Below are 288358 nucleotides of genomic sequence, written 5' to 3'. Positions count from 1 at the left end.
AATCAAGATTACATGTAATCAGTTACCCAGCACTGCTTGTCTATGATGCCTAACTGTTTATGTTGGCAGATCACTAGGATTTGAAGTTAGTGAACTGTCAGAAGAAAAAATATATATTGGGGCAGTACCATCAAAAGTATACATTTGCATCTTATTTACCCCTACAGGGTGCATATTAGTTTCTTGAGGATAAGAGTTAGAATGCATAATACCATATGCATCCTGTAGGGGTAAATAAGGTAGAAACTGTGTGGGTACTGCTTTAGTGACGAGGTAAAGAACGTCTTTCTTTCTGAGAGTGCTTTTTTTAATAAAACAAGGTACTTCTACCTATTTTCATTGCAGAAACACTGAATTTACATCAAAAGGCAGGTATGTTTTATTTTATAAGATGCCAATTAAATCCAACAGTTGTGCAATGCGAGTCAGATGAGGTATTATAATTCTGGAAAAACAAGTAAACACTGGGAAAAGGCTGCTTTTCAACAAAACCAGTGGAAATGTGTCCTTATCCGAGACGGACAGCCTCTGCTCAGGCACAGATAGAGGAAACTTTATCTTCACCTTCCGAGAGAGTCGTGCTGGTGAAGAGAAAACGAGAATGACTGTCAAGCTGTCAGGAGAGAAGTGCATTCATTAAAATATCTGACGAGGAATGCGGCATTAATTCTCACCTTAATGATTGACGTGGGAAACAATAGACGGCACTCAGATGCATTAATTGTTTTCATTTGAATGATAATGAGTGACATTCTGTGCGTTTGTGGAAGTTGTTCGGATTCTGCCGTGTGTGATTTCTGGCACGAGTTACACGGAGGGAGTTTAAACAAACGCTTTCCAAACTATTAATCAGTCCGGTTGCACATAAGTCTCTCTTTTGTTGTCTTTTTACTTCTAACAGATTAACTTTGCCTAGGTGTTGGATGTTTCTAATATATTGCATTAGAACAAAACAAGAAAGATATCCTTTAAAGTGCGTTTGCTCACATTTCTTCAGAACCATTTATTGGGAATTTTTGACAAAAGTTTTCAGACTCAAGCTCAGGTTCACTGAAAGTTTCAGTTTTCAATTTAACAAGCAGTTTCTGCTCAAATGTAATATGACACGATGAGAAAACACAATTAGATGTTCGTTTTTATTCATGACTATTACAGTTGCTAAAAATAAGGGCTAGTGATTTGAATAAAACCCTATTTAAATTTAAGCATGCAAATTTTTATCCTCCACCGAAGGAATTGGGCTTGTGATTGTTGGATGATTAAATGTGCAAATCTAAAATCACACAGATTTACACTGAAGAATAGAGACAAGTGGACCAGTAAGAAGGGACAAGGGACACATAGACCAGTAAGAAACTCCATAGCTACCACATAGCAATATTTATAGTTTTTATTTTTATTAAATTATTTTGAATTAACTTTTATTTTTATATAGTTGTATATTTTGATCATTATATATTATATTATTATTTTCTATTTTCATTTTAACTTATTTTACATTTTTGTAATATATACACGGTACATCCCTTACATTTTTGTAAATATTTTATCTTTTCATGTGACAACACTGAAGAAATAGTGAAGTAGTGAGTGTACAGCTTGTATAACAGTGTAAATTTGCTGTCCCCTCAAAATAACTCAACACAGCCAATAATGTCTAAACCACTGGCCACAAAAGTAAGTACACTCCTAAGTGAAAATGTCCAAATTGGGCCCAAAGTGTCAATATTTTGTGTGGCCACCATTATTTTCCAGCACTGCCTTAACCCTCTTGGGCATGGAGTTCACCAGAGCTTTACAGGTTGCCACTGGAGTCCTCTTCCCCTCCTCCATGATGACATCACGGAGCTGGTGGATGTTAGAGACCTTGCGCTCCTCCACCTTCCGTTTGAGGATGACCCACTGATGCTCAATAGGGTTTAGGTCTGGAGACATGCTTGGCCAGTCCATCACCTTTACCCTGAGCTTCTTTAGCAAGGCAGTGGTCGTCTTGGAGGTGTGTTTGGGGTCGTTATCATGTTGGAATACTGCCCTGCGGCCCAGTCTCTGCTTCAGTATGTCACAGTACATGTTGGTATTCATGGTTCCCTCAATGAACTGTAGCTCCCCAGTGCCGGCAGCACTCATGCAGCTCCAGACCATGACACTCCCACCACCCTGCTTGACTGTAGGCAAGACACACTTGTCTTTGTACTCCTCACCTGGTTGCCGCCACACATGCTTGACACCATCTGAACCAAATAAGTTTATCTTGGTCTCAGCAGACCACATGCCATGGTTCCAGTAATCCATGTCCTTAGTCTGCTTGTCTTCAGCAAACTGTTTGCGGACTTTCTTGTGCATCATCTTTAGAAGAGGCTTCCTTCTGGGACAACAGCCATGCAGACCAATTTGATGCAGTGTGCGGTGTATGGTCTGAGCACTGACAGGCTGAACCCCCACCCGTTCAACCTCTGCAGCAATGCTGGCAGCACTCATACGTCTATTTCCCAAACACAACCTCTGGATATGATGCTGAGCACGTGCACTCAACTTCTTTATAGAGATTTTATAGAGACATCAGTATTGGTATCAGTGATACTGGCCTTCAGTCATAAAAAAAAGATGCCATCAAACAAATATTTAAAAATATACTGTCTTTGTTATTTGTACATTAATTTGAAGATTGAATGTGAAATTATTGCAATATAAAAGTATATTTAAAAACGTTAATGTTAGGTGAGATTAATCGCAATTAACCGCGATTAATTTCAGAAAAATGTGTGAGTAATTAGTTAAAAATGTAATTGATTGACAGTACTAATTAATATATATATATAATGTTTTATAAAAATAATTAAAAATTTTTTTTTCTTTTTTTCTACCAAGCTTTAATTTCACGTTTTAAGTTTTTAGTATATATATTATTTTTTGTAAATTTTACAAAAAACAATTAAATTACTTTGACTTTTTAATTTGGAGCCATAATCCCAGAATTAATATAATATACACTGTAATATATAAAAGTAGTTTTAATTAAAAAAAATTATCTAATATAATTAATAATATACTGTACATGTTTGTTTGTAAGAATTCTCTTCTGCTCACCAAGGGTGATCAGAAATGCCATAAAAACTGTAATATTGTGAAATATTGTTACAATTTAAATAACTTTTCAATATGGATATATTTTAAAATGTAATTTATTTTTGTGATGTAATGTTGAATTTTAAGCATCATTACTCCAGACTTCAGTGTCACATGATTCTTCAGAAATCATTCTAATATACTGATTTTCTGATTATTATCAGTGTTGAAAACAGTTGTGCTGCTTCATATTATGTGGCAACAATGATACATTATATTTTTCAGTATTCTTTGATAAATAGTCTGAAAGAGCAACAATTTTTTAAGAATATGAATCTTTTTGTAACATTAAAAATGCCTTTACTGTCACTTGTACATCCTTACAGAATAAGAAAATCAGTTTCTTACAAACAAAACGGAACAAAACACAAACAATTCTAACCGCAAACTTTTGAGTTGCAGTGTGTGTATTTAGCATGAGTCAGTTACGCCATGTGTGCAGTTGCTTCCTCTGTAGTGTCCCAAACACTGGTGCTTATTTAGTCTACATTCAGCTCGCTGGGTTCTGGAATGGAACGAGAGAAAGTTGGTGAGATGTTTTGTTCCTTCATGGGGTCTGGAATAGTCTATGAACTCCCTGAGGGAAATAACACCACAGATTCAGTAAACAAGACATATACAGTAGGAATGAGGGAGGTGAGGTGTGTCGACTGAGCCAGGGACAGAAACCCAGAATGAAGAATGCTATTGATAGAGACAGAGATGGCATGTAAACGCTTTTCTCTCTCTCTCTCTCTCGCTCTCTCTCCTGTGGTGTGAACCTGGGAATAATGTACAGGTACATCTCAAAAAATTAGAATATCGTGAAAAAGTTAACTTTACAAAAAAGTGAAACTTTCATATATTTTAGATTCATTACATGTAAAGTAAAACATTTCAAACGTTTTTTTTGTCTTAATTTTGATGATTAGAGCTTACAGTTCATGAAAGTCAAAAATCCAGTATTGCAAAATATTAGAATATTTACATTTGAGTTTTAACAGACTAATCAGACTAATGTATAATAGAACAGAACAGAATAAAGTAGTATGTGAATGTGCAAGAATCCATTACTGTGTGCCATGTACTCTACATACAACACACACACAATACAATCTGAAATATGTAAACAATAGTACCCTTATAAGGACATCTTTGTAACTTATACTCAAAAAGGTGCATATTAGTACATTAGAGTACCAATATGTGCAACTATGAAACTTTTTGGGGTAAATAAGGTACAAAGATGTCCTTTTAATGGTACTGTCCCAGTGACAAGCTGTTGTATTTCTTTCTTTTTCTTTTTTCTATATTTCTTTCCTTCTGTTTTATAATCATATATAACAATATAATCATAAAGCATATTAAGCAAAAAGGTATGATTAAAAATAAAACCTGTCAATTAGACGAGGGTTAACTGAAAAAAAACAACAACAACAAAAGAACAGGTATAACACTAGACATTACGCCCCCCCCCCCACTTTTGAAATGATGGCTACGCCCCTGATAGAGGGTCAAATGTGTGTGTTTTTTTATAAATAAAAAGAAGACACAGAGATAAAATTAGAATAGAGAGTGCTAGAGTTAGAGAGTCAAATAAAGATGATGTGTTTTTAGCTGTTTCTTGAAAATGGCTAAGGATTCAGCTGCTGGGATTGAGTTGGGCAGGTCATTCCACCAGGAGGGAACAGTTAATGAAAAAGTCTGTGAAAGTGATTTTGTGCCTCTAAACCATGGTTATTTTTGTTATAGCCATAAAAAAAAAAAAAAAAATCATTACTTGAAGTAAATTAAATGTTGAAATATAAAAAAAATATTCAAGAAGAAACTCAAATTAACTGAAACTAATAAACATACTAATTATTAATTCATGAAAATGACAAATACACAATATTAAATATAAAATAAAATCTAATTCAAAACTTTTTTTTTTTCAAAAACTCATTAATATACTATAATAGTATATCAATGATAACAAAACAACACTTAATTGAATATTTTTAGGAGAATGAACGAGAGCTATATTTATGAGGTGGAAACCACGTCACTGTAATGTTTCTTACAACTTTATTCTTATAATATTATGACTATTCTCATAATTAAAATATCAAAATATGAACATTTTTAATCTTTTAATATTGTATCCTTATTTTTGAAAACTTTATTTCTTTATTCTTGTAAAAGAAACATTATGAGATTATCCTCAAAACATTATGAATATTATCAAGATCTTATTTTTTTATTTTATTATTATTATTTTTATTATTATTGATAATGTGGCACTGAAATGCTGCATTTTTCAATTTGTCGTCTTAAGTATGTTTAGTTGTAGCTCTATGTACATTAGTTGTAATCCCCCCCCCCCCCCAGTACATTTAGGTTTTAAGTTTTTATGCTTTAATACTACCAAAGTGTGTAAAATGTTTAGCTTTAACATTAATCCAAGTTTTATCTGCTGCACTTTACAGCTCAGCTCACTCCCAAAATTAATGACAACCATATTTACATGGAAATGTGTGTAATATGTGTATGCTTCTCTCTTCTGAACACTGAAAACCAAGCAAGACAATCATAAACAGGTGCATTTTTTGACTTGCAAAATTGTCTTTCTAAAGTTGTCCATACAGTGGTGATTTTCTAGAAACTGCAAGATGTTAAAGCATCTCTAGTTGGCAATTTTGCTAACACCACCACCAACTAGTTGAACTTTTCACACTCTTTCATTTTGAAATCCCATTGCAAACAATAATAAAGGTAAAAACGAATATATACACTCAGTAAGCAAGCAAGCGTAGAAGTTAACTCTCCCACCCCGTCTGTAGTTCAGCGTCTCTCAAGTGGATATTTGTACATTCATGTGGATGGATGTTGCTTGTTTTTCTTTCTATAATGGGACATGATGCTGTAATGGTCCGACTGCGCTAGTGTTGGGGTGGAGAGAGATGAGCGCCGCAGTAATGGCTCCTCCGCTCACCTCTGCTCATTATTTTACTGGCGATGAGACCGCAGAGAGTCCAGCGCTGCAGTCCAAATGCATCCAGCATACATCACTGATCCGTGTGTGTGTGTGTGTGATTTAGGGAGTTAGAGTTCAGGAGTTGTGTGTGTAAAGTGGCTGGAGATGAAGCTGGGACAAGTGTGTGTGTGTTTGTGTGAGTTTTGGGCTCTCTGAGGCGTTTGCTGTGCCCTATTCTCATGACGAGACTGGCAGATTTAATTGTAAATTGTTAATAATATCCAGGTGTTTTTGGACTGCATCGTCATATGAACTTTGGCTCACACATAGTCTCACACACATACATATTGAGTAGGAGTTCAGCAGGTACAGTATATTAACATCTCAAATCCCTTCAACATAATTATTGTCTGTAATTTTACATTGATAAATGTCATTTTTATAAAGCATAAAAAGGGGAAAATGTAATAATACTTAGCTTTTATATATTTTACGGTATTATTATTTATTTATTTTTGTCTGTAGTGCACATGATCCGTCAAGTTTGTTTGTTTATTTATTTATTTGTATTTTCTAAAATTACTTTATTCAACTTTAATTTATTATTTATAATTTTCTCAACTGTGTTTGCTGCACACAATCTATTTTATTTTATTTATTATTTTAATAGTATTGTATTCAAATTTATTTTTGTGCTTCACATGATCTGTGTATATTTACTACTTATTCTTCTTCTTCATTATTCTTCTTCTTCTTCTTATTATTATTATATACAAATTAGTTTGATCTGTGATGCATGTCTATTTTTATTTGCCATTATCTGTTTTTATATTATTATTAATTTGGTCGACTTTTATCTGTGTGCTTTTTTTGTTGTTGAGTGCTGCACATGTTCTGTCAATTTAATTTAATTGAAATTAGTCTTATTTAAATATATATATATATATATATATATATATATATATATATATATATATATATATATATATATATATATATATATATATATATTTTTTTTTTTTTTATTTTGCTACACATGATCTGTAATTTTTTATGTTTTTTATTATTATTTTATTTAATGTTTGTATATATTGCACATGATCTTTGCTAATTTTGCTTTAATTTATCATTTGTTTTATTTGATTATTTTAGTTTACATTTTGTGTGTGCTTATGAGTCAGTTGAGATCATTTTTGTAATTTAAACCTGCATTTACTCAGCAAAGCTTGGAGATTCGTGAATTAATTGCTTATGAACTTGACCAGTCAATTTATGTTTTCTTCTAAACATCATCTTTTTATGTTTCACGGATGAAAAAAAAAAGTCGTAAGGGTTTTGAATGCCACGGCGGTGAGTAAAATACAGTTAGCGTTGAAGTGTCTATTTATGGCTGAAGGTGAGAGATAATTGCGTGTTAATTGGTATGAGTTCTCATTAATGTGTGATGCGACCTTTGTTAACGAGAACTACAGGCGTGACGGGATGTGGACACGGTGGATATTTCATTCAGTGGATGAATGTTATGCTGTTTATGGACAGAACATTTTGACGTTGAAGTAATTTTCGCTCGGTAGCTACCGTGACGTGATGTGGATGCCACACCTGGATTCATCCAAAAAACAAAAGGCAAGTTTAAATCTCCCACAGAAACTCAATTGTGTTCCAGATATGAATGATTCCTCAAAACGTGGTCAGATGCACCATTTTCACCTGGTAGATGATAAAACAAGTGAAAAAAATACATTGGATGAGGGACCCGAGCCACATCTACAGACCCTAATCGAGAGATTTCAAGCAGACTCGTCACCATCCTGAATGAGGCCGATCAGTGTGGTGTCGTCTGCAAACTTCAGGAGCTTGACAGAGGGGACTTTAGATGTGCAGTCGTTGGTGTAGAGGGAGAAGAGCAGTGGGGAGAGAACGCAGCCCTGAGGAGCTCCAGTGCTGATGGTACGAGTGCTGGATGTGGATTTACCAAGCTTTACTAACTGCTGTCTGTCTGTCAGGAAGTTGGTGATCCACTGACAGACGGAGGTGGGGACGGAGAGCTGAGACAGTTTATTATGTCCGTCATGATGGGGTTAAAAGCGGAGCTGAAGTCCACAAACAGGATCCTCACATAAGTCCCTGGTCTGTACCGTGAAGTTAGTCAGATGTAGTACACTGTCCGGTATGCCGCTATTTAGCCAGGTTTCCATGAAACACAGAGCAGCAGAGTTAGAAAAATCCTTGTTTGTCCAGGTGAGCAGACGTTGTTCGTCCATTTTGTTGGGTAGAGAGCGGAGATTCGCCAGATGGATGCTAGGCAACGGCATTCGAAATCCACGCTGACGAAGCTTCACGAGCGCGCCCCCATCTGCACGTCCTCCTGAAGCGTTTGGCCAGAGCTACGGCTCCGCCAACTACAATGTCCAGCAAAACGTCTAATTAGTCAAAATCCGGTAAAAGATTTTGTGGTGTGTTCTGCCGAATGTTCAGCATCCCTGGTAAATCTGATGGTATTTGAGTAACAAAATACAGGAAAAACAAACAAAAACAGTACAAACACTGAAGAGCAATGCACAGTAGCTGCCATCTGTGGCGCCATCTCGAACAGGAAATTCCAAGGGCTGAAAAAGCAAGACATTTTGAAAAGATTCAGCTGGGAGAACATCTAGTAACTAATTAAGTTAATTTACATCAGGTCTGTAAAATGATTAGCTATAAAATGGATATTTTAGAGAGGCAGAGTTTCTCAGAAGTAAAGATGGGCAGAGGCTCTCCAATCTGTGAAAGAGTGCGTAAAAAGATAATACTTGAAATACTTTAAAAACAACATCATCATCATCAAATCTCATCACCTACAGTGCATAACATCATCAAAAGATTCAGAGAAACTGGAGAAATCTCTGTGCTTAAGGGACAAGGCCGAAGACCTTTGTTGGATGCCCGTGGTCTTTGGGCCCTCAGACGACACTGCATCACTCATCGGCATGATTCTGTCATTGACATTACTAAATGGGCCCAGGAATACGCCCAGAAACCACTGTCAGTAAACACAATCCGCCATGCCATCTGCAGATGCCAACCAGCAGCTCAGCACACTCCTCCTTCCACTTACATTTGAGAATCTACATCCCCTCCAGAAGCCTGAGATCTGCGAGTGAGCTATGCCTAGTGGTGCCATCACAGAGAGGCACAAAATCACTTTCCAGAACTTTTTCATTCACTGTTCCTGGCTGGTGGAATGAACTTCCCATCCCTATACGGAATGCTAAATCCCTGACAATTTTTAAGCGACACCTGAAAACTCATCTCTTCCGTCATCACTTGTCTTCATCTTTAAAAAACAACAACTTTGCTTTCTTTCCTTAACCTCTCTCTGTCTAGTTAGTATTTACGCTGAACAGTGCCTGAAACTTTGTATTGCAAGCCCTTCCTGTGTCTATTTGCCTCTTTATAATGAATCACTTATTCTATTCCTCAATTGTAAGTTGCTTTGGATAAAATCGTCTGCTAAATGAGTAAATATGGATAAATGTGTCATGTAAAAAGGAAGCATATGTGAACATGGTCCAGAAGTGCCGTCGTGTCCTGTGTGCCAAAGCTCATTTAAAATGGACTGTTTCAAAGTGTTGGAAAAGTGTTCTATAGTCAGACGAGTCCAAATTTTGCATTCTTGTTGGAAATCATGTATTCTGTGTCCTCCGGGCTAAAGAGGAGTGAGACCTTCCAGCGTGTTATCAGCGTTCAGTTCAAAAGCCAGCATCTCTGATGGTATGGGGGTGCATAAGTGCATACGGTATGGGCAGCTTGGGTGTTTTGAAAGACACTATGAATGCTGAAAGGTATATAAAGGTTTTAGAGCTACATATGCTCCCCTCCAGATGACGTCTATTTCAGGGAAGGCCATGTGTATTTCAGCAGGACAATGCAAAACCACATACTGCAGCTATTACAACAACATGTCATCGTAGTAGATGAGTCCGGGTGCTGAATTGGCCTGCCTGCAGTCCATATCTTTCACCTATAGAGAACATTTGGTGCATCATTAAACAAAAAATATTTCAGAGACGACCATAAATTCTTCAGCAGCTGAAATCAAATTTAAAAAATGTCCCAACATTTCTGGAATTCGGATTGTAAGTTCTTCAGGGTTACGTTCAGTGATATATTTTGTATTCATAATGAAAGTGAAAGTGACGTGACGTGGCCAAGTATGGTTACCCATACTTGGAATTTGTGCTCTGCAATTAACCCATCCAAAGTGCACACACACAGCAGTGGGCAGCCATTTTTGCTGTGGCGCCCGGGGAGCAGTTGGGGGTTCGGTGCCTTGCTCAAGGGCACCTCAGTCGTGGTAAATAGTTCTTTGCTAGATTTAAAGACTTTTCAGACAGAGGACCTAGCATCAAATTTAGTGACTTTACAGCTAAGTATAGCCCAAATCACAGCACAGCTGTCTTTTAATGTGTGTGTGTGTGTGAAGTGATTTGGACCGATGACGTGGCGTTAATAAATCGGGACTTTAGATCCGAGCAGCAGCTTGGAAGTGAATGCTGGTTAGCATGTAATCTTAATGGACCACATTTTAGTCACTATTTCACCCTCGTTCTGTTGTCTGAAAACAGAAATGGCAAACTATGTAAATGACAGCCGTAAATGGCAGTCAATTAGCATAATTTACCAACTTTTTAAACAGGCTTTAGCTGCTTTATATTGAAAGTAGTTGGCAACAGTGGTGAGTTGGAATTTAGAGTTCTTTTTTCCTGCACTTTTGTTTTTTAAATCTGTAACTGACAAAAATTCTGTGACTAGTTTCCTTGAGCTCATCCATCAAACTACATGGTGTCAGAGAGTCACCGCAGTCTCCACCAACGACACTCAGCACTAATCAGCAGCACTATATCCCTGCACTCCTCCCATTCACTCACAGTCTGGTCTCAAACATTCTATGTTGACTAACCTGACCGACTTACCTTTTGTCTACCTACCAGTTGCTCCTGTGTTCCTATCCCCGTTCTCCATCGCTCCTGTGCTCCACCGTCTCCATCACTCCGCTTTTCTCTCTGCATTTATTTTCTAGTTACATCACAACAGTAATCTGATTACATAACTTGCGTTACTTGTAATGCGTTACCCCAACACTGTTTGTAACTATTTTACATTTTGGTGAATCTGTGGCTAATTTTTATGAGTTCGTATGATCTGCTCATGCCCCAGTGGCGGTTATATTTAGGGGTGGGGTTAGCTCTGAGCCTTTATGCTGAATTTTTTTCTAAATAACACAAATTCATTTGAAATCCTAAAATGGTGAAGTTTTCATCCACACTGGCCTCTTTTGGCCTTCATAAACATACTTTCTTTCATGTAAAATGTTTTTTTTTTACCATTAAGTTATATGCTAACCATGCTAACAATGTCTCAATTTGCTTACAGTCTTCATTGTTACAGTAAGTGTAAATCATTTGGCTATTATACATGAAAAAACACAAAATCCTGGCCTCTACAGAAGCATATACCATCATTTAACAACCTCAGAGCTTGTGGTGGGTCTGTTCAGAAAGCTTTATACATTATCTCAAAAAAAAAAAATTCTCTATGGAGAAAATTAATAGGACTTTTACTTCCTGAACTCAGCTGTCATGCTCAGGGCTGGCAAACACACAACAAGCCTCCAAAGTTTAAAGAAACGCTATATTAGTTAATTAAACAGTAAGTCTTAAAGTCTTCCTCTTCCGTCTGGGGTTTTAATTCATTCTTATCACTAGTGTCATGTCAGGACATGAATAACACTGGTTCTTATAATTTTGTCTCATCAGTAAAATGCAGGGGTTCGCTTTCAGCTTGTTGGTGATTTCTCTCAGACAGGCGCTGGCTGCTAATGACAGCTGAGTGAATGCAAGGCATGAATCAAAACGGCAGAAAAGCTTTCCAGTGCTGACAGGTTATCACCCGCGTGACAAATGTTTTGGGAAACCCTCTGTCTCCAGCACATTCATTTAGTCAAAGTCTCATATAAACACACATAAACACATTCATTAATTCAGAGCGAGGACAGGAGAGATGCTTTTTATTTCAGCTCTAGACACAATGCAGCACTCTTTCCGTTTAGAGCAACTCAATTGTGAAAAGGTATTGATATTTTTTAACTGTGGTTAGTTCACAATAGCGACATAAATGAACTTTTCCATTAAGGGACAATATTTGGCACCTTAACCGTGTATTTATTTATTTTTTTAACTTAATCAGAATGCTACAAACTTTTTGTTGTGATAATAACAACTGTGGTGTTGTTAGTGTTGTTAACACTCTTGCCACTTTTATCTTCAAACGACATGTTAGGTTACGTTCAATATTTATTCTTAAAAGATCAAATATTGATGTCCCAGTGTTTTTATACAGTGTATTTGTTTTCTCACATATTCAGCATCCTGCGTAATGTAATGTAATGTTAAGTAATGTCAACAATTAAACACTAATTATTGGTGTTATAGTTCTTGTACAGTGGCCAATTTATTTTTATTTTTTTTTGAACAATGTGTTTATTGTTTTTGATTATGCAAGACAGGTAACAGAGAAACACATTTCCATTCCGTCGCAGTTGTTTCCCACCCCAACAATAGAACATCACTCTCTTCTCCCCTATAGAAATACACAAAATTCTCATACAAGAGACAATTTAAATGCAAAACAAATATTGCAAGGTACCCAAAAACCAAATATACATTACTGTACTTTACACATAAAAGTTACATTTTCCAACAAAACAAAACAAACAGACACTATACATAGTTACACCTCCTGTAGTGAATGACCAATATTATTGTTGTTAATGTAGTAATTAAACGGCTTCCATATTTCTTCATATACATCCATTTTGTTTTTAATAAAATATGTTATTTTTTCCATGGCCATACACTGTGCCATGGCATTAATCCAAGTTCCAATAAATGGTGGATCAGGCCTTTTCCAGCTAAGAGCTATCATTCTTTTAGCTTGTAATATAGCATAATCTATGAATTTGCGCTGCTGAAGATTTAGTTTAAGGTTCTTTGGATATAAATGTAGCAAAATCATTTTTGCATCTAGGAGATTATTCAAGGGTACAATTATCTTTGTAATATTAATCACTTCCACCCAAAAGTCTCTAATAATGTTGCATTCCCAAACACAATGCACAAATGAACCCTGAGCCTCTCTGCATTTAAAGCATGTATCAGGAATATTTTTATTAAACCTATTTAGTTTGACAGGAGTTATGTAAGTCTGCATCAAGCAGTTATATTGAAGTAGTTTTAAGCTAACGCTACCTAACTGTTTCTGGGAGTTTTTACAGACTTGTCTCCATTCTTCCGCAGATATATCCTCATTCAATCCCATCTTCCATAATTCAAGTTTCGGGGTTGTTGATTCAGTAGACCCTGATACAAGCCAGTTGTAAAAAACTGATATTAAACCTTTATTATTGCATTTCTTAGTAATGAATTCCTCCAAAGAAGAAAGTACTGGCAAGTTTAATGATTGGTTCTGCATAGAAAGAACAAAACTCCTTATCTGTAAGTATTTAAAGAAATGTTTTCTTGGAATATTATACTTAGTAGATATCTGCTCAAATGACATCAACGTTCCCTCCTCAAAAAGATCACAAATTTTGCTTAATCCCTTTTCAACCCACAACCGGAATCCTGAGTCCTTCGTGCCTGGTTTGAATAATGTGTTGCCCCAAATGGGACTATACTGGGATAAAGAGTCAGCTATTTTCATGTACTCTCTAACTTCATACCATACTCCAATCATATTACAAACTATGGGGTGCGTGGTGACTGTTTTCAGTTGTTTAAAATGATCTGAATATATATACAAGTTTAAAGGCAATGCAAAACCACATGACTCCATATCCACCCAGGATGGTTTATTTCCAGAGGAAAAATAAAACATTATTGTTCTTAATTGTGCAGCTAAATATTACCAATACAGGTTGGGACATTTTAACCCTCCAGTGTCAAATGGAAGATAAAGAAGAGAGAGACGAACTCGAGGGCATTTCTTGTTCCAAATAAATTTCCTGAATAATGAGTTAATCTTTGAGAACACTCCAGCTGGTCGCGCCAAGGGGATATTTTGGAATAAATACATGAATTTAGGCAAAATATTCATCTTCAATATATTTATCCTTCCGATCAATGAAATTGGTAAAGATAACCATCTCTCCAGATCTTTAGATGTTGATTCCATTATAACATTATAATTTGTAGAAATTATATTTTCTAATTGGGGAAAAATTTTGATACCCAAATATGTAAAGCTGGGTGATCATTTAAAGGTAAATAAATGTGATGTATTTGGACAGCTATCTTTATTAAGCAGCAATAACGATGACTTTGATGTGTTCACTTTATATCCCGATATATTTCCGAATTGATTGATCAGATCTAAATGTGCTGGTAGAGAGGCGTTTAATTGTTTTAGGAATAACACTACATCGTCAGCGAATAAAGCTATTTTATGTTCCTTGCCACCCATTTTAATCCCTTGTATGTGGTTGTTAGCTCTTACGGCTATTGCTAGCGGTTCTATAGCCAAAATGAATAAAAGTGGGGACAATGGTGAGCCTTGAGGGCAACCTCTTGTAATATTAAATGGCTCAGAAATCATCTCATTGGTTAAAACTTCAGCCACTGGGTTGGAATGTAATAATTTGATCCAATGTAAAAAGGAGTTTCCAAATCCGAATTTTATGAGAACATCAAAGAGATAAGCCCATTCGATCCTATCGAAAGCCTTCTCCGCATCGAGCGAGAGAAGAGCAGTATCCTTTTCCTCTTTTTGGCTATGCAAACACGTCTTACGTTATGAAATCCCTGTCTGTTCTTAATGAACCCGTTCTGATCATCACCCACAATGCCCGGGAGCACAGTCTCTAGCCTTTTTGCCAAGATTTTACATATTATGTTGGTATCTGTGTTTATCAGACTAATAGGTCGCATATTTCCACACTTTGTATTCGGTTTTCCTGGTTTTGGTAAAAGAATGATCAAAGCCTCTCTCATAGAATTAGGAAGACAGACACTATTATAACATTCTATATACATATCATGGAGTGGCTTAACCATTTTATCACTGAAATATTTAAATAGGTCGATGGGCAGGCCATCAGGTCCTGCTGTTTTACCACCTTTTAATGTCTTTATAGCCTCCATAATTTCATTGCCGTAATCTCACCATCTAATTCAATTTTAAGTTCCTCAGATATTTTAGGAATGTTGAGATTATCAAAAAACGCGGAGTGGGCATCAGTCGTGGCCTTACATTCAGAGCAATATAGCTTTTCGTAGAAGTTTCTAAACGCTTTATTAATTTCCATCGGATCTACAGTCATATTTCCATTTTCATCTTCAATACTAGTAATTGCTCTTTCTGATTCCTGTTGTTTTATACGCCAAGCAAGAAGTCTGCCTGGTTTTTCTCCCTGATCGTAAAATTGCTGCTTTAATCTTAATAAATTGGCCGCTGCTTTTTCATGTGTTTTTTCATTATATTGGGTTCTTAACAATAGCAATTCTTTTAAAACATTATCAGTATTTTGGCCTGCTTGTAAACGTTTTTCCTCGAGTAAGCGAATTTTTGTTTCAAGTGTTTTATATTTCTCCTGTTTCTCTTTTGTCTTCCTACTCGTATATCTTATAATTTGTCCTCGTATAAAGGCCTTAAAGGCTTCCCATCTGATTATAGCTGATGTTTAGGTGGTGTTATGTTCAAAATAGTAATCAATTTGTTCCCCTAAGAACTCAAGAAATCTTTTGTCATGCATCCAGTGTATTTGAAATCTCCATTTAGTACGATTATGAGAAAACTTTGGTTCAACGTATGTCAAAGATACAAGAGCATGGTCTGAAATAAGAATACTACTATATTGACAATTTCTGATACATGAAATTAGTTCAGCTGATATCAGAAAGTAATCTATTCTTGAGTATCCTTTAGAAGTACTCGACCAACATGAATATTCCCTTTTTATTGGGTTTTGAGCCCTCCATATATCCACCAGGCTAAGTTCCTACAGTGGCCAATTTAACACTAATTGGTGTCGTTTTGTCTCTTTGCCTTGGCAATGCCCTATAAACCCCTATAAAACCCATAACACCCTAGCAACTGCACAGCAATGCCCCGGCAACCACCAACAGCACTCCAGCATTGTGGCAGGAACTTTTGCACAGGTAATCACATTTGAATTTTCTTCAGAAAATCTAAAAATATTTTTTTTCTTGATTATATTTATTGCTGCATATTTATATTGTGCATGTTACTGTGGCAGCCCAGGGTAACCTGTCTCCACGACAACTGGTCACGTCGGTCAAATCCCAGCCCCCGCCAGAGACATGGGTCGACTTACATTAAATAGAATCAATTTCAGAGACGTCAATGTAGAAAAGGTCTCTGTTGTTTTGAAGACGAGGTTAAATGGCTGAAGCCTCATCTGACCAGAGTTTAGCATGAGGACAACCTGAAGAAATATTGTAAAGAAACAAAAACAGATTTTTTTGTGATCTATTTGTCACTTTGGTAAATTATGGCGTAATGTAGATACGAAGCAAAGATGATTTGTGGATTTTAATGAAGCATGCATTTATATAAAGCAATTTGGACATTTCTAATTTCAACTTTCAGATTCCAAATCTGGACTTTTCTTCTTCAAATACCAACATTCAGATCCCAAATTTGGACTTTGAAATGCCAAATCCCAACTCTCAGATCCCAAATTTGGCTAGTTATAATTCTAAATTCCAACTGTCAGATTCCAAATTTAGATGTTTTAAATTCCGATCTCCAACTTACAGAGACCAAATTGAGCTGTCTTCAATTCCAAATACCAACATTCAGATCCCAAAATTCTACTTTTTAAATGGCAAATCCGAACTCTTAGATACCAAATTTGGCTGTTTATAATTCCAACTTTCAGATTCCAAGTTTAGATGCTTTAAATTCCAAACTCCAACTTACAGAGACTAAATTGGTCTGTTTTCAGTTCCAAATACCAACATTCAGATCCCAAATTTAAACTTTTTAAATGCCAAATCCCAAATTTAATATACTAAATATGGCTGCTTTTAGTTACAAATTCCAACTTTTAGAATCCAAATTTAGATGTTTTAATGTCCAAACTCCTACTTTCAGATACCAAGTTTTGACATTTTGTAGTTCCAAATTCCAACTTTCAAATCCCAAATTTGGACGTAGGCCTATTTAACTTCAAATTCCAACTTTCACATTCCAAATTGGGATGTTTTTATTTCAAAATGTCCAATTATTTAATACCAAATGGCAAACTATTTCTATCTAAAAACTTTAATAACATGAAGTTTACTGTGGTATTCCAATGTGTTTTGGAGGGTGTACCCATGGTAAATAAATAAGTTAATAATTTAGTACCATGATATATATCAAACACTTTAGTTTTGCCATTTAATACTCTCAATGTACTGTGGTATTTCCACAATAGCATAAGGTTTGTATAGGTTATGACATTCTTGGTGTGTTATTGTAAAATTCCCCTGCAATTGTCAGCATTTCTGCCTTTGAGGATGGACATTTGGGAAATGTACTGTAGACTAGGATATTGAGGAAGATATATGGTTCTCTTTTATATTGTGGTGTGTGGAAATGAAGTGCCTGAACCTGAAGCCTAAATCTACAGGATCTAGCGTTAGCATTAGCTAGGGACTTCACTGGGTAATTTAAAAGCATATAATGCTAGAAGTTCAAACTTTTCCTGATAAGATTCTGACAGTAATGCAGTAGTTTGAATGAAAGTGTTTGTCAGACAACTAAAAGAAAGTCTGCCATGCTAAATGCATTTTTACTGCAGATGCTAATTAGTGACTGGTTTGGTGTATTAAATATTTAAGAGCCGAACCGGCGGTTCGAGGGGCGTCTGGCCTTTACTTTAACAAAGCATTTAAAGGACATGGTGAACAGGGTTGTCTGCATCATTTGCCGCCATCCCTCCAGGCTCTGTGTCAGAAAGTAGAGGTCAGTGGTTGATCTTTCACACAAATAGTAAATCTTTCTGATCTAAAATGAAGTTTGACTCCAGAATAAACTTTCCAGCTTTTTGTCAACAACAAAGGCCTTTGCAAAGTAAGTCTTTATTTGTTGTGGCTACATGCACTTTTTCTCCCGGCAGCTCATTTTTCGGTGTGACGGTTCCCGTGGACCCCACAGCAAGCGTGTCTGCCATCGACAGGATGCCAGAGGTGAGCGAGAAACATTCATGACAGTGTATAAACAGTGTAAATAAAGCCTCTCGCAGACATTTCTCCTGATGCATGCATCCTGTTGTGGAGCAGTGCGCCATGATAAATGGTGTCTGTTTTATATTTAATAAGCTTTTGGGAATAATGAGAGGAAGTCTGTGATAGGCTGGATTGTACGTGTGGGACGCCACCCCCTACCGACCGTCTGTCACTTTAATCTGGCAAGATTAATTTTGTCAGTAGTTATTGATGTGTCCGGCATCAAGACATTGATGCAGCACAGTTATAATCAACAGTCATAAATCAGCAGAGATTCAACACACACTTCGCTTTATACTACAGAATGTGTTTCTCCGGTAATGCTGCTGTGTGACAGCTGTACATTCATATCTGTTTCACAGACATAATTCAGATCACAAAGCAGAATATGTAACTTTTTAATATTAGATGTCACGAAGATTGCAGCAATTAGTTCAATGTTGAACCCTGATATTAGAATTCAACCAGTTAGTTTGAAGTTTGCAGTGATATTTTTGTGTATAATATTCTTCAGATGGTAAGTTAATGGACTGTGCACTGCAAAAAAATAATAATAATAATTTATCTGTATTTTTGTCTTGTTTTCAATCATTGTTAAATGAAGATGCATTTACTTGGGAAGCAAAATTATATATAAAGTCTTGTTTTCTGAAAGAAATATCACAATTATTTGATAAACATTAGTCAATGGGTAATTTTTTTTTTTTTTAATTTTCCTAAAAAATTTATATTTCTGACCTCATTGATATATATTTTTTTCTTGTTTTAAGTATAATTCTGTGCAATACTAGTTATGCAAAACTAAACTTTTTTTCTTCAGTTTTTGAAACTAGGCGCCATAAGAGCGTATTAAGGGGTCCACAACAAAATCTGAGGAAAAATATTAAAGGTCTTTCAACAGTAAGAAATAAAAACCAAGTTTATAAAAACCATAGTTTTCTGAAAAAAATAAATAAAATTTCCTTGCAACAGTGTTTTTGTTTAATTCTTTATTCTTTTGTATTTACAGTTATTTATTTATAATGTTTATCAATTATTTTGTTGTTTTATCAATGCATTAAAATATTAATTATTATTAATATGTCCTACAATACATTTGAATTGAGATGACAAAATTAATAAAGTTTATCTATCTATCTATCTATCTATCTATCTATCTATCTATCTATCTATCTATCTATCTATCTATCTATCTATCTATCTATCTATCTATCTATCTATCTATCTGTTTATCTGTCTGTCTGTCTGTCTGTCTGTCTGTCTATCTATCTATAGTACAGTATATCAATAATAATAAAATAAGTCGTAGTAGTGGTAGTACTGCTATTATTATCACAATACTTCAAGCAACTTTAATGTTGTTCAATATTCATTGTGAGTGAACTGTTCTGTAAATTGTTAGTGGTTTTGTGTTGTTTGTGGTTTTTCTCAAACGGTTCCCATAATTCCTCAGGCTCATTCAGCACAGCTAATCCAGATTTAGTTCCTGATTCAGTCCACTGCGCTTCACTTCAGTCCTGCGATCAGAGACGAGCAGAGAAAGCCGTGTGTGACCCGATCCATGCACTTTACCTCGCAGATATCACAGCTTTGGGAATTTCCATTTCTGAGCAGGAAGCCGACAGGTTTGATATCAGCGAGGCACAAAACAGGCCACTGCACTTCATTTGAGATGCGGATTCACACCAGCCTTCACTTTCCAACGTGAAACAAGAAAGAGATCCATTATTACAGACCTGAGCTGAACTCTCAGTGCAGTATGTATCATGTCCTGCTCAGATGCAGCTGTTTTCATGCAGAAATTACAGATTATTTTCTCCTTGCTGAAAACAAAATGATGCCACCGACTTTGATGTGGTGAAGTCCTATAAAAATAGCCCTATGGAAGTGGGGTACAGGTCTCGAAAAATAGCACCGAGTGTATAAAAGATGCTGTCGGATGGAAGGAGGTCCTCGGGCTGGATTCATGAAATTATTCTTAAGTAAGAAGTAAAAAAAATCTTAAAGGGGTCATCGGATGCAAAATTCACTTTACAAGTTGTTTGAACATAAATGTGTGTTGGAAGTGTGTGTACACATCCATCCTATAATGATAAAAATCCACCCAGTGTTATAATCTCCTTTTTCAAATCAGGCTGTTCTGAGATTCCTGTCAGAATGATGTAGGTCTGTACAGACTGTAGTTCCCATGAGAGTTGCTTGACAAGACCGTCTTACCTTAGACCCGCCCTGAGTGAACTGAGAGCTGTCCACCTCCGTTGCAGGGGAAGACAAGATGTCTCCGATTAAGCAATTGAGGCGTTCTGTTGTTGGATGCAATTATGAACATAGCTGTCGTCATTTACTCCTGACATCTGAGCCACTGAAGATGCAGAGGATTAATGTTACTTTCGTTTTGAAGTGAATGCGCCGATCCATGATCTGCCTAAATGCTTCTTTGTTCACGCGAATCATTCGTGATCCAGATTCTACAGAAGAAGTGAGTATAAGGGTTTTTTTATGAATCTTTGCAAATCGCCTTTCCTAATAATGTGCTAGTTAGCCAGTTTCTCGGCTAAAGTTAACAGTACTGCTCGTCACCCCACAGAAGAGAGGGGCGGGGTCAGCAGAGCTCATTAGCATTTAAAGCAACATGGACTAAAAAACGGCTTGATGAAAACAGAGCTGATTTTGACAGGGCAAAGAAGGTGTTTTTTACACTACCATTGAGAAATTTTGATCAAAGTATGATATAGACTTTTCATTAAGACCCTAAAGAATCATATCAACTTGTGTAAAATGGGCATCCGATGACCCCTTTAAACTAAATTTGAAAAAGTTTGTGAGAAAGTGCAACTCTTAAAAAAAACATCATAAAAAATATTTTTATGTATATTTTCATATTTTTTATGTTTTGTTTTGTCTTTGTAACAGTATTTGATTACTATACAATTTTTTTTTTTTTTTTTGGGGGGGGGTTACAAAGTATTTAACTTTAGAATAAATAGATTTTTAAAGTTAGAAAATAGGAAGAAAATGGCAGTTAAGAGTAATTTTATTCTTAAGCTTTTGCATTAAGAACAACCTTAAGAAACAAACCTTCTAAAGAAATGGCTTGAGGATACAAAACAATATTTAATAAAAATCAGAAGAAAATAGCAGTTAAGAATATTTTTATTCATAAAGTTTTGTCTTTAGGGCAATTTTAAGAAAAACAAAAATAATTTGCTAGAAATGTTGTTTGTGAAATCAACAATATTCTTAAATTTGTTACATTTTTAAATGTACTTTTTAAATACAAAACATTATTAAATGTATTCCTAAGAAGAAGAAAATAGCAGTTAAAAAGTTTTACTCTTAAGAAAGCTGTGTATAATTAGAACAATTATAATGAAAAACATTTTTTTTAATACAAAATATTCTCAATTTAATTCTTAAGAATATTTTGTGAATTAAACAAAGAAAACAAAATAGAGCTCATCCTCAACTCTTCAAACATCTGAATAAATTCATATTCTGTGTCATATATGATGCATTTTATTCACTGTTCTGAAATCATCATCCCCATGTGTAAATCACAATGGCACAATTCTTCTGACCTCATCACCATGGGAACAGCTGCACTGATGGAATGTCCTGTGATTGGTCCGTCCTTAAACGGTAATTTTGTTCTTAATTTCATGCTTTTGGTGATGTTGAAGATATAAGTTGTGTCCCAAATGACGTAAAATGCACTATGCACACTACCATATAACATATGGGTTTTTTATGCACTGTCATCTGAGTCTAATAGCCTTTTCCCTTCCTCCGCTTCATTATTAAAGCTGTGACAATTGAGTTCACAAACTGTCCAACATTACACGCTTTCTATTAATTTAGTTAAATAAGTGCATGATCTAAATTTAAATGCACATGTTGGAATTTTTAGTGTGAATACACTAATCACCATATTTATAATAAAGATGGCATATAACATATGTTAAAATGTACTAAATTCATGTTTGGTTAGATGTAATGTTTAGAAAACATTTTTTTTTTGTTTTAAGTTTTTCTCTTACATTTACAAATGGCTAAAGAAATCAGATTTCTGAATCATAAAAAAAAAAAAAAAAGTAGTTATTAATCCAATATTGACACATGAAAGCAAATGTTTGTAGAGATTTTAGTAGTGTTTACAGCAACCAGCATTATTATTGCTTGTGCTTACGGATATGAACAAATCCCAAACCCTGATAATTACATTTTGGTCCATAACTTATCTATTTGTGACATGACATATGTTCATTTATATATTTAAAAGAGAACTAAAAAACAAATAAATAAATCATGTAGTGACCTGAGCCAAATCTATAGTCCGGAATCATAAAGACTTTAATATAGCCTACAAATATCATGTTTGATGAGTTGCATGTGTTAGTCTAATGCAAGCTGCTTTGGTTAAAAGCTAAAATGCATAAATGCAAATGTAAATGTGTGATTCGACTAGTTTATAACTAGTGATCGCTGCATCAAAAGCAGATTGTAAGATCATAAAGATGCAGAATTAAAAATGGCTTTTGCATTTTTAAAACATGTAACTCATAAACAAATTTGTGGGCAGGTTATGTAGGAATGTTTTCAGTTACATCATCCTGCACTCCTGACTCCACAGTAAGTCAATGGGAAGGTGGGCTGATTTTGCAGTTTCACAGCTAAAAACTGCATTTTGGTGGAAAAGAGGGCTTATTTGGATTTGGACTAGTCAGAAACTACCGAGAAACCAATGTGCCTAAACCACTCAAGACGCCTTAGCATCTGTATAACTGTGCTCTGGCATCCAACTCCATTCATATTTCCCTCATAAAATGTAAGAATCCCGTTTTTCATGATGTCTTTTGTGTTCGTATGGTGTAGCGCTTAATGAAAGATCACAGTCTAGGCTGTTATTTTAGGCTCTTTTGTTTTAGCGTGATTGTGCCTCCTCTAACAGGTTGTTCATTCACAGCACGGCTGACCTGTGGGAAGCCTGTTTCTTCATCCTGTAGTACTCTGCCTCCACTGACAGCCAGAGAGATGATGAAACCCTTTGTGTGTTGGTGTTTCATGAGTGATAAAGAAAACAGGCTCTGTCTCCATCCATCAGGCTTCAGGAGAAGCACAAAAAAGCAGCCAAACACATGAAAGTTCACGCATGTGAATGAAAGGTATTCATCTGGGACTGTGTTAACTAATTAATTTATCTCACGTCCACGCTTTACAGGAGCAGCGGCTGAAGAAAGCGCACGCAGCTCTCGCCTCCACGCCGATAGGAAATGCGGACGTTTCCGAACAGGTGCCGCTGATGCGGAGGCTCACAGCAAACCTGTCAGTCTCCAGAATCAGCCAGAGAAAGTGTCCCTCCTACACTCTTAAAAATAAAGCTTACAAAAGGGGGTTTTGTAGAAGATCCTCCAAAGAACCTTTCAGTGAACAGTTATTTTCTTACAGTGAAAAACATTTTTAAAGAACCTTTTTACACTTTAATGGAATTGAAAGGTTCCATGGATGTTAAAGGTACTTCAAGGAATCATCGATGCCAGTGAATTAGACAGATTTCTTCTTGTGTACAAAAGCTTTTTACTGTATTCCTGCCATCAGGTGTTAAAACACAAGCTTCCAAATTGTACATTTACATCCACTTACACTGCTGCTTTTTACACTATTTGAGGAATGGTTTTCCTTGATGCAGTTTTTGGACATGTACCATGGTACTGCTTTGGGTTTTTGGATATGCACTAAAAATAAAAGTACCAAGAAGCATTGTACTATAACAGTGATGATATCAGATGGTAATACCATGGTACTTTGGTATATACCATGCTACTGAAATTCATGTATGATTCAGGTATTTAGATGGTACTTCAAGGACTTATATAATGTCCAAATAACTTATAACTTAATATAATGTCCAAAAAAAATAAAATAATAAAGTGCCATATTCTACCAAGTACCATTTTTTTTTAAAACATACCATGGTATTACCATCTGATACCTCACTGTTATAGTATAATGTTTTTTTGGTACTTTTGGTGTATAAGTGCATGCACAAAAAAAATGTGTGTGTGTGTGTGCATGTTTATGTGGTTTATGAGGACACAAATTTGTATAATGACATGGGTATGACAGAGGTATTACAATATGAAGGTGGTTTATGAGGACACTGCCTATGTCCCCGTAATTCAAAAGGCTTATAAAACATACTAAATGGTGTTTTTTTGAAAATCTAAAAATGCACAAAGTCTCCCGTGAGGGCTAAGTTTAGGTGTAGGGCAATAGCGCACACAGTTTGTTCAGTATAAAAACCATTACGCCTATGGAGAGTCCCCATAAACCACAAAAACCAATGTGTGTGTGTGTGTGTGTGTATACACTCACCAGCCACTTTATTAGGTACACCTGTTCAATTGCTTGGTAACACAAATGGCTAATCAGCCACTCACATGGCAGCAACTCAATGCATTTAGGCATCTAGATGTGGTGAAGATGACTTGCTCAAGTTCAAACCGAGCATCAGAATGAGGAAGAAAGGGGATTTAAGTGACTTTGAACGTGGAATGGTTGTTGGTGCCAGACGGGCTGGTCTGAGTATTTCTGAAACTGCTGATCTACTGGGATTTTCATGCACAACCATTTCTAGGGTTTACAGAGAATGGATCAAAAAAGACAAAATATCCAGTGAGCGGCAGTTGTGTGAACGAAAATGCCTTGTTGATGTCAGAGAAGAAAGGACAGACTGGTTAAAGATGATAGAAAGGCAACAGTAACTCAAATAACCACTTGTTACAACCAAGGTATGCAGAATACCATCTCTGAACGCACAACACATCGAACCCTGAAGCAGATGGGCTACAGCAGCAGAAGACCACACTGGGTGCCGCTCCTGTCAGCTAAGAACAGGAAACGGTGGCTGCAATTCGCACAGGCTCACCAAAATTGGACAATAGAAGATTGGAAAAACGTTGCCTGGTCTGATGAGTCTCGATTTCTGCTGCTACATTCAGATGGTAGAGTCAGAATTTGGCGTAAAGAACATGAAAGCATGGATCCATCCTGCCTTGTCTCAACGGTTCAGGCTGGTGGTGGTGGTGTAATGGTGTGGGGGATATTTTCTTGGCACACTTTGGGCCCCTTAGTACCAATTGAGCATCGTTTAAATGCCACAGCCTACCTGAGTATTGTTGCTGACCATGTCCATCCCTTTATGACTACAGTGTACCCATCTTGGCTGATGGCTACTTCCAGCAGGATAGTGCACCATGTCACAAAGTTCAAATCATCTCAGACTGGTTTCTTGAACATGACAATGAGTTCACTTTACTCAAATGGCCTCCACAGTCACCATATCTCAATCCAATAGAGCACCTTTGGGATGTGGTGGAACGGGAGATTCGCATCATGGATGTGCAGCCAACAACTGCATCATGCTATCATCTCAGTATGGACCAAAATGTCTGAGGAATGTTTCCAACACCTTGTTGAATCTATAAGCCACAAAGAATTAAGGTAGTTCTGAAGGCAAAAGGGGGTCCAACCCGGTACTATCAAGGTGTACCTAATAAAGTGGCCAGTGAGTGTGTGTGTGTATGTGTATATATATATATATATATATATATATATATATATATATATATATATATATATACATATATACATATGCATACATATATTTTTATTATATAATTTTAGCATGCAATTTTAACATGATATCATCATGATCAGGTGAGGTCAATCTGGCCAAAGTACTTCCACCTGTTCTCATTTCTGTGTGTGTGTGATTTGCAGGTTTATTTGAAAGCGTATCATCTAACGTCCCCCAAATGCAACCATAAACTCATGTAAAGAGTGACGAACCACATACAACATTAAACCCACTGAAGACAGCAGGTAATTAACACGCTATCTCCTCAAGAAATACTGAGTGATCATTCAGACAGACAGCAGGAGAACTGAGAAAATGAAAGGAGGATGAGACGTGGTTATAACCATGATGGTATGAAGTTCCACCCCATTTGTGCTCCAGACGTGAATGATTCCTCAAATGATGTGTGAGGAGTGTGCTGTTACTTTACTAAGTGATCAGACGCACCATAAAACAGCTGAAAAAAATCCCACCAATGCACAGTGAAGGAGGAACCCAAACCATATATACAGAAAATACAGACTTTTGCCCCCCGAAAGAAAGAAATTCATAAGTTTATACTGCAAGGATGCATTGAATTGATCAAAAGTTACAGTAAAGACATTATTAATGTTACAAAAAATTATATTTCAAATTAAAACTCCTCTTTTGAACTTTTTGTTCATCTAAGGATCCTGAAAAACAAAATGTATCACAGTTTCCACAAAATATTAACCTGCACAGCACTTTGCAGGTTAATATTTTAGGCCTCTGCTACATTTACTCTTTCATATATTTTCCCTGATATTTCCAGGTTTTCCATAACCTCACAAACCCTGTGCTGTATTTTATATATGTATTTTCCCTCCAGTTCTATCATTGTTGAACCTTATTGTGTGTATGGTGAATAAAACACAGACACGTCACGAGGGTTCACAGTGACCTGCGCTAGCATTCATGCTGCAGAAATCCTCCATTCATTCAAAGATGGGGCGTGTGTGAGTCACATTTGAATTAAATGAGCATGTGTGTCACCAAAAGAGCTTTTCACCCTGCAGTCAGACACAAAAGATTCTCACGTATTACGTCGCACGGATATCCTTTCTGAAGGCTAAATTGTATTCCTCCCATCTGCTTCTGACATTTTCATAAAGAAACATCCTCTTCTGGCCCTACACTCATAGCCTGATTAGCAACTGTGACGGTTCCCGTGACTGGCTTTTCGGGCACTGATTGGCGGTTTAATCTTTGACTCGTTAATCGCCAGTTTATTGAGTGCACCTGCCGGTGTGGTTTAGACGCCCTTTAAAAGAGAGTACCATCAGAGATCTGGAGGCTCGGTTTTGGACTTGGACTTTGGGTTGTGTTTGGTTTAATTTGATTTATGTTGTTTGAGCATTTTGACATCGCTACAACAGCACATTACATTAACATTCAGACACCCTGCTTTACATACTGATGATGCTGATGTTTTCAGAAATATTGTTATTTTTGTTGTGTTTTGTTTATTATAATGTTTTATTTTTGAGTTTAATAAAGCCTTTCTTTATGGAGCTTTGTTTTCGTGCGTCCCTCCTTTTTGTTGCCACCCTTTGAGCCAGGGGTCGTAACAAATTGGGGGCTCGTCCTTGCTTAGTTTGGAGTTGGGACGCATGTATTAGTTTATACCTAAGACCGTTTAAGTCGTCGTGTGAAATCACCAGTTGGTAAGTACACATGTGCAATATTGTTTTGAACATGAGTTTCCCTGTTAGGAACAGCGGCATGTTTCCTTTTGAGACTTGTCGAGGTTGTTGTTTTTTGTAGTGTTGCGGTGAACGTGGGTAGTAGTATTTATCTCTGGGGCACATCCGTGGTGTTGAGAGCGTCGCTGGTTTTGCTGGTTGCGTTTTCACCCAGCGGGCTATAGTGCATAAGTACCCCCCACAAGTAATTGCATGAAGACTAGGGTTGAGTTAGATAGAATATTGGATAGGTAGATAGAGGGATCTCTCGTTATTGGTTTGCACTGTGTGCGGTAAATTGTTTTGTGGTGAATTTTCATGGCTGATATTGATCTGTTTATTAGTTCACCTTCCCATGAATTTTTGGAAGGGTGTTCTAAAGAACAATTGTTAGAGATCGCTGAATATTATAAAATCCTGATTAAGGATAAAAGATTTGGCAGAGAAAATATTAAATTAATTTTGAAAACTGAGTTGATTGGGAAATGTTTTTTAAAGTCCGAGATCGTAGCAGGTGTATCTAATTTGCAAACGACTTTGTCTTTTGACCAGCAAAAAGAACTATTACTTTTGCAGATGGAGCATGAGAAATTAAAACAGCATTCTGAAGGAAGTAAGTTGGAGTTGGAAAGAACAAGACTTGAAGTAGAAGCCCTCAAATTGAAGCTTGCAAGAGAGAGTAAGCTATCTAATTGCGGTGAGGAACCAGGTATGTCTTTTTCGCTTACTTCAAATTTAAAACTTGTTCCGAAGTTTAATGAAGACCCTGATGTTTTCTTTACCATGTTTGAATGTATGGCAGAAATGAGGGGCTGGTCAAATGAAAATTGTGTTGCTTTACTACAATGTGTTTTAACTGGAAAAGCACAAGTAGTTTTCTCTTCAATGTCGGTTGATGACTATAGGGATTATGATAAAGTTAAATCTGTAATTTTAAAGGCATATGAGTGCGTACCAGAAGCATACAGACAACGTTTTCGTTTGCAGGAAAGAGGAAGTACAAACACATCTAGAATTTGTTAGAGACTTGAGAAGAAATTTCAATCGTTGGTGTACAGCACTAGAGATTAAAACATTTGAAGATTTAACTCATTTGATGATATTAGAACAATTTAAAAACGCCGTTCCGAATCGTCTAGCTGTATATATTAATGAGCATAATGCTGAAACTCCTGAGGAAGCGGCGATGTTGGCCGATGATTTTGTGCTAATGCATAAATCCACCTATGTTGATGCTCATCTTCGTGATGTTCAGTCTGCTTTCTTTGTAAAGTCGCCATCTAAAAATGACCGTGTGTTCACGGGGAAATTTGACCCGAGTAAGATATGCAATTACTGCCGGGAGAAAGGACATTGGAAATTGGATTGTCCAGTTCTTAAGAATAAATCCAAAAACTCTGTTTCACGGTCACCTGTTAAGTCAGCTGCTTTAGTGGCACCAGCTCTGTCTGAACGAATTGGAAGGATTGAAAATCAGAAACCCGATGTTGAATTGTTGTCTTATTCTCCTTTCATTACAGAGGGTAGTGTGTCTTTAGTAGGAGAAAAGGAAGTTCCGGTTAAAATATTAAGCGATACTGGATCGATGGATTCGTTCATATTGGAGTCTGTTCTGCCGTTTTCTTCACAATCATATACTGGGGAAAGCGTGTTAATTAGGGGAATTGGACTGGATGTTTTGTCTGTGCCTCTTCATAAGGTAAGACTTCAGTCTGAGTTGATTCAAGGTGAAGTGGTAATGGGTGTACGACCTGCTTTGCCAATTGAAGGAGTTCATATTATTTTAGGAAACGGACTTGTAGGTGAGCGTGTATGGCCTGACAGTTCAGTGTTTCCTATAGTTACTGCTAATAATAAAACTGAAACTGAACCTAGTCACGATACCACTTGTGTAGTGACTCGTGCAATGAAGCAGCGAGAGGATGAATTGATTAAGCAAAAGGAAATTCAATTTAAAGCTTGCACTGATTTGTTTGTTCCTGATTTGTCTAGGCTGTCTTTTCCTGTATCAGCAGAGGAACTTGGAAGAGAACAGCGAGACGATTCTTCTTTAGATATTTATTTCCAGTGTGCTGTTACTCCGGCAGAGATGGGTAACCTTGCTCGTGGCTATGTTGTTAGGGAGGGAGTTTTGTTGAGGAAATGGATTCCTCACAAGGGTGATTTTGTCGGAGATCCTGTTTTTCAGGTGGTGGTTCCTGTTAAGTTTTGTCGTGGAATGATTGAAATTGCACATGATCAAGCAGGTCATCAGGGCGTGCGTAAAACCTATGATCGCTTGTTGCAATATTACTTTTGGCCGCGTTTAAAGCGAGACATCTCTAGTTATATCAAGAAGTGTAAAACCTGCCAGCTAACCAGTAAGCCAAATCAAGTGTTGAAACCTGCACCTTTGAAACCGATTCAAGTTACTGGTGAGCCTTTTGAACATCTCCTTATTGATTGTGTCGGACCACTTCCTCGGTCTAAATCAGGAAGCAATTATTTATTTACTGTGTGTTTGAACACGCGTTTTCCGGCTGTATATCCATTACGTAATATTACGTCGCGTTCTATAGTGAGGGCACTAACACAATTTATATCGTTCTTTGGAATTCCAAAGATCATCCAAAGTGATCAGATTAGAATCTGACTTCTCACCTTTTTCAGCAAGTTCTGAAACAGTTGCACATTAAGCATAATCAATCTACTGTGTACCACGCACAGAGTCAGTGTGCGTTGGAGAGATTTCATCAGTTTTTAAAATCATTACTTTGAGCATATTGTGTGCAACTAGATCAAGATTGGGAAGAGGGTTTACCCTGGATGATGTTAGCCGCTCGCGAAGTAGTACAGGAAAGTACGGGCTTTAGTCCTAATGATTTAGTTTTCGGACATAAGGTTCGTGGTCTCCTATCTGTTTTTCAAGAGGTTGGAAAAGTTCCAGAGCCTCCAAAAAATTTGACAGCATATGTTTTGGGGTTCAAGAATCGACTTATTCAGGCAAGAGAACTCGCTAAAGTAAACCTTGGAAGCCACCAGATGCCAGTAATGTGGGTGCTGGGGCTGTTCTTCAGCAGTCAGATAAGGAGGGAGTCGTACATCCCGTTAGTTTTTTTTCGAAGAAGTTCAAATCAAAATCAAATCAAATCACTTTTATTGTCACATCACCACAGCACGTGTGCCTTCGTGAGTGAAATTCTTGAGAGCGTGCTCCAGACACTGCAGAAACAATTTACATATAGACAATTTACATATAAACAATTTACATATAGACATTACCATACATACGTACAGACTTATACAGATGACAATGTGTAATATACACATACATATACTCAGTACACATAGTGTACTATTAGACAGACATACAGTTACCGATACACATTATACACAGTATGTAGTACACATTCTACGTTATATACACACAGTAATATGCGAAGATGCAGCAGATTATATATAAACCGGGTGTGCAAATGTCATGGATGTGCATTGGATGGTATCCAGTGCTGGCAAAAAGATTGTTGTATTTGTGCAGTAGTGTACTGGTAGTCCAGTTTGAACTGTATGGGATTAAAGTGCAGTGCGTGGTATATTGTAAAGTGGGAGTGTGCTGTAGGGTGTATTAGTTTTTACTGTTCATTAGCCTGATAGCCTGAGGAAAAAAGCTATCCCTCAGTCGGCTAGTGCGGGATCGGATGCTGCGGAGACGTCTTCCTGAGGGCAGCAGAGAGAGCAGTCTGTGGGACGGGTGGCTGGAGTCATTGATGATCCTCCGGGCTTTCTTTATACACCGCCTGGTGTAGATGTCCTGGAGGGAGGGAAGCTCACCTCCAACAATGTGACGGGCAGTTCGCACGACCCTTTGCAGAGCTTTGCGGTTGCCAGCAGTGCTGTTTCCAAACCAGGCGGTGATGCAGCCTGTCAGGATGCTCTCCACAGTGCAGGTGTAGAATGATCTGAGGATGCTGGGGCTCATTCCAAACTTCCTCAGCCGTCTCAGGAAGAAGAGGCGTTGGTGTGTCTTCTACAGCACTGCATCTGTGTGAGCGGACCATGTGAGATCCTCAGTGATGTGAACACCGAGGAATTTGAAGCTATTTACTCGCTCCACAGGTGTCATGTCGATGGTGATGGGTGTGTGTTCTCTGCTCTGTCTCCTGAAATCCACCACCAGCTCCTTGGTCTTATCGATGTTGAGTGAGAGGTGGTTCTCTTGACACCATTTAGTCAGGGTTCTCACCTCCTCTCTGTAGGCCGTCTCATCGTTGTCAGTGATCAGGCCTATCACCGTTGTGTCGTCAGCAAATTTGACGATGACGTTGGAGCTGTGTGTTGCTGTACAGTCGTGTGTGTACAGGGAGTACAGGAGTGGGCTGAGGACGCAGCCCTGAGGAGCACCAGTGTTGAGGGTCAGCGGGGATGAGGTGTTGTTGCCCATTCTGACCACCTGACATCTGCCTGTCAGGAAGTCCAGGATCCAGCTGCACAGAGATCCGTTTAGTCCCAGAGTCTGGAGCTTCTCAACCAGTGTGGCAGGCACTATGGTATTGAATGCTGAGCTGTAGTCCACAAACAGCATTCTCACATAGGTGTTCTTATTTTCCAGGTGGGAGAGAGCAGTGTGCAGGGTGAAGGCAATAGCATCGTCTGTGGAACGGTTTCTGCGATATGCGAATTGTAGGGGATCCAGTGAGTCAGGCAGCACAGAGCAGATGTAGTCTCTGATGAGTTTCTCAAAGCACTTGCTGAAGATGGGTGTCAGAGCAATGGGCCTCCAGTCATTCAAGCATGTGATTTTATTTTTCTTTGGTATGGGCACAATGGTGGATTTTTTGAAGCATGCGGGAACCACAGACAGAGAGAGGGAAAGGTTAAAAATGTCTGTGAAAACCCCGGCCAGTTGGAATGCGCATGCTCGGAGCACACGGCCTGGGATGCCATCGGGACCCACAGCCTTGCGGATGTTCACCCGTCGGAAGGATCGGGTTACATCTGCGACAGAAAAGGAAAGTGCGCTCGCCTCTTCTGCTACAGCCGCGGGAGCGCGCTCTGTGTGGGCGGTGTTGTGAGCCTCGAAACGAGCATAAAAGTGATTAAGTTCGTCCGGTACAGAGGCGGCAATGTTCACAGTAGCTGGTTTATTCCCTCTGAAATCTGTGATGTTATTGATACCCTGCCACATGCTTCTTGCGTTGTTGGTTTTGAATTGTTCTTCAACTTTGTTTTTATATTGTCGTTTGGCAGCTTTGATTGATTTCCTGAGATCGTAACTGGCTTGTTTGTGATCGTCAGAGTTTCCGGATTTAAAGGCAGATGTCCGTGCTGACAAGGCTGCTCGAACATCGCTGTTAATCCACGGTTTTTGGTTGGGGTAGATGCGGATTGTTTTTGTCGGTACTACATCCTCTACACACTACCTGATGAAACACGTTACAGTATCTGAGTACGCCTCTATGTCGTCATCAGACGCTGCCCGGAACATGTCCCAGTCCACGTGATCAAAACAGTCCTGTAGTATAGCGTCTGATTGGTCCGACCAGCATTGAATTGTCCTGAGGGCGGGTGCTTCTCGTTTCAGTTTCTGCCTATAAGCAGGCAGGAGCAGAACGGAAGAGTGATCCGATTTGCCGAAAGGTGGGCGGGGGAGCGATTTGTAGGCGTCCCGGAATGGAGAGTAGCAGTGGTCAAGTACACGATCACCACGCGTGTTGATGGTGATGTGTTGGAAGTATTTTGGAGCTATTGTTCTGAAGTTGGCTTTGTTGAAGTCCCCCGTAACAATAAACGCTGCATCTGGGTACGCGGTTTCCTGCTCACTTATATTCCCGTACAGTTCCTTGAGTGCCTGGTCTGTGTTGGCTTGAGGGGGAATGTAAACAGCTGTGATTATGATCGCTGTAAATTCCCTCGGTAGCCAGAATGGTCGACACAGAAGCATATGAAATTCCAGATCAGGGGAGCAGGAGGATTTAATAGAGTGTAGGTTCCGTTCATCACACCACGAGTTGTTGATAAAGAAACAGACGCCCCCGCCTCTGCTTTTCCCTGTGAGCTCTTTCGTTCTGTCCGAGCGGTGCACGGAGAACCCCGTAAGCTCGATGGCTGAGTCTGGAACCACTGCAGACATCCAGGTTTCTGTGAGGCAAATAATGCAGCAGTCCCTTGTTTCCCGTTGGTATGAGATGCGTGCCCGCAGTTCACAGAGTTTGTTGTCCAGTGACTGAACGTTAGCCAGTAAAATAGTTGGGAGAGGAGGTCGGAGGGGACGGCGTCTGAGTCTGACAAGGACACCGGCTCTCTTCCCCCTTTTCCGGCGGCGTTTCCTCGGTCGCGATCGTGCGGCCCAGACAAAGGGCTCTGATGCGGTGTCTGTAAACAAGGCGCCGGCGTTCAGGAACTCAAAGTCCGGTTTGCGTTGCGCGACGAAGGAACCAATGTTTAAAAGCGTGTGTCTATCGTAGACAGTTATACTGACAACATCTAACACGTGAAACAACAAAATAACAAATAAAACATAAGAAACATAAGAAAAACTGCAGAGTTTTCTTGGAGCTCGCAACACGAGTTTAATGTCAAGTTTAATTCTTATCAGTGTCATTACTTTACAATTGAGAGAAGCATTTCTCTTTATCTTAACTCTAGTGCACCAATTGTTATATCTACACAGATCATCATCCTTTGACTTTTTTTGAATTCTCTACAGTGTCCAAATCAGAGGTTGATCCGGTGGTCCCTGTTCTTGCAGTTTTTCTGCTTGGATATTCTTCATGTTCGAGGATCGGAAAACGTGGTAGCGGATGTGCTGTGGCGTGTTCCGAATACACCATAAATATGGAATATTGGTGTTTTTGGGAGCTGTCTCTGGTGCTGTTTTTGGTATATGATTTATAATTTTTGTATTTTATGTTCTGTTACAGGTCTCTTTGTGGGAGTCCATGTTTTATGGGGAGGGGTGTGACGGTTCCCGTGACTGACTTTTCGGGCACTGATTGGCGGTTTAATCTTTGACTCGTTAATCGCCATTTTATTGAGTGCACCTGCCGGTGTGGTTTAGACGCCCTTTAAAAGAGAGTACCATCAGAGATCTGGAGGCTCGGTTTTGGACTTGGACTTTGGGTTGTGTTTGGTTTAATTTGATTTGATTTATGTTGTTTGAGCATTTTGACATCGCTACAACAGCACATTACATTAACATTCAGACACCCTGCTTTACATACTGATGATGCTGATGTTTTCAGAAATATTATTTTTGTTGTGTTTTGTTTATTATAATGTTTTATTTTTGAGTTTAATAAAGCCTTTCTTTATGGAGCTTTGTTTTTGTGCGTCCCTCCTTTTTGTTGCCACCCTTTGAGCCAGGGGTCGTAACAGCAACTGCACCACATTTAGCGTTTATTTCCATTCTTAACCAACTAAGTGGTGTTGACTATCATGTGTTCTCGGCTTGTGCTTTTTAATCAGTGGCTCCTCAGTAATTGATTTTGTTGGAGGATGAACATCAGATAGATAATCCACGCTTCGGCGACCATGATGGACCTTTCCATAGTCGGCCGCTTCTCGGTTTCTTTCATATGGAAAGGTAATTAATTCTGCAGTAAATGAACGGCAGTCTGGTGTGTGTTGGGTCATTGTGTTGAATGTAAATCTGTTACAAACCTTTAATTAAGAACATAAAGCAGGTGTGCTTTAATGGTATGTATAGCCGTACAGACAAGCTTAAGTTCAATTGCTTTTGAATTAAAATGTTTCACGTACCATTAATATTGTATTTTGTTGAGCTGCCTGTGTAAAGGACATTATATGAAAGTAGAATTTTACTTTTTATGAATAAATGAGTGGTTTTTGACTGTGCAGAAGTTGCTGTTGTGGTGCTCTAGTGTTGATAGTGGTTTCTAGGGTGGTCTTGGTGGTTGCTAAGGTGTTTTTCTGTGTTTGCCAGAGTGTTCTGTGGTCACTAGGGCAGTTGTGGTGGTTGCTAGAGTGATTCTGGTAGTTGCTAGGGTGTTCTCTGTGTTTGCTAGGGGGTTCTGTGTTTGCTAGGATAGTTGTGGTGTTGCTAGACTGTTCTGTAGGTTGCTATAGAGTGATTCTGGTAGTTGCTAGGGTGTTATCTGTGTTTGCTGGGGGTTTTGTGTTTGCTAGGGTAGTTGTGGTGGTTGCTAGAGTGTTCTGTAGGTTGTCAGGGTAGTATTGGTGGTTGCTAGGGTGTTCTCTGTGTTTGCTAGGAGGTTCTGTATTTGCTAGGGCAGTTGTGGTGGTTGCTAGATTGTCCTGTAGTATTGGTGGTTGCTAGGGTGTTCTCTGTGTTTGCTAGGAGGTTCTGTGTTTGCTAGGACAGTTGTGGTGGTTGCTAGAGTGATTCTGGTAGTTTCTAGGGTGTTCTTTGTGTTTGCTTGGGTAATTGTGGTGGTTGCTAGATTGTCCTGTAGGTTGTTAGAGTTGTCTTGGTGGTTACTAGGGTGTTCTCTGTGTTTGCTAGGGTATTTGTGGTGGTTGCTAGTGTGTTCTGTAGGTTGCTAGAGTGATTCTGGTAGTTGCTATCGTGTTCTCTGTGTTTGCTAGGGGGTTCTGTGTTTGCAAGGGTAATTGCAAGGGTGGTCTTGTTGGTTGCTAGGGCATTCTGTGGTTGCAAGGGTAGATGTGGTGGTTGCTAGGATGTTCTGTAGGTTGCTAGGGTAACCTTGGTGGTTTCAATGATGTTGCTATGGTGGTTGCTAGGGTGTTCTCAGTGATTGCTATGGTGTTTTCTGCTTGTGTGGTCTTGGTGGTTTATGGGGTGCTTTCTTTTGTTGCTAGTGTGCTCTCTGTGGTTTTATTATTATTATTATTTATTTGGTAGAAACTATTGTTTCTATTGAGATGAATATCTCATCAGTGATGAGGTCAGTTGATTTGCTCTCCAATCACGAACATTTGACTCTTGAGTTTGGTTTCCGCCTGAGGGCGGGGTTTGTGCTTGAGTCCTTATGACTTATGAATAATTCATGAGGTTGTGTTTTACCTTTTCAACATTCTCAATCCATGAAGGAAAAATACTCTATCTCCTTTTTTGTTTATCTCTCCCACAACACACACACACACACATTGGTTTTTGTGGTTTATGGGGACTCTCCATAGGCGTAATGGTTTTTATACTGAACAAACTGTGTGTGCTATTGCCCTACACCAACCCTACACCTAAACTTAGCCCTCACAGGAGACTTTGTGCATTTTTAGATTTTCAAAAAAAACACCATTTAGTATGTGTTTTTTTTTTTTTTTTTTTTTTTTTAAGCCTTTTGAATTACGGGGACATAGGCAGTGTCCTCATAAACCACCTTCATATTGTAATACCTCTGTCATACCCATGTCATTATACAAATTTGTGTCCTCATAAACATGCACGCACACACACACCAGAGTCAACATAATCAATCAGCGTCTGAAGTGCTGCTGCTGTGAGAGTGTGTCTGAGTGTGTGTAGTGTTTAGTTTTCTCTCATAAGAAGAAACGGCTGGATGTCAGGTATCCAAATGCAAATGTTGTAAGGATTTATATGTATTTATTCTTTCTTTCACTCCTTTATTTTCTTGTCTGAGCCATATTCTTCCAGAATAAATGATTGATTGATTTAAATAACATTTTAAACTGACTATAATCTTGGACATGTCAAGCTCAAATCAAGCAACTACAACTCAAAAGCTTCTTTTTTTCAGTTGTTATTGAAGTGAAAATGCACAATGTGACACGATCAGCCAATCAGAACAAATTTGATGTATAATATACAGCTGTGGGGACCAATGAGATTTCACTGGGGGCGTCGCTATTATGATTGACAGAATGTCCCGTGTCACTTATGATGGAGGCCTGAAATACCTTTATTTTGTTGAAATGATACATCTAGTCAGAAAATGCTACAGCTTTTGGCTGTCAGTGGAGAAAGATGCGTTTTGCGTCCATTATAGTTGAGTTACAGCATCTACAGAGAAACCAGCTAAAAACTAAAAAAATAACCCTTCACTTTCATTGTATGAAAAACTGCTGCCTGAGCATTCTGCTAAACATCTCATTTTGTGTTCCACAGATGAAGGACATCGTAAAGGTTTGTTATGGTGAGTAATTGCAAGAGTTTTCATTTTACAGTTTTTACATTTTTTTTTTTTTTTTTTTTATTGGTGCATTTAAGTGAGATGTAGTTCTGTCAAGAGGGAGTCTGAACAGCTCTGAAGGTAAGACTCATCGCAATGATGCTTTATCACCAATGATGCACAAAAATCTTTGTTCAGATCCCAGCAAACATCAGTCACACACTATTTAAGCCCAATGGGAAGCTTCAGGTTCATTACCGCTAATGAAGATGATTATTCTGGTTGGAAATCACATTTGGCCATAGCACAGCTCTTTTAACTTGTAGATTTGATAATAAAATCAATACACAAATTGCCCACATAAAATGAAGTAAGTACAGTTTTGTGAACCAGCAACAATCATTAAGGTCCCCAGTGATTTTTTTTCATGTTCGTTGTAAACATAGAAGTACAACACACCAGAAATACAAACACATTCCCAAGCTATCTTTCAGCTTTCCTGTCCTTGATCCCTGTGGATGGGAACCAAACACCCGGAGGCAATAACACATATACACACACACACACACACACACACACACTCAATAGCCAATCAGATTATCGGTGTTTTCTGTTCTTCAGTAATTACCTGTGCCATATTCCCCCGAAGCTCTTTGATAAAGCACTTGTTTGTGTGTGATTTGTGTCACTGAGGTAATTTCCTCAGTGCGTTCAGTCAATAAAAATCAAATGACCGTTCCATTAATAGGATCCAGCGTTGTGGCCACATAACCACTTCGGGAGTGCATTATTTCTCTAATAATTTTAACATCCACACAGACATTGTTCAGATGAATTAAGACATTTGTCATGTTTCTGTCCTGAAATCGCATGTGTTTAACTAATTTCACACACTTGTTTGTAAGTACTACATATTCACCACGTGTATACCAAGTACAGTATGTCTTGTTTGTTACCACATGATACCACATTTTTCTGTAGGTGCTACACATTTACCATGTACAGTAATGCTTATTAGTTACCATATACGGATACTGTATATACATTAGTAAGTACAGTAAAGTATGCAATTAGTTACCATGTACGGGCACTACCTGTAAGTGACCGTTCTTAGCCACACTTGTCTGTATGTACAAACTAATTACCATGCATGCACGACTGTTAAGTACAGACGTGTTTCTTATTTGTTACCATGTACACTTTAGGCAAGTATCTCGTGTTACCACTCATTTGCCTGTAGGTACAAGATATTAACCATGTATGTACCAGGGAAGTACACGTACTATAAAATAAAGTGCTACCCACATTATTAATCACATGATATCTGGAGGTCGCTTGCTGATTTAAGGCAAGACACTAGAATCTGAGCAGGATAAAAAAAAAAAAAAAAAAAACTTATAGATATCGCTATATTTTCCCCAGTTTCTTAATCACAATACATTAAGACAACTGTTTTGTGTTCCATGTTTTCTGAAATGTTATGTTAAATATGTAAATGAGGCATTATCTATTTAAATATGCAGCTTACGTTTCCAGAACAGAAATGTCAACAATGCATTGAATTCTTGTTTCATTTTGTTGACATATTAAAGTATAAAATTATACAGAGGGGATTTTGATATCTCTTCTTATCACTCCATAAATCAGAAAATCTCGTCAACAGCCAGAAAAATACATTTTCACCATGCTTTAGGAATAAAGTTTTATATAAACCAGGCAAATTATATATCAACAAATGCCTCTGTAAAAACCTTCAGAATATAGATAGGAATAAAACTCACCCAAACTTCCTTATAAGGTCTTTTCGCACAACCCTTATGCTCTGTAAATACTTGTAGTTGATTAAATTTTTTTTTTCCTAAATTTAGAATAAATTTCAGTACCAGCCTATTGTTGAATTATGATTTATGTGCACACTTCTTGCACATTGTTAGTGAAGCACAAGTGAAATTGGCCCAAGCCTGTGGGATGTGAAAGTGGGTAAAGGACAATCTCAGGAGTTTGATGCATGAGTGTGTGTCTCATGTCCTCAGGATCTTCCCCAGACTCAAGACTGAAGAGGTAGAAGCACCTCCAAATCAACGGCACCGGAGCGCTTCAGCAGGCAGGGTGTCCTATTTAGGATTCAGGGTCACTGTGCATGGCCCGCGGCTCTGACTGTGCTGAACACTGCAGAACTGATCTAGAATCAGCCCTGCAGTACTGGATAAGAATCTCCAAGCAAGACCCCATTCACAGCTGCTGCCAACGAGGTCCAAATATATCTATATATAGATGTTATGGAGAGAGGACTAATTGAAGTTCAATGATTTGAAGTTAAAAACATCTTAATAATGGATATTTTTCTAACAAACGTGCAGCTTTTCTCTTCACAATACATTAACTGATGGACTGGAATGCTGTGGATTATTGTGATTGTTTTATCAGCTGTTTGGACTCTCATTCTGACGGCACCCATTTACTGCAGAGGATCCATTGCTGAGCAACTGATGTAATGCTACATTTCTCCAAATCTGTTCTGATGAAGAAACAAACTCATCTACTTATTGGATGACTTGAGAGTGAGTATATTTTCAGCAAATTTTCATTTTTGGATGAACTATGCCTTTAAGAGTCTGAACTGTCTGTTTTATAAGATCTGTTTCTGTTTTTGAGCTTTTTTGAGATTCTAAAATGGAGGGGAAGATTAACTTCAATGAACTCACATGAAGTTATCATATGACTTGTAATAAAGTGCATGAGTTGTATGAACTTTTATGAAATTTTCATGTTGCTGCTTTGTTTTTTGATGTTTGCAGGCTATGGTCACTGGTTGCAATCATTTAATTCTGCTAAACATGTTTTGTGCTCAACAGAACAAAAAAAGTCATACAGGTCTGGAATGACACGAGGGTGAGTTAATTTAATTTTCACTTTTGTCTGAATAATTCCTTTAATAGCAGGTGTAAATGAATCCTAGATCTCAAGAATTTCAGTCTATTTGCTAAAAGTTTTGCACATCACATGCCACTTTGCTTGTCAAATGAGCATGTGAATTTTTATATGCTGTGAGATGTCATTTGGACATTTTGGGATTGTGATTTATTGTATTTCATCTTTGTCAAGTTCCATTTCCCTTTCACTTTCACTCGTGAAAGTGTCAGGCAAGTGTTGGGTAGGGTTGTAGTAATAAGAACAAAGTGTTGGTGCTCTCTCAGACTGGTGGAGAGGGACACTTGAGGGCGGCAGGCCGACTGGCATGGGTTGATTCTCTAATTACGTGAAGGGTTCACAAAAGCCGCTGTGCAGAGAGCAGAAACAGACTTTCTGAACTTTATTAGAAAGAAATGAAAGGAGAGAGCCAGAATGTCAGTCATCCGAATTACATCACACATCGAACACACACACATTTAAGACAGAAAGTTTCTAATGAAACACCCACTATAGGAAATCCTAGAAGAAAAAAATAAATATAAAATAATCTAAACAATAATAATAAATAAAATGATAATAAAAATACATTTCAGTGGAATAATTCACAAGATTATTTTCTAGCAGTGTTTTTTTAGCACTGAAAAACGTTTGTAATTTTTGTTATTGTAAATTAGATTTTTATTTCATTTTTTTAATTTTAAAAGTTTATTAATTTTGTAATTTTCAAAATGTTTTTAAATGTTTAAATTTATAGTTTTTATTTATTTATTTGTTTGTTTTATTTTAGTATCTTTATATAAGAATTAGAAATGTCGCCTTGACCGCTAACTGAAATAAAATAAGTAATTTTAGTAATTTTGTGTTTTTTTGTGTTTTTTTTTTTTTTTTTTTATGTCTATTTCTATCTTTTATTATATGTGTGTATATATATATATATATATATATATATATATATCTGCAGACAAATCTGCAGCAACTGCGTGATGCTATCATCTCAGTATGGACCAAAATCTCTGAGGAATGTTTCCAACACCTTGTTGAATCTATGCCACGAAGAATTAAGGCAGTTCTGAAAGCAAAAGGGGGTCCAACCCGGTACTATCAAGGTGTACCTAATAAAGTGGCCAGTGAGTGTATATATTGTGACGAGTCGGCTGCCTCCCCCCTGTCCATCATCACCACCCCGTCCCATATTCGCCGCCCTTCACCAGGCTCCCGACGGGAGTGGGTGTGTGAGAGAGGAGGGGCGCTGAAACAGCCAGGGCTGGCGGCGTGTGATGAGGCGCACCTGATGTGAATAGAGCCTCATCACCGCCGCCGTTAAATGCCGAGCGCGCCTCTCCTCGGGAGACTGGTCTCTTCCCCGTGCATGCACGCTGGTGTCCTCGTGGGTCCAGGAAGGGTGCGTCGAGGAGGACTGCCGCACCCGTTAGGCGGCTGACGGGCTAGGATGCCGGGCCGTCGAGTCCCCCAGAAGCGCCGGGAACCAAGGAGATGGAAGGAGCCGCGCACGAGACGCCGCCGCCACTCGCTCCCGGCCCCGAGAGGGGAGCGCGTGCGGCCACCGGACTCCGCCCCTTCCCTGGACCCTTCCCTGATGAACACTACCCTCCTTCACTAGCCCCGCGGCACAGCGAGGACACCAGATTCCCTGTTTATTTGGACACTTTTTCCCTTGGACACTTTATTTTCCCTTTTTATTGTTTAATAAAAACCTCTCCGAGGCTTGACGCCACACCCACTGTGTCTGTCGTTGGCTCCTCCCGCCACAATATACAGTATATATATATATATATATATATATATATATATATATATATATATATATATATATATATATATATATATATATATATATATATATTGCTTTTTAATTGGAGTTATTTTAGTACTTAAACTAAATAAAAAAAGTGAAATGTTGTCATTAAATAAAATAACTATAAACTGAAACTATAATCCAGCACACTCCCTCTTTGAACTGTTACCGTCTGGTCGACGCTACAGAGCTCTGAGCACCAGAACGACCAGACACAGGAACAGTTTCTTCCCTCAGGCAATCCATCTCATGAACACTTGACAATAAACGTGAAACACACAACACTATTACACATTATTTTTTCACCACACATACTTATTTTTTCATTTCAAATTTGCACATATCAGACCTGTACACACATAATTGTCTATATTATATATTGTGTTTTTGCTATTTTGTACATTGCCTATTTGTATATTATTCTTTTATTACCTGTGTCCTGTCCTGTTACTGTCTTTCTGTCGCACTGTGGAGCTTCTGTCACTACAACAAATTCCTCGTATCTGTAAACATACCTGGCCAATAAAGCTCATTCTGATTCTGATTATGAAATAAAATACAATATTAAAAACACTTAATGTTTTATAATGGTTTTAGTTTTAGTGAACGAAAAAAAATAACTATTCTGTAGTGGATTTAGATTTGTCAGTGTAATTATAGTTTCAAATCAATTCAACAATATGAGGATTAATCTGAATTTGGATCGGCTTGTTTGATGTGCTATGCTTTATTGTATCTCTACTAGGGTTATTTGTACTAATCCAAGTTATCTCTAGATCTTCCCAGCATATAACACTGTAAATACAAGATACACACATCTTCTGAATCCCTTAAGGTCATGAAACACTTTGCAATTTGTTGTTTTACATGCACATTTTTCTTTTATTATTATTTCAAATAATCATGCACAGTAAGACAATATATATATATTTTACCCCCCTTTGGTACAGTTCTGCAATATGCCTAGTTTTTTTCTGGAGTTTGTCACTGTTAGGAAAAACTCAAATTGCATTTGCATTTGAATTAAAAGGGCAAAGCAATAATATGCTGTTGTTCATCTACATGATATTGACATGCACAAGTGCCATTTTGTTTACCGAGCAACTATTTTTTCTTTTCTGTAAAACATAGTTTGACAGGAAATTGAGAGTATGAATGTTGCCATATTTCATAAATAACTCCAGTAATGCATTTTCCCTTTGGAAAGTTTTATAAATATTGGCATTACCTAGTATTGAAGCTATTTAATAATGTTTTAATGCTGTAATTTTGTGGTATAAAATGCTTTATGTATATGTGTATATGCATTATAACATTAAATTCTATAATTATAATTTTTATGACACTGAATAGCTTAATTAACAATAAAAAGATAACAAGGGTGGATTTTGTGTGTGTGTGTTGAAGTTATAGTTATAATTTAGGGTACATTTTGCCATAAGGGGTTGAAGAACCATAAAGGGTTAAAAAGACAATGTTAGGGTTCATTTTCATGTGGTGTTGACTTTACAGCTAATAATCTTTAATAATAAAAATCTTTAGTGATTACGCATAAAATACCCGCTGATGCTGTCATTTTCATCATACATTTCTATGAGGATCTCTCTGTGCCTGTACACTAAACTCCAATGTGAGGTTGATCGAGGACTGTGAGTTTTTTGCGTCTCTCTCTCGGTTTAGTAACACGCCCCACTTTAACGGCGGACTGAATTCTCCTCCCTAGAAGTTCAGGAAGACACCCGATATCTCTCTCTTTCTCTCCCTCTTTCTCAGTAACTGTCTCTCACTCTTTCTTTCCTTTCTTGTCCTTTTCTGCCTGAGTCTCCTACTCTCTTTCTTTCTCTGCTTCATTTATCTGCCATGTGTGGAGTGTGATAAGGAGCTGTGTGTGTGTGTGTGTTTAGAGTATGGCAGTTTAAGAGTTGATATGTAGGTTTGCTCCTCAGAGGCGCAGACATGCACCACACTAGCCCAGATTCACCCGTGTGTGTGTGTGTGTGTGTGTGTACATGCATGAGTGTAAATTCATGTCTAATGTGCTTGCATGACTTTCAGTCATATTTGTGAAATTATTTTTTTATTTTAATTATCGTAAGTGGCTAATTCATCTGTGAAAATGTGCAAATGCACGCACTGTCACACACACACACACACACACACACACACACACACTACTTTGCTCCACACAAGGTCACACTGTTCTACGCAGTTCTAGAGAAATCTATCTTTAATCTTTATTAGGGACATAGTGAAGGTCATAAATACAGACACAATATAGATCATTCTACTGTACCTGCAGACACAGATTCACAGCAGATCAGATCTCACACAGACTGTCATTGATGATACTGTCAGTTTATCTGTCTGCTGCCTTTAATTTACGACTTTCAGCATCAAGGAGTATCACTTAAAAACACAATGAAATAATAGATTATTACAATAAATAAAAAAAAAATATTTTTATATATATACATATATATTGTATATAATGTGTTTTGTTTCAAAATATTTAAATATGAATTTCATTTTATTTATATTTTTAAATCATTAAAAAAATTGAATTAATAACTTTGATAATTAATTCATTAAGAGAATGGTATTGTCTTTTCACATTTTTACCTAAAAAAATATATTAAAATAAAATAAAAAATAAACCATAACACTGACATGTTGAGAAGAAAAAAAATCACACAGAGGATGTATTTCAAAACCTAGTCTGCTGCCTAGATAGACTGGTTGTCAGGGCACTGCTATATAGTTGCCAATGTGTTCAGAGTGGTTGTTTTATGGATTCTATGGTGTTCTAAAGGGTTGCTAGGCAGTGTCTGTGGAGTTCTAAGTATCTCTAAAATGTTTTGAGTGGCTAGGCAGTTACTATGGAGATTTAGGTGTTCCTAAGGTGTTTTGAGTGGTTTATAGATGGTTAAAACGGCAACAACATAAACAAACGTTACTGCGCACGCGTGCTTTTGTGGCTCTAACTTAACTTCTGGTAGACATCCAAATAGAATCAATTACAACAGAGGTCTTGGTGTTTCAAAGATGTTCTAAAAGTGGTTGCAGGCAGTTACTATGAAGTTCTAAGTGTTTCTAAGGGGTTTCTATGAGTCAGTATGTAGTTACTTTGGAGTTTTAGGTGTTTCTAAGGTGTTCTGAGTGGTTGTTCTAGGGGTCACTAGGCAGTTACTACAGACCTCTAGGTGCTTCTAAAGTGTTATAAGGGGTCACTAGGCAGTTACTATGGAGTTCTAGTTGTCTCTAAGGGGTTGCTATAGGTCGTTAGGCAGTCACTAAGGTGTTCTAATTGTTTCTAAGGGGTTGCTATAGGTCACAGGCAGTTACTAGGCAGTTTTAGGTGTTTCTAAGGTGTTCTGGGTGGTTTTATTGATCGCTAAGCACTTACTACAGAGTTCTACGTGTTTCTAAGATGTTCTAAGGGGTCAGGCAGTTACTATGGAGTTCAGGTGTTTTTATGATGTTCTAAGTGGTTGCAGGCTGTTACTATGTAGTTCAGGTGTTTCTAAGGTGTTCTAAGTGGTTGCTAGGGGTCACTAGGTATCTACTATGGAGTTCCAGGTGTTTGTTTAATGGCTCATAATGTTTCAGAGATGTCATGGTGTTGTTTGTACGAATGATGGATCTTGGAGGACTTTAGTGAGCAGATGTCCACTCACAAAAGAAACCGATGCCCTAGAACTCAGATCACCTTGAGAAAGACCACACTTCCCCTCCTTCACCCTCAGAGCTCTAATGGTATGTGTGTGTGTGTCTCTGTGGTTTAGCGGGGCAGCGCTAACAGCTAGGGCTAATTGCCTGACCCAATTATAGCTGTGACAAAAGGTGTCTTAAACAGGAAAAAAAGAAAACTGTCTGTCTAGAGATGATATGAGCGCTGAAGGAGAAAAAACACATGTATGACATTAATGTGCACATAAATCAAAATAGATAGCCAATTAATATAATTATATAAAAGAGCAGGAAAGAAATGCATGTTTAGTTGAAGTTCAAATTGATAAAATAGTCTACATGAAATCAAAACTGACCATATTTACTTAAACTCATCAGTGCATGTTATTTTTAAAGTGTTCTGAGTGATGTTAGTGTGTTGCTATGCAGTCGCTGTCTGAGTGGTTGTAGTGTGTTGCTAGATGCTTGCTGGGCTGTTCAGAGTGGTTGATAGTGTGTTGCTATGCAGTTGCTGGGGTGTTTTGGGTGATCATTAGTGTGTTGCTATGCATTCGCTGTCTGAGTGGTTGTTAGTGTGTTGCTAGATGCTTGCTGGGGTGTTCAGAGTGGTTGATAGTGTGTTGCTATGCAGTTGCTGGGGTGTTTTGGGTGATCATTAGTGTGTTGCTATGCAGTCACTGTCTGAGTGGCTGTTAGTGTGTTGCTAGATGCTTGTTGGAGTGTTTAGAGTGGTTGATAGTGTGTTGCTATGCATTTGCTGGGGTGTTTTGGGTGATCATTAGTGCGTTGCTATGGGGTTGCTGAGATGTTCTGACTTATTGTTAGTGTGTTGCTATTCGGTTGCTAGGGTGTTCTGAGGGATCGTTAGTGTGTTGCTATATGCCTGCAAATACGGGACAAACTGATGCTGTAAATACGGGATGATTCCATATTATACGGAACAGTTGACAACCCTGCATAAAATGCAAGAGAGAATTGACTTGGGGGCCCCCTAGTGTTCGGGGCCCTGGGCTGCAGCCCATGTTGACCATTAGGATAATGTGGCCCTGATCATTAGTGCGTTACTATGCAGTTACTGGAGTATTCTGATTGATTGTTAGTGTGTTACTATGCGGTTGCTAGGGTATTCTGATTGATCGTTAGTGTGTTGCTATGTGGTTTCTGGGGTGTTCTAAGTGGTCATTAGTGTGTTACTATGCAGTTGCTGGGGTGTACTGATTGATTGTTAGTGTGTTGCTATGTGGTTGCTGGGGTGTTCTGCGTGGTTGTTAGTGTGTTACAATGTGGTTGCTAGGGTGTTCTGATTGATTGTTAGTGTTTTACTATGCAGTTGCTAGGGTGTTCTGATTGATCGTTAGTGTGTTACTATGTGGTTGCTGGGGTTTTCTAAGTGATCATTAGTGTGTTACTATGTGGTTACTGGAGTTTTCTGATTGATCGTTAGTGTGTTACTATGTGGTTACTGGGGTGTTCTGAGTGGTTGATAGTGTACGGGGTTCCCACGGGTCATGGAATTTCTGGAATATCACAGAATTTTAAAGGATCTGTTCCAGACAGAGAATGTCAGGTAATTTTCTATTTGTTAAGTCCAAGTCATGGAATATCAGGGATTTTTGTTTGTCACGTTAAATTTTATTTTCCATTTATCAAAATGTAATTTTTCTGTAGCATTTTTTTTATCGCATTGTTTCACACGTTTGCATATTGTTATGGTAAGGCTATTTTCCAGTGCCATTTTAATCCTGTCCCGCTCGTCAACTGGCAATCACTTAAGTCAAATGCAGTCACCAGGCTGTACCTGTTAACTAAGGCAAACATGCCCGGAAAATGTAAATTAAGAACTTTGGCTACAAAATGACCACTTCAAAGACTGGATGTTTAAAGCAGGTGACAGAAAATCTAAATGTAAAGTTTTTAAAACTTCTATCGAGCTATCAAATATGGGAGATGGAGCAGCCTGTTTTTCTGTTCATTGTAGGTCATGGAAATTCAACGTTTTAGTCAGTGAAAGTCAGGGAATTTGACATTTGGCTTAGAGTGGGAACACTGAGTGTATTATTATTATTAAGTGGTTACTGGGGTGTTCTGATTGATTGTTAGTGTGTTGCTACGTGGTTATTAGGGTGTTCTGAGTGGTTGATAGTGTATTACTAATCGGTTGCTGGGGTGTTCTTAGTGGTTGTTAGTGTGTTGCTGTCACGGTTCATGAATTCAGTGGTTTCTTCATGTCTCGTGTATTGTTGTTCTCTGTGTGTGTGTGTGTGTGTGTGTGTGTGTGTGTGTATGAGTGGGCGTGACCGCTCACTCCAGTCATCAGCGCGCCAGCTGATCTCTATTCCCGCACCAGCTGCTGCCAATCTACTCATCTTTAAAGTCTCACCGCACTTTCCTCTCCTTGTCAGATCGTTGGTTGATGTCCTCCGTGTTGTTCATCGTGTGCCGTCTGCTTCAGTGTTCCTGGTCCTCGTCTGTCTGGAGTCTTCGTGGTTTTCGTCTCGTCTGGATGTTCACCTGCACTGGATTCACCATCACCACTCGTCACCAGCACGCTGTCCATCTAGTCCCTGCGTCACCAACCCACCCGAGAGACTTTGCTCAATTTGTGTCCTCTGACCAATAAAAACTAATTCTCACTTGCATCTTTGCTTCCTCCTCTTTTGTCGTGACAGTTGCTATGTGGTTGCTGGGATGTTCATATTTAGGGTTAGAGGTGCTTAATTACCTCAGAGGTGCCTGTGCGTTTGATTCTGTGTGAAATAATGGAGATCTAGTTGAGGTAATAATGAGTTCTTGGCTGTAATGTACGGGTTGTTAATCACTCGCCACCATAAACGGAAAATTTAACCGTCAACACTGGGCCGTTTGTTCCGGCTCTGGACTGTAGAGGTTCAGAAGTGTCCCGTCGACTGTGAAAGCACTATGCAGACTGCTCCAGTTCTGGAAAAAAATATGTTTTTAGCAGCATTTTCAGCAGTGGTGGCCTGTAGTTTGTTTGAAGTGTGTGAAAGTTGAGTTTAAAATCTTCTGAAGCGTCGGTGCGCAACTGTTGTATCCGTGTATCCGCGTCAGCAGGAGCAGCGTAAGCAACCTCAAAGAAATGAAGGCCAGATCTCTACATTTTCTTGTGCATTAATGAATTGGGACATTTCAAACCTCATCATATTATCTACCCGTCTACTGTGAGAATAATATGCAAACTAGCCACTGTTATGATGTCACCAGTGACTGTTGTTTTTCCTACAGTGGACAAACAGTGGAATATACTCAATTTTAGATATTATGTTATTATAGAATTTAAATGATAGAAAGGTATTAAATTACTTTTTACTTGCAGTTGCTAGGGAGTTTTGTTAAAAAGCATCTACGAATAAACTTGCATTAAAACTTACATTTGAAGAGCTTGTAATGTTTATTTTAGGAGTGATATGTAAATACATTTCTGAAGAGTTCTGAAGATATTGTACAGTAGAAGGAATTGAGAAAAAAAAAATCTGATTGAAAACACCAATAAACTGAATCAGTGAATGAATTGATTCAATCTGCATCTGGTCTAAAAATTGTCAGAAGCTTTTAAAAAATGCCAAAACGTAAAACAAAAGCCTAAACAAAAGCAGCATCGCTATTGATGTGTTTGTGGTCTGATAATTGTTTTGTCTATCAGAAGACTGAACATGTTAAAGTCTGTATGAACAGAACCAAGGAAAAACAGTGAACGACGAGCAGACTCGCATCACAAATGCACAAATGCTGTTATTACACTATCCACATGCCAGCAGATGTTTTAGCATGCCATTGTTGATAATCGCTAGCGTTTCTGCAAGGTTAATTTGAGCTGCTGATGGATCTGTCATTGTTGCGAGATCTGTGAGCGACCAGCACAGCCGCTTACGTCTGACAGCATGCCGTGCAAAACTTCTTTGTGTCATTTGCACGCCGTAGGCTACAGGGAAGAGAGTCAGATTGATGTTTGTATTTCATCCCTAGATGGTTTTCAGGATTCACCACGCGGCTCATTCGCTTTGAATTGGATCTCGCTGCGACAACAGCTTCAAGCGTCATGGACTACTGACAGCTCATGCGCAAACGAACCAACGCCTGATCTGCTGATGGCACTGCCTCCACTCACTTGCTAAATCTGTCTATGATCACAAGCATGTATCTGTTGCCTTGTACTCTCTTTATCATATCCACATAGTCTATTACCAAATGTTTAAAGGGTCCTTCTGGTATTGGTATGTGACCTATTGGAGTTGCTATCCCTTTCCTCACATTGTATTTGGCACAAACTTCACATGTGGACAAAAATTCATTCACCATTGCATGTAAATAAGGAGACCAATAGCCTTGCTGTTTAATTTTCCTTATTACTTCCCCCCCTTGTGCAATGGTCAAAACCATGCGCATCTGCAATGAGAATAGTCAAAAGTGTAGTTGGTGCGACAATTTGTCCTTCATGTGCACGCCAGAGCTCTTGTGAATCTTTTTTAGCTCCCCTTTGTTGCCACATTGATTGTTCATAGGGGCCTGCTTGTTGTTGAATTCGAATTATATCATTTAATTTATGTTGAGGTTCTATAAGTACTACAGGTGCTAATACTGGTACCAGACATCCTGAAGCTTTTTTAGCTTCTAAATCTGCTGCATTATTTCCCTTAATGACATAATCATATCCCTTTTTATGTGCCTGACATTTGATTACTGCTAGTCTTTTTGGTAGCATCATAGCAGAAATTAATTGACCTATATGTTCATCATGTTGGATGGGAGTCCCATCACTTCCACACTGCTCCAAATAGATGACATACACCATGAGCATATGCTAAATCTGTGAAAATATTGGCTTTTTGTCCTTTTGCTAACTGACATGCAGCTGTAAGAGCTTTTAATTCCACTAATTGAGTACAACAAGGTTGTACACAATGTTGGGATATCACAGGTACAAATTCTTCTTTGTCTCTCTTCACTACCGAATATCCTGTATGATTTCCTTCATGGTCTCTAAAGCTAGAACCATCTACGAAGTAAGTGACTTCTGCTTCAGGGATGGGTGTTGATTCAAGATCTGGTCGTAATCTTGTGAATGCTAATGCATCTTTTAATAGTAACATCTGGATATGTGAGTATAGCTGAATAGGCCAGAATTCGAGCTTGGGTCAGAACAAATTTCCCTTGTTCTAATAATTCCACAATTTTGTGATGAGTATAAATAGTTACTGGGTATCCCATGGTTATTGTGGACACTTTTTCATAAGCATAATATACTGCTGCCAGGCCCTAGTAGTAGTAGTAGCCCTTTATTGTCACTAGTCACAAGTACCAGCGAAATTAGCCATCAACCTGTCCATACATACGCAACATACATACAATATGACAAGGGGGTAGACAGGACAGGAAGACAGGGTAATTGAGGAAGAAATACAGCAAAACATGAGGAAGGGGGGGAGAAAAAAATAACCCCCAAACTATGCTCCTATGGGAGTACAGTGTGAGAACAGGAAAAACACCCCAGCAACAAAAGCACATAATCAAAACAACATAGACACACTGTTGGTAACATGGTGGGTAACCCTGTGCTACATTATCCAACTTTGTGCTGTAATAGGCTATTGGCTGTTTTTTCCTTTCACTACAAGTCTCTTGCATCAGTACAGCTCTATGCATATCCATCAGCTCTATTTGCCACATACAAATTAAAATTTATAGAATAGTCAGCCATTCCCAATGCAGGGGCTTGTTGTAGTTCCTTTTTTATAGTCTCAAATGCTATTAAGGCATCTGTGTTCCATTTCAATGGATTACTTAAATGTTGCAATCCTGCTTGTTTCATGATTTCTCTCAATGGCCCTGTTTTGACTGCATAGTCTTCTATCCAGTCTGCACTAAAGCCAGTCATTCCTAAGAAAGTCATCATTTGTCCTATTGTTTGAGGCAATGGTGTTTTACTTATGCCTTCTAATTGAGCTGGAGCTATAGCTCGTGTGTCAAATGCAATCGATCTTCCTAATTATTCAACTTGCGGCTGGCTGGCGTTTTTGGACACTTTATGACCTCCTTGTGCTAATTTCGTCAAGACCTTAATAGAATCTTGATGACATTGTTCTAGTGATGTAGAACAAATAATCAAATCATCCATATATTGTAATAGTGTACTGTCTATCATAAGACCTTCCAAATCTGCTTTTAGAATTTGATTAAATAAATGTGCCGAATGTTTAAACGCATGTGGGATACTGGTATAAGTATACTGTTTACCAGCATATGTAAATGCAAATAAATATCTACTCTCTTCTGCTAGTGGAACACTGAAGTAGGCCGAACAGAGATCAATTACTGTAAAGTACTTTGCTTCAGGAGGGACATTCGTCAGTAGCGTGTGTGGGTTTGGTACCTCAGCTGGCATATCTTCTACGATTTCATTGATTGCTCGTAAGTCATGCACAAGACATACATAATGAAGGTCAAAGACACATTATTGTGCAAACTGATTTAACCACAGAGATGTGAACAGACTTTAACTCATTCCTGCAACAGATTCTGTTCAACAAGTGAAACAAGTACCTGATATTTACTTATGTCCATGGATTCAAGAAGAAAAAAAACAAAAAAACAATCAGTAGTCAAGGATCTTGTTTTACCATAGAATATCAGTGTAGTTGAACATCAAACTGTGTTCCTCTGAGAGCACTGCACCAACATCAGAAGAAAGTCATCAGGATTCATCTGTGGTTCAGGTACCTGATTCAATAAAATACAAACAACCAAAAACATTTGTAAGCATGTTAACATCAGGAGCATATATATATATATATATATATATATATATATATATATATATATATATATATATATATATATATATATATATATATATAGGTTTTATAGACTCACGCATACTTTGTACTATCGTAAACAAAAAAATACATTTTATTTTTGAGAAACTAATTATTATTGTTTAGCATGCTATTAAATCTATTTGTGAACATTCAACATTCTTCTAAACATTCTTAGATGCGTAGCATTCATCATGTTTAGTTAACACGTTAACTAATGCAAAAAAGAAGCATTACTTACTCATCAGATCGATCCTCTTTTCTGGATGAACTCTTGCTCTTATTTTTAGGGAAATCCAGCCTTTACTCAGCGCGTCTTCTTCCAGAAACTAACAGTATAGCCGCGATGGACTCTTCACTGACACTTTGTTTATGTTTGGCGTCTCCAAGCGCGTGCGGGTCACGTGGTGATTTACATGTGAACATGAGGGGGCGGGATCTCATTAGAAATAATGAGTTAGACTGGAGAGACTGAACACCGTGTCGGTTTCATACGGATTACTTTATCACAGAACATTTGTTTTCGACAACACTTCAGTTGAAAGCAGACACTTCAGGCTTTCTATAGAGAGAACTCTCATGTTTCTGTGTTGAGTATTTGCTGAGTTACACTTCATTTTAGTGACGCGTTACTATAAGCATATCGCAGAGATGGAGAAGATAGAGAGCGCACCCTGTTTGTTTTCTTTTTTCCCCAAAACCACAAAGTTTTGTTGTAATCGTGAGTGTGCACAAAAAAAAATAGACACTTAACAGTCTCGATTGATGTATAACACTTATTTGTGCGACCAAAATCAACAGAGTATTTTTAGTGTCTTTTGCACTGATCAGAAAAAAAACGAGTTGGTATCGCCGGCGATACAGCCGGCCCCAGAGGGTTAAGCCGACCACGTCCTCTAGCCTGCTCTTTACAGCTTGTGGCATGGCATCAATCACAGCATTTCTAAACAGTGTAGCCATTAATGGGTCTCCTTCTGGATTCCCTTCAGTCTCTTGTTTCCATCTTTTTAGCTGTCTCTGAACATATGTGGTTGGATTTTCTGCTTCCCCCAGCTGTTCTCCCTTTAATGATTTAGGGTCTAGTCTGATCGGGTACTCTGCTCGCAGTGCTTGCCACACTGCTGGACAGAATGCATCAAAAACAGTTCCATCCAAATAGTGAGAGTCCACAGCTCTGTTTAGATTGGATGCTTGAAGAATTTCTTCCATCTTTGCCCCTCCCATTATCTTTGCCAGAAGTGCTTTAATGTCCCCCACAGCTAAAAGTTTGCCCATAGTTTCTTCTTCAATGCACCTTAATCCACTTTCCAGCCCCCTCATGAATATCTGGGAGGTGAGTGACCAGCCCCTCGAGGTCCTGTGTGGCCCAGGGGACATACTGTCCCTATCCACCCTTGATTAAAATTGGGAGTTGTGCAGCCAATGATCTTAGGGTCCCTTTTTCTCTGCCCAGTTCCCATTTTTCTTTATCAAATGACTCCTCATCTTCATTCAGATCCTCACTACTGTCAAACAGCTTATTTTTCCCTCTATCCACTTTAGTCACCTCTTGAATCTTTTTTCCTGATTATTTAATTTTCTCTTCTATTTCTTCTTCTATAACTTTTGCTTGTGTTCCCATTTCCCAATCCTTTCTCCTCATCTCTTCTAACACGTCCTCATATTCTGTTTTGCCTTCCTGGTTTGTTTTCATAATTTCTAATGCTATGCGTGCATGTCTATAACAATCCATCTGTAAATATCCTTCACTCTCTTTTCCCTGTCGCCTCTTTGTCTTTACATCTGGTTCCTTTTTTTTCTTCCAATTCTACTTGCCCTTCCATCTGCATTTCTCCTAACACTTCTACCGTACCTTTACGCATTGGTAACTGTCCCTCTGGGGGCAGATATGGGGGTGGTTTAGAAAACAACATTTCCTTTTTCTTTGTCTCTTTGTCTGCCTCCTTTAGTATTTTCCTTGCCTGTTTTATACTTGTTAATGCATCATTCCCTTCCTTTTTAAACATGGCTATCACTTCATACTCTTTTCCCCTTTTTGCTTTTCTCTTTTCTCTATTTTTACTGATACTTTTAGTTTTATAGTTTTTTATCAGAGTTTCCATTTTCTCACACAGTGCTACAGCAAATGTCCCTTCTTTTTGGCCATTTTGTCATCATATTTTTAGTTCTCTTCTGCCATTTGTTTGAGACCTTATTTATCAAGTCTTTACACAATGGATATTTTATTCCTAACATTTCCACCGGAGTGGCTGCCATACTTTTCCCTATAATCTTACAATCCAATTACTTATTATTAATCTATATTTATTTTCAATAGTCAATTAGCTTCTATTTTTCCTACTTAATTTAACAATTTTAGCCACTGTTCTCCTATTTTAGTCTTTATTATGTGACTTACGTCTTTAAACCTAGTTTTTATTCTGTCTGATGCATGTGCACTCTCTGTATGAGTTAATAGTCTCAACTCTATATTCACTCAATATCCAAAAATACTAACTCTATTTTATATTTATTTTTACTTCTATTTTTTTTTAAATAAATATTTTCCGCCCTTAAAAGTATTTTTACTACGCTTTTTTAATGAATGAATGAATGAATGAATGATGCATTTATATAGCGCTTTATTGTGTATTGCTGTACACCCAAAGCACTTTACAATCATGTGCGGGGGTCTCTCCTCAACCACCACCAGTGTGCAGCATCCACTTGGATGATGCGACGGCAGCCACAGTACAACGGCGCCAGTGCGCTCACCACACACCAGCTACAGGTGGAGAGGAGAGAGAGTCAAAGAGCCAATCAAGTGGTTGATCTCAAAAATGTTCTCCTTTTCTATCACACAGATCTTCAACAATGTAAAAACATATAACAGATCTTATTCAATCTTTATTGATATAAATTTTTCCTAATCATATTCACTCCTTCTAGTCCCTTTATTCACACAGGGCTCATTCTTTCATTCTGTGCCCCTTTATTTATAGGGTTCATGCAGTCAATCATCCCTCTGAGGTGTGGCACTAGCTGCGTCCCACCCAAGGGAGGTCCAAGAGCGGGTGCGCAGCTTTTACCCACTAATACGGGATTTAATTATTTTTCATACAACCTCAATCATTCACGCAGACACAAACACAGACACAGACACAGACAATAAATCAGACTACACTACGCTCCTCTAGAACGACCTGCATCTGTACTGCTCACTCTTTTACTGATGCACTTCCTCAACACAGTAAAAACAGCACCCTGCAGGATTTTTGCCTTATCCTAAGGACTTTGCGCACTTTCCTCTACTTTATCTGCTTAACATTTAATGTTATCCTCAAGGCCCATTAACAATAAACACAGATTATTACATGCAATTAGTTATTCTGGAATCAAAACCTCCTTTTTTCTCTTTCTTTGTTCTTTAAATTTGGAAGAGCAATTTTAAGTGACCTTACCACCAAGGGCAGCCTAGCAAACAACACAAATCAATTATATAAGCAAAAACTGCTTACCTTGTAGTGGCCACTTAATTTGTGTTGTCTGTCAAGGAAGCCCAACGTGGTCCCTCACCCTCTGCTCCTTTCCAATCCTGTTTGTGACGCCAATTTGTGGTGGCTTCCGCCTTTTCTATGAAGAAACGGGACTCCAGTGGAGAGAGTGGACAGCTTCAGATACCTGGGTGTTCACATCACGCAGGACTTGACTTGGTCCTGTCATACCAGCACCCTGGTGAAGAAGGCCAGGCAGCGTCTGTACCATCTGAGACGCTTAAGGGACTTTAGACTTCCCTCTCGGGTGCTTAAGACTTTTTACACCTGCACCATCGAGAGCGTCCTGACGGGCAGCAACACTTCCTGGTTCGGGAACTGCACTATGCAGGACAGACGAGCCCTCCAGAGGGTGGTGCGTTCAGCGGAAACGTACCATCCACACCGAGCTCCCTGACCTGCAGGAGATCTACAGCAAGCGGTGCCTGACCAGGGCCAGGAAGATAGTGAAGGACCTCAGCCATCCCAACAATGGACTCTTTTCTCTGCTGCGTTCAGGGAGACGCTTCCGCTCCATGAAGGCGAACACAGAGAGAATGAGGAGGAGCTTCTTCCCGCAGGCCATTCGGAGTCTTAACCTCTCTCCACTCTAAGCACATCACCCCACACTTCCACTTTGCACATTTTCAATTACAATCTGCACTAATTTGTAGAAGGTTACGTAAGGATAAATGAGTGGGATTTACATACCATTTGTCTTTAGTATTCCTTTTACTCACTTATACACTTTACTGCACTGCACAGCACACGGACACTTTATCACTGACATACACTTTACTTTTTATAGAATCTATATAGAATCATATTCTATTTTTATTCTTCATATCTATTTTTATTCTCATATCTATTTTTTATTTTATTTTATTTCTAGTTTATTTCTGTATATATGTTTACTGTACTTTCTCTATTTGTATTTTTGTAAACTTGAGATTTTCTTAATTTTGTTGGACAATTTGTTGGACAGTCGTACAATACATTTCACTACATGTCGTACTATGTATGTATATGTATGTGACAAATAAAATTTGAATTTGAAATAAAATTTGAATTTGAATCACTCTCAAAGACTTGGGGTTTCGATGCCAGAAAATAGACTTTATTATAACAAGAAAATAAAGCCGAGAAGCCTTCTGCAGAAAAGTTCTCTAGAATGTTTTCTGTCTTCTCTTTAAATAGTCTTTTCTCTAGGCGTGTTCAATACATTTCAGACGCACGTTTGACCTTTTTAGGCCGTGTTTACCTTATATATACAATTTAGTCTCTCTCTAGGGAGAAGCTATATAGTAAAGAAAGAGGCCCCCTTCCACATTCTGCACATTTCATCCGAGCCTGCCTCCAACACACACGCACATGATTATAATGGAAGAATAACGTGATACATAAATGGATAAATTCACATTAATTATACTTGATTAATTCACCTTTTGACTAATAAAAATCTACTTCATGTGCTGTTCAAATACATTCGTCTTAACTTTAGGCCTAAATATTTTTTTCAGTGCATATTGGTACAAAATAAGAAATGCAAAGTCAGAAGAATTTTAAAGTGTAGAATTTTAATTTTTGGATGAACTACTGCTTTAACGAGAGAGTTCCCTGTGGAGTTTCGGTCAAGTGCGAACCGTTTCCTTGCAGAAGTGGCTCACTGTGATCCTGTAAACAAGTCATAAATCTTCTCTGCCTTTAGCTGTGATATTTCTCAAGTAATTCCAAGCTATTTACTTACATGTCAGTGAAATGGCTTTATTTCTTGTCTACATTTCTGGTTTCTTAGCTATGAAAGCACTCGCTGTGTTTGGCTTCGGGGGAAGATATTGTTTGCTGTGCAGTGCAGAGATCCTCAGAGCCTACAGATCACCCAGTCACCAGCTGCTTTTAATCATTACTCTTATTTCAAGTTGCTTTGCTTCTGATTTGGTACTGTAGTTCTAAGGCTTTCCAGCAAGGAGCTCTCAGCCCATCTAGCACAACTATGAACATGAATGTACACTGCCATACAAAAGTTTGGGATCAGTAAGTTTTTTTAATGTTTTTATTTTAAGTGATTTGTATTTGCTTTATTACTTTTTATTTATTGATATTACTTTTCATTCCTATTATTTGTATTCATTTATACTGTTATATTTATGCATTTAATTTTTATATTTTTATTTTATTATTGTGATTTATTTTATTTGTTTTCATTCATATTTTTTATTCATTATACAATTATATGTATTTATTTTTCCATTGTATTCAGTTTATTTCCTTGATTTCTTTTTATTTCTTTGTATTTTTAATTTTAGATATATGTATTTTATTATTATTTTTTATTTATTTAAATTATTAAAGGGATTTGTTTTAAAATGTTCTTTTTATTTGTTTTATACTAAATAATAAAATGTTATTATATGAAAGTGACGTGACATGTGGCCAAATATGGTTACCCATACTCGGAATTTGTGCTCTGCATTTAACCCATCCAAAGTGCACACACACACACCCGCAGCAGTGGGCAGCCATTTATTAAGCCACCAGATTTAATCCATCTAAACCTAATAGTGACACTCTGTTAGACGTCATTCTTACTAACAGGGCTCATAAGTATACAGCAATAGGTGTGTTTGTGAATGACCTAAGCGACCATTGTGCAATAGGATGTGTTAGAAACACCAAAATACCGAAACTTAAGGGCCTTACTGTTTCTAGACGCTATTTTAAACATTTTTCAGAGCAGGCATTTTTATCTGATTTGGCAAGACTGAACTGGAACCATGTTGTATTGATTCCTACTGTTGATGAAGCTGTTGATTTTTTTCAGCAACAGTTTCTATTGATTGCCAATAAACATGCTCCTTTTAAAAAGCATAGAATAAAAAATAAGAACTAGCCCAGTTAATTAAATTAAGAAATAAACAGTGGTCCCTTGCAAGGAGGTCCAGCAGTAATGTAGATTGGCAGCGTTTTAGAACTTTGAGAAATAAATGTACCTCAGCCATTCGGGCCCTAAATCAAATTATTATCTTAATGTAACTTCTGATAATTTTAACAATCCTTTTAAATTCTGGAAAACAAAGTATTGCAGAACAAAAAGATTTCAGATTTTCCCCAGAAATTGAATATTGGAAATGTAACCATCACAGATAAAAGTGACATTTTAAATGCTTTTAATGTACACTTTGAGAAGGCAGGTCATTTATTTGATCAGCAGTTTCCATCAATTTCAAGGGATGCTTCAACATATTTTTTGCCACCTAGTACATTTTCTATTTCTGATTTATCATTTGATTTTGAAGCCCTACAAGTTCAAGATGTTATGAAATCACTAAATTCTATTGACCCTAAAAAGGCGCCTGGACCTGATGGTCTAGATCCCTTTTTGTTAAAGGTGGCTGCACCGGTTATAGCTGAGCCTATTACTCATATTTTTAATATGTCATTAAGTTGTAATCAGATCCCAACAATCTGGAAGCAAGCCTACATTACTCCCCTGTTCAAATCTGGTGATCGATTTGATATGAATAATTTTCGACCCATCTCTAATCTTCCTGTTCTTTCTAAAATATTGGAATCTTTAGTTGCTACTCAACTTAAATCATACTTACACTCACATAATATTTTAAATGAAATGCAATCTGGGTTCCGGTCGGGGCATAGTACAATATCCGCCACTTTAAAAGTCATGGATGATATCAAAGAGGCTATGGATAGTAAACTTAGCTGTGTTTCTCTGTTCATAGACCTCACAAAGGCGTTTGATACTGTGGACCATTCATTATTGGTTAATACCCTGCTGAGAGCTGGTATTGGATGTAACGCGGTCAAATGGTTTCATAGCTATTTGACCAATCATTCACAAATTGTCAAAAATGGCAATGACCTGTCAAATCCAATCCTTGTAACTAAGGGTGTTCCACAGGGTTCTGTTTTGGGTCCTTTGCTTTTCCTAGTTTATATTAATAATGTTTGTGATAATTTTAATTTTTGTAAATATCACCTCTATGCAGATGATACAATTCTGTATTATTGTGCCCCCACAGCTAAATTAGCTTTTTCAAATCTGCAGGCAGATTTCAATATCCTGCAATATGCCCTATTAGATTTGAAGCTGTTGCTAAACCCACATAAAACTAAAGTTATGGTTTTTCAAAATGGGCGAACAAAACTATCATCCTTCTCCATCAAGTCATTAGATGGAATTTGTATCCAGTCTGTAGATAATTACAAATATTTGGGTTTTTGGATGGATAAAAACCTAAATTTTAAATATCATGTTGGTTTCCTTGTAAAGAAATTAAAATTCACATTGGGTTTTCTGTATAGACTAAAGTCCTGTTTTTCTTTGGTTTCAAGAAAACGTTTAGTTGTTAGCCTTCTTCTGTCACAGATTGATTATGGGGATACTATTTACAGATTTGCCTCTCTGTCCACCTTGTCCAAACTTGACCCCCTTTATCACTCTGCTCTCAGATATATCACAAACTCTAGTTTTAGGACACATCATTGTTTACTTTACAGTTTGGTAGGATTGTCATCTCTGCATTTGCGCAGGCTTGAACATTGGTATATTTTAATTTATAAAGTTATTTTAGGAAAACTTCCAAAATATCTATATAGGAAATTTTTATCATTTCAAAATTCCTATAATCTCAGGTCACAAAAATGGTTACAGTTTAAAGTGCCGGCTATTAGAACAGAGGCTGGAAAGCTAAGTCTGTTCTATTATGGCCCCTGGTCCTGGAATGATGTGCAGACTAAACTTAAACTACAATCCCTCATCTCTTTAAATGATTTTAAACATAGAATAAAAGAATTGGTCATTGCTAAGTGTAGATGTTTTGATAATTCTACTTCCACTTAAATTCATTATCAACACGATCTTATTAATGTCGTTTTTGTGAATAGTATTATACAGGGTATTAGGTAATACCTAAATGCTTATGCTACTGTATTCTTTGTTGTATTCATTGATGATGTTGGTTTTGTTTGTGGTTTGTTATTTGTTTAATCCTGCTATCTGACCCTGTCTTGACTAGGTCTCACTTGTAAAAGAGGTTTTAACCTCAATGTGACTTTCCTAGTTAAATAAAGGTTATATATATATATTATGCTGTGGTGCCTTGCTCAAAGACACCTCAGTCGTGGTATCGAGGGTGGAGAGAGAGTGCTGTATATTAACTCCCCCCAAGTACAATCCCTGCCAGACCTGAGACTCGAACTCACAACCTTTAAGTTATGAGTCCAACTCTCTAACCATTAGGCCACAACTTCCCCTTATATACTTACATAAACTTATATAAGTTATACAAAGCTAATCTTATATAACTTATATAAAGATGATGTAAGATTAAAAATGTAAAAACAAAAAGATTAAGATAAAAAAATAAAAAATCTGCAACTACAATTACTTTTTTTTTTTAAATTCATGTTGTTTTTGATAATCCATTTATTTTATTTAATTTTATTTTATACCGCAACATAACCTAACTGCAATCAGGCTGCAACATTGTGAAAAAAAACAATTCTGCAAAGATTCCCAGTCACTGCTCTTGAACATCCCTCCTCAATGTAAATCCCTTTCCATAAACCTTTACACTCATTCATGCGGCCCAGCTTTACTCATTATTGTGCTAATGAACTAAACTCAGTCCAAGCTACGTCTCAGCTAGCATATGAATAGTCTCTATAAAAACCCATCTTCACGGACTCGACTGTCAATATGGATTAGCGGCATGTTAGTTTGGTTGTATGTGCATCTGGCTGCATCACTATGGATAAATGCAGCTCAAACGCAGCTCATTGAAATGCACAAGAGCAGAGGGCGCCGGTTAATATTTAACAAGATATATATGCAGCGTCACACAGCAGAGAAAATTAGAAAATGAATTCGCTGATAGAATTACGTCCTTGCCTATAATTTCTTCTGCGGCCCTAGAGAGCAGAGACATGGCAAGATGAGTCAACCTTAATTTGATGCCAATCAGATATGAAAAAGAGAATATTTTACATGTAGCTCATTCAATTATTTCTACTCCTTTATATTTTACCGTCTGATTGTTCGAGCTGTTCCTCGGTTCGTATTTCAGAGTGTTTTGAATTCAGGATTCATAATGTTTCAGACTGCTGGCTAAAACGATGCTCGACTCTGACTGACGTGGATTTATCTTTATTATCTTAGAGAATTATAAATGTAAAAGCACTCTAAGTTTAGCAAGAGATGTTTTGGTAAATGCTGCCTATGGTTTTAACTAGCGCTAACGGCACGTGATCTGAAGCGAACAGCGAGAGGATTTCAACTTCGTGCTTTCAGATCAATCACGTCGCGTTTCGTCTGACAGCATCCTGTAATTTTATTGATGAGATTCTCACCGTGAGTCGAGCTTCTGAAAACAGTCAAACTCACCCGAGTTAAACCAGCGCCGGCAGACGTTCACTCCCGCCGTGATGCAACTCTGTAAGAACTAATTTAACATTCATTTATTTTACAGTGCAAGCAGATGCAAGATGTTACGACCCCAGAGATCTTCAGGCCGTTTCACCTTGTTTTCATTTGCTTTCATTTTGCTTTTTTTCAGCTTGCTGATGGTTTCTCTCTTTTTGTAACCTCATGAAATTATATATATATATATATATATATATATATATATATATATATATATATATATATATATATATATATTTCTCGATACTGTTTTACTTTTTTCATGAAAACTTGCCACAGAATAATAAAGGTAATTGCAACTTTTTATTTGACAGTTCTGATTTTATCCTCAGAATTGATATGAAAAAAAATCTGAATTGTGTGATTAAATAGTTGCAGTTACTAGGGATGTCCCCATCAGGTTTTTTGTGCCCCCGATCCAATCCGAGTCATTGAATATTGAGCATCTGCCAATACTGAGTCCTGATCCAATTATATGTGTGTATACATAAGATACACTCTCTCCATGTGTACAGTATTTCTACATAAACTTCTAAACTCCTGAACTTCTTTTTTAGGATTTGTAAAACTTTTATATGTATTTTTAAGTATGTATTTGTTATGTTTTGATTAATTGTTTTATATTTTTAGGGTGACAATTTTACCATCAGTCCAGGGACTGCAGATGCAAAATAGTCTTCTGGATAATTCTGGCAAATTGTACATTTATGTATTATTGATGTGCATTGTCCCTGTCAAATAAACCTAAAATAAATAAATAAATAAAATAAACATACTGTATAAAGACATTGGTTGAATATGGGACTACTGATGTAAACATCTTGTATTTTATATGTGCAATAAGCAGAATAAACATAATGATGCAACATAAAGGTAATTTCTGAATATTTAAAACATAAATATTTTGTCATGTAACAAACATTACGGGAACGTTACTTTTGCATATTCTCTGAACATTCTGAAACAAGTAGTAATGTTAGATGAACATAATGTTAACATATTAAGTTCATAAGATGAACTTAAATGGAAAATAAATAATGTTTTTGTGCCAATGTTCTGAGAGCATTATTAAAGGCCTAATAACTTGTAATATTGTATTAATGTTTGTTTATAATGTTCTGAGAATGTTCCCCTGTTAGCTGGGAGCGTGCCACATATTCCTCTTTATATTCCTTTCTTGTTTGCTGTATATAAACTTTTTCATGTCCTTCAAATTCAATTCAATTAACTCTGCATCTGGTTCTTTCTCAGAACTCAACTTTATTTCCTGATATAAAGCTGCGCACGCTGACTCATGTAAATTGCATAAAGCCAGCCAGGTATCAGAGTGGAGCTGCGATTATCATAAATCTCTTGTCAATCTTGCGCACTATATGCATCAGACGGTCCATGGGATTTAATACCTGTGGTTCTCCAGTCACTCCAGGCAACTTTTGCCAAATTCCCCCCTTCAGCTGCTGCTTCAAACTTACATTCCCCCAACTCCATCCATTCTAATATATCCGTGGATGAGATCTCAAAACAGAGGTCAGACGAGGTCATCAAAGCATATAATTAAATTTCCAAAATGTCACTTCCTCCTCTGGGTTTGAACTATATGAATCCTCCTTATATGAAGTTCAGAAGCTGCGGTGTGAGTTTAAAGGCCAGAGATTTCTCAGGCAGAGATTTCCCGTCGGAGGGGAAAGGTTGTACTCTTTCTGGCTATGTGGACGTTTCTGACATTAATTCCATGCAGTCATTACTGGCTGAATTAATTAATGCTGAATACAGCTAGTGAACTGCCTGATGTATTTCTGGATTTATTGCATGCGGGAAGTGCTTGACTTTGCTTAACATTGCTGGACGGCTCATGCATGCAACATCAGAATGAAATGCACTTCTCAGTTTTCTCTTTGATTAAGGTGAAAATTTATTGGGACAGGATTAGTTTTACATGGCAAGGTGCGGAAATGCCATCATTATCAGAGCCTTACTCTGATTTTAATCCTGTTCAAATTGGCCATGGCAATAAAGTTATTACAGATTGTCCCTGTGAAAACAAAGATCTTCTAAAAAATGCCAGTCACACTTTAGTTTGGGGAGCTTGAATTTTGCCTCTAACTCCTAAATTTCTGCTTATTTATACTTAGTAAGGATTAAGGGATCTAAAATATGGTCATGCACAATAAGGCAGAATAAACAGCCAATATACTAGTGATATGCATGCTAATAAGCAACTTTAACAGTGAGAATTGGTCACTAAACTGACACTAAAATGCTACCAAAATGCCTTCAAGGTGCAGTATGTAATATTGACAGCAAATGGTTGAAATGGGTACTGCAGTCCAAATTCAAAATATTGGAAAAAGTTGTTTCTCCTGCTCCCTCTTCCTCAGACTCACACAGGTTGCCAGATAGCTAAAGTCGTGACGTATTGTCAAGTATGGTGACCCATACTCGAAATTGGTGCTCTGCGTTTAACCCATCCAAGTGCACACACACAGCAGCGAGTAGTGAACAAATGCACACACACACACACACACACACACACACACCGTGAACACACACCCGGAGCAGTGGGCAGCCATGCTGCAGCGCCCGGGGAGCAGTTGGGGGTTCGGTGCCTTGCTCAAGGGCACCTCAGTCGTGGTATTGAGGGTGGAGAGAGCGCTGTACATTCACTCCCCCCACCTACAATCCCTGCCGGCCGGGGACTCGAACCCGCAACCTTTCGATTACGAGTCCGACTCTCTAACCATTAGGCCACGACTTCCCTTACACACTAAGTTAATTTATCCATATTTTGATATGACTCTAGTTGTAGAGCTTTTTCAGTGGATGCTGAGGCTTTTTAGGTTGGTAAAATCTGTAATCTCTGTTATGGTTTTTCTAACTGTAATAGTCATGGCTTTAGCAGACATTGCTAATTAAAGACGGCAGAGAAGAAGAGGAGTAAGTGGAGTAGAAAGGGAAAGAGAGCTGAGTGTGTCTGTCCTGGATCTGTCGCTGACTTTAATGATGAAAAGCAGCATTAATCAGGTCTGTCCAACAGACGCAAGAGGAACTTCAGCTCCCCAAAATTAGCCCTGCTGCTAAAGCGTTGCCGCCCTGGACAGGAATACCCTGATCCACTTATTACTTACTGCGTCAAACCCGCTCCAGCTTGGTATTACTGAATGGCTCTCCGTCTCTCAGCCTTCTGGATGTTTCACTCTCCTCTTATGAACGCATTTAGTTTGATGTTGTTGAACTCCACATTAATTTCCTGTTGCTACTGTAGGTTGCTGTGGGATGTTACCAGAACATTGCTATGCAGTTGCTAGGGTTTCCTGAGTCATTTTGTAGCATGTTAGTATAGAGTATTTTGAATGGCTGCTGTGCTGTTGCTAGAGTGTTGCCATACAGTTCTGAGAAATTTTAATATGTTGCTCTGTAGTTTATAGAGTATTCAAATCTATTTTAGCTTGTTGCTGTGCTGCTGCTAGGGTCGGATTTTTCCAATGTGTTGCTAAGCAGTTACTAAGGTATTCTAAGTGACTTTTAGCATGTTGCCATGCCATTGCTTGGTTTACTGTTTTCTACATAACATCATCCTTCATAAGGTAAAGAACATTCTGTGAAAATGTAACCTTGATATCTTTAACATTTACTGAGTATAAGAACTTGTCAAAGATTTCATAGAGAGGGTCACTAGTGTTTACTGTATTTCTGATCAAATAAATTACTAATAAATTACAAATAAATTATTGTTACATACACCAAACTTTTGAAAGGTAGTAGAATTTTAGTATAGAATGAACTGACCCTTTGCAAAGAGTTTGATTGACAGGCGATATGGCCAATCATATCGCTGAATCTGCCATTTTGCCCAACAAACAAATCAGGCAGGAGAATAGATGAACTTCGGTGGACTCAGACTTGAATAATGGTGTGTTTTGATGTGTTTCCACAGTTGAAATAAAATACCTTCTGATGTTCATTCATGTTTATTTCGTGCTTTAAGTGATAAGATGATCGGTTCACATGTGCCGCTTGAATTTTTGCATGGTTGCTGTGCTGTTGCTAAGGTGTTGCTATGCTTTGGTTTGAGTGTTCTATGTTTTTGCCACAACATTGCTATACAGTTGCTAGGGTCTTTGAATTTGTTTAGTTTTTTCTTTTAAACATTTTATGGAGAAACACCTGAGGCTAAGTTAGTTTCTACTTGGCATACTGCCATACTGGATCAGCATCAAACTATCTCCCCTGTTGCAAAAACAGACTGACCTGGTTTTTCCATCAGGGTAACGTTCTCAATTCAGAACATCTTACACTGAATTTCTGATGGCCCTGCACATATCAGGCTTTGTGACGTTTGAGATGTGCCTTTATATTCATAAGAGCATGAATGGTGTCTGAATGGAGTGATGGTGACGATACTGATAAGACTGTGTCTCACAGCTGTGGACAACCAGCAGTCACTGTTCGCACACAAAAGAGCTGACAGCATTGATTCCGTATCGATCCAGATGGCACACATCACAACTGTGACTTCTCTCTTAGAGAGAGAGAGAGAGAGAGAGAGAGAGAGAGAGAGATGGAGAGATAGAGAGGAAGTTGATGCTTGGGGAAGTTGAACGGTGAAGTTAAGGTGAAGAAAGATGGAAAGAGGGAATTGAAGACATAATGATCTGCTTTTGTCAGTCTATAAATCTGCTGCTTTGTCTCTTTCTTTATCTCTGTCTTGGTTGGTTAGTCATGAATGGAGAGAGGCAGTTTATGGGTGAGAATGATTTGTGAGATAAGAATACAAGAAACAACACCACAAGTAGTACTAGTAGTATTTCATGTGTTTATATTAAAGTGCTGCTTTTGAAAATGTTTATTTGTTTGTACCGATCCGCAATGCATTTGTGAATCAAAATATACAAAAAACAAATAAATGTCAGCTTTAAACTATTAATTTCACAATATGAACATTTTTGAGTGGAAACTCCCAAATCAGTGAATTAGATGTCACAACATTTGATATGATGTTAATATGATCTCAAAAATGTCTTATCAGCTTTTGTCAAAAACAAATAGCTCAGCTGCTACACACAATAATATTTATAAAATATAATTGTATAGCTCTGTACAGGGTTTTGATTGTTTGCTTGTTTTTTTTTATATATATATATATATATATATATAACAAAAATGACAAAAAAATAAATTACTGAAATTAATTCCTATAACTTTATCTAAAACTAAAATGGAAATTGGAAAAAAAATAAATAAATTAACTATTAATAAAAACTATTATAGTATCTCAGTGATGCTAAAATGACTCTGCACTTTTACTGCATGGCAGCTATGGACTTGTTTGTGATTATTTTTTTACTTCTTACAAGGATTTCTGGAGGAAAAACCTGAGACAAAGTTGATTTGTACCTGGCAGACCAGCCTGTAAGACCACGTTGGACCAGTAACAAACCAGCATGTTTCAAAAACTAGACTGACCTATTTTTTTATCAGGGTAAGTTATGTTCTGTGATTTTTGAGTGAAATGAATTATTCAGTTTTCATTTAACGGATTCATTTAAACCAACCATCTGATTTAATGAAAACAATCAGACATCCCACCGTTTTTCAGGGATCTCCATATGAACTCAAACATTTCTCATCAAATCCTCACAAGATAAGATGATCTGAGCTGCTCTCCACAATAATTTCATGCTTCTATACTATTAAATGAAATATGGAAATATACTGAAATATTTTACTTTCAAAGAATTTCTTGGGAACAAACCTGAAGACAATGTTTTTGAGACCTATTGGACCTGCAACAAACCATCTGGTTTTTCCATTAGGGTAAGTCCACATTTTTGAGTGTTGTCTCAATGATTCAGTTTTTTTTGTTTTTTAACTGATTCATTTATTCAATCCATCCTACTTAATGAAAACAAAAAAAAATTCCTCACTCTCTGTGTAGCAAGAAAGTTGCAAAGTGTTTGTTTCACAAAGTCTTATTGGATATTATTCTTCCTTTTTCTTGAAACTTAACATTAAACACTCCCATTACACACACAAGCCCTTTTTTAAAATCGCCACCATACCACTTTTCAGCGAAAACAAAAGCTAGTGCTGATTCATTCACAGAACACAAAGCTTATGCAAAGCTTATGTTGCGGCGCGTACATTAGCCCACAAGAGACCAACCCTCAGATAGGAGAATAAAAGGTGGGCTGATTCATATTTGCAGAGGCAAAAAGGTAGATGAATGACCTGTAGTAAATTAATGAGAACGCGATCACTAACAGCAGAAAGTGGCGTCTAGTATAATGGTTATAAATGGTCCTGCTGGGTGCTCGGTTAAGACCCATTAAGTTGTTTTTCCCTTGCCTACGGACCACTGAAAGATGTGGAGAGTGGAAGTTTTAGTGTGGTCGTTCGCCTCTCCGTGGACTCTGTATTAATGAGAGGTGAGCGGCAGTGTTATTGGTAGAACAGCTATGCTAACTGCAGGTTGGCTTGAGTCGGGAGCTCATGAGCGGAGCAATTAGGCACTAAGTGTAAAAGACAGAAGGGGAATGAAGTCAGTTCAGCTAGACAGTGCATGAGGCCTGTTCCTGTAAATTGGATGTAATAGCCAGATGGAGAAAGGTACTAGTGCTGCACTAAAGGCCCTTTCGCACTGCAGGAACCTTTTCATAGTACCCAAACTAATTGTGGAACTACCCACTCTTTGGCGTGTTCGCACCGTGGGAACTAGGAACTGTTTTAGTTCCCAGAACTCCGTTTGGAGGAACTGAATTACCTCCTACTTCAGAGTAGGGTCTAAAACAGTTCTAGGAACTATATGTGACGTAAGTGTACGCTGATTGGTTAAATGCGTCCAAAAACGCCCTCACCCGCCATGATTTAAAGCATTAAACATTTCATGTCAAACGTTTCATGAAAATAGTTCGCGCAAAATCGTCCCAGTACTTTAGTACTGTACTTTTAATTCTAGAACTAAAGCGGTGCGAAAGGGGCTTAAGGGTGTTTCGTTCTCACAAACCTGTGAGTTCTTGACTGGAGGAGAAACAATGGAGGATCTGAGAAAGGTGCTGTGAATGTCTGGCCCAGTAGTTGATGCATGATAGTGGAAGTTTCATTTTCAGGTGTGTATGAACAGTGCTGGGCAGTAGCAATGAAGCACAAATCTGTGAAATTTGCAGTCAATTGGTTGCCAGGATTTTACCATAAAAAATACGGTAGGTAGCAAAATATGGTGATATTTTAGGTTTTATGGATTTAACCTAAATTTATTTTAAAAACAATTACTTTTCAGTTTTACGTTTTGTTGTTGTTCTTTTTCAATTTCAATTTTTTTTTTTTTTTTTTACTGTAAAATTACATGAAATGTCCCATTGATCTATTATAGTTTTCCACCATGTATAGGAGGGGATCTAAGTTTAAGTTCAAGTAATAAAATTGATAGAACTAAAAATGAAATAAAACATAAAGTAAAATAGAAATATTTAAGAATAAATATATAGGAAAAATTACATAAATGCATAACAAAATTACAAAAAATTTTGGATTCATGGATGGATAGATCTATTACTGTTTTTCACCATATATGATAAGGGAACTTACCAATTAACAGGTTTAAACAGCATTTTTACTGTTTAAATGATGTATTTTCTTGATTAAGTAGTGTTAATGACATATTATTCTGCCATTATTCCATCAGTCAAGTTGTGTGTCTGTTATTTCAGCTGTTTAGGATCATCACTATAGCAACGTCAGTCAAGTCTCTACACGTGCCACTTTTTTCATAATTTCAAAGCAGGTTTTTAATGTCTTTAGGAACCCTCAGGTTTTGCTGATTAATTGCTAACAGATCTTCCATTACCATCTTCCTTCGCTCTGACAATCATGCCTCAGAGGGCCAGATCCTCATCAACAACATGAGGACCAGCTGTCACGACACAACCAGACATTTACCAACTGCTTGATGCAGAATCCTCCAGAATAAGACATATGTAGTGAAATACAGTACATGTCAGTTTGTCTGAGCCACTTAGTGATTAGAAGTTTGTTCCAAAATGCTGCTTATTCTGGCCAAAAATGTATGTATTTAAATGTGATTCACAATTGAATTGGCAGTGCCCTTTTAATTCTAGTTCATTTCCAAATTTTGAATTGATGTGGCAAACAGGATACAGACTTGAAATTTAAATTTGAATGCAAGGAAGCAGAATTAAAAAGTATATTTCATATATTTAATTTGAACTAGAAAAGCAAAGTTTGTCAAGACTTTGAAAGTTGGCATGACATTAGGCTAACTACATTAACATTAACTATAATTAATGCTTTAGAAGAATTTGTCATTGTTAGTTGATGTTAATTTCAACATGTACTAGTACATTTTTAAAATCAAAACTTGGCAACACTTTAGTAAGGGACCAATTCTCACTATTAACTAGTTGCTTATTAGCATGCCTATTATTAACATATTGGCTGTTTATTAGTACTTATAAAGCACATATTCTGCATGATCATAGTCTATATCCCTAATCCTACCCAATACCTAAACTTAACAGCTACCTTACTAACCATTAATAAGCAGCAAATTAAGAGTTTATTCAGTCAAAAGTCGAAGTTAATGGTTTGTTAATAGCAAGAACTGGACCTTAAAATAAAGTGTGACACAAAACTTGTCTCTGTTAATATTATTTAATGAACCTGAGCCAACATGAACTAACAATGAACAGGTGTATTTTTATTAACTACAGTGGGGTAAAAAAATTATTTGATCCCCTGCTGATTTTGTACTTTTGCCAACTGACAAAGAAATGATCAGTCTATAATTTTAATGGTGGGTTTATTTTAGGGGGAAGTCGTGGCCTAATGGTTAGAGAGTTGGACTCGTAATCCAAAGGTTGCGGGTTCGAGTCCCCGGCCGGCAGGGATTGTAGGTGGGGGGAGTGAATGCACAGCACTCTCTCCACCCTCAATACCACGACCCCCAACTGCTCCCTGGGCGCCGCAGCATAAATGGCTGCCCACTGCTCCGGGTGTGTGTTCACGGTGTGTGTGTGTTCACTGCTGTGTGTGTGCAATTTGGATGGGCCGTATGTCACTTCACTTTCTTTGAACAGTGATGGAATAACAACAAAAAATCCAGAAAAAAACGCATTTCAAAAAAGTTATAAATTGATTTGCATTTTAATGAGTCAAATAAGTATTTGATCCCCTGTCAATCAGCAAGATTTCTTTGACCTACACAAGGCTGGAATGGGCTACAAGACCATCGCCAAGCAGCTTGGTGAGAAGGTGACAACAGTTGGTGCGATTATTCACAAATGGAAGAAACACAAAATAACTGTCAATCTCCCTCGGACTGGGTCTCCATGCAAGATCTCACCTCGTGGAGTTTCAGTGATCATGAGAACGGTGAGGAATCAGCCCAAAACTACACGGGAGGATCTTGTCAATGATCTCAAGGCAGCTGGGACCATATTTTAAAACAATTGGTAACACACTACGCCGTGAATGACTGAAATCCTGCAGCGCCTGCAAGGTCCCCCTACTCAAGAAAGCACATGTACAGGCCCGTCTGAAGTTTGCCAGTGATTCAGAGGAGAACTGGGTGAAAGTGTTGTGGTCAGATGAGACCAAAATCCAGCTCTTTGACATCAACTTAACTGTTTGGAGAAGGAGGAATGCTGCCTATGACCCCAAGAACACCATCCCCATCGTCAAACATGGAGGTGGAAACATTATGCTTTGGGGGTGTTTTTCTGCTAAGGGGACAGGGCAACTGCACCGCATCAAAGGGACAATGGACGTGGTCATGTACCACCAGGGTATTGAAGCCGGCCAGGGCATTGAAAAAGGGTCATGGATGGGTATTCCAGCATGACAATGACTCAAAACACCAAGGCAACAAAGGAGTGGCTCAAAAAGAAGCACATTAAGGTCCTGGAGTGGCCTAGCCAGTCTCCAGACCTTCATCCCATAGAAAATCTGTGGAGGGAGCTGAAGGTTCGAGTTGCCAAATGTCAGCCTCGAAACCTTAATGACTTGGAGAGGATCTGCAAAGAGGAGTGGGACAAAATCCCTCCTGAGATGTGTGCAAACCTGGTGGTCAACTACAAGAAACTTCTGACCTCTGTGATTGCCAACAAGGGGTTTTGCCACCAATTACTAAGTCATGTTTTGCGAAGGGGTCAAATACAAATCAATTCATAACTTTTTTGAAATGCGTTTTTCTGGATTTTTGTTTTTGTTTTTATTCTGTCTCTCACTGTTCAAATAAACCTACCATTAAAATTATAGACAAATGTACAAAATCAGCAGGGGATCAAATAACCCCCCCCCCCCCCACTGTATTAACAACGATTCATAAATACTATAACACATTTATTAGCTTGTTAATGCATTAATTAAAGTTAATAAAGGTTACCGAAATATAAAAAAAAGAGAGAGAGAGAAGCACATAACAAAAGGAGTAAAAAATTAGATTAGTAAAAAATTAATTAGCATTATCATCCACAAAACATACTTTTTAAAAATAAATTAAGTTTTGTGGACCAGGAGGACACTGGAAGAATGTTGAATTAGCAGTAAGTTACTCTTCCTGTCTTTCCAGTTGAATTTCCTGTGTGCTGTGGCCATTTCAATTCAAATTACACAAAAGGGAACCAGTAATTAAATGCTGAATTGTGCCCAAACTTGGCTTATGAATGTTTCATTTAGATGCTACAACGTCTCAGCATGTCTCAAACTGAACTGAAATGTTTCTTCGAAGATCCAGCCTTGCAAACTTTGTCAAATGCAGTGACTAATTCTCCTCAGAAATGCTCAGAATGTGTAAACGTACCTATTGCGTAAAGCTGGTAAATCAGGTTTAAGCGTGGCGTTTTGAGGAAACTCTTACCGTTTCTGTTTAACGGTATTCATCTGATGACCCATGACATCTTACTGAGACTGAACTTACACATCAGATACTGATCTGTCGACACTGAGAAAACCTGTTAAAGCTGTTTATCTTGGTTAAAACTGCTACTTCAACTGTCTAGTTTACCTGTAAGTGGTCTGAGATCTGACAGAAAATCTCTTCTTCCCACACACACATTTTAATGGTGTGCTTTATGTGAGAAGAAAGAAATCGAATGTTAGACCTTGAGCGGTGTTCATTTACAAACACATTTGACTTTGTTTCCATTGAATATTGCTCCCTTGTTTTGGACAAAACCCGTCCGGGTCCTGAACCCGAACGCGACGGAAAACATAACAAACGCTCAAGGACTGCTGAAATGAATGCCGTTCTGTCATTACTGACTTAACCTTATATTATGCATCTCATTCACAGCTGAGTGTCTCCTTGGGTTTTCTGAAATGAAAGTGATTCCGAAGGGGTGAGAGTGCAGATCGAGAGTGAGACAGAAGAGATGAAGTGAACCCAGGTCAGGGATGTGATTGGATTGTCATGATCTGGAGCAACTGTGTCACGACGTCTGATGCAAGCTGCCAAAGCTTTTGCACAAGGAAACGGATGAAAGTTTACTGTTTACTGTGTGTGATATTTCCCAATCTTCTGGGCTACTGTCTCTTTTTCTGCTGGTGGAGAGACAATGATCGATATATGTCAGACAGAATGTAATCTGGGAGACAGGATTCCACACAATTCAGCACTGAATTAACAATGTTATTTTTTTAATTCAAATTGAACCAGAAATAATGGACTGAAATTCATTTAACTGCAATAAGTGTCAGTTTTAACTAGAAAATAAAAAGTATGCCAAAACAGATTTTGAATGTTGATTTGAAAAAATTCCAATCAGAATTTGGGAAATGTTAAAATGTGGATGGATGGATCGATCATATTATGTCTCGTGGCCAGTTCTCAAGTTTTGAACTGACATAAAACTACTGACTAATAACTTCTATTTTTATTTGAATAACAGCTTGTTTTTTCACTGCGCTGGAGGAGGTGTAGCAAAAAGACGTCATGGGTGAGTCTTGAATACTTTGCTGGTGTCACGAATCCAGGCCATGAACCTCCATTTGTTCACCACCAGAGGTCACCCGCTCACCACATGGACACAGCACATTGGACTCCATTTCCCATCATTACATTACGATTACACTAATCACACTCACAGCTGAGAACTATCACCCAATCACACACGCTTTATAAGCCTTGGACTTCCTCTCTGTCACTGCCGAGTATTGTTTAGCACTTATCACAGTCTCTGTCGATAGCTACTCTACCAAGCCATTCCTAGTCTTGCCTAGCCTGTTTTCCTGTGTTTTGATTCCTGCCCACATCTCCTGGATTAACCCCTTTGCCTTGCCGTTTGGACTCTGTTTGCCCCTCGTTTGGATCTTTGCTTGTGTACCTGGATTATCTCTCTGCCTCACCCTATTGGATATTGTTCACCGATCGTCGACCCACGCTTGCCCTAGGATTACTCTGTGTCTTGCCCATGCCATACCTGTCTGCCGTCGTTTGGCCCTGCCTGTGAATTGACTACGTTTATAAATAACAGTTTGTATATGGATCCACACGTCTCACGTCTTGTTCACCCCGTAACAGCTGGCCTTGGCATCAGTAAATCTATTTATTTCACAAAATACCAAGAAAGCTCTCATTTTTCTCAAATTTTCAGTGTCTTTCTCTGATTTTCTTTGAGCCCAGACTTTCTGTGTCAGTTAGGATTTAGGAAATAAGAATGTTGGTAACCAACATTCTTTATTTTTATTTTTTTCCTTCAATGGTTACCAGCAACTCTTTGGTTGCCAACATACTTCAAAATATCTTATTTTATGTTTAACAGAACAAAGAAACTCATACAGGTTTGGAAAAACAGAATTTTCATTTTTGGATCATTCTATCCCTTTAAGCTTCAATTTTTTTTCATATTTTTCTCTCTCTCTCCCTCTCTCTCTCTCTCTCTCTCTCTCTATATATATATATATATATATATATATATATATATATATATATATATATACATATTAATAGAATATATAACAACATTTAATTTTAAATTTGATAAAATATTAAATCAATCAATCACACATATATATTTATTTAATATATTTATTTATTAGCAGTTCATATTAAATATATATTTTCAAATGTTTATGATCAATTAAATATAGAAAATTAATCAGTTAAATTATAAATTAAATATAGAAAAATGTAGCAGTTAAATATGCGTCTGATTAATTTTGAAATATATATATATATATATAACAGTAAAGACAAAATTACTCTGTTGGCTGGGGAGTCAAGACATTTACAAATATGATTAAAAGATGAATATGAGACAAAACTACAGAATGTCACATTTTATTATTGGGTGATTCAACACATAGATGTTTTACCAGCTAAGAAGTTCAGCACTTTTAGAGTTTCATCCCTCTATCTGATGAGAGCATAAGTATTGGCACAGTTGCCTCACAGGTCTTTCTAAGTGATCAGCTGTGTCCTGTTGCATTAATTCTTCAGATATTAAAAGCAGGGAATGTGTCGTATCAGTTATATCCATTACTTCTGTATTCTGAATCTTGCATTCGATGATGACACACACGAACCAGGATGAAGATGAGGGAGCTGACTTTGAGAGAAAAGCAAGAAATTTGGATGCTAAAAGAAAAGAGGAAGTCAGTTAGAGCTACAGAAAAAACAAAGGGCATGGAGAAATCAAGAGTTGGGAAACCACCAGCGACACCAGCAACCAACAACGCCCTGATCGGCTGAGAAAACAACAGTAGTTGATGACAGACAAATCATAAAAGCTTTGAAAATGAACCATAAAAGACATGTCTGTAAAATCACCAACAACCAGAAATCTGGGGTGATGCTCTGACAATCTACTGTCCTCAGGAGACTTTGACACAGAATTACAGATGCTACACAGCAAAAATAGAAAGGCAAGATTAGAGTTTGCAAAAAAAGCACAAAGGTGAGCCAGAAGTGCTTTGGAACTGTGTTTATGAACTGATGAGACAAAGATGAACCTTTATCTGTGATGGGAAATAAAAAATGTGGAGAAAAAAGGGAACTGCAATGATCCCAAGCATACAGCCTCATCTGTAAAGCATGGTGGAGGTGGTGTCATGGCATGGGCATGCATGGCTGTCTCTGGAACAGGCCCTCTCAACTTTACTGATGACTTAATGTATGATGACAGTAGCAGAATGAATTTGGAAGGGTACAAAACCATCTTTCCTACCAATATTCAAGAAAAATGCCACCAGATTCATTGGGAAGTGCTTCATATTGTATCAGGACAATGGCCCAAAACACCCTGCCAGTTCAGTCAAGGAGTTTATAAGGGCAAAGAAATGGAAAGTCTTAGATTGCTCAAGTCAATCTCCAGATTTAAATCCGATTGAACATGAATTTCACCAGCTGAAGAGGAGAGTAAAGGCAGAAACTCCCCAAAACAAGCAACAATTGGAATCGGCTGCATTAAAGGCTGGCAAAAGTATTTCAAAGGATGAGACCAAGAGTCTGGTGATGTCTATGGGTCATAGACTCACTGCTGTGATTGTGTGCAAGGGATCTGCAACTAAATAATAGCTTTTAATCTTTTATATCTGCCTTATGTTCAACTGTCCCAATACTTATGCTCACATCAATGAGTGGGATGAACTCTAAAAGTTCTGTTCTTTTTATTTGGTAAAACATGTATGTGTTGAAACGGCTAATAATAAAATGTGACATTCTGTAGTTTTGTCTCATATTCATCTTTTAATCATATTTGCAAATGTCTTGACTCCACAGGCAACAGAGCAATTTTGTCTTTACTGTTCCAATACTTATGAAGGGCACTATATATATATATATATATATATATATATATATATATATATATATATATATATATACATATACAACTTGAACAAGCCTTACATTTTAGCTAGTCTCTTGTAAGGCTGATCTGGTTTGCTGGTTTTAAAGGGGTTTTGGGCACATGTCAGGCTGGGAGACCTTAAGCTGGTTTAAGCTGCTCTTGTCAGATAAGTGCTGTCTGCGTAGGTTGCTCACTAGGGTTGAGAACAGAGCTTTAGTCTCATGCAGATGTGACCCAATTCAGACCGCCTGAATGATGAGAGTAAGAGAGGGACAGATGAAAGCAAAGTGAGGAGAACAAAACAATGATTCTGAAACAAACACAATATCACTGTCAGATATGCCTTATTCATTCATTCGTTCTCTCTAGTCTCATAGATTCAGGTACACTCTCAGCAAAAATGGACAAAAGCTATCACTGTGGTTTTTCACCGGAGGTCTCCCATCCAGGTACTGACCAGGCTCAACCCTGCTTAGCTTCAGTGGGCAACCGGTCTTGGGCTGCAGGGTGATATGGCTGTGGCTATATTTTTCTGTGAATGTACATGGGACACTTTTGAGGACCAAAATAAGGATTGACCTAGTATATACTCAAGTGAGTTTAAAATAAAACAATAAAAACTGATATTCTGCCTCCTAGATATGACTCATACTATAAGTCTATAATATTTTTTGCCCCATTTTATCTAAAGCTAAGCTTGGTTGCTTAGAAAAGTATTGGCACACTTCAACAAATCTCATTATTTATATCATTTATCATTTATGTCTGGAGGATGAGTTTTGCAGAGTTTTAAAGTTATCATAATACTTACTGCAGGGCAGGATTGTTAACTAAAACTAAAACAATTTAACATATATATATATATATTTTTTAAAAAGTTAACTGAAATAAAAAAAAAGAAAAACTTGTCTAGCTGCCAACATTTCTCCTTTTCATTTATTTTAAACTGATGTTCTAAAATAACTAAAACTAAAACTGAAATAAAAATTATAAAAACATTTTTTTAAACAAAATTAAAATTGAAATGAAAGCGGAAAATATAAATATATTAATCAGAAATATAATAATAATATTAATAAATAATTCATTAATTTAATATGATGGAATAAAACTAAAACTGAAATAAAATTTTAACTATTTAAAAAATGGACCTTAAAGAACTAAAAATAGAAGTAAAATAAATAAATAAAACTATGATGAAAACAAAAAATAATAATTAAAAATACTGATGGATTTAATTTATTTTTATGTTTTTTTTTTTTGTTTTTTTCCAAGCTGAAAACTAATCATTACAGTATTTTCTTCATGGCGTGAATATAGCATTATTATAGTGACTCCATTTTAAAAGTGACATATTACAAGTTTTTGTGATTGCACCCAACCTATAGTTGTGCGCTTCATCCATGTGTCTGATGGAGAGAAACTGAGATTTTGTCAGTTATTCTTTTCATTATCCTCATCTCTCTGGTTTCATTCTGACTCAGCTTTCATGGGCTGAAAATTTATAAATTCATAAATCACTCTTGATAACCTTCCAAAGACCATTAGACATTTTCCCAGCATTCCTCTCTCTTTTTTTGCATTTGATTCTAATTCTCCTCTTCTACCCATCAGGCCGCAGCGGCTTTCATCCGAGGCTGATGAAGAATACCGTCTCTGAAGCTTTGAAGGGTCTCTGGTTTCTCCTTTACCGCCGTCAACACGGCTTTCCAGAAGCACTCTGAGTGCAGACTAATAATCGGCGTTCCTGCTTGACTTTCACCAGCTGTGGAACTGATCCGGCATCCCGGTTCACGGAGTGACGTGCCCTCTATTTTGATGTGTCAGGCTAATACATGCGGCCCATTTGTCTTAGTTAATTGGGGCAGAGCGGAGCATTGTGGGTAATTCTCCTGTGTCTGTACTGTCTTCACCTCTCCTTCTTTTCTGTTTGAAACGTTCTGAGTGTTTCATAATTCACGCCCCAGGAGAACCGAACTCTGAGCTCAGAGCCGAATCAAAAGCTTTTTCTACCTCTTCTATTTCCATTCATCTGCTCCGGCTTTACTCTCGATGACTGGCGCGTTCTGAAGAGAGAGACGATAGAACAGTACAACCAGAAGCATACTCTATGCACGGTCTCATTATAAATGTATGCATTTTTGCATTACTTTGGTGTTAAAAAAATTCAGTAGGTTGAAATTTCCTGTTGCATCATTGTTCAGGTAGTTAGTTGTAAATATACAGACAATCTAACTGCAAGTAATTTGCTGACCATAGATGTTTAAAGGAATAGTTCACCTTAAATGAAAATCAGGCCATGCAGGAGTTTGTTTCTTCATCAGAACAGATTTGGAGATATTTATCATTACATCACTTGCTCACCAATGGATGCTCTGCAGTGAAGGGGTGCCGTCAGAACGAGAGTCCAAACAGCTGATAAAAGCATCACAATAATCCACAAGTAATCTACACCACTCCAGTCCATCAGTTAATGTCTTGTGAAGTGAAAAACTGCGTTTGTAAGAAACAATCCATCATTAAGATGCTTTTAACTTTTGCTTTTGGCCAAAATGTCAAATGAGTCAATAATGCATAATATCATGCAGTGAAAAAGTTGTCTCGCCTGAATCAGGAGAGAAATCTGCACAGATCAAGCACAGTTTACAAGCCAAAACAGTCCAAACAAATATGTTTTTAATAAAAAAAATAAAAATTAATTTTAATTAGTTTTTATGGATTATGGACTCATATTGTAGTCGAAAGCAACAGTTTGACGTTAAAGCACCTTAATGATTGATTTTTTTCTTACAAACATGCAGCTTTTTACTTTTCTTATGCAGGATTACTTGTGAATTACTTGTGTGGATTATTGTTATGTTTTTATCAGCTGTTTGGACTGTCATTCTGACGGCAGCCATTCACTGCAGATAGAGGATATATTGGGCAACAAGTGATTTAATGCTACATTTCTCCAAATTTGATGAAGAAACAAATTCATCTACTTCTTGGATGGCATGAGGGTGAGTACATTTTCAGCAAATTTTCATTTTTGGCTGAACTATTCCTTTAAAGAACATCTTAATAATCTAAAGAATCTTTGTCACTTTAAAGAACCTTTGGAATGGAAGGTTTTATAGATATTAAAGTTTCTTCATGGTGCCATTAAAGCACTTAGAAGTGCAGAGCTTGTAGATCTGGAAGCATTTGCATTCATAGACTTAAAGCATGTTTCTGGCTTTAGGTGTGCGGTAATTTAAACTTTGATTGGTAATCAGTGGACTGTTTGTTCACGCGGTGTTTTTAATTAAAGGTAGTTGTCCTGCCTGTCACAAGATACAACACGGCACACATCTCCCTCATAATAAGCAGAATTAACTCTGAACCACTGCTCTATACAACTCACCTGTGTACTGAATACATAATGAAAGAGAATCCTAATTATTTCGTTTTCAATTATTTAATAATACATGGAAACTGTAAACTACACTAAATTGGACTAACTCTAAGTTTCTTGCACTGGACTGTTTTTCTAATATAAACATGCTAGGAGTATGTGTTTAACTGATGCACTGGCATCTTTTGCATCGTTTCGCACATCACACTGCGTTATAAAACTAAGGCGTTCCAGTTAAAAGAAATTCAACTTTTAAAAAGTGCACCTCAAGATGTTGCTTTTTTCCATTCCACCGTGCTTCATGATGCATATTGTGTTTTTAATAGCAAAAACACATTCTGTGTGAATGGCCCCTTTGACCTCCACAGGAAAGGTGTTGCAGATAGCGTCACGGACAGGCGATTTTACAAGGTTGCTAGCAAGGAAGCGGGAAGTAAATTGTGAAAACTGTGAATGCAGTCAAAAGAAGTGGCATGTACTTCAGCCTAGGAAACAAAACATCCAGGGGCCAGTTGCAGAAACATAACCACCATGTTAAGACTGTGCTTTAAAATCTAATCTGATCAACTAGCAGTTAGCCAAGGCAGGTGACTAACATTTAAGTCTAGTCTAAGCACTTCATGCAGCCATTGCCCATGCAAAGTTTAAGGACTAAAAATGTGGGACATCTATTGGACTAGTTAGTCTGTCAATAAGCATAAGTGCAGTAAATGGTAAAACCATTTGTGATGCAAACCAGTGTGTTTAAGATAATAAGAAATTTAAAATAGTATGATAATAAAATCCCTGTTTGCAATATAAAGCTGCATAACAGACTGGTTTTCTTCAGCTAAAACTAAACACACAAAACTTTGCATATAAACACTGCCTGCTCCCACTCCTCTGAGGTGGATATTGTGCTGGCTAAACTTTAAAAACAGTTCACACAAAAATCTGACATTATTGACTGACTGTTATGTTGTTCTAAATCTATATGCTATTATTGTGTCTATCATTTATCAAACAGGACAACATAACAACAAAAAGTGCATTGTGTATATTTTTAAAAAAGTAATGCATTTTAGGTTTCTTTTAACTGAAAATCTTGCCCTTTGTCACAGATTCCGAATCCCGTGTGGCACATTTTGATGCATGCAGCAGGCATTAATTTAATTGCATTAATTTAATTTTTGGGTGAACTATTCCAACTTCTGAATGGATAATCTCAGATTATGTCAAATTACCCTGTGACTTTTATTTGCTATCCAGGTTTTCAATGGTCCAAGACTGGAAAGCTGGTCTGATTGAGTACAAAAAAATATATATTTTTTTCATTCCGTCTAGTAGAGTTAAAAAACAAAAAAAAACATGTTGATTCCAGGTTTTGCTGTAAAACTAGTGTTGATTTAGATCTGATTTAGTTCTCTTTTTCAGTGTTATTTTAGTATTATTTATTTACAATTATAGAGCTTATTAATATTTTATGTTCAGTTTTTAATTTCATTTATGGGGCAGTCGTGGCCTAATGGATAGAGAGATGGACTTGTAACCTGAAGGTCGTGGGTTCGAGTCTCAGGTCCGGCAGGGATTGTAGGTGGGGGAGTGAATAAGCAACACTCTCTCCACCTTCGATACCACGACTGAAGTGAGACCCTTGAGCAAGGCACCGAACCCCCAACTGCTCCCTGGGCGCCGCAGCATAAATGGCTGCCCACTGCTCCGGGTGTGTGTTCACTGCTGTGTGTGTGCAAGTTGAATGGGTTAAGTGCAGAGCACAAATTCCGAGTATGGGTCACCATACTTGGCCACACACCACTTCCCTTTCCCCTTTCATATTTTATTATATAGGCTTAGTTTTTAATTTTTACTATTTTTGTGTATTTTTATATTTCAGTTTAACTTTAATTTAGGCAAGGCAAGGCAAGGCAAGTTTATTTATATAGCACATTTCATACACAGTGGTAATTCAAAGTGCTTTACATAAAAGAAAGTGAAATAGACATTAAAAATCAATAAAAACATGGAAATAAAAATAATAAAAACAAGGAAATTTAAGATGATATAGAAATTGATTTAAAATGAATTTAAAGAAAATGATTATACATAAAATTCATTGCAGCCAGTTCGGACATATAGCACAGTGCTCATTCAAATGCACAGTTAAACAGATGAGTTTTGAGTCTGGATTTAAATGTGCCTAATGTTTTAGCACATCTGATCTCTTCTGGAAGCTGGTTCCAACTGCGGGCCACATAATAGCTAAAAGCAGACTCCCCTTGTTTTGTGTGAACCCTTGGTATTCAGCAATATATTTAGGTCCTGGGCCATTGAGTGACTTATAAACAAGTAAAAGTACTTTAAAATCAATCCTAAATGTAACTGGAAGCCAGTGTTAAGGACCTGAGGACTGGTGTAATATGCTCAGATTTTCTGGTTCTAGTCAGAATCCTGGCAGCAGCATTCTGGATGAGCTGCAGTTGTCTAATGGTCTTCTAGGGAAGGCCGGTGAGGAGACCATTACAGTAATCCACCCTGCTGGTGATAAAGGCATGAACAAGTTTCTCCAAGTCTTGATTGGAAACAAAACATCTAATTCTTGCAATGTTTTTGAGATGATAGTATGCTGATTTAGTTACTGCTTTGACATGACTACTGAAACTAAGGTCTGTCTCCAGAATCACCCCAAGATTTCTGACTTGATTTTTAGTTGTTTGACCCCTAGAGTCAAGGTATGCATTCACCTTGAGAACTTCATCTTTGTTTCCAAATGCAATGACTTCAGTTTTCTCCTTGTTTAACTGAAGAAAGTTCTGGCACATCCAACTGTTAATTTCATCAATGCATCGGCAGAGGGTGTCAATGGGGCTGTAGTCATTTGGAGATAAGGCTAGGTAAATCTGGGTATCATCAGCATAGCTGTGATAGGCAATTTGGTTCTTCCTCATTATCTGACTTAGTGGGAGCATATACAGGTTAAACAAGAGCGGTGCAAGAATTGAGCCTTGTGGGACTCCACATGTCATGGCCATCCACTTAGACTTATGCTCTCCTATACTCACATAATAACCTCTCCCTTCTAAGTATGACCTGAACCATTTAAGTGCCATCCCAGAAAGCCCGACCCAGTTTTCTAGTCTCTCTAAGAGTATGTTATGATCGACAGTGTCAAACGCAGCACTAAGATCTAGTAGTACCAGCATTGATATTTTGCCAGAATCAGAATTGAGGCGAATATCATTTATTATCTTAATGAGTGCTGTCTCTGTGCTGTGATGTGCTCGGAAACCAGATTGAAAATTGTCCAGATATCCATTTGACTTTAAGTAGTTGTTCAGCTGATTAAAAACTACCTTTTCAATAATCTTACCTATGAAAGGAAGATTTGATATGGGTCTATAGTTGCTCAACATGGTGTTATCAAGATTGCGCTTTTTCAGAAGGGGCTTAACAACTGCAGTTTTGAGGGAGTTTGGAAAAGTCCCAGAAAGAAGTGAGGCGTTCACCACTTCTAAGAGATCAGCTTCTAAACAGTTAAGCACATTTTTGAAAAAGGATGTGGGAAGTGTGTCAAGATAGCAGGTTGAAGATTTAAGGTGTTGTACTATTTCTTCCAAAATTTTGTTATCAATTTTTTTAAAAGTCACTTTTTTTTTAAATTGCGGTCGAATCTGTGTGACCTCTGCATAACTTGAGGATGTGCCAATCTCCTTTCTGATATTATTGATCTTCTCAGAAAAGAAGGAAGCAAACTCATTGCATTTGCTGTCGGAGAGCATTTCACTGGGAATCTGACTTGGGGGGTTTGTCAGTCTCTCAACAGTCGCAAAAAGAGTGCGGGTGTTGTTTAAGTTACTGTTTATAAGGTTAGAAAAGAAAGTCTGTCTAGCTGTGGCTAGTTCCACATTGAAAGCATGAAGGCTGTCTTTATAGATGCTATAGTGAATTTCGAGTTTCGTCTTCCGCCACATCCGCTCAGCTTTTCTGCATTGTCTTTTCATGCTCTGAACTGCTGTTGATTTTCTCCAAATTGATTTCTGTTTCCCCGTCTTCTTGCTGACCTTTATCGGGGCAATATCATCAATAACATTCTTAATTTTTGAGTTAAATGACTCAAGGAGAAGATCAACAGGGTCTGCAGAAATGCTTGGTGTTAATGACATTGCCTTCATAAATAGCGCACTTGTGTTCTCGTTAATGCATCTCTTACTGATAGAGACAGATCTAGATTCAGTGGTGACTGAGATCAATATATCAAAGAAAATACAGAAGTGATCAGATAGTGCTGCTACATCATTAATAACAATGGATGAGATGTTTAGACCTCTACTGATGAGTAAATCTAGAGTGTGTCCACGATTGTGTGTGGGTTCGTGCACATGCTGACTCAGGTCAAAAGTGTTTAAAATAGTTATAATTTCTTTTGTAGTTTTGATTTCTGCATTATTTATGTGAATATTAAAATCCCCTGCAATAGCAAAACAGTCAAACTCTCAGGAAATTATTGATAACAGTTCAGTGAACTCATCAACTGGAGAATATTTTGGAGGCCTGTAAATAATGATAAACAGGGTGCGTGGAGCACCTTTCAGCACAATACCTAGGTGTTCAAAAGACAAATACTGACCAAATGACATTTGCTTGCACTGATAAACATCTTTAAACAGAGCAGCTACACCTCCACCTCTCCTAACAGTCCTGCAGACACTTATAAAATTAAAGTTAGGAGGGGCTGTTTCATTAAGGACTGTTGCACTGCAGCTGTCTTCTAACCATGTTTCATTTAGAAACATAAAGTCCAGGTTGTTTGTGGTTATTAATTCGTTGATCAGAATTTATTTTTTTTTAATGAGCGAATATTTAAAAATGCTAACTTGATGGAATAGAGTTTGGTCCCAGCATACACCAGTTCCTCCATTTTCTGTGAGAAGCTTAGAAGTGGGGATGCTGGAGAGAGGGAAAGTGTGTCTGGTGAGCAGGGCTCTGGCTCTGGTGTTTCCGGTGACTGTGAGATGTCGTTCTGGCTTCCCTGGCTGTTTTCCAGAAAGTCGTCCTTGGGTGCTGAGTCTTGGAGCTGTTGTAATACGTCACAGTCTGCATGTGATGAGCTCTGTGGGCAGGGCTCAGCTGGGATGTCCATGAGCAGTGCTTGTTGTGGCTGCGTGGTGTTATCAGTGTCCTTGTGGGATTTGTCAACCACATGTTGACTCAAAAGCTGACATGAATTCCTGTGGTCACTCATATTCTGTCCAGGTGTGTGTGTGCCATTCAGGCCGAGTAGATTGGCACATACCGCTGAAGGATGACGGAGGGAGAAATAGATATTGTCTTTTAGCACTCTTGCACCGAGTCTGTTTAGGTGGAGGCCATCCAGTTTAAACAGTTGTCTGTGGCCCCAGAAAAGATTGAAGTTGTCGATGAAGTTAACTCCTTTTATACTGCAGGTTCTTTGTAGCCATGTATTTAGCCCAAGCAACCGTGAAAACATGTTAGTTCCCCTTGCTGGGAGTGGTCCACTGATGAACAACTGGACTTCAAGACTTTGAAGAGTTTCAAAGAGTTCACTGAAATCCTTCTTAAGGAGTTCTGACTGCTCCTTCCAAATATCATTCTTCCCCACATGGATCATGACTCGATTTGCAGTCTTGTGCTTCATCAGAATGTTCCGAAGTTCTTTGTTCACATCAGAGACGGTTGCTTGAGGAAAGCAGCATGTAGTTGTAGTCCTGCAACTGATGTTTCTGATAATAGCGTCACCCACTATCAGAGTCCTGGGCTCGGCTGCGCTCTGAGCTGAAAGCCGCTGTCTGCTCGACCTTGAGCGCCTGTTAGTAGCGATGTTAGCTGTTGGCTGATTCGATCCGTGTTTAGGCACATTTGCGGATTCCTCACCCACATTCATTAATGCTTCAAATCTGTTCTCAAGATGTATTGGGGGTGGTAGGATACCAGTGTTTACAAGTCTTGTCATAGCCGTATCATTTAATGATTTCAGTTTTAGTTTTATTAGTTTTAGTAATTAATCTCAATTATTTCAGTTATTTGCCTTTATTTATTATTATTATAGCATTTATTATTATTATTATTCATTCATTTTTTTTAACTAAGATTTATATTTTATTTTAATAAATGAAAATGATTTTTAATAGATTTAGATCTGGTTAAAATGAACAACACTGCTGTTTTTATGTTCTGCTATAATTTGGACCTCAACATCATAAGTCAATTTTAAACAAGAGATTAAAAGCGTGTGTCATTTAGCAGAAGTGAGAAAGACAGATGCAGGAATACAGAAAGTCAAGAAGGGACTGACGGTGTGTGCGTGTGTGTGGCATGTGTGTGCGTGTGTGTGTGTGAATGGCCTTAACGCCTGATTGGGCTGATTAGAGGAAGTACTGCGCTTGCACTTATGAGAGAGATACCAAATGAGCAGCAGGGGAGCTATTAAAAAGAGAGAGAGGGATCAGAAGGTGGAGAACGGATAGCTTTAGGAAGGTTTAATGTTATCGCTGACCTACAGCAACCCATGAGCAACTCCTCCTCGAGGGTCAAACGGCCACAAAACATCAGGATAAAGATATAGAGATAGAGATCAGACTGATATCTGATCAACACTGTACTCTAGTTTTACAGGAAACCAGCCCATAAATGAAAGCATATCAGACTTCTGTTTTGTTTGTATAAATGCAGCATCATATGCAACATCTAATATCTGGCTTCTTTCGTTTGATTTTGCAGTGAAATGTGACCGGGACATGTTTTGGTGATGCTCTTTGGCGCACTGATGTTCCAAGAAACGGTGTCGGCTCAACATTTGCACACTGCAGATCTCTTTCCTTGTGGGATGATAACTGCTTTGCTCCCTTGATCTCTGTTTTGGTCTCTCTGTCCGTTCGCCCGCCTCCTCTAGAGTCCAGATCAGTGACATTTAGACAGAAATGGTAATTGATTCCTGTTATCGAACGCTGTGGAAACACTCCTCCAGTTTGGCAGGCCGTCCACTGAGGGGTTCTGAAGATGCTTTCACATGATCTGGTTATTAGATATGTTTGCTATTGCTGTTGCTCATACTTTAGGTTAGAGGTTTGAACTAACTTCTAATCTCTACTATTAACCTTCAGCATGCAGCTTGTTGGGAGAGAATACATGGGACCAAATCCCACACACTTTCATTGACTTAGGGACCTGAATGTCACAGAGACTTGGACCAGAAAGCAACCAACTAGCAAATGCACATAGCATGACATTGCATCATGGCGTTGTTTTGACCATGTTTTGCACTGGCAAGTACCTCAAAATATCTACATTTACATGTTAAAATACGAGCTTTAGCACTGTTCTGTTCTTATAATGGCCTATTAGTCATATTATTTTTTGTAGCATTGATGGATACTTTAAAAGTTCCTCTGGGAAGTTTGTGTTAGGAAGTCGTAATTATGATGTCAGGTGCGTTTGGAGCAAGATGGCAATGTGCAATAAGTTCAACAAGACTTTTAAACTCTCTAACGCTAATTTGCTCTGTTTAATAAATCTAGCCCTTAATGTTAAAATGTGCAGTATGCAACACAGCACACTGCATTAAATACTACATGCCAGAATGCAATGCACCTGACTTTGCATTTACATTGACAAATAAACCTGAAATTATTTCATATAACCTCTGTCTTTATGCATTTGATTGGACTTGCAAAATTTAAAGGGGACCCATCACTTTTATAAGCTGTTTGAACACAGTTGTGTGGCCACAGTGTGTGAAAACGACCAACCGTAATGCTAAAAATCCACCAACTCATTTTTTATAAAACAGATAAATCATAAACAGTCTCTCCAAATGAGCTGTTTCAGATTCTCCCTCTGTGCACGTCACAGAGGGGAAAAAGTCCCGCCCATTTGTGACGCTCTCTACCCTATTTGCATAAACACAGTCCTGAGTGAGAAGCTGCAGTCCGCCATTACTGGAGTTATATACAATGTCAGCTCCAAAGAGGCTTTACAAGTGTTGTGTTTTGGGATGGACTAATGAACATAGGAGTCACCATAACCTCCTCCCATCTGAGCCGAGGACACTGTGGTTAAATTTCATTTTCGAAGAAAATATCCTGGAAAAAAATCGGTAACGTCCCCTATATGTTTAGGAATTAATACCAACGCTTCGTGCATGAACGTCAGCTCCAGACAAAGTAAGTATCACGCGTTTGTTTTCCAAACTGTCTTTCTGAAAGAGCTTCTTGGCACTCTGTAAGGCTTATTACTAAAGCTATCATTGTCTCTGTGTGTTTTCACTGATGCTGCCTTCAAGTGCTATCAGAATGATCGTGAATAGGAATGTGGTAGTTAAAAGTTGCATATGAAAGCAATGTGAGTCGATCGCTTGAAGTTGTCGAGCTCATAATCAGAAGTGGGACTTATAAAGTTTGTGATAGCATGGGACCAGCTATGTTGTTATTTTTATCCCGCCGTGCTTCCCGTCTGTGTAATTCAGAGACGCAAATTTATTATGCACAGTATAATCAGATGACTGACTTTAAAACCGAGTAGTTTTCTGTAAAGATAACAGGCTTGTATTAATAGTGGAATGTTTATTTGCAAAGGCTAGCACTGCTAATGCGGAGCTGGAGCTCTTGAAGCTCTGCCCTCTTCTCCGGAAGCACCAGCTCACTCACATTTAAAGCAACATACTCAAAACAGCGCGTTTTGGCTCATACTCTAAAAGTGGCAATTTTAACAAGCTGTAAAAATTTATCTGTGGGGTATATTGAGCTAAAACTTCACATATACGCTCTGGGGACATCAGAGACTTATTTTACATCTTGTAAAAAGGGGCATAATAGGTCCCTTTTAATAGATTTTACACAATATCAAATTTAAAATGTACAGTATTTCTGATAATAATTGGAGACCATTTGCTGAAGTAAACATGATTTTATTTTATATCATGTATAGTGCAACAGTTGGGTTCTTAAAAGTGAAAATCCCATTCATTTTGTCTGAAGGGAATCTTTAATGATAACTTAAACATTCTAAAAAATCTTAATTTAAAAATTACTTTTAAAAGCTACAAGGTTGTTAATCGATGGTATACATGCTTTTGTTTAAGCTGTCGGTCTGCATTATTTTAACTCATTTTTATTTAATAATCTTGTTTAACAGCACACTTCCTGGTGAACATTTTACATTACCCATGTTTCTCCACAAATCATAGAACTGAAATGACCAAATCACACCAAAAGCACTGACAACAACTTAATAAAAGTAATTCTCCTTATATGTTCTTTAAACATTTGTATATACGCATTGTTTAAAAATAAACTCTTAATATTTTATTCCTATAAATATAATACCCATCTTTAAATCAATAGCTTGATTCATTTTTAATTCACTATATAGCATTTCCCATACTATTTTTTAAGTAGCAGGTAATATACAGAATATACTGCATAGTAATCCAATCTGAGTCTAGTAAAAGATGGGAGGCATTTTTGAAGTTGTTCTAGTGTCAGTTTCCACTGCTCGTTTTCAGTCTAAACGCTCTTGTATCAGTGTCTCAGGGGATGCTGGGTCAGAGATCCCTGATCTGTAGAGCTGCGTTAAACTTCTTTGAATCCACCACTGTGATCTTCCCTTAGACCACACGTGTGCACGCTGTGTTTCTGAGCGCTGATGGGTGGGAACGTGATGATAAAGCCATGCTAATTTTCCCTCATCTTATCTCATAAGCACTCTGCGATGGATCCGGCTCATTGCTGTTACAAGATACTGAGCAACATGTGTCCACATTTGATCTCTCAACAGATGCTAAACCTACTGTACGCAAGTACATTAATGCAAATGGAGGGTGTTTTGGGCCCATAGAGGGAAAACCGAAGCCTTGATTTGCATTCAGCTTGCAGAAAAGGCTCTGATAGAGTCTTAGTTTGATGCTTAATTAGTTGCTTGTCATGTCAATTGATGCTTTTTATCCACAGCGATTCAGCGACACACGGTTCCTCTGAGGACATCTGCGGTCTTCCTCAAATGCACAATGACGCTAGCATGCAGGAAAGACAAAATAAATGAGATCTCTTTAATATTTAAATTATTTCTTCTAGACGGCGATACAATTACAGTGCATGGATCTGCTTCTCAGATGAAAATGAGACACGTCTGAGATCACAGGGATCATCTGGAACTTCAAAAGATGTGAAATAATGCCTCAGACTGTGCTCAGATACGAAAGTTTGCCATCAAAAGTCAGAGATCTCAAAACAAACTCATCAAATATGAACATTTCTCATCAAATTCTCCCAAGATCAATTGATCTGAGCTGCTCCACATTCATATTATAGCATTGTATCCTTAATGTATGACAATTATTCACTCATTTACTGTGGGGGGGGGGGGGGGACATATATATATATATATATATATATATATATATATATATATATATATATTTGATCCAATGATGATTTTGTACGTTTGCCCACTGACAAAGAAATTATCTGTCTATAATTTTAATGGTCGGTTTATCTGAGCAGTGATAGACAGAATAACAACAACAACAACAAAAAAATCCAGAAAAACACATTTAAAAAAAAAGTTATAAATCGATTTGCATTTTAATGAGTCAAATAAGCATTTGAACCCCTATCAGTCAGCAAGATTTCTGGCTCCCAGGTGTCTTTTATGCAGGTAAGGAGCTGAGATTAGGAGCACTCTCTTAAAGGAGTCTTACGCTACGTACACACGAAGCCAGATTTCTCCCTATCCAATCTTTTTTTTTTGCCTCAAATTGCGTAAACACAGAGTCGTCTCAGGAAATATCTGCGTACACGGAATCACTGAAACCGACTGAAAACGATGTAGTACACATGCCAGACCAATATGTGGCGCTGTAATTCTGCCACAGAGATACACAAAAAACAGAGAAGAAGACTTGGACCATGTGCGTAAACCTTGCGCGCTGAATACAAACTAACACACGAAGCAGAAGATTTTGCTTTAATAAATAATTAAGCTAATGAGCTCAGTAGGTTCTGCAGCACGAACACAGGCACGTAGTCTGACATTGTTGTTGTTGTTGTCGCCGTTATGTGACGTAGCGGTGTCTGATAAGGGGCGAGACATAGGCTGATGACGTCATCGTTTCAGAAAATATACGGATTCGCCGTCCACACGAAAACCTGAAAACGGCGTTTTCAAATTTATCCACCCTGGGACCCGGTTTCAAAAATGATCGGTTTCACTTTTCGAAAACGCTGGATTTGTGTGGACGAAACGCCTATACGGTAAAAAATGTATGCGTATACAGCAAAACGCGTCTTCGTGTGGATGGGGCCTTAATCCCGGCTCGTTACCTGTATAAAAGACACCTGTCCACAGAAGCAATCATTCAATTAGATTCCAAACTCTCCACCATGGCCAAAACCAAAGAGCTGTCCAAGGATGTCAGGGACAAGATTGTAGACATACACAAGGCTGGAATGGGCTACAAGACCATCGCCAAGCAGCTTGGTGAGAAGGTGACAACAGTTGTTGCGATTATTCACAAATGGAAGAAACACAAAATAACTGTCAATCTCCCTCGGACTGGGGCTCCATGCAAGATCTCACCTCGTGGAGTTTCAATGATCATGAGAGCGGTGAGGAATCAGCCCAAAACTACACGGGAGGATCTTGTCAATGATCTCAAGGCAGCTGGGACCATAGTCACCAAGAAAACAATTGGTAACACACTACGCTGTGAAGGACTGAAATCAGCAGCGCCCGCAAGGTCCCCCTGCTCAAGAAAGCACATGTACAGGCCCGTCTGAAGTTTGCCAATGATTCAGAGGAGAACTGGGTGAAAGTGATGTGGTCAGATGAGACCAAAATCCAGCTCTTTGACATAAACTCAACTCGCTGTGTTTGGAGGAGGAGGAATGCTGCCTATGACCCCAAGAACACCATCCCCACCATCAAACATGGAGGTGGAAACATTATGCTTTGAGGGTATTTTTCTGCTAAGGGGACAGGACAACTGCTTTTGTTTTTTTGTTGTTATTCTGTCTCTCACTGTTCAAATAAATCTACCATTAAAATTATAAACTGATAATTTCTTCGTCAGTGGCCAAATTTATGCTTGATATAAATCTTGATAAATTTTTATATATTGCTCCAAACAGCAGTTTATTATGTAATTATATTACATAATAAAAAAATTCCAAAATGTAGTACTTGTAATTAGATTATATTACGTTTTAAAATGCTTATATCAGTTTACAGTTACTTTGTTTATTAGTATGTATAAAGACCATATTCTACATCCCTAATCCTACTCGGTACCTAAACTTAAGTATTTTACTAACTATTAATAAGCAGCAAATTAGGAGTTTATTAAGGCAAAATACATAGTTAATGGTTTGTTAATAGTGAGAATTGGACCTTAAAATAAAGTGTAACCGTTACTTTATTATGGATTACATGATTACTAATTATTCACACAATGTCATTAAATTATTCATCATTTACTGATGTTCTCTAATTCTTTTTTTAAGTTTAAACGTGATGCAGAAATTCCTGGACTTTTTCATCGGTCAAATCACTTTGATTTAAAATATTTACTTGAAGTTCCCCTGAGATTAAAAGTTTCATAATATTTCATTATTTAATTTAATAACACATTTGCATGTTCCCCAATGTCATACTTTTTAAAATAACAATAATCCCATTTAGATCTATTAACAAGTTATGTCAAAAGTAATCTAAAAGTAATCTTTGACCTCTCTTACACGAAGCTAGAGGATGCAAACTATCCACCAAATTAGAATGTAATGGAAAACATTCTCCTATATTTTGGCTTCTACGGACATGGTCGTAGATTTGTATCGGTCAATGGAATATTTCAGCCATGCTAAAATACATGCAAAACACACTGGGCGTTTTACACTTAAAAATAAAGGCTCTTTTTGGCTTCTGTGTTTCCACAAAGAGCCTTTAACTTCCATGATAACCTTTCATTTCATACAAGGTTCTTTATGCTTGAAAAAGGTTCTTCAAATAATTAAAATGCTTTTTATGGGAAAAAAAGGTTCCTTGAAAAACTGTTCAGTGAAGGGTTGAGCTCTTGTGGCTCGGTGCTTTAATTAGTAGTCATGTAATCCACAAGACTGAAGTCTGACACCAGCAAAGATTGAACTTTTGAATTAGTCAGCAAGTGTTCTCAGTTTATCAATCAAGCGATAAGCAGTTATCAATGCTGAAATGTTTACAGTCCAGCGGTGTATGCATACTGTAGCTATAGGAGGTCCCATGGAGGAACAGCTGAATATTCCTCTGTGATTAATTACGTCTTTTCAGGGAGCTGAAATTTCTGCCTCATAATTCCTTAGCCAATGTCAGTGCTGACGTTACCTGTCAGGGATCTATTTTTATTTATTTTTTTTGCTGAGGTCGCAGTCCTGAGGTGGGAGCAGTTAAAATCTAATGGACAATCCGTCCTCCACTGTGCGTCTGTCTCTCTCATACATGCTGATTGACAGAAAGACAGCGCTCTTTGCAAACCTTCAGACCAAAGAGCTCATAAAATAAGACAGGTTCTTCAAACTCTTCCTGGATTAACAGTGTTTGCAAATTACACGTGCACTTTACTTTTGAGAGACATCCTGAAACTGGCGCAGTTTCGATTTACACTAAATTGGCAACTCTTTGAGGTAAATACGTTTTTTATTGTTTTTTTAATTAATATGAATAAGAAAAACATTTTTTTTTTCTTCAAATCAAGGGATGTAAAAAAATAAAACAAAACAAAAAACATATACTTTCTACAGCTGGCAATATGGACAAAATAAGACTATTTAGAAAAAATAAGACTATCATATGTATTAGAATTTTTGCATAGAATTAGTTTTTATGTGCAATTAATATATTTAAGCTTGCTAAACACTTCAGAGTTTCATGGTTACTTGTTTGATGTAGATAAAAAAAAGAGAATCTTCATTTTACAATCTGTTCCTAACAGCACAACAAAACTGTTATTATTTGTTCTTTCTCATTAGCATATTTCCTTGTCTATTGCACTCCTTTAGACGTCTAGAATGCATAGCAATAACAGTCTGAATTTCATTTTAATGTTGTCTTCATAATGTCTTTCTCTTTGATATTTATATTATTTTGCTGTCCAAAACATCTGAGTTCAAGACTCATCACAATAACGATGAGTGAGGGTTTCATAATCTTTTCCTGAACTTTCTGACTTCTTAAGAAGTCTTAAATCTAGGTCTTATATCTATGTGCCTGTCTTTAATTATTCTGTTATCATAGAGTATCAAATCTCAGCTAAACTCAATGCTCTGTACAACATATCGAACGAGTTGAGAGTCACATTTCATGATGCATCACATAGTGTACTGTTCCTGTGTATGTTCTTGTTGATCCAGGGATTGGGAAACGCTGAGGGTCAGGGGCTTGCACAACAAACCTATCATTTTGATTTCATGGGTGGTTAATTGGCTGGATGAATCTTATGAAAACTACCAAAAAATGTCCCTTTCATTTTCTACCGGATAATACGAAGAAAAAAAAAAAAGAAAGAAATGATATTCTGAATAATGAAATCTAGGCCACTTCTGGCTCATTTCTGGCATAGAATGTTCACTTCACACAATTCAATCAATTCCTGTCTTAGATTTTTCTCATATTGAACATCCAGTTTCACTCAGAAGCGGTTGTCAGCGGTACTACATAGGCAAATTCAGTTAACCTTGCCCCTTAAATGGCCCCTATAGGCTACTGAACTGTGACTGACCACTTTAGCCTACATGTCAGTCAGTGGGTGGTTCTTGACCGAAATAAGCTGCTACAACACATATATTATAGTTATATAGATTCTTCTGTATCATGCTTTTGCATAGAGCATAATATGTTATCCGAATGTTGATTGCAGGCAGAATTATTGCCTAATATCAGATAAATATTGTAAATTCGACTTTATACAGCTGATAATGTTAAATCAGGGTAGAACAGCTCTGCATTGGTTGTTTTTATATTCTTTAAGTCCCTGCTCCGATATTTGCACGCGCCATTCAGTCTTTCACAGGAATTCGCGCGCTTGCAAAATTCAAAAGTTAACGGTCACAGCGGCCATGTTTGTGGATGTGTTATCTTCGTGGATGTTTATTGTGAGATAAATGTATATCTTCGAGATTAAAAAAAATATATATATATATTTGACACAGTTTATCATGTTCCTAAGAGTAACCACAATATTTTATGGACTAAAAATAGAGAGAAGTCACCGCAGAACAGTACTACCTGATGATAATTTGCTGCTTTTAAAGACTAGATTGCAGTTGCACTGAATCCTGTAAATCATAAGATAATCAAAGTACAGTTGTGTGTTTTCCTGACAGGACTGTTGATCAAGGAACTCGTCTCGTGTGTTCAAAGGATGTCCATGACACTAATGCAGTTGTAGGAGAGGTCGTGTAGGTTGTTAAGGGAAGCCTGCAGGTATGAGCAGGTGTGCGTTTTCCCGAGACGGGTTTGTAATTACCTGACTTGTAGAAGAACAACGTTCGAGAGAGAGAGAGAGAGAGAGAGAGAGAGAGCGGTGGAGGCGGGTCACAGCGGAGCGGAGGAGCATCTCTCTTTCAGCTCTGTTCGTTTCGGAGGCGCATTGACGGACATCCCGGAGTCGAGCGCACTGGACTCGTAAGTTCTGTCCATTTTTGCATTGTCCATCCACTTTTTAGCTTCTTCATGAATGAATGTCGGATGTCAAAGGTAACATGAGTGGATTGTAATGTAATATGTGAGTATTTATTTGCTTTACTACACTGTAAAAGTGAAAATGTGCAGGCGTTACATTGCGTTGAATATGTGTAACCGACATGGCTTTTTTTTTTTTTTTTTTTTAATACTTTTTTTTTCTGGTGTCATCCAACGTAGTCCTTGATTAACTTATGTTTAAATAATATTTTTAAAACCTGTTAATTTGAACGTTACCACATGAAACGCGTTTAGGTTTGCTTGACGGAAATCTCCGCTTTTTTGTAGCAATTTATTTGTTTTATTGAATGTCAGTACTGTTATATGTTTAATTGTTTTTATTAATTTAATGTCAATTTCAATTTATTTGTTCATTCTTGAATTTGAATGTATAAACTCTGACGACTTGTAAAGAGATTTAGATTTATTTTAATATCTCCATATTTTATGCACTATATGATGCTGTTATGCAACAGATTCACACCAATAGATTCAGTATTCATAGCTTTTTGTAAGTTGTGTTGACAGTGTTTATGTTAACGTAGTATGAATTTTTGTTTCTGTCAAGAACATATAATGGATTTTGCTGGAAGAAACACTAGGAGATGTGTGCTGTCCATGGTGCTGAAATCATGTAGACTGTAGCTTTTCCGGACATTAACTGAGAAGAGTTTCATTGCTTTCCCTCTCATATTTTGTTTTTCAGATAAATATAATGTAGTCAGTATTGAACAAGTAGATTTCAAGTTTGAAAACATTTTCATTCCATCCACTCAACATAAAAATGGGCATTGCATAATTGCTGGTTTGACTCTGTAAGCACTTATGCCTTAAAGAATGAGAGTCTTGGGGAGGAGGACCATTGAAATGATGCTATGCGGAGATGGAGAATAGAGGACCTGCAAAACTGCATGACAAGCGGGTCAGTGCTGGTTTGAAGAAATCATAAAAAGAGGAGAAACGCATATCACCACCCGAAGCCATGGGGATACGACACCTCCTGCTTCTTTTGGTCTATTTAGACTCACTGTGCGTCCTGAGTGCATCCACGGCCAAGCGGAGCAAACCCCCTCCAAAGAGACCCCCCAAAGTGAAGGAGGTCAACAGCACCGTTGCTCCGACAGTGGCATCCCGACGGATCACACAAGTCCAGGCGCCCATCGTCGGTGATCATGACACCTGTCTCGGCTACTATGACGTGAGCGGTCAGTTCGATAAAGAGTTCTCCTGCAACAACACCGACCACCGGTACTGCTGCGGGAGCTGCTTCCTGCGCTTCTGCTGTCCCTTGAAAGCCAAACGAGTGGATCAGAGAGTCTGTACCAACTACGACACGCCCGACTGGATCAAAACCCAACCGCCCTCACCCGCACCCACAGGGGACACGTACGACCCTGCGCTGGACCAGACCAACACCACTGTCTACATCACCTGTGGGGTCATCACCCTCATTATCATCCTGGGGATTTCTGCCAAAGTGGCCTATGACAAAGCCACCAGACCACCTCAAGAAATGAATGTCCAGAGGTAAGCCCAAGAGATGTCTTTGGAAATGCAAGCTTTGGGTTAATGCACAGTGTGTGACGTATTGATTGCTTAGTTCAGCCACCTCAGGGCTGGTAACCAAAGTTTGTACTATGCAAAAATATGCAGTTTTACATTAAAATGATAGTTCACCCAATATTTAAAAATATGTCATCATTTACTTACCTACACAAACCTGTATACATTCTTTCTTCTGTGGTACTTTCAATGGGGTCCATTTTTGTTTGGACCCCAGTGTTCTTCAAAATATCTATTTTTGCGTTGCTTAGAAGAAAGAAAGTCACACAGGTTTTCAACAACATGAGGGTAAGCAAATAATGGCAGGATTTTCATTTTTGGGGTGAGTTGTCCCTTTAAGAAGTTATTTCTACCTTAACATACTTAGTGCATGTGAGAGTGCATAAGATATTTAGGCATATTTACAGTACTAAATGTAGCATATGGATAACCATCAACAGAAAGGTTTTATTCATATCACCACTGTGCTTCAAGACACTCGAGGAGAACCGAACCAGTACTGTTAGTCATTTTGAATGAAAGTGTTTGCCTAAAGGATTTTAGCCCATTAACTCCCAATTACATTATCAAAATGGTAAATTATACGTATATTGCCATCAAAAATATGAATAGGTTGTATTTTTTATTCTCATTAGCATTTCAGATGAAGTTATTCAGATAAAGTAGGGAAAGCAAAATATCTTTTAGAGACACTTTACTTCTTATACAACAAAACAGTTTGAAGAGCACAGACTGTGTATAAAATAAGAGTGATTTGTTATTTTTAGTGAATGAGACTGAATGAGAAAACCAGTATTTGTAACACATTTCATTTAAAACATACAGTACATTAACTAGACCGTAAGTGAAAGCTTTTGTGGGCTTGATCACAAAAAAAGCGCTGGGTTCTGGGTTAAGATGGAATATTAATAGTTAATTGCATACTGTATTAAATCTAGGACTCATCTGCGTCTAGGAGGGATTGATTCTGGATTTCATTAGTCTTGAGCTGAGATAGAGGTCAACAGGAAACCGTCGTAGTAGAAGGGAACTAGATCTTCATGGCACAGTTTGTCAATAGGACAGATTTATATTGCCTTGGTTTGCCAGTGTCAAAAAGGAGAAAGCTTTCTTTGGTTTTGAAGGTAAAAAATGCTGTCCTGGAGAGCCATGTTTTATCTCTATTGCTTATTAATTCAATTTCGGTAAAGAATGTTGAATTTTCATTGTAAAAATTACGTAACACTGACTTCATTTTAGCCAGGCAAAGGCAAAGTCATTCCTGTGCAGAGCTGTTGAGAGTATTAAAGATGGCACATTGCTCTTCTCTTATCTAACTGATCCATGTTGCAAATATGAGTCAAGCTCAGACAGTCTGATAAGAGTTTGGCTGGCGCTTACAATGAGGCTTATTGGATTTGTGAAGACCAAATGACATTCTGTAAAGCCGGTTGGCACTTGAGAGCTGCATACTTAAAATGAACAGTCAAGTAAAGTGATCAAAGGCTGATGATGAGCCCGAAAAAAACACCATAAAAGAAGTCCACTGGACTTCAGGCTGGAATACACTACACAACTTTTAAAATCTGATTAACAGATTTTAAAATGCTATCATACACTTCTGTAAATGGTTACAGCGAAATTACCAGACATTTAAAGTCGTTCTAAACACAATGAACATGTGACAAATTAAAACAATTTGCATTCTAAAATCAGATCAAGATATCAAACATGTTTGTCTGTGACCATCATACACTATGAGATTTTCTATGAAATCTGTCAACTCAAATCTGCAGACTGGCTCGGACTTTCGGCAACTAGTGTCAGTATATCCAGACTTATCTGCTACTTTTCAAGTCTTCTGAAGTCAGTTAAGTTATTAAAAATTCAGTCTTTCCTCGCACAAAACTATTATGTCTTCAGAAGTTTTGAAATGTAGACCACAAGCCACATGAACTGCTTATGTGTTGCTTGTCAGTCTCTGATCACTATTGGTGCTTTTCCACGACTCGGCTCGGTTCGGCTGTTGGTTTCCACTGCAGTTTAGTACCGCTTTAGAGTGGGCGGGATTATTTACATGTCGTTACAGTTGCACCGCCTCTACTGCCGTGACTCCTGAAAAACGTTTTCATTCCGCGTCGCTCCATCACGCTCTCGCTGGGTCTGCTCCTTTGCTATCAACGAGAGGAACGTCTGTACTTCCTCAACAGACAACGAAAAAGTTGTTAAAAAAGTTGCGCTCATTCAAAACAGTTGCGTTCGATCCTTCGCTGGCTGTGCTTATTTAAATCTAGCAGGTCTGTTGTGTCTCGTGTCGCAAGTTCAGTGATGCAGGCAGTGACGATTTTCTCCGGCCAATCAGTGATCAGCTGAGTTTACACGTCACATTTTGGTAGCGGTATGCTTGGAACCTCAACCTCAATCCCCCCAAAAATGAACCGTACTGAACCGTACCATGCAGTGGAGAAGTGTCATACGAGTCAGTCATTGATTGCATTTACTGTGTTGACTTTTACATTTCGAGGCCCTGAGCATTTATATATTTCCCTGAACTGATATTGAACATTTCTTAGAGGGTTTTGGAGCTAAACTCCCATCTTAGATCAGTCTTGTTCTCCATCAATACTTGCCCCATTATTGACAAACCGTCCCTGCTGCTCACTGTCTCACAGAGACACCAGTGAAGTTTCATATTATGAGCCGTGAGGGTACAGAATGTTCCAGAACATTTGTTTGAACATTTCCACTATTTGAATCCGCTCTGCTTCATTTAGGCTGTGTGTAGAGAGTGGTAATTTGCGCCAAAATACAGTTAAATATGTTATGAGTGTGCTTACCCAGGGGCTCAGATGTGTAGTGAAACCGCTCCGAGCTGGAAGGCTCTTGATGTTTTTTGTGTGTTTGAAGAGCACAGGCGCATGAAATGCGGTTTCTCTGAGGAGAACGTCTGTATGACTAGAGATGAGACCTCGGTCAACGAGGGACAAGATCTGTCTCACTTCCCTCTGGCTGATTCATTATGAATCGATTACGAGGACTATAGAGTTTTTGTAAGTAGTTCAGTATGGCTTGGTTGTGGTTTGACCTCATGATCTATAGTTATACTTGAGACTGATGACAAGTATTTTAATTACCTCATACTGGGTAAAAAACCCCGGATTAGATCAAATGGATCATGGGGTGTAGTTCATGCTAACTTATGACTCATTTGTGCCAACAACTACTGTGTTATATAATTATATTTTAAGTTTATTTGGGTGAAAGTCTTATTAAAAGCAATTAAAAAATAATTTATTTATTTATATGAAAATGTCTAAAAAACAAAAACAAATAATATGTGTTAACGCCTACAAAAATAAAAAAAATGCACCATTATTGTTATGGTAATTGAGCACATTTTCCTTCCAGTTCTCTTTTTAATGTGAAAATTATATTATATTAATTATAAAGTAATTTATAATGTAAATTGTTTCACATAAATTTCATGTTAATATGTATATTATATATACACACATATTGTGTCTGAACAAGATTTTATTTGGGGAAAATATGCTTAATTGTCTTAAAAATAATAAAAATGTTAACTCGTACAGCTCCTAGTAACTTTTTTTTTTTTAGGCAAAATATATATATATATTTGTTAAATTCTGGAGTGAAATATGACCTGAAATTTTCTTAATGAGATTCACCCACTTACATTTGCGTACTTTCTTTTTTGGACTAATTGCTCTAAGAGATTTTTCTTCATATTTCTTCATATTTGTCAATTCATCAACAAGCCTGTATTTCTTTCAACTATTTTCTCTGAATGACAGTGACGTGACATATTGAGGAGTTTCTTTGATTATAATGCCGTCTAATTGTCTGGTGCTGATGACATAATCAGGAATGTGATTGGGCAAGCAGCTGCAGTCTTGTCCGATTGTATCTTCCCCGTGTGATGAGTCTCCAACTCTCAGCTACCCAGAAACCCCTGCTGTGTCTCAGTTTAAATATTGATACTGCTGTGCTGTCTGAGACACCTGCTGAAATGGCCAGGGAATGATCAGCCTGTGGGAGAAAACGTCAGAATCAAGAAAAGTCCTTGAGAGAAAATCAGCAGTCAGGAAATAAGGTAGAAAGAACATGAGTTGGCTAAAAAATCATAAATGAAAGTTCAGACCTAATGAGTGCTGGTGCCATGTACAGTGGGTACGGAAAGTATTCAGACCCCCTTAAATGTTTCACTATTTGTTATATTGCAGCCATTTGCTAAAATCATTTAAGTTCATTTTTTTCCTCATTAATGTACACACAGCACCCCATATTGACAGAAAATACAGAATTGTTGACATTTTTGAAGATTTATTAAAAAAGAAAAACTGAAATATCACATGGTCCTAAGTATTCAGACCCTTTGCTGTGACACTCATATTTTTAACTCAGGTGCTGTCCATTTCTTCGGATCATCCTTGAGATGGCTCTACACCTTCATTTGAGTCCAGCTGTGTTTGATTATACTGACTGGACTTGATTAGGAAAGCCACACACCTGTCTATATAAGACCTTACAGCTCACAGTGCATGTCAGAGCAAATGAGAATCATGAGGTCAAAGGAACTGCCTGAAGAGCTCAGAGACAGAATTGTGGCAAGGCACAGATCTGGCCAAGGTTACAAAACAAATTCTGCTGTACTTAAGGTTCCTAAGAGCACAGTGGCCTCCATAATCATTAAATGGATGATGTTTGGGACGACCAGAACCCTTCCTAGAGCTGGCCGTCCGGCCAAACTGAGCTATCGGGGGAGAAGAGCCTTGGTGAGAGAGGTAAAGAAGAACCCAAAGATCACTGTGGCTGACCTCCAGAGATGCAGTCGGGAGATGGGAGAAAGTTTTAGAAAGTCAACCATCACTGCAGCCCTCCACCAGTCGGGGCTTTATGGCAGAGTGGCCCGACGGAAGCCTCTCCTCAGTGCAAGACACATGAAAGCCAGCATGGAGTTTGCTAAAAAAAACACCTGAAGATTCTCTGGTCTGATGAGACCAAGATAGAACTATTTGGCCTTAATTCTAAGCGGTATGTGTGGAGAAAACCAGGCACTGCTCATCACCTGTCCAATACAGTCCCAACAGTGAAGCATGGTGGTGGCAGCATCATGCTGTGGGGGTGTTTTTCAGCTGCAGGGACAGGACGACTGGTTGCAATCGAAGGAAAGATGAATGTGGCCAAGTACAGGGATATCCTGGACAAAAACCTTCTCGACAGTGCTCAGGACCTCAGACTGGACCGAAGGTTTACCTTCCAACAAGACAATGACCCCAAGCACACAGCTAAAATAACGAAGGAGTGGCTTCACAACAAGTCCGTGACTGTCCTTGAATGGCCCAACCAGAGCCCTGACTTAAACCCAATTGAGCATCTCCGGAGAGACCTAAAAATGGCTGTCCGCCAACGTATACCATCCAACCTGACAGAACTGGAAAGGATCTGCAAGGAGGAATGGCAGAGGATCCCCAAATCCAGGTGTGAAAAACTTGTTGCATCTTTCCCAAAAAGACTCATGGCTGTATTAGATCAAAAGGGTGCTTCTACTAAATACTGAACAAAGGGTCTGAATACTTAGGACCATGTGATATTTCAGTTTTTCTTTTTTAATAAATCTCCAAAAATGTCAACAATTCTGTGTTTTTCTGTCAATATGGGGTGCTGTGTGTACATTAATGAGGAAAAAAAATTAACTTAAATGATTTTAGCAAATGGCTGCAATATAACAAAGAGTGAAAAATTTAAGGGGGTCTGAATACTTTCACTGTACATGTAATGATATATGTGTATGATTTTAAGTGATAACTAAATGACAATATTGTGATGGAATGTGTGTGTGTGTGTGTGTGTGTATACACACACACACACACACACACACACACACACACACACACATATATATACACAAAGTTTCCCTGAGGAAGTTTCAAGCAGAGAACTTAAGTAATTTTTGATTACTTGCTTTAAGTTGACTTTGACAGGTGATCGGGTGTTTCTGCGTGGTCTCCACGGGGTAGGAGGGAACCTCCAACTGATTGGCTGCTGATGTGTCGTCGTCTGACGCGTTTCAAGGAATGCCCTTCGGTGGTTGGTTGGTTTCTTTGTGACGTGATGATGCTTGAAGTTCTTCCTTGAGTTCCTTTCGCGTAGTCTCAGACTTTCAGGGGTTTCTTCAGAAGTTTGACTAAATATTGGTAGTTGTTCAATGCTTGGCCAGATGTTAATGGCTGGGAGCGCTTTTGGCACGACTCAATGAGACGAAGCCAAGGTTTTCAAGCAGCACGCGAACAAGCAACACAAGCCAAAGCTGGGTGTCTGTCTTTATCAGACTATTTTCAGTCCACCCCATTTTGCTGTTTGATCCAATCACAAGTGTTTCTGTAGGGCGGAGCCCCGCCCCACACGGCTTAGTTTTCTGGGCGTAAATCCTATTTCATTATTTATTTCATCAAATGAAGAACATATCCTAGCAGATTCCTATAAGTGTTTTAATCATACATTATGATGAGAATAGTCAACTTTCATCCACCCCAAATTATCATTGACGCAACTAGCTTTCATTCAAAATCAAACAACAGGTATTTGGCATACACAAAGTACATATCTTAATTATATATACTACATGGGTTAATGCATCGATTAATATCCTACCTTCTAAATAATCACACCAAACATATGAAAGACAGGAGATACAACATTAGTATGTATTGTCTATTGAGTATATTGTTTTAATAGCAATAGGAATAAAGGAATATCTTTTGGCAGAAAGTCAATAACAGTTTGGGTGTTCTTTGCACAAGAGAAAAAACGCATTCCTTTGGAATGCAGGGAGGACGAAAGGGGAGCTGTCCGGGGTCATGAGAGTATCACGTTTGTGGAGATCTGGTGATTTTCTTAGCTTGGACGTCTGTTGTAAAACCATCATCTTTGTTGATACCCTCATTGAATTACTGCGTTAAACGATCAGGAGATATCAGGGAGGGTCTGTGCTGGAGCCTTTCCAGATGCCACATGCTTTGTACTGTTGATTATGCGACTTTTATTTATGGTAAACCGGTCAGGAACAACATTCCAGATCTTCTCCACAAATCTATCCTTGTTTTAGGGGTCTCGTGAGACGTTAAAGAGAGCAGAGCAGGATGTTGAGCGCGGTGCTGGTCATTTATTAATTTTATGACCACAGATAATGAAAAGAGGGGATTTCCTCTGGAATGTGCTGTCCTGTTAATAGTTGTGTGCATGTGTTCTTGGTTCGACAAGGTTCTATAAGGATATTGCTAAGAAAATATGCTATTTTCAATTAGTGATATATATAAAACAGCTACAAGTATTCGTGAGACATGAAATCATGAGCAGAACAAACAGTTCATGCAAGGTTTTACAAATGATTTGCACAGAAATGTGTTCTGCTCTTGATGTTTCATGGATGAGGCTTGATGTGTGTGATTCTTCAAACATTATGGTCAAAGATCTTTTTGTCGACTTTGATCGTAGGCTTCATTGATCTGAGCTTATGTACCTAGGTTTTGGAGTGAATAAAACATTATTTGTGGAAAATGTTCACTCCAAAACTGAGTTGCATAAGCTCAGATCGATGAGGCCTATGATCAATCAGTTCCAAAAAGAAATACAAAACCTGTGCTAAGTGAAAGAAAACAAGTTGACAAAAACATTAAATCCAAGATAATAACTAAGCCTTTTTTTTTTTTTTTTTTTGGTAGGCCAGTCATTTTTGACTGGAAGCACAACAAGTGTCAGAAGGTGGGAAAATAATACTAAAAATTACAAAAAAGATCAAATTTGTTTTATAATGTGTGCTGGTATAACATGTGTAATCATTTTCAGGAAAAAATAAAATCCTCTCATGGCTCAGAATGACCCAAACACAAATAAAATAAAATAAAAGTGAATATTCACTTTGTTATTGCCTATATTATGATTACCTATATACAGTATAACTAACCTTTTAAAGATTCAATCTGAAAATGTCATGCAACAGCGCTAGGAGGCCATACTGAATCCTCTCCATCTGCTTTAGCAGTTGTTGAAAAGATTTGAGTTGGTTTTCACATCCTGCACTTTTAGGACCAAGTGAATTCCTGAGCTCTGTTAGCATATAATGATGCAATTCTGACCCGAGAGAGTTTTAAACCCTCCACATCACTGTCACGGGGAAACTGAAACATAGCCATGAGAGAACAGAATGCCTATTGTGTCCAGTGAAAAGCACTCTGGGAGTTTTCAATCCAGCCAATCAGATTGCCTGGAGCCGGTTCGGCGGTGACGCTAAAGCTTTATGCTTTATAACCTGACAGCCGTACATGAGTAGTTTGAGTGGAACACAAGATTAGCTGGTGCCAAAAAGCCGCGGTTTGAATAACAGCTCATTTCACGGCTCCCTGGGCTACGCGAGGTCTGTTAGAGGGGCGTCTGAGAGGTGGAAGAGGTTAAAAGTGCAGATTCAGATTCACCGTTGACCTTCAGCGGGACAGAGAGGCCGCGGTCTGAAAGCCTCCGCAGGTGATCCGAGCGCCTGGTATTGATCAGTCTCCTCGGGAACACGAGCCGGTGCAATCTGAGCGCACGCTGACGTAAGACGAGCACTTTTTACCCAGACAGGCCTCTCTGTCACAGCCGTTCTCCATTTCACTGCTTTGGAAATAAACTAGTCCTCTGATTGACCCATTTTGCACATATTTGAACTGAAGCTAATAAACAATAGCAAGCATCAACGGTCCAAACATGGTTCTAAAGCATGTTCTGCTGAAACATTTGAGCCTGTTCACACCAAGAACGATAAATGTAACTATAACAATAACTATATTATCATCCACACCAATGGATACTAACGCTCCTTTTATTATAAGTTTGCTACAGTTTTGTTGTCTGTCGCTTTAAATGCTTGAGCTCTTTAAAGTCGGGTGGATCCTAATTGGTTGTCGTGCTTTTATCGTCTTTCAAATGGAAAGAATCGTTCTGAAACTTATTCCAACAATTTTGTTCTTCTGTGTTATTATCATTATACTTGTGGTGTAGAACGATTTTTAAGACTATAGTTATTGTCCTTGCTGTGAATAGGCCTGAAGTCACTTTGAATTTATTTATTTATTGCCTTTATTTAACCAGGAGAGAAACTCACTGAGATTAAAAATCTCTTTTCCAGGAGTGTCCTGGCCAAGATAGGCGGCCCAGTTATACCAATACACGTACAACAAAAAACAGTACATCACAACAATAAAATATTACAGCATTAGAAGCATTTGCAAATCATTAAATCATTTTCTATTGCACGCAAAAGTATTTTAAATTTACTAAGAGATACCAATTGATTTAGCAGCAGTTTCATTTGAAGAGAGTTCCAGTCTGATGATGCAGCATATTCAAATGCAGTTTTACCTAAATTAGTTTGTGCTGAACGTACATGAAGATTATAAAAAGACTGGGAATGCAATGAATAGTTAACAACTACTTTTTGGTGAATCAAACAGATAGGATAGGATGGCAAAAAACCCAGGATAGCTTTGTAAATCAATAAATACCAATGCATTTGCCTTCGAACAGCAAGTGAAGACCAGGCAACTCTATTATATAGTATACAATGATGTGTAGAAAATTTACAATCCATAATAAATCTTAAAGCACCATGATACACAGCTTCCAAAGAGGCAAGAAGATAAGAAGAGGCATGCTGATACACCACATCCCCATAATCAAGAATCGGTAAAAAATGTTCCAGACACAAGTTTCTTCCTTGCATTAAATGAAAAGCAAGACTTATTTCTGAAATAAAATCCTAGCCTCTTCTTCAACTTTAATTGCAAATTAATATATGAATCAAAATGTAGTGTGTTATCAATTATGATGCCCAGGTACTTATACTCTGACACTAATGCGATCAATTTCCCTTGCAGAGCTCGGAGAACAACAGAACCATCCAAAAAATTTCTAGAGTTTGATAACCACATAAATTTAGTTTTCTCAACATTTAAGACCAACTTCAAAGTAAAAAACCTTGCTTGAATAATATCAAACGCTGATTGTAAGTCACCCAAAGCTTGTTGTTTTGTATGAGCAGAACAATAGATGACAGCGTCGTCTGCATAAAAGTGGAACCTTGCATTATCAATGTTAACGTCTAAACAATTTATATGTATAATAAATAATAATGGCCTCAATACAGATCCTTGGGGGACTCCCGTACCCACTTCCAATAAGTCTGATTTGATACCTTCCACTTGCACACATTGAGTTCTTCCCTTTAAATAAGCATTAAACCACGAAACTACATTGTCTGATAGACCAACACTTCTAAGCCTATCTAACAAAATCTTGTGGTTCACTGTATCAAATGCCTTAGTTAAATCAATAAAAAGACATGCACAGTGATGTTTTCCATCTAGGGACTTCACAAGATCATTTACAACTTTTAAAACAGCTGTAATGGTGCTGTGTTTTTTACGAAATCCTGATTGGTTGATAGACAAAAGTTTATGAGAGTGTAAATACTGTGTCAATTGTTCACTGATGAAACTTTCCAGAAGTTTTGATACATAACTTTGAAATCGGTCTATAGTTATCTAATAAAGTATGGCCGCCCCCTTTCAATAGAGGAACAACAAAAACAGACTTCCAGATCTGTGGAATTTCTTTGGTTGTTAGGAAAAGATTGAACAGATATGTCAATGGTTGTGAAATAATATTAGCCGCTAATTTTAAAAACTGGTTCAATAAGATCAGGACCTGACGATTTATTCACATCTAGGTTTTGTAATACAGAGCAGACATCAGAAGTAGTAATGTGATTAAAAACAAACTCTGTTGTCCATAGATGCCGCTCTGCATTAAGAAATTCAGAAGTTACAGTGGCATAATTATTAGTCTGAAACAATGACCCTGATTCAGTAAAGTGGCTATTAAAACAATTGAGCATTTGTAATTTATCCACTATTTTAAAACCATCCTTTGTTATGCAATTGGAAAGACCTGAAACAGATCTATTACCAGTCAAAAACTTTATATTCTTCCAGAGCTTACTTGCATTTGCTGATTTTTTTCGTTTTATCAAGAAAATACTCTGCTTTTGCCTTTCTAATCATAACTGTGCATTTGTTTACGAAGCTGTTTAAAATACAACCAATAAGGATTTAAGTTGGTTTGTCTGGCCTTAGCCCATGCAGCATCCCGCTCATGAATAAGGTCAGACGGTGCAGTTGAAAACCACGGATTATCCCGGTATTTAATTCAAATTTTTTTTAAAGGAGCATGTGTATTAATAGTCAGAATAAAATTATCATAAAAATATTTTCAAGTACTTTCAATATCTGGGATTAACGCAATTTTTTCCCAATCAAATTGAGCAAGGTCGAATAAAAAAACTTGTATATTAAAATGTTTCATGCAACGTTTGGTGATAATTCGTGGTTTCTGCTTAGACATTTTTATATGTGAAGTGTGAAGTGACATTCAGCCAAGTATGGTGACCCATACTCGGAATTCGTGCTCTGCATTTAACCCATCCAACGTGCACACACACAGCAGTGAACATACACCCGGAGCAGTGGGCAGCCATTTTATGCTGCAGCGCCCGGGGAGCAGTTGGGGGTTCGGTGCCTTGCTCAAGGGCACCTCAGTCGTGGTATTGAGGGTGGAGAGAGCGCTGGACATTCACTTCCCCCACCTACAATCCCTGTCGGCCCGACACTCGAACCCGCAACCTTTGGATTACAAGTCCGACTCTCTAACCATTAGGCCACGACTTCCCCCTGCAATAGCTCTTGCTACTGCAACAACATAATGATCACTAAGTTCATTTTCAAATACGGAAGCTAAAGAATATTTATGAGAGGCATTTGTGGATTTTTCTGGAAACTTCAAGTTGAAAAAGATTATAAGTATCACAAAACGCTTTGAAAACATCAGATACCTGAAGCAACCAATTAAAATTAAAATCACCCATTAATATAAATTCTTTATAATTCAAGGAGGCCAAAGAATTCGTCAAAGAGGTCAAAGTATTACTAGTAGCGGATGGAGGTCTATAACAACCTACTATAGTGAGTTGACATGTCTTTGAAACAGACAGATTAAGAGCTAATAGTTCATGCTGTTTAGCTATAGATTCTGAAAGTAGCATGGTAGTCTCAAAGCATTCTTTAACGTAAATTACGACCCCCCCCCCCCCCCCCCACCACCACTTTTTGGTCTATCTGCTCTAAAAACATTATAACCAGTGATGCTGATCTCTATATCTAAAATAGTTTTGTTGAGCCAAGATTCAGATATTATTATAACATCTGCATTTGTGTTTCTTGCCCAGATATGAACCATATCCAATTTAGGCAACAAACTATGAATGTTAACATGGATAAAACCCAATCCTGACATAGATCTTAGTTCAGTTGGAGTAGTAAAAGTTGGGCACATCTATTATATGGACCTGGATTTGGCAGTACATTTCCAGATATTAGTAGCATAAGAACTATAAAGCTCTTACGTCTAGCTGATTTACTTACTACATGATTTATTATAGTTGGACCCACATGGAGAGAATAATTAATACAGTAGTTATCTTTCTTAGTTAGAGCACACCTTATACGATCTACATATATAAAAAGAGGATACAACTTAAAACAATATTGTTTGAACGGAACAATGTCCGTAGACAGTTCGCTGCGTATCCAACTGTCGACATGTGCAGATGGTGAATTGCACGTTAAGGATGAATCGTAAACAGACCTACTGTCTCTGATGTGAACTTGGTTAGGCAACCAGATAAGTAGACCCGCTAGGAGCGTTCATGCAGTTATTAAGCGCCACATTATCCTCCAAAGTCCCCAGCCGTAGAATTCTGATAAGGCCGTGAAACGAAGCAGTACGTGCCAAGAGTCCTCCGAGGTTCTCCCACACAACCGTCAGTAGACAACTCTTCAAACTTGAGCCGCCGAACTGATGAAAACACCCCAACAGCTAGGCAACAGCAAATGAGCCCTTACCATGGGACTCGAACCAAGAGCTGTAAAAGGTGCAATGCCGCCGTCACCGATGCTCAATCCGTGGACACCCGCAGCAAACACGGATCTCGGGTCAAAGAGGTGCGATGCCGCCGTCACCGATGCTCAATCCGTGGACACCCGCAGCATACACAGATCTCGGGTCAAAGAGGTGCGATGATAAATATAGTGTCCAAACAGGTTGATTTTTATTTGAGGAAAATGTGCTTAATTGTCTTGAAAATAATCAAGAATCTTACTCCTAGAAACAAACCTAATTTTTATTTATGCAAAATATAATTTCTTTGTAGTTCTGCAGTGAAATATGAGCGGAGCAATGAGATTCACGCACTTAAATTTCACTTAGTTTAATTTTTGGACTACTTGCTCCTAGAGTTTTTATCTTCATCTTAAACACAGGCATATTTGTTGATTCATCAAACAGCCTGTCTCTCTCTCAACTATTTTCTGTCTTTTCAAGTGATGTAAAATCTTTTTTCTTTTATTATAATGCCATCTGTTTTGTGGTGGTGAAATAATCAGGAACATGAGTCTTGTCCGATCACATCATCCTCGTGTGATAAATTCACTTGCTGTTGGCAGGTCTGGTGGCAAAAGTATTTGTTTTTGATGTGAATGCATCATTACTTGAATCACTGTTCATTTTACATGCATTTTAAACATGTAACCAGAGTTTGAATGACTGAGACAGTGTGTCTAATTCGAGCTGTAGCGACATCAGGTCTCTAAAGCCACCATATGTTTCACCATTCAACCCAATTCAGGTGCTGGAATGAGGCACATTGGCCTTGATTTGTTGGGAATCGGTGCTTGTCCGTCCCCAGAGGCTGCATCAAGGTGTTTGTGAGGATGCAATTAACTCACACTGATGTTTAGATGTGTCTTTAGAGCAAACAGGATAGCACTTAGGTCCAAATTACCGTTGCATATATTATCACCAGACAACTGAATGACTTCTGATGAGGATCTGCAGAGACTGTGAAGGTTGTACAGTATGTGCGGCGTTTACACATGCACAATGCATTTATCATATTCATCTATCTATCTATTTGAGTAGGGTGTGTGTGTGTGTGAAATATGAATTATTATTATTATTATTATTGCCATCATTTGTTATTTGTATCATAATATATAACCACAAAACATATTATTAAATAAATAAAATAACATATTTAACTTAATTTAATATTCAGTGAATTGTTGATTGATTTTTATTTATAATAATTAAAATATCAAATAAAGAATTTAATAATTAAATGAATAAAAAATACATTTATTTGTTTGTCTATTTATTTATATTTGCTCATTTATTTAAAAAAAAAACACAGTTGCATTAAGGCACTTAAAATGTAAACAATGCCATGCACAAAAATGTGAATCTCATATTGTTTAAAAGCATTTATCATGATTATTTAGTGACAAAAATCTTTGATCTGTAAAATTGTGAAAATCTTTGACACCTTAGCACTAAATAAGTCTATCTCAAAGTTCATCCACAGTGAAAAATTCTGGAAATGACAATTTGACTACAACCCCCCCCCCCCCCCCCCCCATGTAAATTATACGATGACTTTTCATTTTAATTTACAAAAACTGTAAATTTAACAGTATTTTGAAATGTCCCATTAGATCTGTTACAGTTTGTTGAAGAAAGAAATCTTTTACTTTTTTACGTGTTTTTACTGTAGCATTTTTACGTTTTGCTGTATTTGTATTACGTTGCTTCAGGAACATATTGCGGCGGTTCAGAATTCAGATATCCAGGGACCGTCGATAAAAACTAATGCTCTATTGTGTTGAAAAAATAAATAAATAAATCATTCACACGTACCTATTCACCAGGGTTTAAAAACAGAAATGTGAAGTTCATATTTTTTAAAGCATTTATCATGATTATTTAGTGACAATTTTTGTTGTTGTTGATCTGTAAATTTTTTTTAAATCATCCTTTTTTAGTTTGTGCGGGTCATGAAAGTTCCTGTGTTTGCCAGATTTTCAAGGCTCATTGCTTTATTCTTTAGTATGCTGCTTAGTTGGTAAAACTCTTACCTGTGGTGGGATGTATGACGTTAAACTGTTTGAAATCTCTAAAGGAGCGAACGTGACGTAGTGTAAAACCACAGTAAAAGAGCCCACTCAAGTAGTTTAATGTAGCCAGGCCCCGGTCCTGTGGTGTGATCTGTAGAAGGTGGATCTGTAGAGCTGCGCTCAGAGTCTTACAGCCAACTGGGGCAGTGAAACCAGGTCGCCCCCATGTGAGGAGAACTTCTGTTAAAAAAGGCCTTCTCCTGGAAGGGAAAGACTAATTATACTTCCTTCCAAAGTCACACTCTCTCTCTTTCTTTCTATCTGTCTCTGTGGCGCGCTCAGAGATGTGGACCACGAGGCAGAGCAAATACGCTGACATTGACACAGTTAAGACGCCATTTCAGGCTCCTCATATGAGGAGAGATGGCCTCCGGGTTTGATGGATCCCGCCGCATTGACGACGTGCACCAGTTTCAGAACTGACGGTCCGACCTGGTTCAACCTTTTTTCGGCTTCTGAATAAATGTTTATTCATCAAGGGACTCTTTAGGATGACCATGGCACTCGTTCAGATTAAAAAGCCTTTGATGGCTACATCCCAAAAAAAAAAATCAAAAACTGCTTTTAGATTGTTTGGATGTGGCCATTTGATAATAAAGTGTTTTTTTGTTTGTTTTTTTGATCTGAAAGAGTGTCATGGTCATCCTGAAGTTTTCTTTGATGGACTTTTACAAACCCTAGACAAGAGAGCACCTTGACCTTACAGTTTTCCCATAGATGCACTCTGTATTATTGGACTTCGCTTGCAAATGTTTATTCATGTTTATGACGCATCATCTGGTTCTATTAGGCATCACAGTTGTTGAAATGACTTGTGCACTGAACTCCAAGTTATTGTTGTCAAGAGTTATTGTAGTTAACTAAAACAAAAATTAAAACCAAAAAATAATTACTTCAAATAACTCAAAATAAATACAATTTATGCTAGTTCCCAAGTAATGTACTAAAATAACTACAACTAATCTGAAATAAACATCAATACAAACTTTACAGACATACAGTAAAAAAAGTTGATTGATTTATTTTGAATCTATTATTTTTAATCAATAAACATAAATAAACACATACATGAACAAATAATACAATTGTTTTTTACAAATAATGTCAATTTTATAAATTTTTTGGCTGTACATTTTAAGGTGACTTTTTTCGCAAATAAAAATTGTAACTTTAAATGTAATTTACTGTGAAATTACACGAACTGTCCCATTAGATTTATTACACTTTACACATATTTACTGTTAACATTAAAAAAAAAAAAACACCGGCTCTCAGATATAATTCACATGTAGGCCTACTTATTCATATTGGTCACCAATTTCATTCAACAAATATCATTTTTACCCACTAAAGCAACACACTCCCAAAGTTACAAAGTTCATCTGCAGTGAAAAAGTTAAGGTCCCATTCATGTCAATTTTATCGTTGTTCACTGTTTATAAGATGACTTGTTCTTTTTCACTTACGAAAGCTGTAGATTTGACTTTTACTGTAAATTGCATTATTTTTTTAAATAGATTTTTATAGTTAGGGAAGCATTTTTACAGTCTTTACCATTTAAAATTATGATAATTTTACAGCTTTCAGATCTCATTCACACATTTAATTATTCTTCCTTTTGCCCATCAACTGGTGTTTTTGTATCTTTAAACTGGATGAAAGACTAAACAAGGATTTATTTCAAAGCTTTTTTCTTTTTTTTGGAGAGCAGTGAAATGATCTTGTTTTGTTTTTTTTCTTTCTGCAGAGCTCTGGCGGACATTTTGAGACAGCAGGGGCCCGTTCCCATATCACAGTACGAGCATGAAAACATTGCGGCTATAGATGCCTCGCCTAAAGAAAACACACCTGTACGGACGTCCAAGAACCACTACACACCGGTGCACAACAAAAACAACCACGGTATGTGGCACCACTTCTGTGTTATCAATAAAAATGCCATGTTTTACACACTAACTAAAATGTACTATGGTTTAAAAAAAAAAATTCGAGAGAGAGGTCTTTCGCATTTTACCATGTGAATGGAACTCGGTTGTGGTTTCAAACGGATTAGTTCTATTTATCTCATGAATATGGAATTTGTTTTGGAATATTGGAATAATAATAAAAAAAAAGGTACCATTTTAAATTTTAAATAAGTTTCCATGGCAACAGGTTAAACATTAAAGTTCAGTCTTAATAAGAGGGGGTTATCAATATGTCTATGGATATTGGAAATAAACATTTTCATTCTGTTTGCAAAATAGCGAAATAGAGTTGGTGAGCTGATGAAAGGCTATTAAGTAAACACCAAAATGTTAAGTTAAATTAAATAAATAGAGTTGTGGAAATTGTAAAATTGGAATTGCGATATGCTTGATTTAGAAAAGCCATGATTTAGTCTGGAGTGGTTTCAGAGCACTGTTTTCATTTAAGTCTGAAATGCACATTGTCTTGATTTGGTTTGAATCTTAGTTGGTTCTTGATTGAACCCAAGTGTGAACAACCTTAAATGCAACTATTTCAGTTGGACTGTGGTCTGTTTGTTATTTTTGCCTGGATGTTTCGGCAGCAGAGACAAAATGTTTAGTTCAAATGGCAGTCGCAGTTTATGACAAAATACAAAACAAGCAAAGTGTTTTTGATTCACATTGTCTGTGACCAAAATTACATGCTGTCTTGTAGATATTACATTTGCTTTGAAACCTATTTCCTGGCCATGAAAAAGTAAGTTCATATAGTATGAATATGGGTATGAATGAAATCTAGATGCACTATATCAACTCTATTGTTACTGTCATGTGACCTACCAGCGTCAGTTGCATCGCTCCAATGCCATTCATAAATCCTCTCCCAAGGCCTCATGGGATAGTAAAATGGCAACCAGGGGCCGCATTCACGAAAATCTTCTTAAGAAATAAATTAAGAAATTTCTTAAGATAAATTATACGAAGTTCGTAAGAATGTTCTTAAGTTAAATTCTTGAAAAATTCTTAAATGTATTCTTAAGAACATCTTAATTTTTTTCTTAAGAAGAAATTGACAGTTTAAACTCTTTATTGTCTTTTTGCGCTTCCTGCAGATTACCCTAATGATCATAGTAAGCACGTAACACTCTTTGTCGCGATTTTGACTGGCGCTCAGCTTTACATTTTTAATGCGGCATGTTTTTGAACAGCCTGTCTCAAGCCGCAGCGATGTGTTTGATATAGGCTGCGTCCGAAATCGCATACTACTTGTGTAGGTACTACATTTGAATTCAACGTACTTCTCGACCGTTAAAAAAGTACGTTCTATATAGTATGAATGAGGGTATTATGAATAGAATTCGGACGTACTATATCCGTCATGTTCATGAAGTCATCTCATCGCACTTGCACTTGAAAACAGCCGCGTCGCCGCCTTCCGCCATTTTTCGAATATGACGCCTCCTCTCCCGTGGCCTCATGGGATAGTAAAGTGTCCATCGTATGCCTACTACAGAATTCGGGCGGAAGTAGTAGGTCATCCGGGTAATTATCGCTTACTGTTTTTCGAATACTATGAATTGGGACATACTACTCGCCTCGCATACTGTTTTTCGCATACTATATAGTAGGGAAGTATGCGATTTCGGACGCAGTCTCAGTTTTGTAGTGCTGTGTTTTTGCTCTCATCCGAGTGAACGCTTCCGGTATGTGTGTCCGCATTACACAGTCATATGCGCTGCATACTGCCAAAGATTATGTCGTATTTATAAGCTAAAATAATAGCGTCCAATTAAAGTTCCCTATCTTACTCGTTTTTGTAGAGTTGCTACTGAGTTTTGAAGTTAGCAAAAAGTAGTGTCACACACAGGCTAATCATGACCGATCATTGTTTACATTATCAGTCATCGCTGTCGCTTCAGAAAACTCGCGCACATCGCTATTAATAGTCATACTATGTATTAGGCTATATGTAGCTAACGTTGTTGTAATGCTTAAATATAACAATTAATTTGAAATAACCCAATAAATTCATTAAATAATTCCTACTGTTTTGGATTTAAGACAAGTCTGGGGGTGTCCTAAATTTAAGAAGTTATTTACGATGATTTTTAAGAAGATTCTTTTCAAGAATTTGAATTCTTCTTCATTTTTGTCTTAAGAACAATCTTAAGAAAAAAGATAAAAATATTCTTAAGAAGAATGTTTGGGAATACAAAAGATTCTTAACTTTTTTCTTAAGTTAAAAAATAAGAAGAAAATGGCAGTTAAGAAGAAATTTCTTCCGGCCCCAGATTCACAGAATCTTGCCAGAAGTAGTAGGTCATGCCGGTACATTTCACACTCTTTTTTTCGAATACTATGAATACTACTCTTTTGCCTTTTTGTTTTTCGCCTAATGTATAGTATGATAGTAGACATATTTGGATGCAGTGATTGTGTTTCTATGTTCTCTGTGTCTCAGAGTCAATGCTGCTCCACACAAACTCCATCGCTGTGTGTTGTTTACTTAATTGTACAATGCGCAAATGTGTAACAACATGACTTTATTTTAACATTCACACAATTCCCTATGTTTCTGTGGACATAAGTATTCAGCATTTTATCAGATTTGCAACAAGAAGTATTTAAACATCTACCTACAGTTTACTGCCAAAATAAAAGTTTTACATTTTAAAGTGAAGAATTTAAGACATTATTTAGTAACTTGTCGTGTAAAATAAAGTAAAATACTAACTTGTAAAAACAAACTTAAAAATACTAAATTCTAATTATCAAATATAATTATTTTTATTTTAAAGTACAATTATATTATTACAAAAGTAACATATTGCTGTTAATTGTTATAGGTAGTAATTAAAAAAACAAACATTTTGTCATTATTATTATTATTATTATTATATAACAACTACTTAAGTTGGCAATAGCAATATATGACAAAATATGCACATCATATGTTTTGACCAAATTGTGCAGCCCTATACTATAATTTAAAATAAAACACTTACTAAAAATAATATATATTATTGTATATATATATATATATATATATATATATATATATATATATATATATATATATACTATTATTCATTTATTGCTGCCTTTTTATCTTGTTCTTTATGAATTGATGAGACAGCCTTTATAAATGCCACTCTAAAGGTTTGAGTTGTGAATGATGCAGTGAGTGAGTACATTTTAAACTAGCGTCTCGCTCAAACGCTAATGTTCAGTGCAACAAAAGCCCTGCAGTACATCATTGCGCTTGCAACACCAGTGTCATGGGTTTGATTCCAAGGGACTGCATGAATTGATAAAATGCATAACTTCAATGCAGTATAAGTCACTTTGAAAGCATCTGCCAAATGCATAAATGCAAATGTAAAGTTGTGTATGCATGTGTGTGTGGGTGTGTGCATATGCTCAGGGATCGATATGTCTGAGGAAATATCTGCCGTGACCCAAACTTCTCTCTCCAACTCTCTCCCACAGCACTTCTTGAGCATGTTGTTTCATATTTAAAAGCTCAGCATCACGCTGTTCGCCGTACAAACTAATATCAGAACTCAAATGTGAATGAATTCCCCATTCACACAGAGCGCCGCAGTCAAACAGCCATCAAAACACTCCTCTGATGCGCTGTCAACATGCTTTCACTGACTCTAGTTCAGTGTTAGCTTGAATGCAGATGTACTGTCTCGTTTGTGTTTGAGCTAATCAGTGCTTTGGCTTGTTGTACGTCAATATTCAAAACGCTTGTGAATAAACTAAGCACAGCTGTATTTGAATGAGGTCAGCTGTTGGGATTCGCGCTGAATGTTAGTGTTTGTCTGAGCGAGACACTAGTTTACAGTTTACTCACTTGCTGCAGCATTCACGCCTCAAACCTTTAGAGCACCATTTAGAAAATGTTTCCTGTAATTTAATAAAAAAACAGGAAAAAGGCAGCAATGCATGACTGATAAACAAACCCTTTGATGACTTTAATGTCAGATGCTGACTGAATCTGGGTCATTCCTACTAGGCTGAACATTTTCATGTCCCAGTCATATATGGCGTCTTATACTGAATAATATATTAAACTGAATAAAGAACTTGGAATATATTAGATGGAAACCCTATTAATCCTTGCAATCACAATATCAGTTTATATTTATTTTTCAAATTAAAATTTGCAAAGAAAGAATGTTCCTTTTGGAATATTGTTTAAAATTATAATAATAATAAAGTGTAGTTTAATTTTTTTTTATTATTATTTTTATATAAAATTCTCTCTCTCTCTCTCTCTCTCTCTCTCTCTCTCTATATATATATATATATATATATATATATATTTTAGGGCTGTAAATCAATTAAAATGTTTAATCGCGATTGTCATGAGTTAACTCGTGATTAATCGCAACTTAATCGCACATTTTTATTTGTTCTAAATCTACTTTAAATGAATACTTTTCAAGTTTTTAATACTCCAATCAACATGGGCATGGACAAATATGGATGCTTTATGCAAATGTATGTTTATTATTAGTGAAACCATAGTCAACATAGAGCATGAAGACTGGACATGTTTCAAAGGTCATAGATGTTTTTCAAAGAACTTGTTAATGCCTATTAGACACACGAAAAAAGAAATACCAGGTTCCCATTACTTCTCTTTCTTTGCACTGAGCAATTTACTTAACACAAACCTGTTTACATTTTTGCAGGACAGGGCAGCTCTTCTTCTGAAAATGCAAAAATTGTTTGCCTCTCTGTGCCCACATAGTATATTTTGATGCAGCTAAATTCTCAATATAACAGTTTTCATTGGTATATTTGACTGTTTCTGTTGTCAGTCAACGGAATGAATATGAAATAGTGATTGAAACGTGACCCTATTAAGACTACATAACCAGCTCTCACTTCCAAGATGTTAATCTGCACAAAAATCCTGATTATCGAGCTTTTGTCTGATGAAATTAAAGAAACATAAGATAAAGACAATAACTGTGCTGTGATTTCGGCTATACTTGCATGGAAAATTAGAGAAGCAACATAATACCTGTGTTTAACTGAAAGTGCTGCTCCTCTCTGCCGCTCGCTGAACTGAGCATATGCAGTCTCAGAAACTAAATAAGGTTTGGGCGCTTTTTTGAAGAGAAAAAAGTCGCTAAAGGGGTCTGCAATGTCGCTAAGTTCACAACATCTCCATTTCTACAACTACGGGTTAGGCCATGGGTCAAACAGAAAATGCGCACTGCGTTAATCGTGCGTTAATAAAATTAGTGCCATTAAAATGAATTTGCATTAACGCGTTAACTTTGACAGCCCTAATATATATAAATATATAAAATACGATTTCAGTATATTATTTTACCCAAATATTATTTTTCAGTAGTGGCGTTGGATGGGATCATTGATGAGTTTTACAACTAAATGACTAAATGTTTCTATTTATTTCCCATAATATCACATTGTCTAATTGGTCATCGTTCTGTACATGCTAACTCTATATTTTTATTATTTTTTACATTTAAAATAGATGCACATTCTTCTTAAGGGGGGCTTATTTTCCATCTTAAGCCCCGTTCACATCAAGAACGATAACTATAAAGAGAACCATATTAGCGTCCACACCAGCGAACAAAATCGTCTGTTTATTCTGAGCACACGCTTTAAATTCTACAGCTCGTTATAGCAGGATGGATTCTGATTGGCTGTCAATATTTGTATCATTGTATCAGTTGGAAAAAAAAATTGTTCTGAAAGTGATTCCAAATATATTGTTTCTCCAAATATAATAGAATGTCTTTATCGTTATAGCTGTGGTGTGGACTCTGCTATTCTTTAATATAGAGAACGATTTTTAGAACTATATCTTTATCGTTATCTTTTTAGTTATCGTTCTTGTTGTGAACGGGGCTTTACTCTATACGTGTGTGTGTGTGAGAGAGATAGATTGCATCAGAGAAATGCTGCTGCGTTTGATCTTTTCTCGTCTCCTGAGAGCTGGTGACAAAGTGTTCCTGTGATCCATAAAATGTCTCTTTTGATTGATTAAATGCCTTTAAACAGGGCACACAGTTTATAAAAGGCCTTCAAACTGAAAGATAATTGAATGTTTGTTCATCTGATTAATTGGCTAAAATAAATTCAATGTCTTTGGACTCTTGATTCCCTATGCAGAGATTTGCTTTCATTCCTCTGGTTATCCTTCTCTCCGTCTGGTTGACCTCTGTGACTTCAGTTCCTTTAGTCACTCTCCTCTGTCTGTTATGGTTTGGGTTAGTGCTGTTATAATCAGGGGTGCACATAAGTGGTCCACAGGTCTGCATGTGCGACCAAAATTAAAAATGCGTAGTGTAAATAAGTTCTGACAGCGCATTTGCGTATCGACATGGATGACAGCTGTTAATGCACAGTTACAATTTTAGATCGACGAACTGTACTGTATAAGATTTCTATTCAAACTGAAAGCATAATGTGTTTGGTTTTACTGACACTGCATTAAACTGGTTCAAGTCTTACCTCTCAGACCGCAGGCAGTTTGTGTCCCTGGGTGGATGCAGGTCCAATATAGGTTCAGGGCAGTTTGGTGTTCCACAGGGTTCAGTTTTGAGTCCCCTACTTTTTAGCATGTACATTTTTCCCCTTGGGCAATTTCTAAGATCCCTTGGTCTTAAGTTTCATTTTTACGCAAATGACACTCAGATTTACATTCACTCAAAATCTGGTGATAATTTGGCTGTTGCCTCTCAACAGTGACAAGACTGAAGTTATGCTGATTGGTTCACTCCACCAAATACGTAAAGCTGGCACTTTAACCTTAAAGATGGATGCTTCTGTTGTGGAGCTTCAAACAAAATTAAAAACTGTGGGGGTGATATTTGATTCAAACTTGACATTTGTTCCTCATGTCCAGAACACGGCTAAAGTATAATTTTTTCACCTCAGAAACATCGCCCGATGTTATCTTTCTCTGTGGCCGAAAGAATGATCAATATGTTTGTCTTTTCTCAAATCGACTACTGTAATGCTCTGCTCGCTGGGGTCTCTAAATCAACTCTAAACAAATTGCAGTATGTTCAAAATGCAGCTGCCAGAATCCTGACAAGGTCCAGGACAAGTGAGCACATCACGCTTGGAGCCCTTGCACTGGCGTCAGGTTTCGCATAGATTTTTAAACTTGCATGCTTGCCTACAGGGCCCTGCATGGTTTTAGCACCAGAATATCTGACTGAACTTTTAACTGTTTACACCCCAATGCGTAATCTCCGCTCTTCTGATTCTGGCTTGTTAACTATTCCTGCAACTCGTTTACGCTCTATGGGTGACCGGGCTTTTTCTTCTGTGGCGCCAAAACTCTGGAATTCTCTCCCTTCTGAAATTAGACCGGCTGAATCTTTTAGTGGTTTTAAATATTCTCTTAAAACTTATTTTTTTCCGGTTAGCATATATGTGATTTTTCTTTTTTGTTGTTGTTTTTTTTGTACTCTTGTGTGTATCTTTTTTTCTTCATATTTGTATTTGTATGCAAAGTGCTTTGAGATGTTACTTTTAAAGGCGCTATATAAAATAAACGCTATTATTATTATTATTATTATTATTATCTAGGCTAGCCGCTGCAGTTTTCAAAGCAAAACTGTGACATTTCATTCATTCACTGACGCTCTTCCATCAGCAGCGCTAAACCCAGAAGCGCATATACTTACCTGCCGGCAACCCGCCAAAATAAAAGCTTGCTGATTTTACGTTTGAAAATTCAAATAAAAATTATAATAAAAATATTAGCATTTTATTTTTAAGTTTACTATAAAATAATTGTATTTGTATGTAATACTCCCTTTTTATTTAAAAATTAAATAGTATTATCACACTTGATTATTTAATTTATTATAAAAAAATAAAAATAATAAAATAAAGTGCAATAATATTATTATCACTATTATTAATTAATATTTTTTTTTTTTATAGTTATATTTTATGGGTCACACTCCATGCTGTGGCCCATGTGAGGACCAAACCAAATCTCCAGGTACTCGTATGAGAACCACGCTGAAAAACCTATGTGCACCCCTGGTTATAATGTATGTACAGTATATAATTGATGCGTTCATTTTAGTCATATACTTTAGAAGAACTGCATTTATGAATGAATTAATATTAAAACCATATTTATATACTTTCAAACAAACCAAAACATTTTTTCAAGCCAATATGTAATTATATTGCATGAGTTTCTGTTGTCAACTAGGGGAAAATGTTATTATTATTGCCAAGGTATATAAATTGAATTAGGCTTTTGCATTTGTAGTCCCTTTCTGACCCCTAGCTGAGTTTAAATTGCTTTTTAATGGTGGAAAGCCGTGCTGTATTAGATTTCCTTTCTCCTTCTGAGCGTTGTATGATACGGTCTGAGGCCTCGTATTCACTGATTTATAGCGTATAATTATTCCTGTTGTGAGCACATTACATGCTTATTTAAAATAGTGTTTTGGGACTGACTTGATTCCAGGAATCACTGAATTAAATTTAATTTCTGGTTGCAGTTACTCTACAAATGTTAAATTAGCTGATGGGATTGTTATAGTCACACTGCGTTCTCACTTTTCACAAGGGAAAGAGTGTGTTTCTCTTTCTGAGTTCAATGTTCTGTTGATTACAGAACTCAAAACTGAAAAATCAATAGGCCTATACAGAGTTCAGGCAATCACAGCAGAGGTAATTTGCACACAGGCATAGAAGTCTTAAAGGAATAGAAAAATGTAGCATTGCATCAGTTGCTCAGCAATGGATTATCTGCAGTTAATGGGTGCCGTCAGAATGAGAGTCCAAACAGCTGATAAACACATCACAATAACACACAAGTAATCCACACCAGCCCAGTCCATCAGTTAATGTCTTGTGAAGTGAGAAGCTGCATGTTTGCAAGAAACAAATCCATCAAGACGTTTTTTTGTCCTCAAACTGTTGCCTCCAGCAGAAATACGAGTCCACAATTCATAATATTGCTTTCTCTGGTGAAAACATTGTCTTGTCTCAGGAGAGAAATATGCACAGATTAAGCACTGTTTACAAGCAAAAACAGTCCAAAACTACGGTGGCCGAGAGAGCTCAACGCGCTGCAACTTCAGAAAACACATGCAAATAGACAAAACACCAGCAAATCAAGAAAACATCTTCATCATTTTGACAACACATGCACTGCAAATGCTCACAACACATGCAAATTGAGAAACGCTGCAAATGCTCACAACACATGCAAATTGAGAAACGCTGCAAATGCTCACAACACATGCAAATTGAGAAACGCTGCAAATGCTCACAACACATGCAAATTGAGAAACGCTGCAAATGCTCACAACACATGCAAATTGAGAAACGCTGCAAATCCTCACAACAGATGCAAATTAAGAAACGCTGCAAATGCTCACAAAAACGCGCTGCATGGACCACAATGGAAATGTTTCAAGGGGACCCAAAAAAAGTGACGGACCAGCTGGGATTTGCTTATTGTGCAGTGGCTATTGATTGAGTTGTTGATGAACTGAAAGGTGAGAGTTTTTTTGTTGTTGTTGTTTATTTTAACATCCTGATTGCATGATTTCTTTGTCTTTTGGATATTATTAGATTAATAATGACAAATTACACGATTAACGTTATTATGTAAGATGGCTAACTTATCCTCAACTAAATATAATTTCAAGGTTAATGAAAATAAATTCGCAATGCTTCATTAATTGTTAAAACCAGGTCAAAATAAAAATGTCAGTAAGAATAATATTTTAAAATTTATTCAGGCCCTTTTAGTAGGCTAATGAAAGAAAGGACATTTGCATGTGTTGTGAGGATTTGCAGCGTTTCTTAATTTGCATGTGTTGTGAGGATTTGCAGCGTTTCTGAATTTGCATGTGTTGTGAGGATTTGCAGCGTTTCTGAATTTGCATGTGTTGTGAGGATTTGCAGCGTTTCTCAATTTGCATGTGTTGTGAGGATTTGCAGCGTTTCTTAATCTGCATGTGTTGTGAGCATTTGCAGCGTTTCTTAATTTGCATGTTCTGAGGATTTGCAGCACATGTGCTGTCAAAATGATGATGTTTTCTTGATTTGCTGGTGTTTTTTTTCTATTTGCATGTGTTTTCTGAAGTTGCAGCGCGTTGAGCTCTCTCGGCCACCGTACAAAACAGATCTAAACAACTATGTGGGTAGATTTTGATGTGATAAGACAACAGGAGATGGACTTTTTCACTGGAGGAAGTGTTATTATGCATTATGGAAGCCAAAAACATGTCTTGATGTATTTGTTCTTGCAAACATGCAGCTTTTCACTTCAAAATACATTAACTGATGGACTGGAGTGTTGTGGATCACTGGGGTTTTTTTATCAGCTGTTTGGACTCTCATTCTGACGGCCCCCATTCACTGTAGAGGATCCACTGGTGAGCAAGTGATGCAATGCTACATTTCTCCAAATCTGTTCTAATAAAGAAACAAAGTCAGCTACATCTCAGAAGGCCGCATGGTGAATTAATATACAGCACATTTTCATTTTTGGGTGAACTATTCCTTTAAAGGTGCAGTAGCAAGAAAAAAAAAAAAGAGTCTTTTGGAAAATAGACATGAAATACTAAATGATGATTTTTTTGGTGCTGGCTTTATTAAAGAAAACCAGATTAGAAAATTAGATGGTAAAATTGTAGGATGGGACCTCTTTAACCTCGCTTCAGGCTCTTTAAACCAGGATATGAAGATTTGATGCACATCAGGAGCTAAAATTAAGCAGATCTCTCAGATTAAACAGTAGCTTGCATGTCCGTTCAGTTTTACTCAGTTTGATTAGACAATACGGTTCAATGAGGTCTTGTTTTAATATAAAACAGTCATTAAATATTAACCTTCATCGTGCAGCAATGTACTAAAATCTGATCTGATGGACAGATCAGCCGCTTTGAGGAAAATATACAGAGAGAGAAAGAGAAATGAAGATGGCAAATGGTCCCATCTTCTATTCTTATTACGGGTTTCCTAATGCAATGTGATCTCTGGTTTGACTGTTCCCGGGTCATCTTGACACCCTTATCTTTGATTTCATACAGAAAGGGACACTTGGGAATTAATTGTCCTCACTGATTCCTTATATCTCAAGGAAATATCTAGCATGCTTGAACCAAAGTCTGCAGTCAAGATCTTAGAACTATCAGTGTGCTTGTATCCATTTTTTTTTTAGTTCTGCTAGCGATTTCTTTAGAGATAAAATCATGGACATCATTACAATACTGAAACAAAGGTGCTGATGTTTCATGAAGCATATGGTGTCTACCATATAAAAAGCACTGCATATTCATGACAAAAATAACACAAAATGGGAATATAGGGCTCAAAATGAGAGACCGCCTGAAAATAGGGCATTTTTGACACCTCTTGAGACTGAACTCTCTCTCTGTCTGTATATTTTTCTCTCTCTCTCTCGTTTGCTGTTAGTATTGGCCGTAATCTCTGTTCCACGTCAAATCTTCACCAAGAAATGTCTCAACACAATTACACAGCATGCCATTGATTTATGGAGCAATAACATGTCTGTGCATTTCTCTTTGTGTGCGTGTCTCTTTAGGTTTTCCTTTTGAATTGAGAAAATTTCACTTTCCACAGTGACTTTCCAGTTACTAGAAGCACTTTTCACTAGCTTTGAGAAGTCTGATTCAATTTAGTGAATTGGTTCATTCAAGTGGTTAATTTGAATCAGTTATTCATCTATTCAAACTTACTTCAACTGGAAAATGGCAAAGTATCATAAAATTGACCATGTAAAACTTGACATGTAAAATAGAAACTAGAGCAGTTTATTGAACCTTTAGACAAAATAAAAATGTGAAAGTTTGCATATGTGTTTTATGTCATTTACATCTTCATTACTTATCTTGCTGGATCTGTCTGCTGCTTTTGATACAGTCAACCATCAGATCCTCTTGTCAACCCTATTGAGAAAGGGCATCTCAGGAACCGCATTCCAGTGGTTTGAGTCTTACCTCTCTGATAGGTCCTTCAAAGTATCTTGGAGAGGTGAGGTATCCAAGTCGCAACATCTAGCTACTGGGGTGCCTCAGGGCTCAGTTCTTGGACCACTTCTCTTTTCTGTCTACATGGCATCACTAGGTTCTGTCATTCAGAAACATGGCTTTTCATATCACTGCTATGCTGATGACACTCAACTCTACCTCTCATTCCATCCTGATGATCCGACAATAGCTGCTCGCATCTCAGCGTGTCTAACAGACATTTCTTGCTGGATGATGGACCCTCACCTTCAACTCAACCTAGCTAAGACAGAACTGCTTGTAGTTTCAGCTAACCCATCGCTTCATCACAATCTCACCTTCCAGTTAGGCTCATCTACCATAACTCCTTCAAAAACAGCCAGAAACCTTGGAGTTGTGATTGATGATAAGCTGAATTTCTCAGACCACATTGCTAAAACTGCCCGGTCCTGCAGATTTGCATTGTACAATATTAAGAAGATCAGGCCCTTTCTCTCGGAACATGCAACACAACTCCTTGTTCAGGCTCTTGTTCTGTCCAGACTTGACTATTGCAATGCTCTCTTGGCAGGTCTTCCAGCCAATTCTATTAAACCACTACAATTAATCCAAAATGCCTCTGCAAGATTAATCTTTAATGAGCCGAAAAGAACGCACGTCACGCCTCTGTTCATCAATTTGCATTGGCTACCAATAGCTGCTCGCATTAAATTCAAGGCATTAATGTTTGCCTACAGAACCACCACTGGCTCTGCACTCTTTAACTTAAATTCATTACTTCAGACTTATATGCCCTCTAGAAGCTTGCGTTCTTCAAGTGAACGACACATTATTGTACCATCCCAAAGACACACAAAAACACTTTCACAGACTTTTTCATTAACTGTTCCCATCTGGTGGAATGACCTGCCCAACTCAATCCGAGTAGCCGAATCCTTACCCATCTTCAAGAAACGGCTAAAAACTCATCTGTTCCATCTTTACTTGACCCTCTAACTCTAGCACTCTCTATTCTAATTTTATTTTATCTATATGTCTTTTTATTTAAAAAAACAAATTTATACAATTAATAATAATAATAATTATCTGTACTGTGTTAGGCTAACCAAGACTTGTAATAGCACTTGGACGTTGTTGCTCTTTTGTTGGTTTTGATTGCTTCTTATGTCCTCATTTGTAAGTTGCTTTGGATAGAAGCGTCTGCTAAATGACTAAATAAATAATAAAAAAAAAATGTTGAGTATTATATTTGATACATCACTTTAATGAGGCTTTTATGGCTCATATAGGAGAATTTGAAGGAACAAACACCTCAATTTTATCCAGAGGCTCAAACTGAGCAAAATATGTAATTTGATGCAGATGGTGATATTTATCTGGCCAAAAAGTAAGATGAAGTCCTTATAGCTTGTAATGTAAATCAATGAGATCATCATAACAGAAACAGAATACTTACATAAAATGATATAAATATCCGTCGTCACTCTATATCTCCCAATAATAGGTCTCAGTAAGATGATAAATGCTTAGTTTTATGATCTAAGTTCTGTAGTTTCTAAACATAAAATGCAAGGCACTGCAATGATGACTGAGAGATAAACAAACAAACCTTCCTCAAAAGCCTGATTTATCATATTTGATATTCCCATTTCAACATGAAATATGCACAGATCAAGCACTGTTTACAAGCAAAAACAGTGCTTGATCACTCATATGACAGTAGGCATGTAGTAGATCACCAAAGTTTTATTTAGAGACCGTAGAAATTTGTGTATCAAATATGATACAGTAGGCTTTATAGGTTTCACCTCACTTCAGCTGTATAAAAGATTGACAAATGATCTAAATTAGATGAGAGTAGTGTTAATTTCTTTAACAAAATCTATGACAAAAACTTTTTCTAAAACAAGTTTTTTGCCATGACTAAAATGATACAACAATAAGGCCATTAAGTGATAACTATGACTATATCAACATGCGATATTATTTACGATAAAAGACGAGACTAAGATGTATTTAAAAAAAGAAAACTTTACCAAAATTTTTATTTTTTTTTTTGTCAAAAAATGACACAAAATATTACAGACTGCTGTACACACCTCTACTATGCGAGCATTCATGTTTGCGTTTGCCAGATATCATAAATTCAAATTCCCCAATCAGAGCTATGTGTATGACTCCACATCCTGTTGATTTATGCTTATTGGTGAAAGTGCAATACTTCTAATGAAATGTAAGAATACATTTCTTAAATGACAACAATCATTGTGATTATAATTTTGAGAAAAATATAAATTTTTATCTTTTTAACCATTATACAGCATGATGAAAATATGATGAAGTTTTCATTGATTAAAACTAGTCTAAATATGATAAAAAACTAAAAAAGGACACAGGACTAAGACTTAATTTAAAAATAGCTGACAAAATGAACACTAGATAAAAGTGACACACATAAACCTCTCAACCCTCCCGTCTCATGACCTCGAGGTCAGCAGCTCTGGTCAGGGATGCCATTACTTTCCAATTAGATGGCCAGAGGAAGACGGTGAAGTTTCCCAGTGTCCTCTAACCCAGCAGGGCTCGAATATCAGATGAGTGTGTGTGTGTGTTCGGAGTGTGTTGTAGTGACCTCTAAAACCTCTCGAGTCCATGAGCAGAACCTCTGCCCCATTAATACTTAATGCAGCACCTTGTCTTGACCTCCGTCTCCGAGCGCCTATTATCGTTCGCTGGCTGAGATGACTTTTCAGTAACAGCCTGAAATCAAGGCCCTGATCTTATGGATGTGGGGTATAAAGGGTAGTTAAGGCAAGACACTGCAGGCAAAACCATTGGTTATTTAACCCTCTGGTGCTGTTCGGTCATTTTAGACCGGAATTAATTTTTTTTAATTTAAAAAAATCGCTACATCATCGGAATGGTATGAAACTTGGTAACTTTTATGGCAGTCGCTATGTGACCACAAAAAAAACGAATAAATCTTAAAAAAAAGCTAAATGGCTGTAAAAAAAAAATAGTCACACTTATGTTGTTTGCGGTCAAAAAAAATTGGAAATGAATTGGAAATGCGCAAAAATATGAAAATAAAGAGAATTTTTTGAGTGTACAATCTACAAATCATTCACGATGCAGGACAATAAAGCAGCAATAAAGGGGTGACACTCTAAAATATCAAGAGTGCAAAATAGACCCCCCCCCCCCCACAAAATGAACTGGTGTGGCTGTAACAATATGGCAAAATTGAGCCAGAAGACTCAAATAAGAGGTTGAAATCAGACTCAAATAAGAGGTTCAGAAATCAGAAAGCATTCCTGTTCATTTTTGTTACATTTGTGTTGAATTTTGATATGTGTAACAAAATGCATTTCTCTGTGTTCAGGTTTGACTGTAGTAAAATTAATGCAAAAACAAAAATTTCAAACCAAAAAAACTATGCCTTAATAAAAAGTTGTCTTTGAGAATGTCTAAATAAATATATATCCAGATCCTCAACTCAATAAAAATAAGTATTTATGCCTAAAAACCACAAGAAAGTTTATAAGCCTTTTATATAGATCTATATAGGAATCTAGTGGCTAAACCATGGAATTGCAAATGTTTATCTTTTTTACTCCGACCAGATGACACTTAATCTCAGCCTCAGACGTCACTCCCACGGAACGTTGGCTAAACGTCTGATGCATATGGCACACAAAAGTGGAAACACTTCAGGAGTTTCAAAGTCGTCGTCGGATTGGTTGAATTATACATTTCTGGGAGACGTGTGTGTCGCGTTCTTTAACGTTCCACCTGGAAACAAAGATGCCGTGACGCCAAACCCCCCCACGAAAGAAGAAAGCTGTCGTGTTTATAAATGTGATGACGAGTGCTTATCAGGAACAACTAAATGCTGGATTTTCAATAGTATGTGAAATATTTAAAGTTCGCGGCATAGAATCTTTAAAATACGTCCGAGAGTTTTACACACCGGTCTGTTATTGTGGCAACATTTCCACGCCCCGAAACGTGCCTCTGAACGAAACGAACTGTGATTGGTTGTTTGACATGTCGGTCAAACGGCCTCATGGGCGGGCCTTGGCCAATGAAAGCTACCATAAATTCCAGACCTTCAGCTGTCAGTCTCTACGCGAGACAAGATGGCACTAATCTGACTTTAAAAATTGGATTTTAAAGACCTTATTTCTATTTTAACATGAAATACTTCCATAATTGAAAAGCAATATCAAAATCTTTGAAAAAATTTTTTTTGTATTATTTTCTATGGGAAAATATTGATCATAAATATTGCATATATTAATTACTACCATGAAATTCTCTCAAAATACAAAAGAAAAAATATTATGGAACAAAAATATATTACATTGATTTTACTGAAAATAAATAAAGTTACATTTTGGGTGTTCGGTCAGTTTTGACCATGAACAACACATGTGTGACCCCCAAATGAACAATACGGGTTAAGCACTGGTCAGTTTGGAAATGTTGCTTCTGTAACTTGACCTGTTGCAGGCTAATGGAAACAAAACATTCAAAATACGCATTTAAGTGTATTGCATATGTGTACTTCAATTCAAATGACTACTGAAAATTCAGCATCGCATCACATGAGTGAATTACATTTTTTAAATATATTCAAATAGAAATAAGTTCAAATAACTATAATATTTCACAATTTTACTGTTTTTACTGTATTTTTGATCAGATAAATGCAGCCTTGGTGAGCAGAAGAGACTTTTTTAAAAACATAAAAAAATTGTATTTTGTGTATTTTATTTCGATTAAGGTTTAATGTTTTCAAGACTAGTGGAAAGAAAATGTCCAAAATACATAGTCAAGCATTTGTTTTATTATACTTGATCTATTTCTGTCCTTTGATTTCAATTACAATAAAGGATGATTTCTCAAAATGATTTTTTTCTCCTGCAGCGAGTCAAAAATGTCAATTTTAGCAGCACTTACATGCACACCAATCTATATTCTGAGGGTTTATACAGAGGTTCATATACCATTTGTTTATACTTCACATCTTTCTGTTGAGGTTTTTGCTGACTCGTAAAATTTATTGCAAATGTTATACAATGAAACAGGGCATCTGACAGAAAATGAAAAAGTAATACACAAAACTCCAAGTTCAAAACATTCAGCCTTCTCCCATCTGCCTGATTTATATTCTGTTTTAATCTTAAAAAAAATTGTCTGATTCATTGATAAAAAGTTGATGTTTTCTGATTTCAGGAGTGATAAAAAGAGATCCAAAATCACCCCTGAACAAACTGTTAACTGTAATATGCCAGCGAAATGATAAATGAATGCTTTCATTAATAATACTTGTTGTGTCTGTCTTTGCAGGGCATTATGGGAAAGAAAACTTCCGCAGTGGTCAAGACATGCACAACTTCATCTCCTCCGGCTTTGTGACGGTCGGCAGGGGCCATCTGAAAGGTAATCACACAACAACAAAAACACTGATAATAATCAGAAATGTTTCTTGAGCAGCAAATCAGCATAGAATGATTTCTGAAGGATCATGTGACACTGAAGACTGGAGTAAAGGTGCTGAAAATTCAGCTTTGATCACAAGAATAAATCACATTGTAACATATATTCATATAGAAAACACTTTAAATTGTAATAGCATTTCACAATTTTACTGTTTTTACTATATTTTTGATCAAATAAATGCAGCCTTAGTAAGCAGAAGAGACTTAAAAGCCAAAACGAAATTCTTAATTGTTCTAAACTTTTGAGTAGTAGTGTATACTTACATCAAATATCTAAACAAGTGGTGTTTATTTTAAGTAATATATAACACAAACACACCTTTCAGCTTTTATAGGTTTCAGAGCATTTTCAAAATGTGTTGTATTGTTTAAAATGGAGACAAAAAGCTTTGGATGATTTTTGGTTGTCACACTTTATGAAACATGTTTATTGTTAATGTGATGAACTACGTTTTAGTAACAAAATAAGTTAAAGAGTGGCACCGAAATGTGAAGTTGGATGTGTGTCTAATGTGGTGAGACTTAAATGTCCAAAAGTGCCTAAATTTTTAGGGCCACTTTATCACTACATCCTGTTGACTACAGGGTTTTTTTTAATATATACAATTTATATACTAATTTTTGGATTATAATTTTAATTTTATATATTTTTTCATTTAATTTTATTTTAGGTTTTAAAAATTATATTTGATTATTTTTATATTTATATTTAAGGAATCAGAATCTGAATCAGAATTTTGCCAGGCTTTATTGCCAGGTATGTTTACACATACGAGGAATTTGTTTTAGTGACAGTAGCTCCACAGTGCGACAGAATGACAGCAACAGGACAGGACACAGATAATAAAAAAAAAAAAGTACAAATATACAAAAATGGACAATGTGACAAATAGCACAAACACAATATACAAAATAGACAATTCAGTATGTATAGGTATGTTAGGTGGAAATTTGAAATGTAATAAGTATGTGTTAAATAAAAAGTATGATAGTGTTGCGTAGTGTTCATGCGATGGATTGCCTGAGGGAAGAAACTGTTCCTGTGTCTGGTCGTTCTGGTGCTCAGAGCTCTATAGCGTCGACCAGATGGTAACAGTTCAAAGAGGGAGTGTTCTGGATGTGAGGGGTCCAGAGTGATTTTACCAGCCCTTTTGCTCACTCTGGATAAGTACAGTTCTTGGAGAATGGGGAGGGTTGTACTAATGATTCGCTCAGCAGTCCGGACTACCCTCTGTAGTCTTCTGAGGTCAGATTTGGTAGCTGAGCTGAACCAGACAGTTATTGAAGTGCAGAGGATGGATTAAATGATGGCAGAGTAGAATTGTTTCAGCAGCTCCTGTGTCAGGTTGAACTTCCTCAGCTGGTGAAGGAAGTACCTCTGCTGGGCCTTTTTCACAATAGAGTCTATGTGAATCTCCCACTTAAGGTCCTGAGAAATTGTGGTGCCCAGGAATCTGAATGACTCCACTGTTGTTACAGTGCTGTTTATGATGGTGAGTGGGGGGAGTGCAGGGGGGTTTCTTCTAAAGTCCACGATCATCTCCACAGTTTTGAGTGTGTTAAGCTCCAGGTTGTTAAGACTACACCATACAGCCAGCTCCTTAACCCTCTGGGCCCTGAGGGTGTTTTGGGGGCCTGGAGAACTTTCGACATGCCCTGACATTTGTGCTTTTTTCAGTTGCTTATAAAAATATAAATGGCTAAAGTCTAATAACACTGTAAACAGCACAAACTGGGCTACAATGTTATGTTAGCAGCATTTATGTACATGATTGTTTTTTTGAGAAAACAACGTTTATGCATGGTTAGTGAAAAACACAAATTTTGAAATCACTGAAATAAGACCATAAAACACATACAGAACAATTGTTTACAAGACTTTTGAGAACCAGATCTTGTAGGCTAGAATTTTTACTTCACAATTATGTGAAAATCATTCTGCTTACTCATTCACAGAAAACAATATATTGATTTAAATTTTTAAAGACATGTTTTGTGATTGAAAGCCAATATGCGAGGGAGTGGTAATAGTCTTGAATAGTAAGTGATTCTCACCTGAGAGACAAAGGGCCCTCCCCTAAAGCTGCTAATGGCCCATCAGTGTGACTGTGACTGAGGCAGGTAAGAGAGTGTGAGGAGACTGAAAAAATGGGTTTTTAAAATGATTTGTATTTTATTTACAACACAGTATAATCAAAACATACATAATGAAGGTCAAAGACACATTATTGTGCACTGATCTAACTACAGAGATGTGAACAGACTTTGACTCGTTCCTGCAACAGATTCTGAACTTCTGATGTTGCTGCAGCGAGGAAAACAGTTGGAAGAGACTGAAAGTCAGCAGGATTCATCTGTGGTGCAGGTGTCTGATTCAATAAAATACAAACAACCAAAAAAAGAGAAAAAACATTTGTGAGCATGTTTATATCAGGAGCATCTATATATATATATATATATATATAGGTTTTGTAGTCATAGACTCATTCATGCTTTGTATTATCATAAAAAAAAGACATTTTATTTTTGAGAAACAAATTATTATTGTTTAGCACGCTATTAAAATCTATTTTTGAACAGAGTAGGCTATTAATAATAAACATGTTGTAAACATACTTAGACTCGTAGCATTCATCATGTTACAATGTACTCTCATATTACTTTTATTGTTTTATAAAAAGCATGAAATTTAAATATAATGAATTGCCCATCATATTCAAAATGTTTTACTGGATTTCAAACATTTTAGTCAGGAGTTATATTTTGGGGAAAACCCAACTATGATTTTGTAGTCATATAGCCATCCTGAACATCATGTATGATTTTATAGTATAGAGGATATGATTCTGCAGTCATAAACTCACGCATGCTTTGTACTATAAAAGGATGTACTTCGTAATATAAAAAAAGGATATTTTATATCTGATAACTAATGGTTATCGTTTAGCACACTATTCAAATATATTTGTGAACAGATTATTAATAATAAGCATGGTCTAAACATTCTTAGATGTGTAGCATTCATCGTGTTGTAATTTGGGAACAACCCAACTAGTAATGTGTTCAAGTTTATGTCACAATAACAGTTAACTAATGCAAAACATAAACATTACTTACTCATCAGATCGATCAGCAGCCTTTACTCAGCGCGTCTTCTTCCAGAAACTAACAGTATATCAGCGATGAACAGTCTCCGTGTTTGTTGTTGGGCGTCTCCAAGCGCGCGCGTCACGTGGTTATTTACATGTGAACACGAGGGGGCGGGATCTCATTAGAAATAATGAGTTAGACGGGACAGACTGAACATCGTGTTGGTTTCATACGGATTACTTCATCACAGAATATTTGTTTTCGATATGACTTCATTTGAAAGACGACACTTCAAGCTTTCTATAGAGATAACTCTCATGTCTGTGTGTTGAGTATTCGCTGAGTTACATTTCTTTTTAGTGACGCGTTTCTGAAAACAGATCGCGGAGACGGAGAAGACAGAGAGAGCGCACCCTGTTTGTTTTCTTTATTCTTCAAAAGCACAAAGTTTAGTTGTTATTATGAGTGAATACAAGTAAAAGAAGACCCCTTACAGATTCGAATGGTGTATTGCTCTTATCTGAACGATCAAAAATGGCAGAGTAATTCAAGCTCATTTCTGCCTTATCAGGAAAATCTGCCCCAAAACGCGTATTCGCGTTTGTCGGGCTCAGAGGGTTAACCTCCTGTCTGTAAGCAGACTCGTCACCGTCCTGGATGAGGCCGATCAGTGTGGTGTCGTCTGCAAGCTTCAGGAGCTTGACAGAGGGGTCTTTAGATGTGCAGTCGTTGGTGTAGAGGGAGAAGAGCAGTGGGGAGAGTACGCAGCCCTGAGGAGCTCCAGTGCTGATGGTACGAGTGCTGGATGTGAATTTACCAAGCTTTACTAACTGCTGTCTGTCTGTCAGGAAGCTGTTGATCCACTGGCAGGCGGAGGTGGGGACGGAGAGCTGAGTTAGTTTGGGCAGCTATTTAACTTAAATAACAATCGGCCTGTGGCGCGCTGATTACGCCGTATTATGTGGGCAGCGCTGATTCAGTCAGGAGAGACAAGTTATTTAACATAAATAAAATAAGTTAAACAGCTTTAACTTATTTTATTTCAGTTTTAGTTTTAGTCATTTTAGTACTTTAACTTAAATTATTTCACTTAGTTTGTAAAGAACGTCTAATTTTTAAGATCAAGTGTTTTCTATTTTTATTTATTTGTCTATTTATTTTTAAACAAAAAATAAAAAAAATGTAGCTGTAGCTTTAGTAATTTTAGTAATTTAGTAATGCTGAGTTGTTGTTTATTTTTATATTTTCACTTTAAGTTACAACTATTATATTTCATTAGTTTTTTATATTTCTATTTATCTTTAATTTAATTTTATTTCAGTTTTAGTCATTTTAGTACTTATTTATTTTGTAATTATTTCAGTTAGTTGCCAAAGAACATTTCTAAATTGTTCTTAGCTCAGGTTTTTATAGTGTTTTTTTTTTTTTTTTTTTTTTTCAAACTTAATGAAAGGTTTCTTGAAATAAATCTAAAATAAAATATAGCTAAAAAAACAGTAGTTGTAGTTTTAGTAGTATTATTGTACAAAAACGTCAGCTTGGTGACATTTAAGCAAAATTTTCTATGGTTAGTATATGTTGAAAGTGTTTATATTAAATAAAACTTTTCCGTATTTATCATCCAAACCTTGCACACAGTCAAATGCGTCAAAACACCTCTCAAAATGCTTGCTACGGATGCGAAAAATGCAGAAAATCGAACCCGATCTGATTTATTTTTTTTTTTTATGACAGACAAAAGTTTCAAAGTCAGTGTGTAAACATGATTGACACTATATGAAGTCGTATTTATTTTTTAACGTATGAAAATATCGTCCGAAAAATTTCGGACTCAGTGTGCAAAGACCTAAAGGATCTTCCCTTTCCAAACCCTGACCTCCAAAAAAAAGTACACGATTAAAAGCCCCCGAATGTCTTTTAGCCGTGTTTCGTTTGCCAAGCGCATGTCCTAGAGGGAGATTGAGCTGTTGACAGCACAATAATGACATTTCCTAAAGCTAATTAATAGACAGAGGAAGCCTGTCGGAAAGAAAGCAGCTGCCAAGCATCTGCGGCCTCGTCTCTGCTGCTCATTGTCTCTCCTGAGTGAATCAGTGCGGCCCACATAATACTGCGTAATCAGTGCGCCACGGGCCGATTGTTAACACTAAAACAACATAATCCACCCGCTTCCACATTCACCAGCAATAACATTTAAATTAATGACCGGCTGAGGAATATCGGTGACATCATCTGGCGCCGATGACATCACGCGTTATTGTTTTGATGAGAAATAACCACTCTGGTTTCCTCGGCTAATAAAGGATCTCAGTGTGTTGAATCATCTATTGATTGAGCTAATTGCGCGACGCTGCTGGCAGATTTGCGGCGCATGATTCGGATGCGACTGTAAAAGAGGATGAAGTTAATACCCCCACGCGCCACGCTTCCTCAAGATGAAAGAGTTTAATAAGTTGCTTAAGTATTTTTGCTTATTCAACTTGGCTCAGAAGCCCTGCAGTTCATGCAAATTGGCCTTAATCTTCACCCTGTTTAATTCCACCTGATTGAATTTCTTTACAGATTCTCTCCAGAGGCGACGGAGCTGCCCACTCGATCTGCTCCTCAAACTCTCCGCTGATTTGAGCTGAGAGCCTGTTCAAGTCGACGTGAAATCAAAAACCGTGCCGCTTTACTTTATTAATGCATCATTCTGCTCTTGTTGTGAATGATTTTTAAAGTTTGGGGGCAGTCGTGGCCTAATGGATAGAGAGTTGGACTCGTAACCCGAAGGTCGTGGGTTCGAGTCTCAGGTCCGGCAGGGATTGTAGGTGGGGGAGTGAATAACCAACACTCTCTCCATCATCAATACCACGACTGAGGTGAGACCCTTGAGCAAGGCACCGAACCCCCAACTGCTCCCCAGGCGCCGCAGCGTTGGCAGCCCACTGCTCCGGGTGTGTTCACTACTCTGTGTACACTTGGATGGGTTAAATGCAGAGCACACATTTCACTGCTGGTTATACTCTGTATAAATTGTGTATGTGACAAATAAAAACAAATTATAATTATTATTATATTATAAAAAAGTTTGTCTTTGAAATCCTTTGCCCTTTGCTCTGCTTCTGAAACAACTCTACGTTTGAGCTAGTTATCGTTTAATTAATGCTGACCAGTCGCCAAATAGCTATTTAGACATAGTTTTTATTTTTTTGCATTAAAAGTGGGTATTTTTTAAGTATCATTGAAATACTATTATAGTTTGTATTAATATTTTACATCCAGTTTCAGTTTAATTTTAGTTGAAGTTTTCGTAATTTTGTTATGTTTTTGACATTTTAATTAGATTTGTTTTTTTATTAATATTTTTAACCAGATTTTATTTTTATATTTTCTGTTTTAATTTTAATTAAAGTTTTAGTAATTTTAGTTTTTTATTATGCCTATATAGTTTTTTTTTAATTATTTTTTTTTAGTACATAAAATGCAACTAAATTAAAATAAGTTTTCAACTAGCTGAAATAAAATTAATTTGATTAATATTTAATTTGATTTCAGTTAAAGTTAATTTTATTTCAAGTAATATAGTTTTAGATAACTATAATAACACTCATATGTCTTCATCACTACATCCTGTCGATGACAGTGTTATTTTAGTATTATTTGTATGCTGTTATATTATTAAAATCTTGAATTAGCTTTTATTTTTATATTTTCAGTTTTCATTTTAATTTTTGAAAATAAAGTTTCAAAAATTTAGTTTCGACCCAGGACGCATAACTTACTATCAGACTCTCCATCACTCATGGCATTTAGTGTTTCTAATACCTACCTTCCATAAATCGCCTTCTTTTAGTCATTTTGACTTTATTTATGAAACTGATAACCGCTAAATCAGTGAGTGAAAGGCGTTGCCTAGATATGTAAAATGTTAAAACATAAGCGGCAAGAAAATGGCAGCGAAAATACATGCATTATATAGCGAGTAAATTTGATCCGCGCAATGCTTATAGGTATAAATGCTCCGTTTTTTATCTGGTTTTATCGAAATAATTTTTAAAAACATTGCATTGTAAATTACATATTTTTAGTAAAAAAAAAAATCGCTGGGAGACTTGAATGTTTTGCTGAAAATCTGTTATGTACATTTGAAAAACAGCCATGGGTAAAATTTAGTGTTAAAGGAGTTTTGCTCACCAAGACTGCATTTATTTGATCAAAAATTCAGTAAAAAAGAATTTGTTTTTTTTTAGTGTTTACAACTCTGGCCAATGACAACTTTTGATGCTTAATACATGCTAAAATGGTTTATATTAATGTTCAGGACTGTTTGATGTTGGTTTCTACTTACAGACGGTGAAGTTCTCCGTGTTTGTCAGCTGTATGTGCATATGTTAGCGTGATCTGTGTTAATGTGTGTGTTTGTGTGTGTGTGTGTTTCTGCAGCGCAGCACTCTGTAGATGATCTCGAGCAGCTGTCCTGGCAGGGTGACCTGGACGTTCCTCTGTCCTACAGTATGTATCGTGCTTCAACACCACACATACGCTCCTCCTACTCACAGGTGACAAAACTGCAGAAAAACTTGGCCAAAAATGTCCTAAAATCAAGCAACAGTAAGCAAACTCGTTTGATAAGAAGCACTGAATATTAAGGAAATTACAAATACTTTAAACTTAAAATGTCATTTTATTTCAATGACTATTTATTTATTTAAAATAATAATGTTAAAATAAATTTTAAATTGGCCTTATTTATTTGATAATTTGTATTAATTTAATTTATTTTAAAAATCCCTAAACTTTTGAATAATTTGTATAATATTACATATTTCTTTCATGTATTTACGCCCTATTATTTTCATATTTTACCATATTATATTTTATTTGTTTGTGTGTTTATTTATTACTATTTTATTTATTTATTTTTTATATATATTTTTGCTTGATTTTAGGTACATTTTTGCTGTATTTAAGTATTTTGCTCATTTAAAAGTGTAAATATTTGCAGTTTCCAGGTCAGAAGACATGCTGAGATGTTTTTCCATATGTCGAAATTGCTCAAATTGAGTGTTGGGTTGTGCGTTTTTGTGTGTGTATTTGAGATATAGAGTACGTGACCTATGCAGTGTTTTATAGTTTGATTGTAATCGTGGTGCTTGCAGGGTAAATGGCGTTTCCGTGTTTGGAAAGCAGCGGTTCTGCTTTAATGTGCTCCCTTGCGCTTCATATAAATTAACATTTTGATTCATTTCACCTCCTGCAGCAGCAGAAGTAAGTTTGCCGTTGGTTCATTTCTCTGCGTTTTTCCCAGTACAGTATCTCTAGGTTATTAATGACTGTTGTTGCGGGTTTCTCCTCGCTGTTACCATGGTGATCCTTTTAAGCACTGTAGCATATAATTCAAGAACAACATTTGACTCTGAACCAGCAGAAATCCCTCTTTGTTCAAACTCTGGAATTATTCCTTTGACTTGCGCTAATTAGAGCTTTAATTATGCAGGAAACCTTCAATAAACATTATTAGTGCTGTTTGCAGAAGCTATCGCTCATACATACAGTTAGTGACTGTAACAAACCCCTAAGCTTTTAGAGTTTGTGCTATGAACTGTTGTTGAGGAAAGTTGCGCTGCTACTTTTGTAAGTGATCAGACTTTTTGCCTGATGGACAATAAACCGTGTGGAACAACCTAATAGACTTTGCACTGGCAAACGCCATTCTTTTTCTTTTTATTAATATTTTGAATTTATTTTTAATTCAGTTTAGCAATTTCCTATCAATTTTCATATTTTTTTCTAAATGTCTATGTAGTTTTTTTTATTAGAATATTATAGTTAATTAATATTCTGAGTTAAATTTGACTTAAATATTTTCTGTTTTCATTGTAATTTTATAAAAAATTTAAGTAAGTTTGTTTTTGTTTTAATTTCTATTAGTTTATACTGTATATGTCTATATAGATTTATTAATATTTTAAATTCTTTTTGATATTTTCTGTTTTTATTTTTAAGTTTTAATTTGTTGTATCTCTTGTTATTTTATTAGGTTTTGTTTTTTGTTTTTTTAATTGCGTCTATAATTTTATTAACATTTTAATTAGTCTTTATTTTCATATTTTCTATTTTTATTTTAGTTCGAGTTTGAATTTTGTTTTCTGTTTTTTGTCATTTTTATGTTAAATGTCTATATCGTTTTTAATTAAATCAGTATATAATCAGTTTACTTTTTTTATATTTTCTGTTTTTATTTAAATTTTAATTGGTTTAATTTTTTGTGTTATTTATATTTTGTTCATATATTTGTTTTATTTTTATTTTCTGTTTTCGTTTTTATTTAATTAGTTTTAGTAATTTTGTTGTTGTTTTTTTGTCTTTTTATTAGTTTTTTTTTTTTTTTAATGTCTCTATATTTTTTTGTAATATTTAGTGTAAATATTTTTTTGTTTCAGTTTTAGTAAAATAATACAATTTAGTTAATAATGAAAAAAATAAAAACAAAAATGACAAAAACACAAACAAATTATTTTTTTATTATTATTCTTGATTTTTTTTATATTTTATATCTATATAGTGTTTATTGATATTCTGAATTATACATATTTGTGTTTTCTTTTTTCTTTTTAATTTAAAAGTTGTAATTTTTGTCATTTTATTAAAGTTTTTTTAATATTAGATTTTATTAATAATTTTTAGATATTTTTTGGTTTTACATTATTTTGATATTTTTTTACATTTTTATTTCATTTTATTTATATCAGAACATTATACAAAATTTGGTTTCAAGAGAGAAAGGGTTTATATGGTTCTAGTTTTAGTTAACTGCAGGCCGAGCGAGTCCCACTGGTCTAATCAGAGCTAATAGCCTGTTTTACAGCTGTTGTGATGTATTTTAACGTCTCCGGTAGATGCGTTACGGCCATCCGTAAGGACTCTGAGCGTAATCGACCCCGCGAGCAGGAAGGTAATATCTCTGTCAGTTTTTCAGCTCAGATGTTATCAGCAGCTGAAGCCTCGCACCTGTTTTGACATGCAAACAGACGGTCAGATCCTCTCAGACATCAGTCACCAGGATCGGCAGACTGACTGACAGGCTCTGTGTAGAGTCGTATAACCTTGCCTAGCCTTGTAACGCCACTCACATCAATCATCTGTAGTGAAGGCGGCACTCCATGTTTTGAACGGCGTAATAATTTACACATCAAGCACATAACGTGAAACTCCTCAAACACCCTTAAACTCTTAACTTAGAAACGACGTCAGGCATTTCCCAGTGTGGTCTTTCATTTCATTGCTGTCTAGAAGAAACAACCTAGACACTAAAGTATTCTAATTCGCTCAATTCTTAACCCTGAACACTTTAATTAATTCACACCTGAACGTTCAGCTCTTCTCAAGTCCTACACATTTACATTTATGCATTTAGCAGACGCTTTTATCCAAAGCGACTTACATTGCATTCATTGCATCATTCCAAAGCGACTTTCATTACATAAGAATGAGGCTCACCAAGGCTCACCATTTATTTGATCAAAAATACAGTAAAATTGTGAAATATTATTACCATTTAAAATCACTCTTTTCTGAGTGAATATATTGTAAAATGTAATTTATTCCTGTGATCAAAGCTGAATTTTCAGCATCATTACTCCAGTCTTCAGTGTCACATGATCCTTCAGAAATCATTCTGATATGCTGATATCATTTCCCTTCAGTTCTAGAGTCATTAGTCACATAACATTTACAGCTCCAGTGATTGGATCTTGTGAAGGGATCCTGAACCAGATGAACATCTGACTTTGAGATGATTGGAAATGGTTTTCCATTGTGTCCAGTGTAATTTTGAACAGCTCCATCCTTCACAAACAGCCTTTCTGGATCCTAAAAACAATAAAACGTTGGTGTTGTTGAGGTGTAGATGTGGTCACTCATGTGTAAATGTTTTGGGTTTCCAGCATCAGAAAGAGATTGATTGCAGTTTAGTTTCAATACGGTCTCTTGTTGAACTGATCTTTCAAGCTGAAGCTTTATGGTGTCAAGTTTGCATTTATCCTAAAATAATATCAGAACGTGAGAGCTAGTGCTACTTTTATTGACGGATATTGATTAAGGCTGGGTTTTAACACTCGTTTCTCAATTCCAAATTCTCAATTCCAAAAACAAATCCTCCGCGGAGGTGAGAGCAGATCCGTTGCTGGCCGACGAGTTAAACACCTTCTTCGGCCGCTTCGATTGCAACGGCGGCGGCGCGTCTCTGCCGACCAGCGCGTCAGGAAGCAGCAGGCAGAGCAGCGATGATCCTGTAATGACCGTGTCGGAGGATGAGGTTCGGAGAGCGCTAAAGAAAGTCAACGTCAGGAAAGTGTTCTGAGGTCCTGCGCCGATCAGCTTGCTGGTTTGTTCACGTCTATCTTTAATGAGTCCCTTGCTACCTCCGTGGTTCCCACCGCATTTAAAAAATCTGTCATTATCCCTGTGCCAAAGAACAATAAACCCTCTTGCCTGAATGACTATCGCCCAGTTGCCCTCACATCTATAGTCATGAAGGTTTTTGAGAGACTTGTAAAGAGCCACATCTGCTCCTCCATCCCTGATACTTTGGACCTTCTTCAGTTTGCCTATCGCCCCAATAGATCCACTGACGATGCCATCTCTCACGTCCTCCACTCTTCCCTCACACACTTGGACAGCAACAATGGGAATTATGTAAGGCTGCTATTCATTGACTATAGCTCAGCTTTCAACACTATAGTCCCCATCAAGCTGGCTTCTAAACTCACAGACCTCGACCTAAACTCCTCACTCTGTGACTGGATTCAAGACTTCCTCACCGGCAGACCTCAAGTGGTGAAAGTTGGCCAGTTCACCTCAAACTCCATCACTCTGAACATAGGAGCCCCACAGGGCTGTGTCCTGAGTCCCCTGCTCTACTATCTCTACACGCATTACTGCGTGTCCTCTCACAGCTCCACATCTATTATCAAATTCGCTGATGCTACTGTGGTTCTGGGCCTCATCTCCAACAACGATGAGACCGCATACTTGGATGAGGTAGAGAGACTCACATCATGGTGCCAGGACAACTGTCTCTCTCCTAATGTGAGGAAACTAAAGAGCTGATCATGGACTTTAGGAAGAGACAGCAGCAGCCCTATACTCCTCTTGTGATCAGTGGGACCCCTGTGGAGAGGGTGAGTAGCTTCAAGTACCTCGGTGTAAACATCTCCGAGAACCTGACTTGGACTACACACATCCAAACACAGGTTAAGAAAGCCAGGCAAAGACTGTACCATCTGCGACAGCTGAGGAAATTCAGGGTCTCACCAGCAATCCTGAAAACTTTCTATTCAGGGACCATAGAAAGTGTATTGACTCAGTGCATCTCAGTGTGGTATGGAAACAGCTCCAATCAGGACTGCAAAGCACTACAGAGAGTTGTGCGCTTAGCTGAGCGCATCTCAGGGTCTGCTCTCCCCTCTCTGCAGGACATCTACCTCAAACGCTGCAAAAGTAGAGCTGTCAAAATCATCAAGGACTCAAATCACCCTGGTAACCGTCTATTCACTTTGCTTCCATCTGGTAAGCGCTTCCGTAGCCTGATGGCAAAAACTGAGAGACTTAGGAGGAGCTTCTTCCCCCAGGCCATCAGGCTCCTAAACTCTAACGCTGTGTCATAACATGACTCCATGTAAATATCAATATATCAATAAGCGTCAGAATTTTTTCTACCTCATATTGCTGCTATTTACATACCCTGTACAACTTTTTGCATATTCCTCTTAATATTATCTAAGTCAACAATATACTGACCTGCACATTTATATTTATACTTGTATTTTTTATCTTTATTTTATTTTATTTTTTTCTGCTTTTCTTTTTCTTAATATTTGTATACTTTATAATTGCACTGTCCTTGGAGCGGACCTGACCTACATTTCACTGCTGGTTATACTCTGTATAACTGTGTATGTGACAAATAAAATCTTGAATCTTTTGAATAATATATATATATATATATATATATATATATGTATATCAATTTAAACGATGGTGGTCATAACATTTTCATGACAGATTTTATCCAAACACAAATTAAAAATCGAAGAACAAGTTTAGAAAAATGTAATATGTAATATTGTGCATAATTTAGCGAGTTTGCATTGGACATTGAATGGCTTTCCTGAGGTAAATGCAATGTTACCTAACATTGCTTACAAGCTGTTTTATGGACATCTTTCTTCGCCAGAAATGCTGATTGAATTTTATTCATAAAAGATCACAAGATCTTGAGATTTAAGAATCGATATCAGTTCATATTGAAATAGAGAAATCCATAAGCCCTGGTATTGATACACCAGCAGTAGTTCAGCAGTAGATGCTGTAGGACTGTGAGACTCCAGGTGAACACTCGCTCTTGACCACAGAGACACCTCCACCTGTCTTCTCCTCACCGTCATGCTGATTTACGGTGTGGGCGGGGTAAATGGCGGGCCGCTGGAAATTTATGTGACAGCGTTGCCGGGGAGACGTCAGGCGGTAATGGCCTGGGCCAATCCGAGTCATCCGTCTCAATGACACTGTGGAGAGATCAGGAGGCTCTCCGTCTGTTTATCACGTCTGTGGCCGCAGAGCTTGTGTGTGGTCTTTCTAACGGCTGTGGTGTCGAACGCCACACTGGAGTCGCTTTAACGAGAAGTATGTCACCTGGGACCGACTGCTCTCCTGAGTCGTCTGAGCGATTGATTAGGTTTATTGATTAGTTTATTGGTTTTAAACTACCCAAAATGAAGTCAGGCTTCTCCCTCTTTGAGTTCACAGAAACAATACATACCAGCTGTGTTTCTACCTGAATCTCATTCTTGGTTTATTTGAATCCGCTCTCCATAGCCATCAGATCTGCACGTGATGAAAATGTAATTATACTCTACTCATGACTTTTTCCAATAGTGTTTGACGTTATCTTGCTAAGCTAACAATGCACTGCTCTAATAGGCATAAAAATAGCACTCAAAAATAACAAAAAGTGGGTAAAGCCGTCTATTTTTGATGAAAATGTTTTTACAAATATATGAATTAGCAGATTACTAGCTTTTTGGAACAGGGATCATTTAATTTCTATTTTCATAAATCATTAAATTATTGAGACTAAATCTTATTTATTTACGTGTTTTGTTACTTTATATTTTTTATAATTCCAGAAGCCTGTCTGGAATATGATGCTAAATATTCATTCTCTTTTTATTTATTTTTTTGTGAGTGTTATTTAATTTATATATTTTATAGATTTCTATAATTATTTTAATGTTTTTCTGAAGTTTCTTTTGCTATCCAAGGCTGCATATATTTGATTAAAAACAGTATTATTGTGTAATATTATTACAATTTAAAAGATCTGTTTTCTATGTGAATATATTTTGAAATGTAATTTATTCCTGTGATCAAAGCATCATTACTCCAGTCTTCAGTCTCACGTGATCCAGAGATCATTCTGATATTCTGATTTGCTAAAAAAAAAAAAAAAAAAAAAACTTTTCTGATTATTATCAATGTTGAAAGCAGTTGTGCTCTTCAATCCATTATTTTTCAGGATAGTTTGATGAACAGCATTTATTTGAAATAGAAATCTTTTGTAACATTATAAATGTCTATACTGTCACTTTTGATCAATTTAATGCATCCTCACTGAATAAAATCAATCAAAAAAATAAAATAATAAAATAAAATAAAAACTACTGACCCCAATATTTTGAATGCTAGTGTATATTTTCACATTGCAAATGGATGGAAAAGAAAAATACTTGAGAAGTAGTGAGAAATATTATAAATCAAGTCAAGTCTGCTTTATTGTCAATTCTTCCACATGTACAGAGAAGTTAAAGGTGCCATAGAATGCATTGATACAGTATTTTAAATTGTTCTCTGATATCTACACAGAAGGTATGTGGCTTAGGTAAGGGCAAAAAATCTCCAGAAACGATTTTACATGTCCATTTACAACCCTAGGATTTCTCCCTAGAATGAAACGGTCTGTTATTGGCTTATTTGGCAGGGTCATGAATAATAATGAGCTCTGCTCTGATTGGCTGTTTCACAGTGCTGCTCAATGTTGAGCTCTGCTCTGATTGGCTGTTTCACAGTACGGCTCATCAGCAAGAAGGAAGCACAGGGAGGAAAATACTTTCTCTCGCAGTTATATCGTCGGGTAATTATACTGTATATAAAACGCGGGCATCAGGGAGCCGTTATTAATATGCGAGGCATTGAAACTGCTTTTGAACGATCCATCGATCGCGTTATAGTTTCACTTCCACGAGACGCGATCACACAAACTATGTTTACATTATGGAGCAACAGTACTTACCACACATTTCACAAGATCAGATGCTTGTCAGTGGTGCTCAGGATCTGTAAGTCATTCGCCATCATCCTCATCTCTCCTTACTGAGAGTGAAATCTTATGTACTGTAACAGGCTACCGCTAGCAAGGAGCTAACCATGTCCCTTTAGTGGCTCGCGTTATTTGCTTTCTGTGCCTTTCTGAATACAGACACCAACCCATCCCTGCACTTCACACCCCCTGCACGGCCTAGAACATAACATTTATTTTGTTATTTTCGCTGTTGTCCGCGCTTGTTTATTTACAATACCTGCAGAGCTTCTGATGGTTCGGCCGGCTTAGAACAAGGACGGGTTTATGCAAATGTTGGGGACGTAGTGATCCCGTCACAGTCGGTGTTATGTTCTGATTCGCCTGTTTTTCAGTGTTTTTTTTTAATCACGAGATTTACATATGAAGGAGAAAACTGTGGTGTTTGAGGCTCACTGTATGTCATTTCCATGTACAGAACTGTTATTATTTAAATATGCCAGGGTAAAGACAGTTTTTCATTCTATGGCACCTTTAAATTGCGTTACTCTCAGACCCTTGGTGCATACAGTTAACATTTAAAACACTGACAGTAGACGTTCAAATACAGATAAATACAGTTTAAACATATGTACATACAACTATACAGATATACAAATGAGGACATTGGAAAAAAAAAAGAAAGAAAGAGATAGATAAAGTGGCATAAGGCACATGGCAGATAGAGTGCAAACCAGTTAAATAAAACAAAACTTTGCAGTTATATGTGTATATGTATAGAATGTATATATTACTTTTACTTACTTTTACTTTTGTCATTTAGCAGATGCTTTTGTCCAAAGCGACTTACAAATAAGAAAAAGTAACTAAAACTAAAAGTTACAACTCTCTAAATACTATATACCCACATATTTAAGAAAATAAATAAATAAATAAAATTGACACATGCATATAACAACATTTCAATAATAAACATATAAATGAAAAAACTAAAATAAAAAGCGATACTTCTATCCCTTGCCGGTGTCCCTGCCCGGTGGAGTCGCACGGTAGAGTTGATGGTCTTTACACTCTTCGGTCTTCACACTAAGAGGGCTTCACACGACGACTGACGTGGTATAATAACCTTTTTTATACCAATCCAACAAATCACCATTTCAATTCAGCTGCACCCACTTTCCTGTTTATCAACTAAAAATGGCCAAGCAAGTGCACACACTGACAAGATACGCGATACAGTATGAGACCAAACGCAATTTCAGCACCTCTCAACACAGTAAACAAAATAAGTAATATATATAATATATATAGTGCAAGAGGAGCTTATCAGTCTGAGGACATTGTAGAAAAATAAAAAAAGAGATAAATAAAGTGGCATAAAGCACAAGGCAGATAGAGTGCAAACCAGTTAAATAAAACAAAGCTGTGCAGATATACGTGTAGTGCAAGAAGAGCTTATCAGTCTGTTAAAGTGACAGGAGAACAGGCTTTTTATCAGACCATATGAAGAGGTAGTTTGCAGTCAATGCTGGATGAAGTAGTGATCTGTCCAATGCTGCACAAATGACAGGTGCTGGTCACAGTTTTAAGTGGGTTGGTGGGGGGGTCCTGGGGATGTGGGGAGCTGGGGCGGGTGGGGGTTGTTGCATGGTTTAAAAGAGGTGTTGCATGGTGTAAAAGGGGGGGGGGGGGGGCAAGGACAGGAGGGAGTTCAGCTTCCTGACAGCCTGATGTATGAAGCTGTCCTTCAGTCTGCTGGTCCTCGCCTAGAGACTCCGCAGTCTCCTCCCTGATGGCAGCAGACTGAAGAAGCTGTGTGTCGGGTGGGTGGGATCACCTGCAATGCGGAGGGCTTTGCGGATGAGATGGGTGCTGTAAATGTCCAGGAGGGAGGGGAGAGAGACACCAACAATCTTCTCAGCTGCTCTCACTATGCGTTGAAGTGACTTGCAGCAGGATGCGTTGCAAGCGCCATACCACACAGTGAAGCAGCTGGTTAGGATGCTCTCGATGGTGCCTCTGTAGAACGTGCACATGATGGGGGCCGGGGCTCAGGCTCTTCTAAGTTTGCTGTGCTTTCTTGGCCAGTGCTACAGTGTTTTTAGTCCAGGAGAGGTCCTCTGTGATGTGCACACCCAGGAACTTGGTGCTGCTCACTCTCTCCACAGTCGCACCGTTGATGGTCAGAGGGGCATGCTGAGTGTGTACTCTCCTGAAGTCAACAACAATCTCCTTCGTCTTCTCCACATTCAGAGAGAGATTGTTGTCACTGCACCACCCGGCCAGGCAGCTCACCTCGCTCCTGTAGTTTGTCTCATCTCTATTGCTAATGAGACCCACCACATTTGTGTCATCCGCAAACTTAATGAAGAGGTTGGAGTTGTGTGACGGTGTGCAGTCAGTCGTGGGTCAGCAGAGTGAAGAGGAGGGGGCTCAACACACATCCTTGGGGGGCCCCAGTGTTCAGTGTGATGGTGCTGGATGTGTTAATGCCGACCCGTATTGCCTGAGGTCTCCCGGTCAGGAAGTCCAACAGCCAGTTGCACAGAGAGGTGTTGAGCCCCAGCTGGACCAGTTTGTGAGTGAGCTGTTGAGGGATGATTGTGTTGAATGCTGAACTGAAGTCTATGAACAGCATCCTGACATATGAGTCCTTTTTGTCCAGATGTGTGAGGGCTGGGTGGAGAGCAGTGGCAATGGCATCATCGGTCGAGCGGTTGGACCTGTATGCAAACTGGAAGGGGTCCATAAATATATAAATAAATATAAAAGAGGCTGCACTAAAACAAAAGAAATTGTGATCTTTATATTGACATTCACACAAGAGTGATGTCTAATATCCAGTTCATTTGTGAAACAGTTACATGCTGAATAATGTTCCTATGGCATATAAAGTACTTTCAACAGGATGTTCGGTACCTTTGCTCTCTCTTTCCCTGTATACTTACTAAAGTCATATATTATATTACATAATTTTACCAAAACTACCTTATGTGACCTTATGATCTTAAAAGTTGTTTGTGACATCACAGTAAAGTAAATGTCTTACTGTCTGAATTAGTTTTTCTTAAAGTAACTCAAAAATGAAAATTTGCTGAAAATTGAATCACCCTCAGGTCATCCAAGATGTAGATAAGTTTGTTTCTTCATCAGAACAGATTTGAAGAAATGCAGCATTACGTCACTTGCTCACCAGTGGATCCTCTGCAGTGAATGGGTGCCGTCAGAATGAGAGTCCAAACAGCTGATAAAAACATCACAATAATCCACAAATAATCCACACCACTCCAGTCCATCAGTTAATGTCTTGTGAAGAGAAAAGCTGCGTGTTTGTAAGAAACAAGTCAGTCATTTACATGTTTTTAACTTCCAAACTGTTGCTTTTGTCTTAAATATGAGTATTTTATCCATAATATTGCTTTCTCTAGTGAAACAAAATTGTGTTGTCTGAATCAGGAGAGAAATCTGCACAGATCAAGCACCGTTTACAAGCCAAAACAGTCCAAAGCAGTTTTCAACAAATATGTGGGTGGATTTTTATGTAAGAGAACAGACTTTTTCACTGGAGGAAGCGTTATTATGGATTATGGACTCTCATTTTGGCCAGACGAGATGGTTTGAAGTTAAAAACAGCTTAATGATGGATTTGTTTCTTACAAACAGTTTTTCACTTCACAAGACATTAACTGATGGACTGGAGTGGTGTGGATTATTGTGATGTTTTTATCAGCTGTTTGGACTCTCATTCTGACGGCACCCATTCACTGCAGAGGATCCATTGCTGAGCGAGTGATGTAACGCTACATTTCTCCAAATATATTCCAATCATGGATGGCCTGAGGGTGAGTATATTTTAAGCTAATTTTCATTTTTGGGTGAACTATTCCTATAATGTTGTGAATTGATTTGGTTAAATTACTGCTTGCAATCCTTATGAACAAACCTAGAGCTCCTTTAGCCGAATTCATCTAAACTTTGCGCTGTGGATTTCTGTAGTTGTGTTTGTATTAGTGGAGTTAGACGGACCCGTCGTACTCTTCAATGCATTATTCAGCAGCGAGACGGCTATTTACTCCGTGTGAAGCGCAGTGTTATATCAGACCGTTGAACAGACTGTGTTTGTATGCATGCGTGTGTATCAGCGCACACTCAGCCACTGATGCTGTCAGAATTCTGATAGCATGTTGCATTATGGGCTGAAACGAGAAGCATAAACTAATGCATGCATGCCATCAGAATTCAGAAACGTCATCCTGAGTGCAGCAGCCTTCATATACCACTGAATACAGATGCTGTTTACTAAACTGGAAGAAAAGGATTTACATCATTTAGAAATTGCTAATAATTTTCACAAATATTCATAAAGAAACTGCAAGTAACATATAGAATTAAACATGTCATTTCAAAGACTGAAATAATGTTTTGTTGTAAAATGTATTCTTATAATCTTTGTTTTATTTGCAACTTCAAAACTAAAAAACTAACTAACTAAATGATTTTACAGGGTATCAAAAGATGTGTAGCTGTAACTTATCTACATTGTTAGAGCTTATGAAATGTTACATAGTTAAGTATATGGGATTTAGTGAATGATTGTCTTTAATATTTTATAACAGATTTACCATTTGATATTTTCAGTTGGTTGCAGGTATAGAGGAATATTTATTGACTGTAGAGAGCTTTTATTGGACTAAAAGCTTATTTTCTTTACTTTTAGGAGTACATCAGCATATAGAAAATTTAAAGCTATACAAACACGAACTAAAATAAATACTATTTTTAAAGATTTGATGATAATGTTTATTCTACAGTATTTCTGCTTGTGTAAACATGGTGTAATTATTGTTAAAATTTTTTCAAGCAGCATCATAAGAATATGCAATCAGATTCAGCAATTATCACCTTTTGTATTTAATTTGTTACATTTTGCAAAGTAGCTTTTGATCTACCACCATTTTATTCTTTTTTCATTTCATTTTTATTTTTGTTGAAATAAATTAATACTTTAATTCAACAAGGATGCATTAAATGAATCAAAAATGGTAGTAGAGGCATTAATAATGTTACAACATAATTTTATTTCAAATAAATCCTGCTCTTTTAAACTTTCCTTTCATCAAAAATCCTGGAAAAAATATGAAACAGACTGTTTTCAACATTGATAATAATCAGAAATGATTCTTGAGCAGCCAATCAGTAGATTAGAATGATTTCTGAAGGATCATGTGACACTGAAGACTGGAGTAACGATGCTGAAAATTCAGCTTTGATCACAGGAATTTTTAAATAGTACAAATATTTCACAGTATTTCTGTTTTTACTGTATTTATGACCAAATAAATGCAGCTTCGGTAAGCAAAAGAGACTTCTTTCAAAAACTTTAAAAAATCTTACCCACATCAAACTTCTGAAAGGTAATGTACGTTTATATCTGAAGACTGCGGTCCACTCTCCTCTGCTATAGTCTGTAGGTGAAATGCACCGCTGAGAGGTGGCTTCACTGTTAGAAGAGTTCAGGTCAAGGACAGTGTGATGACGCCGTCACCATATGTTCTATAAGGAAACATTGTAACTTTGAGGGAAGGACATTCCGAGACATTTACATTTATTCATTTGGAATATTCTTTTATCCAAAGCGACTTACAGTTGAGGAATACAACAAGCGATTTACCGTAAGATGCCAATAAACATGAGAAGTGCCCGTTATACAAGGTTTTAGCCACCATTCAAAGTCGTAAAAGCTAGGACAGGAAGGATAAGGATAGTTTTTTATTAAGACATCACAGTTATAATGACGTGTGATATTCTGCTGATCTTTATGAGTGTCTTTATGATTGTTTAATGCTGTGATATGGCACTTTCGAGCGTTCCAGTCATTTCTTTTTTGGAAAGTTTTGGCATACCGTACTCAAATAAATTTGTGTTTGTATATACAGGATGTTTAGTTTGAAAGTCATACAAGTCAGCGGCTTAATTATTAATTCAGAGCACAGGCAAACACACAGTCATTTCGGGTTACTTATTTGGTGTGCTTTATAGAAGAGGAGAGCATCATTCAAGAGCTACATTACTTTACTATGCTCCATAAGCTCATTAATAAAACTATGAATTATTCATGAAGCCAGCTTTCTGATGAAGAGCACTAAATGGAACTTTTTAAAGAGAAAGTTGGCTTTTTGAGAGCCTGTTTATAAGTCTCACTCATCGAACGGTTCATAAATGCTAAAGCTGGACAGATTGGTGTATTTTATTTTAAAACGAAAAGAAGCAAACTGTAGATAGATAACAACAGCAGTTTTTTTTGTTTTGTGTAGTTTTTTTGCAATGATTAAGGCAAGCCTCACCATTCATGTAAGTGTTAAACCATTTATGATTTTATTTTTATTATACAATTTTTTTTTTAAATTATTATTATTCTTCTTCCCCCCCCCCCCAGTTACAGAAACAGCAAAACGCATGTTAGGACACAAAAACACTCTGACAATAGCAAAAATGCTTCCAATTATTTTATTTGATTTTTTTTATTGTTTTCCAGTTAACTCCAACGTGTGGCAACGGAAACACACTTTAGGATACACGCATACACAGTCTAACAATAACAAATGTGGCAATTCTATTTATTTTATATAAGAAATTATGATCTGCACTCACGAGTTTTATTTAACGAACATCACCAATGGGGAAAAGACAAACGTTTCGCTGCCAAGCCTTCCTCACTGATACAATTTCTTATATAAAGTAACTTAACAGATTGACGCACCAAAATAAAAAGATCAAGTAACAGAGGAGCGTGGTGCAAACAACGTTGTTGAATTATATTTTTAAAATTATTTTATTTTTCACTTATCTCCAAAAAGCAGCAACAGAACCAGACAAACATACATTAGGATGCACTCAAACAGAGTCTGACAATAACAAATGTGCTTCCAAGCAACCTGAATGATCACGAATAACAAGCAGTTTCCCTTGTTCACCACCAACAGACTTCAAAATAGGTAAACAAACCCAAAATGAACTGGCAAAACAGCTCTAAATGGATGTTGGGAGAATCTAAATAAACTGGAGAAAATGTTGTTTGAAATGATGGTTGAAATCTTCTCTGCTTCAGTAGCTGTGTGTAGGACGGGAAATTAAACAGAGCTTTTATACGGTGACTCACTCCAGAAGGACAAAGACAGCTGTCATTTACTCTGTATGTGAAACATGAAAAACATTCTCACGTTTTTGAGCTGACCAATGAGCACAGAGATGTAGATGTAAAAATGTGTTGGGATATGTCCTGTTTCTCTTGGTGCTGATCTTCTGTCTTGTCCCCAGCACAAACAGTCTGTAATTGCACTTCGGTGAAGGTGACGTCAGTCATAATGATCTCCTGCACACAGTTTGTGGACAGAGGAATCTTCCTCCTGCTGCTCCATAATGCTGCTCTATAGATCTCATCAGCAGTATCCGTTCATTTAGTTTCTCTAGTGCACTCTAAAAAATTAAGTTTTTTTAAATTGATGTCTATGGTTCCATGAAGAACCTTCAACATCCTTGGAGCCTTTTTGTTTCACAAAAGATTGTTTACAGTGGAAAAGAGTTCTTTAGATTTTTAAAATGTTATTCAGACTACACTGTTATAAATAACTTTTTACAAAGGAAAGTTTCCGCAGTGATGCCATAAAAAAAAAGGTTCCCTAAAGAACCTTTCAGTTTTTCCATCCATTCATCTTTCTTTCTTCCTTCCTTCATTCCTTGCTTCATTGTTTCATCCTTTTATTCATCCATCCATCCATCCATTGTTTCATCCATCCATCGTTCATTCCGTTCCATCAATCTATAGTTCCACGAAGAACCTTTAACTTCCATGGGTCATTTCCATTGCACAAAATGTTCTTTAAAGTATAAAACAGGTTTTGTTCTTCGCACGCCACACTGTAGGTTTACTGGAAGTTCTTTGGGATTCAAAAATGGATCTCCTAGGGCAACACTGGAAAAAAAGTCCCTTTGAACACTTAAAAGTAAAGATTTTAAAAGGGCTTTTAGCAGCAAATGTCATAGAAGAACCAATTTTGGTTTTAAGTGAGCAGTTCTTTAAAAAAAAAGTGTAAAGAACATTTTTAATCATTTAAAGAACCTTTTGTGGGATAGGAAGGCTCGTGGAACCATAGATTCCAATAGAACTTTTATTTTTGAGAGTGATCCTGTATTTTTGCAAGTGATTTGCTGTGCTGTTCTGCATGTACGCTGTGCGCTTGACCGCAGAGGAGGTGCTCATCTGAACAGATCTGGCCCCGGGCAGAAACAGAGGCGGCAGGAAGCTGATTTCCGCCCACAGCCCTGAGCGCCGCCGCTCGCCTCCCACTGTGAAATTAATTAAGCTCCTGGTCTGAGGGGCAGGCGTCAGTGTCCAGTCAAAGAGCCCCGCTTGCTGGCCATCCAAACTAGGTCATTCTGTCTGTGAAATGTTCCTGTCCTCAGTGTTCGAAAACTCCTCAAGACATGCACAGCTTGCTTTGGTGAGGGTTTATCTCAGCAGTCAGCCGCCTGGGATTAGGGTGGTTGGTATCATTGGCAAGTAAGCAATAGCGAGTGATATGTATCATTGTGCCTTTTAGTTTATTATTTATATTTATTTGACTTTATTTATTTCAATTTTGGTTGTTTTTAATTTGTTTTTTTTATAGTTTATTTTAGATGAGTTTTCATTTTGGTTTGTTTTTGCTTTGATTAGTATTTATTTATGGTTTATTTTGTTTCAGTTTATTTTTATATTTTGGCAGTTTTGGTTTAATATTTTATTGTATTTTTGTATTGAATCATTTTTATTGATTTATTTTGGCTTATTTATTAACTTAATTATTTTGGATGATTTATTTCACATGTTTTTGTTTGTTTATTTTTGTTTCGTTTTTTATCGGATTTTATTTTGTTTTGTTTTTATTTTGTTATTTATTTTTTATACAAATGTTGAAGTCCTTTTCACCATCATGCCAATCAAGACGGCTGATTTTAGTTTTTTTAAGAGGTCACTACTTGATGTCAAATGTAGAATATGCATTCTAAAGCAGAATTGGACAATGAGCACCCAGTGTCAGATTCACACAGTGCGGTGTGTCCGACCCAAGCGTTTACATCATTTCCTCTTGTCCATTTCATCACTCGCTGTCTCTTATGTTACAGATCAATCACAGAATGCCTGCTTCTTATTCCTTTGAACCGAGAAAGAGCAGCACATAACTGAGCACATTTCTGCTGACCTGAAAAGAAATGAGCGGGCCGAGTGTATGAAGATTAAGGAAACAAACATTTATAAATATTTTTATCCCTCTTTGTTTAGATAAGTATTATTATTATTTAGTATTTTGTTTATTTGTGGTTTAGTAATTAAATTTAGATTTTATATTGGATGCATTGCATGGCTTATAATTAATTTTATTTGATTTATTTATATTTTATTTTGGCTTTACATTTAGTTGTTTGGGGTTCTTTTGTTTTGTTTTAAAATGCTATTTTATTTATTTTTATTTTATATCAGTGTTGATGCCCCCTTTTACTTTCATGCCACTTTACCTCCTTCCTCGTTGTTTTGTGCTTTCTTGTTGTCTAATTGATATTCAAAAGACAACTGAAATGCCTAAAGTTTAAAAGATTGAGATCTTTTGTAAAATTATTAATGTCTTTACCATCACTTTTTGATAAAAAAAAAATGAAATAAAAATCGTGACAATATTTTAGAAGTGTTGCAATCAAAAGTCAGAGATCTCAATATGAAAATTTATTCCATCTAATTTTTTCAAAGCCGAAATATTTGAGCTGCTATCAACATTGATATTATAACTATATACTATTGCTGTATGTGTAAACACTCCCATGTGAATCTTTTTTATTCTTATTTAAGGAATTTTTGAGAAACATCTAAGATAAAGTCGATACTTAAACGACAAATACGTGAGATGTTTCCCGATAGAGAAACCTCTGAACAACGACGTCAAGTCTGTGAGGTTTTTTTGGATAATGAAATGCTTCAGAAAGTCTTATAATGGACCATTTTCCCAGTTCAATATGATTTTAAAGACATATTTATATTTAAAAATGCCACACCAACACAGCAAACGGTGCTCATTTTTTGTGTTTTCAGGAAAAGTAACTTTCGAGTTTGGAACAAAATGACACAGTTCTGATTTTTAGGTGAACTTTCCTTTTAAAAACAACAGCATTTTGATACAAAAAACCCTATAATGTATGTAGATAATTCAGCGTTCTCAATATGGAGCGCAACACCTTGTGAAATGACCGTGTCTCTCTTGAAGTCATATCCACGACGAGCAGACGCATGATGAAAGCACAGGCTGTGTAGAAAACTCAAGCAAATTACGGTGTAAAAGGGCCGGCCGGGTTTGAATTGCTGTTCCTGAAGGCAGATTACAGTGCAAAGGAAAGCCCTAATGCTCGCTATGCACTCGCAAACCACAGCAAGCCTCATTAGCAGCGCTGTCATTAGTCTGTTTGAAGAATATCTCTATTCATAGAACCAGTACTGACGTCTGTAGTGTAGTGCAACTCACATTGTACGTATATGAGAAAAAGAACGGCTACTTTGATGAACGCTGTTATGTAATGCTCTCTAAGACGGGACTGTCATTAGGAACAGATGATAGTTTGATTCATACACTGTCAGATAAAACAACTGTGGCACACTGCAAAACCAAATCAAGCAGCGTCAAAAAGAATATACTGCAAAAGCTCTACTCACACACCTTTGAATAATAGTAGTGTGTAACTGAATCTTGTGAAAAAAAAAATGTCTAGTCCTCTAATGTCTGTTTTTCTTGCAAGGAAACTCTCGTTTAGATAGGAAGAGACTGAACAACATGTTTGTTTGTTTATAAAGAAGAAATCTGTGGTAAAGACACACTCAAAGACAGGAAAGGGCCATCTGACCAACATGTTTATTTATTTAAATACAATATTAATTAATAAGTAAATGTAAATAAATGCAAATAAATAAATGTTGGATAAATTCTTTCTTTATTTATTTAAATGTTGGACAGATACTTTCTTCCTATCTAAATCAGAATCAGAAAGAGCTTTATTGCCAAGTGTGTTTACACACACAAGGAATTTGTCTTGGTGTTAGGAGCCTCCAGTACAGAAGTACAAATATAGTGCAGACAACATATAATTAAGTTGATAAAGAACACTAATAATGACGAGAATAGACAATAAATGATAAATAACAACAGTAATAAAAATACAAATATACAGAAAAGAAAAAATGTCCATAGACAGAACTGTGAATGTGCATATATGTCTTATGTAAGGATGAAGGTTTGATGAGTTATTTACAGATCTACAGTACCGGGGTGTGTTATGTGTTGTTCAGGTGGGATATGGCCTGGGGGAAAAAAACTGTTCTTGTGTCTGGCTGTTCTGGTGCTCAGTGATCTGTAACGCCGGCCAGAGGGAACAGTTCAAAGAGAGAGTGAGCTGGGTGTGAGGGGTCCAGAGTGACATTTTTAGCCCTTTTCCTTACTCTGGAGATATAGATATCTTGGAGGTTGAGTAGAGGGGCACCGATAATCCTCTCAGCAGTCCTGACTGTCCGTTGTAGTCTTCTGAAATCTGTTTTGGTAGAAGTTGAAAAAAGAAAGAAAGAAATCAAGAACGAAAAATGTTGGGTAGATTCTTTCTGTCTAAAAGAGTGGTTGGTTGGTTTGTTTGTTTGTAGTCAAGGATCTTGTTTTACCATAGAATATCAGTGTAGTTGAACTTCTGATGTTGGTGCAGCGCTCTCAGAGGAAAACAGTTGGAAGAGACTGAAAGTCAGCAGGATTCATCATCTGTGGTGCAGGCGTCTGATTCAATATAATACTAACAACCAAAAAAAAGAAAAAAAAACATTTGTGAGCATGTTTATATCAGGAGCATCTGTATATATATATATATATATATATATATATATATATATATATATATATATATATATTGTCGGCTGCCTCCCCCCTTATTGTCATCACCACCCTGTCCCGTATTAGAAGGTCTCTTCCCCCGTGCATGCACGCTGGTGTCCTCGTGGGTCCAGGAAGGGAGCGTCGAGTAGGAAGACTGCCGCACCCGTTAGACGGCCGACGGGCCAGGATGCCGGGCCGTCGAGTCCCCCAGAAGCTCCGGGGGCCCAGGAGTAGAACGTCGCCGATAGAGGAAGCCGCCGCCACTTGCTCCCGGACCCGAGAGGGGAGCGCGTGCGGCCACCGGACTCCGCCCCTTCCCTGGACCCTTCCCTTCTGAACACTGCCCTCCGTCACAAGCCCCGCAGCACAACGAGGACACCAAATCCCTGTTTATTTTGGACACTTTTCCCCCTTTGGACACTTTATTTTAATATTTGTTTAATAAAAACCTCTCCGAGGCCTGACGCCACGCCCCACTGTGTCTGTCGTTTGCTCCTCCCACCACAATATATATATATATGTATATATATATATATATATATATATATATATATATATAGGTTTTGTAGTCATAGACTCATTCAAGCTTTTTATTATCGTAAAAAAGAAAATACATTTTATTTTTGAGAAAATAATTGTTATTGTTTAGCACGCTATTAAAATCTATTTTTGAACCGAGTAGGCTATTAATAATAAACATGTTCTAAACATACTTAGACTCGTAGCATTCATCATGTTACAATGTACTCTCATATTACTTTTATTGTTTTATATAGAGCATGAAAACATACTCGCGCCGTAAGAAATTTAAATACAATGAATTGCCCATCATATTCAAAATGTTTTACTGGATTTCAAACATTTTAGTCAGGAGTTATAGTTTGGGGAAAACCCAACTATGATTTTGTAGTCATATAGCCATCCTGAACATCATGTATGATTTTATAGTATAGAGGATATGATTCTGCAGTCATAGACTCACGCATGCTTTGTACTATAAAAGGATGTACTTCGTACTATTAAAAATATATTTAATATCTGAGAACTAATTGTTATCATTTAGCACGTTATTAACATATATTTGTGAACAGATTATTAATAATAAACATGGTCTAAACTTTCTTAGATGCGTAGCATTCATCGTGTTGTAGTTTGGGAACAACCCAACTAGTAATGTTCACGTTTATGTCACAATAACACGTTAACTAATGCAGAACATAAACATTACTTACTCATCAGATCGATCTTCTCTACTGGATGAACTCTTGCTCTTATTTTGAGGGAAATCCAGCCTTTACTCAGCGCGTCTTCTTCCAGAAACGAACAGTATAGCAGCGATGATCTCTTCACTGACTCTTTGTTTATGTCAGGCGTCTCCAGGCGCGCGCGGGTCACGTGGTGATTTACATGAGAACACGAGGGGGCGGGATCTCATTAAAAATAATGAGTTAGACGGGACAGACTGAACATCATGTTGGTTTCATACAGATTACTTCATCACAGAATATTTGTTTTCGATATGACTTATTTAATTTGAAAGAAGACACTTCAGGCTTTCTATAGAGAGAACTCTCATGTTTCTGTGTGTCGAGTATTCGCTGAGTTACACTTCATTTTAGTGACGTGTTTCTGAAAACAGTTCGTGGAGACGGAGAAGACAGAGAGAGCGCACGCTGTTTGTTTTCTTTATTCTTCAAAAGCACAAAGTTTAGTTGTTATTATGAGTGAATACAAATAAAAGTAGACCCCTTACAGATTCGAATGGTGTATTGCTCTTATCTGAACGATCAAAAATGGCAGAGTAATTCAAGCTCATTTCTACCTTATCAGGAAAATCTGCCCCAAAACGCGAATACGTATTTGTCGGGCTCAGAGGGTTAATATAAATAAAGTACGAGTAAATAAATAAATAAATGTTGGACAAATACTTTATTCCTGTGTAAATTAGTAGTTTATTTATTTATTTATTTGTTTGTTTGTTTAAATATTGGACAGATACTTTCTTCCTGTCTAAATTAGTAGAAAGAAAGAAAGAAAGAAAGAAAGAAAGAAATGTTGGGTAAATTCTGTCTAAATGAGTGTTTGTTTGTTTGTTTGTTTAATATAAATAAAGTATGAGTAAATGAATGAATGAATGTTGGGCAGATACTTTCCTCTACATTACTTTAAATGTGTGGTTGGTTGGTTGGTTTGCTTGTTTGTTTAAATAAATGTTGGTCAGATTATCTATATTAATGAGTGGTTCCTAACTGAATAATCAGAATATTTATATGTTATTCAGTGTAAATCAATCAATCAATCAATCAATAAATCATGTTGTAAATACATTCATTTAGGGTAAATAAATAATAAGTAACTAAATTACTTTATTTTAGAGTTGTCTATGCAGCCATCGTTTGAAGGTGATATTTAGTTGCAATTTACTTGTTACTAAGTAGGAAAACTGAATATATTTCAAAGATCTGATATCATGAACTGCTCCAAATTGAAGAATGTGTTCAGTTAGATGCATTTAATGCATTGTGCTGTGCTTTTTTTTTTTGTCCAACAACATAAGTAATTACATCATTAATTTTGCATCAGCTAATGAAGTGTAAAAGATCAGAATGGCTATTTTTTAACTCAGCTAATTAAAGTTCAGTAAAATCAAACAGAATTAAGTTTGCTCATACAGCACCACAAAAAAGTCCACTACCTTGTTTGTAATGTTTGAATATAATTTTGGATATATTAGTTGTGTCCACTAGTGACATATTGTGCACTTTGCACTTTTGCTATGCACTATCAAGTGTCCAACATTTCACACTTAATTTTGTCAGCTCAATGAGTGCATCTGGATATTTGAAGTGCACTTCTTCTCCTTGCCATTTTCTACTCACACTGTTTATACTATACAATTGCATTAATTAGTGCACAGGTATGTGAATTGGAATGAGAAATTGAGTTTTCTTCCATCATGACCCTTAAATTGGTATTTAAATATAATGAAATATAAATAAATGAAATACAAATTTCTGTGGGTGGCATTTGAGACATTGATTATCAATAATTGGATATGGGATTTAGCGTGCTTCTGCTGGAATAATCAACGCTGTTTGTTCATCTGTTTGTTTGGGGTGATTATGCAGATTTCTATTGAAATGTTTTCCACGAAAGCGGTGCAGAATCACAGTTTGAGTTATTTGAGCATATGTTGTTTTTAAAAGCGAAATGCATCGTGTGAGTTATTAACTCATTAGCGAAGGTCTTCAGCAGACACTCATCAGTTTCTTTTATTCAGCGTCATTTCTGTTGCTACTTCATCACTTTGTTTTTCCCTCTCGGATGTCATTGTGTAGTTTATTCTGCTCTGCGCCGGTATTAATCGATATATAGCACTGATATTTGACTGAAGCTTGCTCACTCTTTCTCTCTGTAAGTATGTCTTGTCTCCTGCGGTTGACATCTTGAGAGATTTTCCTGTGGCGAGTAAATTAACCCGTCTGGGAACTCTTCAAATATTCTCTTAACTAGGACGATTTGAGGAGGTTTGGGTGGTTTAGCTTAAGGTCCTGTACTGAGATTTCATTCGCACTCATTTACTCAGCTGTCTATACGAGGACATAACATACCAGACTTTTATGGTCTTCTTATAAAGCTAATTATCAGTTATGAAAGGAATGACCATATTTACTGGTCATCTAGAAATATTCAAACATCCCTTAAACAAGATACATTTATTTTAAAAGTAATATAATATTAAGACTTGTGTTACTCAATGTATGCTTGTTAAAACTTTCTAAAATATAATCTAGAATATATTTTATATTTTACTAGAACATAATCTTTTTTTAAACAAGTAAAAAAAAAATATTTTATTATTAAAAATACAATCATTTTGTATTTGTTTGTATATTTTGTATTTTAATTTAGTATTTTGAATACATGTTTATTTTATTGTATAGATTTTTTGTCTTATCTCGAAGAAATATATAAACATCGTTAAAACAAGATAAATAAATTATAATTATTTAAGATAAAAGAATTGTGTATTTTTATTATTAAAAATATAATAAATATTTATTTAAATTGGTATGCTTAAAACAATATTTTTTTTTTTTTGCTGAAACTAGTTCAGTCAAAGTTAATAATGCGTTAACGCAAATTCATTTTAACAGCACTAATCATATTAACGCACGATTAACGCAAGGCGCATTTTCTGTTTGACCCGTGGCAAAGCCAGTAGTTAGAGAAATGGAGATGCACAGTGTTACCAACTTAGCAACATTGCAGCCCCTTTAGTGACCCCCCCCCCCCCCCCCATTCAAAAAAACGCCTAGCGACAAATCTTTAGGGTTTGCCCAAATCTTATTTATTTACTGAGACTCGCTGGTACTGCCGCACGAGGTATTGCTCCCAGCGCGCGCACACACCTCTCTCCTTGTGTAGTCTTAATGGGTCGCGTTTCAGTCTCTATTTCATATTCATTCCGTTGACTGACAACAGAAACAGTAAAATAAATGAAAACAGTTTTATTGACAATTTAGCTGCATCAAAATACAGTATGTGGCCACAGAGAGGCAAACAAATCTAATAATAAATGTACATTTTGCATTTTCAGAAGAAGAGCTGCCCTGTCCTGCAAAAATGTAAACAGGTTTGTGTAAGTAAACTGCTCAGTGCAAAGAAAGAGAAGTAATGGGAACCTGGTATTTCTTTTTTCGTGTGTCTAATAGGCATTAACAAGTTCTTTGAAAAACATCTATGACCTTTGAAACATGTCCAGTCTTCATGCTCTATGTTGACTATGGTTTCACTAATAATAAACATACATTTGCATAAAGCATCCATATTTGTTCATGCCCATGTTGATTAGAGTATTAAAAACTAAATTAAGGTACATTTAGAACAAATAAAAATGTGCGATTAAGTTGTGATTAATCACGACTTAACTCATGACAATCATGCGATTAATCGCAATTAAATATTTTAATCGATTGACAGCTGTAGCTGAAACATAAAATGTCTGTTTTGTTACATGCTTTTATTAAAATCAAATTTGTTTTTATTACATTTTTATTATATATTGAATTTTTAGTTTAGTATTTTCAAATTTCTGTAAACGAAACCATAAAATCAAAATTATTTCTTACCATGCCAAGTTTCCCTAGAAGCCTGGGGAACTCCTTCAAGATTTCTGGGATGCTTGTAGATTGCTGCGAATCCACCATTTCTCAATTTTTTTTGGGAGGCAAAACAGATCCTGTAAAATAAGGATGAAAAACTGGGTTAAAAGCATACAGTATGCCAGCCTAGAAATCCAGTGATCTGCCGATTATTCATCGATCTCAAATACAAATGATTATTTCTAACAGTAACATATAAAGAACACTTTACATGGCCTCTCTAACTTCCGGTTAACCTGGATAAACCTCTTGTGTTCTGATTAAAGCAACACAAACATTCACTAAAACAGAGGAAGAGTAAAAGGACCTCATACACCAGGGGAGATTAAGTCTAACTTTACATACTGTAGACAACATTACATTTAAGTCAAGTCAAGTCAAGTTGAGCTTTGTTGTCATTCTGCTACATGTGGGGACATACAGTGGAACGAAATGTCGTGTCTCGCAGGACCACGGTGCTACATAAATACAGACATACAACAATGAAGTAAAAAACACTATAAACCTATACACTACTAACCTACTGACAGATTTAACTATAAGTATACTATATATAAGTATTTACCCTATACAAACTAAAAGAATAAAGGATAAAAAATACAACTATACGAATGCTTCACATAAATATTTCCCTATACAAACTAAAAAAATAGAAGATAAAAAATACAAACTATACGAATGCTTCACAAATACTGTACATGTGCAGAGAGAGACATTTGAGTCAGCAGCTGGTTGGGCAACAGTGCAGGATGATTTGTAGTGCATGAGCATGTAAACATACATATATTGCTGAGTCTTTTGTGAGATTGTGCACACGCAGCAGTGTGTGTAAGTGTCCATAGTGCACATAGTGTAAAGTGTCCATAGTGCACATAGTGTAAAGTGTCCATAGTGCACATAGTGTAAAGTGTAAGTGTCCATAGTGTAAAGTGTCCATAGTGCACATAGTGTAAAGTGTCCATAGTGCACATAGTGTAAAGTGTAAGTGTCCATAGTGTAAAGTGTCCATAGTGCACATAGTGTAAAGTGTCCATACTGCACATAGTGTAAAGTGTCCATAGTGCACATAGTGTAAAGTGTAAGTGTCCATAGTGTAAAGTGTCCATAGTGCACATAGTGTAAAGTGTAAGTGTCCATAGTGTAAAGTGTAAGTGTCCATAGTGTAAAGTGTCCATAGTGCACATAGTGTAAAGTGTCCATAGTGCACATAGTGTAAAGTGTAAGTGTCCATAGTGTAAAGTGTCCATAGTGCACATAGTGTAAAGTGTCCATAGTGCACATAGTGTAAAGTGTCCATAGTGCACATAGTGTAAAGTGTCCATAGTGCACATAGAGGAGAGTGTGTTACTACAGGTGGTTTGTACAGGCCCACTCACCTGTGTGTAGCACACTTTGAATTGCACAAAAAATAAAATTAAAATAAATAAATAAAAAATTAAAGTATTTAAGTAACAATATTTAAGAATAATATTACATACCTGTAATATCATGGTTTAACGTCAAGGGTAGCTAATGCAGCTAACGTTACCTGAGGAAAAAATAGAGCGAAAATGGAAGTTATTGTTGGATTCGGCACGTCGCAGACATTTACATGAAAAAAAGACCTTAAAAGATCAATTTTAGTACGAAATTATCTAATTCTGACAAAACATTACAAAGTCATACAGAAATGTTACACAGACAGTAAATTAACTGAACTTACCCCTGTATTTCTGACCTAACTATAGTTCATACCTTTTCCATAAGGCGTTAAAATAAGTAAATAAAATTAATTGCATTTGCGATAATATCGCGATATGAAAAAACACGATTTTTCAACCGCAGAGGCTGTGATTACACTCTGTCATGTGACACGCGATAGTAAAAAGGTGTTCGACTTGAAGATCGATCGGTGTATGACATCAAAGTACGGCGAGAGAAAGTATAAGGACACGTCCGCTCTCGTATAGCTCTCGCAGTATTCGATGACACACAGTGATCGGTCTAACTGCGCTGCTTCAAGTCGAACACATCTAAGCAGTCTTCAGAGGAAGCATCAAGTTAGCACGCTATGTTGCCAAGTACGCAGTTTGCGGTCTTACATATCATGCAGAATTGACGCGCTACATGTAAATGATATCCTTTGTTGTACTTTCCTGTCAAAATAATGGAGTTCCTTTGGAATTCTTCAGCTTTTAAGAACTGCCGGGTTTTCCGGTAGTGGGCGGGACTAATGCGCAAACGGCAATCTCATTGGCTGGCGCTCACCTATTCTCCTCCCTGTTTTGATTTCAGCGAATCAGTTCGAGCGAACGCAGACAACCTGATTAATATTCATGAACCCAGCAGCTCAATAATCCTTAGTGCGTTTTATATTGTTCTTATTAGTAGTAGAATTCGTAGTAGTTTATATAAAAAAAACTGTGTCATTTTCCAAACATAAGCTTCATATATATATATATATATATATTAGTATATCAGATAGTTAATATTAGTCTGGTGAGTAAACTAAAAAAAGAATTACAAGCCAATGGAGATTCTATTGCCAAGTAGAGGGTTGATAATATTTACAATAATCAATTGAATTTGATAGGTGTCTCTCACATTGTCCCACAGAAACATTAAAATAGTGTAGATTAGAGTACAATGTTTTATAATAACAATGTATTCTATTTAGTGACCATTTAACATATTTAAAATTGGGGGCATCCAAGTTATTTGACATATTTGAAATTTTTTTAAAAAGTAACTAGTTACTTTCTCTGGTAATTAGTTTCTTTTATAATGATGTAACTCAGTTACTGTTTGTGAGAAGTAACTTGTAATATAACTAATTACTTTTTTAAAGCAACGTGCCCAACACTGCATACTATACAATGATTTATTACTTGTCTTTGTTGAATAATACAGAATATAAAAAGCTTTAAAAAATAATCACATATTAAATCGCAATATTGGTAAAAAAAAATCACAATTAGATTATTTTCTACTTCATTCACAGAATAAAGCTAACGTTTGCCCGCACAGCAACAGATCAAATATCACATTAACCGTGAAATCAGTGTGTTCTTACAACAGCTTATTAAAAATAGAGGTAAATATCATCATATTAATTTACCTTATAATCCTGCTTGCTGCGAGTATCTACTATCTACTATATCTACTATTTCCTGAGTATTATGAAATTCAAGAAATTCAATGAAATATACTCATTAGATGAGTATATTTACACCCCACATAAACTTTCGGTCACGCCCAACATTTTTCTAAAGCTTTTGAAATCTTGATGTCAAAATCCAGCATTTTTTTTCCAAAATACCCTGGCGCCTAAATGGTTAATTAATAATCACATTCTTATTTTTGGATCATCAAAATTCGACATATAAAAAAATCTACAAAAGGAATGTTATTATTCAAAATTAACAATTATATGATTCATTTTAAAAGTACAAATATAATGTTATTAATCAAAATTAATAATCAGAGTATTAACTTTGGATCAGCCAAATAGATCATGTCACGAAATGGATCATCAAAATTCCAAAAAAGTACAAATGGAGTGTAATTAATCAAAATGCAATATTAATATGGATCATTAAAATTCCACACATAAAAAATTAAAAAATTGAATGTTATTCAATATTCAATATTCATAATCACACTACTAAATTTGAATTATCAAAATTCCACACTCAAATAAAAAAAGAAACAGAAAAAAAGTCATGTAATTAATCAAAATGAATCACATGATTAATTTCAGATCATCAAATGTATCATCAAAATTCCACACATATAAAAAATCTAATTAATCAAAAATCAGTAATCTCACAACAATTCTCTAAATAATGTATAACTTATAATAAAAGTTGGTTATTAATCAAAATGAATAGAGTATTGATTTTGGATCAACAAAATTAATCAAATCATCAAAATCCTATGCATAAAAAGTACAAATGGAATGTTTTTCATCAAAATGAATAATTCCATAATTCTCTAAATAATATAGAATTTATATAAATAATAATTACAATATCTATTTTAGTTACAGTCATGCAGACCTGTTTTCAAAGTTCTGTCTCTGTCGGCAGCTCACTGGGTTATTGAACAGAGAGTTATTGAGATTTTGGGCCTCATTGTCAGAAAGCAGCTCTGTGAACATGCAGAATATTTGCAGTGTGTCTGCGCTGCGCGGCAGACGCCTCTCGCAGATTAAACTGATATTCATAACGCAGACGTCACCTTCACTTCGGATGCCTGCTTTAAAAGAGATGAGATTTGGCTGCGTGTCTCTCAGGGGCCGGAGCTCTGGGAAATAAGAGCCGAGAGCGTTTGCTTACGGGGACAAATGATCGTGTGATGGCAGGACTTTATGCGGCAGGTGGATAAATGGTTGAAGTGGAGAAACGAGCAGGTGGCAAAGGAGTGTAATCATAAATTGGCCGTAGGGAAACACCTCCCATCACTCGTGAAGATGACTGAGGAGATTCATAAACTCACACTCAACGCCCATCCTCTGTAATCAGGACCAAGTTCAGTTCGTTTAATGAAGTCATGAACATAAGTTTATTTATAGCAATTTATGTAAAACTGCATGCAAATAAGGCCTGACAACCTATTTTCTTATTGAACTAATGGTTGTTGACAGGAGGCACTTAGCAGGGTTATAAAAGTTAACTAAACTAAAACTAGAACCGTTAAACAAAGTTATATTTTTGTTACTTAAGGAGAGACACTACAGGTGAATAGGGTAAAATGTTTAACTAGCAGATATCACCATGAAACTTTCGCAGTTGATTAACTACATTAAGATGAGAAAAAAATGTATTACAAAGTTTCTGTAATTTTATGTTTAAATATGCAAATTAGGCATTATCTAATTAAATATGCGCGAATTTGCATATATTTTAAAAAACGAAATCTCAGAATTGGATAAAGCCAGGTTCAAAATTCTTTTTTCATTGTGTTCACATATTAGATGGGAAAAAAATTACAGAGGGATTTATGGATATCTACTTATGTTATCCTGTAAATCAGAATATACTGTCAATAGCCTTAAAAAATGTATTTTCGCCATGTTTTTTGGAATAAAATGTTATATAAATCAGGCTAGGAATAATATATTTACAAATCCCTCTGTAATTGTCTTCATAATATAACTAGGTACAAGACTGGTAAGTTTGGTGTATATAGGTACTACTGAAGTGGAGATTTCGGACTTGGAGTATGAGAGAAAAGTCATTTTGAGAAAACGGGCTTTAAAGATTTATATTGTAAAAATCCACACATTTTTATATGAAAACATGGCTAACAAGCAAAACAACTGGCCAAGTAAATGTTTATAACAATGTAGACCATGAACAATGACAACTGAATAAAACAACATTGCCAAATAAGACCTTCAACTAACCACAGAGAACCACAAATACAGACACAAACTTATCATCAGAACTGCAACTCTAGTCATCTATGTCCATCGGAACACAAAGTTCACGCATGAGGGTTGAAAGCCTAGCTCTCCATGCCTGCACCATATGTAGGCCCCTCACCCCTCTCTTGCTGATGCCTTTTCAGCTTTTTAGCTGTGCTCAGAGTCTTAAAAGTTGAAATGGCCATACTTGCAGCTGCCTCAACTCTACTCTTACCTACAAACACTGTTTTTGGACAGCGGGCCCAAATGACGGAGTTGAGGCACTCATTCGCATTTTGAGTGCCACCACGCTGCATGCGCTGCAGCAGGCTGTCACTTGACATGCGGTGGTATACAGGTATCAGCTTCTGGCCCACCTCCCGAGACAAAAAGTTTCCTGCATGGAGCCTGTGGCTCTCTGGAGTTTCTCAATTTTCCTCCGCTCTCCTATACCAACACCAGGACAGGTTGCACCTGGTGTGCAAGGGGACTTCGTCACAGGACATGCTATGGAGGAGACCAGCCCAGATCTCATTTTTCATTTCCTCTATGGAACCCTGGTTATTTAAAATTGCCCCCCTGTAATAATTTTGTAATGTTTTACATTTTTTGGCCGTTAATTTTCCCAGACCCTTCCCCCCCAATTTGCGTTCAACACTTAATTTTCGTAGTGCTGTGCCCATACGCTTATGGGCATGGTTGATGCATTCTAATTTTACTACCTCATGCCCAGGGTATGGGTTGAGGGATACCACCTCCCTGAATGCAGCACTGTCCCCATCTGACAGCATCTGAATGTATCTCAGCTGGTGGCGACTCACAGACCTGGCCCACATCCTCTTCGCTGCCTCCTGCTCCATAGCCTTGCTTGAGCCCCTAAAATGTTGTGCACAGTCATGCGTTCTCTCCAGCTGTCAATTTCCTCATCTGTAATCTTTCCCTCATGCCTGGCAGCTTCTTAAAGGGCACAAGCATGGCAATAGGAGGATAGAACCTCAAAGTCGATCACCAGTCCCGTAAAAATATCGATGCACACCCCGATCCCATTGTGTGATGTGAACCCTCTTTTCTGCCAAGTGCCATCTAAAGACACACTGATATCTATCACCGCATCTGCATCCTCTCTCAGCAACTCTGCCACATCTGCATTAATATCTGCATAGGCCTGCCTGACCTGCTCCCTGGTCCTGTGAAGTGACTCAAGACCTCTCTCAATTTCTGCCGCTAAAATGAAATGTGTATTGTATCAATAACTGTTCATTTGTTTTGTTTTTATAGATACAGCACACAGAAATCTGTACTGTAAAAGTAAAACTGACCACCGCAACACAACATAATGAATGAGATGGCACTTTATTCTATTCTTATAAATCTTATAAATAAATAAATAATTTCATCCATAAAAAACAAATATTGTTACAGTAATGTTATGTTACAAGGTGGTAACAGCCACACGTATTGGGCTATTTCTGACATTAGAAATTCTAAACCTCCCATCGACAGCTTACGTTCAGATGCGCTTCCCGAGAGCATTTCACTGGGTAATCCATCACTAATTTTCCTTTTCCCCCTTGCAAGTGACAACTGCTGTACTCTTTTCGATGATTGACGCGAAGTCATTTTCATTAATTCACTCAAAAGATCCCGCGGAAAGCTTAACCAAACAAGGAAGCGTCAAAGCATACCATGTGACGATTCTGAACGAATCACGTTGTCAGAAATTGTCTTCAGCCAATGAGATTGCGCATTTAGAGTTAAATCCCCTCTTTTACTTTCACGATTGGTTGCTGATAAAAAGGAAATGACCATATTTGGATCCGACAGCATTGTACAGAAGAGAGAGAGCTTTCCAGCAGTATACGTGATGACTGGGTACAGGCAGAGATCGCGGAGCAGCATGTTGATTTAGAACGCCAACTTTTGTTGAATTTATGAGAAATCTACAGATGCAAACAGACAAAGTGCAGTAAAATAAAGACCTAAATGTGTATTTCGGACTTTTTTTCACCACAAGTCTGAAAGAAGACATGTTATTGAAGACAAATATCCAAAAATCTCAAAATTGACCAATAAAAAAAAAACGATGTTTTTGCCTGCCGTGTCTCGCCTTAAATGTTCAAAGAAACAAAATGAAATGTGAAAATATATACAGGTGCATCTCAATAAATTAGAATGTTGTGGAAAAGTTCATTTATTTCAGTAATTCAACTCAAATTGTGAAACTCGTGTATTAAATAAATTCAATGCACACCGACTGAAGTAGTTTAAGTCTTTGGTTCTTTTAATTGTGATGATTTAGGCTCACATTTAACAAAAACCCACCAATTCTCCAACAAATTAGAATACTTCATAAAAAAAAAAAATTTTTAGTGAATTGTTGGCCTTCTGGAAAGTATGTTCATTTACTGTATATGCACTCAATACTTGGTAGGGGCTCCTTTTGCTTTAATTACTGCCTCAATTTGGCGTGGCATGGAGTTGATCAGTTTGTGGCACTGCTCAGGTGTAATGGAAGCCCAGGTTGCTTTGATAGCAATCTGTATTGTTGGGTCTGGTGTCTCTCAGATTCTCTATGGGGTTCAGGTCAGGCGAGTTTGCTGGCCAGTCAAGCACAGTAACACCATGGTCATTGAACCAGCTTTTGGTACCTTTGGCAGTGTGGGCAGGTGCCAAGTCCTGCTGGAAAATGAAATCAGCATCTCCATAAAGCTTGTCAGCAGAAGGAAGTATGAAGTGCTCTAAAATTTCCTGGTAGATGGCTGCGTTGACTGTGGACTTCAGAAAACACAGTGGACCAACACCAGCAGATGACATGGCAGCCCAAATCATCACTGACTGTGGAAACTTCACACTGGACTTCAAGCAACATGGATTCTGTGCCTCTCCACTCTTCCTCCAGACTCTGGGACCTTGATTTCCAAATGAAATGCAAAATTTACTTTCATCTGAAAAGAGGACTTTGGACCACTGGGCAACAGTCCAGTTCTTTTTCTCCACAGCCCAGGTAAGACGCTTCTGACGTTGTTTCTGGTTCAGACGTCTTTTCCTGAAGATGTCTGAGCGTGGTGACTCTTGATGCACTGACTCCAGCTTCAGTGCACTCCTTGTGAAGCTCTCCCAAGTGTTTGAATCAGCTTTGCTTGACAGTATTCTCAAGCTTGCAGTTATCCCTGTTGCTTGTGTACCTTTTCCTACCCAATTTCTTCCTTCCAGTCAACTTTGCATTTAATATGCTTTGATACAGCACTCCGTAAACAGCCACCTCTTTCAGTAATGACCTTCTGTGACTTACCCTCTTTGTGGAGGGCGTCAATGTTCGTCTTCTGGATCATTGCCAAGTCAGCAGTCTTCCCCATTATTGTGGTTTCAAAGAACAAGAGATACTCTGAATTTATACTGTAGGGAAGGTTATTAATTGAAACTCAAATGTAAATATTCTAATAATTTGAGATACTGATTTTTGACTTTCATGAGCTGTAAGCTCAAATCATCAAAATTAAAACAAAAAAACTTTTGAAATGTTTTACTTTACATGTAATGAATCTAAAATATATGAAAGTTTCACTTTTTGAAATAAGTTACAAGAAACAATGAACTGTTTCATGACATTCTAATTTATTGAGATGCACTTGTATGCATAAAAAACATAACTTATGATTTTAGTAAGTTGCCAATGCATTTCATTTAGTGTAACTTACTAATTTAAAAGCCCTAAAATAAAAGTTAATACAAAGCTATATAGACATTTAAAAATGTAAAACAAAAACACAAAACAAAATGACTAAAACTTTAACTAAAATAAGTTGAAAGTACCAAATATAAAAACAAAAACTAATTATTAAATTTAAATATTGTTATAAAATATACAACTAGTTAAAATATAATAAAAATAATAATTAAATAATACTTAAATATATAATATTAATAAAACATTAATATTAAATATGAATATCAATAATAGTCTCAAAATAGTGATAATATTATAATCATAATAGTGATACAAAACAAGACTGGTGCTTAGTCTTCAGAAAATGTTGATTTTACATATCAGAATCTGAAAATATTAAAATATATATATTTTTTAAATGATTGTTTTATTTAGTTGATACGTTTAATTATTTTTAATTGTTTTGTTTAAGTTTGCTTCTGTTGTTTGGGACCAACTGCTTGTGTGTAGTTTTAATTAATAGAATATAACATAACATTATATATAATTTGTATAATTTAAAAATATTAGCGTTTTATTTTAAGTGTACTGTAAAGTAGTTGTACTTTTTATTTTAAAATATAATAGTATTATCACACTTTATTATTTTGTTAAAAAAAGTACTACGTAAACTACTGTTCAAAAGTAGGTAGAGTAAATCTCACTCTTTGTTACATCAGTAATTAAAAATGTGAAACACTGAACTGGTACACCCTGTAGGAGGTGCAAACAACTTTGTCACCTGGAGTAATCTGCGGGCAGGTACAGGACGTCCTGTACTTCTGCGTTATAATAGCCACAGCCATATCACCCTGCAGCCCAAGACTGGTTGCCCACTGAAGCTAAGCAGGGTTGAGCTGGTCAGTACCTGGATGGGAGACCTCCTGGGAAAACTAGGTTGCTGTTGGAAGAGGTGTTAGTGAGGCCAGCAGGGGGTGCTCACCCTGTGGTCTGTGTGGGTCCTAACACCCCAGTATAGTGACGGGGACACTAGACTGTAAAAAGCACTGTCTTTCAGACGAGATGTTAAACCGAGGTCCTGACTCTCTGTGGTCAATAAAAATCCCATGGCACTTCTCGTAAAGAGTAGGGGTGTAACCCCGGTGTCATTCCCTCCACTGGCCCTTATCAATCATGGCCTCCTAGTCCCCATCCACTTGATTGGCTCTATCGCCCTCTCCACCTGTAGCTGGTGTGTGGTGAGTGCACTGGCGCTGTTCCAGGTGGATGCTGCACACTGGTGGTGGTTGAGGAGAGACCCCCCCCCCCCCCCACCTGATTGTAAAGCGCTTTGGGTGTACAGCAATACACAAAAGCGCTATATAAATGTATCATTCATTCACTCTAATAAAGCTCTGTATAAGACGGGTTTCTATGGAAGCTTCCTGGCCAATGGATCCGAGAGTAAGCGGGTGATTTTGAGAACGGCCCCCACGACTCCAATACCTTCAGGAGGAAAACCTGCTCACAGCACACTGACAGTACAGTACTGACATCCAGACCTCAACCAGTTCTAGACGAGCGAACAACTTCACAGATGAGATTCTAGACACAAACGAGAGCAAATTGGGCATCAATCTATCTATCTATCTGTCTATCTGTCTGTCCGTCCGTCCGTCCATCCGTCCAGTTTCAATTAATTGTAATTCTACTTACATTCACATTCAAATTTAAGTTCTGCATCTAAGTTGGTTAGAGGATCCTTGTAAATCTAAATAAATGTATATCTTGTATATTTCTTAGTATAAAATAATCAGACAAATGCTGCTGAGAAGACTTTTATTGTCAAGCATCTTGTGAATCCACCAGCTGTTTGCTACCTCAGTTCAAATTCAATTCAAATTCAGAATTTAAAATGAATTCTCAATTGATCGACAGCTCAATATTAATAGCTCTATACTCATACTGCAAGTCAACAGTGTGTTCTCACGTGTTTCTGTTTTTATTTCTCATAAAGAATTTTATGAGAGACATCTCAGAGAATTGCATTATTTCAGGGCCAAAGTCTTCTTCAATGTTTTCTCATTTAATTGAATTTATCTCTGACAGAAAGGTAATAGAAATGAAATATAGTGTTAATGTTAACAGAATAGAAGAAATGAAACATTAAATGGATGTTAGAGGGGTGGAATAACCCAAATCCAGAAATACTTCATCCTGGCGGGACGTCGTAACGGCCCTACCGAGAGTCGTTTCATCAGAACTTCAGCGAACGCCTGGGAGCTCCAAAATAAGTTTGACATTAATCTCACAAGGTGCAATATCTCCCTGATCTTTTATCACAGCACATGCTTTATATCGCGTCATTCCTCAAACGGGAACAGATACAGACCTATGACACAGAAGCAGATAGTAAACGAAAGAAAACAATCAATCAGACAGTTGAGAGTGTATTTAATACAGGTAAATATACGCCGAATAACAACACTGTAAAATATTTCATAAAGAGAGCAATTCAGCAGTGCAGAACTCACTTTTCAGGCCAAATAAATGAGGTCAAGTGTTAAATAAGCAGCTTTTGCAGTACATTTTGTTTCTTTAATCTTGTTTTTTTTTCTTCACGTCATGCCATTTTTGTTGTGTGTCAGATATTTGTACACCCACTGTAAAAAAATATTGCTGCTGTTAGTTATCACTTGAATTGAGCGTTATAATAAGAAATAATGTGCTTGTGCTTGAGTTAAAATTATATGTTCAGTTAACTTTACTATACTTAAGCAGGATATTTAAGTTATCTTAAGTTTTTGTAACTAACTGCAGCCTTTTTACAGTGCTGTAAGAAGGGATTGTGGAGAAAATCCATATATGTAATGCAAACTAATGCTGTTACTGATCATAAATATCGCATTGATTCCTCTTTTGCAAATGTCAAGGTTATGTTCTCAATGGATCTGGGTCTTGGCAGGTGATACCGAGACTCAAATACCTTGAGGAATAAAACCTGTTCACAGCACGCTAATAAAGTCCTGCCGTCAGCCATATGAACTGATTCGTTTACGAGATTTGAGCCAGTTCTGCTGGAGAAAATCTCAGAGAAGGACGATTAGAGTACGTATAATATATTCAAAGATGCTTTCATATCATCCAGATGCGAAATTGGAAAAGTAGTCTCATTTGAAAGCACAAAGAAATGTTCAGTGCTGCACGGTTTCCCTAGTTGTGCTGTAATAGTTCATATTAATATGACGAGAGGCTCAATTTCCTTATTTGTGATCTGCCGTGTTTATTGCTTGCCTTTCTAATGACAATGGCATACTAACAGCAAAAGTAGAGCACATAAAGTAAAGTACGCAGTTGTTTATGGTGCTGTGTCTCCACCAGGACCAGCTTGGGTTAATTGTGAACCCCTGGAAGACGATCATGAATCACTGTCTGCGGTTTGTGTGGACGGTGCAGCTTTGGAAATGGCTGCATTCTCACCCAAGCAACAATTATCTGCGTTTAAGATCCAATTTAGCCAGGTTCACCCAGGTGTTGTTATGCTGTTGCTAAGGTGATATTCTGGTCTGTAGGTATGACTCAGGTCTGTCGTTCAAATATTATAAACTGTATTGCTAAAATAAGTCATTTTAAATACTTTATTAATGTTTCTAGGGTGTTGTCAGTTTGCCTAGGTGTTGCTATGACAATCTATTATCTAGTTATGGCTCAGGACTGCCCTACATATATCATAGTCATATTTTATATCTTTTAGTTTGTATTCATGAAAATATATTGCAAAAATAAGTTGCTTAAAATATTTTAATGATGTTTCTAGGATATTGTTAGGTTGTGCAGATGTGGCTATGAGGTTGCTAAGGTGTTTTATCAACAACATTTCAACATAGTGTTGCTAATTGGTTGTTAAGGTCTTGCTATGATATTCTGGTCTCTAATTATGGCTCTGGACTATCCTTCGAATATCACTGTCATGTTTTATTTAGCCTATATGTTTATTTCTCTTTCTTTGTTTGATTCTTTCTTTCTTTCTTTTGTATTTATGAAATATTTTGTTAATACAAGTTGCCTAAAATATTTTCATTATGTTTCTAGTATGTTGAAAGGTTGCCAAGGTGTTGCTAATGTGACATTTTGGTCTGAAATTCTGGCTCAGGTCTGTTGTTCAAATATTATAAAATATATTTTTTATAATATATCATTGTCATATTTTTTATATTATGAAAATATGTTGCTTACAATATTTTAATGATCTTTCTAAGGTGTTGCAAGGTTGTCCAGGTGTTTCTGTGCAGTTGCTAAGCTGTCTCTATGATATTCTGGTCTCAGATTTCCACCTATTACTGCAAATTAGAAAAAAAAAAGTAAATATTTTTTGTACTTTTCTGATATTTTTGAAAATGCGTTACTAAAAGAGTTGTCAGGTTGCTAAGGTGTAGCTATGCAGTTGCTAAGGTGTCACTATGCTGTTCTGATCTCTAATTATGGCTCAGGCCCATCCTTCAAATATGGTTGTCATGTTTTAACCATCTTTTCAAGTACCCATATAAACGCTGCTGAGAGCCGTGTTTGCATGTCATATGTAGTGTCCTTGAAAAAGACACTCACACTCCCGTCAGTGATGAAACATATAAAATCACATGCTTTCACTGCACAATCAAAGCTGATTTTACAGCCATGCAGTTTATTAGAGTTGATGTGCATTTCTTTCTCTATTCCAGCACAGTCTAAGAAGCCCGGAGCAGCGATATGCACTTCAATAGCCATCACATCTCAGTACATAGAAGTGTAAGAGCATGTTACACAATATATAGAGCAGCTGTGGCTCGAGCAGCATCTCACACGCACCCTCTTCATCCTTTAAAAAAGATTACAGGCGATAAATGCTTGATTTACATCCCGTCTTTTCCTTGCAAATGCTCAAGGTCTCATTACACACACTCCTTCACTTCTGATATTAGCCAGGCTGCAGTCAAATAGCCTGAAGTGAAGGAGTGTGTGTTCACAGTGTGTGTGTGTTCACTGCTGTGTGTGTGCACGTTGGATGGGTTAAATGCAGAGCACAAATTCCGAGTATGGGTCACCATACTTGGAAGTATGTCACTTCGCTTCACTTCACTTCACTTCACAAAAGCCATCCAGAAGGTCGTGCCATCGCACTTCTGCCTTAATTAGGACGTGTGCCAATGTGATTATAATCACACCGTATCGCCCATTCGCTAATGGCAGGCTTTCGCCAGAGGAATTTGATTGGACGCAATGTTTTTCGCCCGTGTGGCTTCGTTCAGTGAACATAAACACGAAACGCTTCTCGTGAATTGAAGAGTCGGCGAGTTCAAGTGAGAAGCATCATTAGTGTTGCTTTTGCGGCAGGTGTATGAGTTTATTCTGCTCTCGTCTGAAAGTGAATCATTAGTCGGTTGTGTTTAACTGGAACGCGCGGCATCCGATGCCACCTGTGCGCACTAACCTGTGCAATCACACAGGTATATTTACCCTTCAGAAGCACGTGAAGTCGCCTCAGTGTCAGCGATTCAAGATTCTAGATCAGAGGCGCTGCATTGCAGATTACTTTGACCTGTATAGAGATAAGTGTGCCATATATCAACTTTTATTGCTCAGAGATCGCTCTTTCATAGCTCAGGAGACTTAAGGGAGTTATTGTTTGTATTATGTTTTAATAACATATTTGTCTTGGATGTTTTGCCTTATTCAAGATAGAGTCATGGTATCCTGTACGCTAAAGTTCAGAAGTTCAGAATAAGGCTTTTTAAACTTTTTGAAAGAAGTCTCTTCTGCTCACCAAGGCTGTGTTTATTTGATCAAAAATACAATAAAAACAGTAATATTTAGAAATATTTTTATGATTTAAAATAACTGTTTTCAATGTGAATATATTGTAAAATGTGATTTATTCCTGTGATGCAAAGCTGCATTTTCAGCATCATTACTCCAGTCTTCATTGTCACATGATCCTTCAGAAATCATTCTAATATGCTGATTTACTGCTCAATTATCATTTATTATTGATGATCAATTATTTTTAGTATTATCAATGTTGAAAATAGTTTTTTGTGCTTAATATTTAGTGGAGACTGGTACTTTTTTGGAATTATTTGATGAATAGAACGTTAAAAATAAAAGCATTTATTATTTTTTGTAACATTATAAATTAATATTACAGTCACTTTTGATTAATTTTATGTTCCCTTGTTAAATAAAATAATAGATTTTTTTATAAATTCAAATTCAAATTTTATTTGTCACATACATATACATACATAGTACGACATGTAGTGAAATGTATTGTACGACTGTCCAACAAATTGTCCAACAAAATTAAGAAAAACCTCAAGTTTACAAAAATACAAATAGAAAAAGTACAGTAAACATATATATAGAAATAACTAGCAATAAAATAAAATAACAAATAGATATGAGAATAAAAATAGATATGAAGAATAAAAATAGAATATGATTCTATATAGATTCTATAAATTAGGGTAGAAGAGTAATAATATAATAAATAGAATAATTATATATATTATACATCTTTATGTGTGTGTATAAATGCTTTTTTATTAATTTAATTTAGCAAGTTGCATAAAATGATTTATATATTATAATCTATTATATACTGTATAATGTTTAATGTAATATTGTAAGAAACATTTGTCTAATTGTCACTTTTTTGAATTTTGTTTTAAACTGCTTCTAAAAGGCATTTAATTCTAACATTGGACTATAAAAATATATATATTCTTTCAATTTATTTTCAATTTATTTGTTTTATTATAATTTTCAAATGAACTATAAACATTTTTCAATTTATTTATTAATAATTTTAAAATGAAATAATTAATTATTGTATATTGTATAATGTGTATTGTACTGTTGTAAGAAAAAAATTGTCTAATGTTCATCACTATTTTAAATTTTGTTTTAAACTGCTTGTAAAAAGCATTTAATTCTAAATATTGGACTATAAACAAATTGTTTTTACCCCAATTTAAAATAAATTAAAATAAAATAAAATAAATATTTGGAGAAATAAAAAATAGATACAAATTAGATATTTTTGACAGTAGTATGAAGAGCTTGGTTCAGATCTTAATTTGAGAATTTGTTGAGAAATAATTGATACCGTTTACTGACTTTAGTATATTGACAAATATTAATATAATGTCAGATCACTTCTGAAACTCTGGTGGGGTGACTTGAGATTATATATTTTTTTTTTTTAGACTTAAGCAAACATCTCAATTTTCTCTCCATTTAATGGTATTGGTGTCCAGGAGAAGCAATTGCGATATTAACGAGATCTCATTAGTGATTTTTCAGCTTCAGCAGAGTGTCTTGATTTTATAAAGCAGAAATCACGCCCAGTCTTGCATCAGAGATGTTTGTTTCTGAAAAGCACAGATAAAATATATTACCATGCAGCATACGCTGTCCCTCCAGAGGCCAGACTGAAATACCAGGCTTTATTAGATGAGCGTTTCAGAACGCCGCTCTTCTGAGATCTGACTTTTCCTGCCGTGTGCTTCCTGATATCTGCGGCCCTTCAGATTGAGCTCGGCACAGCGATCGGCGCATTATAGTGTGTCATGTGCAGCCGGCGCTTCATGCTGTGTCCGGTGAAGGTGTTTTACTCCTGGGGATGAATCGCAGTAACACAGATGAAATCACACACAGCGTTTATCCATTCATCTCTGGTGTCAGATGGGCCAGATCTGGGCTCTCACTCCGTCTTTACAGCACTTGTGTAGTACAGATGGAATTTTCTTTGAAATAAAAGAGTCTGTATGTGTCAGGATCATGGACCTGCTTTTGTTGTGTTTTGCTCCCCATGTGTTCTGTTACCCAGTTTTTCCCTCAGGTTAATTGTTAATTTGATCCCAGGTGTGTCTCCTTAGTTACCTCGTTATCCTGTCTTTAAAAGCCCCAGTCCGTTCAGTTAGTGTTTGTCGGTCCTTGAATTGTCTTCCCTGCCTGTGATCTTCTGGATATTAAAGACTCTCGCTTAGTGAATTCCTCGTCTCCTGGCTTCCGTGTTCCGTGCTTCCTGAGAGTTGTGACAGAAGGACCGTCCTAAACCGTTACCTCCGTTTGTACCCTCCATTTTGTTTTCTGTTTTTTCTCAGTGTTTTTTATTTCCGTTGTGCCCCATGGATCCCTTTGTCCGGCCCGATTTCTTCCTCCTCCTGCTGGAGCAGGGGGACCGATCTCTCGAGGACCATACAAGACTGTTCTTGATTTTAGCTAACACCACCAGCTACCCGGACGACGCGCAGTCGTCCGACGATGGTCCTCGAGAGGATTTTGCCGCCTTTGTGGAGTGGACTCTGGCGAGAAACGGATCGCCCCTCACAGTGTCCCCTGAGGATGATCTTGCCAGATCCACTCCAGACCCAGATCCCAGCCCACCATCTCCCCGCGGTGCGGAGCATCAGCCCGAGCCCACCGATGATGGAGAGCCATTTCCCACCGCGATGTGCGAGCTAGCCGAAGCCGAGCGACTGAGCAGATGATCGCCCCAGAAGTTGAGCCCAACCCATCAGACCAGGTGCGAGAGCCGGCATCAGTGCCCACCATGAGGGAGCAAGCTGTGGACGGTGTGAGTGCGGAGTGGAGCTCCGCCCCCTGCACCGCGGCTGAGGGTGAGTTGAGGAGAGATCTGGGACTGCTGGACAGAGAGGGGGCGTCCGATCCTCCTGTGCCCTCTCCTCGAAAATGCCCACGCTCCCACCCTCTCCTGCCTCCTCCACCGCTGTCGTCTGGCAGCCCCCCCCGCTCGCCCTCAGCCCCCTATCTATACGGTGCGAGCCCCGTGGGTCTGCCATTCTCCAGGGTCGCCGGGGCTGGAGTATCTCTCACCTCCGCCTCCAGCCTCCGAGGCCCGGAATCCGCCTCGGCCCGTAGACCCAGTGGCTCCACCTCGGCTCCGAGCTCCCTCGCCTCCACCGTCACCCCTCGATCCACCAGCTCCACTGGGCTCCCTCGTCCCTTCGGCTCCGCCTTGGTCGGGTTTCGACCCGCCATCGCCTCAGGACTCCTCTCCTCTGGCTGCGCCTCGTCGCTCCATCCCACCGGCTCCGTTGGGCTCCTTCCTCCCTTCAGCTCCACCTGGGTCCTCAGTCGCTCCGGCTCCGCCGCGGATCTCCGGGTCTCCGCCTCCGCCTCGGTCGCCAGAGCCCTCGGCTCCACCCTGTCCCCCTGGATCCTCGGCATCCCCCTGGCTCGTTGGCTCTCAGTCTCCGCCTCGGGCTCCTCCACCACCTGCTCCGCCGCTATTAGTCGGCCCCCTGGAGTCGGCGGCCATCGCTCCTCCATGGCTCCTCTCTCCGTCGGCTCCACCGTGGGCCATCTTCATGGCTGTGGTATAAAACAGTAGTATAAAACAATTTATACGACTATTTTGGCTTAAAATAGTTCAGTTTTGTGTGTAATGATAAAAAAACAAAACAAAATATAATAATTTTGCCAAGTTAATTTAGAAAAACGTTTGGAGCATTTTTGTTTGATAAATAGCCTATAAGTTTTTGTTTTTTTAAAGTAATGACAAAGCGGCCAGCTGCATGAGCTGATCATAGCCTGATCTAAGGTAATACATCATTCGGACCTGTAAAGGGTCTACTTGTATTTGTGTGCACTCACAATACCAACAAGAGGTAGTTCTTTTATAAAACAAAGAAAACAAACATGATGCGCTTTCTGTCGTCTTGAACAGGAGCGGTTCACAAAAATGAACCGAAGCTGAGCGAATACATGTCTCACAGACATGATAAATATATCTATAGAAAGCTTTAAATTACTACTTAACGAAATAAAAAAATCGAAAACAAAAACTCTTTTATTCTAATCTTAATCATAATCAATAAAGATGCATATTTCTGTCTAAAGGAGCGTCTAATGAGGAGACGGCGAGTCAGGATCAGCAACTTCATCCTTGCGACACGGACTCAGAAAACATTAGTTTATTAGTAAATAATTCAAATATCTCCTTACTATTTCCCGCAGACACCTTCATGGTTATGTTTGCTGGGGTTTTGCAGCAAGCTTTAGCCTATTGCATGCATTTGAACGCAGAACTATTCAGCTGCACTGAAGTCACTTGCGCACGCTGCTGCTGCGGGACACTAAACACTATCATGCTGCTCTCAGTTGCGGCAGTATGGTCTCCTGTTGTTTCCACCAGCGCGGCAATGTTTTTCATCACTAATCGATGGATGTCTACAATATAAAAATAAGGAGAAACCCCGCGTCTGAACTATGATGTGAAAATTGGCCCGAAGCCCGACCCTAGAGGCGTAAAAAAGTCAGGGCCCATCGGGCCCGGGCTGAAATGCAGGGCTCTACAATGACTTACTTCTTGCGTTGTCATCCCGGCGGGAGGTATGCTAACAGGGCTTGCAGCAGGTGATTCGGTCGTGCCATTAAACTGCCTTGTGTTCTTTTTGCCATGGTGGCTATATGATGCTAACTGCAGAATGGATTTCAAGGACTGCGCGCACAGATCTACGGCCAATGTTGAATCCAACGTTTATATTTTTTCCTACGAATCTTTGAGTTAACATGCACTAAACATGAGTAGAATGAATTTGCACCGCAGCGCCCCCACACCTTGATGCTCATGAGAAGAATAGCATGTATAGTAATCTTTATTGAAGTGAATTAGGTTCAAATCGCCGTCATGCATGAATGAATGATATTTTTGCAATTTTACGCATAATAATCCAAGATGATCACATTACACAAAACTGAAATTGCACATCAAAATAACACATTGTCAATATTTTTTGAGACCCCCCAAAATGTCACAAATCACATTTTCAGGGGAGCCCATGTCTTATTAAGGGGAGCCGAGCTGGGTGTGTCGGAATCACATGCAATCATGAATCAGTCCAGAGCTCTGTCTGGAGAGAGTAAGACTAGTCATGTTGAATCAGACGCTCATGTTTATTTGTTTATGTGAGCTTCCGCTGGCGGCTAATTAAGCGTTTAGTGCCTGATTATGGTTTTAGGCGAAGAAACGCTGCTCGTCTGCACGCAAACGAACGTTTCACACATCTGTTTTACCACAGACCACCCAGCAGCTGTCATTGTTAGCTTAAGGAGCTTCACGGTTTGTTTTTATTTAGACAAACACCCAGCTGCAACACTGCAGACGCTGTAAATAAGATGTTATGAAATCTGTTTATTTTTTTAATCGTTTAATTTTTTTTCCCAAAATCAATTTTTTTTTCTCATTTAAATTTTTCTGGATTAGTCCCCCCACCCCCATTTTAATTGTTCCAGGATTTAATTTTAGAGGTTAATTAATTTATTTTTTTAAACAATTTAACAATGTTTTACTAACAAGTTTTTAAAAAGTTTAATAATAATAATAATAATAATAATAATATATATATATATATATGTGTGCGAAAATATATATATTTTCGTTCTGGAGCATCAATGAATGTTTGAACCTCAGTTGTCCTCAGTGTGAAAAGATGGATCTCAAAATCATACAGTCACTGCTGGAAAGGGTTCAAAATGCAAAAGATGTTGGAAAAACAAAGAATCTGAAGAACAGTGCTCAGTTGAACTGTTCAGAACAAACAAGGGACTCATGAACAGCCATCACAAAACAGCCGTGGATCATCCAGGTAACCACACACAGTATTCCGAACCAAGGGTTCCCAAACTTTTGAAGGGGTTATTTTAATAATTTCAGCTATTTTATGTCTTGTGGACTAAATGTAAACATATTTTATGTAAAATATCTTACTCAGGACATATATATAATTTCCTGTTATTTAAAAACAAACAAACAACTAAAAGAAGAAAGACAAATTGTAATATTAATTTTAAAAGTTTAGTTTAGTAATTGTACACTGTAAATTTTTAAATACAACAAAGATTACTGGAGTAGGTTTTACAAAAAAATCCTATTTTAGACTTTTTTTTTTATTTTAGACTTCAAAATTTCATATTTAAATTTATTGTTACTTGATGTTTCTAAGTATTCTTCAAATTTACTGTCAATTTCTAAGTTCTAAATTGTTTGTAATTAAACCCTACTCCACTTTTTTTCAGTGTATTATAAGTCAAGTATGGTTGTAAATAAATCCGTCATGATGCTTAAACACGTTGGGCCCTGGTGACCCTCGCCGCAGCGAGCCAGTCCACAGAGCCAGATGCCAATTATTTCCCTCAGTATGCTAATAAAGGGGCTTCAGTGGCACTTTCTCAGACAAAAGTCTTGGTCTGCTGCCAGCAGCATTTAATTAATGGCTGATATTACCTGTGCTGGAGTGCTTGTGTTTGTTCGAGAAGCACTAAAAGTCTCTCATCTCTATGGGCGGCTGCGCTAATACAGGCAGATAATCAATAGCGACATATAGCTCCTCATCCAGCCGCTCCACTCCATCACTGTGCGTCTGTCCGGGAGGAACGCGCGTGCTTCGGGGAACCCGATAGTGGTGCATAAATCAAACGACGCATAATAAATGCCGGGAGACGCTCGCTGGACGTTTCTGCCAGTCACGAATGTGGATTTTGCCATGTTCCCAAAGCCAGAGTTAATTGGCTCCATTCCTCCGTGTCGATGAGGCGGCGTGGAGGCACTCGATTAGGCCTCACAAATCAAACGGCTCGTACCAGACGACGTACGCGGGTGGCCAATAACCTGGCTTATTTAAAAAGAGCTGTTTTTGGAGAGGCACGTAACGGGAAGGTCATGAGCGAATGTGAGGGGCTTTTAAAAAGCTTTTACGTTGGGCCATTTGGCAAGCTGTTGGAAAGAGCTTTTAAAAGAATGTCCCAAGCAATCGATTGTCATTTATTACAGCAGATAGATTACGCTAGACTTAATGCTTCATTCAGTTCAAGGTTGGATATGACTCCTATGAATGACCATTCAGCTTTGCTACTAGTAGCTCTGCAGACTACCCTTGTGCTCATTGATTGGTTGATTGATTGATTTATATATATTTTTATTATTATAGTTTTTGTTATTTATTTCTGTGTTCTTAATTGCATCTAATGTATTTGTTTGTTTATTTGTATTTTTAAGCTTTTCTTCTTTTCCAAATGTGCTGTATGTTATGTAGAGTTGTTCTGGTGCAAATTCACACAATTTTTATGTAATTATTTTATTATTATTATTATTATTATTATTAATAATTTATCATATGAATAAATATTATAATTATTATTAATCAAGCTTGTATTTATTTTGTTTTATTTCTTATTTATTTGTATTGTTACTATAGTTGTTTTATTTATTTATTATATATTATTTATTTGAACATTTCCAAGCTTTCTTCTTTTCCAAATGTGCGTATTATAGATTTTTCAGGTGTACCTTCACAAAATTGTACTTAATTATTTGATATGAATTTTTTTTTATTTTCATTTATTTAATTCTTTTTTTATTATTATTTATTTTATAGGATTTATTTAAACAACTTCACATTTTTTGTTATTATAGATAATTTGTATTATTTATTTATCTTCACAAAGATTTATTTAATAATTGTATATTAATTTATTTATAAACATTTTGGAATTTTAATAAGAAATATAGATTTTTATTTTATTTATTTATTTATTCATTTGAGTAATTAAAATTCTTAAACAGGGGTACTTATTGGACACAAAACTAGAAACTCTTGTGTTAATGAATGAATGAATGAATGAAATAGAGCTGGTGAATAAGTTCTCCCCACACAGGCCTTCATCAGGGCTAAATTAATGAAATATTTGTGTGCATCCAAATTAAATCCGAATGGATATAACATTCATCCCAAAGAATGAAATGTCAATGTCTTCTATTGATTTTTGTTTGTAACTTCAGTCTACACTTTTGAGGAAGCCCTTGATTAAAGTAAATAATGAGGGAGACTGTGACAGCGGCCTGTCAGGACGTGGACTTGCGTTGGCATGAAACAAGAACAAATGGATCGGAGGTGGACTGAATCAGAAAACACTTTCCTTTGTCTTTCTCACACGTACAGATCCTTGCCTGCAGAAGTGACACAAGCTCAAGCCTCAGTTCTCATCAGAAGGACCTGATGACTAATTATTAGGTGTCTTGACAGTAATAACACATCTTGCTCTTTTGTCATAAAGCTCCAGGGTGGAAGGTGTTAATTTTACAAACTAGGTTAAATCCTGCGAGGTCTTCCAGACAGAGCTGAGTTAGATTATTCCCTGAGTCGTCCAGGCTGTCAGACTCTCTCCACCAGTCTGCTTTGGCAGCGGCGTGACTCTGGACTAACTGGCGTGACCCTTGAACTCTGGACTAACTGGTGTTGATTGCGATTTTATTGATGTGAACCCTGTTGGTTTGCTTGCCACTTTGATCAATATTTGATAGCGACAGCAGATTCGCTCGTGTGTGTTCATCTCTAGATGGCAAATGATGCCTGAGTGATGCCATTAAACGTACTATGATTGATCTGGCTAAGTGTGGACGTGATAATAAGATGTGAGATTTTTAGCTCTTCTGTGGCTAAAAGATGATTTTTTTAGATTAGTCAGATGACAAATTTTGATGTTGGAATGACAAAGTCTTGTCTGAAAGTTGAAAAGCCTGAGGTTTGAAGGTTTTACTCAGAGAAGTAAGAGAAAACCAAAAAAATGTTGCTAGCATGATTTAGCGCATTGCTACAATGATTTTACACAATGCATATGACACATTTAACACATGTAGCTAATATGCCTTTGCATTTTGCCAGCATGATTTAATATGTTGCTAGCATTATTTAATGCATGTTTGTAACATGATTTGGCACAGTTTTGTATGCTGCTAGCAAGATTTAGCATGTTGTTAGCATGACCACATTGCTAGCATGGTGTACATGTCTCTAGGATGTTACTAGCATGATTTAGCACATTGCTAATCTGTTTTGAACATGATTTGCTACTCTGCCAGCAAGTTCTACTATGCTGATAGCATGATTTAGCATTTTGCTACCATGATTGATCAAGTTGTTGACAATTTAGCATGCTAACATGATTCAATACATTGCTAACATATTTCTAGCATGATTTAGCACTTTGTTAGCATCTTTTAATGAGTTGCTAGCATATTACTAGCATGAGTTAACACTGCTAACATATTTGAACATGTTGCTAGCATGATTTATTAACGTGTATCACCTTTCTAGGATGTTACCTGCCTGATTAAGCACATTGCTAGAATCTTTTAAAAGGTTGCGAGCATGTTACTAGCATGAGTTCACACATTGCTTTTAGCATTTTGCTAGTATTATTTGGCATGTTGTTATCATGTTTCTAGCATAATTTAGCAATTTGTTTGCATCTTTTAAAAATGTTGCTAGCACTTTTTTTGTATTTCTAGCATGATTTGGCACGTTAACATAATGTACCATGTTGCTAGAATCTTTTAGCTTATTGCTAGCTTCTGAAAGTGAAAGTGAAGTGACATACGGCCAAGTATGGTGACCCATACTCGGGATTTGTGCTCTGCATTTAACCCATCCAACGTGAACACACACACACAGCAGTGAACACAGACCCGGAGCAGTGGGCAGCCATTTATGCTGCGGCGCCCGGGGAGCAGTTGGGGGTTTGGTGCCTTGCTCAAGGGCACCTCAGTCGTGGTATTGAGGGTGGAGAGAGCGCTGGACATTCACTCCCCCCACCCACAATCCCTGCCGGCCCGAGACTCAAACCCACAACCTTTGGATTACGAGTCCGACTCTCTAACCATTAGGCCACGACTTCCCCAAGACTGGAGTAATGATGCTGAAAATTCAGCATTGCATCACAGGAATAAATTGCATTTTAAAATAAACTCAAACAGAAAACAGTTCTTTTAAATTGTAATAATATTTCAGCAGAGACTTCTTTCAAAAATACAAAAATAAACCTCAACTTTTGAGCAGTACTGTATTCTAGCATCGTTATGCACAAATATTATTGTACACAATCTTAGTGAAGTATTCCTGAGAGCCTGACGTTCCTGACAGGTTTCGTGTGATTATCACAGAATAAACAACAGCCGCATGTAAGCATGCAAATTATGCATTCAAGTCTAGTCACTGAAATGTCAGTACGCAGTCAAAGGCAATCCATAATTGCCAAGTCATTTACAAATTTGTGGTGCAATTTTCCAGTTTGCGGCGTCTTCACAAAGCCTGACATTTCTCCCTCATTAGAGCGGTTATATTTCATGCCTGTTCTCTGCCGCCTCGTGCCGCAAACACCAGCCTAATTGGGAGGAAACATGCAAAGCAATTAATCAAACTAAATTAGGGCCAATGAGAATTCAGGAAAATAATCCACTTTATGTTCTTTGTATCCTCATGCCGTTACGCGCCGCTAACCGAACGGGAAGTTTGTTGTGTCGGTGTGGAAAGTTTTGATTAAGCCACACAGAATTAAGGTAGTTTATCATTCCCTGCTGCCAGAGAGTTTCATTCACTTGGTTTGCAAAGGGTTGAGGGAACAAGATTGAGTTTGTGGCTCTGCGTGCCAAGCGTTTTAAGAAAGACACTCAGCTTGAATGAAAGAGTGAGATCTCATGTGCGCTGAAAAAGACATTGGTGTAGAAAGAGTTTTCACTCAGAAACTGCTAGTACATTTTGCTAATAATTACAAAGATCAAAGATGTGGCAAGCACCACATCAAATTAAACATGACATTTTGAAGTAAAAAATTCTGAAATAATATTTTCTTGTAAAATGTACTCTAATAATTTTTATTTATTTTTTTTTATTTTTTTTTACTGTGTACTGACAACCATGGAAATCATTCGAGTTCACTTTTGAAATGTGAAAAACCTGTTGAGATATGAACTTATTGTATGTGGCCAAAAATGTGCATTAATGCAGATTTGGAGAAATGTAAGCATTACATCACTTGTTCATCAAAGCATCCTCAGCAGTGAATGGGTGCCGTCAGAATGAGAGTCCAAACAGCTGATAAAAACATCACAATAATATACAAGCAATCCACATCACTTCAGTCCATCAGTTAACATCTTGTGAAGTAAAATTGTGTGTTTGTAAGAAACAAATCCATCAAGACGTTTTTAACTTCAAACCATTCCACAATACATCATAATGCTTTCTCCATTGAAAAAAAAAAAAAATCCATCTACTGTTGTCCTCTCACATCAAAATCCACCAAAATATTAGTTTTTTTTTGTTTGTTTTAAATATAACTGTTTTCAAACAGTGTTTGATCTGTGCATATTTCTCTCCTGATTCAGACCAGACGACTTTTTCACTGGAAGAAACATTAGTATGGATTCTTTACTCATTTTAGAGAGAATCAATGGTTTAAAGTTAAATAATCCTAATGATGGATTGTTTCTTAAAAACACACAGTTTTTCACTTCTTAAGACATTAACCGATGGACTGGAGTGGTGTGGATTATTGTGGGGTTTTTATGAGCTGTTTGGACGCCCATTCTGACGGCACCCATTCACTGGTGAACAAGTGACAAAATGCTGCATTTCTCCAAATCTGTTCTGATGAAGAAACAAACACCTCTACATCTTGTATGACCTGAGGCTGAGGACATTTTTGGGTGATCCGTTTCTTTAAAATCCTTGTAATATTCAAAAGGCTGCAAATCAAGTATCTTGCGAAGCATACTTTACTGTTTTGCTTTGTTTTGTACATCATGTGTTGTCTCTCCTGGACTGAGACTCAATCTCAGCTCCTCAAGCTCCTCCAGGACATCACGTCGGCTCACGCTGCACCCCGGCGGACGGACAAATCACTGCATAGAGATAAACACAGTTTTGAATGATGTTACTTCTTTCAAATTGAGGAAGACATCAATTAAATCTGTGCTTATATCTACAAGCAAGGCAATGAGAGCCGGATCCCAGCTACATCGCTCCACGACCTGTCAATGATGGATAACACGGCTGAAACAGAGCTTAGTCTCGCTTCACAGCCTGTCTCGCTGTGGAATATGAATTATGCTGTACTATAGATGTTCATAAAGTACATGTTTAGCACTGCATTTCTGTACTTGGCATTCAAAAGTTTGCGATCTGTAAGGGTTTTTGCTAAAGGAATTAATACTGTTGTTCTGCAATGATGCGTTAAATTGATTGAAAGTGACATTAAAGATGTTTATGTTCTTATAAAAGATGGATATTTTATGTTTCAACACTGATAATAATCTGAAATATTTCTTAAGCAGCAAATCAGTATATTAGAATGATTTATGAGGATCTTGTGACACTGAAGACTGGAGTAATGATGCTGGAAATTCAGATTTACATCAGAAGAATAAATTACATTTTAACATATATTCACATAGAAAACAGTTATTTTAAATTGTAAAATATTTCAACATTTTACAGGCTTTTTTTAATCAAATAAATTAACCTTTGATGAGCAAAAGTGGCTTCCTTCAAAAACAGTAAACATTTTACTGACCCCAGTTTTTTTGAATGGTAGCAGATATATTATATATTGTATTGCCGTTCACAAATATTGATAAATAAAGCTTTATTAAGTGGTTTTGTGTGATTTTATTTTTCTTTCTTTCTAAAGTATATTAGTATCAAAAGTATCTAATTCATAGAAATAACAAGAAAAAGTGTCCGCAAGCCATATTTCTTCTGTAATCTGACAATTTTCTGAGTGAAACAGGACATTCAGCTAGAATGAATGTAGGACGAGACTTGTTTTATCCGTCAGGAATTGATTGTGTTGTCAGAAGTGGGCGTTACATACAGGAATTGAGTTTGGTTGTTGGACTGGTTGGTTTGAAAAATATGATCTTGTAAATAAAAGTGGTTTCCGATACAGAGCACAGTATTACTTTATGATATAAGATCACGGCGAATGTTTCAGTCTCTAAAACCACACGCTGATGAATTGTGCACGGTGTGACCAGGAATGCGCATTAAGTAAACGGGGTCAATTTTGATTTGCTGTTGACTTGAAAAGTGTGTTGATTCCTCCATCTGTTACAGACAGAAATTAGAGCTCTTCTGAAAGGCCTGCAGAGCAGTTTGATCCCCGTTGCCAGCTGAGAGCTGTGAAATGGCTCGTTCCCCCTGTAGACCACTCATTGTAGGGCACTTACATTTAGAAAGCATTCCTGGATGTGAGCTCTGCGCTTTAACTCTTGCTCTTAAAGCCTTGTAATTTATCATTTTCAGTCATTATAATTTTTTTTTTTTTTTTTTTAATGATAGGTAGCTAATATGCAGTTACCATTGTTCTATGACAGTATAAGTAACCGTATGATGGAGAACTGATTTGTTGGAGAAGTCGTTTGAAAAGCTGATTTTTGTGTGAGGCGTTTTGTCAGACCGTCATTCATACTTTGAGCTGTGTGTTTTACTGAGATGAATAAATTCCCCAGAAGCACTGCTCATGTTAATCAGGTCAGCAGGAGTGTGTTTCTGCAGTGGCCGCTCTGAGATCTGTCAGCTTTTGATTAACATCCACCAGCAGGTTTTTAAGTGTCTGGCACACACAGGACACTTCAGAAAGTGGTTTGTTCCAGCCTTTGGGAATATTGTCACTGTCTGTTGACTAACTCTGCCTTTTTCTAGGTCCAGATTCATTTATGCGCTTGACTGAATTCAGTGAGTTGTTCACACAAGTCATGCGATATATATTCAATATACAGTGTTTTTTATTAAAGGAATAGTTTCAACCTCTGGCTTTTCCAAACTTGTATTTTCACAAAATGAGATGCCTTTCTTTTACAGATGCTGTCAAACTCCAAAAAGAAAAATGTCATAAGAAAGAGACTTTAAGTGAATAAAAAATTCCATTTGGGTCTGTTTCTCACACAAAACTATTATGTAATACAAAAGTATTGACTATTCTTATAAAGCTTTTTGTCCTTTTGCGGCTTGCTTTGTCATTTTAGCCGTGACATACTTTTCTCTTTATTTTATAAGGTCTTAATGATGACAACTTTTACATTACATCACTCTCTCAACAATGGATGCTCTGCAGTGAATGGGTGCCGTCAGAATGAGAGTCCAAACACCTGATAAAAACATCACAATAATCCACAAGCAACCCACACCACTCCAGTCCATCAGTTAATGTCTTGTGAAGAGAAAAGCTGTGTTTGTAAGAAACAAATCCATCGTTATGGCATTTTAACTGTAAACCATTGCTTCCAGCTAAAATATGAGCTCTCTGTTTCTCCAGTGAAAGAGTCATCTTGTCTGAATCATGAGAGAAATATACAAAGAGCAAACACTGTTTAAAAGCCAAAACAGTTTCTATAGAAAATTTGTCAGTGGATTTTGGTGTGAGAGGACAACTTTTTCATTGGAGGAAGTGTTGTTATGGATTATGGACTAATATTATGATCAGAATTGACAGTTTAAAATAAAAAAACTCCTTAATGATGGATTTGTTTCTTACAAACATGCAGTTTTTCACTTCACATGACATGAACTGATGGACTGGAGTGTTGTGGATTATTGTGATGTTTCTATCAGCTGTTTGGACTCTCATTCTGACGGCACCCATTCACTGCAGAGGATCCATTGCTGAGCAAGTGACGTAATGCTACATTTCTCCAAATCTGATGAAAAAACAAACTCATCTGCATCTTGGATGGCCTGAGGGTGAATACATTTTCAGCAAATTTTCATTCTTGGGTGAACTATTCCTTTAAGCAGTATTTATCAAAATGCGTTTGCAACTAAAGCATCGGTTAACCCTCTTCTGCAGGCGTGATTCTACTGTAAAAGTTTTGAAATTAAAATGCTAATTCTCGTTTCTCAGCATGATGGTATAATAAATTCACACCCCTGTGAATCTGACCTAGCGGCGTGTGTCTCGCATAACTGAATTAGAGGGCAAGGGTTGTGACCTCTGTCAGCAAACAGCCTCTTTTTAGGAGACAAGAGGATGTAGAAATAACTTCCAGCGCTTGAGGGGCTCTTTGACATTACGTTTTGACACTAGGCCTGGGAAACTTCATCAAAAAATGTAAATTCAGAGAATGCATCACTTAAAGGCATAGTGTATGTCACGTATAAGAGCACCATTTTGTAATTGATGTCTGGAGGAGGGGAACTCCTCCTTTATATATATATATATATATATACAGGGCCTAAAACTAACTTTTTGCCACACCTGCCAATGGCCGGTGACCTGATCAAATTGATCAGAAAACAGGAATTTATTACAACTACAATGACTAAACATATTTACAATGTTTTTCATTTGTCCTTTACTTTACTTACAAGACAAAAACAACAAACATTTATCTTTTTTTTTGTCCTAAAAACTTCTTGACCTTTGCATGTTCTCAGCAAACGGAGCAGGCCATCGTATTACGCGTGTTTCACACATACTCAGTTTGCAGAAGGTATGTGGTGCGTTGTTTTTCCCGCACCCATGTTAGCGAATTAGAGCAGGGCTATTCAATTAGCTTCATTTGAGGGCCGGATTATCGAACAGAAAATTTGAAGGGGGCCAAGGGGGTCCTTACCGTTTTGTTTTTGTTTAGGAGAGTTTTTTGTTGTTCCTGGCTTTTTTTCTCCCGCAGCATGGATGCTGCCACCCGTTTCGCCGGCCTAGCCCGTCAAGGTCTCACATTTTATGATTATGCCGGGGAGTTCTGTAAACTCGCCGTGGCGACGGAGTGGGATGACGCCATGCTGAATCATCTGTTCTGGATCAGGGCCAATTACCATCGCCCCGTTAGACCTCCCAAACACCACTGTACTAACTTGGAGAGAAGGGATCTTCCGGTGGGAAGTTTCCGGACCCGAGCCAGAACCAACCCGCCGTCGTCCATGGCTCTCCCTCACCCGCCGCCGTTCGCGGCCCACACAAGCCCGCCACCGTCCGCGGAGGCGGTCCCGTCATGGCCTCGTGAGTCCCCTGACCCGCCATGGGTCCCAGAATGGGCACCGCCCTGGAGGCCGTCTGTCGTGTCTCCTGGTCCCTGGAGGCCTTTTTCTGGATTATTGATAAAGACAAAGTTCAAAAGAACAGAATTTATTTGAAACATAAATCTGAAACATTATAAATGTCTTTACTGTCGCTTTTGATCAATTCAGTGCATCCTTACTGAATAAAAAGTATTTAAAAATTTTCATTATTTCAAACCTTTGACCATTATGGCAGTAATGTATGGCAGTGTTTTGCAAAGAAACCAAGTTTCAAAACTTTAGAATGGCTAAAAGTCAATGTTTTTTAAATAGTACCTTTTTTTTTGATTATCTGCCATTCCTCATGGGATTTTAGTTCAGAGTTTTACAATTTTCCTATTTTGCTTGTTTCAAAAAATGATGTGATTTATCATAGAGCTGGTTAGTGTGTCTCAGCATTTACAACTCTTTATTGTAAAATGTTTTGAATTCACTGTAGAGAAATTCAGTGGGAAAAGTACTTGCAAAATCAAGTGGACCTGTTGTTCAGTATTTGATGTGTGTTATCTAGAAAGCCTGTAAGGCCTAAAACTATGAGGGATTGCTTAGGTTTGACAGCGTGTGTTGTTCTGTCAACATTGAGCTGAAGTTGTTTTGGATCGCCATTTGAAGCTAATTGATCCCGTCTCTGCATGTACCTACAATGAAACACGAAAACACACTCCAAGAGTTTTAACAAACTCCGCATTCGGGAAACCGTTTTCAGGCATTTTTTATTTTTTTTTGTATCCGCGGCAGAGCTATTTCTTCTTTCAAACCCTCTCTTCACTGTCAGTCCTGATGAAAAGCGGGCAGAGCTGGGTAGATTACTTAAAAATTGTAATCCGTTACTGATTCCAGATTACATGACAAAAATTGTAGTCAGTAACTTAATCCGTTACATTACACATTTTAGGTAATATAATCAGATTACTTTTAGATTACTTTTAATTTAACTTGTTTATCACATTGATTTAAATAGCATTATCTTGTACCATAATGATGTAAAAAATGCAAAGAGTAAGAACTTGTTCCATTCATTATAATTTACAACATGAAGTGCATTAAGGAGAATCAATGAATTATGAATAATTTATTGCTATTGTGTGAATAATATGTAATCATGTAATCCATAAAAAAATAACTGTAGTCTGATTACAAGCATTTTAAAATGTAATTTATTCTAATTACTAGTACTTAATTTTTGGAATCTGATTACGTAATCCAGATTACATGTAATCAGTTACTACCCAGCTCTGAAAGCGGGTTTGGTTTATGTAGCGAGGCTGCAAAGCACGTGTCCGTGTGAAGCCGAGGAAAGCCGTTTCCTGTCTGAAAGCACCAAACAAGTTCATTTACGGGGAGGAGTGAAGACGGGATAATTGGTCCCTTGATCAAAGCAGGCCGGTTGAGCAGGACAGCAGCTAGCAGTCCTGTGGTTTGGCATACAGCGCTGCTTTGTGTAATTGGACTGTGTTTTCTGCACTTAATAATCTGTGCTTGTCCGTTTCGCTTTGGCCCTCAAATCCACACAGCAGAACACAGCGAACAACTCTGTGATGGCTTGAAAGCACCAAACATGACATGTTTTTCTGCTTTGTGTCCCGAGACGTCCAGAGAGTGAAGGAAACCTTTGTTTTAGAGCGAAATCACACACACGTTGGTGTTTACAAGCTTATTTTGCGCTAAGATCATTGTAAACCGATAACATGCCAGTGTTGATTTGCATCGGGATTGTTGGGAAACTGAAGCCGGTTGAATGTGCTGATGTTAATCACATATAAACACTGGGTTTTCATGCTGTTGTTATCAGTGGTGTCGTTCGCTAATGAGATATAATTGTGTAAATGGCACTGAAGTGTCCCGGGGTCACATTTAACGAAGATTTTATTTGTCTACTGAATGAAAAACGCTATATAAAACCCCTAGAAACGTCTTTGGAAATTCATTAGCATGATTCCAAACCTCTGAACATTAAGACACTGAGTAAATATGAATATCAATTGATTTACAATTACAACACAGCTGTGGTTGATCATTAAGAGTGATTGCTATGTCAATGACTATTGCTGTGACTTGTACTTGGGGTTAATGAATTGAACAAAACAAACTAAAATATTGAAGTTTGTAACTTATCTTGCAGCACAGAAACTTTGGAATAATTGGTATTTTTTTAAGTCTTTTCTGATCACCAAGGCTGCATTTATTTGATCAAAAATACAGTCAAATTACATAATTGTCAGCAGATAGACACAGAATACAGAGGTAAATGCATTACAATCAACAGGTTTATTGAGAAGTAGCAGAGGGGAATGAGATGAGCAGAATGTTCAGGTAAGCAGGTGGGGAATGGGAATGTCTCTAGGGGCTTATCCGAGTGTGAATGTCCTTTTTCCTTTTCCAGGGGATTTTGTGTATACTCGGCCCACGGGAGGAAGCGGTTCCAGCTGTGCTGGTTGTCATGACAGTAGGACCGGAGATATCTCCCAATCTCCTGAATCTTCCACTCAGTCTGGCCGTTAGTCTGGGTGTGATACCCTGAGGAGAGACTGACGGTGACATGGAGGAGTTTGAAGAATGCCTTCCAGACACGGGAGACAAACTGTGGCCCACGGTCGGAGATGACATCTTCCGGGATGCTGAAAGTGAGGAAGAGATTATGGAAGAGGGTCTCTGCTGTTTTGAGGGCTGTGGGTAAACCCCGGAGGGGAATTAACTTGCAGGCTTTGGAGAATCTGTCAACTGCAACGAGTATGCAGGTATAACCTACTGACTTGGGGAGATCTGTGACTAAGTCGACTCTGACGTGGGACAACGTGGAATGGGTAATGGGACTAATTTTCCGGCGGGTAAGTGATGTGGAGTCTTGGAGATGGCACAGACTGAGCATCCACTAATGTACTGGGAGACATCCCGGGCCATACTGGGCCACCAGTACCGAGCTTGGAGGAGCGAGAGAGTACGCTGGCTGCCAGTTTGTTGAACACATCCTGGAACGCCAGGTAGTCAGAAGGGATCATCGGAACCTCACAATGGTCAGGGCTCTCCACTAGGATGGAATGAACTTGGAGCTTCAGGTTACTAACCAGGGGCACAGGGATGTTGGAGAGACAGTTTTGCATGCAGGTTTTACTCCATCTGAGGATCTGTATCTCATCTGACTTCGGGGGAATGTTGAGATAGCCAGGGGCATCCCAGGATGATATCGACGGTGGGTCCCTCCACTACCAGAAAGGAAATCCTGATGAAAACAGCCTACTTGCAGAGTGATTGGCGGAGACCGGAACTTGATGTGCCCATGCCCAAGCAGTTTTCCCTGTATGGTCTCGATCTTCAGCTCTGCCTGTCTCTGGCGGGGTAAATCAAGCTGTTTAAGGAGGGCTTGTGAGATTAAATTGCCTGAGGACACAGAGTCCACGAGGGCGGGTACTGAAATTAAATGACGTGGGCTGAGCAGTTGTACCGTTAGCAGTGTTAGGGTAGAGATAGCAGGCTCCAATTGGAGGGTACTCACCGCTGGGCGTGGGGGGCGAGAGGGGTACACCCGAATGAAGTGCCCCGGAACTCTGCAGTAGAGGCAGAGCCCTGTGACGAGATGTCGAGCACGCTCAGTGCGTGAGAGGCAATTTGTATCCATTTGCATAGGTTCTGGTACCGGAGGACAGGCAGCTGGAGAGAACGGAAAATGAGCGGTTATGTCCAGCTGACAAGCCGTGAGACATTGGGAGATCTTAACCTGTTAACGTTTGCCAGAGCGACGGCGCACTGAAGCGTTTTTTTCCCCACTAGTTTAATGTTTATGAATGAATTTAACGTGAAAGAATATCATTAATCTTGACTAACTATATATCATTCTGAAGGTCTAAGCCTCAAGCATCGACGACAGATCGCTGTTTTCTGATGGAAAGCTTATAAGGAATGTATTTGCTACATTTGTGTAAGCAGTACACATCAAAACATGCAGAATAAAAAAGCAGTACGTACCAGATTCATTGTAATAACGAGCCACAAACGCGTCCACTGCTGAAATCCCAGTTTAGTTAGACAGGTAAGGGTCCACAGAACAACATCCCAGCGAGCACTTTTAGTCCAACGAAACAATAACGTTGTAATAAGGATGAATATTCCTTTGTTTACATTTAATTTCTTCGGGAGAGTTATTGTTCGCGTCCGTTATGGAATAAATTACGCTCAAAAACAGCGTCTTGGTGGTAAACAAACAACACTGTGCTGTAGCATACAGTTTTACAAACAGAATGAGACCGTCCACGGAAAAAAAGTCTCAGATAAGCGGAATATAGTTTATTTGAATTTGGCGCTGTCTCCTGAAAGCGTGACGCACGCTGTGACGCAGCTGTCATCTGAGCGGGGCGTAACTTAGCGATCTGCTTTTCCATAAAAAACTTTTTTTTTTTCTTCTTCATTTTTTATATGTGTGTGCGGGGAATGTGGCCGTATCTGCATGATTATAATCTGTATGGACGGACATCAGCGTGTTTATTACCGACTCTATGACGGCTATCATTGTGATTCAATGATCAGCTATTATTGATTATATGGCCCATCTGTATGATTATCATCTGAATGGAAGCACATCGGCGTGTGATTACTGACTGTATGACCATGTCATGAATATGTATAATGACTAAAATAGTTTGTATAATTCTGCAATACTGCAATTCTGGTGGTTATTTTTCCTCAAACAGAGGGGCTGGGGGGACTATAAATATTTTCAGAAAAAATATTGCAGGAATCTAATTTTTCATGGTATCGTCTTCAAATTTGAAATAAACTCATGAGACACGTGGCTTTCAACCCATTACTTTTCTGGATTGCTCCAGGACGTATTTCATGTATTTGTATAAGAACTAAAAAAACATTGTGTGGAAAAACATTTTTCAAGGCACATCAGTGTCTATAACTTTTTATCTTTTTGAGCATTATCAACTCTGGATGATGGATAGTAAAGCCTAGAGTGTCTTCTTTCCAAAGATACCTAATTTGTGTAGCACACTTTGTCAGGAACTGTTACCATTTTAATTTAGGTAGGTTATTTTCACCTGTGAGGCCCACAATGGGGGGTGATGGGTAACAGGTTAACGGCCTTCTGTATAAAGCTCTCCAGACCGACAGTGTCATCATAGATCGCCATCTGGGCTCTGATCTGTGGATCCAAGCCCTGACGGTAAGTAGTGAGTAGTGCTGCCTTGTTCCATCCACACAAGGCCACGAGTCCAGAACCGCAACGTATAGTCACTGGCCGAAGAATCTCCCTGACGGAGGCGGATGAGTTGGTCGGCAATAGAGAGCGAGCCGGTGGATAGGCCGAAGACCTCCTTGAAGTGGGAAGAGAAAGCGTCGAAAGAGTTAATTATAGTGGTCTGTGAGTTCCAGATGGCTCGTGCCCAGAGCAATGCCCGTCCGGTTAGCAGGAAGATCAGGAAGGCAATTTTAGCCTGTTCGCTGGGAAATTTATGGGATTGCATCTCTATATAGAGTGAAACTTGGATTAAAAAAACGCTACATTCAACCGCCTCACCCGAATAGTTTGCAGGGATGGCCATGGGACTGGCAGAGGCAGACTGAGGGTGTGTGACCGGAGAGAGAGCGCTGACCAGCTCTTCGAGGGGATCCGCAGCGGCGGGGTTCGGGAACTCCATCTCCAGTCGTTGGTTCTGGTCTGGTCCTCTGTCAGCAGATAGATACATGACACAGAGGTAAGTGCAATACAATCAACATGTTTATTGAGTAGTAGCAGAGGGGAATGAGATGAGCAGAATGTTCAGGTAAGCAGGCGGGGAATGGGAATGCTTCTTGGGGCTTATCTGAGTGTGAATGTCCTTTTTCCTTTTCCAGGGGATCCGGAGGTAACAGTGTAGCGTGGAGATAGTGGAGAACTGGGATAGGAACACTGGAGCAACTGGTAAGTAGACAAAAGGTAAGTTGGTCAGGTTAGTCAACATGGAAAGTTTGAGACCAGAGAGTGAGTGAACGGGAGGAGTGCATGGGTCATATCAGATATGTATTTTTATTATAGAAATACATTATAGAAAATGCCAGTCCATGTGTGAGATGATAATATAAAATGTAATAAGTATATATAATATAATAAATTAAACATTACCCGGTCATAGTGTTTTATAATTTATACAGATAACTGTTATATATGCCAATAAAATAAAATAACCATATTAGAATAATATATTACCTTATTTATTACTTATATTAGGGCTTATATATGGCTATATTTTATAATCTAATATTATATAATGTTGTGCATTATCTGTCAGGCCCACTGAAGGCTGGTCAGTATGTCACGCGTGCACTGATAGCACTGAAGTGAACTAACCCTGAACATAACCTGCTCCAGCAGTGATCAGAAATCAGGGGATTGGGATCTGGTGAGTGTTGTTGGTGGAGACTGCGGTGACTCTCTGACAGTAATATTGCCAAATATTATTGGAATTTAAAAGAACTGTGTTTGATGTGAATATATTATCAAATGTAATTCATTCCTGTGATGTAGAACTGAGTTTTCAGCATCATTACTCCAGTCTTCAGTGTCACGTGATGCTTCAGAAATCATTCTAATATGCTGCTCCGTTATTATAAGTTATTATTGATGAATAATTATTTTGCTGCTTAATATTTGTATAGAAACTGTGAAACTTTTTCAGGATTTTTTGATGAATAGAAAGTTCAGAAGAACAGCATTTATTTGAAAATATACATCTTTTGTGACATTATAAACGTCTTTACTGTCACTTTTGATCAATTTAATGCACATTTGCTGAATAAAAACATTATTACTATTATTATTATCTTACCTATTATTGTTCTTACCTATATCACAGTTGTTGTCAACATTGATTATACTGATTATAAGAAATGCTGAACAGCAAATCATCATATTAGAATGATTTCTGAAGGATCATGAGACACTGAAGACTGGAGTAATGATGCTGAAAATACAGCTTTGATCACTGGAATAAATTACATTTTACAATATATTCACAAAGAAAACAGCTGTTTTAAATTGTAATAATATTTCACAATATTACTGTGTTTGCTTTATTTTTAATTAAATAAATTAAACTTTGCAGCGCAGAAGATACTTATTTTGAAAACTTTTTTTTACGAGTTGTATGAGCAACACTCACTTCTTCCTCAGAAAATGTACAAATCTGTTGTTTTCAGGCAGTCCTTGCATGAACCCTGTAGCCCTGATATCATGTAGTTTAATTTCAGTTTCAAGAGTAAATCCTGATGTCTAGCAGAAATGGAGCAATATTGCTTTTATTAGTTTTTCTTTATTTGTTTAAAGGCTTAAAGCTGCAGTTATTACAGTGTACTTGTTGGTTTTATCTTGTTTTGCTCTCTAAAACTTTTCTGTGCGTGTTCCTGATAAGTCTCGGGGGGGATTTCTGCTCGTCTTTCGGGTGCTGTACAGATGTTTTCCATTGTAAACACAGACACATTGTCTTCCAGAAGCATCTGCCAGTCGGAAAAAGTGTCTGGAATGCTGCGTTTTCATATAAAAATGGCACAGACTTTGTCACGTTGATTAATTACTACAGAATACATTAAACCACACCAGTTTTTCCTTGGTTTTCTTTTGACAGATAACCATCCACACGACTACACCAGCCATCTGGATCTCACTGGGTCACACACACCCAAAATCGGTGAGTTGTTCGATATCTTTGTTTTCCAGTAAATCACGATCATTCATTTCGTCTGCTGTATGAAAATGACACTCAAAAGCGTCGACAGACAAAAACAAAATAGTTTAATTCATTTGTGACGACATCTCGATACTATCAGCATCTTCCACATCCAGATGGTCTGAAGTGTGAAGAATGCGATGTATAATATCAGATTTGAGTAATTAATGGAGCTAGACTTTATCTCCAGAAAAGATTTTCATAATTAGCCCCTCAGATGAGAGCTGATAATCTCAATTACGCAAGATGCTTAACTCCCCGACAGCCCTCGAGATTAGAGACGCCTTTCAACCAAAATTTTATTGGGATGAAAAAAAAGCAGGGTTTTGATCAAAAAAAAAAAGGCCTCTTGACAGGAAATTAAAAGCTTAGCCTGTAAATGGCCCTGCTAGCAGGGAGGATTGTGTTACAAAACAGTGTGCTAATCGGATCTGCACAGTTTGCCGACGCTATTGAAAAGCCACAGTTGTAATTATTCTGACAATATCTCATCTTCTCAAATTTGATTTTGTGTGAAAAAGCTTTTCAGAGCGTAAGCACACATCAGTCACATCTCTCGCGGTGGAACGGTGATGCTATTAGCTTATGCGCTCAATTAAATCAAACTTCTTGTATGCTAGATATCACTGAAACCAGTCAATATCAGCTCGCTCCATTAATAATATTATGTGTCAACTCTACCAGAGGTCCCTGGCTAAAACTTTAGACTTTTTCTGGTGAAAAAAAATACATGAATGAAAAAAAAGGCAAAATATTAAATGCCATGCATGTATATTATTTACTGCGTGATCCACTATTTTATAGAGGGTAGTCAAAATGGCTTTTTTCCTGAGATTTGGAGCCGAATTACATGGAGGAAAAATGACTTGAGAAAGTTTGCTGCATCATTATGTTATTTTTACACAGAGATTGGTAGGTCTACTAGTGAAATCTGTCGACTTTAGTAATCTTTTTTGCATTATATGCCAACGGTAAAAGTTCAAAAATGGGGAAAAAGCACTTTTCATGTTTTTTTCTAAAGTTTGCATGCCTGTAACTCAAGAAGTATTAGAGATATCTTAATATTCTTCTAGATTTTGATTCTTAACAAAGATTTCTTATGGCATCTTCATTTTTAAGGCCCGCTATTGTTCAATCCCAGAGATACGGGGATCACAACATGGCTCCAGCAGTAAATTATACACGTTTTCAGTTGTCAAAAACCAAATGTGGTCACTTTGCATACAGCTTATGGTTTTGTTTTTATTTTAAAGAGGAATGTCTGAAGAATTAATCATATTAAAACTAGAAATATATCTAATTTCCTTCTGTCAAAACAACTGCATAAAATGTAACTGGCTGAGAGACAAAAATATTATATTTCCAAAGCCTGTACCGCAAGCAGTGTTAAAGAAATCTTAAGATTCAATACACAATTATACAGAGTATAACCAGCAGTAAAATGTAGGTCAGGTCCGCTCCAAGGACAGTGCAATAATAAAGTATACAAATATTAAGAAAAAGAAAAGTAGAAAAAATAAAAGAATAAAATAAAAAGATAAAAAATATAAATATAAATTTGCAGGTCAGTATGTTGTTGACTTAAATAGTAATAAGAGGAATGTGCAAAAAGTTGTACAGGGTATTTAAATAGCAACAATATGAGGTAGAAAAAAATATGAATAGCTTATTGATATATTGATATTTACATGGAGTCAAGTGATGTTATGACACAGAGTTAGAGTTTAGGAGCCTGATGGCCTGGGGGAAGAAGCTCCTCCTAAGTCTCTCAGTTTTTGCCATCAGGCTACGGAAGCGCTTACCAGATGGAAGCAAAGTGAATAGACGGTTACCAGGGTGATTAGAGTCCTTGATAATTTTGACAGCTCTATTTTTGCAGCGTTTGAGGTAGATGTCCTGCAGAGAGGGGAGAGCAGACCCTGAGATGCGCTCAGCTAAGTGCACAACTCTCTGTAGTGCTTTGCAGTCCTGATTGGAGCTGTTTCCATACCACACTGAGATGCACTGAGTCAGTACACTTTCTATGGTCCCTGAATAGAAAGTGTTCAGGATTGCTGGGGAGACCCTGAATTTCCTCAGCTGTCGCAGATGGTACAGTCTTTGCCTGGCTTTCTTAACCTGTGTTTTGATGTGTGTAGTCCAAGTCAGGTTCTCTGAGATGTTTACACCGAGGTACTTGAAGTTGCTCACCCTCTCCACAGAGGTCCCACTGATCATAAGAGGAGTGTAGGGCTGCTGCTGTCTCTTCCTAAAGTCCATGATCAGCTCTTTAGTTTTGCTCACATTCAGAGAGAGACGGTTGTCCTGGCACCATGATGTGAGTCTCTCTACCTCATCCAAGTATGCGGTCTCATCGTTGTTGGAGATGAGGCCCAGAACCACAGTATCATCAGCGAATTTGATAATAGATGTGGAGCTGTGAGCGGACACGCAGTCATGCATGTAGAGAGTGTAGAGCAGGGGACTCAGGACACAGCCCTGTGGGGCTCCTACGTTCAGGGTGATGGAGTTTGAGGTGAACTGGCCAACTTTCACCACTTGAGGTCTGCCGGTGAGGAAGTCTTGAATCCAGTCACAGAGTGAGGAGTTTAGGCTGAGGTCTGTGAGTTTAGAAGCCAGCTTGATGGGGACTATAGTGTTGAAAGCTGAGCTATAGTCAATGAATAGCAGCCTTACATAATTCCCATTGTTGCTGTCCAAGTGTGTGAGGGAAGAGTGGAGGACGTGAGAGATGGCATCGTCAGTGGATCTATTTGGGCGATAGGCAAACTGAAGAAGGTCCAAAGTATCAGGGATGGAGGAGCAGATGTGGCTCTTAACAAGTCTCTCAAAAACCTTCATGACTATAAATGTGAGGGCAACTGGGCGATAATCATTCAGGCAAGAGGGTTTATTGTTCTTTGGCACAGGGATAATGACAGATTTTTTGAATGAGGTGGGAACCACGGAGGTAGCAAGGGACTCATTAAAGATAAACGTGAACAAACCAGCAAGCTGATCGGCGCAGGACCTCAGAACACAGCCGTTTATCCCATCAGGTCCAGCTGCTTTCCTGACGTTCACTTTCTTTAGTGCCCTCCGAACCTCATCCTCTGACACGGTGATTACAGGATCATCGCTGCTCTGCCTGCTGCTTCCTGACGCGCTGGTCAGGAGAGTCGTGCCACCTCCATTGCAATCGAAGCGGCCGAAGAAGGTGTTTAACTCGTCGGCCAGCAACGGATCTGCTCTCACCTCCGCGGAGGATTCGTTTCCGAAGGCACAGATGGTCCTCAGTCCCTGCCACATCCGTCAAGAGTCATTGAGCTGGAAATAAGACTCAATTCTCTCTCTGTATCTATGTTTAGCGGCTCTTGCTGTGCATCGGAGAGCATAGCATGATGCTTTGTACTCGCTCATATTCCCGGTCAGAAGAGCCTCATTGAAAGCGGCAGTGCGTGTGTTAACCGCAGCACGGATTGTTCTGTCCACCCACGGTTTCAGATTGGAGAATGTCCTTACAGTTTTTGTTTCTGTAGCTTGCTCGGTTAGCGTGTTTACAAAGCTCAATGCTACATCCGTGAACTCGCTGACGTCAGAAGAACTCGCCCGGAACATGTCCCAGTCGACGTCATCAAGAGCCGCCTGCAGCATAGCCTCTGAGTGGGAGGACCAGCGCGTCACTACTCTCTGCACCAGGGGAATCCTGAACGAGCCTTTGTTTGTATTCCGGTGTTAGGAAAATGGCGGCATGGTCCGATTTGCCGAAAGCCGGTAGTGAGCGGGCTTTGTAGGCATTCTTGAACTGAGTGTAGCAATGATCCAGTGTATTTGGTCCTCTGGTTGGACAGGATACATGTTGATGAAAGTTCGGCATGACCTGCTTGAGACTGGCTTTAAAATCTCCCGCGATGATAAAGTCAGCATCAGGATGTTTGTTAATGTAGCCGCTGAGCACATCGTGAAGCTTAAACAAAGCCAAGCCGGTGTCTGCCTGTGGTGGAATGTACACAGCAGTGACAATGATCAATGAAAACTCCCAGGGCAGATAAAATGGGCGGCAAGTAATGGAAAGATGTTCCAGATGAGGCGAGCAGGAATGCGACAGAATGGAGATATTCCTGGGATCACACCATTTCTTGTTAATCATGAAACACACTCCTCCACCCCTGGATTTACCAGCCTCTGCTGTTCTGTCCATCCGAAAAACAGAGAAGTTATCACTCGCCATTACAGCAGTGACCGGGATCAAGGACGAAAGCCACGTTTCTGACAAACAAAGGATGTTACAGTCCCTTATGTCCCGTTGGAAACTAATCCTGGCTCTAAGATCGTCCATTTTATTCTCCAAGGATTGGACATTTGCGAGCAGAATGCTCGGAAGAGGAAGACTGTGAGCCCTTTTCCTGAGTCTATCTCGAATCCCAGCATGTTTCCCGCGGTGTTTCTTGATCCGTCGCCTCGGGGGGGTTGTTGTTCATCTCCGCGTTTCGAAGAATCTCCAGAGGCCATGATGGATTCCTGGATAAAGTGTCCTGGAACAGATTAGTGTAGCGGTTTCCAATGTCCAAAAGTGTTTCTATGTTGTAGGTGATCAGTGTCGATGTGAAATGTGTAAAAAGAGAAAGTAAAAGTAAGTTAAAGCAAAATCTCAGCGGAGCGGCCTGAACGGCGTCCGAACACAGCGGTGCCATTTTGTTTTATAAGATTTTTATAAAACAACTTTTAGATTTTTCTTTTGGTATCTTCATTTTTAAGGTCCTATATGGTTTGATCCCATAGAAATGGGGATCTCAATGTGTCTCTATGTGCAACTTGTTAAATTTCAACCATTTTCAGTGGTTGAAAAACCAAATGTGGGTCAGTTTTAATTCAGCTGATGATTATTGTATTTGACAAAATTGTCATTTTGAGCACCACCTACAAAATAGTGGATTACACAGTGAAAATTAATCTGACATTTAATATTTTGGATTTCACAACTATTTATGTTTGTCTTTCTTCAGGAAAAAATAAAAATAGCTAGGAACATTTCTGAATTTGGTTGACATAGCATGATCCTGCAATATACCGTGAATCAAAAGCATGCAATAGAAAGTTACTGATTTTGTTTTTCTCACTTGGGTTTGTTAGGACACCGAATAGAGCACTACGGTAAGCAGTACACATGTTGTACATGTGTATGATTTCTCATTTATTTGATGTCTGTGAATGAAGGTGGTGGTCTCTCTGTGGTGGTCTCTGTTTGGGTGTAGTCTCTCTGGGCTTTTCTCTATATGTTTACACACTCTCTGTGTTTGTCTCTATACTGTTTGTCTACAATCCCTGTGTTGGCCTCTACACTGCAAGAAATTATTTTCTTACTCAGTATCTTTATTTTGTTGTCCAGTGCAAATATCTAAACATACATTTACTTAAAGTTGCAGTAGGAGATCTCGAAAAATGCTAACTTTAGCCTGATAGCACTGAAAGCGAGCGTCCCACCCTCCCTGCAATTGCTGTGCAAAGCCACGCCCCCTGAACGCACATACGCTAAAAGAGCAGAATACCAGAGACAACATTAAATTACTACAATAGGCTATCAACGGTTCCCAATTACAGTCCTCGCGCCCTCCCCGCTCTGCACATTTCATATGTATATCTTATCACGTCCGATGGTTGTTCTGTTCGACCGTAAGTCATAAGTGCCATAAGTCATAAGTGAGCTGGAACTGCTTTATCTTGTATGGGATATGTCATATGTCAGGATGCTGTTCATAGACTTCAGTTCAGCATTCAACACAATCATCCCTCAACAGCTCACTCACAAACTGGTCCAGCTGGGGCTCAACACCTCTCTCTGCAACTGGCTGTTGGACTTCCTGACCGGGAGACCTCAAGCAGTACGGGTTGACAGTAACACATCCAGCACCATCACACTGAACACTGGGGCCCCCCAAGGATGTGTGCTGAGCCCCCTCCACTTCACTCTGCTGACCCACGACTGCACACCGTTACACAACTCCAACCTGTTCATTAAGTTTGCGGATGACACAACTGTGGTGGGTCTCATTAGCAATAGAGATGAGACAAACTACAGGAGCGAGGTGAGCCGCCTGGCCGGGTGGTGCAGTGACAACAATCTCTCTCTGAATGTGGAGAAGACGAAGGAGATTGTTGTTGACTTCAGGAGAGTACACACTCAGAATGCCCCTCTGACCATCAATGGTGCGACTGTGGAGAGAGTGAGCAGCACCAAGTTCCTGGGTGTGCACATCACAGAGGACCTCTCCTGGACTAAAAACACTGTAGCACTGGCCAAGAAAGCACAGCAGCGTCTCTACTTCCTCTGCAAACTGAGAAGAGCCAGAGCCCCTGCCCCCATCATGTGCACCTTCTACAGAGGCACCATCGAGAGTATCCTAACTAGCTGCATCACTGTGTGGTATGGCGCTTGCAACGCATCCTGCCGCAAGTCACTTCAGCGCATAGTGAAAGCAGCTGAGAAAATCGTTGGTGTCTCTCTCCCCTCCCTCCAGGACATTTACAGCACCCGTCTCACCCGCAAAGCCCTCAGCATTGCAGGTGATCCCACCCACCCGACACACTGCTTCTTCAGTCTGCTGCCATGAGGGAGGAGACTGCGGAGTCTCCAGGCGAGGACCAGCAGACTGAAGGACAGCTTCATACATCAAGCTGTCAGGAAGCTGAACTCCCTCCCGTCCTTGCCCCCCCTCCCCTCTTTTACCCCATGCAACACTGAACTCTGACACTATGAGCCCCCCCCTCACCAACTTAAAAACTGTGACCAGCACCTGTCACTTGTGCAACATTGGACTGATCACTACCAGCATTGACTGCAAACTACCTCTTCGGATAGTCTGATATAAGGACTGTTCTCCCTACTGACAAGCTCTTCTTGCACTACACATATATTTGCATAGTTTTGTTTTATTTAACTGGTTTGCACTCTATCTATTCTGCCATGCGCCTTATGCCGCTTTATCTATTTCTTTATTTTTCTACAATGTCCTCATTTTTATAGCTGTATAGTTGTATGTACATATGTTTAAACTGTATTATCTGTATTTGAACGTGTTTAAGGTTAACTGTATGCACCAAGTGTCTGAGAGTAACGCAATTTCAATTCTCTGTATGTATGCGCCGTACATGTGGAAGAATTGACAATAAAGCAGACTTGACTTGAAAAATGGGATGTGTTTCATCTCTCTCTCTTTCTCTGCCTTTTTTTTCCTTTCTGCCCTGCAGAGAAGCCGAGAATGAACAACATCCTGACATCCCAGACAGAGCCATACGACCTGTCGTTCTCCCGGTCCTTCCAGAACCTCACGCACCTCCCACCGTCCTACGAGATGGCCATGAAAACAGACTTAAGTACATACTCCTCCCTTCTTTATTGTCCATCCTATATGAGAGACAGAGAGATTAATTTTCTTACATTTATGTGCAGAATTCACACAATCAATTATACAAGAACTGCATAAGATGGATTTGCAATAGTGAAAGATGTCTCTTCTGCTCACCAAAGCTGCAATTATTTGAACAAAAATACAGTAAACTTGAACAAATGTGATAGTAAAGAGATTTACAATCATACAAAAATGTTCTGAAGACTGGAGTAATGATGCTAAAAATTCAGCTTTGATCACAGGAACAAATTAGATTTTACAAAATATTCACATAGAAAACAGTTATTTTACATTGTAATAATATTTCACAATATTACCGTTTTTACTGTATTTTTAATCAAATAAATGCAGCCTTGGTGAGCAGAAGAGACTTGAAAAATATAAAAAGAATTAAAATAATAAAAACATACGAAGAGTTTATTTGCAACAACAGAACTCCATTTTTTACAATTTTCAAAAATCATTTTTTTTTATGTTTTGTGTTTTCTTGTGTTAGTTAGCTTTTTTTTTTTTTTCTTAATCAAAATAACCCAACTGCAGTTTGATTGAGATTAATTGGAATGCACAATGTAAAAAAAAAAAAAACAAAACATGATTTTTGAAAATTGTAAAAAACAGAGTTATCTGTTTTTGCAATTGAACTCTTCATACTGACTCCAATCTTTGAAACCCCTGGTAGGCTGTGTCTTAAATTAGAAAGTTTGTGTGATCTGCTGTCACTTCAGTGTCCTTGCGCAGGATGCTCGTCTCCACAGGGACTGCAACTATAATACATGCGCTGTGGATAAAAGCACCTGCTAAATGAAAAATAACCAGCCGACCGGCTTTCATTAAATACAAAAGGGCAGGATAAATTAAATATGAAAGTATTGACATGCTGCGTTAACATAGTCCTGAGCCATTATAATCAGACGGGCGGCACTATAGCTTGCTAATCAATGACATTCAACACCGAATGAAGAAAATTACAAGATTGAAAACCAAGAGGAATGAATAATGAAGCTTCAAATGAACACTGATCTCAAAAACAAACTTACCATGAATTACAGACAATAAAATTCTCAAAAAGACACATTAGTCATTTCTGTAGACAGACATGAATAGACATAGATATGCTATAGATGTGTTGGAGCGTTAATGTGGATTTTCTTTCCTGTGGGATGTAAAATAATGATGCTTCTGGTGTCTTAAATCACAAGGCCTGTTTGCAGTGCTGTTTGAGTAATTTAGGGCTTCACCTGCTGTGAGTCGACCAGAGGCAGAAGTAATGAACGGTAATGGAGAACAATTACTCAGGGTTTTAATAGGGAGAAGGGTCGCAGAGAGAGAGATAACATGCAATTTTATAGGATTAACCCTTTAACTACTACTGTATCATATTTGATACACACATTTCTAAATGATTAACATGATCAAAACTTTGAAAAACCTGTTGCACACAATCGTATGCATGCCTTCTGTCGTCTGATTGATTGTTTTAGCAAGCCAAAGGTCTTTTAGTACAGTTGTACAAACATCCACCTTCAGGTCGTGCTTCAATGTTTTTTACAGTAATACTTATATTTCAAGATGAACACTTACTAGACTGTATTGTATCAGCTAAAGTTTACTTGATTATCCAGACATCATTTTTAAAGGTGCCATAGAATGCATTGATATAATATTTTAAATTGTTCTCTGATATCTACATAGACGGTATGTGGCTTAGGTAAGGGCAAACATTCTCCAGCAACCGTTTTACATGTCCATTTACAACCCTAGGATTTCTCCCCAGAATGAAACCGTCTGTTATGGGCTTATGTGGAAGGGTCATGAATAATAATGTTGAGCTCTGCTCTGATTGGCTGTTTCACAGTGCAGCTCATTTCAGTAGCTCACACAGCAGGAAGGAAACACAGGGAAAATATATATTTCAATACTTTCTCGCGCAGTTATATCGTTGGGTATATATACTGTAAATAAAATGCGGGCATCAGGGAGCCACTATTAATATGCGGGGCATTGAAACTGCCTTCAAATGCACGATCCCTTATTACTTTAATGTTCGCTTTCGAGATTCACGACCGCATGAACTCTGTTATAATGTGGAGCGGCAGTACTTACCACACATTTTACAAGATCACATGCTTGTCAGTGGTTTTCAGGATCTGTAAATCATTCGCCATCATCCTCATCTCTCTTCCCATTTTTTTCTCATCCTCTTTTGAGGAACATTTATTATCTCTCAGTTATTATCAGGATCAGGATTTCATCTTACTTTTTGACCATAGAAATATCATTATCTGCAAATTTTTCTTTCACAATTAGAAATGTGATCCATAAACTCAGAATTGTGAGATACAACGTTGCAATTGCCTTTTTTTATTTAACTTATTTTTGTGGAAAACAAAATGTAAAATCAGAATTCAACAAAGAAAAGTCAGAATTGTAAAAAAAGTATACAGATTTATTTGATTATATATCGCAATTCAGACTTTTTTTCTCAGAATTACACGTTTATATCTTTGCAATTCTGAGAAAAGAAGTTTAAATTGTTCTATATAAACTCAGTACATCTGAATTGTTGGCTATTATTTTATTCCATGCTGGAAACACAGCTCATAGATTAGCATTCTCACTCGTGTGATGGGACGTCCAGTGCACTTCATCCCGGATGGCCAGTTGCTCATATTGTGCGTCTGTGGCATTAGATTACATTACTGCACGTTGATCTGCAGCAGATAATTGAGCTCTCGGGTCCGGCGTGACCGTCTGCCTGACCTTTTCACGTCTAATGTCATGCCCTCACATCGGCACATTTGGCCTTTGAGTGTGTTGGGCCGCCTGCGCTGTCAGTGATGGTAATTCTGAACTACAGCAGCCAGCCAGCGATCAGATCTTGTCTTCATTAACTCCAAGATAAACAGTTGAGCGGCAAATCGATAGCTGGTTTTGTACTGAACGCTCACAAACACATTCATCTGTGGCTGCAGGCTCTGTCCACTGCTGCTCAGAAAGGAAATCATCTTGTCCATTTTGGGGAAGCTACTTAAAAGCTGGAGCTTGTTATCAGTTCGAGTAGTTACAGCTATGCAGTTCGAGTATTACAAGACACGACAAGCTAGTGACAAAAAAGTTGTAAAATGCATTGATTTATTTATTTACTTCATTTTTACACAAGTTTTGTTTTAGGGATGTTTGATAGAAGTTATTATACTTTAATTTGTGTGATGAATAGTCAAAATTTGATTGTACTGCCAAAACTGAAAACATTTTAACACAAAATTCAGTTGCGAAAAATAAGCACTATAGTTAAGATATTAATAGGGTACAACGGGGCTAAAGGCGCCCCGAGGTAAAAGACACTTTGATATTATTTTCATCTAAATCACTAGATGGCGCACAAACGTGGCGTAGCACTTTGCAAAACATTCGCTTTTCAAGATGCACGTGTTTATTTGTCTGAACTTTGATGCGATCGCGTGCAGCAGTGCAAAGTTGATTCTGTGCTTACTTGATCTAATATTTTATGTTTTTTAAAATGTAGATTTAAGTAGCAAATGAGAATCGCTAAAATTAATGCATATATTTTGAGACAAAGATCTTTTTCGCAATTTTCAGTTTTGCTTAAGATAATTAAAGCAACAGTTTTTAAATAATGAAAGAATATGTAAAAGTATGCATTTGGGGTAAAAAGTGCTAATTTGGGGTAATTAACATGATAATTAATAGGTCGCTGACTTTTCGATTTGTTCACATGACATGGTTAGATTCAGATGGTAAATATCATATATTATGTTGTTATAAATATCATATATATTATGTATGTGTCCATATTAGAGATAATCACCATGTTTAGAATGAAACCATCATATTTAAAAACATATTAATCATATCATATAATAAAATATAATGTGTTGTTACTACTGTAAATATATTTTCAATTATTATTGGATCTTCTTCAATACTTTCAGAATCTTTATTAAAAATGATTTTATTTCTGTTTTTTAAATATATTTTTTATATTACACATTTTAATGATAGTAGGCCTATATTTATTGAACAAATGTTTTTTTTTTTTTTTTTGTAAATTAAGCAGAAAACAGTACAAACTTTGCTAAAGTGATTGTTTTTAACAAGTATTAACTTCGACATTATTAAACAAAACATTATTTTAGCTGAAGTATTTGTCAATACCGTGTGCCTTTTACTAAATCAATTTTCCTTTTAGTTAAGTTTCAGTTTATTTCGGTGCATTCATTTTATGTCAAATAATGTGAATGTTTTTCAATATATATTAGTTTTTGTTTTTGTTGTGCTTTATTATTTTGAATATATTGGTAAATTTGTTTATTTTTTTTAATTCTGTTTAAACAAATTTCAACTAAAAAGAGGCAAGTAAAAAAATTATTTTTCCAATTGTTTTAGTTGACCATTAACAGCACTGCTCTACTCTCTCATCCTCAGGCGACAAGGACGATGAGTACTACATCCGCAAGCACCATTTGCCTGATACGATGCATCGCAGCGGCAATCTGCAGACGCACATGATCAAGCTGAGCGTGGATCCGCCGGCGCAGCGCCAGAAGCCCAAACGCGTGCAGCGCGCCATGTCCCAGGACCACGTGCTCTCACCCGCCCGCTCCAAACCGCACCGGGACTACGGCCTGTCATCGTACAGCGCCGGCGCCGGTGGCCTGTCCCCGTACCACGGGCGCATCCTCTCTGAGGAGCAGCTGCTGATGGCCGACCGGCTGCACTCCCAGGACCCGCTGCTCTCGCCGGATAAGATGCTCTCCCTGCGACGCTCCAATTTCCGTGAGAAGGCCATGTCGCGGGCGCTGTCGCACACGGACATGTTCGTGCCGACCACACCAGTCATGGACCGGCACTATAAAATGATGAAGATGCATTCACACCCCAGCAGCGGCAACAACGAGTCCTACAACACACTGACTGTTAACAGCGCGCAGGTGGGCAACAAAAGGCAGGCATTCGCCAACCTCCGCATGCATACAGTGGACCACCTGCAGTATATCCCCGGACATCACCATCATCAGTACAGAACCGCCAGTAAGACTGAAGTAACTGTCTGAGAGGGCGAGAGGCAGGAGACCGAATGATGTCAACAAACAATCCAGCTGGAGGAATCCGCGGCGGCTGTCCACTTCGACAGGTTTCTTTTTTTAAGCGTCCCACCTTGACCCGTTCCCGCTTCCAGCGCAAGCTTTCCACTCCATCAGTTCCGGGTCGGCTTGGGAAGGATCTAGACTTTCTTCTCGCACGTAGAGCAAACGCAAGGGATTCGCGTGCGGACGCTGGACTAGAAGCCTGAAACGATTTTTTTTCCAGAACTGCTGCGAAACCTGCACTGACTTTATACGTACAGCAAATCAGAACCTATATAAATGTATGATTTCTAACTCAAGTCCTAAACAATAGCGATAGCGGTTGAATATAAACTGGAGTAAGCACTTTAGCGAGTGCCTCTTCTCAAAACACGTCCCGTTTCGATAACGAAGTGGGGAAAGGGTTTAAAAGCACAATAAATGACTGACATTGTTTTACTTTCTTTTGTCACATTCCCAGCTAACAGCGATCGTTTTTAGAACTGTAGCGAACGTTCTGGAAAAGTTATGAACAAACGTTCTATCAGAAACGTTAAAAGAACATTTGTTGGTGTTTTCAAAATGTTCTCAACTTTAGCACAAAACATTATTTATACATTGTTTATGGAACATTTGTTCCTGAAACATTTTGGCTGGATACATAATAGTGCTGTCAAACGATTAATCGCATTCAAAATAAAAGTTTTTGCTTACATAATATATGTATGTGTGCTGTGTATATTTATTATACATATATAAATATACACATGCATGTATATTATTCTATAATGTATTAAATATATTTATTTATAATATAAATTATCTAACTATAAATTATAGACGTGTAAATACATGTAAATATTTTCAAAATATATAGTGTTTTTTTATATATACATAATAAATATACACAGTACACACATATATATTATGCAAACAAAATCCTTTATTTTGTATGTGATTAATCGCAATTAATCATTCGACAGCACTAATTATAACGTTTGCAAAATGACAGATTTGAATGTTTCCCCAGTGTTTTTCAAATGAAGCTCTATTAACATAATTTTGTTGTTGTTCTTCCAGTAACCTTTATAGAATGTTCATTCAAAGTTATCTGGATTTTAAGAACATTCTCAAAACATTAGCAGGAAAACATTATTTATACGCCGTTCATGGAACTTTTGATCCTGAATGTCAGAACAATTAATCGTAACATAGCCATAATTTTTACAAAATGATAAAACTGAAAATTTGTGTTGGATGTTCGTATATTGTTTTTTAAATGTAACTTTTGAATGTCAGAGAAAATTAAAAAGTAACATTCCCATCATGTTTTCGAAATGATGCTATGCTCCAGATGCTATGTTTAATGTGTAAACCAGCCTACGTGACCATAGCAACCCGGGATTATCAGGGATTCATTAATATTTTATTTACATTTACATTTAGCTGACGCTTTTATCCAAAGCGACTTACAATTGCTATATATGTCAAAGGTCGCACGCCTCTGGAGCAACTAGGGGTTAAGTGTCTTGCTCAGGGACACATTGGTGTCTCACAGTGGATTCGAACCCGGGTCTCTCACACCAAAGGCATGTGTCTTATCCACTGCGCCATCAACACCCCTATTTATTTTGAATTTGAAATAAAGAATAAATTTGATATTTATTTAGCACCACCTGCTATTTTATTTTGAATTAAGAAATTATTAATTATTATAGAAATGATTATATTGACCATAGGCTACCGGACTGTAGGCAATTGCACGCAATGTAACCAGCATTCGAATTAAGTTTATCACAAATATGCTAAACGTTACATAAAGTACATAAAATGTGTGTGTCCATTAACTGATCGTCTTTTTTCCGTAATATTTGTATATTATTGTTAGCTATTATCATCATCATTATTATTATTAGCCTATTATTATATATTTATATTAGTTTTTTCCCTTCATCTCGATCTCTTTACATAACGTTCTGACCAGTTTTGTAAATAAGCCTACTGTAAATGTTCGACATAAAGCTTTGATTATGCTGACTGGAATGTATAGCCTATTGGAAATGCAGTTTAAAGGTTGAATTTAACATGTATTTGTTTCTGCGAATTAATAATTATTAATATTATAGCCAAGTGTTTCGTTGAGGAATGAATCATTCACAGTTTCATTTGTAAATGAAAACACAACACGCTCACCACGTACTGGCATAAATAGCCTACAATCATAAAGTATTGGCATAACTGTCAGGCGTTTACAGTATTTGCAAAATAACATAATTATACAGAACGTTAATTAGGTAAAGCGATACAAGAATTGAAAGGGGAAATAATAAAATATTATATTTATATGAAATAAATAAGTATAAAAAATATAGCCCTAACAAGTTAATATAGCCTAATAATAATAATGATAATATACAAATATGAAATGAAATGTTTAATGTTAATAAAGATGTTTTATCCATCTCTGATAATCCTGGGTTGCTATGGTCACACGGGTTTATTTAAGCATTAACCTCGTGTCTCAACAGAAGAAGTCATGACCACGAGAAATGGATGTGGTTCCCTCAACATAACATCTCGAGGCCATGACATAATATCACATCCCCACGAGTTAATATGACAAATTAATTATCCCACAAATTAATATCTTGTGGCCACGACAAAACTAAGTGAACCAAAGACGGCCCCTCCCAGGCACCGTAGCAAAATGATCAAATGTGATGTTTCAGTTGGATGTTCATATAACATCTTTTAAATGTTACTACTTATTCAAAAGTTACGTTCCCATAATGTTTGCAAAATAAAATGGAATGTTTGCATAACCAAGAAACAACGATTTTAAACTAAATAAACTGGATATTTAGAGAACATTCAGAAATAACATTTTTATAACCTAATAGCAATGCTAGCAAAACATTCCTAAAACTTATCTTTGTTAGCTGGGTTGTCTCTGTTTTGTTTCTGGGTTTCTTCTATGATACACCGGTCACTGAGTTTTTAGTGCACCTTTCATTCTGCGTAGGGGATTTGTAAATACGCTCGGTTAGCTGAAGTTAAACAGTGAGTTGGCATTGTGGGTTATGGGTTGCTTTTTGCATCATTGGTTCCGTTCTGACATTTTCTAGCATAATCAACCCACCCGAAGTATATCTGATGACACAAATGTGTACATTAATGTGTGTGTGTGTGTGTTTTCTAATCTGTACTTGTAGACTACTGGTGAATAAATTTGGTTGATTCAGTCATTCATACGCATTGTCTGCTAGTTTTGAACAGGAATCATATATCTATTTGATTTTATGATTGTCCGACATAACATCCCTGACATGTTGAACAAACAAAGCAATCAAAAGCAATTATGGTAAGAAAATGAGTGGCGGATAATTAACAATAATGTAAGATATGCATTTAATAAGCTATTATACCAATTCAAATGGAGTTTACTCCATGGATGTTAATTAGCAGCATTCTCTCTCTATTGCTCACTATCAGTCCATCAAGGATTTCCCATGATGCTTTTTCACAGCGATGATGGTCTGCAATGCACAACAGGGACACTAATAATAATAATAATTTGTTACATTGATATAGTGCTTTTCTGGGTACTCAAAGCGCTTTACATGGAGGGGTGGTGGGACATCCTCTACCACCACCAGTGTGCAGCATCCACCTGGATGATGCAACGGCAGCCATATTGCACCAGAACACCCACCACACACCAGCTTACTGGTGGAGAGGAGACGATGCAGCCAATCAGTGTATGGGGATGATTAGGAGGCGTGATGGTCAGAGGCCAATGGGCAAATTTGGCCAGGATGCCGGGGTTACACCCCTACTCTTTTTCGAAGGACATCCTGGGATTTTTAATGACCACAGAGAGCCAGGACCTCGGTTTAATAGCTCTTCTGAAGGACGGTGCTTGTTGAGAGTAAAGTGTCCTCGTCAAGTTCATTTTAGGCCCTGCTTGTATATACAATGCTGTCAAACGATTAATCGCGATTAATCGCATCCAAAATAAAAGCTTTTGTTTACATAATAAATATAGCACACACACATATATTATGTATATATAAATACAAACACATGCATGTATATATTTAGGAAAAATATATGACATTTATATATTAAATATCCTTATATATGTTATAATTTATATAAATATATACCCATAAATACATGTAAATATTTTCAAAATATATACATGCATGTGTGTGTCTTTATTTTGATAGTCCCCTTTAGACATTCTACTAACTATAAATAACTTTGTAAGTGCGTCAACTAATTCTTATTAATTTGTAACTACATGTCTACTGACTCTCAGAGTAGACTGTTAGGTTAAGTTTAGGGTTAGTAGAAGGTATTGACACATACTTGCAAAGTTTCTCATAGTCAGTATGTTGTATGTTGTGGATCCATCAAAATAAAGTGTTAGAAGATATTAAACAGACAGTCCACTAATACTCTAATGACTGCTAGTTGACATGTAGTTGCAAAGTTACTCACGTAAAGATTGCTTTCAGTTTATGATGTTAACTCTATCTCCAACCAGGAGAGGTCACTAGTTTCCAGCCGCTCCCCGTATTAATTTCAGCGTTGTAGGACGTGCAATCTAATGTAAACATTCACTAACATTAGCAAATAATAAATGAAAAACCATGAAAGCAGTATTTTCCAGTCAAGATGGTAAACAGATTATCTTTTTACCAAGTTCAAGGGGATACCCATATGTTTGGAAATCTGTATTTTTATTTTTAAAAATCGCCATCACAAACAACGGGGACGCAACGGGAGTTGCACTTGCCTCAAATTGTTTGCACTGAACTATGTTCTTAGGGTTTCCGCGGGTCCTTAAAAAAGTATTGTTTAATTGTTTAAATTTAAGGTCATGAAACTCTTGGTACAAAAAGTCTTAATTATTAGCGGTCTTAAATTTGGGGACGGAAACATAAGAATTGCTATATAGATTAATATGACGGTTAAACTTGATTAAAAAGGCTATGATTTGACTGAATAAATATGACCGCTGAACATATCAAAGTCAGGCGCTGCTGCTTTGTGTTCTGCTGTTACCGGGGAAACCGATATATTTCTGCTGTTCCGAAAGTGACTCCTGCTGGCAGAGAACGAATTTGAATTTTCAATAAGCCCGCGTCTGCTATTTTTGCTACACATTTGTTAAATATGAACCGATGGATCAACAAGAAGCTAATGCATGATGAAAATCTAAACAATTAAGACACTAAGATATATTTGTTATATAATATAATAATTGTTTAAATTAATATAATAATTAATACTTTTGACTCATCCCTTTTCTTAAAAATGTTTAAAGGCTGAAATGTGAAGTGCAGGTCTTTAAATGTCTTAAACTTGATTTTAAAAATCCTGCAGATACCTGGTTGTATTATGGTACCAATTGCAATAACCTTATTATTATTATTATTATTATTATTTTAATAAGCCCTTTTTAACTGTCCTCTTGTTGTTTTGATAATGTTCTGTAGGCCACTAATAAAAAAAACGACCTCTGTACATTTGTTTGTTGCAAATTTACAGACAATGCAATTGAGATGTTTACATCAGCTTGTTAATTATACTTTAATTTCCTTGAGTTGGACGGTGTAAAGGTGTGTGGACGTGGATTCGTAATCTGGCCCCTTGATATAAAGGAGAATATGATATCAAAGTTGCCTATCCCTGTTGTAGTTGATGTCTTTCTGTGTTTGTGATTTATTTATGACCCGGCTGTGTTTCAGCTGCTGGTATAAGAGATACTCTGACAGCTTCTTCACATTTAATCTTCAACTGCAGGATTCGTATGAGACGTTTTCCAATGATTCCCAGCAGCTGGAAAGATCCTCCTTTGATCGGCTGTGAACTTGAAGGACTGCGGCTGTCAGTCCTTTACTATTAGAGACAGTACATTGTGCCGTCCAGCTGTTTGTGGGCAGATTCATCTACCAACAGGTAGGGGTGGCACGGTACACAGATGTCACGGTTCGGTACGTACCTCTGTTCGGGGGTCACGGTTCGATACGATTTCGGTACAACAGAAATCTACTATGCTCAGTTTCTTTTCATTTATTTTTAACAGACAGTAGTGCAAATTACAATTTTTTCCACATAGATGTGAAAATACTAAATATTATTACATGTTATGTACAGTGTTGGGCTAGTTACTCAAAACATGTAATATACTCATTACTAGTTACTCCATTCAAAAGTAATATTGTTACTTTACTTATTACTTCCTGGCAACAGTAATTAGTTACACTACTAGTTACATTACTTTTTCTTCACACCCCACAGAAGTTGTAACAGTGTATCTTCTTCTAGACAGTGTATCTAAAAACATCCTCTAGAATGTTACTAACAACATATTTCTGCTTCAGCATTTGACCAAAATCCACATCGGATCGCAGTCAGAAGTTATTACAAACACTCTAGTAATTGATAGTGACATTCCAGTAGAAGTGCTGTATTGATCTCATTAATTGTCATGTGTAGCTTGAAGCTAATTGTAATTTCTCCATTAACCATATACGATTATATTTCATTATGTATTTTATCAAATCACATAAGTTTAATTATAGTAAAATATCGTACCCCATGCTGATCAGAGGGATGTGGGTCGGATGTAAGGCCGGAGTAAAGTACAGCCACAACTTACACAACGGTGTTCAGATCAAAATCAATATAATGCAATGTTTGCTGAATGTAAGCTTTTCCATATTCCAAGCTTGCCTGCTGCACTGGGGACATCACATGCATGTGCAATAAAATCTAGGAATAAATCTAGGAATTATTTGATTGTTGGATTTTAAATCAGCGGGGTTGAGGCATCAAAAGTAACTAAGCTGTTTTATGGATAGTAACTGTAATATTATTACTTAAATCATATTAGTAATTAGTTACACTACTAGTTACTGCAAAAAGTAATATTATTACAGTAACTAAGTTACTAGTAACTAGTAACGGGGAAGTCGTGGCCTAATGGTTAGAGAGTCGGACTCGTAATCGAAAGGTTGCGGGTTCGAGTCCCCGGCCGGCAGGGATTGTAGGTGGGGGGAGTGAATGTACAGCGCTCTCTCCACCTTCAATACCACGACTGAGGTGCCGAACCCCCAACTGCTCCCCGGGCGCCGCAGCATGGCTGCCCACTGCTCCGGGTGTGTGTTCACGGTGTGTGTGTGTGCATTTGTTCACTACTCACTGCTGTGTGTGTGCACTTGGATGGGTTAAACGCAGAGCACCAATTTCGAGTATGGGTCACCATACTTGACAATACGTCACGACTTTTTTACTGCCCAACACTGGTTTTATATATATATATATATATATATATATATATATATATATATGTATCTGTTTAGTTTTCATTGTGAGTGTACACAAATAAAAGCAGACCTTTATACATTGATAATTAATAAGTCAATAAGTGTTTAAAGTTGATTCTGCTGAAACAGTTGAAGTGATCGCGCCGAAGTGCACGCACACACACGTACAAACCCCCCCCCCAAAAAACACACACATCAGTTCCAGCATTGCTAAATTGAAAGCACAGTTGGTACTTTATCAAAATAAGATACAGTGAGCCAAACATCAGCGCTCCCACCTCTGTGTCACCGGAATGCGACTGAAGTACAAAGCCTATAATTTACATAATAAATAATAGTTTAGCATTCAGATATGTTACATCGCAAATATGGACATATTATGGAATATTTGGATTTGTGACGAATGAGAGAGGTAGGATACACAAGCATAAAGCTACATTTCACAAACAGTTGAGTGTGCAAGCCTTTAAAGTATAGTCCTTTGTCAGTCTATGTGAGAGACGCGTTCAGAATCAGCACATGGTCATTGTCTAGTGGGCTTTGTTTTCAAGTGCGCAACTCTAAGGCTAGAAGGAATGCGGATGGCGCTAAATGGCATTCGCTGTTCTTCTGCTGGCGGTTATCAAACAGCGTTGCATTACTCCGGGCGCCCCATTCTGGATTAGGGGTGAATTGCCTGTATTCGCCATAAGGCTTCATGCACCAAACTGAGATGTCTGTACCGTGACGGCTCGGTACGAATACATGTACCGTGCCACCCCTACCAACAGGCACTGAATTTTTTTTTTATTTTGATCTGTAGTTTTGACTGTCCACACTGTCATTTGGTGATGAAATCGGACCTTATTCAGTGTGGTCAACATCCAAATATCAATGCTAGTTGCTGTAATATTGACTCACCTGTCAGACCCATGATAGAGTAGCTGTCAGAGTGGAAAGAGAGGATGGAAAACTGGAAATCTGGCCTCTGGTTATGTTGTGACATCCCACCACGGTCTGACAGAATAAATACAACTACTGGGTATTGTGTATTTACAGGCCTTTATTATTCCCTGCCAACCAGAGGTGTTTTTTTTTATACAAATATTTTTTTTTTGTCCTTACAACATTTGCATTATTTGGGGCAGTCGTGGCCAAATGGATAGAGTCGGACTTGTAACTTGAAGGTCGTGGGTTCGAGTCTCAGGTCTGGCAGGAATTGTTGGTGGGGGAGTGAATAACCAATGCTCTCTCCACCTTCAATACCATGACTGAAGTGAGACCATTGAGCAAGGCACCAAACCCCCAACTGCTCCCCGGGCGCCTTTGTGTGTGCGCGCACAGGGAGCAGTTGGGGGTTCGGTGCCTTGCTCAAGGGTCTCACCTCAGTCGTGGGCTGCATCCGAAAACTTAGGCAGCTGACTTGTTGTCTCACTGCCTTATGAGGCAATGACTTTTCAGGCAGCGTTTTTGCATGAAGGCACCTCACGAAACTGATTTCGGACAGGCTTCTGAGGCAGCACAACGGTTTAATGATCTACAACAAAATAGAACGAGTTCTGGTGGAAACTAAACTAATATTTAATTACCTTAATACTAATTTCTCTCTAGAAATTACATCAAAAGTGCAAAAAATTAATCCGAATATACATTTACACAAAAACTGACCACCAAACGCAACTTTCAGACTTTATTTTTTTTTTATCTCAACTTTCACGGAATGGAACGCACAGGATTGTGGGATATCAAAGGCAGCGAAGGATACCTCTATGCTGCCTTCAAAAATCGATCACATGAAGGTATCTCGTGATGCAGGAAGTGAAGCTAACTTTGGATTCAGACATGCCTTGAATGCCTTCCTGCCTTGGAATGGTCCGAAAGCAGCATTTTTCAGTTGCAGCCATGGTATTGAAGGTGGAAAGAGCGTCAGTTATTCACTCCCCCCACCAAGAGACCTGAGACTCGGACCCACAACCTTCGAATTACAAGTCCGACTCGCTATCCATTAGGCCACGACTGAGGTTAATTTTATAAATAATACTGTTTTTGCTTCAGAGAATGTAGTTTTTAAGCGTTTTTAGGCAATAATGTACTTGTTTAGACTTCAAATTATATTAAATTATATATATACGTTTATATGGACAGACCTTCGACTCCTTGATTTTGACTGAGGGAGTGTGTTTGCTTCATATGCATACTTCAGGCCACTCCATAGACCACAATGCAACATTATGATGACGTCATCGCAGATTGAATTTAATTTATCCACACCCCAAAAAACTCTATATGAAATAAATTATTTTTGTAACATTTCTAACAGCCCAAGCATACCTATATACATATAGAATTGTAATGTGGAGAGCGTGACAATGGAGTAGGGGATCCAAATGCAAGGTTTTATTAACACACGTGGACAAAACAGGCAGGGTCAAGCACAAGCAAAGAGTATAATCCAAGGCAGAGGCAAAAGAGTATTCCACTATACAGGCAATGGTCAGGGTAGGCAGCAATCAATCAAAAAACAAAGGAAACAGTCCAGGAAACACAGGAAACCGAGGAAACACGGAAACTAGGAACAAGGAAATGGCTATTCAATAATCAGCCATCTATAATAAGTGTGAGCATCTTTTATACTAGACAGGGAGAACACATGACAAAACCAACCAATGAGAACAAGACACATGCAACCAAGGAACCAATCAGAACATGACACATGCAACCAAGGAACTAATTAGAACATACAAACAGACAAGGGTAGCACATGACAAAATCACATGAGGGGCACGGAACATAAGAAAAATTGAGTCCAAAGTACTGGGGCAAGAGTCTGAGGTGGAGTGCCCTCTAATGGAGTTCATGGGCACTCCAGCTGGTGATCGTAGCAAGAAACAAATTGCAAGCACCAAACAAATTTGTAAGGGGAAAAAGGACGCTTAGGGGGCTTCGGACATTCCAATTCAGCCCAATGCAAGGTTCCGCCAGTAGTGGGAACTCATGCAATGTAATCAATGATGTACATCTGAGTAAGCGAGATGGAGGGAAGTTTGCGAGTGAATGCCATAAAAATGGACTGCAACACAGCCTTTGTAAGACACATCCAACAAATGCACTGAGCAGCACTGCTATCGGAAATCAGTCTAAAAAGATGAAAGGATAGTATGACAAAGATATCGCTTTCCTCAGCGGACATTCAAACTAATGTTTTATTGTGAATATGAGATTGAGCTGAAGAATGAATGCTGTATCAAATGCAGGTAATCACACTCGCTCAGTCAATCTCTCTACTAATACTCTGCTCCATATAACATTGAGCTTTAAATACAGTAACAAGCTTTCAATGATGCAACTTAACATTCCTTCATTACTAGTTCTAAAGTAATATTTCAAATTTGTAACGGAGGCTTGGGCTCATCTGTTAAACTGTCAAACTGAGATTTAGACTGAGAAAGTAGTTGCACACACAAAATGTTTTTTTTTTTTTTTTTTAGGACACTCAGTGGTTGTTCCTTATTTATTTACACACAGCCGTCGAACTGCTGTATGAACAATAGCCATTCTGATATAGAGCTGTTTCACACGGGTATATTGCTCATCAACGTAGCCTTATGCGTGGAATGATTGAACTGTCATTTTGCAGTTTGGCTAAAACTATGTAATGGTGTGCTCTATTTTAATTTAAAAAAGCCATTCTACTTGAGTGTGGTACTTGACAAGTATTAATTTTGTTTACACATTCATGCATGTTTTATCAAAAACCGCTCACTCGTTCACTCATTTATCACTCAGTAGCGAAAGCCACATGTGAGTGTAATGAGTGAATGAAAAAAAAATACAATACCAAATCTGATCTGAAACACATTCAAAATCAAGTTTTAATGGCATTTAAACCACATTAATGCTGTTTGGACTGGGTTTGTTTTTTTACTCTTTAGAGGGCAAACAGATTTGAGAGTCGGTTGCATCGACTAATGTTATTTTTGTGTTTGAACAAAGCTATTGGACGTCAGCTCTGGTGACACATCAATATCATAAAGGACTCAGTCTGAGCTGTTAAATGATCAGCATGATGGCCAGATGGCCACTATTATCGCCTTTAATGTTGGGAAGACCAAAAAAAAAACCTTTCAAAGAGTATCTCTCCATTCTAATTGAAATCTTGGATCTTGAAGGATATGATCAATCTCTAAAATGGTTTTCCGCAAACACGTTCACACATTAGCAGATTATTCATCTGTGCGTCGTTAATGACTCTGGTTTCTGATGGAGGCTGGTTGTTGAATCATGTATTACAGATGTTTTGTGTGTCTTGTGATTGGATGCTTTGTAGTCTCGGCTCCTCTCATGAATACAAGATCAGTGATTGGATTCTCACTGGCCTGAAGTGCTACAATCAAATTAACTCCATAAAATTATTACGTCTGTGTTTTGAGAAACCTACTGTAGGAGATAGACCATTCACAAAGAAGTCATTAGCTTAAACATTAGCATTGCTAAGATACGGACATCAAAACAGACTTTGAAACACCTCCGGAGTTTTGTCGTTTCGCTGAAGGTGCTTTGTAAAAAGTGATGACAAAAGTCTTTGTTCAGTAACAGATGGTAAACACTAATTTCCCTTTGATGCGATAGTTTGAGCTTGCTTTTAAGGCGGTTTCGTTTGTGTTTCTCAGGTCTGTGTTCAGAGGGAAGGCGGGTCTTGTAGTGCTAATTATTCATAATAAGAGAAACATCATCAACTTTACTTAGGAATGCATCTGTCGGCTGATGAGGACCAGATGTTTGCTGCAAGTATTATAGTTTTTAATTATGTTTATCAGATGGATAGTTGTGATTTTTAATGAGGTTCCATATTCGTGTGCTTTTTTTCTATAATGTTGGATTGCGGCAACAGAAGTTATAATATATAAATTGTGTAATAAAAAGGACAGAAATTGCCATGGTAAAAATAATATCTGGTACAAAACAATGCATTTTTTGTTACCACCAAAAGAAATAAAGAAAAACAGATGAAAATTACCATGCTATACATGTTATTAGGTGCAAAATACCACATTTATTGATACTATACAAAAATTGACATAAATGTTTTATAATGTCTATAAAAATGGAAATAATTATTCAATAAGGCTCTATATATTACAGTGCCTGTATTTGCTAGAATATTGAAATGCAACAACAGTGATGATATGTATACAAACGTACATTTTTGCATGGATAAGTGGATATAAATGTATAAACTTTTTGTGCGGTCTTAAAATAATCAGTATTGGTTTCAGTACATGCTCTTAAAGTAAGACTAAAACTTACAGTGCGTTCACTGAACTCTTATTTCAAAAGATATAAATATATATATTTTTTTCATGGTGTGACCCCTTTAAAAGCCCAAGTCTAAGATGAATGTGAAAGCAGCAGGACGGCTGGTCCCTTTCCATCACAACACAAACACCTCCGTCCCTTTACACTCAGTGATGGTGGGGTGATACATCTTTCCGGACACGAGAACAATGCCTGCGAGCTCTAATTCTTCACGACAGCACTATAAATGGGCCACAGATATGATGACTGCTGTTATCGAGTCAAAGCATTTGCATTTAGATGGGAAAAAAGTATGAGGTTAGTTTGAACACAATAGATTCCAAATGCTCAATCAAATATATATATATATATATATATATATATATATATATATATATAGTGGTCAACATTTTACATTCACTTTGCAGATTCTGCAAAATGTTAATTATTTTACCAAAACAATTGTTGTGTATTTGAATTTGAACATCTTTTCACACTGAGGACAACTGAGGGACTTGCATGCAACTATTACAGAAGGTTCAAATGCTCACTGATGCTCCAGAAGGAAACACGATGCATTACAAGCCAGGGGTGTAAACTTTTGAACAAATGATGTGTACATTTTTCTTATTTTGCTTAAATATCATATGTTAAATATCATATTTTTTATTTAGTACTGCCCTTCAGAAGCTACAGAAGATAGTTACATTTTTACCAGAAGACAAAATAAATTAAATTGACCCTTAAAAAGGTTTTCACTGCCAGGTTCTTAATGCATAGGTTTTCCTTCTGGAGCAACAGTGAGCGTTTGAAAGTTGTGTAATAGTTGCATAGTCCCTCAGTTGTCTTCAGTGTGAAAAGATGGAGCTCAAAATCATACAGTCATTGTTGGAAAGGGTTCAAATTCACAAAAATGCTGGAAAACCAAATAATTTGTGGGAGCTGAAGGATGTTAAGAACAGGAGGCAGTTTAACTGTTCAGAACATACAAGGGACTCATGAATAACTATCACCAAAAAAATAAATAAAGAAAAACAGCTGTGGATCATCCAGGTAAGTACACAGTATTAAGAATCAATAGAAATCAAAATTCAACTATTATTTTCTCTTGCGGAGTAAATATTTTCTATGTGAAATATCTTATTAAGGTCAGTACTAATACAGTACTAAGTAAACAGTACTAAATACTAAATAAAAAATGACATGCATTTTATATGATCCATCTTATTTTGGTAAAATTATTAACATTTTGCAGATGCAAAGTGTATGTCAAATTTTGACCACAACAGTATAAATTATATTTTGCTGACTAAAATGCTGTGTTTATTTGATCAAAAAATACAGTAAAAAAATAATATTGTGAAATATTATTACAATTTAAAATACCTATTTTTTATTTTAATGTTTTAAAATGTAATTTATTTGCATGATGGTAAAGCTGAATTTTGCATAATTGCTGTCACGAATCCGGCCTATGAACTTCCGTTCACTCACCACCAGAAGTCACTCGCTCACCACACTGACTCTTGCACTACACTAACTGTTGCACGTCACCGCTGGACTACAATTCCCATCATCCATTGCACTGACGACACACACAGCTGATTGCACTGATCACACAGCTGATTCCTATCACACGCCTTACATAAGCCATGGACTTCCTCAGTCAAATTGCTGGGGCATGGCGTTTCTACGGAGGAAGTGACGACAGAGGCGCGTAAAGTTTGAATTTGCTTCAGTTGACGGCGAGGAAGAGTTTTATGCTTAAAACTTATAAATTAACAAATTGCGGAAATTTAACAGATGATCTTGGAAGAAAAGCATGTTTATCAACTGGAGGTCAGAAAAGCGGAAAAATAATAAGAATGGGAAAGTCAAATGAAAAGAAGAAAACGGTGGCGGGTAAGCAATGTGAATGGACCAGAGTGGGGGGATTCTGATATAGTGGATAGTGATGATAGTATGGAAACAAGTCAAGGAAGTGGAAGAATGAGGGAGAAAAGAGAAAATAATTTTGAGGAGATTAGAGCAAAGAAAACCAGGCGTAATCGAAGTTTTGAAAGAGGAGTGGAGGAGAATGATCAAGAAGGTTTGAAATTTAAAATGATATTGAGATTTGGTGAGGACAAGGGAATATCAGCAGAGTCCAGTGAAATTGACAACTATTTTGCGAAACCAGATTGGAGACATACATATGGCAAAGGTTTTGAGAGATGGAAATCTACTGATTGTTTGTAGAAATGAAGAGCAGAGGGAGAGGGCTGGAAGAATTAAGGAAATAGGACAATTTAAAGTAATAAATACAAGTCGTGTGGAAAGGGAAAGTAAGTGGAGTGAAGGAGTGATTTGGGGAGTCCCGGTAGGAGTCTCAATGGATGAAATTAAATCAAACTTAAAAGGAGGAATTCTGAAAGGTGTTCGACGGATACAAATAACTCGAGAGGGGGTGAGAAAAGACAGTGAGTATGTTGTACTTGATTTTGAAGATGAATTCCTACCCAAAAAAGTGACATTAGGATTTTTGAGCTATAATGTAAGAGAATACAAGGCAAGATACAAGGCATAGCCAAGGTATGTAAAGGTCGAAGGAGATGTGCCAGGTGTAGAGAAGATCATGAATATGGGCAATGTAATCATGAACAGCCAAAATGTTGTAACTGTGGGGGGAATCCCAGTGTGGCTTATGGGGGGTGTGAAGTGTTGAGAAAGGAAAGGGAAATACAACAGGTAAGAACTCAGAATAAGATCACATATGCAGAAGCTGTGAGGATGGTGAATCCAAGAGAAGGAAGAAATGAAAGAAACAGAGTGGAGAATCATACCTCAAAGGAAATAGAACAGGTAAATAAAGAAAATGTATTGGTTGACTTAAAGAAACTAGTTATTTTCATTGCAGGGGTAGTTAATGCTACAATGGAGATTAAATCTAAAACAGAAAGAATACAAATTATTGTGAAAGCTGCAGTACATCATCTAAATATCAGTGGGTTGAAATGGGAGGAAGTAAGAAATGATCTTAGTTCTCAAGCAAGCCAGGAACAAGCATGGGTTGGATAATACTAATGATGATCCTCTTGATGCAATAGAATGCTAGAAGTTTGTTGGCCAATGGACAATCATTTAAAAAAATATATAGAAGAGCTATCTAGCAAACCTGGTGTTATTTGTATTCAGGAGACATGGCTGAGACCAAATTTAGATTTTAGACTAGTTGGATATGATCGTGTTAGGTGTGATAGGAGGGAAGGAGTAGGGGGTGGGTGTGTAACATTTGTCAGAGAAGATATTGCATTTAGAGAGATAGGAATAGGAAATGAGCATGAATACATAGTCATAGAGATCTGGACAAAGGAAGGAGAGCTCATAATGATTCATTATTATAATACTTGTAAGAAGTTAGATCTGAATGGGTTAATGCAAATTGAAGGAATGGATGGAAATAAGAGAGTGATTTGTGGGGATTTTAATGCGCATAGTACATTATGGGGAGGAACAAAAAGAGATGTAAACGGATGGGTGATTGAACAATTGTTAGAGGAAAAGGAATTGGTTTGTTTAAATGATGGAAAAAGGACCAGACTGGATGTACACACAGGGAATATGTCAGTATTGGATTTAACTTTGGTGTCAAATAATTTAGCAGGGATATGTGAGTGGGATGTAACTTATGAAACATCAATAGGGAGTGATCATTATCCAGTATTTTGTGGAATAATACTACAGGAAAATAAACAACAAGAGAAAAGAATAGGGAAGTGGATATTTGATCGTGCTAATTGGGAAACGTTTGGTTTTATTTGTGAGCGGGAAATAGATCAAATAGATTTAAATGAAGATATTGAGGAGATTGATAAACAGTATTGCTTGAAGCTGCTAATGAGTCAGTTCCTAAAAGTAATGGACAAATGAAGAGGAAGGTGGTCCCTTGCAGTGCAGTAGTTAAAGAAAGAAATAAAGTTTTAAGAACTTTAAGAAGAACTCATAAGTTTCAAAATTTTATTAAATATAAGCAAATGCAAGCAAAGGTTAGGAAAATTATACGGAATGCAAAAAGACAAAGCTGGCAGACGTTTTGCAATAAAATAGGGAGATCAACACCTGTGGGGGAGGTATGGGACATGATTAAAAGCATGAGAGGGATCAGAAGAAAATGGAAATACCCTGTTATGAAGGTGGGGGAAAAGGCAGCAGCATCGGATGAAGAACGGGCAGAAATGATAGCAAAGGCACTCATTGAAATCCATAGCTCAAACAATCTAACTGAGGAGGGAAAGAGAGGAAGGGAATTAACTAAATCAGTTTATTCTGGAAGGATTGAGAGGCAGAAGGAAATTAATAGTACAATGGATGCTTCGTTTACTATGGAAGAAATGAAGAGGGCAATAGAAAGAGCTGGAATAACATCTCCTGGAAAGGATGAAATCTGCTACATAATGTTAAAACATTTGGGTGTTTTGGCATCTATAAAACTGTTAGGTTTTTATAATGAAGTTTGGGAAAAAGGAAAGTTACCTTCTGCATGGAAAGAGTCAGTGATTATTCCTATTAGGAAACCTGGAAAGGACCAGTCAAATCCAAAGAACTATCGGCCAATAGCATTGACCTCACATATAGGAAAGATAATGGAAAGAATGATTACAGAGAGAATAGCATTTTATTTGGAAAGTAGAGGAATTCTATCACCTCATCAGAGTGGTTTCAGGAGAGGAAGAGGAACTATGGACCCCATTATATAATAATAATAATAATAATAATACATTTTATTTATAACGCACTTTACATTTTGAATAAAATCTCAAAGTGCTACAAAAGTATTATAGTAAAGAAAGGGGGAAAAACAAACAAAAAAACAGAACAGTTTAAACAATTAAAAACTCAGTAAAATAACAACTACCAACTGAGATGAATACAATTTAAGCACTAAAATAAAAAAATTAAAAAAAATTAAAAGCTTTCAAAAATTTAAAAACCATCAGTCGCTTGTGAAACCAACGGATGTTCAAGAAGAGCCATTAAAGGACTTTTTAAAAAGGTAAGTTTTTAAGCCCTTTTTAAAACCGTCAGTCATTTGTGGAGCCCTCAGATGTTCAGGGAGGGCATTCCACAGACGAGGGGCGGCGGCACAAAAGGCTCTGTACCCAATTGTGTGGGTCTTGGTCCTTGGAGGAAGGAGCCGGTGAGTGTTTGTTGAACGGAGAGAACGTGCTGCAATCTGTGGAGTAAGGAGTTCTTTAAGGTAGGAGGGAGCATTTCCATGGATACACTGATGTGTGAGGAGAAAGACTTTATATTCAATCCGGGCAGAAATGGGAAGCCAATGTAGAGATTGAAGAATTGGAGTGATATGTTCGTATTTACGCACCCTCATCAGGATCCTGGCGGCACTGTTCTGTATATACTGGAGCTTCTGGATGCTTTTGTCAGGAATCCCAATGAGCAGAGCATTGCAGTAGTCCAGTCTGGAGGAGACAAAGGCGTGGACAAGCTTTTCTGCATCATGTAGGGTGAGTGAGGGACGGAGTCTGGCTATATTCTAAGGTGATGAAATGATGTTTTACAAAGATGTTTGATATGAGCCTCAAAGTTTAGATGAGGGTCAAACCTGAGACCGAGATTTGTAACCAACATTGATAGGGGAATGTCCTGCCCTGAAAATGTAATACAGTTTATGGTGGATGTTCTGATCTGATGAGGGGAACCAATGAGAATAGCTTCTGTTTTTGAACTGTTCAACTGGAGAAAAGTTTGATTCATCCACTCCCTTATCTCCTCCAGACAGGCAGTGAGTATGGTAAGAGTTGTTGAGGATGATGATGATGGACGAATATCAGCTTTCATGTATAATTGTGTATCATCAGCGTAACAATGAAAAGAAATTCCCAAGCGGCTGATGACTTTACCAAGGGGGAGCATGTAGAGACTAAATAAAATAGGTACAAGAACTGACCCTTGTGGAACCCCGCAGTCAACAGCATGTGAACGGGACCTTGAGCTTCCCATCGCCACAGATTCAGATCTGTCTGTGAGGTATGACTCAAACCAGCGCAGAACGGTGTTATTAAGTCCAACAGAATGGTGTAGCCGTTTGAGAAGTATACCATGGTCAACGGTATCAAACGCTGCAGAGAGGTCCAGAAGGACAAGGAGGGATGGTGAACCAGCATCAGCTGTCATCAACAGGTCGTTTGTAACTCTCACCAAAGCTGTTTCCGTGCTATGGGCGGAGCGAAAACCAGACCGAAACTTTTCAAAAATGTTGTTATATTTGAGATGGTCCTGAAGGTGCCTGGCAACAACTTTCTCCAGAACCTTGGAAAGAAATGGCAGGTTGGATATGGGCCTATAATTAGCAAGGGTTTTAGGATCAAGGGTAGGTTTCTTGAGTAGTGGTCTGATTATTGCCATTTTTAAAGCAGATGGTACCTGACCAGATTGAAGAGATTGATTTATTATCATGGTAATAAGGGGACTGATGGCAGAAATATTTGCTTTCACCAAAGCTGTAGGAAAGGGGTCGAGGGCACAAGAGGAGGATCCCATCCCCCTGATAGTATCCTCAACCTCAAGTTGATTGACTTCTGGAAAACAACAGAACATCCTCGAAACACCAGACTGCGGATCAGCAGTTGGGACAGACGAGGAAGAAGGGACAGAAAAGGAAGAGCGAATCTGGGCAGTTTTTCTTTTAAAAAAGCTCATAAAATGATTACATTGTTCTTCCGTGGCTCCTGTGAGCGGAGCAACTTGAGGTTTAAGAAGATGATTTATAGTGGAAAACAACCGTTTAGAATTGCCAGGACTATTTTGAATAATATTTGAATAGTACTGTGACCGTGCTTCTTTAATGGACTTTGAGTAAGCTTTTTGGTGGTCCCGATAAGCCAGTTTATAAACAGTAAGTCCAGAGCCTTTGTACCGCCGCTCAAGGACACGACCAGCCGCCTTCATTTTCCGCAGGTCACTTGTGAACCAAGGAGCTGAATGGGAAAACATAACTGTTCTGACTTTGATGGGTGCATGGGAATCCAAAATATTGCTCAATGTCTTATTGTAAAATTCCACAGATTCAGTGGCCGATGAAAAATCTGCAGAATGAAGATGTTGAAGGCTTGCAGTCAAATCTTCTGTGTTTATGTTCTTCAGGTTTCTGAAATGTATTTCACGTTTGTACTTGATATAGGAAGACAATAAAGGCAGCTCCGTAGAGATGACCTTATGGTCAGATACACCCAGATCATACACAGATGGTGCATTTAGGGGAACAGACTCAGTAATGACCAAATCAAGAGTGTTCCCCTTGGTGTGTGTAGGAACATCAACATATTGTCTAAGGTTTAAGCAGTCCAATAACTGCAAGAATTCTGTAGCAAAATGGCAAGAGGAATTATTAACATGAATGTTAAAATCTCCAAGTATTACTATATTGGAAGAGGTTGCACAAAAATTTGAAAGTAAATTGTACAATTCTGAAATGAAGCATGAATTTGACTTTGGTGGCCTGTAAATTAGTAATACTGTCATCGGGAGAGAGGGCTTACAATTAAATTTAAATGCCAGACATTCAAATGAAAACAGCTCAGGGAGGGCCAGAGGGGACAAATCCAACAGACTGCGGTAAATAATAGCCAAGCCACCACCACGGCCAGTGCTACGGGCTTTTTGAAAATAACAATAGCCTGGAGGACAGGTCTCATTTAAAACAGAAAAAACATCTGGTTGATGCCAGGTTTCTGTGAGGCACATTATGTCCAAACCTTTGTCCTGAATATGATCATGTATAAAACAGGATTTGTTTGTGAGGGACTGTATATTAAACCGTTCAATTTTAATATTGGACAAAGCAATAGGTCTTTGTACTGGCCGAAGTAGGCTAAAATCCACTCCACGTTTTCTGTCCATCTCCATGTGTGGCGCTGTTGCAGTATCTCCAGTGCTATTAGTCCACAGGGTGTCAGTATTCTGATGACGTGGAAGAGATGCGACAGGGCGCACAGCTGCCCAGATGGAAGGGATGGTGTCACCAGATCGGGAGTAAACAAACTTTCGCCGAGAGCTTCTGTGGATGTAACGGGCCCGACGTAGGAGTCCAAGTTCTTTAATGACTGATATACAAAAAGGAGTGTTATAGTTGTTATATTCCATCAGTCGGGTGGCTGAGTAAAACATCATGCCAGTCACACAGGCTCCACGTCTGTTATTAGCCACAAGCCACAGAGGCAATATGCAAGAGCAAAAGAACTCGGCACCAAGAAATCATCCGTGATGCAGCTGAAGAAGTCGAGACCAGAAGATAAAGATCGCGGTGAACACCACAAAAAGCTGTGAGCGCTGATAATGCAGGCAGAGCTAGGAGAAGCCGTTGGACACTTGCTACCAGCCAAGTGGAGTAATCAGAGTCCGTAAGATCCATATAAACCAGTTATTATTCTGAAGGATTCTAAAGGATTTTCCTGATTACAATCATTCAGATAGCTTTATAACTACCATAACAGTTAAAACTCGAGTGGAAAAGCGGCGAACAGACAACGCCAGCGTCCTCTCTCACTCAGTCTCATTATATGTTTGGAAACCGATGTTAAGAAAGCTCAGGTTAATAAGGAATCAGTGATGGCAGTTTTCTTTGGTGTTGAAAAAGCATGCGACATGGTTTGGAAAGAGGGGTTAATGATCAAACTTGATATGATAGGAATAACAGGTAGAATTTATAATTGGATTAAAGATTTTTTGTTTGATAGATTTATTCAAGTCAGAATTGGGAAAGTCCTATCTGGAAGATATATGGTAGAAAATGGTACCCCCCCAGGGCAGCATCATAAGTCCAATACTCTTTTCAATTATGATAAATTATGTATTTTCTCACGTTCAAGGAGACATTGGGCGTTCATTGTTTGCTGATGACGGGGCGTTGTGGAAACGGGGAAGGAATATAAATCATATTATAGGAAAAATACAAGAGGCAATTGAAGTAGTAGAAAAATGGTCATATGCATGGGGATTCAGGTTTTCAGTAGATAAAACAAAAACAATAATGTTCACTCGGAAAAGCGGCATTGACACAGGGATAAAGATGTATGGACAAACTATTGAACAAGTTAAAGTTTTTAAGTTTCTGGGTGTGTGGTTTGATGCAAAATTAACATGGAACGAACATATTGGAAAAATTGACACTAAATTTAAAAAAAATTTAAATGTGATGAGATGTTTAAGAGGATCAGAGTGGGGAGCGAGTAGAACGGCAATGAAAAGTATTTATATAGCACTGATAAGATCAGTGTTAGACTATGGAAGTATTGTTTATGGTTCGGCAGCAAAAACTTTGTTGAAGAAGTTGGATGTGATACAGGCTCAAGCTTTGAGACTTTGTTGTGGTGCTTTTAAAACGACTCCTGTATCTGCTCTTCAGGTTGAAGTGGGTGAAATGCCATTACAAATCAGACGAAAGCAGTTAATGATGAACTACTGGGTAAATCTTCAAGGCCATTCAGAAGACCGCCATCCAACAGTAAAGGGACTCCTTCCATGTTGGGAAAAGGAAAGGTCTAAATAGAGGTGTTTTGCATGGAATAGTGACAAAGAAGCTAGAGAAATGATTTTAAGTCAGAAAAGATACATTCCTACAGTACCGTTATCAATAACTCCACCTTGGTTGTTTCCTGCAGTAATCATAGATTTTGATATGCTAGAGTTAATGAAAGAATCTGGAAACATTGTAGCTGTGGTTGAAGATAGACTACAAACTGTATATCAAGCATTTGTCCCAGTATATACTGATGGCTCTAAAGATCCTAATACAGGGAGAACAGGTTTTGCTTTCAGTATTCCATCCTTAAACATTTCTGTTAATAGGAGAACATCAGATCATTTATCAGTATACACAGTAGAGATGATGGCAATAGCAACAGCACTACAGTGGATAGAAGACACTCAAATCAAAAAGGTTATACTTTGTACAGATTCATGTTCGGCATTAAGATCATTGAAATCATTCACATCTCACAGTCGACAGGATATAGTAAATGAGATATATGAACATCTCTACAGATTTAAGAATATGAACATCATGATAATATTTATGTGGATACAAGCTCATAGGGGGATAAAAGGTAAAGAAAAGGTTGATAGTTTAGCGAAACAGGCTTTGGAAAATGAGGAGGTCATGAATATTTCACTTAGTAAATATGAAGCAAAAGCAGTAATTAAAGCATATATCACGAAGGAGTGGCAACATAAATGGGATGCAGTAAATACAGGACGTCATCTTTATGAAATACAACAAGAAGTAGGAGTAGTGAGGATAACTAAAAGAAGCACCAAAGAGGAAAATATTCTAACAAGATTAAGGGTTGGACATACTATGCTGAATAAAACCTTAAAAATAATAATTTTATTTTATTTTCCAGGATTCTTTGATGAATAGGAATTTGAAAAGAACAGCATTAATTTGAAACAGAAATCTTCTGAAAGAATACATCTAATTATGCAGCCCCAAAATCAGAAGTTTTCACCTTTATTTAGGTCACATTCATCCTTTTTTTTTTCTCACAGAAATGCGATTACATTTTGCTAAACATAAACGCACAGAAAAAACAGATGTTTGTGTTCAGTGAATCCCGATCAGAGTTCAGAGCGGCTCCGATCTGGAGATCTAGGCGGTGAGCGAGAGAGAAAACAATGAATAAATGCAGCATGTCACTCGGTGTAAATGTTACTTTATAATAAAGCGTGATATCTGAAATGTTGCGGCTTCCAGCAATATGACACTGACAGGGCCGAGGGTAATTATTTTAACCCGGTTCAGACTGCTTGCGCTGCACAAATCCTCTATAAGCGCCGTACGTGTTACAGACGAACCAACAACAACAAATCTAAATTCGACTTGTGAAAATGAATCAGAGCAGCTGTCTAGAATTTGCATGTAATGACTTATTTACTTGCTGTTCTCGTAAGTAAGTGAATAATACCTTTAATTTATGAATACTAATAAAATCCCTAGAGCCATTGCATTCAAATGCCGCTATGTGTTGATATTATTCAGGCAGCTGCTCAACAGTTTAACTAAATGCTCAGCAAGATTTCAAACTGCTGAGCTGAAGAAGCAAAGACGGTGCATTCATATTTCCTTGAAAGGGAGAAAGTGCAACGCGCAATAGGGTGGGAAAAGTCCAGCCTTCTAAATAAAAGTTAGAAGCTCTGGCTGTCATAGAAACACTTAGGACAGCGCATGCGCAGTGGCTGGTCTAAACGGAAATGCAAGACTTTTAACGTTATTTGAGCATAAAAACAACATCTATGGGGTAGTTCATGTCAGATTTTGTTGCTGATTTTTTAATTAGTCTACAATGAATCTTATCGCACATGGTGTTAATATTTTATCTATTTTGTATCATTTCATTTGTTTGGTTAAAGACTGTTCTGTACTCCTCAGCTGATTAATGTTTGAGTAAAATATTTAAAGGATTAAAATCTAGTTACCACTAGAATAGTTGCCTAGTCTTCTGCAAAAATAGAAATACTTTTGCTTTTTGAATGCATATAATGCTTGATACCTAAAAGAGTTTTAACCATATACAAAAAAATAGTAAGTAGCATTATACTACAGCAGTAAAGTGATTACTTTGAGGTAAAGCCTTTTATTTGAGATACAGTGGGTTAATGTGAATTTTTTTTTTCAGTGTTACAATTAAACCCAGTCACCAACTTCTGAAGATATATAGACCTAATGCAAGAATCACATGGATTACTTAATTTTATGGTGTGTTTGTCCTTTTTGAAGGGCATTTTTTATACAAGCGTCATATAAAGCTATTGTACTGATTCAGAAGACTTATACTGAATGAATCGTGATGATTTTATTGTGCTTTTTGTCCATTTTGAAGATCAACATGTTTTTATTAGACCTATAAAAAGAGCATCTTTCTTTATAGTGCCGTTGGAGCGACATTCAGGTGAGTAGACGATGACAGAATTGATATTTTCAGTTCATTTTCTATGGGTCATGTACTTCTTGGATTTTTTATTTATTTATTTTTCATCTTTCTAGATCATTAATATGGCTGCGTTTGCTATTTTTCTCTAGATTAAAGTGCTTTGCAGCCCAAAATGCTTGTCTGTGGACGAGGTGTTCTGGGGTGACTATGTCTCCGCAGTTCCCAGGGCATCATGGGTCCTGTGGGTGTAGAAATAGAGATGAGAAACTAAATGTGAAGCTGGGAACTTCTGAGGGGCTTACGGAGGAATTGATTCTTCACCTCAGAAGAGAAAATGTGATCGACAATCTCAGGTCAGACTCCAGGACGGAGTATTGAAACACTGATCTTTGCTTAACCTGTGCACATAATTAAAGTACTTGAGCCAGTCAAACTGAGCATCCTAATTAGGAATATGACTAGAACTGTGATTTCCTAACTGTGGGAACAAATATATGCTTGTTTCAGTTTGCTGTTGGCCTAAGATTATTTGGAAACAAAATACCACATTTATTTTTACTATAGAAAAACTATATGTGACCCTGAACCACAAAACTTGTCATGACCCAACAGGCACCGGACGTCAATATGACATCAGATTGACGTTGGACCCCAACGTCGGATTGATGTCAATCTCCGACGTTGGACAGACGTTGTATTTTGGTTGAAAATGAAAATCGGGTTGACGTCAGAACCCAACGTCAGATTGATGTCAGAACCCAACGTCAGATTGATGTCAATCTCCGACGTTGGACAGACATTGTATTTTGGTTGAAAATGAAAATCGGTTTGACGTCAGAACCCAACGTCAGAATGACTCCATCTCCGACGTTGGACAGACGTTGTATTTTGGTTGAAAATAAAAATCGGTTTGACGTCAGAACCCAACGTCAGATTGACGTCAGAACCCAACGTTGGACAGACGTTGTATTTTGGTTGAAAATGAAAATCGGGTTGACGTCAGAACCCAACGTCAGAATGACTCCATCTCCGACGTTGGACAGACGTTGTATTTTGGTTGAAAATAAAAATCGGTTTGACGTCAGAACCCAAAGTCAGATTGACGTCAGAACCCAACGTCAGATTGATGTCAGAAACCAACGTCAGATTGATATCAGAACCCAACGTCAGATTGACGTCAATCTCCGACGTTGGACAGACGTTGTATTTTGGTAGAAAATGAAAATCGGCTTGACGTCAGAACCCAACGTTAGATTGACGTCAATCTCCGACGTTGGACAGACGTTGTATTTTGGTTGAAAATGGAAAATCGGTTTGACGTCAGAACCCAACGTCAGACTGACGTCAGAACCCAACGTCAGATTGATGTCAGAACCCAACGTCAGATTGACGTCAATCTCCGACGTTGGACAGACGTTGTATTTTGGTTGAAAATGAAAATCGGTTTGACGTCAGAACCCAACGTCAGACTGACGTCAGAACCCAACGTCAGATTGACGTCAGAACCCAACGTCAGATTGATGTCAGAAACCAACGTCAGATTGATATCAGAACCCAACGTCAGATTGACGTCAATCTCCGACGTTGGACAGACGTTGTATTTTGGTAGAAAATGAAAATCGGCTTGACGTCAGAACCCAACGTTAGATTGACGTCAATCTCCGACGTTGGACAGACGTTGTATTTTGGTTGAAAATGGAAAATCGGTTTGACGTCAGAACCCAACGTCAGATTGATGTCAGAACCCAACGTCAGATTGACGTCAATCTCCGACGTTGGACAGATGTTGCATTTTGGTTGAAAATGAAAAATGCAACATCTATCCAACATTAGAGATTGACGTCAATCTTACATTAAGTTCTGATGTCAACCTGATTTTTGTCAGCCTCCAACGGTGGACAAACATTGCATTACATCCCTATCGAAACTGGCCATTACCACATTTGTTATCAACCTGTGAATACAAAAGGAAGAGGAGTTAAATGTCCAAATAATTAATTATACATAACACATGATGAACCGCTTGTTGTAGTTTGTGTTAGGTTTGTCATATCTAATGTAGATGTCACATTGGTTCTACTGTGGTGCTAGATGGAAGATCATGGGCCCACCCAAATTGCTATGCTTTTATCTTCTGAAGACAAAACTGATATTGCACAATTTCAAAACCTAAAACCTTCCTGGTGTTAATGCTAAAAGGCAGTGAGGAAAAATATCTAAACATTTACTTGGGTCTGTTGTATGTACACAAAAGTGAGAGAACAAACAACTGACTGAGCAAATTATGACTCTTATATGGTACCAAAAGCAATGTTTTGGGATATTTCACACTATGAGTTCAGTAATATCAGCAGTCTGTCATTATTTTGTAAGTTGGCAATATAAGGACATATTTGCAAACAAGTCTTGACATTAACATAGAATCATCCCATATTTAAGGCATATGAATGGTATTCCACATTACATCAATATGAGCGTGGTTTGTCCCATTTTTTTATTTACTTCAGTTTTATGGTTTTTGTTTGGCAGCCGTTACTGCCAGTCATTTGACCGTTTCTTTTTTTTTAACAGTGTAAAACTGTTATTTTATGGATTTTTTACTGACCAATTAAATAAAGTGATATCACTAAACAGTGTACAGAGGAACACTGTCCTTTCACAGATTTTTCCTAGATTATTATGATCAAACGCATTCAATAAAGTGCTAAAAGTAAAATACTAGCCTAAACGTTCTACAGAGAGAAACTTCTTATTTTACAGGTTATTAAAAAACAAAAAATTATAGTGTTAAAGGATGCTGACGATTGTAAATTAAAAGTTTTATTTTGAAAGACAAAATAAAGTCTCTATACAAATACTGTACAAAACTGAAAATGCAATCATTCAGTTTTTGAAGTAAAACAGTGCAAATTTGAAAGGAAATACATTTCAACATTTAAAATACTGTACCAATTAACAGAACAGTTTGATGAGAAGTTAATGAGTTGAAATAAATATTCTCAGCACAAGAAATACAAGACATCTACAAGGTTCAAACGACTATTAATTCTAAAGGCTGGATTACACTACATGACTTTTCAAATCTGAACAGATTTTTAAAACACTAGGCATCATACATATACTGACTTTGTAAATCGTGACAAAGGAAAACTGGGCATCATACACTACATGACCGAGGATCATACACTACCAGACTTTAAAGTTGTTCCGAGCACAACAAACTCACTCCGAAACATGAGCCTTGGAGACGCGTGACAAATGGAAAAAATATGCGCTCTAAAATCGGCTGAAAATATCAAATATTTTTGATATCCTCCAACTGGATAGAATCTGAGTCTGAAGCTAAAAAACCGGAGTCTGTGACTATCATACACTATGCCATTTTCTGTTGAATCGGTCAACTATCAAATCTGCAGACTGGCTCTGACTTTCGGCAACTAGTGTCAACTTCTCCAGACTGTAAATTGGCGGAAAATCAGGGCAAAAAACGCATAGTGTATTCCAGGCCTAATTTTATATGATGCCCAGCTTTCCTTTGTCGTTATTTACAAAATCGGTAAGTGTATGATGCCTGGTGATTTAAAAATCTTATTCTGACTAATTTAATTATTTAGCTGTGACCTAATGGTTAGAGAGGCAGACTTGTAGCCTGAAGGTCATGGGTTTGAGTCTCAGTCCTGGCAGGAAACCCACTAGTGTAAACAGGCCTTGAGGTACCCTTGAGCAAGGCACGTAACCCTACTTGTAATTATAAATACATTTACATTTAGCAGACGCTTTTATCCAAAGCGGCTTACATTGCATTCAAGTTACAGTTTCTACATTTTATCAGCTCTTGCTTTCCCTGGGAATCGAACCCATGACCTTGGCGTTGCTAGCAACATGCTCTACTATTTGAGCTACAGGAAATACAAATAAAGAAATGAGTATTCACAACAAATAACAACTTTTCCCAGATGTATCATAAAGTAAACAAATTTTGTACAGAGAAAAATGGCAATTAGTACACTAAAAAAAATTAATATAATTAATATTTTTATCAATTGCTAAAATGCTAATACCTGTATATTTATAACTAATAAAATTATTAATCTGTTTACACTGCTTTTCTATCACATGTGGGTGATGTCTAACAAATGTACTTGAGGAGATCATTAAATTACTCAAGGATCTTCATGTTTCATATCCACCTTATTCCTAAACGCAGAAGTAAGCCTATGGGCGAGACTTAATTAGCCTTAAATAACAATAACAACATGCAGTAAATAGTAAAACTGTTTGTATTACAAACCAGTGTGTTCATAATTAAGATAATGCACTAAAATAATATGGTATGACACACCAATTTGCAATATCAAGCAGCAAAACGAGCAGTTCTGTACAGCTAAAAAAGTTAAAATATCTGGAAGCAAGACCCATAAAATCTATAAATGGGCCATTTTTATGTGAACAATAAGGTGGATATGATGAAAATTGTGACATCATTTACTCACTTATGTCTTTTCCAACCTGCATAACTGACTTTTTTTTTTCAGTGGAACACAAAAGAAGATTAAAAAAGACATGAGGGTTAGAAAATGATGAGGGAGTTTTAATTTTGAGTGAGCTAATGTAAGAGATGGGTTGTTTTTCGTGGTACGCTCAACAGATGAACATTTAGAGACTGAAAGTCTAAGGGGGATACATTCAAGGTTGCAGACTGGTGAAGCAACTGATGCAAAACAACATCATTATTGTCCTGGGAAAGAATAACAAGTTTGTTTCACTGACCTCCATCTTGACGTTGATAAGCACTAGGTGCAGAATTCTGACACAATGTAGTTATTGTGAAACCTCAGAAATATTGCTGAGTAATGGTTCATCTTTTGTAAATTGACACAAAGTGCACCCAACTGAGAGGGGGTTCGAGCCTGATCAACTTGCTTTCTCTCTCACTTGGAGGGTTGTTCTTAACCCGCACCTAATTTTGAAGTATAAAACATGGGGTTTCTTTCAGTTTCAGTGGAAGCTCAGCCGTGGGATAAGCGTGCATCGCCCGGCATTTCTCGGACAGGTGTTGGTCTTCCACTGTGACTGAAACGGGCTCCCCAGTCTTTTGAAGAGTGAAGATGATGGCACAGTTCTGAGGTTGTATATTGGTTATAATACTTTTGCTTGGGGGTTTAGGTTTAGTGTATGCTCAAGTTAGTTTATTATTCATTCACGAATATTATCTTTTATTCATTTATTCATGATCATCCTTGTATTATGCACTGGTTTTATGATTATCTTTCTTGAATGTGTTTATGGTTTGATTATCATAATTTTATGCATTTACTTATAATCAGTATTATTGATATCAGCTGTGTGTACCAACAATAAATGCTATTGTAGGATATCAGAGACTGAATCAGACAATTTTAAGATGCATCAGAACATTGAAACCTGAGGAGCTGGAATGCAGAGAGGCCTTAAGGAGCAGGACGTCATAAATCTAGTTTGGAGCAAGCAAATCCCAACTAGCAAGCCTCTTTCACCAAACAACTAGCAACACTGAGGAAAAAGAAACACTTATTGATAATTCCAATTCAAGGAGACTGTCAAATTTGTTGCAAGTAATCAAGACTGATGTTCACATGTAAACCTGTGATAGGAAATCACTAGCTACAGACTCTCTCTTGGGCCGGTCTCCACACATAGAAGACAGTCCAAACCAACATTCCTTTGTCTAAAGAACATGCCTTCCTTCTCCATAGAACCACATAAAGACTTTCATTTTCAATTTTAATGAAACTACTAATTTCTATGCATAACTGCATATTGTGTATGTAACCCATTTGAACATTCGAATATCCATGTTTTAAGCACTCAATATGTCTTGCTTTTAATAAATATTGAATAGCTCGAGCCTTAAAGATAAATATTGCATATTTAGTATGTATGAGCTTGAAAATCCATGCTTTAAATGTTTCTTCCAATCAATTCTTTGTCAAATGTATCATAGTCTTGTTATAAAAATCAATATTGAAAAGGTATACTTTGCACAAGCCTGTAAAGTTTGGACCTCTGACTGAACAGATAACAAGTTGATTTATGATTTGGTGGAGGAACAGAGCAACACCCCAAGCAAGGACAGTATCTAATTGGTCAAGACGTCCAGAGGGGACGGTCTGGAAGCTGAGTTTAAAACTCAGGACATCGTAAAATTCTCTCTCTTAGCTCTTTACACCCTCTTGCCGCGTTCTCTGGCTGCGCTCTCTCACTCTTTCTCTTTTCTGGCCCACGTGCCATAATGAGAAGAGAACAACTCTCTTACTCTCGTACTCTCGTCCCTCTCACCGTGTGCTGCTCTTTGAGCGTGCTCTGGCCCACGTGCCATAATGAGAAGGAAAGCATCATAGTCTCGTCACATCCTTTTAATTTTATTCTTTTACTTTAGTTTCTTTTCTTTCCGTGGAGTTTCGTGTTCTAATGTAAGTTTGATACAAAGTCCAGCTTCGACTGCACTCGCTTTAAACTTCCAGCAGACCCAACACCGCATGTTCAGCCAAGACGTCACTTCAAAGACTACTGAACCTCCAGCCAATCAGACACTTCGGGAAACCCCCCTGTCTGCAACGACGACACAAAGGAAACCCCCTAACAAGGCAAAGCACGCAAGCTACACCTCCAAATTCTAACTGAATCAGGTGCAGTTAATATAAATCTTAGCCTCATTGAGAAACTCAAAGCGAGGGTTAAATAAGTGATTGATGGTTGTTCAGGTCTATGCAATTGAACATATTGCTGTAAACTTGGGATTTCACATTTCCATTCTCTTAAACTCATCCTTTCCTCACTCTCTCTCTTTCTGCAACGTGTGAATGTGTTTAGTTTATGTCTTAGGTTTATATAAATAAAATCTGATTTATATTGAAAGAGAAGTATCTTGTGTTTTCTGCTCATAAGTTAATGCCTTAATCTGCCGATCTTGTTACAATGCTGTTTAATAGTGTTTTCACTATATTTGGATTTTAATATCCAGTGCAGAGTTTGTTATACGGCTCGTTCAGTGAATCGCCGTAACACTGATTCTGTTCAAATCCCTATAAAATCATAAATGATTCCCTTTGAGCTAAATTAAACTATTTCTTTAAATTACATATTAATATTATGAAATATATAACCCCTACACTACTAATTAATGCTAAAAAGAAGCGAAAATCAAATGTACGTAAGGTACGGGCATTTGTAGCTATCGCAAATGCCGACGGGTGGGATCCATCTGCTTGGGATGGGAATATTTGGGATTCTGATGATTATAATACTAGACCGGACAAAGATGGCGGTCCAGACGAGGGATCAGAAATAGATCCTCCTTCTGTTCAGGTAAAACCAATTCAGAGAATGAGATTAGTGCAGGGAGCATTGGGTAATAACAGGCAAGATATAATGGAAGATTATACTCATCATGAAATTTCAGACATCAGAGAGCGAATGAAACAAAAAGCTGGAGAGCCTCTTGATCGCTGGTTAGTCTGTCTTTATGATCAGGGAGCGAGTCAGATCAGAGTGAATGCTGTTGATCGTATGCACTTTTTAGATCTGTGTAATGATCCAGTTGTTCGAGCTGGAATGAAAACTGAGGCAGAAGCTCTTGATGGAAATGAAAGTGGCTTGTTATCTGTTAGCTGCAATCACAGGGCATTCAGGAGAGTTAAATGACACTAACTTTATCCATGAGAAATGCTATTATTAAAAATGCCCCCTCTCAGTACAAAGGGCCCGTGATGGCTGTCCTTTTGGGGGCAGAGGATTGGACATTTGGGGGTACAGTTACTAAATTACAGGAGTTAGGTGATTTGGGGGAATGGGACAAAATTGAGAAACCACGATTCACTCCAAGTAATGATAATACATCGGGGAATTTTGGAAGAGGCAATCAGCAGGGGGTTCCCAGAAAGCAGTTATGGGCTCTGTTGCTACAGGCAGGGGTAAAAAGAGAAGATATGGATGGGAGACCTACTAGTGAGTTAATCAAACTGGCTAGGAAAAAAGGAGTGGTGACGGGCGATCCGCCACAGCTAGTGAAACAGATAAACATGGTGCAGTGTGGTGAGAGTATGACATTCAATGAATCAACTTGCAAATGTAATCACCCTGTGCACAGGTCAAAGAACAAAAAGAAAGCTGTATCTTCTTCTTCCTCGGAGTCATCTTCCTCAGAGGATGAGTCAGAGGAAGAACCAGAAGAAAAGGCAAAGGCCTCTGAAACCAAATCAGGTAAGAAGGGGAAAAAGAAATGTAAGAAGGGACAAAATAAGAATAGTCTTTAGCCGTGTAAAGAATTGGATGAAATGGCCCAACCATATCACTACTAGGAATCAGGTCGAGTCCCCGAAATTCGTGCAATTTCCTGGTCGCGCGAGGATATTAGACCCTATGTACTGTTGGAAATTCATTGGAAAACTAAAAATGTTCAAAATGTCAGGGCCCTTATCGATACGGGGAGGAGGCCACACTCTTATATGGTAATCCAGCAAAATTTAAGGGCGAACAATTAACTGTCATGGGGAAAGGGGAGATTTGATTGGGTGGAGGGACCGTTTGGGAGATGCTGTAAAGGTTTTAAACAATCGGCCTCTCACCAAAGGTCAGACTCCTCTCATGCGACTTAAAGTCCAACCTGTAACTGTGGAAGAGTGTTAGATTCAACCTGTCAAATTTTGGTTTCGACATCATTGTAATCTCCCGATATTAGATTGTCCAACAAATCTATCAGTAACAATACACACCAATGTATCATTGTGTATAGGGAACTATACTACACGGAAATGTGATGGTCAAAACATTACTGGGTTACAAAGTGTGGTCACTGACAATCCAAAACCATTGACACTGCTTAATTCTACTAGAATCTATAACAGGTCTCCATATGGGACGGTAATACCATTAGATTAAGTGTTGTCTAAGTGTTGTGGTTTACCATTGGGTTCGTAAACCACAACACTTAGATCGACATGTTGTACCGATACCACACACTTGCACACCTGTTGCTAATGCTGTTAAACACACAACTGTATTTTGGACCATTCTTTTCCCTCCTTTACCAAAATGTAGAAACAAACGAGCATGGTATGATACATTACTGGGAGGGACAGGTACAGGTTTAGGAGTGCTTAACACTATTGACAAACAAGTGATTGCTAACAAACTGTCGAATGTAGGGAGATATTCACATGATGCCTTACAAAAGATAGGGCAATGGATGCCATATGGTATACATTCTCAGAAATATCAAGCTTATTGGGATGTAGTTTCTGCTCGTATATTGAAACATTCTATTAATGATTTCCGCTGGAATAATGTGTCAGAATGGTTAAATTGGACAGAATGCAATCTCAATATGCTTTCAGCGAAGATGCAACTTCTGGTTAAATTGGACAGAATGCAATCTCAATATGCTGTCAGCGAAGATGCAACTTCGTAATGTACAACACACTGTAATGTCTTCTAACTATAATGCTTGGAGGGAATTATGGAAAATTGATAAGGGAAATTGGCTTAAGTTAAGTGCCCACAGTACTGTTTGTAATGATACTGTGTGTTATGGGAAGTGGGAACAATTTAACGTAACTGAAATTCACACACTATGTAAATATCACGTATTACCTGTTATAATCAAGGGATCTTATTGGACTATGCGTTTAAAGGGTGATTGGTTGAATCCTTATAGTAATCAAACTTATGATGTTTCTGATTGTGATAACACTGATCAAGGAATAATCTGTTCTCTGCGAACAGGGTATTCCAATCCATGTTTAACAGAGGGAGTTGGTGTCGGCCAGTGGGACCATTCTATACCAACTGATATCTTGTTTGAAGTCGGACCACATACTTTGTGTGTTACCACCATGAATCCAAATTCTAAATTGCCTTACTTTCCATTTTCTGGATGTCTCCAGAATGTATACTTTTGGACCTGGCAAAATAGAACATATTCATTAACTAATCAGACTAGCACACACGGTTTGACTCAAGTTCAATGGGAAATTCTGCATTCTCATTTAGGCATTTCTTTAGAGACACAAGCAAAATTACTTAGGGCATCAACTAAATTAGAGGACATGGCAAAGCAACATCTTCACAATGTGACTAAGTTGGCAATTAACACTGTAATCACATCTGATCAAATTGCTTATTTAGGCAAATTAATTGAGAGTACAGCTCATGATAGTTGGTGGTCCATTTTTGAAGTTTGGTCCCCACGAGCACGACGACATCTCAACATTTTTATTCATCCCATAATAATTGTACTAGTACTTTTTACTTTACTTACTATATTCAATGTGTATATTTGCTGCTATGTCAGAAGGATGCACCTGAGATGTGTTCGAAGTTTGGTTCGAGCGAGGGACCGAATGTAAGAGATGGGTTGTTTTTTTGTGGTACGCTCAACAGATGAACATTTAGAGACTGAAAGTCTAAGGGGGATACATTCAAGGTTGCAGACTGGTGAAGCAACTGATGCAAAACAACATCATTATTGTCCTGGGAAAGAATAACAAGTTTGTTTCACTGACCTCCATCTTGACGTTGATAAGCACTAGGTGCAGAATTCTGACACAATGTAGTTATTGTGAAACCTCAGAAATATTGCTGAGTAATGGTTCATCTTTTGTAAATTGACACAAAGTGCACCCAACTGAGAGGGGGATCGAGCCTGATCAACTTGCTTTCTCTCTCACTTGGAGGGTTGTTCTTAACCCGCACCTAATTTTGAAGTATAAATGTGTGTATATCAGCTGTGTGTACCAACAATAAACCGTTGTTATTACTTGATTAGTATGGTGTACGGAGCTTTTTATTGACACCTTCTCTCGCCGAATTAGCACCTCACTGGTCTCACATCAGATGTGATTATCAAAACAGAAACCATACTAAAACAGCTAAACTCAAGAATTAAGTTTGAATCAGAGTGGTGCCTTGGTGCAGAGTTTGCCTGCTTTGCCCATGTTCACATTTCAGCACATATAACGGCACATGATCATTAAAGTATTATGAATACTTTTACAGAAGATCATATGGCAGAAGATTTTCAATCCCAAAACCTCTGGACCATGAGAGGGAAAACACACACACACACACACACACAAATTAATATTTAACAGGTTTAATAAAACAATAGTAATTGTTGACTTACTGACAGAGACAGGCTTACAAAAAGTTTGCCTACTCAGCAGCTTTATACAAACACTTAGCAGCAAGTTGGATCCGAAAGCATGGTTTGCGTAGTATTCTTCAGGTGGTTTCATGATCTCTCTGTTGAACACATGTCAGTTGTTCATGTTCCAGAGTGAGACATTTTATTTTACAATAAAATAAAAATATCGTTATTTTTACTATTTCATTCTGTTATTAAAAATAAGATCAGCAAAAGGCGGCCTTCAGTACTTAACTCATATTAAGGTCAAGCATCCCGGTTATTCATGTGTATTCATGAGTATTTCACATCAATATGACATCGGCTTAAGACGTTGGCTCGACGTTGGATTTTGGTTTGTTAATGCCACAACCTAAACCTAACAAAAGATCAACGTCTAATGATGTAAGAATTTGACGTTGTGTGGACATTACCATTATAACATCTACGTGACGTTGGGTTTTGGTCGCCATACCTAACAACTGAATGTCAGTAACTGACATGAATATGACGTTGGCTTGAGACGTTGACTCGACTTTGGATTTTAGTTAGTTAATACCGCAACCTAAAACTAACAAAAGACCAACGTCTAATGATGTTAGAGTTTGACATTGAGTGGGCATTACCATTACGAGGTCTAGGAGTTGTTGGGTTTTGGTTGCCATACCTGATGACTAAATATCAGTATTGGACATCAATGTGATGTTGGCTTGAGACGTTGAATTTTGGTTAGTTAATGCCACAACCTAAAACTAACTAAAGATAAATGTTAAATGATGTTATAATTTGACGTTGTGTGGATGTTACCATTATGACGTCTAGGCGACGTTGGGTTTTGGTTGCCATACCTGACGACTATATAGCAGTATTTGACGTCAATGTGACGTTGGCTTGAGACGTTGGCTCGACGTTGGATTTTGGTTAGTTAATGCCACAACCTAATACTAACTATAGATCAACGTCAAATGATGTTAGAATCTGACGTTGTGTGGACGTTACCATTATGACATCTAGGAGACGTTGGGTTTTGGTTGCCATACCTGACGACTATATATCAGTATTTGACTTCAATGTGACGTTGGCTTGACGTTGGATTTTGGTTAGTTAATGCCACAACCCAAAAACAACTGAAGATCAACGTCAAATGATGTTAGAATCTGACGTTGTGTGGACGTTACCATTATGACATCTAGGCGCCATTGGGTTTTGGTTGCCATACCTGACGACTATATATATCAGTATTTGACGTCAATGTGACGTTGGCTTGAGTCGTTGGCTTGACGTTGGATTTTGGTTAGTTAATGCCACAACCCAAAAACAACTGAAGATCAACGTCAAATGATGTTAGAATCTGATGTTGTGTGGACGCTACCATTATGACGTCTAGGCGACGTTGGGTTTTGGTTGCCAAACCTGACGACTATATATCAGTATTTGACGTCAATGTGACGTTGGCTTGACGTTGGATTTTGGTTAGTTAATGCCACAACCTAAAAACAACTGAAGATCAACGTCAAATGATGTTAGAATCTGACATTGTATGGACGTTACCATTATGACGTCTAGGCGACGTTGGGTTTTGGTTGCCATACCTGACGACTATATATCAGTATTTGACATCAATGTGACGTTGGCTTGAGACATTGGCTTGACGTTGGATTTTGGTTAGTTAATGCCACAACCTAATACTAACTATAGATCAACGTCAATTGACGTCGGTCTTGGACGTCAAATTAACGTTGTCATTAGACGTTGGCTTGACATTGAATTTTGGTCACCTGACATCGTGACCTAAATCTAACCTAATATTAACGTCATATGACGTTGTGTGCCTGCTGGGGAGGGTCAATTTTTATTTTTTTTTATTGAGGTTTAGACATCATATAAAAGCAGAATTCCATTGTATGGTTTGTTAGGATAGGCCAATATTTGGCCGAGATACAACTATTTGAATATCTGGAATTTGAGGGTGCAAAACAATTTCTAAATATTGGGGAAATTGCCTTTAAATTTGTCCAAATTAAGTTCTTAGCAATGTATTTTAATAATCAAAATTAAATTTTGATATATTGACGGTAGGAAATTTACTAAATATCTTCATGGAGCATTATTTTTACTTAATATCCTAATGATTTTTGGCATAAAAGAAAAATCAATAATTTTGACCCATACAATGTATTTTTGGCTATTACTACAAATATACCCGTGCTACTACTTCTAACCAGTTTTGTGCTCCAGGGTCACACATTGATTTTGTACTTACCATGGTAAAATATTATAATGTTCAAAGTCCCATATTAGTTGCTACTAACAAAAAAAAAAAAAAAAACACAGAACATTCACCATGGCAAAAATATTATTCTGTACAAAATACCACATGAATTGTTACTATGGAAAAACAGTTTTTGGTAAATGCCACAAAAAAAAAGGAAAAACAAATATAAATAAATTGCCATGGTAAAAATGTTATCCAGTACAAAATACAACATTTATTGTTACTGTAGTAAAACTGATTATTTATTGAATGAAAAAAATATATATAATATAATAAAAAGAATATAATATAATAACAAATGACAGACTATAGAAATACTGTTGATTTGATAAATGCCCCCCCCCCCCCCCAATGATGTAAAGAATAATCAAACAATTACAGAAAAATTACAATCTTTTTTTTTTATTTTGTACAAAATGCCACATTTATTATAGAAATAAAATGGGGAAAAATAAATATAGAATGATTTGTTTAAATAATTAATCAATCAGCTTTAAAATGATGTCAATAAGACAATAATTAAGATCATTATAATAATGTTTTGCATAGTAATTTATTATGATTTTTCTGTCGGAAAAAAAAATGTTGTTTTTTTTTACTATTGTGGTACATTTTTGTTAGGTTAATTCAGCCTGGTGTTCTGCAGTATTTTTATATGTTCTTTCTTCAAAGTGGCTTATAAAAATGTTTCTAAGATAATTACATTTCAAGAATGAGAAAAAGAAAAGTTTTGAATATAAGTGTCAGAACCCTCTCGGGACACAAGGAGCGCGGAGACAAGGAGATTCCAAAATAATATGCTTTATTGAAAGCCACATCGAGGACCACGGAGCTTGGGGAGAGATGAACATAGATGATGTTCAGACCGCAGGGAAACACAGAGCTTATAAACATGGGGAAATCAACGAGGAACAGGTGAGGACTAATCAAACGGGGCTCGGGACTAATTAACTAATGATCACAGGAACGAGGAAGGTCAAAAAGAGACACGAGAGGAGGGGAAAACAAGACACAGGACTGACAATAAGTGCATATTTCATGCATTTGCAAAAAAACTCTTCATGCTACTTCACCCTTTTGCAATAATAACGCAGTATTGAAAAAATAAAAAAAATTTTAAAAAACAAAGCAAAATGATGCAGTTTGAGTTCTCTCTGTTCTCATCAGCTTTATATTGTTTATCCAATTTGTTAATTCACTAAATGCAAATATTTCCTTCAGCAATTAAATTGTCAAAGCAACTATCGATTTTTTACAAATGATCATTTATCAACTTATCCATTTGCTGCAAAATATCATTATCAACTCAAAAATACTTAATTTCTTTTGGATACAGGCATCTGCTAAATGAGTGTATGTATATGCAGACATTATTTGTCATCATTTTTTTCTTACATATTGTTTAATATGTAATATGAACTCCATGCCTCTGAAGAAAACGGCTTGCAAAACAAAGATATTAGTGTAAAAACCTAACATTATATAGTCAATAATATTAAAAAAGTAACCACATCATTTACTGATGCTGCAGTTATGGGAGTTTACAAAGTTGTATCCAGTAAGCAGCATTAAAACTTAATTAAATTGTTTATTTAGACTCTGTTAGATTACTTGAGATGATATTTGAGGGAATATAGTTGGTCTAATGTGTTTTTATGCAGATTCATGATCATTTACATTTGTTGTTATGTGTGATTTAAAAAGCCCTGGATGTTTAATTAGAAGTAATTGCTTTTTTACAGTGTTGCACATTAGCATTTTCCTTATACTTATGTTGCCACCACTTTAAGAAACCAGTAAGAATGTGACTTTACCACAGTTAGGGAAAACTCCACTTGTGTCAGGCCTAAGAAAACCCATATCCATGGTAAATCAATGTAAAGTAGTGTAAAGTTGTTCATTTTCTTGTTGTCCCGATGCTCTGAAGGTCAATGGTGCTGTGAATCTCTCTGTTATACTCTCTCCATCTCTCTCCCACACAGAAAGTGAGTCTTGTTTGGGATCTTTGGCCCCATAACTCTTCTTTATTGCTTTGGCTAACTTTACAGCGGTAAGCGCTGACAGAGGCCTTTGTACTCTTAGAGGAATTACATGTATTACAGGAGTCAATGGGTTCAGATCCAGTTTGAGATTCTGGACAACAAGTCCAGGATCCAGAGAGCAGATGCAGTGAAGAAACTTCACAAGATGACTGGTGTGTTTTTCATAATCAAATTTGGAGAAATGTAGCATTACGTCACTTGCTCAGTAATGGATCCTCTGCAGTGAATGGGTGCCGTCAGAATGAGTCCAAACAACTGATAAAAACATATAATCCACAAGTAATCCACAACACTCCAGTCAATCAGTTAACATCTTGTGACGTGAAAAGCTGCATGTTTTTATCCATCAAATCCATCAAGAAAGTTTTTAACTTAAAACTGTTTCTTCTGGTTGAGTCCATAATAATGTTTCCTCCAGTGAAAAAGTTAATCCCCTGTGGTCCTCTCGCATCAAAATCCACCCACAGATTTATTTAGATCTGTTTTGGACTTGTAAACAGTGCTTGATCTACTGATATTAATTATATGGCTCCGCGTTATCGTCCGGGCAGAACTATTGTTCCAGCCACCAAAGACAGATTCACAAATAACCTGCCTGATTTATCTCAACTGCTCTGTGTACCCATAAATACACATGAACTAGACGAAATGACTAGCAACATGGGCACTACCTTCTCTAATACATTAGAAGCTGTTGCCCCCCTCAAATTGAAAAAGGTCAGAGAAAAACGTACTGCGCCATGGTAAAACAGTTATACCCATTCTCTCAAGAAAGAAACTCGTATTCTTGAGCGCAAATGGAGAAAAACTAACTTGGAAGTTTTTAGAATTGCGTGGAAAAACAGTATGTCCAGCTATAGACAGGCTCTAAAAGCTGCCAGGGTAGAGCATATCCGCAAACTCATAGATAATAACCAAAACAATCCAAGGTTCTTATTTAGCACAGTGGCTAGATTAACAAATAAACACACGCCACCCGATTTAAATATTCCCTCACTGTTTAATAGTAATGACTTTATGAATTTCTTTACTGATAAAATAGATAACATCAGAAATACAATATCAAATGTAGATTCTACTGCGTCTAGTATTTCAGCTTCATTCATCGCACCCAAAGAAAAACTGCAGTGCTTTGCGTTTGACACTATAGACCATGACACACTCATAGATCGATTACAAAACTATACTGGTATTCAAGGGCAGGCTTTAAGATGGTTTAGATCCTACCTGTCCGATCGCTACCACTTTGTTCATTTAAATGAAGAGTCATCACAATTATCACCAGTAAAGTATGGAGTACCACAAGGATCTGTCCTAGGTACTCTGCTATTTTCAATATACATGTTGCCTCTTGGTAATATTATTAGAAAATATGGGATTAGTTTTCATTGTTATGCTGATGATACTCAACTATATATCTCAACAAGACCAGATGAAACTTCTAAACTATCTAAGATAAAAAATTGTGTAAAAAATGTAAAAGATTGGATGACCAATAATTTCCTCCTATTAAATTCAGATAAGACGGAGAAATTACTTATTGGACCAAAAAAACAGTACACAGAATGTCTTGGATTACAATTTGCAACTAGACGGATGCACTGTTACGTCCTCTAAAGTCAAAAATCTGGGTGTTATATTAGACAGCAACTTGTCCTTTGAAAATCATATTTCCCATGTTACAAAACAGCATTCTTCCATCTTAGAAACATTGCCAAGCTTCGAAGCATGCTACCTGTTTCTGATGCAGAAAAGCTAGTTCATGCATTCATGACCTCTAGACTGGACTATTGTAATGCACTGCTAGGTGGTTGTCCTGCATCTTCAATAAACAAGCTACAGATAGTCCAAAATGCAGCGGCTAGAGTTCTTACCAGGTCAAGAAAATATGATCATATTACCCCAATTTTACAGTTTCTGCACTGGCTACCTATTCAGTTCCGTACCATTTACAAAATATTATTACTTGCCTATAAGGCCCTAAATGGTTTAGCACCTGCGTGCCTAACTTGTCTTCTACCACGCTATAATCCAACCCGCTCCCTAAGGTCGCAAAACTCTGGACTTTTGATAGTACCTAGGATAGCAAAGTCCACTAAAGGAGGTAGAGCTTTTTCACATTTGGCTCCCAAACTCTGGAATAGCCTTCCTGATAACGTTCGGGGTTCAGACACACTCTCTCTGTTTAAATCTAGATTAAAGACACATCTCTTTAGCCAAACATTCATATGCATCTTATAATCTTGTACTGCAGTTATATCTGATCAAATGTACATTATTATTATTCTTTAGCTTGGGTTGAACAAATCATTTTGGCTTAGATGGAACAGCAGCTACGCTAATTATGTCTCTATTTGTTTCTCTGTTTCTGCCACGGGATTAACATCGATTTGTATCGTAAAAAGCGCTATACAAATAAACTTGAACTTGATCTATGCAGATTTCTCACCCGATTCAGAAGAGACGACTCTTTCATTGGAGAAAGCAACATTTGTCAGTCTGTGTCTCGTGTTTCCCCGCCTCTCGTGTCCATATTTGGCCTTCCTGTTCCTGTTCCTGTCCTCGTTCCCTGTTCATTAGTTGATTAGTCCCTAGCCCTGTGTTTAATTGCCCCGCACCTGTTTCTGTTCTGCCTTGTTGATTTCCCAGTGATTATAAGCCCTGTGTTCCCCTGCCTTTGTGTCCGGTATTATATTGTCATTCCCCATTAGTCTTGCTTGTGCTCCTCGTCGCAGAAGTGTGTTATTAAAATACTACTTTGCTGGAGAACTCCTTGTGCCCTCGTTTCCTTCCTGACGGAACGTGACAACATTATGGATAGAGGATTTATATGTTTGGAGTTAAAAAGTCTTAATGATGGATTTGTTTTGTACAAACATGCAGCTTTTCACTTCACAAAATGTTAATTGTTGGACTGGAGTAGTGTGGATTACTTTTGGATTATTGTGATGTTTTTATCAGCTGTTTTGACAGCACCCATTCATTGCAGAGTATCCACTGGTGAGCAATTGCTGTAATGCTACATTTCTCTTAAAGCAGATGCACAGCTGTGTGATTTTAGACATCTGTTTTATTATATAAATACAATGATGATCCAGCAACAAATCCTAAAACCGGCATGTGCATTTGATTTTGTGGTGAGAAACATATGATCAAGGGAGGACAAAGAGGCCGTGCAAAGATGAAAGTATCTTTGCTTTAATCTCACAAGTGCAAAATACATGGAGGTGCATTACAACACATTCAGTTAATCAAAAGACCAACTTGCATTTACTGAGATTTCAGTAAAAACAGCAGTAAAATGTGTTGCTTGTTGCTTGCAGTCTTTACATGAAAGTCTTTAAGGCACAATGAATGAATAAATTATTATTATTATTATTATTATTATTGGTCATATAATTTTACCTCTGAAAAATGGATAATATGGCTCCTATAGGTTTCATGAAATGTTTTACAACATGTCACTGTCAAACAGAGAGAGGGTGCTTTGATTCACAAATGAAGGTTTTATTCATAATTCTCCTCTATTAAAAACTTGCCTACGCGGAAAATATTATTCAGAAAAAACATATTAGTTTTGAAATGCTTTTCCCCAGTAAATTCATTTGGAGCTGATTGTGTTGAACATGCAGTGTTTGCTGTCTGAAGGTTTATCACAGCTGCTCTCTGTAAAGTCTAATAGTGTCTGACTCACTGTGTTTCTGTAGTGCAGGTTTTCACATATGAGTATTAACTAATTACCCAAACAGACTCAAAAGTTTGCTGTTTGATCAGAGATGATGTGCTGTTTACTCATGACATTCTCACAGCACATTATACTTACCAAATAAACATGTCATCAACCCTCGTCGGTTTTTGATGTTTGTTGTTTCTGAAACATGAGAATCTGTCAGAGCAAACACCTAAAACATAATTTAAATTCGAATTAATCTGCAAAAAAAATTTTTTTTTTCGCTTTCATATTGCATAAAGCAATTAAATTTTACCCTACTTCTCTTGCTTTTTGATTTGTGTGTTATTACTCAGGTTTCTAGTTGGTGTCAATTAAATTTAAGTCAATGTTTGTGTACTGTAAAAAGAAGAGTAATTTCACAGACAACAAATAAATTAATACATAAGTAAATTATAAAAAATATTATAATTACAGTAAATTATAAAGTAAATAAAGTAACTATGACCTTTCTAAAAACTTCACTAGATTATGCTGGATTTACAATTCAAACAATTTTGTAATGTTATCTTAAAAATTAATACAAAACATTGCAGTACATTTTAAAGTAAGTATAAGTTTACTTTCTAATTTGAAAAACACATTTGACTAGATTTAGGGCAGTTTTACCAACAGCTTGTGCCAGTGCAAACTGTGTTTTGCTGTTAAATTTGTACTGTCAGGTTGTACTAAAGACACGCAGTGACGAATTAGCGCTGACACAGTTATTTTTTATTTTTTACTCAAAAAAGTATGTCTTAAACTATTTTGCGCCTGAAATGGCTGCAATTATTGTTGCTTGGAGGAGGCACAGCAGAGAACAGAGAGCGCATTGTAAAAAGGAGAGTTTTTTTCCCACACGTATTAATTTATTTTGAATGCAAGAACAACATGAAAATATAATTTGCCAAGCCATGTTTTTTTTTTATTTGCTTCAGGAAATAAAAGACGACTTTGAAACCTCAACTAGGAGTCACGTAATAACAGATCTATCAAAACGTCTAGCAAACCTTCATTTTTTGGCCTCTGGTACTTTTCAATGTACTGTGACTTCTTTATTTCTTTATTCTTTATTTGCGACTATGCTAATTTGCACTGTGCTTGGTATATTGCATTGGTCGATATGTAAATGAGATGTTGCATCTGTGTTCTTTAATTTGCACGTTGTTAGTCACCTGCAAAAATTTCCACACCCATCAGCGCTGTTTTGGAATTTGCTCTCTCGTGCTAATTTGCCCAGTTTAGTAAATCTGGCCCTAAATTGCTTGCATTGTAAGGCCATTTTTACTAAACTGGGCAAATTAGCACGAGAGAGCAAATTCCAAAACAGCGCTGATGGGTGTGGAAATTGCTGTGTATGATTTACTGACAATGCACAAATTAAGGAATACAGATGCAATATCTATTTTCATATCGACCAATGCAATATACCAAACGAAGCGCAAATTAGCATAGTCACAAATAAGCAGAGCCGATGCTCATCAGCCGCGGGTGATCTACTTATGACACAACCGCAAAATAATTTATGACAGTTTTTTTTAAGCTGTAAATAATGGCGCAAATACCAGTAATTTGACGAACGCAAACGTTAGTAAATTGCGCTGTTTGATTCGTTTCAATACTCTCCTTCCAGAAAGTTTGCATTTGAAACTTTTCATTGTTAATTCTTCACTGCATGTCTTTAGTAAATCCTGATGATACTATTTTAAAGGGGTCATATGACGTTGCTAAAAAGAACATTATTTTGTGTATTTGGTGTAATGCAATGTGTTTACGCAGTTCGAGGTTCAAAAAGCACATTATTTTCCACATACTGTACATTATTGTTAATCCTCTGTGCTCCGCCTTTCTGAAACGTGTCGATTTTAATAAAGCTCATCGTTCTGAGAAGCAAGGTGTGCTCTGATTGGCCAGCTATACAGTGCGTTGTGATTGGCCGAATACCTCAAGCGTGTGATGGAAATGTTACACCCCTTTCCATGTTGTGATGCCGTGTCCCAGCGCGATGAGATTAAAACAATAAAACCAACTATAAATGAGGCATTTGTTGCATTCAGTGAGGACATAATTACTGATTATAATGACTCATGCGGTCTTTTAACTCGTTGCGCCACGCAAACATAACACCATGTCTGCATTTGTGATAGAGAAACGCCAAACAAGCACTACTCTACACAGCTCAAAACTCGCGTTTGAATAGTCAGTAGCAAAACGTACTTACAGGCTGTGAGTCAGAAGCACCAGACTGTCTTTGCGATGTTGGAATTGCCCCACTTTATAGTGTTCACAGCCATTTATACTGTTCACATTGTAATCTACTCTCTCCCAGGTTCAGGAAACAGTCCTCCATCAAATGCGCTGCACACGCTCTAATATTTGGGTTGAACTGTTCTGGAACAGTGTTGTAAGGCCAAACAAAGTACTTTCACTTTCACAACAAATCACAGCGTCTGCAGGACATGGCACCGGCGGCAGCAACTATACTAAAGCGAGAATAAAAGTTACACTTTCTTTCATTGCGTATATGTTTGGGCGGTGTTATGCAAATCTTCCCACACAGTGACATAGACGTGTGGGGGCGTGTTTGAATGAGCCGTTTTAGGAAGGCGTGGCAGAGTCTTAACTTTTATAAAGAATATCTCTTTGGGTTTGATACTTTAATCTTTTAAACTTTACAGATCTTATCTATGCACAAACAGCTTATAACACTCCAAAGTCAAAGGAAAACATGAAATCGCATCATATGACCCCTTTAATACCAAAAGGCGGTTTGCACCTGCCGCAATTGTGTTAGTAAATCTGACCCTTAGTCATTTAACCTACACAAAAACTACAAAACAGTTACAGTGAGTTAACTTTCTAAATACTTTATTAGATTATATACAAAGCAAACGTTTTAAACATAATATTATATTTGATCATATTTTATACTTTTCTTTACTGTATGAATCTGAGGTGAACAACAACAAAAGGCCATTCAGGTCCCCATGTGCTCTATTTGACTACATTTCATTTTGAAAAATTACATATCTAGATTTTTATATTTATTTTTAAATATTTTGGTTATTAGTTTAAGGCATTGGATTGTTATTGTTGATCTTTTTCTTATTTTGTTCATGTTTATTGTGATATTTTACTGTCACGTGTTCACTTGATTTTTCAAATTAAAGAAGGTGTGAGTCAATAGTGAAATTGATCGAGCCTCAAGAGGAAAATTAAAAACTGCTGCTTGTTAGTCAGTTTAACAGAAGGCCTGTCATAAATGTTAATGTGCATTAGACAGAGTGAAAGGGAGCTGTTAAGTAAAACAAATCCATAAAAGAGTCAAATATCTTCTGGGACCAGCAAGGGCTTGATAATAATCTTTACCACACACTCCTACCCACACCATGTTAAATAAATAAGTAGCTCCTGTCAAAGGAAGGGAACATGATAAATCCACAGTAAACAACGAGAGAGATGGGTTGGTCTCTTGGTGAGCATTTGCATTTGTTAATAATGTGATCACCCATGGCATTTAGTCCCTGGATAACCAGTGTTTGTTTCACATCAATGTGTTTCACTGGCTGCATTAATGCTAAATAACTAGTCATGTGAGTTCCCACTGCTTTTGCTGCGTACTATAACGTCTACATAGGCAGCTCCCTTTTAGGGCAACATCCAAACTGACTGATTCAGAACAACACAGTGAATAACACAAATATTGGGTAAAACAGTGAATTTCTTTTCTATTCTTTTTGCTATAAGTAGCCTTTTGTTTTGTTTGTTTTGTTGTTGTTGTTGTTTTCAAAATTTGTGATTTTTATCATTGCAATGCATTCTGGCCATTGTCTTCTGCAATGCTGCTTTAATTTGGAGAAATTAAAGAAAGCAACAATTTGGAGTACGTACCCCTTGTGATACGTGATAGCCTACAATATGATGATATGATATGCAGCTCACTAGATTTCAGCCACTGTTTAGTATGATTTGGGGTGATTTATAGACTGTTTTCTTGGTTGTTTGTGTTTTTAACATAAATCTGTCACTCCTGCCAAATAATAACACGCAATAAAGTTCACCTACATCTTGGATGGCATGAGGGTGAGTAAATAAACAGCACAGTTTCATTTTTGGGTGAACTATTCCTTAAAGGCCCATTATATTCCACACCAACAGCCAAGTTCAATTTAAAATTTACATTTAAATTTAGTAATTTAGCAGATGCTTTTATCCAAAGCGACTTAGAAATGAGAGCAATGGAAGCAATCAAAAATGAACAAATGATATGCAAGTGTTATAGCATTATATATAACAAGTCTCAGATAGCCAGTACACGTAGCAAGGGATTTTTCAATTATATAATAAATAAAAAGAAAACAGATATAATACAAAAAGAATAGAGCAAGCTAGTGGTAGAGGCCTTTTTGCTTTTGTTAATTGTATAATAAATAAAAAGAAAAGAAATAGAATAGAATAGAAAAAGAATAGAGCGAGCTAGTGTTATTTTTATTTATTTATTTATTAAGAAAATTTATATTTTATATATTATAAAATGAATAGAGTGCAAGTCTAAAAGGGCAGTTGTTTAAATAAGCGCATAATGTCGTTTGCCGCTTTAAATACTAGCACTCTTTAAAGTGGATTCTGATTGGCTGTTTTTACCGTTGATCAGCTGGGGGGGGTGAATAGTGATTCAAACATCGACTGTCGTTTCTCTGTAGGTGAGGTGTGGACTCCCCTATTCTCATAGAATTAGAACAATTATTAGCCTAATCGTACGGTGGCCAAGAGAGCTCAATAAACGTAATCAATTTGACAACACACGTGCTGCAAATGCTCACAACACAACCAAATAAAGAAACGCACTGCAAAAACTCACAACACAACCAAATAAAGGTGCATTTGCAGCACCTGCTGTCAAACTGATGTTTTCTTGATTTACTGGTGCTTTTTCTATTTGCATGTGTTTTCTGAAGTTGCATTGAGCGCATCATCTTTGGTGTGAATGGGCCTTTAAAAATACAGTACTAAAAACACTGCGTTAAATTAGTTTGTTTCAGAACTTCAGATCTAATTTTCCATCATATTTTCTGACCGATGAGTTCTCCCCAATCTGTGTGGTTTTTGTTCAAAGCCTGGTGTGAACTGCTAGTTCTGGCAAACAGGGTGATTTGTCTGATTTGAAGCAGATTTATCGAGTTATCTGTCTGGCTGCAGGGCTTTTCGTGTTTCGGTGAAGAGGAACATGAAAGGGCTCTCCTCTTTCTCTCATTTTTTTGAGGATTTATCTGCATTTGTATCAATGTAGCTGCTTGTTTGAAGTAGATTGTCGTGTTTATTAATATGTGTTTTCCTTTAAGTTAATGTCAACAGGTCTGAATGCAAACATTATTCTTCAAGTAGCCAAACTAGCCAAACAAATGACAGCCAGCAGCTTTCAATCAACCCGTTGATCATCATAAGCGATGGCCATGTCAGATGTGATCAGTGTGACCGCAGCTTATTTTACAGAGCTCATAAAAACGAGCTGCCTTGTAAAAAAATAGCAATAAAATTCGGTGCTGAAAGAACCTGGAGGTTTCATAAGCTCGCAGGGTTTCATAGCACTTTTATCATCACAGACCTGGGCTGACTCACAAGACTAAATACAATCTAAACCTAATTTATGTTGGTAACCTCTACAGGACACGGCTTCACATTTAGACACTCTCTACTGTTATATCAGGGCTATATTTTTACACCCATGCTTTAAAATCATCTTTAACTGCTAGCTGTGTTTAGGAACATTTGGTTTGTTATTATAGCTGGTCAAGACGGTCATTAGTTGGAAAACCATGGCGCTATCACAGGTAACAAAATGAGGTTTAAAAAAATGCTGTGGGAACATTGTTTTAACATGTTTCTAAAACCTTGATGTAATGTTCCAATTAGAACGTTCCTTTAAGGTTACAACAATCAGTATTAATATTATTGTCTATATACCCACATATACTATAGTGTTTTTTAACCATATATAAAGTGTATTATACTGTATATAGTATAGTATTAACTAACTGATAAGCTGTAATAAATACGTCAGTTTTTATTGCAGTAAACTGTAGTGTATTGTAGTATAATATACCTATATCTATATACCTATATACCTTGACTGTGTGAAAGTGTGTGTAGCTGGTCTTTCAGAGAGAACACAGGCAGAATAATCTCTAATAAAGCTCTACTGTCCTCTAGTGTTGAGCGCTGGTCAGTCTGATGTTTTAAAGAACAATAATTGCTTTGTGTCATTTAAAAGTAATTTAACTGGTTCTTGTTTTAGGTAAATATTTTGTCTTAAGTAGGTTTGTTTGAGTTTTATAGCGTGGCCTTTCATAACTTATTGCGTTTTAGATGTTTATTTGCTTTCTATTTTCATTATTTAAAAGGGAAACGTGTTAAATTATAATAATAATTATTATTATTATTATTAGTAGTAGTAGTAGTAGCATATACTATTATTTATTAATATTTTGAATGGGCTTTTATTTTTATGTTTTCAATCTTTATTTTAGTTTTAGTGCAATGTTAGGGAAAGTTTCTTTTAAAAGTAATGCATTACAATATTGCGTTACTCCCTAAAAAAGTAACTAATTACGTTACTTAGCTACTTTTTATGGAAAGTAATGCATTACGTTACTTTTTAAATATGAGCAGGACTTGATTGTTTTTAATACAAGGAATTCCAATCATAGCCAATGTAAAGCCCTTTCACACCAAAAAGTGAAATGAATAAACCTTAGGATGAAGGAAAAGTAAATTGACGTCTGTAAAGTGGAACGCATGCAGAAGAAGGTTCAACACTCTTCAGCAATAAAACACAATGAAGCACAATTGTTAGTTTATCTAAAGTCATTTTTGCTTATTAGTATGGTTGAACTGGATCATCAAAGGTCAGCAGCAAAGACATTGGTTAATAAAATAGGTAGAATAGAGTTTGCATTTCACTGTTTTAATTCATTTTGATGAATACTAAATCTGTTTTTTGCGAGTGGGATGAATTCATGCACATTCACATTTAGTCTAGAACTACAGTAACATGTTCACACAGCGCACTGTCAGTCAATAAATGGGGAAAAAGTAACTCAATTATTTTCTTGTAAATTAAAAAGTAATGCGCTACTTTACTAGTTACTTGAAAAAAGTAATATTATTACGTAACTTGCGTTACCCCCAACGCATTACATTTAGTGTCAGTGTCAGTTTAAATTTGTATTAGTTTATTTCTGTTAATATTAAGCTTTATTTTTTTTTTCAGTTATAGTATTAGTAATTTTATTGCCTAAAATTATACTTAACTCTTGTGTATGCTTAGGGACTTTCTTTCTTTCTTTTTTATTATAATTTTGGCTTTGTTGCATGGATTGTGCCAAAAACATAATTCTAAAGGGTTAGAATACTGAAAAGGAATTTGTGATTATGGTTAAAAAAAAAAGTCAGTGAAAGCAGAAAAAAATATTAACATACAATATCTTTATGACAGTTTTTTTTTTTTTTTTTTTTTTTTTGACATTTTTGTCCTCTAAGAACCACTTTGTAACCTTTAAAATTAAATGGTTAAACTTTTTTTTTGTTTGTTTGCTTTTTAAGTTTGTTTTTCATCCAATATTTTATTTTATTTATTTATTTTTAAGCACTTATCTTATCTCCTTTATTTAAATTACTTTACAGTACAACATTCCTCCCCCCCCCAGCATGTATTTCATGTCCTTGTGCTCCGCTTGTGCTGTGAATGTCTCTCTAGAGCAGGTGGACTCAATAACAACAGTCACGTAGAACATTCCAGCTGTTTGCTTTCCCCAAACACAGCAGAAGCGACCCGCACCGCTCAGCTGGAGCTGCTCTGACAGACTCAGTGTTCGATTCAGGATTGTGTCTAAATACAGGCTCACGTCTGTTTGAATGAGAATGTACTGCACATTGAAAGCTACATTTTCTTATTAAACAATGTTGCATCTATGAATGCATTATAATATTAGGAAATCCATATTTCAGGACATACAGTACCAGATCTAATCATTATATTTAGTGCCGACATGTGGCAGTACTTCTTAGGGTGTGAGATATCTGGAAAGCATGAGTTTGAATGATTTATTTCTTCTTCACTGAAGCTCTACATGACTCTATGGAGAGAATCTGCCCTAATCACTCTCTGATTAATGATATCCCGACAGTTAGAAGGTGAGATCATGATACCATCAAGTCCTCTTGCACTAGACTCTGAGGCTGTGGATCACTGTGGGACACTTGAGCATCATGGGAAAACCACAACATCATTACTGATGAATTGAACGCACCACCACTAATGCATTATGAGAGAACACTGTATTATCATTATCATAATTAATAACTGTATTATTAGCTTTAGTAGACGTGTATTATCTATCCATCTATCTATCTATTGTTCTATCTATCTATCGTTCGATCTATCTACAGGTACATCCAAAAAACATTTATATTGTGAAAAAGTAATTTTTTTCTTGTAACTTATTTCAAAAAGTGAAACTTTCATATATTTTAGATTCATTACATGTAAAGTAAAACATTTCAAAAGTTTTTTGTTTTAATTTTGATGATTAGAGCTTACAGCTCATGAAAGTCAAAAATCAGTATCTCAAAATATTAGAATATTTACATTTGAGTTTCAATTAATGACCATCCCTACAGTATAAATTCCGGGTATCTCTTGTTCTTTGAAACCACAATAATGGAGAAGACTGCTGACTTGGCAATGATCCAGAAGATGAACATTGACACCCTCCACAAAGAGGGTAAGTCACAGAAGGTCATTACTGAAAGGGGTGGCTGTTCAATGAGTGCTGTATCAAAGCATATTAAATGCAAAGTTGACTGGAAGGAAGAATTTGGGTAGGAAAAGGTGCAGAAGCAACAGGGATGACCGCAAGCTTGAAAATACCGTCAAGCAAAGCTGTTTTAAACACTTGGGAGAACTTCACAAGGAGTGGACTGAAGCTGGAGTCAGTGCATCAAGAGTCACCACGCTCAGACGTCTTCAGGAAAAGGGCTACCAAGCCACTTCTGAACCAGAGACAACGTCAGAAGCGTCTTACCTGGGCTGTGGAGAAAAAGAACTGGACTGTTGCTCAGTGGTCCAAAGTTCTCTTTTCAGATGGAAGTAAATTTTGCATTTCATTTGGAAATCAAGGTCCCAGAGTCTGGAGGAAGAGTGGAGAGGCACAGAATCCATGTTGCTTGAAGTCCAGTGTGAAGTTTCCACAGTCACTGATGATTTGGGCTGCCATGTCATCTGCTGGTGTTGGTCCAGTGTGTTTTCTGAAGTCCACAGTCAACGCAGCCATCTACCAGGAAATTTTAGAGCACTTCATGCTTCCTTCTGCTGACAAGCTTTATGGAGATGCTGATTTCATTTTCCAGCAGGACTTGGCACCTGCCCACACTGCCAAAGGTACCAAAAGCTGGTTCAATGACCATGGTGTTACTGTGCTTGATTGGCCAGCAAACTCGCCTGACCTGAACCCCATAAAGAATCTGAGAGACACCAGACCCAACAATACAGATGACCTGAAGGCCGCTATCAAAGCAACCTGGGCCTCCATTACACCTGAGCAGTGCCACAGGCTGATTGCCTCCATGCCACGCCGCATTGATGCAGTAATTCATGCAAAAGGAGGCCCAACCAAGTATTGAGTGCATAGAAATGAACATATGTTTCAGAAGATCTATCTATCGTTCTGTCTGTCTATCGTTCTATCTATCTATCTATCTATCTATCTATCTATCTATCTATCTATCTATCTATCTATCTATCTATCTATCTATCTATCTATCTATCTATCTCTATTGATCGATCAATTGTTCTTATCTTTCTGTAGCTCTTTCTGTCAGTTGCCTGTCTTATCTTTTTATTTTGTTGGTAAAGAGAGAATAAATGGACAGAGAGCGGAGAAGAACAAGAAAGACGAGAGTGTGGAAATGAGAGGAGAGGATGGGGGAGAATTCCACTTAGTATCCATCTAATGCACTTTACCCCACACACTCTCACTTACACACACACACACACACACACACACACACTCTCTCTCTCTCTCTCTCTCTCTCTCACACGTCTCTGAGGTCTTGGATCATCTCACAGCAGAGGAGTTGACAGGACTGATGCTCATCCTCATCTGACAGATCAAACAGATATCAGACTAAAGTGGATCCTCACAATTACACACACACATCTGACAGGTAAGACCTTCCAATCTGTGGTTTTTTGACCTTATTTATTCATATTGAAAGAGTGGCGGTATACTGAAGTACAGACATGATCTGCATATCTTTTTTAATCTTTGCTTTATGCAGAAATTACTCATCTAACTGTCGGCTCATAATTGACTTTGACTGCGGTGTAATATTCACATGTGTGCAGTCTGTGATGTTTCTGAACTGTAGCTGATCAGGGTGTGGTCCTGTATTCCCTATAATATCAACAGTTATTTTACTACAGTATTACTGAGATTTCCAACAACAACAGTAATGTAGAGTGACTGTTGGTAACTTTCATGTAGTTTGGACTTTACTAGTGATGTTTGCCAAGAAAAGCATAGCTGTTATTAAATATTAAACTTAACATTTGTGGTCTAACATGACAGTGTTGTTGAAGAGAGTTTGCGCTGTTACTTTGGTAACTGGTCAGATGCACTATTTCCACCTGCTGGTCCAGAAAACAGGCAAACAATCATACACATGAAGGAGAAACTAGATGATGACAGAGCAAGGGTTCAGGACTCTCTTCATGACAGACAGGAAGAAAACACAGAAACCACCCAGAACACCCTAGCTACTGTATAGCAGCCATCCAGGATACCTTAGCAGCATGCCTAGAAATGCACATAAAACCATTCGCCGCAAAGCATCTTAACATCATGGCAGCACGTTTGTGTGTGTGTGTGTGTGTGCACATAGACATTTTCTTCATGAAATAATAACAATACAGCACAAAAAAAGATGGTTTGTTTGGGGTAAAGCCATTTGCATTTTCCTTGATGTCTTAAAATAAACAAATAATCTTTTATTAAAATGCAGTAAATCACCTTACTTCCAAAACGTATTTTAGTCTTGTTATATCATTATAGCTTTCTTTAATAGTTTTAGTTTTATATTTTCCATTTTTAGTCATTTTGTTGTGTGATTTGTCATTTTTATTAGTTTTTTTTTTAAATAAACATTATCATTTGTTTATTATCATTATTATCATTGTATGTTTTTTTTTTGTTTTTTTTTAGTTTGTAATTTTAGTACATTGAGTTTAACTAACTGGATTCTTTTTATTAGAGTTAACATTTATTTTATTTCAAGTAACATTTTTTTTTGTTTTAGATACTGTAATGTCCCTGATTTTTATTTTATTTTGAAGTCTAGTTTATTTTATTTAAAAAAAAATTGTATGGTTTTAGTTTTAGTTAATAATAAGCTTGTTCTGAAATAACTTTTTCAGATGACCTAAGCAAGCAACATTAATATAAATGCATTATTAAATGTTTAATTTGTGAATATAAGATTAATGTATAACTTCAACGTAAACCATTTTTTGCACTATAATTACATTTTTGTGCTATAATATTACTTGATTTCAGATAACTTTTTCATTATTAATAAAGTTATTTAGATATTTAGTTCATCCTTGGCAACTAGCCCAAATTAAACAAGTATTGGTCTTTTTTTCTTTTTTTCAGAGGCACTGCAGCATTAACAATAATGCATTATTAAATTAGTTTATTTAGTGAATGTATGACTGCATGCTTAAATTCTTTAAGAAGGGATTTCAGTTTCATTATTTCCCACAGGCTCGACCGAACCAAGCGTCACAGTGCTGTTTACCAGAGACCGTGTGAGGTGCAGGGCTGCGGGACGTCCGAAGGCATGACGTCTGTCCCAGAGCACCTGCCCCTCAGTGACTGTCCGCACTCATATTCCGGCGAGCAGCTCACTCCTCGCTCCGAGAACACGGTCTTCAGCCTGGCCCACAACGACACCGTCTGGACCCTGCAGCCCGCTCCGGGGAACTGCGAGTACTACTGGCAGGCCATCCTCCTCATGACCTCCGGGGGCAGCGTGCTGATCTGCGGGATGGTGCTGAGCGGACTTTACTTCGCTGGCTTCTCTATGATGGCCACCAATATCCTGGGCCCCGCTCTGCTGTCTGTGGGGCTGATGGTGCTGGTGGTGGGGCTGGTTTTGATGCCCGTCACACGACAAATGAGGCATCAGAGTGCAATGAAACGCCTCTGCAGTTACTACAAGCCTCACATAAATATTTGAGGACAATGTGAAGGAATAATTCATCCAAAAATAAAACTGTCATAATTTATTCGCCCTCCACTTGTCCCAAACCTCTTTCATACAGGAAGATGAATAAATGATGGCAGAAGTTTAATTTTTTGGGGTAAACTATCCTTTAAAGGCAAGACACTTCAAGCAAAACACAGTGTTTTTGTTTGTTTGTTTGTTTGTTTTCATGCAGTGGTAAATTTTGTGATTTTGAGCTGTTTTGCATCCGTAACGTGTCTTTTTTTTTTTTTTCAGACCATGCTTATTATTGTCAACTAAAACTGTTAAAAACATGTTTGTACTTAAAGCTGGAATAAAACATAGATATAAGATGAAAACATGAGCTAAAGAAAAATGTAAAATGTTGCCTTGCTGACTAACTGAAATAAATGTAGGTTGAAGCACTAGATATACTAACTAGAACAATCAAAATCAAATAATAATAATAAATAAATAAAATAAAATTACTAAAAGATTTACTTAAGTTAACATGAAAACTGAAAATATAAAATTAAAAGTTAACTCAAAATGCGACTAAAACTACAATAGCTTATAAATAATAAATTAATTAATTCATCCAAAATTAGAAATGTTGCCTTGGAAACTAACTGAAATAAGTTAATGTTAAAGCATCCAACAGGAAGGAAGGAAGGAAAAATGTAACATAAATAGTAAAAAAAAAAAAAAATTAACAATACTAAAATAACATTGTTGCAGAGTAGTGGAAAGAAAACATACAAAATGCACATTTAAGTGTTTATCTATTTGAATTCATATCCATAAAGTCTGTATTTTCAAAGTGTGCCAAAAATCTCCACTTCAGCAGCTCTTACATAGACCAAACTTACCAGTTTTATTGTGAATGGTTTGGGTTTGTTCATGATTTATAAACATTCTTTATTTGACTTTTTTCTGGCTGTTGAAATTTTCTGATTTATTGAATGATAAAAGAAATTCGAAATGCCCTCTTGTAAAAATAATTAAATATGCCAACAAAAATCAAACGAGAATTTGAACTTGGCTTTTATAGGTGTCTGTTCTGGAAATGCATTCAAATAAATGCATATTGAATTAGATAATGCCTCATTTGTGTATTTACACATAACATTTCAGAAAACTTGTAAACCAAAACAGTTGTCTTAAAGTCCTATGATTAATCAACTGGGGAAACGTTCATATTTTTACTCTATTCACCTGTAGTGTCTTGCCTTAATGGAGAAAAATCTCCTAGACTCCACATCTGCCATAGGAAACAGAGACTAAAGGATGGACTTTTCCCCCTTGGGTGTGAATCCATGCATTCTTCCGAAAATGTTAGAATGTAGCCTAGTTTACAAAGTTTTTTTCTGCTTTCCTCTATGAGTTCATTTAAACAGCGTGGCACGACTAACCTGCCTGCTTTGTATCTAGCTTTCGAACTGAGGTCAAAACTATGCATAATGTGAACATTAAAATTGAGTTTGAATCCAATTCTTATTTAATGTGAGAAATGTTGTCTTTTTTATAGCTGGAAATATGTGAAACAATATATATATTTTTTATTCTTTGTTATTTATAGGCTATTTATTAGTAGCCTATTTTGAATTTTCGTTTTCTCATCATACCATCCAATCAGGACATGTCAGAGATTAAAGTCCTCAAACATGAATAGAAGAGAAAGATGAGTGCAGCTTTAGTACACAGACCCAGATCTCTCGTTTGAATAACTTGAGCCCACATTTTACTGGCAAATTTTTAGGATGTACAACCTGACACAGAATCCAACATCCTGATTTATTATTGGAGGAGCGTCTTGCTGAAGTCCACAAGATCCAGGGGGCGTGGTTGGATCCAGATCCAACTCCTCCCACCTTACATATACCTAAACTTACCCATCTCCACCCCCTGATCCCTAAACCCACCCCATCTTCACCCCTAAACCTACCCATCTCCACCCCCTGATCCCTAAACCCACCCATCTCCACCCCTAAACCAACCCATCTCCACCCCCTGATCCCTAAACCCACCCATCTCCACCCCCTAGATGTGGAACCACGCCCCCTGGATCTTGTGGACTGCAGCGAGCTCTACTTGTATGATTGGCGTGCAAACAAACAGTATCTATGTGAGACAACTGATATAGTGAAGTGCGGCCGAAATTACCGTTGCTCAGAGAAATTTGGTGGGCGAAATCAGTCAAATAGGAATCCGCGCAATCGCGTTTTGTGTGAAGGCAGGAAACTTAGCCACGCAATTTTCATTTTCGGTCTTGTTCAAGTATCGAATTCAACGCCTTGACCAACAGAATTGACTAAGCTTTGTCAAATACATCTCTTCGCTTAAGACAATTGACTGGACCCTTTTTGCCTACCAAATTTCACAGTCGGTTCTGCATAGCTACTTTTCTGATGTTATAAGCGGTAAATTTACATCCTCATTTCAGAAATAAAATGGTTATTTAGGCTATTTATTTATTTATTTATCCATTATTGTTTTTATTATTCATTTGTAATTCAATTTAAGTGAAGTGAAGTGAAGTGAAGTGACATTCAGCCAAGTATGGTGACCCATACTCGGAATTCGTGCTCTGCATTTAACCCATCCAACGTGCACACACACAGCAGTGAACACACACACAGCAGTGAACACACACACAGCAGTGAACACACACACACCGTGAACATACACCCGGAGCAGTGGGCAGCCATTTATGCTGCAGCGCCCGGGGAGCAGTTGGGGGTTCGGTGCCTTGCTCAAGGGCACCTCAGTCGTGGTATTGAGGGTGGAGAGAGCGCTGGACATTCACTCCCCCCACCTACAATCCCTGCCGGCCCGAGACTCAAACCCGCAACCTTTGGATTACAAGTCCGACTCTCTAACCATTAGGCCACGACTTCCCACATTACAATATTTAACATTCCCATTTAACAATATAGCATTGGCAGTATAGCTATAATAGCCTCTTTCAGTCAAAAGAGCCAAAATTGAGAGGTACACGCTATACTACACAAATAGTGGTATGATCGCTGAATTAAACATGCGATGTAGGAAAGCCATTTGATTTTGATCGTAGTCCCACCGTCGGCTGCCTTGCAGACATCGTGACGTCACGAGGGCGTTCCCTTTCTGTGCGCCAGGTGCGTCTCACCTGAGCTCGGCAGTTCTTCCGCAAGCGCCAGGAGCTGCAGCATCCTCCTCCTCCTCCTGAAGATGATGGCGCTGAGGTGCATCGGCAGCTGCCTGCCGTTATTTGTCATGGCGATCGTCTTCGACATCCTCGGTGTGGTCCTGCTGTTCGTCGGGATATTCGGTAACGTGCGGATGCGCGGCGTGTTTTACGGGGATTTCCTCATCCACACCGGCGCGCTGGTCTTGTTCGCCAGCCTGGCCTTGTGGATCATGTGGTACGTGGGGAACATCAGGGTGAAGGATGAAGGTTTGGCGCGCAGATCGAGCGGCGCGTTCAGCGTCAAAGCGCTCGCGAGGAAGCTCACGGAGAGACTGTCCAAAACGCACCTGAAGGACAACACTGGTGAGAAGCGTTTTATTTTTAACCGATGTTGGAGACAACTCAGAAACTGCAACATCGACGTGAAGATCCTATGATTAAACATTAAGAACCTTTTTAAAATTCAAAGAAGCGTAAGATATAGCAAGTCAAAAAGCCTAAATGTTCTTGATAATAAAGAGAGTCGCCTGTTAACCTAAAGATATAAAACCACTAAATGCCCAAGCATGGGGGGGGGGGAATGGGAGATAAAAGCAGCCTATATTTCAATATATATATTTTGTTTTGCATTGAAATAGGCTCTTATTTTTCCTCACGTCATTTTCTACCCCTCCACCATTTCCTTATAAAACCCCACTGAAGAACTTTTATAGCCTACATTTTTTTAAATGTAGGCTATTATCTTGTTCGCAAATCCTTCATTATTATTATTATTATTATTAAATTCTTTCAAGATTGCATAATAAATTGAAGGATAAATACTGATGAAATAACCATTAGCAGTGTGTTTGTGTATATTGATCTATATAAAAGTTGATCTATTATTTTTGCACAGGTGAGACAACAGGAAGCAAAGCTTCCACCATTCGAAACGTAACATGGGGGAAATCCACCTATTTCCCAGGACACAAGGATCCTGAATCGGATATGATCAAATGTGATGAACTATCCAAAGAAAAGCCAGATGACGATCAGTTCATGTGCTACCAGAATCAAGGGTACGAGGACGAGGAGTCATGCAAACCAATTCAGGAGAAGACAGATGACCAGACCCGGTCAGAAGATGGTTCTGAATCAGATGTGAGCAAATGCAATGAAGAGCCTCAGGAGAAAAAGCCTGGAGATGATCAGTTCACTTGTTACCAGAATGAAGGGTATGAAGAATCAGAATCAGACATGACCAAAGACAGTGATAAACCTCAGGAGGGGAAGCCAGATGATCAGCCAGATGATCAGCCAGAGAGCATTGATGTTCTGCTGTGAAAAGAGGTGAGTTAAATTAACTCTAAATTACCAGCACAATAAAGTTCAATTCAACATAATAAACTCCCCGTATGTATCATGATATGCACATGACATTTTCATAAATAAACATCCGTGTGTTTCTATTTTAACTGGTGTGTAATTGTTTACCAAGATAAGCTGCAAATTTACAATTTAGATTATTTACATAAGATCATATGTATTGTATACATACAATATTTCTATGTACAGTCTTGCATGCATTCATTTTGTAGTATATTTATCATTTAAACTACATCATCCATGACCTTTAATATCGATTACAGATGTGCATATTGATTTTAAAATTAAAGCACACTCTCTAACTCATTCATGAATTGGAAATCTGTCCTTCTCATGAAAGTTTAAGAAGCTTGTTTTCTTTTTTTCTAGGTCCTAAAACAATGACTGAATTAAAGCACACTCTCTTCAATAGTCAATAACCTTCAATAGTCTTCAAACATTTGCAGTACATTTAGAGATACTGCGTACAATTCACATGGTGCAATAGTACTATAGTAAAACTGCTTGAATGTAATGAAACACAGCCGTCTGTTGTGTTTATATGGGGGTCGAAGTTTCTCAATGGCCTGAGATCTATAAAGCAGGGTGGCTGATGTAATACTGTAATACATTTAATGCACACCAAATTGTTGAAGTGAACTCCTACTAGGGTAAAAATCATTAGAAGAATTTATAATGCTTCGACAAAACAGTCAATAGCCATTAATGGCCGAATGTTGATCATCTCATAATGGCCTTAATATTGCCTGATGTATAGATATTCAATGTGTGTCATTGTGTCTACTGGCAGGGCTTAATTTGTGCCGGAACAAGCCGGATCCGGCATCTCATTTTGTCGGATCCCCCTCCTCATGCACCAATGAAAGATGTTTGTGCTGACCTATAATGTGCATAATATGAAAAATCCTCTATAATGACCGCACTTGCGGCACATCTACATTTGAAATAAAGAACCTGAGCACGCAAAAGACGCTACATGTGAACTGCTCTGCTCTCACAAGACATAATGCACACTTTCTCAGCTGTGAGTAAATGTTTGCAGGAATTTCCCTCATTATAAACTTGAAAGCTGCGGGGATGAGTAAAACTGTGATATACACACAATCCCCTATGAAATTCTAGACAGGAATAATTATAACTCTATTACGGAGATTTGTGAAATAAAATTCCATTATTTTTTTAGTAGCCCCCCGAATGCTCCGCTACCTCTCCCTCCTCTAATCACATGCCGGATCCATCACCCCACTTTGTTCCGGGACCTCGGAATTTACAAATTAAGCACTGTCCACTGGTGTTGTGTTCTTGTTATCGCTGATATTCTGTGTTGTTGTAAAGAGTTACTCAGGTACAGCCCTTGTTTTTTTGCACATCCTCATTTGTAAATTCATGCACCACTTCCTGCATTGTAGGAATCCATTTACCTTTCAAAGTGGCAGCTGAGCGCTCATGCAAACTCCTCCACAGTCAAGTCGTTTCATTTGTTAGCTACACTCAGTGTTGTCACCGGCGACCAAACCAGTCCGACAGCAAATACAATGGACTGATAGTTCATTCATCTTGGTACCTAAGCGGACATTTAAAAATGTATATATATTTCAAAATATACAATAAAAAGGCCCAAATATTTTCTAAAATATTTTAAAATTAATTTAATGCAAATATCTTTTCTTCCAATATATTCTTTTTTGTATATTTTTAAATTTTATTTTAAATGATGATTAAAAAAAATATATATATTTAAATCCAAGAAAATACATTGTAACAATGTTATCATTTTTACAATATTTTCTTGCCTCCGAAATACATTTTGAAATCTTAATGAAGGTTAAAACTAAATATGTTTTCAATTTTAAAAATATGTATATATTTTATTGAGCTTGACTGTTTACAACATGTTTAAAATATAATTTGGGCAGTTTTTTTTTTTTTTTTGTGTGCCATATGGGTCTATCCAACATTGCTTTAGTGGAAAGAAATCAATGACTTGATTTTACTGCTAATTATTGTGGCTGCACGTTGCCAGATCATGAAATTTCAACTAATATATATATATTCTAGTTTCAGTAGTGAGCGAGCTACATGCTGTATATGAAAAATTGGATGACGTATGTAAATATAAAACATGTAATCTTGACATGCCAAACTAATCCTGACTGTAAACACTCCCTCTTTCACTCACAATACTGTAGTTGCTGTTGTTTAAAATGCAATATGCAATGCATGTAAAGTTAAAGGTGTTTTCAGTTTGTATAAACGATGCACACTATTAAACCACATTTCACCCATATGATTGTATTGTTCTTGGTTCATTAGTGATGTTTGCTTAGTCACTATTGCTGCACGCTTACGGTTAGTGATTTGCGCTAATGCCTGACCGTTCAGTGTTAGGGTTAATTGTCAAATTGAATAATGCCTCAATTCGTGTGACTTCCTGAAATGTGCAGTGCATTTCTGTGACTCATACTGGTTGTTTCAGAATTACGTAACTGAGAAAACAACTCAGCAAAACTTGTAATGCTTCATCTGCGCCGGTGCTTTGACGAAGGCTTTTCTCTGTCTGTGGAAATCTCTGAATCTGTTCTCGAGTGTTTATCTAGTAGATCCACTGTCATGGTGATGAGAAGAGTCTGAGGAATAATATGCATACAAATAAGTCTTGACATTTTCATTAGGCGTTCGGCAGGCAGTTGAACTTGTTTTGGTGGTTGCATACCTGCCGTCAAAGAAATGCACTGCGTAAGAATGTAGGTGAGATGCTGTATGAAAGTCTTGTGGAGAGAACGTTCCTGTCATTCGTTCTTCAGGCTCATCAACCTGCCATACGTCTGTTGGCTCTCCTTACTTGAGAATCTCCAAGATGGACTGCAAGGAAAGAGTGGGACGCTGCTTCCTCTTTCTCTTCTTGGCCATTCTGTTCGATATAGCCGGACTAGCTCTCTTCCTCATTGGCATTTTTGCACCCATCAGTTTTTGGGATTTGTTCGTCCTGTCCGGACCGATCATCATCTTCCTTAGCTTGGTGTTTTGGATCTTTTGGTACCTGGGGAACCTGACGGTGCCATACCACGAACTCCTGCCCAAGTGAGCATGGACTAGTGGAAGAATATGGACTGGAGAAGTCGAATAAATTAACTCTAGGAAAACGAAAGGACTCTGGGAATCACTGAGTGATTAACAGAATGGATTAATGACGTGTCACTTGAAGGACTGCTGGAGTCAACCGTTGGATCACCACTGTCTTGGGAAATTGAACTCTAACAGTGATCACTGTCTCAAGATGCGTCAAAAGTCAAAAATGAGAATGAAAGTGGGGTGACAGAAAATAAATCCTGTCAATGAATTTTAACAGCAAAGAATCGGACAGTTTGACACCCACAAATTCAGCTACCTCAATTACATCTTCAATTTTTGTCAATTTTTTGATCACATCATGATCGTGAAAGGCTTATTTTTGAGTATCGTGTAGTTCCTGCCGCTTTTTGGAAGATCCAGTCATGCACTTTATGGAAAACATTGGAAAACCTCAGGTGAACCTCTGAAATGCTGAAATTGACCATAGACACTATGAATTTTACACTGTACTGAACTTGAATTATTGATTTATAATTGATGTCTCACCTTTTCCACATTCTTTTACATTTATTTACAAAAAAAAAAAAACTGTTATAACCAATATAACCAATAAGAACAGAAAAATGTTGATGCTGAATATGAACACCTGTATGAAATGATACTGTGGTTATTGTGAATGTAACATATGAGATTAATTTATAAAAATACGTTTTTGTTTGGTCAGTTACAATTGGGGCGTTGTGTTTTATAGTGTTTTGTTTTGGCCAGAGATGCCTTTCTGGAAACCAGATGAACTGGAAACGCCAGCACAAACGTCAGCATTGAACGTGAGAGATCCACTCTGTGAGCATGACGCAGTCATTTTGACTGCAAAATAAATAGATAATGGGTGACAATTTCTATAATGCTGCATCCACACAAACAGGTGTCAGTGTCAGGTGCCACTGTCATATGATTAAACTTCTTCTGAACTGTCTGACAGGTCTGCAATAGATTATGTAAATCATGGTGATATTAATATTGCATTTCAGTGTTCAGATCTAAAGACATTTCTGTTTGATACAATGAATACTTAATGTTCAGTGAAAATTCTGGATACTGAAGCAAAACCAGTTCACACACTGCATGTTGGTTGTCTCAGTGGACATAACATTCATAGTTTTGCAGCTAGAAAAAAACAAATAAGCAATGTTATGTAACAGATAGAAGATTACAAATAAAGTCAATATGAATAAAGAAATTACGCTGGAAATGGCAGCAGTATTGTGATACAGAATTTACAGGGCTGTTCAGAGTTAGCTGGTCTTCAATAATGTTCTCAAAACATTAGCACAAAAAAACGGTAACACTTTAGAATACTGTTTCTTACTTACTGCATAACTAATAAGGAATTATTGAAGAACTAGCAGGTAATTAAATAAGTTTATAGACCAAGATGGCGGCGCGAACACATCGCGAGGCTCAGCGTGTCTCCAGTTTTTGCAGTATTTTTCCTGCTCATCTCGGGTCTGTTTGCACTGAACAGCTTTGCCTTAACATCATACACCCGACAGGAGCTTTTGGATATCGGTCTGCACTTTTCCAACAGTTTTATAACCAATCATCGACTCATCCCTGAGATCTCCAGAACACCCGAGGCTACGCACTCTGCTCAGCCGGGCGGAAGTGCTCACACGGATATCGTAAACAAAGACGGGGGAAGCGCAGAGGGCTAAGAGCTAAGCTAAAGCTAACACCGCACCGGCTCTCTTTACCCAGCATTTTCCTCGCTAATGTGCGGTCATTGGTGAACAAAATGGATGAGATACGACTTCGCATCACCCATAGTAAGAAACTTTTGGACTGCAATGTCATGGTTTTCACTGAAACATGGCTACATAGCGACATACCCAATAATGCTATTGATCTAACCGGACGCTACACGCTCCGAGCAGATAGAACGGCAGATGACTCCGGCAAGACCAGAGGCGGAGGATTGTGCATTTATGTAAACAAAGCTTGGTGTACGAACTCTGACATTGTTGGAAAATACTGCTCACCTAACCTAGAGTTTCTCATGGTTAAGTGTAGACCTTTCTATCTGCCGCGGGAGTTCACTTCCACCATCATAACTGCAGCCTATATTCCCCCAGATGCTAATGCCAAGCTTGCTATGAACGAACTGCATGCGGCCATTAGTAAACAACAGACTGTACACCCGGAAGCTGCATTTATTGTTGTGGGTGATTTTAATCACTCCAACTTAAAGGATTAGTTCACTTTTAAAAAAACTTTTGCTGATAATTTACTCACCCCCATATCATCCAAGATGTCCATGTCTTTCTTTCTTCAGTCGAAAAGAAATTAAGGTTTTTGATGAAAACATTTCTCCATAAAATGGATTTCATTGGGACCCAAACGGTTCAAGGTCCAAATGACAGTTTCTGTGCAGCTTCAAAGGGCTTTAAACGATACCAGACGATGAATAAGGGTCTTATCTAGCGAAACGATCGGTCATTTAAAAAATAAATAAAAAAGTTTAAGTTTTATAAGCACAAATGCTCGCCTTGCTCTGTTCTGTGATGCGTGTTCGCGATGTCACGTAATACGCAATGATGTTGAAAAGGTCACAGTTGACTTAGGCGGAAGTACCGAGTCAGTGTTTACAAATGTGCGGAAGGAGGACCATATACACATATTCAAATGTCTTTGTGTCAGTTTATCGTTTAAAATGCCCATTTCGTGTGCGTATCCTGGGTGTTTTAATATTAAAAAGCCTACTGACTCGGTACTTCCGCCTACCTCAACCGTGACCTTTTCAACGTCATTGCGTATTACGTGACGTCACGAACGCGCATCACAGTACAGAGCAAGGCGAGCATTTGTGCTTATAAAACTTAAACTTTTTTATTTATTTTTTGAAATGACCGATCGTTTCGCTAGATAAGACCCTTATTCATCATCTGGTATCGTTTTAAAGCCCTTTGAAGCTGCACTGAAACTGTCATTTGGACCTTGAACCGTTTGGGTCCCAATGAAGTCCATTTTATGGAGAAATGTTTTCATCAAAAACCTTAATTTCTTTTCGACTGAAGAAAGAAAGACATGGACATCTTGGATGACATGGGGGTGAGTAAATTATCAGCAAAAGTTTTTTTAAAAGTGAACTAATCCTTTAAAGACAGTGCTCCCCAAATTCCATCAGCATGTCTCCTGACACACTAGAGGAGAAAAAACTTTGGATCATGTTTACACAAACATCGCAGGAGCTTACATCGCGACTCCCCTCCCCCACCTGGGACAGTCTGATCATCTTTCTTTGTTTCTCACCCCCAAGTATTCACCTCTCATCAACCGTGTGAAGCCATCAGTGAAGACCATCAAAGTGTGGCCAATGGGAGCAGAGTCTGTACTTCAGGACAAGTTTCAACACACGGACTGGAGTATGTTTGCTTCTCAGGCTGCCAGTGGCTCTCACACGGACATTGATATCTATACCACCTCTGTACCGGATTACATCAATAACTCCATTGACAGTGTTACAACAGAGAAACAGATCACAACGTACCCTAACCAGAAGCCATGGATGAACAAGGAAGTGCGGCTCTTGCTGAAAGCCCGCAACACTGCTTTCAGATCAGATGACGCTCAGGTCTACAGCATATCCAGGGCTAACCTGAAGAGGGGCATCAAGAAGGCCAAGCACTGCAACAAGCTAAAGGTAGAGGAGCATTTTTCCAACTCTGACCCCCAGCGCATGTGGCAGGGCATCAGTGACTACAAGTCATGCAACTCCACTCCGACGGTCACCGACGTCTCCTTCCTTAATGAGCTAAATTACTTTTATGCTGGCTTTGACAACAACAACAAGGAGACAGCCACCAAGATCACACTCTCAGGAGACCATCAGACCATCAAACTCACCTCCACAGATGTCTGCACAGCATTGAGCCGGATCAATGCATGCAAGGCTGCTGGCCCCGACGGCATTCCTGGACGTGTGCTCAGGACATGTGCAGAGCAGCTTGCAGGGGTCTTCACAGACATTTTCAACCTGTCACTCACCCAAGCAACGGTGCCAACATGCTTTGTCCACATCCATTGTGCCAGTGCCGAAACACTCCTCCCCAACGTGCCTGAATGACTACCGCCCTGTAGCACTCACACCCATTGTTATGAAGTGCTTTGAGCGACTGGTCCTGGCACACCTCAAGAACTGCCTCCCACCCACACTGGGCCCACACCAATTTGCCTATCGAAGCAATAGAAGCACTGAGGATGCAGTATGCACAGTACTGCACTCGGTACTCACACACCTGGATAACAACAACACATATGCACGGATGTTGTTTGTTGATTTGAGCTCAGCATTCAACACCGTCATTCCCTCCAAGCTGATCACTAAACTTAGTGACTTGGGTGTTAACACTTCCCTCTGCAGCTGGATTATGGACTTTCTGACCAACAAACCTCAGCATGTTAGGTCAGCCCACACCTGCTCCACCACCATCACACTCAACACCGGCGTACCACAGGGCTGTGTGCTGAGCCCATTTCTCTACTCCCTCTACACCCATGACTGCAGGCCTGTGCATGGATCCAACTCCATAATCAGGTTTGCTGACGACACCACTGTGATTGGCCTCATCAGAGACAAGGATGAGACTGCCTATAGGGAGGAGGTACAGCACCTGGCTGCATGGTGTGCTGACAATAGCCTGCTCCTCAACACCAGCAAGACAAAGGAGCTTATTGTGGACTTCAGGAAGAAAAAAAGTGGAACGCATGACCCCATCCACATTAACGGGATGGTTGTTGAACGTATCTCCAGCTTCAAGTTCCTGGGAACCCACATCTCGGAGGAACCCACATCACCAACACATCCAGCCTAGTCAAGAAGGCTCACCAATGCCTCTTCTTCCTTAGGACACTGAAGAAGAACCACCTGTCTCCAGCCATCCTGGTGAACTTCTACCGGTGTGCGATTGAAAGCATCCTGACCAACTGTATCACAGTCTGGTATGGGAACTGCTCAGTTGCTGACCGCAAGGCACTGCAGAGGGTGGTGAAAACCGCCCAACGCATCACAGGGACACCACTTCCTGCCATTGAGGACGTCCAGAGAAAACGCTTTTTATATACATAAAAAGAAAGCTCTTGATGAGCACTTTCTACTGACAAAAGTATACTGTCATCCATGAGTGTACAAATTTTTATTATAAACGATTGAAATCAGTGCAAAAAGTCAGATCAACCAATGGTAAATTTTTGTTTTGGCCCTCCTGTAAAGTTGGTGAAATGTCACTTACGCCTTTCTGGTTCTCACCCCTTATGCTTTATAAAATATAAAAAACTAAGGTAAGTTATCGCATGACATTGGAGTGGTGGTGGGGTTTCTATCGGAAGCTGATTTCTTACAAAACACACTCACAAAACAATTCACTACACTACTACTACTACTGCTAATAACATTTATATGAGAGAGTCACAACTCAATGTAATTGTGTATGACTGTTCATTAGTAGTTACTTCATAGTTACTTTTCTTGAACCTTAACTAGCAGATAATTAATAGTAGTTCTTCAGGAGGTGTGACAGAATATATTAGTTATAGAGTAGCTAACTTTTACTTAACACAATCATAAAGTTGTATTACATACTGATTAGTTAACACATCTGCCTTAGTAGTTAACGGTAGTGAGTTAAGTGTTAATGAATAATTACCTGTTAGTTCTTCAGTAATTCCTTATTAGTTATGCAGTAAGTAAGAAACAGTATTCTAAAGTGTTACCCAAAAACATTACTTATACATCATTTATAGAATGTTTTTCTGAAACATTTTAGTTGGACGTTTGTCTAATGTTTTTTAAATGTTACTATTTATTAGTTTCAGGTTGTTAAGAGAACATTCAAATGTAACGTTCCCATAATGTTTGCAAAATTATAAAATGGAACATTTTCTTAATGTTGTCTAACATTCACATACAGTTACTGTAACATTAAGTTATAACGTTTATAATAACAATGATAATGTTAGTAAAATGTTCTTAGAACATATTTTTTATTATCTGGGTATTTGTTAACTTCTGAACTTCCACAGGGGGGAAAAAAAATCATTTTGCAAGAAAGTAATAAGGCCAGGTAAGGATCTGACTTGCCCAAGATGGTGAACCCAAAGGGCTCCAATATGATTTGGACCTGGCATTACTCCTAAATAAATAAATATAATATCTAGAGCCAATCTAGTTTTGGCCTGTGATGTGGTGCTCCCGTGCTAGTGTTTATAAAGTTGTTCATAACAAACGGGTCAAATGCTGTGCTCGGGACGTTTCTGGCCTGTGAACTTTAGCCAGTGGGTGTACCAGTGGGAGCCCTCAACAGATGACGACACATGGCGCAGGTGAGGGTGGGACTTAAAAATTGCAGCAACCAGGTGGGGAAGGTGCTATGGAAATGGCGGGCACAACGCCAAAAAAGTAAGAAAGACCAAAGCCATTCAATAATACATAAATAATAACTTGCTCAGTGATAATTCAAATAAAAATCAATGTGTTCATCAGTAGTTGATGCAATGTTAAAACACTTCTTAAACCTGAAATGATTTTTGTAAATCCTTGTAAATCTTTGTAAAGTGAGATATTATCAGTCTTTGAATTCATTACAGTGTTTAACTTTATATAGGTTGTAATTTATTATGCTTGAAGAAAGGCCATCAACAGTTAAACTGACAAATTTACAAGACAGGTATCTGATATTGAAGACAGGTGTGTCATTGAGATTATTTGACAATGGAGGGTGGAGGTGTGGCCGAGGCACGTTTATTTGGTCTGATCAGTGGTGCTAGTTCGCCACAAAATAATCCGCTGGAATGCCACTGTCTCGTAAACGCACATACATCAGTTAGCAGAAGATATTTATGGTTTATAAAGTTTTAAATATGGATATTATTCCTACACAAATGCATCAGTTCACTGCAGAAGGCCTTTATTAAGAACCAAAGCCGTGTGAAGCACTTTTTATGATGGATAGATGCACTTTTTTGGGCTTCAAAGTCTCGACCCTCATTAACTGCCATTATAAAGCCTGGAAGAGCCGGGATATTTAAAAAAATAAATAAAAAATAAAACTGATTGTATTTGTCTGAAAGATGAGAGTCATATAAACCTAGAATGTCTTGATGGTGAGTAAATGGGGTACTTAAAATGAATAAGGTAATAGCATCTTTTTAATCTCACATATCTGACTTTTTTCTCGCAATTCTGAGTTTATATCTCACCGTTCTGACTTTTCTGAATTGTTGTATTCATTACGGTGTTGAACATTTACAGTATATATTTAATTATGCATCATTTGTTAAAGGGTAAAATTAACTCGCAGAATGCAGATACAGACTGCAAGTGTCTTTATCACAATTCTGAGTTTATATCACACAATTCTGACTTTTCTGAGTAAGCGAGATATAAACTCAGAATTGCAAAATATAAACTTGCATTTCTGAGAAAAAGTCAGAATTGTGAAATTTACATTTGCAATTACGAGAAAAAAGCAACCACAACAAAAAAAAAAACGGAACATTCCGTAAAACATTATAAGCTACAAGCAGTAAAATCCCATAATTCTGATTCTTCTGATTCATGATGCCTGGATTGTTGCCACCAGATGTTTATTTACAGTTTAGGGGTTGGACTATATTTGATAAATTCTTGTAAAAACTGCTAAAATCCCGTTCTGCATAAGTGGGATGCTGTCATTAGCCGCAGTCTTCCAGCTGAGTTATTACACCGGTTTCCTAAATGGTTTCTGTAAGAGCTTTCCAATGTAATTGTTGGCTTTCTGGAGTGCTGAATATTGATCGCTCCGCTCTTTATTTTGATAACCCATGAGCATGCATCCTGGTGGTCATCGGTAGATACAGAAAATACCACATTGAAGCATAAGCAATTTATGTGTGTGTGAGAAGAAAGAAAGTGAAGCCATGCGGAAGAGGAGATGATAATGACAGCAATAATAGAATGAGGCCAGCCAAACAAGTAATCATATTTCATTACATAATAAGGATTGCATTTCAAATGATTCCTGTAATTAATGGAAAAACTAATATGATGGCATAATCCAACAATTCCTTATTGTCCAACATGTTGATGCTCTCAAAACCAAATGTTGGTATAATTAGAGTAAATGTACCAAGAATAT

The 288358-nt window shown here is 37.5% G+C and overlaps 2 protein-coding genes across 2 annotated transcripts; both read left to right on the top strand.

The window, feature by feature from the left end:
- Positions 1 to 97788: 97788 nt before the first annotated feature.
- LOC306863473 (protein shisa-6-like) lies at positions 97789 to 216559 on the top strand (the record flags this gene model as incomplete). The annotated part of the gene is made up of 8 exons (XM_079406814.1): positions 97789 to 98333; positions 115218 to 115372; positions 132783 to 132875; positions 140450 to 140518; positions 203995 to 204057; positions 209209 to 209229; positions 211324 to 211449; positions 215931 to 216559. 8 exons carry the CDS (start codon positions 97789 to 97791, stop codon positions 216557 to 216559), a joined length of 1701 nt encoding a protein of 566 aa, XP_079262940.1.
- Positions 216560 to 272194: 55635 nt separating this feature from the next.
- LOC306868628 (phosphoinositide-interacting protein-like) lies at positions 272195 to 272593 on the top strand (the record flags this gene model as incomplete). The annotated part of the gene is made up of 1 exon (XM_079414886.1): positions 272195 to 272593. The coding sequence occupies one exon, from the start codon at positions 272195 to 272197 to the stop codon at positions 272591 to 272593; it is 399 nt and encodes a 132-aa protein (XP_079271012.1).
- Between the last annotated feature and the right edge of the window lie 15765 nt (positions 272594 to 288358).

The sequence above is a fragment of the Barbus barbus genome (genome assembly GCF_936440315.1).
Source record: "Barbus barbus genome assembly, chromosome: 4".
Taxonomy (NCBI): domain Eukaryota; kingdom Metazoa; phylum Chordata; class Actinopteri; order Cypriniformes; family Cyprinidae; genus Barbus; species Barbus barbus.
Note: the sequence above shows the minus strand (reverse complement) of the source record. Positions and strands in the feature narration are given on the sequence as shown.